Source organism: Heterodontus francisci, chromosome 15 (assembly GCF_036365525.1).
Source record: "Heterodontus francisci isolate sHetFra1 chromosome 15, sHetFra1.hap1, whole genome shotgun sequence".
Lineage (NCBI taxonomy): Eukaryota > Metazoa > Chordata > Chondrichthyes > Heterodontiformes > Heterodontidae > Heterodontus > Heterodontus francisci.
Window position 1 is genome coordinate 102,899,431 of NC_090385.1, and position 288,358 is coordinate 103,187,788.

Below are 288,358 nucleotides of genomic sequence, written 5' to 3' on the forward strand. Positions count from 1 at the left end.
GTGTACCCCAGTGAGAGTACATGCCTGTGGAAGTTTACCCCATTTAGAATCAGTGCCTGTGGAAGTGTACTCCTGTGAGAGTCAATGCCTGTGGAAGTTTACCACATTCAGAGTCAGTGACTGTGGAAATGTACCCCTGTGAGAGTCAGTGCCTGTAGAAGTGTACCCCAGTGAGATTCAGTGGCTGGGAAGCGGCTCACCATTTGGAGTCACTGCCTATGGAAGTGTACCCCACTCAGAGTCAGTGCATGTGGAAATGTACCCCAGTGACTGTCAGTGCCTGTGGAAGTGTACCCCAGTGAGAGTCAGTGCCTGTGGATGTTTAACCCATTCAGAGACAGTGCCTGTGGAAGTGTACCCCAGTGAGTGTCAGTGCCTGTGGAAGTTTACCCCATTCAGAGTCAGTGCCTGTGGAAGTGTACCCCAGTGAGAGTCAGTGCCTGTGGATGTTTAACCCATTCAGAGACAGTGCCTGTGGAAGTGTACCCCAGTGAGAGTCAGTGCCTGTGGATGTTTACCCCATTCAGAGTCAGTGCCTGTGGAAGTGTACCCCAGTGAGAGTCAGTGCCTGTGGAAGTTTACCCCATTCAGAGTCAGTGCCTGTGGAAGTGTACCCCAGTGAGAGTCAGTGCCTGTGGAAGTTTACCCCATTCAGATTCAGTACGTGTAGAAGTTTACCCCATTCAGATTCAGTGCGTGTGGAAGTGCACCCCATTCATAGTCAGTGCCTGTGGAAGTTTACCCCATTCAGAGTCAGTGCCTGTGGAAGTGTACCCCAGTGAGAGTCATTGCCTGTGGAAGTTTACCCCATTTAGAGTCAGTGCCTGTGGAAGTTTACACCATTCAGATTCAGTGCCTGTAGAAGTGTACCCAGTGAGAGTCAGTGCCAGTGGAAATGTACCCCTGTGAGAGTCAGTGCCTGTGGAAGTGTACCCAAGTGAGAGAACAGTTCCAATGGAAATGTACCCCAGTGAGAGTCAGTGCCTGTGGAAATGTACCCCAGTGAGAGTCAGTGCCTGAAGAAGTTTACCCAAGTGAGAGTCAGTGCCTGAGGAAGTTTAATCCATTCAGATTCAGTGCCTGTGGAAGTGTACCCCATTCAGAGTCAGTGTCTGTGGAAGTGTACCCCAGTGACATTCAGTGCCTGTGGAAGTTTACCCCATTCAGAGTCAGTGCCTGTGGAAGTGCACCCAAGTGAGGGTCAGTGCCTGTGGATGTTTACCCCATTCGAAGTCAGTGCCTGTGGAAGTGTACCCCAGTGAGAGTCAGTGCCTGTGGAAGTTTACCACATTCAGAGTCAGTGCCTCTGGAAGTGTACCCCAGTGATAGTCAGTGCCTGTGGGAGTGCACCCAAGTGAGGGTCAATGCCTGTGGAAGTGTACCCCATTCAGAGTCAGTGGCTTTGGAAGTGTCCCCCTGTGAGAGTCAGTGCCTGTGGGAGTGTCCCCCAGTTAGAGTCATTGCCTCTGGAAGATTTCCCCATTCAGAGTCAGTACCTGTGGATGTTTACCCCATTCATAGTCAGTGCCTGTGGAAGTTTCCCCTGTTCAGATTCAGTGCCTGTGGAAGTGTACCCCAGTGAGAGTCAGTGCCTGTGGAAGTTTACCCCATTCAGAGTCAGTGCCTGTGTAAGTGTACCCCAGTGAGATTCAGTGCCTGTGGAAGTTTACCCCATTCAGATTCAGTACCTGTAGAAGTTTACCCCATTCAGATTCAGAGCCTTTAGAAGTTAACCCCATTCAGAGTCAGTGCCTGTGGAAGTTTACCCCATTCAGAGTCAGGGCCTGTGGAAGAGTACCCAGTGAGAGTCAGTGCCTTTGGAAGTTTTCCCCATTCCGAGTCAGTGCCTGTGTAAGTGTACCCGAGTGAGAGTCAGTGCCTGTGGAAGTGTACCCCAATGACTGTCAGTGCCTTTGGAAGTTTACCCCATTCAGATTCAGCAACTGTAGAAGTTTACCCATTCATATTCAGTGCCTGTAGACGATTACCCCATTCAGAGTCAGTGCCTGTGGACGTTTACCCCATTCAGAGTCAGTGCCTGTGGAAATGTATCCCAGTGAGAGTCAGTGCCTGTAGAAGTGTACCCAAGTGAGAGTCAGTGCCTGTGGAAATTTACCCAAGTGAGAGTCAGTGCCTGTGGAACTGTTCCTCAGAGAGAGTCAGTGCCAATAGAAATTTGCCCCATTCAGAGTCAGTGCCTGTGCAAGTGTCCCCCAGTGGGAGTCAGTGCCTGTGGAAGTGTACCCCAGTTCGAGTCATTGCCTCTGGAAGTTTACCCCATTCAGAGTCAGTACCTGTGGATGTTTACGCCATTCAGATTCAGTGCCAGTGGAAATGTACCCCAGTGAGAGTCAGTGCCTGTGGATGTTTACGCCATTCAGATTCAGTGCCAGTGGAAGTTTCCCCCAGTGTGAGTCAGTGCCTGTGGAAGTTTACCCCATGCAGATTCAGTAACTGTAGAAGTTTACCCCATTCAGATTCAGTGTCTGTAGAAGATTACCCCTTTCAGAGTCACTGCCTGTGGAAGTTTACCCCATTCAGTGTCAGTACCTGTGGAAGTGTACCCCAGTGAGAGTCAGTGCCTGTGGAAGTTTACCCCAGTGAGAGTCAGTGCCTGTAGTAGTTTAACCCATTCAGAGTCAGTGCCTGGAAAAGTTTACCCCAGTGAGAGTCAGTGCCTGTGGAAGTTTAACCCATTCAGAGTCAGTGCCTGTGGAAGTGTACCCCAGTGAGAGTCATTGCCTGTGGAAGTGCACTCCAGTGAGAGACAGTGCCAGTGGAAGTTTACCCCATTCAGAGTCAGTGCCTGTGGATTTTTACCCCATTCAGATTCAGTACCTGTAGAGATTTACACCATTCAGGTTCAGTGCCTGTAGAAGTTTACACCATTCAGATTCAGTGCCTGTAGAAGTTTACACCATTCAGATTCAGTACCTGTAGAAGTTTACACCATTCAGATTCAGTGCCTGTAGAAGTTTACCCCATTCAGAATCAGTGCCTGTTTAAATGAACCCCATTCAGATTCAGAGCCAGTAGAAGTTAACCCCATTCAGAGTCAGTGCCTGTGGAAGTTTACCCCATTCGGAGTCAGTGCCTGTGGAAGTGTCCCCCAGTGAGCGACAGTGCCTGTGGAAGTGTACCCCAGTGAGAGTCAGTGCCTGTGGATGTTTAACCCATTCAGAGACAGTGCCTGTGGAAGTGTAACCCATTCAGAGTCAGTGCCTGTGGAAGTTTACCCCATTCAGATTCAGTGCCTGTGGAAGTGTACCCCAGTGAGAGTCAGTGCCTGTGGATGTTTAACCCATTCAGAGACAGTGCCTGTGGAAGTGTAACCCATTCAGAGTCAGTGCCTGTGGAAGTTTACCCCATTCAGATTCAGTGCCTGTGGAAGTGTACCCCAGTGAGAGTCAGTGCCTGTGGATGTTTAACCCATTCAGAGACAGTGCCTGTGGAAGTGTAACCCATTCAGAGTCAGTGCCTGTGGAAGTTTACCCCATTTAGAGTCAGTGCCTGTGGAAGTTTACACCATTCAGATTCAGTGCCTGTAGAAGTGTACCCAGTGAGAGTCAGTGCCAGTGGAAATGTACCCCTGTGAGAGTCAGTGCCTGTGGAAGTGTACCCAAGTGAGAGTCAGTTCCAATGGAAATGTACCCCAGTGAGAGTCAGTGCCTGTGGAAATGTACCCCAGTGAGAGTCAGTGCCTGAAGAAGTTTACCCAAGTGAGAGTCAGTGCCTGAGGAAGTTTAATCCATTCAGATTCTGTGCCTGTGGAAGTTTACCCCATTCAGAGTCAGTGTCTGTGGAAGTGTACCCCAGTGACATTCAGTGCCTGTGGAAGTTTACCCCATTCAGAGTCAGTGCCTGTGGAAGTGCACCCAAGTGAGGGTCAGTGCCTGTGGATGTTTACCCCATTCGAAGTCAGTGCCTGTGGAAGTGCACCCAAGTGAGGGTCAATGCCTGTGGAAGTGTACCCCATTCAGAGTCAGTGGCTGTGGAAGTATCCCCCTGTGAGAGTCAGTGCCTGTGGGAGTGTCCCCCAGTTAGAGTCATTGCCTCTGGAAGATTTCCCCATTCAGAGTCAGTACCTGTGGATGTTTACCCCATTCATAGTCAGTGCCTGTGGAAGTTTCCCCTATTCAGATTCAGTGCCTGTGGAAGTGTACCCCAGTGAGAGTCAGTGCCTGTGGAAGTTTACCCCATTCAGAGTCAGTGCCTGTGTAAGTGTACCCCAGTGAGATTCAGTGCCTGTGGAAGTTTACCCCATTCAGATTCAGTACCTGTAGAAGTTTACCCCATTCAGATTCAGAGCCTGTAGAAGTTAACCCCATTCAGAGTCAGTGCCTGTGGAAGTTTACCCCATTCAGAGTCAGTGCCTGTGGAAGTGTACCCAGTGAGAGTCAGTGCCTTTGGAAGTTTTCCCCATTCCGAGTCAGTGCCTGTGTAAGTGTACCCGAGTGAGAGTCAGTGCCTGTGGAAGTGTACCCCAGTGAGTGTCAGTGCCTTTGGAAGTTTACCCCATTCAGATTCAGCAACTGTAGAAGTTTACCCATTCATATTCAGTGCCTGTAGACGATTACCCCATTCAGAGTCAGTTACTGTGGAAGTGTACCCCATTCAGAGTCAGTGCCTGTGGAAGTTTACCCCATTCAGATTCAGTGCCTGTGGAAGTGTACCCCAGTGAGAGTCAGTGCCTGTGGAAGTTTATCCCATTCAGAGTCAGTGCCTGTGGAAGTGCACCCAAGTGAGAGTCAGTGCCTGTGGAACAAAAACAAGAAATGCTGGAATCACTCAGCAGGTCTGGCAGCATCTGTGGAAAGAGAAGCAGAGTTAAAGTTTCGGGTCAGTGACCCTTCTTCGGAACTGACAAATATTAGAAACGTCACAGATTATAAACAAGTGAGGTGGGGGTGGGGCAAGAGATAACAAAGGAGAAGGTGCAGATTGGACCAGGCCACAAAGCTGACCAAAAGTTCGCGGAGAAAAGGCAAACAATATGTTAATGGGGTATTGAAAGACAAAGCAATATTGTTTGCCTTTTCTCCTTGACCTTTTGGTCAGCTATGTGGCCTGGTCCAATCTGCACCTTCTCCTTTGTTATCTCTTGACCCACCCCCACCTCACTTGTTTATAATCTGTGACTTTTCTAATATTTGTCAGTTCCGAAGAAGGGTCACTGACCCGAAACGTTAACTCTGCTTCTCTTTCCACAGATGCTGCCAGACCTGCTGAGTGATTACAGCATTTCTTGTTTTTGTTTCAGATTTCCAGCATCTGCAGTATTTTGCTTTTATTTCAGTGCCTGTGGAAGTTTACCCCATTCAGAGTCAGTGCCTGTGCAAGTGTCCCCCAGTGGGAGTCAGTGCCTGTGGAAGTGTACCCCAGTTCGAGTCATTGCCTCTGGAAGTTTACCCCATTCAGAGTCAGTACCTGTGGATGTTTACGCCATTCAGATTCAGTGCCAGTGGAAATGTACCCCAGTGTGAGTCAGTGCCTGTGGAAGTTTAGCCATGCAGATTCAGTAACTGTAGAAGTTTACCCCATTCAGATTCAGTGTCTGTAGAAGATTACCCCTTTCAGAGTCACTGCCTGTGGAAGTTTACCCCATTCAGAGTCAGTACCTGTGGATGTTTACGCCATTCAGATTCAGTGCCAGTGGAAATGTACCCCAGTGAGAGTCAGTGCCTGTGGAAGTTTACCCCAGTGAGAGTCAGTGCCTGTAGTAGTTTAACCCATTCAGAGTCAGTGCCTGGAGAAGTTTACCCCAGTGAGAGTCAGTGCCTGTGGAAGTGCACTCCAGTGAGAGACAGTGCCAGTGGAAGTTTACCCCATTCAGAGTCAGTGCCTGTGGATGTTTACCCCATTCAGATTCAGTACCTGTAGAGATTTACACCATTCAGGTTCAGTGCCTGTAGAAGTTTACACCATTCAGATTCAGTACCTGTAGAAGTTTACACCATTCAGATTCAGTGCCTGTAGAAGTTTACCCCATTCAGAATCAGTGCCTGTTTAAATGAACCCCATTCAGAGTCAGTGCCTGTGGAAGTTTACCCCATTCAGAGTCAGTGCCTGTGGAAGTGTCCCCCAGTGAGCGACAGTGCCTGTGGAAGTGTACCCCAGTGAGAGTCAGTGCCTGTGGATGTTTAACCCATTCAGAGACAGTGCCTGTGGAAGTGTAACCCATTCAGAGTCAGTGCCTGTGGAAGTTTACCCCATTCAGATTCAGTGCATGTGGAAGTGTACCCCAGTGAGATTCACTGCCAGTGGATGTTTACCCCATTCAGATTCAGAGCCTGTAGAAGTTAACCCCATTCAGAGTCAGTGCCTGTGGAAGTTTACCCCATTCAGAGTCAGTGCCTGTGGAAGTGTACCCCAGTGAGAGTCATTGCCTTTGGAAGATTTCCCCATTCCGAGTCAGTGCCTGTGTAAGTTTACCCCATTCAGAGTCAGTGCCTGTGGAAGTGTACCCCAGTGAGAGTCAGTGCCTGTGGAAGTTTAACCCATTCAGCTTCAGTGCCTGTGTAAGTGTACCCCAGTGAGAGTCAGTGCCTGTGGAAATGTACCCCAGTGAAAGTCAGTGCCTGTGGAAGTTTACCCCATTCAGAGTCAGTGCCTGTGTAAGTGTACCCCAGAGAGATTCAGTGCCTGTGGAAGTTTACCACATTCACATTCAGTACCTGTCGAAGTTTACCCCATTCAGATTCAGAGCCTGTAGAAGTTAACCCCATTCAGAGTCAGTGCCTGTGGAACTTTACCCCATTCATTGTCAGTGCCTGTGGAAGTGTACCCCAGTGAGAGTCAGTGCCCTTGGAAGTTTTCCCCATTCCGAATCAGTGCCTGTGGAAGTGTACCCCAGTGAGAGTCAGTGTCTGTGGAAGTTTACCCCATTCAGAGTCAGTGCCTCTCGAAGTTTGCACCATTCAGATTCAGTGCCTATAGAAGTGTATCCCACTCAGAGAGTCAGTTCATGTGGAAATGTTCACCAATGAGAGTCAATGCCTGTGGAAATGTACCCCAGTGAGAGTCAGTGCCTGCAGTAGTGTACCCAAGTGAGAGTCAGTGCCTGTAGAAGTGTACCCAAGTGAGAGTCAGTGCCTGTGGAAATGTACCCCAGTGAGAGTCAGTGCCTGAAGAAGTGTACCTAAGTGGGAGTCAGTGCCTGTGGAAGTTTACCCCATTCAGATTCAGTGCCTGTGGAAGTGTACCCCAGTGAGAGTCAGTGCCTGTGGAAGTTTACCCCATTCAGATTCAGTGCCTGTGGAAGTGTACCCCAGTGAGAGTCAGTGCCTGTGGAAGTTTACCCCATTCAGAGTCAGTGCCTGTGGAAGTGCACCCAAGTGAGGGTCAGTGCCTGTGGAACAAAAACAAGAAATGCTGGAATCACTCAGCAGGTCTGGCAGCATCTGTGGAAAGAGAAGCAGAGTTAACGTTTCGGGTCAGTGACCCTTCTTCGGAACTGACAAATATTAGAAAAGTCACAGATTATAAACAAGTGAGGTGGGGGTGGGGCAAGAGATAACAAAGGAGAAGGTGCAGATTGGACCAGGCCACATAGCTGACCAAAAGTTCACGGAGAAAAGGCAAACAATATGTCAATGGAGTATTGAAAGACAAAGCAATATTGTTTGCCTTTTCTCCTTGACCTTTTGGTCAGCTATGTGGCCTGGTCCAATCTGCACCTTCACCTTTGTTATCTCTTGCCCCACCCCCACCTCACTTGTTTATAATCTGTGACTTTTCTAATATTTGTCTGTTCCGAAGAAGGGTCACTGACCCGAAACGTTAACTCTGCTTCTCTTTCCACAGATGCTGCCAGACCTGCTGAGTGATTCCAGCATTTCTTGTTTTTGTTTCAGATTTCCAGCATCTGCAGTATTTTGCTTTTATTTCAGTGCCTGTGGAAGTTTACCCCATTCAGAGTCAGTGCCTGTGCAAGTGTCCCCCAGTGGGAGTCAGTGCCTGTGGAAGTGTACCCCAGTTCGAGTCATTGCCTCTGGAAGTTTACCCCATTCAGAGTCAGTACCTGTGGATGTTTACGCCATTCAGATTCAGTGCCAGTGGAAATGTACCCCAGTGAGAGTCAGTGCCTGTGGATGTTTACGCCATTCAGATTCAGTGCCAGTGGAAGTTTCCCCCAGTGTGAGTCAGTGCCTGTGGAAGTTTACCCCATGCAGATTCAGTAACTGTAGAAGTTTACCCCATTCAGATTCAGTGTCTGTAGAAGATTACCCCTTTCAGAGTCACTGCCTGTGGAAGTTTACCCCATTCAGTGTCAGTACCTGTGGAAGTGTACCCCAGTGAGAGTCAGTGCCTGTGGAAGTTTACCCCAGTGAGAGTCAGTGCCTGTAGTAGTTTAACCCATTCAGAGTCAGTGCCTGGAGAAGTTTACCCCAGTGAGAGTCAGTGCCTGTGGAAGTGCACTCCAGTGAGAGACAGTGCCAGTGGAAGTTTACCCCATTCAGAGTCAGTGCCTGTGGATGTTTACCCCATTCAGATTCAGTACCTGTAGAGATTTACACCATTCAGGTTCAGTGCCTGTAGAAGTTTACACCATTCAGATTCAGTACCTGTCGAAGTTTACACCATTCAGATTCAGTGCCTGTAGAAGTTTACCCCATTCAGAATCAGTGCCTGTTTAAATGAACCCCATTCAGAGTCAGTGCCTGTGGAAGTTTACCCCATTCAGAGTCAGTGCCTGTGGAAGTGTCCCCCAGTGAGCGACAGTGCCTGTGGAAATGCACCCCAGTGAAAGGCAGTGCCTGTGAAAATGTACCCCTGTGAGAGTCAGTGCCTGCAGAAGTGCACCCCAGTGAAAGTCAGTGCCTGTGGAACTTTACCCCATTCAGAGTCAGTGCCTCTGGAAGTGTACCCCAGTGAGAGTTAGTGCCTGTGGATGTTTAACCCATTCACAGTCAGTGCCTCTGGAAGTGTACCCAAGTGAGGCTCAATGCCTGTGGAAGTGTACCCCATTCAGAGTCAGTGGCAGTGGAAGTGTCCCCCTGTAAGTGTCAGTGCCTGTGGGAGTGTACCCCAGTTATTGTCATTGCCTCTGGACGATTACCCAATTCAGAGTCAGTACCTGTGGAATTGTACCCCAGTGAGAGTCATTGCCTGTGGAAGTGCACTCCAGTGAGAGACAGTGCCTGTGGAAGTTTACCCCATTCAGAGTCAGCGCCTGTGGAAGTTTACCCCATTCAGATTCAGTACCTGTAGAAGTTTACACCATTCAGATTCAGTGCCTGTAGACGTTTACCCCATTCAGATTCAGTACCTGCAGAAGTTTACCCCATTCAGATTCAGTGCCTGTGGAAATGTACCCCATTCAGATTCAGAGCCAGTAGAAGTTAACCCCATTCAGAGTCAGTGCCTGTGGAAGTTTACCCCATTCAGAGTCAGTGCCTGTGGAAGTGTACCCCAGTGAGAGTCAGTGCCTGTGGAAGTGTACCCCAGTGAGAGTCAGTGCCTGTGGATGTTTAACACATTCAGAGACAGTGCCTGTGGAAGTGTACCCCAGTGAGAGTCAGTGCCTGTGGAAGTTTACCCCATTCAGATTCAGTCCCTGTGGAAGTTTACCCCATTCAGATTCAGTGCATGTGGAAGTGTACCCCATTCAGAGTCAGTGCCTGTGGAAGCTTACCCCATTCAGAGCCAGTGCCTGTGGAAGTGTACCCCAGTGAGAGTCAGTGCCTGTGGAGGTTTACCCCATTTAGAGTCAGTGCCTGTGGAAGTGTACCCCATTTAGAGTCAGCGCCTGTGGAAGTTTACACCATTCAGATTCAGTGCCTGTAGAAGTGTACCCAGTGAGAGTCAGTGCCAGTGGAAATGTACCCCTGTGAGAGTCAGTGCCTGTGGAAGTGTACCCATGTGAGAGTCAGTTCCAATGGAAATGTACCCCAGTGAGAGTCAGTGCCTGTGGAAATGTACCCCAGTGAGAGTCAGTGCCTGAAGAAGTTTACCCAAGTGAGAGTCAGTGCCTGAGGAAGTTTAATCCATTCAGATTCAGTGCCTGTGGAAGTGTACCCCATTTAGAGTCAGTGTCTGTGGAAGTGTACCCCAGTGACATTCAGTGCCTGTGGAAGTTTACCCCATTCAGAGTCAGTGCCTGTGGAAGTGCACCCAAGTGAGGGTCAGTGCCTGTGGATGTTTACCCCATTCTAAGTCAGTGCCTGTGGAAGTGTACCCCAGTGAGAGCTAGTGCCTGTGGAAGTTTACCACATTCAGAGTCAGTGCCTCTGGAAGTGTAACCCAGTGAGAGTCAGTGCCTGAGGAAGTGCACCCAAGTGAGGGTCAATGTCTGTGGAAGTGTACCCCATTCAGAGTCAGTGGCTGTGGAAGTGTCCCCCTGTGAGAATCAGTGCCTGTGGGAGTGTACCCCAGTTAGAGTCATTGCCTCTGGAAGATTTCCCCATTCAGAGTCAGTACCTGTAGATGTTTACCCCAATCATAGTCAGTGCCTGTGGAAGTTTCCCCCATTCAGATTCAGTGCCTGTGGAAGTGTACCCCAGTGAGAGTCAGTGCCTGTGGAAGTTTACCCCATTCAGATTCAGTGCCTGTGGAAGTGTACCCCAGTGAGAGTAAATGCCTGTGGAAGTTTACCCCATTTAGAATCAGTGCCTGTGGAAGTGTACTCCTGTGAGATTCAATGCCTGTAGAAGTGTACCCCAGTGAGATTCAGTGGCTGGGAAGCGGCTCACCATTAGGAGTCACTGCCGATGGAAGTGTACCCCACTCAGAGTCAGTGCATGTGGAAATGTACCCCAGTGAGAGTCAGTGCCTGTGGAAGTGTACCCCAGTGAGAGTCAGTGCCTGTGGATGTTTAACCCATTCAGAGACAGTGCCTGTGGAAGTGTACCCCAGTGAGAGTCAGTGCCTGTGGAAGTGTACCCCAGTGACATTCAGTGCCTGTGGAAGTTTACCCCATTCAGAGTCTGTGCCTGTGGAAGTGCACCCAAGTAAGGGTCAGTGCCTGTGGATGTTTACCCCAGTGAGAGTCAGTGCCTGTGGAAGTTTGCCACATTCAGAGTCAGTGCCTCTGCAAGTGTACCCCAGTGAGAGTCAGTGCCTGTGGAATTGCACCCAAGTGAGGGTCAATGCCTGTGGAAGTGTACCCCATTCAGAGTCAGTGGCTGTGGAAGTGTCCCCCTGTGAGAGTCAGTGCCTGTGGGAGTGTCCCCCAGTTAGAGTCATTGCCTCTGGAAGATTTCCCCATTCAGAGTCAGTACCTGTGGATGTTTACCCCATTCATAGTCAGTGCCTGTGGAAGTTTCCCCCATTCAGATTCAGTGCCTGTGGAAGTGTACCCCAGTGAGAGTCAGTGCCTGTGGAAGTTTACCCCATTCAGAGTCAGTGCCTGTGGAAGTGTACCCAGTGAGAGTCAGTGCCAGTGGAAATGTACCCCTGTGAGAGTCAGTGCCTGTAGAAGTGTACCCCATATTGATTCAGTGGCTGGGGAGCGGCTCTCCATTAGGAGTCACTGCCTGTAGAAGTTTATCACATTCAGAGTCAGTGCATGTGGAAAGGTACACCAGTGAGAGTCAGTGCCTGCAGAAGTGTACCCAAGTGAGAGTCAGTGCCTGTAGAAGTGATCCCAAGTGAGAGTTGGTGCCTGTGGAAGTTTACCCCATTCAGATTCAGTGCCTGTGGAAGTGTACCCCAGTGAGAGTCAGTGCCTGTGGAAGTTTACTCCATTCAGAGTCAGTGCCTGTGGAAGTGTACCCCAGTGACAGTCAGTGCCTGTGGAAGTTTACCCCATTCAGAGTCTGTGCCTGTGGAAGTGCACTCAAGTGAGGGTCAGTGCCTGTGGAAATGCACCCCAGTGAGAGTCAGTGCCTGTGAAAATGTACCCCAGTGAGAGTCAGTGCCTGCAGACGTGTACCCCAGTGAAAGTCAGTGCCTGTGGAACTTTACCCCATTCAGAGTCAGTGTCTCTGGAAGTGTACCCCAGTGAGAGTTAGTGCCTGTGGATGTTTACCCCATTCAGTGTCAGTGCCTCTGGAAGTGTACCCCAGTGAGAGTGTGTGCCTGTGGAAGTGCACCCAAGCGAGGGTCAATGCCTGTGGAAGTGTACCCCATTCAGAGTCAGTGGCAGTGGAAGTGTCCCCCTGTAAGAGTCAGTGCCTGTGGGAGTGTCAAAGAAAGTGTCAAAGATAATTACAGCACAGGAACAGGCCCTTCGGCCCTCCAAGCCTGCGCCGATCCAGATCCTCTCTCTAAACATGTCGCCTATTTTCTAAGGTTCTGTATCTCTTTTCTTCCTGCCCATTCATGTATCTGTCTAGATACATCTTAAAAGACTCCATCGTGCCCGCATCTACCACCTCCGCTGGCAATGCGTTCCAGGTGCCCACCACCCTCTGCGTAAAGAACTTTCCACGCATATCCCCCCTAAACTTTTCCCCTTTCACTTTGAACTCGTGTCCTCTAGTAATTGAAACCCCCACTCTGGGAAAAAGCCTCTTGCTATCCACCCTGTCTATACCTCTCATGATTTTGTACACCTCAATCAGGTCCCCCCTCAACCTCCGTCTTTCTAATGAAAATAATCCTAATCTGCTCAACCTCTCTTCATAGCTAGCGCCCTCCATACCAGGCAACATCCTGGTGAACCTCCTCTGCACCCTCTCCAAAGCATCCACATCCTTTTGATAATGTGGCGACCAGAACTGTACGCAGTATTCCAAATGTGGCCGAACCAAAGTCCTATACAACTGTAACATGACCTGCCAACTCTTGTACTCAATGCCCCGTCCGATGAAGGAAAGCATGCCGTATGCCTTCTTGACCACTCTATTTACCTGCGTTGCCACCTTCAGGGAACAGTGGACCTGAACACCCAAATCTCTCTGGACATCAATTTTCCCCAGGACTTTTCCATTTACTGTATAGTTCACTCTTGAATTAGATCTTCCAGAGAGTACCCCAGTTAGTGTCATTGCCTCTGGACGATTACCCAATTCAGAGTCAGTACCTGTGGATGTTTACCACATTCAGTGTCAGTGCCTGTGGAAGTTTACCCCATTCAGAGTCAGTGCCTGTGGACGTGTACCCCAGTGAGAGTCAGTGCCTGTGGAAGTGCACTCCAGTGAGAGACAGTGCCTGTGGAAGTTTACCCCATTCAGAGTCAGTGCCTGTGGAAGTTTACCCCATTCAGATTCAGTACCTGTAGAAGTTTACACCATTCAGATTCAGTGCCTGTAGACGTTTACCCCATTCAGATTCAGTAACTGTAGAAGTTTACACCATTCAGATTCAGTACCTTTAGAAGTTTACCCCATTCAGATTCAGTGCCTGTGGAAATGTACCCCATTCAGATTCAGAGCCAGTAGAAGTTAACCCCATTCAGAGTCAGTGCCTGTGGAAGTGTACCCCAGTGAGAGTCAGTGCCTGTGGAAGTGTACCCCAGTGACATTCAGTGCCTGTGGAAGTTTACCCCATTCAGAGTCTGTGCCTGTGGAAGTGCACCCAAGTAAGGGTCAGTGCCTGTGGATGTTTACCCCAGTGAGAGTCAGTGCCTGTGGAAGTTTGCCACATTCAGAGTCAGTGCCTCTGCAAGTGTACCCCAGTGAGAGTCAGTGCCTGTGGAATTGCACCCAAGTGAGGGTCAATGCCTGTGGAAGTGTACCCCATTCAGAGTCAGTGGCTGTGGAAGTGTCCCCCTGTGAGAGTCAGTGCCTGTGGGAGTGTCCCCCAGTTAGAGTCATTGCCTCTGGAAGATTTCCCCATTCAGAGTCAGTACCTGTGGATGTTTACCCCATTCATAGTCAGTGCCTGTGGAAGTTTCCCCCATTCAGATTCAGTGCCTGTGGAAGTGTACCCCAGTGAGAGTCAGTGCCTGTGGAAGTTTACCCCATTCAGAGTCAGTGCCTGTGGAAGTGTACCCAGTGAGAGTCAGTGCCAGTGGAAATGTACCCCTGTGAGAGTCAGTGCCTGTAGAAGTGTACCCCATATTGATTCAGTGGCTGGGGAGCGGCTCTCCATTAGGAGTCACTGCCTGTAGAAGTTTATCACATTCAGAGTCAGTGCATGTGGAAAGGTACACCAGTGAGAGTCAGTGCCTGCAGAAGTGTACCCAAGTGAGATTCAGTGCCTGTAGAAGTGATCCCAAGTGAGAGTTGGTGCCTGTGGAAGTTTACCCCATTCAGATTCAGTGCCTGTGGAAGTGTACCCCAGTGAGAGTCAGTGCCTGTGGAAGTTTACTCCATTCAGAGTCAGTGCCTGTGGAAGTGTACCCCAGTGACAGTCAGTGCCTGTGGAAGTTTACCCCATTCAGAGTCTGTGCCTGTGGAAGTGCACTCAAGTGAGGGTCAGTGCCTGTGGAAATGCACCCCAGTGAGAGTCAGTGCCTGTGAAAATGTACCCCAGTGAGAGTCAGTGCCTGCAGACGTGTACCCCAGTGAAAGTCAGTGCCTGTGGAACTTTACCCCATTCAGAGTCAGTGTCTCTGGAAGTGTACCCCAGTGAGAGTTAGTGCCTGTGGATGTTTACCCCATTCAGCTTCAGTCCCTGTAGAAGTTTACACCATTCAGATTCAGTGCCTGTAGAAGTGTACCCAGTGAGAGTCAGTGCCAGTGGAAATGTACCCCTGTGAGAGGCAGTGCCTGTGGAAGTGTACCCCAGTGACAATCAGTGGCTGGGGAGCGGCTCTCCATTCGGAGACACTGCCTATAGAAGTGAACTCCATTCAGAGTCAGTGCATGTGGAAAGGTACACCAGTGAGAGTCAGTGCCTGCAGAAGTGTACCCAAGTGAGAGTCAGTGCCTGTAGAAGTGTACCCAAGTGAGAGTCAGTGCCTGAAGATGTGATCCCAAGTGAGAGTCGGGGCCTGTTGAAGTTTACCCCATTCAGATTCAGTGCCTGTGGAAGTTTACCCCATTCAGAGTCGGTGCCTGTGGACTTTTAGCCCAGTGAGAGTCATTGCCTCTAGAAGTTACGCCATTCAGAATCAGTGCCTGTGGAAGCTCACCCCATTCAGATTCAGTGCCTGGAGAAGTGTACCCCAGTGAGATTCAGTGCCAGTGGAAATGTATCCCTGTGATAGTCAGTCCCTGTGCAAATGTACTCCAGTAAGAGTCAGAGGCTGCAGAAGTGTACCCAAGTGAGAGTCAATGCCTGCAGAAGAGTACCCAAGTGAGAGTCAGTGCCTGTGGAAATGTTCCCCAGTGAGAGTCAGTGCCTGTGGAAATGCACCCCAGTGAGAGTCATTGCCTGTAGAAGTGTACCCAAGTGAGAGTCAGTGCCTGTGGAGGTTTACCCCATTCAGATTCAGTGCCTGTGGATGTGTGCCCCAGTGAGAGTCAGTGCCTGTGGAAGTTTACCCCATTCAGATTCAGTACCTGTAGAAGTTTACCCCATTCAGATGCAGTGCGGGTAGAAGTTTACCCCATTCAGAGTCAGTACCTGTGGAAGTGTACCCCAGTGTGAGTCAGTGCCTGGGGAAGATTACCCCATTCAGATTCAGAAACTGTAGACGTTTTCCCCATTCATATTCAGTGCCTGGAGAAGATTACCCCATTCAGAGTCAGTGCCTGTGTAAGTGTACCCCATTCAGAGTAAGTGCCTGTGGAAGTGTACCCCAGTGAGAGTCAGTGCCTGTGGAGGTTTAGCCCATTTAGAGTCAGTGCCTGTGGAAGTTTACCCCAGTGAGAGTCAGTGCCTGTGGAAGTTTACCCCATTCAGCTTCACTCTCTGTAGAAGTTTACACCATTAAGATTCAGTGCCTGCAGAAGTGTACCCAGTGAGAGTCAGTGCCAGTGGAAATGTACCCCTGTGAGAGTCAGTGCCTGTAGAAGTGTACCCCAGTGAGATTCAGTGGCTGGGGAGCGGCTCTCCATTAGGAGTCACTGCCTATAGAAGTGTACCCCATTCAGAGTCAGTGCATGTGGAAAGGTACACCAGTGAGAGACATGTACCTGCAGAAGTGTACCCAAGTGAGATTCAGTGCCTGTAGAAGTGTACCCAAGTGAGAGTCAGTGCCTGAAGAAGTGATCCCAAGTGAGAGTCGGTGACTGTGGAAGTTTACCCCATTCAGATTCACTGCCCGTGGAAGTGTACCCCAGTGAGAGTCAGTACCTTTGGAAGTTTACCCCATTCAGAGTCAGTGCCTGTGGAAGTGTACCCCAGTGACAGTCAGTGCCTCTGGAAGTTTACCCCAATCAGAGTCAGTGCCTGTGGAAGTGCACCCAAGTGAGGGTCAGTGCCTGTGGAAATGCACCCCAGTGAGAGTCAGTGCCTGTGAAAATGTACCCCAGTGAGAGTCAGTGCCTGCAGAAGTGGACCCAAGTGAGAGTCAGTACCTGTAGAAGTTTACCCCATTCAGATTCAGTGCCTATAGAAGTGTACCCCACTCAGAGTCAGCGCATGTGGAAATGTACACCAGTGAGAGTCAGTGCCTGTGGAAATGTACCCCATTGCGAGTCAGTGCCTGCAGAAGTGTACCCAAGTGAGAGTCAGTGCCTGTAGAAGTGTACCAAAGTGAGAGTCAGTGCCTGTAGAAGTGTACCCAAGTGAGAGTCAGTGCCTGTGGAAATGTTCCCCAGTGAGAGTCAGTGCCTGCAGAAGTGTACCCAAGTGAGTGTCAGTGCCTGTAGAAGTGTACCAAAGTGAGAGTCAGTGCCTGTAGAAGTGTACCCAAGTGAGAGTCAGTGCCTGTGGCAATGTTCCCCAGTGAGAGTCAGTGCCTGCAGAAGTGTACCCAAGTGAGAGTCAGTCCCTGTAGAAGTGGACCCAAGTGAGAGTCAGTGCATGTGGAAATGTACCCAAGTGAGAGTCAGTGCCTGTGGAAGTGTACCCAAGTGAGAGTCAGTGCATGTGTAAATGTACACCAGTGAGAGTCAGTGCCTGTGGAAGTGTACCCAAGTGAAAGTCAGTCCCTGTAGAAGTGTACCCAAGTGAGAGTCAGTGCATGTGGAAATGTACCCAAGTGAGAGTCAGTGCCTGTAGAAGTGTACCCCAGTGAGAGTCAGTGCCTGTGGAAGTGTACCCAAGTGAGTGTCAGTGCATGTGTAAATGTACACCAGTGAGAGTCAGTGCATGTGGAAATGTACACCAGTGAGAGTCAGTGCCTGTGGAAATGTACCCAAGTGAGGGTCAGTGCCTGTAGAAGTGTACCCAAGTGAGAGTCAGTCCCTGTAGAAGTGTACCCAAGTGAGAGTCAGTGCATGTGGAAATGTACCCAAGTGAGAGTCAGTGCCTGCAGAAGTGTATCCCCGTGAGAGTCAGTGCCTGTGGAAGTGTGCCCAAGTGAGAGTCAGTGCATGTGTAAATGTACACCAGTGAGAGTCAGTGCATGTCAAAATGTACACCAGTGAGAGTCAGTGCCTGTGTAAATGTACCCAAGTGAGAGTCAGTGCCTGTGGAAATGTACCCCAGTGAGATTCAGTGCCTGTGGAAATGTACCCCAGTGAGAGTCAGTGCCTGAAGATGTGTACCCAAGTGAGAGTCAGTGCCTGTGGAAGTTTACACCATTCAGTGTCAGTGCCTGTGGAAGTGTGCCCCAGTGAGAGTCAGTGCCTGTGGAAGTTTACCCCATTCAGAGTCAGTGCCTGTGGAAGTGCACCCAAGTGAGGGTCAGTGCCTGTGGAACAAAAACAAGAAATGCTGGAATCACTCAGCAGGTCTGGCAGCATCTGGTGAAAAAGAAGCAGAGTTAACGTGTAGTGTCAGTGACCCTTCTTCGGAACTGACAAATATTAGAAAAGTCACAGATTAAAAAATAGTGAGGTGGGGGTGGGGCAAGAGATAACAAAGGAGAAGGTGCACATTGGACCAAGCCACATAGCTGACCAAAAGTTCACGGAGAAAAGGCAAACAATATGTTAATGGTGTGTTGAAAGACAAAGCAATATTGTTTGCCTTTTCTCCTTTACCTTTTGGTCAGCTATGTGGCCTGGTCCAATCTGCACCTTCTCCTTTGTTATCTCTTGCCCCACCCCCACCTCACTTGTTTATAATCTGTGACTTTTCTAATATTTGTCAGTTCTGAAGAAGGGTCACTGACCCGAAACGTTAACTCTGCTTCTCTTTCCACAGATGCTGCCAGACCTGCTGAGTGATTCCAGCATTTCTTGTTTTTGTTTCAGATTTCCAGCATCCGCAGTATTTTGCTTTTATTTCAGTGCCTGTGGAAGTTTACCCCATTCAGAGTCAGTACCTGTGGAAGTGTCCCCCAGTGGGAGTCAGTGCCTGTGGAAGTGTACCCCAGTTCGAGTCATTGCCTCTGGAAGTTTACCCCATTCAGAGTCAGTGCCTGTGGATGTTTACGCCATTCAGATTCAGTGCCTGTGGAAGTGTACCCCAGCGAGAGTCAGTGCCTGTGGAAGTTTGCCCCATTCAGAGTCAGTGCCTGTGGAAGTGCCCCCCAGTGAGAGTCAGGGCCAGTGGAAGTTTACCCCTTTCAGAATCAGTGCCTGTGGAAGTGTCCCCCAGTGTGAGTCAGTGCCTGTGGAAGTTTACCCCATGCAGATTCAGTACCTGTAGAAGTTTGCCCCATTCAGATTCAGTGTCTGTAGAAGATTACCCCTTTCAGAGTCACTGCCTGTGGAAGTTTATCCCATTCTGTGTCAGTACCTGTGGAAGTGTACCCCAGTGAGAGTCAGTGCCTGTGGAAGTTTACCACAGTGAGAGTCAGTGCCTGTGGAGGTTTAACCCATTCAGAGTCATTGCCTGTGGAAGTTTACCCCAGTGAGAGTCAGTGCCTGTGGAAGTGTAACCCATTCATAGTCAGTGCCTGTGGAAGTGTACCCCAGTGAGAGTCATTGCCTGTGGAAGAGCACTCCAGTGAGAGACAGTGCCTGTGGAAGTTTACCCCATTCAGAGTCAGTGCCTGTGGAGGTTTACCCCATTCAGATTCAGTACCTGTAGAAGTTTACACCATTCAGATTCAGTGCCTGTCGAAGTTTACCCCATTCAGATTCAGTACCTGTAGAAGTTTACACCATTCAGATTCAGTACCTGTAGAAGTTTACACCATTCAGATTCAGTACCTGCAGAAGTTTACCCCATTGAAATTCAGTGCCTGTGGAAATGTACCCCATTCAGATTCAGAGCCAGGAGAAGTTAACCCCATTCAGAGTCAGTGCCTGTGGAAGTTTACCACATTCAGAGTCAGTGCCTGTGGAAGAGTACCCCAGTGAGAGTCAGTGTCTTTGGAAGTTAACCCCACTCAGATTCAGTGCCTGTGTAAGTGTACCACAGTGAGTGTCAGTGCCTGTGGAAGTGTACCCCAGTGAGAGTCAATGCCTGTGGATGTTTAACCCATTCAGTGACAGTGCCTGTGTAAGTGTACCCCAGTGAGAGTCAGTGCCTGTGGAAGTTTACCCCATTCAGATTCAGTACCTGCAGAAGTTTACCCCATACAGGGTCAGTGCCTGTGGAAGTCTACCCCAGTGAGAGTCAGTGCCTGTGGAAGTTTACCCCATTCAGATTCAGTGCCTGTGGATGTGTCCCCCAGTGAGATTCAGTGCCTGTGGAAGTTTACCCCATTCACATTCAGCACCTGTAGAAGTTTACCCCATTCAGATGCAGTGCCTGTAGAAGTTTACCCCATTCAGAGTCAGTGCCTGTGGAAGTTTACCCCATTCAGAGTCAGGACCTGTGGAAGTGTAACCCAGTGAGAGTCAGTGCCAGTGGAAATGTACCCCTGTGAGAGGCAGTGCCTGTAGAAGTGTACCCCAGTGAGATTCAGTGTCTGGGGAGCGGCTCTCCATTAGGAGTCACTGCCTATAGAAGTGTACCCCATTCAGAGTCAGTGCAGGTGGAAAGGTTCACCAGTGAGAGTCAGTGCCTGCAGAAGTGTACCCAAGTGAGAGTCAGTGCCTGATGAAGTGATCCCAAGTGAGAGTCGGTGCCTGTGGAAGTTTACCCCATTCAGATTCAGAGCCTGTGGAAGTGTCCCCCAGTGAGAGTCAGTGCCTGTGCAAGTTTACCCCATTCAGAGTCAGTGCCTGTGGACGTTTAGCACAGTGAGAGTCATTGCCTCCAGAAGTTTGCGCCATTCAGAATCAGTGCCTGTGGAAGTTTACCCCATTCAGATTCAGTGCCTGTGGCAGTGTACCCCAATCAGACTCAGTGCCTGTGGAAGTTTACCCCGTTCAGACTCAGTGCCTTTGGAAGTGTACCCCAGTGAGAGTCAGTGCCTGTGGAAGTTTACCCCATTCAGAGTCAGTGCCTGTGGAAGTTTACCCCAGTGAGAGTCAGAGCTTGTAGAAGTTTTCCCCATTCAGATTCAGTACCTGTAGAAGTTTACCCCATTCAGATTCAGTGCCTGTAGAAGTGTACCCCAGTGAGATTCAGTGCCAGTGGAAATGTATCCCTGTGAGAGTCAGTGCCTGTGGAAATGTACTCCAGTGAGAGTCAGAGGCTGCAGAAGTGTACCCAAGTGAAAGTTAATGCCTGCAGAAGTGTACCCAAGTGAGAGTCAGTGCCTGTGGAAATGTACCCCAGTGAGAGTCAGTGCCTGTGGAAATGTACCCCAGTGAGAGTCAGTGCCTGTAGAAGTGTACCCAAGTGAGAGTCAGTGCCTGTGGAAGTTTACCCCATTCAGATTCAGTGCCTGTGGATGTGTCCCCCAGAGAGAGTCAGTGCCTGTGGAAGTTCACCCCATTCAGATTCAGTACCTGTAGAAGTTTACCCCATTCAGATGCATTGCCTGAAGAAGTTTACCCCATTCAGAGTCAGTACCTGTGGAAGTGTACCTCAGTGTGAGTCAGTGCCTTTGGAAGTTTACCCCATACAGGGTCAGTGCCTGTGGAAGTCTACCCCAGTGAGAGTCAGTGCCTGTGGAAGTTTACCCCATTCAGAATCAGAAACAGTCGACGTTTTCCCCATTCATATTCAGTGCCTGGAGATGCTTACCCCATTCAGAGTCAGTGCCTGTGTCAGTGTTCCCAATTCAGAGTCTGTGCCTGTGGAAGTGTACCCCTGTGAGAGTCAGTGCCTGTGGAAGTTTACCCCATTTAGAGTCAGTGCCTGTGGAAGTTTACCCCAGTGAGATTCAGTGGCTGTGGAGCGGCTCTCCATTCGGAGTCACTGCCTATAGAAGTGTACCCCACTCAGAGTCAGTGCATGTGGAAATGTACCCCAGTGAGAGTCAGTGCTTGTGGAAATGTACCCGAGTGAGAGTCAGGGCCTGTGGAAGTGTACCCAATTGAGAGTCAGTGCCAGTAGAAGTGTACCCAAGTGAGAGTCAGTGCATGTGGTAATGTACCCCAGTGAGAGTCAGTTCCTGTTGAAATGTACCCCAGTGAGAGGCATTGCCTGTAGAAGTGTACCCAAGTGAGAGACAGTGCCTGCAGAAGTGTACCCAGTTGAGAATCTGTGCCTGTGGAAATGTACACCAGTGAGAGTCAGTCACTGTGGAAATGTACCCCAGTGAGAGTCAATGCCTGTAGAAGTGTGCCCCATTCAGAGTCAGTGCCTGTGGAAGTTTACCCCATTCAGAGTCAGTGCCTGTGGAATTGCACCCCAGTGAGAGTCAGTGCCTGAGGAAGTTTACCCCATTCAGAGTCAGTGCCTGTGGAAGTGACCCCCAGTGTGAGTCAGTGCCTGTGGAAGTTTAACCCATTCAGATTCAGTACCTGTAGAAGTTTACACCATTCAGATTCAGTGCCTGCAGAAATTTACCCCATTCAGAGTCAGTGCCTGTGGAAATGTACCCCAGTGAGAGACAGTGCCTGAGGAAGTGTCCCCCAGTCAGAGTCAGTGCCTGTCGGCGTGTACCCCATTGAGAGTCATTGCCTGTGGAACTGTAACCAATTCAGAGTCAGTGCCTGTGGAAGTTTACCCATCAGAGTCAGTGCCTGGGGAGGTTTAACACATTCAGATTCAGTGCCTGTGGAAGTGTACCCCAGTGAGAGTAAGTGCCTGTGGAAGTTTACCCCATTCGGATTCAGTGCCTGTGGAAGTTTGCCCCATTCAGATTCAGTGTCTGTAGAAGATTACCCCTTTCAGAGTCACTGCCTGTGGAAGTTTATCCCATTCTGTGTCAGTACCTGTGGAAGTGTACCCCAGTGAGAGTCAGTGCCTGTGGAAGTTTACCCCAGTGAGAGTCAGTGCCTGTGGAGGTTTAACCCATTCAGAGTCATTGCCTGTGGAAGTTTACCCCAGTGAGAGTCAGTGCCTGTGGAAGTGTAACCCATTCATAGTCAGTGCCTGTGGAAGTGTACCCCAGTGAGAGTCATTGCCTGTGGAAGAGCACTCCAGTGAGAGTCAGTGCCTGTGGAGGTTTACCCCATTCAGATTCAGTACCTGTAGAAGTTTACACCATTCAGATTCAGTGCCTGTCGAAGTTTACCCCATTCAGATTCAGTACCTGTAGAAGTTTACACCATTCAGATTCAGTACCTGTAGAAGTTTACACCATTCAGATTCAGTACCTGCAGAAGTTTACCCCATTGAAATTCAGTGCCTGTGGAAATGTACCCCATTCAGATTTAGAGCCAGTAGAAGTTAACCCCATTCAGAGTCAGTGCCTGTGGAAGTTTACCACATTCAGAGTCAGTGCCTGTGGAAGAGTACCCCAGTGAGAGTCAGTGCCTTTGGAAGTTTACCCCACTCAGATTCAGTGCCTGTGTAAGTGTACCACAGTGAGTGTCAGTGCCTGTGGAAGTGTACCCCAGTGAGAGTCAGTGCCTGTGGATGTTTAACCCATTCAGTGACAGTGCCTGTGTAAGTGTACCCCAGTGAGAGTCAGTGCCTGTGGAAGTTTACCCCATTCAGATTCAGTACCTGTAGAAGTTTACCCCATACAGGGTCAGTGCCTGTGGAAGTCTACCCCAGTGAGAGTCAGTGCCTGTGGAAGTTTACCCCATTCAGATTCAGTGCCTGTGGATGTGTCCCCCAGTGAGATTCAGTGCCTGTGGAAGTTTACCCCATTCACATTCAGCACCTGTAGAAGTTTACCCCATTCAGATGCAGTGCCTGTAGAAGTTTACCCCATTCAGAGTCAGTGCCTGTGGAAGTTTACCCCATTCAGAGTCAGGACCTGTGGAAGTGTAACCCAGTGAGAGTCAGTGCCAGTGGAAATGTACCCCTGTGAGAGGCAGTGCCTGTAGAAGTGTACCCCAGTGAGATTCAGTGTCTGGGGAGCGGCTCTCCATTAGGAGTCACTGCCTATAGAAGTGTACCCCATTCAGAGTCAGTGCAGGTGGAAAGGTTCACCAGTGAGAGTCAGTGCCTGCAGAAGTGTACCCAAGTGAGAGTCAGTGCCTGAAGAAGTGATCCCAAGTGAGAGTCGGTGCCTGTGGAAGTTTACCCCATTCAGATTCAGAGCCTGTGGAAGTGTACCCCAGTGAGAGTCAGTGCCTGTGCAAGTTTACCCCATTCAGAGTCAGTGCCTGTGGACGTTTAGCCCAGTGAGAGTCATTGTCTCCAGAAGTTTGCGCCATTCAGAATCAGTGCCTGTGGCAGTGTACCCCAATCAGACTCAGTGCCTGTGGAAGTTTACCCCGTTCAGACTCAGTACCTTTGGAAGTGTACCCCAGTGAGAGTCAGTGCCTGTGGAAGTTTACCCCATTCAGAGTCAGTGCCTGTGGAAGTTTACCCCAGTGAGAGTCAGAGCTTGTGGAAGTTTTCCCCATTCAGATTCAGTACCTGTAGAAGTTTACCCCATTCAGATTCAGTGCCTGTAGAAGTGTACCCCAGTGAGATTCAGTGCCAGTGGAAATGTATCCCTGTGAGAGTCAGTGCCTGTGGAAATGTACTCCAGTGAGAGTCAGAGGCTGCAGAAGTGTACCCAAGTGAAAGTTAATGCCTGCAGAAGTGTACCCAAGTGAGAGTCAGTGCCTGTGGAAATGTACCCCAGTGAGAGTCAGTGCCTGTGGAAATGTACCCCAGTGAGAGTCAGTGCCTGTAGAAGTGTACCCAAGTGAGAGTCAGTGCCTGTGGAAGTTTACCCCGTTCAGATTCAGTGCCTGTGGATGTGTCCCCCAGTGAGAGTCAGTGCCTGTGGAAGTTCACCCCATTCAGATTCAGTACCTGTAGAAGTTTACCCCATTCAGATGCATTGCCTGAAGAAGTTTACCACATTCAGAGTCAGTACCTGTGGAAGTGTACCCCAGTGTGAGTCAGTGCCTTTGGAAGTTTACCCCATACAGGGTCAGTGCCTGTGGAAGTCTACCCCAGTGAGAGTCAGTGCCTGTGGAAGTTTACCCCATTCAGAATCAGAAACAGTCGACGTTTTCCCCATTCATATTCAGTGCCTGGAGAAGCTTACCCCATTCAGAGTCAGTGCCTGTGTCAGTGTTCCCAATTCAGAGTCTGTGCCTGTGGAAGTGTACCCCTGTGAGAGTCAGTGCCTGTGGAAGTTTACCCCATTTAGAGTCAGTGCCTGTGGAAGTTTACCCCAGTGAGATTCAGTGGCTGTGGAGCGGCTCTCCATTCGGAGTCACTGCCTATAGAAGTGTACCCCACTCAGAGTCAGTGCATGTGGAAATGTACCCCAGTGAGGGTCAGTGCTTGTGGAAATGTACCCGAGTGAGAGTCAGGGCCTGTGGAAGTGTACCCAATTGAGAGTCAGTGCCAGTAGAAGTGTACCCAAGTGAGAGTCAGTGCATGTGGTAATGTACCCCAGTGAGAGTCAGTTCCTGTGGAAATGTACCCCAGTGAGAGGCATTGCCTGTAGAAGTGTACCCAAGTGAGAGACAGTGCCTGCAGAAGTGTACCCAGTTGAGAATCTGTGCCTGTGGAAATGTACACCAGTGAGAGTCAGTCACTGTGGAAATGTACCCCAGTGAGAGTCAATGCCTGTAGAAGTGTGCCCCATTCAGAGTCAGTGCCTGTGGAAGTTTACCCCATTCAGAGTCAGTGCCTGTGGAATTGCACCCCAGTGAGAGTCAGTGCCTGAGGAAGTTTACCCCATTCAGAGTCAGTGCCTGTGGAAGTGACCCCCAGTGTGAGTCAGTGCCTGTGGAAGTTTACCCCATTCAGATTCAGTACCTGTAGAAGTTTACACCATTCAGATTCAGTGCCTGCAAAAGTTTACACCATTCAGAGTCACTGCCTGTGGAAGTTTACCCCATTAAGATTCAGTACCTGTGGAAGTGTACCCCAGTGAGCGTCAGTGCCTGTATAAGTGTACCCAAGTGAGAGTCAGTGCCTGTAGAAGTGTACCCCAGTTCGAGTCAGTGCCCAGGGAACGGTCCCCAAGTGACAGTTAGAGCCAGTGGGACTGCACCCCAGTGCGAGTCAGTGTGGGTTGAATTGTAACCCAGAGAGAGTCAGTGCCGATAGAAGTGTACCCCAGTGAGAGCCTGTACCTGTGGAAGTGTACCCCAGTGAGAGTCAGTCCCTGTAGAAGTGTCCCCCTGTGAGAGTCAGTCCCTGTTGAACAGGACCCGAGAGAGTGTCAGTGCCTGTGGAGGTTTACCTCATTCAGAGTCAGTGCCTGTGTCAGAGTACTCCAGTGAGATTCAGTGCCTGTGGAGATTTACCCCATTCAGAGTCAGTGCCTGTGGAAATGTACCCCAGTGAGAGACAGTGCCTGAGGAAGTGTACCCCAGTCAGAGTCAGTGCCTGTCGGCGTGTACCCCATTGAGAGTCATTGCATGTGGAACTGTAACCAATTCAGAGTCAGTGCCTGTGGAAGTGTACCCCAGTGAGAGTCAGTGCCTGTGGAAGTTTACCCCATTCAGATTCAGTGTCTGTGGAAGTGTACCCCAGTGAGAGTCAGTGCCTGTGGAAGTTCACCCCATTCAGATTCAGTACCTGTAGAAGTTTACCCCATTCAGATGCATTGCCTGAAGAAGTTTACCCCATTCAGAGTCAGTACCTGTGGAAGTGTACCTCAGTGTGAGTCAGTGCCTTTGGAAGTTTACCCCATACAGGGTCAGTGCCTGTGGAAGTCTACCCCAGTGAGAGTCAGTGCCTGTGGAAGTTTACCCCATTCAGAATCAGAAACAGTCGACGTTTTCCCCATTCATATTCAGTGCCTGGAGATGCTTACCCCATTCAGAGTCAGTGCCTGTGTCAGTGTTCCCAATTCAGAGTCTGTGCCTGTGGAAGTGTACCCCTGTGAGAGTCAGTGCCTGTGGAAGTTTACCCCATTTAGAGTCAGTGCCTGTGGAAGTTTACCCCAGTGAGATTCAGTGGCTGTGGAGCGGCTCTCCATTCGGAGTCACTGCCTATAGAAGTGTACCCCACTCAGAGTCAGTGCATGTGGAAATGTACCCCAGTGAGAGTCAGTGCTTGTGGAAATGTACCCGAGTGAGAGTCAGGGCCTGTGGAAGTGTACCCAATTGAGAGTCAGTGCCAGTAGAAGTGTACCCAAGTGAGAGTCAGTGCATGTGGTAATGTACCCCAGTGAGAGTCAGTTCCTGTTGAAATGTACCCCAGTGAGAGGCATTGCCTGTAGAAGTGTACCCAAGTGAGAGACAGTGCCTGCAGAAGTGTACCCAGTTGAGAATCTGTGCCTGTGGAAATGTACACCAGTGAGAGTCAGTCACTGTGGAAATGTACCCCAGTGAGAGTCAATGCCTGTAGAAGTGTGCCCCATTCAGAGTCAGTGCCTGTGGAAGTTTACCCCATTCAGAGTCAGTGCCTGTGGAATTGCACCCCAGTGAGAGTCAGTGCCTGAGGAAGTTTACCCCATTCAGAGTCAGTGCCTGTGGAAGTGACCCCCAGTGTGAGTCAGTGCCTGTGGAAGTTTACCCCATTCAGATTCAGTACCTGTAGAAGTTTACACCATTCAGATTCAGTGCCTGCAGAAGTTTACCCCATTCAGAGTCAGTGCCTGTGGAAATGTACCCCAGTGAGAGACAGTGCCTGAGGAAGTGTCCCCCAGTCAGAGTCAGTGCCTGTCGGCGTGTACCCCATTGAGAGTCATTGCCTGTGGAACTGTAACCAATTCAGAGTCAGTGCCTGTGGAAGTTTACCCATCAGAGTCAGTGCCTGGGGAGGTTTAACACATTCAGATTCAGTGCCTGTGGAAGTGTACCCCAGTGAGAGTAAGTGCCTGTGGAAGTTTACCCCATTCGGATTCAGTGCCTGTGGAAGTTTGCCCCATTCAGATTCAGTGTCTGTAGAAGATTACCCCTTTCAGAGTCACTGCCTGTGGAAGTTTATCCCATTCTGTGTCAGTACCTGTGGAAGTGTACCCCAGTGAGAGTCAGTGCCTGTGGAAGTTTACCCCAGTGAGAGTCAGTGCCTGTGGAGGTTTAACCCATTCAGAGTCATTGCCTGTGGAAGTTTACCCCAGTGAGAGTCAGTGCCTGTGGAAGTGTAACCCATTCATAGTCAGTGCCTGTGGAAGTGTACCCCAGTGAGAGTCATTGCCTGTGGAAGAGCACTCCAGTGAGAGTCAGTGCCTGTGGAGGTTTACCCCATTCAGATTCAGTACCTGTAGAAGTTTACACCATTCAGATTCAGTGCCTGTCGAAGTTTACCCCATTCAGATTCAGTACCTGTAGAAGTTTACACCATTCAGATTCAGTACCTGTAGAAGTTTACACCATTCAGATTCAGTACCTGCAGAAGTTTACCCCATTGAAATTCAGTGCCTGTGGAAATGTACCCCATTCAGATTCAGAGCCAGTAGAAGTTAACCCCATTCAGAGTCAGTGCCTGTGGAAGTTTACCACATTCAGAGTCAGTGCCTGTGGAAGAGTACCCCAGTGAGAGTCAGTGCCTTTGGAAGTTTACCCCACTCAGATTCAGTGCCTGTGTAAGTGTACCACAGTGAGTGTCAGTGCCTGTGGAAGTGTACCCCAGTGAGAGTCAGTGCCTGTGGATGTTTAACCCATTCAGTGACAGTGCCTGTGTAAGTGTACCCCAGTGAGAGTCAGTGCCTGTGGAAGTTTACCCCATTCAGATTCAGTACCTGTAGAAGTTTACCCCATACAGGGTCAGTGCCTGTGGAAGTCTACCCCAGTGAGAGTCAGTGCCTGTGGAAGTTTACCCCATTCAGATTCAGTGCCTGTGGATGTGTCCCCCAGTGAGATTCAGTGCCTGTGGAAGTTTACCCCATTCACATTCAGCACCTGTAGAAGTTTACCCCATTCAGATGCAGTGCCTGTAGAAGTTTACCCCATTCAGAGTCAGTGCCTGTGGAAGTTTACCCCATTCAGAGTCAGGACCTGTGGAAGTGTAACCCAGTGAGAGTCAGTGCCAGTGGAAATGTACCCCTGTGAGAGGCAGTGCCTGTAGAAGTGTACCCCAGTGAGATTCAGTGTCTGGGGAGCGGCTCTCCATTAGGAGTCACTGCCTATAGAAGTGTACCCCATTCAGAGTCAGTGCAGGTGGAAAGGTTCACCAGTGAGAGTCAGTGCCTGCAGAAGTGTACCCAAGTGAGAGTCAGTGCCTGAAGAAGTGATCCCAAGTGAGAGTCGGTGCCTGTGGAAGTTTACCCCATTCAGATTCAGAGCCTGTGGAAGTGTACCCCAGTGAGAGTCAGTGCCTGTGCAAGTTTACCCCATTCAGAGTCAGTGCCTGTGGACGTTTAGCCCAGTGAGAGTCATTGTCTCCAGAAGTTTGCGCCATTCAGAATCAGTGCCTGTGGCAGTGTACCCCAATCAGACTCAGTGCCTGTGGAAGTTTACCCCGTTCAGACTCAGTGCCTTTGGAAGTGTACCCCAGTGAGAGTCAGTGCCTGTGGAAGTTTACCCCATTCAGAGTCAGTGCCTGTGGAAGTTTACCCCAGTGAGAGTCAGAGCTTGTGGAAGTTTTCCCCATTCAGATTCAGTACCTGTAGAAGTTTACCCCATTCAGATTCAGTGCCTGTAGAAGTGTACCCCAGTGAGATTCAGTGCCAGTGGAAATGTATCCCTGTGAGAGTCAGTGCCTGTGGAAATGTACTCCAGTGAGAGTCAGAGGCTGCAGAAGTGTACCCAAGTGAAAGTTAATGCCTGCAGAAGTGTACCCAAGTGAGAGTCAGTGCCTGTGGAAATGTACCCCAGTGAGAGTCAGTGCCTGTGGAAATGTACCCCAGTGAGAGTCAGTGCCTGTAGAAGTGTACCCAAGTGAGAGTCAGTGCCTGTGGAAGTTTACCCCGTTCAGATTCAGTGCCTGTGGATGTGTCCCCCAGTGAGAGTCAGTGCCTGTGGAAGTTCACCCCATTCAGATTCAGTACCTGTAGAAGTTTACCCCATTCAGATGCATTGCCTGAAGAAGTTTACCACATTCAGAGTCAGTACCTGTGGAAGTGTACCCCAGTGTGAGTCAGTGCCTTTGGAAGTTTACCCCATACAGGGTCAGTGCCTGTGGAAGTCTACCCCAGTGAGAGTCAGTGCCTGTGGAAGTTTACCCCATTCAGAATCAGAAACAGTCGACGTTTTCCCCATTCATATTCAGTGCCTGGAGAAGCTTACCCCATTCAGAGTCAGTGCCTGTGTCAGTGTTCCCAATTCAGAGTCTGTGCCTGTGGAAGTGTACCCCTGTGAGAGTCAGTGCCTGTGGAAGTTTACCCCATTTAGAGTCAGTGCCTGTGGAAGTTTACCCCAGTGAGATTCAGTGGCTGTGGAGCGGCTCTCCATTCGGAGTCACTGCCTATAGAAGTGTACCCCACTCAGAGTCAGTGCATGTGGAAATGTACCCCAGTGAGGGTCAGTGCTTGTGGAAATGTACCCGAGTGAGAGTCAGGGCCTGTGGAAGTGTACCCAATTGAGAGTCAGTGCCAGTAGAAGTGTACCCAAGTGAGAGTCAGTGCATGTGGTAATGTACCCCAGTGAGAGTCAGTTCCTGTGGAAATGTACCCCAGTGAGAGGCATTGCCTGTAGAAGTGTACCCAAGTGAGAGACAGTGCCTGCAGAAGTGTACCCAGTTGAGAATCTGTGCCTGTGGAAATGTACACCAGTGAGAGTCAGTCACTGTGGAAATGTACCCCAGTGAGAGTCAATGCCTGTAGAAGTGTGCCCCATTCAGAGTCAGTGCCTGTGGAAGTTTACCCCATTCAGAGTCAGTGCCTGTGGAATTGCACCCCAGTGAGAGTCAGTGCCTGAGGAAGTTTACCCCATTCAGAGTCAGTGCCTGTGGAAGTGACCCCCAGTGTGAGTCAGTGCCTGTGGAAGTTTACCCCATTCAGATTCAGTACCTGTAGAAGTTTACACCATTCAGATTCAGTGCCTGCAAAAGTTTACACCATTCAGAGTCACTGCCTGTGGAAGTTTACCCCATTAAGATTCAGTACCTGTGGAAGTGTACCCCAGTGAGCGTCAGTGCCTGTATAAGTGTACCCAAGTGAGAGTCAGTGCCTGTAGAAGTGTACCCCAGTTCGAGTCAGTGCCCAGGGAACGGTCCCCAAGTGACAGTTAGAGCCAGTGGGACTGCACCCCAGTGCGAGTCAGTGTGGGTTGAATTGTAACCCAGAGAGAGTCAGTGCCGATAGAAGTGTACCCCAGTGAGAGCCTGTACCTGTGGAAGTGTACCCCAGTGAGAGTCAGTCCCTGTAGAAGTGTCCCCCTGTGAGAGTCAGTCCCTGTTGAACAGGACCCGAGAGAGTGTCAGTGCCTGTGGAGGTTTACCTCATTCAGAGTCAGTGCCTGTGTCAGAGTACTCCAGTGAGATTCAGTGCCTGTGGAGATTTACCCCATTCAGAGTCAGTGCCTGTGGAAATGTACCCCAGTGAGAGACAGTGCCTGAGGAAGTGTACCCCAGTCAGAGTCAGTGCCTGTCGGCGTGTACCCCATTGAGAGTCATTGCATGTGGAACTGTAACCAATTCAGAGTCAGTGCCTGTGGAAGTGTACCCCAGTGAGAGTCAGTGCCTGTGGAAGTTTACCCCATTCAGATTCAGTGTCTGTGGAAGTGTACCCCAGTGAGAGTCAGTTCCTGTGGAAGTTTACCTCATTCAGAGTCAGTGCCTGTGGAAGTGTGCCCCAGTGAGAGTCAGTGCCTGTGGAAGTTTCCCCCATTCAGAGTCAGTGCCTGTGGAAGTGCACCCAAGTGAGGGTCAGTGCCTGTGGAACAAAAACAAGAAATGCTGGAATCACTCAGCAGGTCTGGCAGCATCTGTGGAAAGAGAAGCAGAGTTTACGTTTCGGGTCATTGACCCTTCTTCGGAACTGACAAATATTAGAAAAGTCACAGATGATAAGCAAGTGAGGTGGGGGTGGGGCAAGAGATAACAAAGGAGCAGGTGCAGATGGGACCAGGCCTCATAGCTGACCAAAAGTTCACGGAGAAAAGGCAAACAATATGTTAATGGTGTGTTGAAAGACAAAGCAATATTGTTTGCCTAATCTCCGTGAACTTTTGGTCTGCTCTGTGGCCTGGTCCAATCTGCAACTGCTCCTTTGTTATCTCTTGCCCCACCCCCACCTCACTTGTTTATAATCTGTGACTGTTCTAATATTTGTCAGTTCCGAAGAAGGGTCTCTGACCCGAAACGTTAACTCTGCTTCGCTTTCCACAGATGCTGCCAGACCTGCTGAGTGATTCCAGCATTTCTTGTTTTTGTTTCAGATTTCCAGCATCCGCAGTATTTTGCTTTTATTTCAGTGCCTCTGGAAGTTTACCCCATTCAGAGTCAGTACCTGTGGATGTTTACACCATTCAGATTCAGTGCCTGTGGAAGTGTACCCCAGTGAGAGTCCGTGCCTGTGGAAGTTTGCCCCATTCAGAGTCAGTGCCTGTGGAAGTGCACCCCAGTGAGATTCAGGGCCTGTGGAAGTTTACCCCTTTCAGAATCAGTGCCTGTGGAAGTGTCCCCCAGTGTGAGTCATTGCCTGTGGAACTTTACCCCTTGCGGATTCAGTACCTGTCGAAGTTTACCCCATTCAGATTCAGTGTCTGTAGAAGATTACCCCTTTCAGAGTCACTGCCTGTGGACGTTTACCCCATTCAGTGTCAGTACCTGTGGAAGTGTACCCCAGTGAGAGTCAGTGCCTGTGGAAGTTTACCCCAGTGAGATTCAGTGCCTGTGGAAGTGTACCCCAGTGAGATTCAGTGCCTGTGGAAATTTACCCCATTCAGATTCAGTACCTGTGGATGTTTACCCCATTCATAGTCAGTGCCTGTGGAAGTTTCCACCATTCAGATTCAGTGCCTGTGGAAGTGTACCCCAGTGAGAGTCAGTGCCTGTGGAAGTTTACCCCATTCAGAGTCAGTGCCTGTGTTAGTGTACCCCAGTGAGATTCAGTGCCTGTGGAAATTTAACCCATTCAAATTCAGTACCTATTGAAGTTTACCCCATTCAGATTCAGAGCCTGTAGAAGTTAACCCCATTCAGAGTCAGTGCCTGTGGAAGTTTACCCCATTCAGAGTCAGTGCCTGTGGAAGTGTACCCCAGTGAGAGTCAGTACCTTTGGAAGATTTCCCCATTCCGAGTCAGTGCCTGTGTAAGTGTACCCCAGTGAGAGTCAGTGCCTGTGGAAGTGTACCCCAGTGAGAGTCAGTGCCTGTGGAATTTGACTCCATTCAGATTCAGCAACTGTAGAAGTTTACCCCATTCATATTCAGTGCCTGTAGATGATTACCCCATTCAGAGTCAGTTACTGTGGAAGTGTACCCCATTCAGAGTCAGTGCCTGTGGAAGTTTACCCCATTCAGAGTCAGTGCCTGTGGATGTGTACCCAAGTGAGAGTCAGTGCCTGTAGAAGTGTACCCAAGTGAGAGTCAGTGCCTGTGGAACTGTTCCTCGGAGAGAGTCAGTGCCAGTAGAAATTTGCCCCATTCAGAGTCAGTGCCTGTGGAAGTGTACTCCAGTGAGAGTCAGTGCCTGTGGATGTTTACCCCATTCAGAGTCAGTGCCTGTGGATGTGTACCCCAGTGAGACTCAGTGCCTGTGGAAGTTTACCCAGTCAGAGTCAGTGCCTGTCGAAGTGTACCCCACTGAGAGACATTGCCTGTGGAAATGTAACCAATTCAGAGTCAGTGCCCGTGGAACTTTACCCCATTCAGATTCAGTGCCTGTGGAAGTGTACCCCAGTGAGAGTACATGCCTGTGGAAGTTTACCCCATTTAGAATCAGTGCCTGTGGAAGTGTACTCCTGTGAGAGTCAATGCCTTTGGAAGTTTACCACATTCAGAGTCAGTGCCTGTGGAAATGTACCCCTGTGAGAGGCAGTGCCAGTAGAAGTGTACCCCAGTGAGATTCAGTGGCTGGGAAGCGGCTCACCATTAGGAGTCACTGCCTATGGAAGTGTACCCCACTCAGAGTCAGTGCATGTGGAAATGTACCCCAGTGAGAGTCAGTGCCTGTGGAAGTGTACCCCAGTGAGAGTCAGTGCCTGTGGATGTTTAACCCATTCAGAGACAGTGCCTGTGGAAGTGTACCCCAGTGAGAGTCAGTGCCTGTGGAAGTTTACCCCATTCAGAGTCAGTGCCTGTGGAAGTGTACCCCAGTGAGAGTCAGTGCCTGTGGAAGTGTACCCCAGTGAGAGTCAGTGCCTGTGGAAGTGTACCCCAGTGAGAGTCAGTGCCTGTGGAAGTTTACCCCAGTGAGATTCAGTGCCTGTGGAAGTGTACCCCAGTGAGATTCAGTGCCTGTGGAAATTTACCCCATTCAGATTCAGTACCTGTGGATGTTTACCCCATTCATAGTCAGTGCCTGTGGAAGTTTCCCCCATTCAGATTCAGTGCCTGTGGAAGTGTACCCCAGTGAGAGTCAGTGCCTGTGGAAGTTTACCCCATTCAGAGTCAGTGCCTGTGTTACTGTACCCCAGTGAGATTCAGTGCCTGTGGAAATTTACCCCATTCAGATTCAGTACCTGTAGAAGTTTACCCCATTCAGATTCAGTTCCTGTAGAAGTTAACCCCATTCAGAGTCAGTGCCTGTGGAAGTTTACCCCATTCAGAGTCAGTGCCTGTGGAAGTGTACCCCAGTGAGAGTCAGTGCCTTTGGAAGTTTACCCCATTCACATTCAGCACCTGTAGAAGTTTACCCCATTCAGATGCAGTGCCTGTAGAAGTTTACCCCATTCAGAGTCAGTGCCTGTGGAAGTTTACCCCATTCAGAGTCAGGACCTGTGGAAGTGTACCCCAGTGAGAGTCAGTCCCTGTAGAAGTGTCCCCCTGTGAGAGTCAGTCCCTGTTGAACAGGACCTGAGAGAGTGTCAGTGCCTGTGGAGGTTTACCTCATTCAGAGTCAGTGCCTGTGTCAGAGTACTCCAGTGAGATTCAGTGCCTGTGGAGATTTACCCCATTCAGAGTCAGTGCCTGTGGAAATGTACCCCAGTGAGAGACAGTGCCTGAGGAAGTGTACCCCAGTCAGAGTCAGTGCCTGTCGGCGTGTACCCCATTGAGAGTCATTGCATGTGGAACTGTAACTAATTCAGAGTCAGTGCCTGTGGAAGTGTACCCCAGTGAGAGTCAGTGCCTGTGGAAGTTTACCCCATTCAGATTCAGTGTCTGTGGAAGTGTACCCCAGTGAGAGTCAGTTCCTGTGGAAGTTTACCTCATTCAGAGTCAGTGCCTGTGGAAGTGTGCCCCAGTGAGAGTCAGTGCCTGTGGAAGTTTCCCCCATTCAGAGTCAGTGCCTGTGGAAGTGCACCCAAGTGAGGGTCAGTGCCTGTGGAACAAAAACAAGAAATGCTGGAATCACTCAGCAGGTCTGGCAGCATCTGTGGAAAGAGAAGCAGAGTTTACGTTTCGGGTCATTGACCCTTCTTCGGAACTGACAAATATTAGAAAAGTCACAGATGATAAGCAAGTGAGGTGGGGGTGGGGCAAGAGATAACAAAGGAGCAGGTGCAGATGGGACCAGGCCTCATAGCTGACCAAAAGTTCACGGAGAAAAGGCAAACAATATGTTAATGGTGTGTTGAAAGACAAAGCAATATTGTTTGCCTAATCTCCGTGAACTTTTGGTCTGCTCTGTGGCCTGGTCCAATCTGCAACTGCTCCTTTGTTATCTCTTGCCCCACCCCCACCTCACTTGTTTATAATCTGTGACTGTTCTAATATTTGTCAGTTCTGAAGAAGGGTCTCTGACCCGAAACGTTAACTCTGCTTCGCTTTCCACAGATGCTGCCAGACCTGCTGAGTGATTCCAGCATTTCTTGTTTTTGTTTCAGATTTCCAGCATCCGCAGTATTTTGCTTTTATTTCAGTGCCTCTGGAAGTTTACCCCATTCAGAGTCAGTACCTGTGGATGTTTACACCATTCAGATTCAGTGCCTGTGGAAGTGTACCCCAGTGAGAGTCCGTGCCTGTGGAAGTTTGCCCCATTCAGAGTCAGTGCCTGTGGAAGTGCACCCCAGTGAGATTCAGGGCCTGTGGAAGTTTACCCCTTTCAGAATCAGTGCCTGTGGAAGTGTCCCCCAGTGTGAGTCATTGCCTGTGGAACTTTACCCCTTGCGGATTCAGTACCTGTCGAAGTTTACCCCATTCAGATTCAGTGTCTGTAGAAGATTACCCCTTTCAGAGTCACTGCCTGTGGACGTTTACCCCATTCAGTGTCAGTACCTGTGGAAGTGTACCCCAGTGAGAGTCAGTGCCTGTGGAAGTTTACCCCAGTGAGATTCAGTGCCTGTGGAAGTGTACCCCAGTGAGATTCAGTGCCTGTGGAAATTTACCCCATTCAGATTCAGTACCTGTGGATGTTTACCCCATTCATAGTCAGTGCCTGTGGAAGTTTCCACCATTCAGATTCAGTGCCTGTGGAAGTGTACCCCAGTGAGAGTCAGTGCCTGTGGAAGTTTACCCCATTCAGAGTCAGTGCCTGTGTTAGTGTACCCCAGTGAGATTCAGTGCCTGTGGAAATTTAACCCATTCAAATTCAGTACCTATTGAAGTTTACCCCATTCAGATTCAGAGCCTGTAGAAGTTAACCCCATTCAGAGTCAGTGCCTGTGGAAGTTTACCCCATTCAGAGTCAGTGCCTGTGGAAGTGTACCCCAGTGAGAGTCAGTACCTTTGGAAGATTTCCCCATTCCGAGTCAGTGCCTGTGTAAGTGTACCCCAGTGAGAGTCAGTGCCTGTGGAAGTGTACCCCAGTGAGAGTCAGTGCCTGTGGAATTTGACTCCATTCAGATTCAGCAACTGTAGAAGTTTACCCCATTCATATTCAGTGCCTGTAGATGATTACCCCATTCAGAGTCAGTTACTGTGGAAGTGTACCCCATTCAGAGTCAGTGCCTGTGGAAGTTTACCCCATTCAGAGTCAGTGCCTGTGGATGTGTACCCAAGTGAGAGTCAGTGCCTGTAGAAGTGTACCCAAGTGAGAGTCAGTGCCTGTGGAACTGTTCCTCGGAGAGAGTCAGTGCCAGTAGAAATTTGCCCCATTCAGAGTCAGTGCCTGTGGAAGTGTACTCCAGTGAGAGTCAGTGCCTGTGGATGTTTACCCCATTCAGAGTCAGTGCCTGTGGATGTGTACCCCAGTGAGACTCAGTGCCTGTGGAAGTTTACCCAGTCAGAGTCAGTGCCTGTCGAAGTGTACCCCACTGAGAGACATTGCCTGTGGAAATGTAACCAATTCAGAGTCAGTGCCCGTGGAACTTTACCCCATTCAGATTCAGTGCCTGTGGAAGTGTACCCCAGTGAGAGTACATGCCTGTGGAAGTTTACCCCATTTAGAATCAGTGCCTGTGGAAGTGTACTCCTGTGAGAGTCAATGCCTTTGGAAGTTTACCACATTCAGAGTCAGTGCCTGTGGAAATGTACCCCTGTGAGAGGCAGTGACAGTAGAAGTGTACCCCAGTGAGATTCAGTGGCTGGGAAGCGGCTCACCATTAGGAGTCACTGCCTATGGAAGTGTACCCCACTCAGAGTCAGTGCATGTGGAAATGTACCCCAGTGAGAGTCAGTGCCTGTGGAAGTGTACCCCAGTGAGAGTCAGTGCCTGTGGATGTTTAACCCATTCAGAGACAGTGCCTGTGGAAGTGTACCCCAGTGAGAGTCAGTGCCTGTGGAAGTTTACCCCATTCAGAGTCAGTGCCTGTGGAAGTGTACCCCAGTGAGAGTCAGTGCCTGTGGAAGTGTACCCCAGTGAGAGTCAGTGCCTGTGGAAGTGTACCCCAGTGAGAGTCAGTGCCTGTGGAAGTTTACCCCAGTGAGATTCAGTGCCTGTGGAAGTGTACCCCAGTGAGATTCAGTGCCTGTGGAAATTTACCCCATTCAGATTCAGTACCTGTGGATGTTTACCCCATTCATAGTCAGTGCCTGTGGAAGTTTCCCCCATTCAGATTCAGTGCCTGTGGAAGTGTACCCCAGTGAGAGTCAGTGCCTGTGGAAGTTTACCCCATTCAGAGTCAGTGCCTGTGTTACTGTACCCCAGTGAGATTCAGTGCCTGTGGAAATTTACCCCATTCAGATTCAGTACCTGTAGAAGTTTACCCCATTCAGATTCAGTGCCTGTAGAAGTTAACCCCATTCAGAGTCAGTGCCTGTGGAAGTTTACCCCATTCAGATTCAGTGCCTGTGGAAGTGTACCCCAGTGAGAGTACATGCCTGTGGAAGTTTACCCCATTTAGAATCAGTGCCTGTGGAAGTGTACTCCTGTGAGAGTCAATGCCTTTGGAAGTTTACCACATTCAGAGTCAGTGCCTGTGGAAATGTACCCCTGTGAGAGGCAGTGCCAGTAGAAGTGTACCCCAGTGAGATTCAGTGGCTGGGAAGCGGCTCACCATTAGGAGTCACTGCCTATGGAAGTGTACCCCACTCAGAGTCAGTGCATGTGGAAATGTACCCCAGTGAGAGTCAGTGCCTGTGGAAGTGTACCCCAGTGAGAGTCAGTGCCTGTGGATGTTTAACCCATTCAGAGACAGTGCCTGTGGAAGTGTACCCCAGTGAGAGTCAGTGCCTGTGGAAGTTTACCCCATTCAGAGTCAGTGCCTGTGGAAGTGTACCCCAGTGAGAGTCAGTGCCTGTGGAAGTGTACCCCAGTGAGAGTCAGTGCCTGTGGAAGTGTACCCCAGTGAGAGTCAGTGCCTGTGGAAGTTTACCCCAGTGAGATTCAGTGCCTGTGGAAGTGTACCCCAGTGAGATTCAGTGCCTGTGGAAATTTACCCCATTCAGATTCAGTACCTGTGGATGTTTACCCCATTCATAGTCAGTGCCTGTGGAAGTTTCCCCCATTCAGATTCAGTGCCTGTGGAAGTGTACCCCAGTGAGAGTCAGTGCCTGTGGAAGTTTACCCCATTCAGAGTCAGTGCCTGTGTTACTGTACCCCAGTGAGATTCAGTGCCTGTGGAAATTTACCCCATTCAGATTCAGTACCTGTAGAAGTTTACCCCATTCAGATTCAGTGCCTGTAGAAGTTAACCCCATTCAGAGTCAGTGCCTGTGGAAGTTTACCCCATTCAGAGTCAGTGCCTGTGGAAGTGTACCCCAGTGAGAGTCAGTGCCTTTGGAAGTTTACCCCATTCACATTCAGCACCTGTAGAAGTTTACCCCATTCAGATGCAGTGCCTGTAGAAGTTTACCCCATTCAGAGTCAGTGCCTGTGGAAGTTTACCCCATTCAGAGTCAGGACCTGTGGAAGTGTAACCCAGTGAGAGTCAGTGCCAGTGGAAATGTACCCCTGTGAGAGGCAGTGCCTGTAGAAGTGTACCCCAGTGAGATTCAGTGGCTGGGGAGCGGCTCTACATTAGGAGTCACTGCCTATAAAAGTGTACCCCATTCAGAGTCAGTGCAGGTGGAAAGGTTCACCAGTGAGAGTCAGTGCCTGCAGAAGTGTACCCAAGTGAGAGTCAGTGCCTGTGGAAGTGTACCCAAGTGAGAGTCAGTGCCTGAAGAAGTGATCCCAAGTGAGAGTCGGTGCCTGTGGAAGTTTACCCCATTCAGATTCAGAGCCTGTGGAAGTGTACCCCAGTGAGAGTCATTGCCTGTGCAAGTTTACCCCATTCAGAGTCTGTGCCTGTGGACGTTTAGCCCAGTGAGAGTCATTGCCTCCAGAAGTTTACGCCATTCAGAATCAGTGCCTGTGGAAGTTTACCCCATTCAGATTCAGTGCCTGTGGCAGTGTACCCCAATCAGACTCAGTGCCCTTGGAAGTTTACCCCGTTCAGAGTCAGTGCCTTTATAAGTGTACCCCAGTGAGGGTCAGTGCCTGTGGAAGTTTACCCCATTCAGAGTCAGTGCCTGTGGAAGTTTACCCCAGTGAGAGTCAGAGCTTGTGGAGGTTTTCCCCATTCAGATTCAGTACCTGTAGAAGTTTACCCCATTCAGATTCAGTGCCTGTAGAAGTGTACCCCAGTGAGATTCAGTGCCAGTGGAAATGTATCCCTGTGAGACTCAGTGCCTGTGGAAATGTACTCCAGTGAGAGTCAGAGGCTGCAGAAGTGTACACAAGTGAGATTCAATGCCTGCAGAAGTGTACCCAAGTGAGAGTCAGTGCCTGTGGAAATGTACCCCAGTGAGTGTCAGTGCCTGTGGAAATGTACCCCAGTGAGAGTCAGTGCCTGTAGAAGTGTACCCAAGTGAGAGTCAGTGCCTGTGGAAGTTTACCCCATTCAGATTCAGTGCCTGTGGATGTGTCCCCCAGTGAGAGTCAGTGCCTGTGGAAGTTCACCCCATTCAGATTCAGTACCTGTAGAAGATTACCCCATTCAGATGCAGTGCCTTTAGAAGTTTACCCCATTCAGAGTCAGTACCTGTGGAAGTGTACCCCAGTGTGAGTCAGTGCCTTTGGAAGTTTACCCCATACAGGGTCAGTGCCTGTGGAAGTCTACCCCAGTGAGAGTCAGTGCCTGTGGAAGTTTACCCCATTCAGATTCAGTGCCTGTGGATGTGTCCCCCAGTGAGATTCAGTGCCTGTGGAAGTTTACCCCATTCACATTCAGCACCTGTAGAAGTTTACCCCATTCAGATGCAGTGCCTGTAGAAGTTTACCCCATTCAGAGTCACGGCCTGTGGACGTTTACCCCATTCAGTGTCAGTGCCTGTGGAAGTTTACCCCAGTGAGATTCAGTGCCTGTGGAAGTGTACCCCAGTGAGATTCAGTGCCTGTGGAAATTTACCCCATTCAGATTCAGTACCTGTGGATGTTTACCCCATTCATAGTCAGTGCCTGTGGAAGTTTCCCCCATTCAGATTCAGTGCCTGTGGAAGTGTACCCCAGTGAGAGTCAGTGCCTGTGGAAGTTTACCCCATTCAAAGTCAGTGCCTGTGTAAGTGCACCCCAGTGAGATTCAGTGCCTGTGGAAATTTACCCCATTCAGATTCAGTACCTGTAGAAGTTTACCCCATTCAGATTCAGTGCCTGTAGAAGTTAACCCCATTCAGAGTCAGTGCCTGTGGAAGTTTACCCCATTCAGATTCAGTGCCTGTGGAAGTGTACCCCAGTGAGAGTACATGCCTGTGGAAGTTTACCCCATTTAGAATCAGTGCCTGTGGAAGTGTACTCCTGTGAGAGTCAATGCCTTTGGAAGTTTACCACATTCAGAGTCAGTGCCTGTGGAAATGTACCCCTGTGAGAGGCAGTGCCAGTAGAAGTGTACCCCAGTGAGATTCAGTGGCTGGGAAGCGGCTCACCATTAGGAGTCACTGCCTATGGAAGTGTACCCCACTCAGAGTCAGTGCATGTGGAAATGTACCCCAGTGAGAGTCAGTGCCTGTGGAAGTGTACCCCAGTGAGAGTCAGTGCCTGTGGATGTTTAACCCATTCAGAGACAGTGCCTGTGGAAGTGTACCCCAGTGAGAGTCAGTGCCTGTGGAAGTTTACCCCATTCAGAGTCAGTGCCTGTGGAAGTGTACCCCAGTGAGAGTCAGTGCCTGTGGAAGTGTACCCCAGTGAGAGTCAGTGCCTGTGGAAGTGTACCCCAGTGAGAGTCAGTGCCTGTGGAAGTTTACCCCAGTGAGATTCAGTGCCTGTGGAAGTGTACCCCAGTGAGATTCAGTGCCTGTGGAAATTTACCCCATTCAGATTCAGTACCTGTGGATGTTTACCCCATTCATAGTCAGTGCCTGTGGAAGTTTCCCCCATTCAGATTCAGTGCCTGTGGAAGTGTACCCCAGTGAGAGTCAGTGCCTGTGGAAGTTTACCCCATTCAGAGTCAGTGCCTGTGTTACTGTACCCCAGTGAGATTCAGTGCCTGTGGAAATTTACCCCATTCAGATTCAGTACCTGTAGAAGTTTACCCCATTCAGATTCAGTGCCTGTAGAAGTTAACCCCATTCAGAGTCAGTGCCTGTGGAAGTTTACCCCATTCAGAGTCAGTGCCTGTGGAAGTGTACCCCAGTGAGAGTCAGTGCCTTTGGAAGTTTACCCCATTCACATTCAGCACCTGTAGAAGTTTACCCCATTCAGATGCAGTGCCTGTAGAAGTTTACCCCATTCAGAGTCAGTGCCTGTGGAAGTTTACCCCATTCAGAGTCAGGACCTGTGGAAGTGTAACCCAGTGAGAGTCAGTGCCAGTGGAAATGTACCCCTGTGAGAGGCAGTGCCTGTAGAAGTGTACCCCAGTGAGATTCAGTGGCTGGGGAGCGGCTCTACATTAGGAGTCACTGCCTATAAAAGTGTACCCCATTCAGAGTCAGTGCAGGTGGAAAGGTTCACCAGTGAGAGTCAGTGCCTGCAGAAGTGTACCCAAGTGAGAGTCAGTGCCTGTGGAAGTGTACCCAAGTGAGAGTCAGTGCCTGAAGAAGTGATCCCAAGTGAGAGTCGGTGCCTGTGGAAGTTTACCCCATTCAGATTCAGAGCCTGTGGAAGTGTACCCCAGTGAGAGTCATTGCCTGTGCAAGTTTACCCCATTCAGAGTCTGTGCCTGTGGACGTTTAGCCCAGTGAGAGTCATTGCCTCCAGAAGTTTACGCCATTCAGAATCAGTGCCTGTGGAAGTTTACCCCATTCAGATTCAGTGCCTGTGGCAGTGTACCCCAATCAGACTCAGTGCCCTTGGAAGTTTACCCCGTTCAGAGTCAGTGCCTTTATAAGTGTACCCCAGTGAGGGTCAGTGCCTGTGGAAGTTTACCCCATTCAGAGTCAGTGCCTGTGGAAGTTTACCCCAGTGAGAGTCAGAGCTTGTGGAGGTTTTCCCCATTCAGATTCAGTACCTGTAGAAGTTTACCCCATTCAGATTCAGTGCCTGTAGAAGTGTACCCCAGTGAGATTCAGTGCCAGTGGAAATGTATCCCTGTGAGACTCAGTGCCTGTGGAAATGTACTCCAGTGAGAGTCAGAGGCTGCAGAAGTGTACACAAGTGAGATTCAATGCCTGCAGAAGTGTACCCAAGTGAGAGTCAGTGCCTGTGGAAATGTACCCCAGTGAGTGTCAGTGCCTGTGGAAATGTACCCCAGTGAGAGTCAGTGCCTGTAGAAGTGTACCCAAGTGAGAGTCAGTGCCTGTGGAAGTTTACCCCATTCAGATTCAGTGCCTGTGGATGTGTCCCCCAGTGAGAGTCAGTGCCTGTGGAAGTTCACCCCATTCAGATTCAGTACCTGTAGAAGATTACCCCATTCAGATGCAGTGCCTTTAGAAGTTTACCCCATTCAGAGTCAGTACCTGTGGAAGTGTACCCCAGTGTGAGTCAGTGCCTTTGGAAGTTTACCCCATACAGGGTCAGTGCCTGTGGAAGTCTACCCCAGTGAGAGTCAGTGCCTGTGGAAGTTTACCCCATTCAGATTCAGTGCCTGTGGATGTGTCCCCCAGTGAGATTCAGTGCCTGTGGAAGTTTACCCCATTCACATTCAGCACCTGTAGAAGTTTACCCCATTCAGATGCAGTGCCTGTAGAAGTTTACCCCATTCAGAGTCACGGCCTGTGGACGTTTACCCCATTCAGTGTCAGTGCCTGTGGAAGTTTACCCCAGTGAGATTCAGTGCCTGTGGAAGTGTACCCCAGTGAGATTCAGTGCCTGTGGAAATTTACCCCATTCAGATTCAGTACCTGTGGATGTTTACCCCATTCATAGTCAGTGCCTGTGGAAGTTTCCCCCATTCAGATTCAGTGCCTGTGGAAGTGTACCCCAGTGAGAGTCAGTGCCTGTGGAAGTTTACCCCATTCAAAGTCAGTGCCTGTGTAAGTGCACCCCAGTGAGATTCAGTGCCTGTGGAAATTTACCCCATTCAGATTCAGTACCTGTAGAAGTTTACCCCATTCAGATTCAGTGCCTGTAGAAGTTTACCCCATACAGGTTCAGTGCCTGTGGAAGTCTACCCCAGTGAGAGTCAGTGCCTGTGGAAGTTTACCCCATTCAGATTCAGTGCCTGTGGATGTGTCCCCCAGTGAGATTCAGTGCCTGTGGAAGTTTACCCCATTCACATTCAGCACCTGTAGAAGTTTACCCCATTCAGATGCAGTGCCTGTAGAAGTTTACCCCATTCAGAGTCAGTGCCTGTGGAAGTTTACCCCATTCAGAGTCAGGACCTGTGGAAGTGTAACCCAGTGAGAGTCAGTGCCAGTCGAAATGTACCCCTGTGAGAGGCAGTGCCTGTAGAAGTGTACCCCAGTGAGATTCAGTGTCTGGGGAGCGGCTCTCCATTAGGAGTCACTGCCTATAGAAGTGTACCCCATTCAGAGTCAGTGCAGGTGCAAAGGTTCACCAGTGAGAGTCAGTGCCTGCAGAAGTGTACCCAAGTGAGAGTCAGTGCCTGTGGAAGTGTACCCAAGTGAGAGTCAGTGCCTGAAGAAGTGATCCCAAGTGAGAGTCGGTGCCTGTGGAAGTTTACCCCATTCAGATTCAGAGCCTGTGGAAGTGTACCCCAGTGAGAGTCAGTGCCTGTGCAAGATTACCCCATTCAGAGTCAGTGCCTGTGGACGTTTAGCCCAGTGAGAGTCATTGCCTCCAGAAGTTTACGCCATTCAGAATCAGTGCCTGTGGAAGTTTACCCCATTCAGATTCAGTGCCTGTGGCAGTGTACCCCAATCAGACTCAGTGCCTGTGGAAGTTTACCCCGTTCAGAGTCAGTGCCTTTGGAAGTGTACCCCAGTGAGGGTCAGTGCCTGTGGAGGTTTACCCCATTCAGAGTCAGTGCCTGTGGAAGTTTACCCCAGTGAGAGTGAGAGCTTGTGGAAGTTTTCCCCATTCAGATTCAGTGCCTGTAGAAGTGTACCCCAGTGAGATTCAGTGCCAGTGGAAATGTATCCCTGTGAGAGTCAGTGCCTGTGGAAATGTACTCCAGAGAGAGTCAGAGGCTGCAGAAGTGTACCCAAGTGAGAGTTAATGCCTGCAGAAGTGTACCCAAGTGAGAGTCAGTGCCTGTGGAAATGTACCCCAGTGAGAGTCAGTGCCTGTGGAAATGTACCCCAGTGAGAGTCAGTGCCTGTAGAAGTGTACCCAAGTGAGAGTCAGTGCCTGTGGAAGTTTACCCCATTCAGATTCAGTGCCTGTGGATGTGTCCCCCAGTGAGAGTCAGTGCCTGTGGAAGTTCACCCCATTCAGATTCAGTACCTGTAGAAGTTTACCCCATTCAGATGCAGTGCCTGTAGAAGTTTACCCCATTCAGAGTCAGTACCTGTGGAAGTGTACCCCAGTGTGAGTCAGTGCCTGTGGAAGTTCACCCCATTCAGATTCAGAAACAGTCGACGTTTTCCCCATTCATATTCAGTGCCTGGAGAAGCTTACCCCATTCAGAGTCAGTGCCTGTGTAAGTGTTCCCCATTCAGAGTCTGTGCCTGTGGAAGTGTACCCCTGTGAGAGTCAGTGCCTGTGGAAGTTTACCCCATTTAGAGTCAGTGCCTGTGGAAGTTTACCCCAGTGAGATTCAGTGGCTGTGGAGCGGCTCTCCATTCGGAGTCACTGCCTATAGAAGTGTACCCCACTCAGAGTCAGTGCATGTGGAAATGTACCCCAGTGAGAGTCAGTGCTTGTGGAAATGTACCCGAGTGAGAGTCAGGGCCTGTAGAAGTGTACCCAAGTGAGAGTCAGTGCCAGTAGAAGTGTACCCAAGTGAGAGTCAGTGCATGTGGTAATGTACCCCAGTGAGAGTCAGTTCCTGTGGAAATGTACCCCAGTGAGAGGCATTGCCTGTAGAAGTGTACCCAAGTGAGAGACAGTGCCTGCAGAAGTGTACCCAATTGAGAATCTGTGCCTGTGGAAATGTACACCAGTGAGAGTCAGTCACTGTGGAAATGTACCCCAGTGAGAGTCAATGCCTGTAGAAGTGTGCCCCATTCAGAGTCAGTGCCTGTGGAAGTTTACCCCATTCAGAGTCAGTGCCTGTGGAATTGCACCCCAGTGAGAGTCAGTGCCTGAGGAAGTTTACCCCATTCAGAGTCAGTGCCTGTGGAAGTGACCCCCAGTGTGAGTCAGTGCCTGTGGAAGTTTACCCCATTCAGATTCAGTACCTGTAGAAGATTACACCATTCAGATTCAGTGCCTGCAGAAGTTTACACCATTCAGAGTCACTGCCTGTGGAAGTTTACCCCATTAAGATTCAGTACCTGTGGAAGTGTACCCCAGTGAGCGTCAGTGCCTGTATAAGTGTACCCAAGTGAGAGTCAGTGCCTGTAGAAGTGTACCCCAGTTCGAGTCAGTGCCCAGGGAACGGTCCCCAAGTGACAGTTAGAGCCAGTGGGACTGCACCCCAGTGCGAGTCAGTGTGGGTTGAATTGTAACCCAGAGAGAGTTAGTGCCGATAGAAGTGTACCCCAGTGAGAGCCTGTACCTGTGGAAGTGTACCCCAGTGAGAGTCAGTGCCTGTAGAAGTGTACCCAAGTGAGAGTCAGTACCTGTGGAAGTTTACCCCATTCAGATTCAGTGCCTGTGGATGTGTCCCCCAGTGAGAGTCAGTGCCTGTGGAAGTTCACCCCATTCAGATTCAGTACCTGTCGAAGTTTACCCCATTCAGATGCAGTGCCTGTAGAAGTTTACCCCATTCAGAGTCAGTACCTGTGGAAGTGTACCCCAGTGTGAGTCAGTGCCTTTGGAAGTTTACCCCATACAGGGTTAGTGCCTGTGGAAGTCTACCCCAGTGAGAGTCAGTGCCTGTGGAAGTTTACCCCATTCAGATTCAGTGCCTGTGGATGTGTCCCCCAGTGAGATTCAGTGCCTGTGGAAGTTTACCCCATTCACATTCAGCACCTGTAGAAGTTTACCCCATTCAGATGCAGTGCCTGTAGAAGTTTACCCCATTCAGAGTCAGTGCCTGTAGAAGTTTACCCCATTCAGAGTCAGGACCTGTGGAAGTGTAACCCAGTGAGAGTCAGTGCCAGTGGAAATGTACCCCTGTGAGAGGCAGTGCCTGTAGAAGTGTACCCCAGTGAGATTCAGTGTCTGGGGAGCGGCTCTCCATTAGGAGTCACTGCCTATAGAAGTGTACCCCATTCAGAGTCAGTGCAGGTGGAAAGGTTCACCAGTGAGAGTCAGTGCCTGCAGAAGTGTACCCAAGTGAGAGTCAGTGCCTGTGGAAGTGTACCCAAGTGAGAGTCAGTGCCTGAAGAAGTGATCCCAAGTGAGTGTCGGTGCCTGTGGAAGTTTACCCCATTCAGATTCAGAGCCTGTGGAAGTGTACCCCAGTGAGAGTCAGTGCCTGTGCAAGTTTACCCCATTCAGAGTCAGTGCCTGTGGACGTTTAGCCCAGTGAGAATCATTGCCTCCAGAAGTTTACGCCATTCAGAATCAGTGCCTGTGGAAGTTTACCCCATTCAGATTCAGTGCCTGTGGCAGTGTACCCCAATCAGACTCAGTGCCTGTGGAAGTTTACCCCGTTCAGACTCAGTGCCTTTGGAAGTGTACCCCAGTGAGAGTCAGTGCCTGTGGAAGTTTACCCCATTCAGAGTCAGTGCCTGTGGAAGTTTACCCCAGTGAGAGTCAGAGCTTGTGGAAGTTTTCCCCATTCAGATTCAGTACCTGTAGAAGTTTACCCCATTCAGATTCAGTGCCTGTAGAAGTGTACCCCAGTGAGATTCAGTGCCAGTGGAAATGTATCCCTGTGAGAGTCAGTGCCTGTGGAAATGTACTCCAGTGAGAGTCAGAGGCTGCAGAAGTGTACCCAAGTGAGAGTTAATGCCTGCAGAAGTGTACCCAAGTGAGAGTCAGTGCCTGTGGAAATGTACCCCAGTGAGAGTCAGTGCCTGTGGAAATGTACCCCAGTGAGAGTCAGTGCCTGTAGAAGTGTACCCAAGTGAGAGTCAGTGCCTGTGGAAGTTTACCCCATTCAGATTCAGTGCCTGTGGATGTGTCCCCCAGTGAGAGTCAGTGCCTGTGGAAGTTCACCCCATTCAGATTCAGTACCTGTAGAAGTTTACCCCATTCAGATGCAGTGCCTGTAGAAGTTTACCCCATTCAGAGTCAGTACCTGTGGAAGTGTACCCCAGTGTGAGTCAGTGCCTGTGGAAGTTCACCCCATTCAGATTCAGAAACAGTCGACGTTTTCCCCATTCATATTCAGTGCCTGGAGAAGCTTACCCCATTCAGAGTCAGTGCCTGTGCAAGTGTTCCCCATTCAGAGTCTGTGCCTGTGGAAGTGTACCCCTGTGAGAGTCAGTGCCTGTGGAAGTTTACCCCATTTAGAGTCAGTGCCTGTGGAAGTTTACGCCAGTGAGATTCAGTGGCTGTGGAGCGGCTCTCCATTCGGAGTCGCTGCCTATAGAAGTGTACCCCACTCAGAGTCAGTGCATGTGGAAATGTACCCCAGTGAGAGTCAGTGCTTGTGGAAATGTACCCGAGTGAGAGTCAGGGCCTGTAGAAGTGTACCCAATTGAGAGTCAGTGCCAGTAGAAGTGTACCCAAGTGAGAGTCAGTGCATGTGGTAATGTACCCCAGTGAGAGTCAGTTCCTGTGGAAATGTACCCCAGTGAGAGGCATTGCCTGTAGAAGTGTACCCAAGTGAGAGACAGTGCCTGCAGAAGTGTACCCAATTGAGAATCTGTGCCTGTGGAAATGTACACCATTGAGAGTCATTGCCTGTGGAACTGTAACCAATTCAGAGTCAGTGCCTGTGGAAGTTTACCCATCAGAGTCAGTGCCTGGGGAGGTTTAACACATTCAGATTCAGTGCCTGTGGAAGTGTACCCCAGTGAGAGTAAGTGCCTGTGGAAGTTTACCCCATTCGGATTCAGTGCCTGTGGAAGTGTACCCCAGTGAGAGTCAATGCCTGTGGATGTTTACCCCATTCAGAGTCAGTGCAAGTGGAAGTGTACACCAAAGAGAGTCTTTGCCTGTGGATGTTGACCCCATTCAGTGTCATTGCCTGTGGAAGTGCATCCAAGTGAGGGTCAGTGCCTGTTGAAGTTTACCCCATTCAGAGTCAGTGCCTGTGGAAGTGTCCCCCAGTGAGATTCAGTGCCTGTGGAAGAGTACCCCAGTGTGAGTCATTGCCTCTGGAAGTTTACGCCATTCAGAGTCAGTGCCTGTGGAAGTTTACCCCATTCAGATTCAGTGCCTGTGGAAGTGTACCCCAGTGAGAGCCAGTGCCTGTGGACGTTTACCCCAGTGAGAGTCATTGCCTCTAGAAGATTATGCCATTCAGAATCAGTGCCTGTGGCAGTGCACCTCATTCAGACTCAGTGCCTGTGGAAGATTACCCCATTCAGAGTCAGTGCCTGTGGAAGTGCACCTCATTCAGACTCAGTGCCTGTGGAACATTACCCCATTCAGAGTCAGTGCCTGTGGAAGTGTACCCCAGTGAGAGTCAGTGCCTGTGGATGTTTACCCCATTCAGATTCAGTGCCTGTGGAAGTGCACCTCATTCAGACTCAGTGCCTGTGGAAGATTACCCCATTCAGAGTCAGTGCCTGTGGAAGTGTACCCCAGTGAGAGTCAGTGCCTGTGGAAGTTTACCCCATTCAGATTCAGTGTCTGTGGAAGTGTACCCCAGTGAGAGTCAGTTCCTGTGGAAGTTTACCTCATTCAGAGTCAGTGCCTGTGGAAGTGTGCCCCAGTGAGAGTCAGTGCCTGTGGAAGTTTCCCCAATTCAGAGTCAGTGCCTGTGGAAGTGCACCCAAGTGAGGGTCAGTGCCTGTGGAACAAAAACAAGAAATGCTGGAATCACTCAGCAGGTCTGGCAGCATCTGTGGAAAGAGAAGCAGAGTTTACGTTTCGGGTCATTGACCCTTCTTCGGAACTGACAAATATTAGAAAAGTCACAGATGATAAGCAAGTGAGGTGGGGGAGGGCAAGAGATAACAAAGGAGCAGGTGCAGATGGGACCAGGCCTCATAGCTGACCAAAAGTTCACGGAGAAAAGGCAAACAATATGTTAATGGTGTGTTGAAAGACAAAGCAATATTGTTTGCCTAATCTCCGTGAACTTTTGGTCTGCTCTGTGGCCTGGTCCAATCTGCACCTGCTCCTTTGTTATCTCTTGCCCCACCCCCACCTCACTTGTTTATAATCTGTGACTGTTCTAATATTTGTCAGTTCCGAAGAAGGGTCACTGACCCGAAACGTTAACTCTGCTTCTCTTTCCACAGATGCTGCCAGACCTGCTGAGTGATTCCAGCATTTCTTGTTTTTGTTTCAGATTTCCAGCATCCACAGTATTTTGCTTTTATTTCAGTGCCTCTGGAAGTTTACCCCATTCAGAGTCAGTACCTGTGGATGTTTACGCCATTCAGATTCAGTGCCTGTGGAAGTGTACCCCAGTGAGAGTCCGTGCCTGTGGAAGTTTACCCCTTGCGGATTCAGTACCTGTAGAAGTTTACCCCATTCAGATTCAGTGTCTGTAGAAGATTACCCCTTTCAGAGTCACTGCCTGTGGACGTTTACCCCATTCAGTGTCAGTACCTGTGGAAGTGTACCCCAGTGAGAGTCAGTGCCTGTGGAAGTTTACCCCAGTGAGATTCAGTGCCTGTGGAAGTGTACCCCAGTGAGATTCAGTGCCTGTGGAAATTTACCCCATTCAGATTCAGTACCTGTGGATGTTTACCCCATTCATGGTCAGTGCCTGTGGATGGTTCCCCCATTCAGATTCAGTGCCTGTGGAAGTGTACCCCAGTGAGAGTCAGTGCCTGTGGAAGTTTACCCCATTCAGAGTCAGTGCCTGTGTAAGTGTACCCCAGTGAGATTCAGTGCCTGTGGAAATTTACCCCATTCAGATTCAGTACCTGTAGAAGTTTACCCCATTCAGATTCAGAGCCTGTAGAAGTTAACCCCATTCAGAGTCAGTGCCTGTGGAAGTTTACCCCATTCAGAGTCAGTGCCTGTGGAAGTGTACCCCAGTGAGAGTCAGTGCCATTGGAAGATTTCCCCATTCCGAGTCAGTGCCTGTGTAAGTGTACCCCAGTGAGAGTCAGTGCCTGTGGAAGTGTACCCCAGTGAGAGTCAGTGCCTGTGGAATTTGACTCCATTCAGATTCAGCAACTGTAGAGGTTTACCCCATTCATATTCAGTGCCTGTAGACGATTACCCCATTCAGAGTCAGTTACTGTGGAAGTGTACCCCATTCAGAGTCAGTGCCTGTGGAAGTTTACCCCATACAGAGTCAGTGCTTGTGGAAATGTATCCCAGTGAGAGTCAGTGCCTGTAGAAGTGTACCCAAGTGAGAGTCAGTGCCTGTAGAAGTGTACCCAAGTGAGAGTCAGTGCCTGTGGAAATTTACCCAAGTGAGAGTCAGTGCCTGTGGAACTGTTCCTCAGAGAGAGTCAGTGCCAGTAGAAATTTGCCCCATTCAGAGTCAGTGCTTGTGGAAGTGTACTCCAGTGAGAGTCAGTGCCTGTGGATGTTTACCCCATTCAGAGTCAGTGCCTGTGGATGTGTACCCCAGTGAGAGTCAGTGCCTGTGGAAGTTTACCCAGTCAGAGTCAGTGCCTGTCGAAGTGTACCCCATTCAGATTCAGTGCCTGTGGAAGTGTACCCCAGTGAGAGTACATGCCTGTGGAAGTTTACCCCATTTAGAATCAGTGCCTGTGGAAGTGTACCCCAGTGAGAGTACATGCCTGTGGAAGTTTACCCCATTTAGAATCAGTGCCTGTGGAAGTGTACTCCTGTGAGAGTCAATGCCTTTGGAAGTTTACCACATTCATGGTCAGTGCCTGTGGATGGTTCCCCCATTCAGATTCAGTGCCTGTGGAAGTGTACCCCAGTGAGAGTCAGTGCTTGTGGAAGTGTACTCCAGTGAGAGTCAGTGCCTGTGGATGTTTACCCCATTCAGAGTCAGTGCCTGTGGAAGTGTCCCCCAGTGAGATTCAGTGCCTGTGGAAGAGTACCCCAGTGTGAGTCATTGCCTCTGGAAGTTTACGCCATTCAGAGTCAGTGCCTGTGGAAGTTTACCCCATTCAGATTCAGTGCCTGTGGAAGTGTACCCCAGTGAGAGCCAGTGCCTGTGGACGTTTACCCCAGTGAGAGTCATTGCCTCTAGAAGATTATGCCATTCAGAATCAGTGCCTGTGGCAGTGCACCTCATTCAGACTCAGTGCCTGTGGAAGATTACCCCATTCAGAGTCAGTGCCTGTGGAAGTGCACCTCATTCAGACTCAGTGCCTGTGGAACATTACCCCATTCAGAGTCAGTGCCTGTGGAAGTGTACCCCAGTGAGAGTCAGTGCCTGTGGATGTTTACCCCATTCAGATTCAGTGCCTGTGGAAGTGCACCTCATTCAGACTCAGTGCCTGTGGAAGATTACCCCATTCAGAGTCAGTGCCTGTGGAAGTGTACCCCAGTGAGAGTCAGTGCCTGTGGAAGTTTACCCCATTCAGATTCAGTGTCTGTGGAAGTGTACCCCAGTGAGAGTCAGTTCCTGTGGAAGTTTACCTCATTCAGAGTCAGTGCCTGTGGAAGTGTGCCCCAGTGAGAGTCAGTGCCTGTGGAAGTTTCCCCCATTCAGAGTCAGTGCCTGTGGAAGTGCACCCAAGTGAGGGTCAGTGCCTGTGGAACAAAAACAAGAAATGCTGGAATCACACAGCAGGTCTGGCAGCATCTGTGGAAAGAGAAGCAGAGTTTACGTTTCGGGTCATTGACCCTTCTTCGGAACTGACAAATATTAGAAAAGTCACAGATGATAAGCAAGTGAGGTGGGGGAGGGCAAGAGATAACAAAGGAGCAGGTGCAGATGGGACCAGGCCTCATAGCTGACCAAAAGTTCACGGAGAAAAGGCAAACAATATGTTAATGGTGTGTTGAAAGACAAAGCAATATTGTTTGCCTAATCTCCGTGAACTTTTGGTCTGCTCTGTGGCCTGGTCCAATCTGCACCTGCTCCTTTGTTATCTCTTGCCCCACCCCCACCTCACTTGTTTATAATCTGTGACTGTTCTAATATTTGTCAGTTCCGAAGAAGGGTCACTGACCCGAAACGTTAACTCTGCTTCTCTTTCCACAGATGCTGCCAGACCTGCTGAGTGATTCCAGCATTTCTTGTTTTTGTTTCAGATTTCCAGCATCCACAGTATTTTGCTTTTATTTCAGTGCCTCTGGAAGTTTACCCCATTCAGAGTCAGTACCTGTGGATGTTTACGCCATTCAGATTCAGTGCCTGTGGAAGTGTACCCCAGTGAGAGTCCGTGTTGTGGAAGTTTACCCCTTGCGGATTCAGTACCTGTAGAAGTTTACCCCATTCAGATTCAGTGTCTGTAGAAGATTACCCCTTTCAGAGTCACTGCCTGTGGACGTTTACCCCATTCAGTGTCAGTACCTGTGGAAGTGTACCCCAGTGAGAGTCAGTGCCTGTGGAAGTTTACCCCAGTGAGATTCAGTGCCTGTGGAAGTGTACCCCAGTGAGATTCAGTGCCTGTGGAAATTTACCCCATTCAGATTCAGTACCTGTGGATGTTTACCCCATTCATGGTCAGTGCCTGTGGATGGTTCCCCCATTCAGATTCAGTGCCTGTGGAAGTGTACCCCAGTGAGAGTCAGTGCCTGTGGAAGTTTACCCCATTCAGAGTCAGTGCCTGTGTAAGTGTACCCCAGTGAGATTCAGTGCCTGTGGAAATTTACCCCATTCAGATTCAGTACCTGTAGAAGTTTACCCCATTCAGATTCAGAGCCTGTAGAAGTTAACCCCATTCAGAGTCAGTGCCTGTGGAAGTTTACCCCATTCAGAGTCAGTGCCTGTGGAAGTGTACCCCAGTGAGAGTCAGTGCCATTGGAAGATTTCCCCATTCCGAGTCAGTGCCTGTGTAAGTGTACCCCAGTGAGAGTCAGTGCCTGTGGAAGTGTACCCCAGTGAGAGTCAGTGCCTGTGGAATTTGACTCCATTCAGATTCAGCAACTGTAGAGGTTTACCCCATTCATATTCAGTGCCTGTAGACGATTACCCCATTCAGAGTCAGTTACTGTGGAAGTGTACCCCATTCAGAGTCAGTGCCTGTGGACGTTTACCCCATACAGAGTCAGTGCTTGTGGAAATGTATCCCAGTGAGAGTCAGTGCCTGTAGAAGTGTACCCAAGTGAGAGTCAGTGCCTGTAGAAGTGTACCCAAGTGAGAGTCAGTGCCTGTGGAAATTTACCCAAGTGAGAGTCAGTGCCTGTGGAACTGTTCCTCAGAGAGAGTCAGTGCCAGTAGAAATTTGCCCCATTCAGAGTCAGTGCTTGTGGAAGTGTACTCCAGTGAGAGTCAGTGCCTGTGGATGTTTACCCCATTCAGAGTCAGTGCCTGTGGATGTGTACCCCAGTGAGAGTCAGTGCCTGTGGAAGTTTACCCAGTCAGAGTCAGTGCCTGTCGAAGTGTACCCCATTCAGATTCAGTGCCTGTGGAAGTGTACCCCAGTGAGAGTACATGCCTGTGGAAGTTTACCCCATTTAGAATCAGTGCCTGTGGAAGTGTACTCCTGTGAGAGTCAATGCCTTTGGAAGTTTACCACATTCAGATTCAGTGCCTGTGGAAATGTACCCCTGTGAGAGGCAGTGCCAGTAGAAGTGTACCCCAGTGAGATTCAGTGGCTGGGAAGCGGCTCACCATTAGGAGTCACTGCCTATGGAAGTGTACCCCACTCAGAGTCAGTGCATGTGGAAATGTACCCCAGTGAGAGTCAGTGCCTGTGGAAGTGTACCCCAGTGAGAGTCAGTGCCTGTGGATGTTTAACCCATTCAGAGACAGTGCCTGTGGAAGTGTACCCCAGTGAGAGTCAGTGCCTGTGGAAGTTTACCCCATTCAGAGTAAGTGCCTGTGGAAGTGTACCCCAGTGAGAGTCAGTGCCTGTGGAAGTTTACCCCAGTGAGATTCAGTGCCTGTGGAAGTGTACCCCAGTGAGATTCAGTGCCTGTGGAAATTTACCCCATTCAGTTTCAGTACCTGTGGATGTTTACCCCAATCATAGTCAGTGCCTGTGGAAGTTTCCCCCATTCAGATTCAGTGCCTGTGGAAGTGTACCCCAGTGAGAGTCAGTGCCTGTGGAAGTTTACCCCATTCAGAGTCAGTGCCTGTGTAAGTGTACCCCAGTGAGATTCAGTGCCTGTGGAAATTTACCCCATTCAGATTCAGTACCTGTAGAAGTTAACCCCATTCAGATTCAGTGCCTCTAGAAGTTAACCCCATTCAGAGTCAGTGCCTGTGGAAGTTTACCCCATTCAGAGTCAGTGCCTGTGGAAGTGTACCCCAGTGAGAGTCAGTGCCTTTGGAAGTTTTCCCCATTCCGAGTCAGTGCCTGTGTAAGTGTACCCCAGTGAGAGTCAGTGCCTGTGGAAGTGTACCCCAGTGAGAGTCAGTGCCTGTGGAATTTGACTCCATTCAGATTCAGCAACTGTAGAAGTTTACCCCATTCATATTCAGTGCCTGTAGACGATTACCCCATTCAGAGTCAGTTACTGTGGAAGTGTACCCCATTCAGAGTCAGTGCCTGTGGAAGTTTACCCCATTCAGAGTCAGTGCCTGTGGAAATGTATCCCAGTGAGAGTCAGTGCCTGTAGAAGTGTACCCAAGTGAGAGTCAGTGCCTGTAGAAGTGTACCCAAGTGAGAGTCAGTGCCTGTGGAAATTTACCCAAGTGAGAGTCAGTGCCTGTGGAACTGTTCCTCAGAGAGAGTCAGTGCCAGTAGAAATTTGCCCCATTCAGAGTCAGTGCCTGTGGAAGTGTACTCCAGTGAGAGTCAGTGCCTGTGGATGTTTACCCCATTCAGAGTCAGTGCCTGTGGATGTGTACCCCAGTGAGAGTCAGTGCCTGTGGAAGTTTACCCAGTCAGAGTCAGTGCCTGTCGAAGTGTACCCCACTGAGAGTCATTGCCTGTGGAAATGTAACCAATTCAGAGTCAGTGCCTGTGGAACTTTACCCCATTCAGATTCAGTGCCTGTGGTAGTGTACCCCAGTGAGAGTACATACCTGTGGAAGTTTACCCCATTTAGAATCAGTGCCTGTGGAAGTGTACTCCTGTGAGAGTCAATGCCTGTGGACGTTTACCACATTCAGAGTCAGTGCCTGTGGAAATGTACCCCTGTGAGAGGCAGTGCCAGTAGAAGTGTACCCCAGTGAGATTCAGTGGCTGGGAAGCGGCTCACCATTAGGAGTCACTGCCTATGGAAGTGTACCCCACTCAGAGTCAGTGCATGTGGAAATGTACCCCAGTGAGAGTCAGTGCCTGTGGAAGTGTACCCCAGTGAGAGTCAGTGCCTGTGGATGTTTAACCCATTCAGAGACAGTGCCTGTGGAAGTGTACCCCAGTGAGAGTCAGTGCCTGTGGAAGTTTACCCCATTCAGAGTCAGTGCCTGTGGAAGTGTACCCCAGTGAGAGTCAGTGCCTGTGGAAGTTTACCCCATTCAGAGTCAGTGCCTGTGGAAGTGTACCCCAGTGAGAGTCAGTGCCTGTGGAAGTTTACCCCATTCAGATTCAGTACCTGTAGAAGTTTACCCCATTCAGATTCAGTGCCTGTGGAAGTTTACCCCATTCAGAGTCAGTGCCTGTGGAAGTGTACCCCAGTGAGAGTCATTGCCTGTGGAAGTTTACCCCATTTAGAGTCAGTGCCTGTGGAAGTTTACACCATTCAGATTCAGTGCCTGTAGAAGTGTACCCAGTGAGAGTCAGTGCCAGTGGAAATGTACCCCTGTGAGAGTCAGTGCCTGTGGAAGTGTACCCAAGTGAGAGTCAGTTCCAATGGAAATGTACCCCAGTGAGAGTCAGTGCCTGTGGAAATGTACCCCAGTGAGAGTCAGTGCCTGAAGAACTTTACCCAAGTGAGAGTCAGTGCCTGAGGAAGTTTAATCCATTCAGATTCAGTGCCTGTGGAAGTGTACCCCATTCAGAGTCAGTGTCTGTGGAAGTGTACCCCAGTGACATTCAGTGCCTGTGGAAGTTTACCCCATTCAGAGTCAGTGCCTGTAGAAGTGCCCCCAAGTGAGGGTCAGTGCCTGTGGATGTTTACCCCATTCTAAGTCAGTGCCTGTGGAAGTGTACCCCAGTGAGAGCCAGTGCCTGTGGAAGTTTCCCACATTCAGAGTCAGTGCCTCTGGAAGTGTAACCCAGTGAGAGTCAATGCCTGTGGAAGTGTACCCCATTCAGAGTCAGTGGCTGTGGAAGTGTCCCCCTGTGAGAGTCAGTGCCTGTGGGAGTGTACCCCAGTTAGAGTCATTGACTCTGGAAGATTTCCCCATTCAGAGTCAGTACCTGTGGATGTTTACCCCAATCATAGTCAGTGCCTGTGGAAGTTTCCCCCATTCAGATTCAGTGCCTGTGGAAGTGTACCCCAGTGAGAGTCAGTGCCTGTGGAAGTTTCCCCCATTCAGATTCAGTGCCTGTGGAAGTGTACCCCAGTGAGAGTCAGTGCCTGTGGATGTTTACCCCATTCAGATTCAGTGCCTGTAGAAGTGTACCCCAGTGAGATTCAGTGGCTGGGAAGCGGCTCACCATTTGGAGTCACTGCCTATGGAAATGTACCCCACTCAGAGTCAGTGCATGTGGAAATGTACCCCAGTGAGAGTCAGTGCCTGTGGAAGTGTACCCCAGTGAGAGTCAGTGCCTGTGGATGTTTAACCCATTCAGAGACAGTGCCTGTGGAAGTGTACCCCAGTGAGTGTCAGTGCCTGTCGAAGTTTACCCCATTCAGAGTCAGTGCCTGTGGAAGTGTACCCCAGTGAGAGTCAGTGCCTGTGGAAGTTTACCCCATTCAGAGTCAGTGCCTGTGGAAGTGTACCCCAGTGAGAATCAGTGCCTGTGGAAGTTTACCCCATTCAGATTCAGTACCTGTAGAAGTTTACCCCATGCAGATTCAGTGCGTGTGGAAGTGCACCCCATTCAGAGTCAGTGCCTGTGGACGTTTACCCCATTCAGATTCAGTGCCTGTGGAAGTGTACCCCAGTGAGAGTCAGTGCCTGTGGAAGTTTACCCCATTCAGAGTCAGTGCCTGTGTAAGTGTACCCCAGTGAGATTCAGTGCCTGTGGAAATTTACCCCATTCAGATTCAGTACCTGTAGAAGTTTACCCCATTCAGATTCAGAGCCTGTAGAAGTTAACCCCATTCAGAGTCAGTGCCTGTGGAAGTTTACCCCATTCAGAGTCAGTGCCTGTGGAAGTGTACCCCAGTGAGAGTCAGTGCCATTGGAAGATTTCCCCATTCCGAGTCAGTGCCTGTGTAAGTGTACCCCAGTGAGAGTCAGTGCCTGTGGAAGTGTACCCCAGTGAGAGTCAGTGCCTGTGGAATTTGACTCCATTCAGATTCAGCAACTGTAGAGGTTTACCCCATTCATATTCAGTGCCTGTAGACGATTACCCCATTCAGAGTCAGTTACTGTGGAAGTGTACCCCATTCAGAGTCAGTGCCTGTGGACGTTTACCCCATACAGAGTCAGTGCTTGTGGAAATGTATCCCAGTGAGAGTCAGTGCCTGTAGAAGTGTACCCAAGTGAGAGTCAGTGCCTGTAGAAGTGTACCCAAGTGAGAGTCAGTGCCTGTGGAAATTTACCCAAGTGAGAGTCAGTGCCTGTGGAACTGTTCCTCAGAGAGAGTCAGTGCCAGTAGAAATTTGCCCCATTCAGAGTCAGTGCTTGTGGAAGTGTACTCCAGTGAGAGTCAGTGCCTGTGGATGTTTACCCCATTCAGAGTCAGTGCCTGTGGATGTGTACCCCAGTGAGAGTCAGTGCCTGTGGAAGTTTACCCAGTCAGAGTCAGTGCCTGTCGAAGTGTACCCCATTCAGATTCAGTGCCTGTGGAAGTGTACCCCAGTGAGAGTACATGCCTGTGGAAGTTTACCCCATTTAGAATCAGTGCCTGTGGAAGTGTACTCCTGTGAGAGTCAATGCCTTTGGAAGTTTACCACATTCAGAGTCAGTGCCTGTGGAAATGTACCCCTGTGAGAGGCAGTGCCAGTAGAAGTGTACCCCAGTGAGATTCAGTGGCTGGGAAGCGGCTCACCATTAGGAGTCACTGCCTATGGAAGTGTACCCCACTCAGAGTCAGTGCATGTGGAAATGTACCCCAGTGAGAGTCAGTGCCTGTGGAAGTGTACCCCAGTGAGAGTCAGTGCCTGTGGATGTTTAACCCATTCAGAGACAGTGCCTGTGGAAGTGTACCCCAGTGAGAGTCAGTGCCTGTGGAAGTTTACCCCATTCAGAGTAAGTGCCTGTGGAAGTGTACCCCAGTGAGAGTCAGTGCCTGTGGAAGTTTACCCCAGTGAGATTCAGTGCCTGTGGAAGTGTACCCCAGTGAGATTCAGTGCCTGTGGAAATTTACCCCATTCAGTTTCAGTACCTGTGGATGTTTACCCCATTCATAGTCAGTGCCTGTGGAAGTTTCCCCCATTCAGATTCAGTGCCTGTGGAAGTGTACCCCAGTGAGAGTCAGTGCCTGTGGAAGTTTACCCCATTCAGAGTCAGTGCCTGTGTAAGTGTACCCCAGTGAGATTCAGTGCCTGTGGAAATTTACCCCATTCAGATTCAGTACCTGTAGAAGTTAACCCCATTCAGATTCAGTGCCTCTAGAAGTTAACCCCATTCAGAGTCAGTGCCTGTGGAAGTTTACCCCATTCAGAGTCAGTGCCTGTGGAAGATTACCCCATTCAGATTCAGAGCCTGTAGAAGTTAACCCCATTCAGAGTCAGTGCCTGTGGAAGTTTACCCCATTCAGAGTCAGTGCCTGTGGAAGTGTACCCCAGTGAGAGTCAGTGCCTTTGGAAGTTTTCCCCATTCCGAGTCAGTGCCTGTGTAAGTGTACCCCAGTGAGAGTCAGTGCCTGTGGAAGTGTACCCCAGTGAGAGTCAGTGCCTGTGGAATTTGACTCCATTCAGATTCAGCAACTGTAGAAGTTTACCCCATTCATATTCAGTGCCTGTAGACGATTACCCCATTCAGAGTCAATTACTGTGGAAGTGTACCCCATTCAGAGTCAGTGCCTGTGGAAGTTTACCCCATTCAGAGTCAGTGCCTGTGGAAATGTATCCCAGTGAGAGTCAGTGCCTGTAGAAGTGTACCCAAGTGAGAGTCAGTGCCTGTAGAAGTGTACCCAAGTGAGAGTCAGTGCCTGTGGAAATTTACCCAAGTGAGAGTCAGTGCCTGTGGAACTGTTCCTCAGAGAGAGTCAGTGCCAGTAGAAATTTGCCCCATTCAGAGTCAGTGCCTGTGGAAGTGTACTCCAGTGAGAGTCAGTGCCTGTGGATGTTTACCCCATTCAGAGTCAGTGCCTGTGGATGTGTACCCCAGTGAGAGTCAGTGCCTGTGGAAGTTTACCCAGTCAGAGTCAGTGCCTGTCGAAGTGTACCCCACTGAGAGTCATTGCCTGTGGAAATGTAACCAATTCAGAGTCAGTGCCTGTGGAACTTTACCCCATTCAGATTCAGTGCCTGTGGTAGTGTACCCCAGTGAGAGTACATGCCTGTGGAAGTTTACCCCATTTAGAATCAGTGCCTGTGGAAGTGTACTCCTGTGAGAGTCAATGCCTGTGGACGTTTACCACATTCAGAGTCAGTGCCTGTGGAAATGTACCCCTGTGAGAGGCAGTGCCAGTAGAAGTGTACCCCAGTGAGATTCAGTGGCTGGGAAGCGGCTCACCATTAGGAGTCACTGCCTATGGAAGTGTACCCCACTCAGAGTCAGTGCATGTGGAAATGTACCCCAGTGAGAGTCAGTGCCTGTGGAAGTGTACCCCAGTGAGAGTCAGTGCCTGTGGATGTTTAACCCATTCAGAGACAGTGCCTGTGGAAGTGTACCCCAGTGAGAGTCAGTGCCTGTGGAAGTTTACCCCATTCAGAGTCAGTGCCTGTGGAAGTGTACCCCAGTGAGAGTCAGTGCCTGTGGAAGTTTACCCCATTCAGAGTCAGTGCCTGTGGAAGTGTACCCCAGTGAGAGTCAGTGCCTGTGGAAGTTTACCCCATTCAGATTCAGTACCTGTAGAAGTTTACCCCATTCAGATTCAGTGCCTGTGGAAGTTTACCCCATTCAGAGTCAGTGCCTGTGGAAGTGTACCCCAGTGAGAGTCATTGCCTGTGGAAGTTTACCCCATTTAGAGTCAGTGCCTGTGGAAGTTTACACCATTCAGATTCAGTGCCTGTAGAAGTGTACCCAGTGAGAGTCAGTGCCAGTGGAAATGTACCCCTGTGAGAGTCAGTGCCTGTGGAAGTGTACCCAAGTGAGAGTCAGTTCCAATGGAAATGTACCCCAGTGAGAGTCAGTGCCTGTGGAAATGTACCCCAGTGAGAGTCAGTGCCTGAAGAACTTTACCCAAGTGAGAGTCAGTGCCTGAGGAAGTTTAATCCATTCAGATTCAGTGCCTGTGGAAGTGTACCCCATTCAGAGTCAGTGCCTGTGGAAGTTTACCCCATTCAGAGTCAGTGCCTGTGGAAGTGCCCCCAAGTGAGGGTCAGTGCCTGTGGATGTTTACCCCATTCTAAGTCAGTGCCTGTGGAAGTGTACCCCAGTGAGAGTACATGCCTGTGGAAGTTTACCCCATTTAGAATCAGTGCCTGTGGAAGTGTACTCCTGTGAGAGTCAATGCCTTTGGAAGTTTACCACATTCAGAGTCAGTGCCTGTGGAAATGTACCCCTGTGAGAGGCAGTGCCAGTAGAAGTGTACCCCAGTGAGATCAGTGGCTGGGAAGCGGCTCACCATTAGGAGTCACTGCCTATGGAAGTGTACCCCACTCAGAGTCAGTGCATGTGGAAATGTACCCCAGTGAGAGTCAGTGCCTGTGGAAGTGTACCCCAGTGAGAGTCAGTGCCTGTGGATGTTTAACCCATTCAGAGACAGTGCCTGTGGAAGTGTACCCCAGTGAGAGTCAGTGCCTGTGGAAGTTTACCCCATTCAGAGTCAGTGCCTGTGGAAGTGTACCCCAGTGAGAGTCAGTGCCTGTGGAAGTTTACCCCATTCAGAGTCAGTGCCTGTGGAAGTGTACCCCAGTGAGAGTCAGTGCCTGTGGAAGTTTACCCCATTCAGATTCAGTACCTGTAGAAGTTTACCCCATTCAGAGTCAGTGCCTGTGGAAGTGCCCCCAAGTGAGGGTCAGTGCCTGTGGAAGTTTACCCCATTCAGATTCAGTACCTGTAGAAGTTTACCCCATTCAGATTCAGTGCCTGTGGAAGTTTACCCCATTCAGAGTCAGTGCCTGTGGAAGTGTACCCCAGTGAGAGTCATTGCCTGTGGAAGTTTACCCCATTTAGAGTCAGTGCCTGTGGAAGTTTACACCATTCAGATTCAGTGCCTGTAGAAGTGTACCCAGTGAGAGTCAGTGCCAGTGGAAATGTACCCCTGTGAGAGTCAGTGCCTGTGGAAGTGTACCCAAGTGAGAGTCAGTTCCAATGGAAATGTACCCCAGTGAGAGTCAGTGCCTGTGGAAATGTACCCCAGTGAGAGTCAGTGCCTGAAGAACTTTACCCAAGTGAGAGTCAGTGCCTGAGGAAGTTTAATCCATTCAGATTCAGTGCCTGTGGAAGTGTACCCCATTCAGAGTCAGTGTCTGTGGAAGTGTACCCCAGTGACATTCAGTGCCTGTGGAAGTTTACCCCATTCAGAGTCAGTGCCTGTGGAAGTGCCCCCAAGTGAGGGTCAGTGCCTGTGGATGTTTACCCCATTCTAAGTCAGTGCCTGTGGAAGTGTACCCCAGTGAGAGCCAGTGCCTGTGGAAGTTTCCCTCATTCAGAGTCAGTGCCTCTGGAAGTGTAACCCAGTGAGAGTCAATGCCTGTGGAAGTGTACCCCATTCAGAGTCAGTGGCTGTGGAAGTGTCCCCCTGTGAGAGTCAGTGCCTGTGGGAATGTACCCCAGTTAGAGTCATTGACTCTGGAAGATTTCCCCATTCAGAGTCAGTACCTGTGGATGTTTACCCCAATCATAGTCAGTGCCTGTGGAAGTTTCCCCCATTCAGATTCAGTGCCTGTGGAAGTGTACCCCAGTGAGAGTCAGTGCCTGTGGAAGTTTCCCCCATTCAGATTCAGTGCCTGTGGAAGTGTACCCCAGTGAGAGTCAGTGCCTGTGGATGTTTACCCCATTCAGATTCAGTGCCTGTAGAAGTGTACCCCAGTGAGATTCAGTGGCTGGGAAGCGGCTCACCATTTGGAGTCACTGCCTATGGAAATGTACCCCACTCAGAGTCAGTGCATGTGGAAATGTACCCCAGTGAGAGTCAGTGCCTGTGGAAGTGTACCCCAGTGAGAGTCAGTGCCTGTGGATGTTTAACCCATTCAGAGACAGTGCCTGTGGAAGTGTACCCCAGTGAGTGTCAGTGCCTGTCGAAGTTTACCCCATTCAGAGTCAGTGCCTGTGGAAGTGTACCCCAGTGAGAGTCAGTGCCTGTGGAAGTTTACCCCATTCAGAGTCAGTGCCTGTGGAAGTGTACCCCAGTGAGAATCAGTGCCTGTGGAAGTTTACCCCATTCAGATTCAGTACCTGTAGAAGTTTACCCCATGCAGATTCAGTGCGTGTGGAAGTGCACCCCATTCAGAGTCAGTGCCTGTGGACGTTTACCCCATTCAGATTCAGTGCCTGTGGAAGTGTACCCCAGTGAGAGTCAGTGCCTGTGGAAGTTTACCCCATTCAGAGTCAGTGCCTGTGTAAGTGTACCCCAGTGAGATTCAGTGCCTGTGGAAATTTACCCCATTCAGATTCAGTACCTGTAGAAGTTTACCCCATTCAGATTCAGAGCCTGTAGAAGTTAACCCCATTCAGAGTCTGTGCCTGTGGAAGTTTACCCCATTCAGAGTCAGTGCCTGTGGAAGTGTACCCCAGTGAGAGTCAGTGCCATTGGAAGATTTCCCCATTCCGAGTCAGTGCCTGTGTAAGTGTACCCCAGTGAGAGTCAGTGCCTGTGGAAGTGTACCCCAGTGAGAGTCAGTGCCTGTGGAATTTGACTCCATTCAGATTCAGCAACTGTAGAAGTTTACCCCATTCATATTCAGTGCCTGTAGACGATTACCCCATTCAGAGTCAGTTACTGTGGAAGTGTACCCCATTCAGAGTCAGTGCCTGTGGAAGTTTACCCCATACAGAGTCAGTGCTTGTGGAAATGTATCCCAGTGAGAGTCAGTGCCTGTAGAAGTGTACCCAAGTGAGAGTCAGTGCCTGTAGAAGTGTACCCAAGTGAGAGTCAGTGCCTGTGGAAATTTACCCAAGTGAGAGTCAGTGCCTGTGGAAGTTTACCACATTCAGAGTCAGTGCCTGTGGAAATGTACCCCTGTGAGAGGCAGTGCCAGTAGAAGTGTACCCCAGTGAGATTCAGTGGCTGGGAAGCGGCTAACCATTAGGAGTCACTGCCTATGGAAGTGTACCCCACTCAGAGTCAGTGCTTGTGGAAATGTACCCCAGTGAGAGTCAGTGCCTGTGGAAGTGTACCCCAATGAGAGTCAGTGCCTGTGGATGTTTAACCCATTCAGAGACAGTGCCTGTGGAAGTGTACCCCAGTGAGAGTCAGTGCCTGTGGAAGTTTACCCCATTCAGATTCAGTGTCTGTAGAAGATTACCCCTTTCAGAGTCACTGCCTGTGGACGTTTACCCCATTCAATGTCAGTACCTGTGGAAGTGTACCCCAGTGAGAGTCAGTGCCTGTGGAAGTTTACCCCAGTGAGATTCAGTGCCTGTGGAAGTGTACCCCAGTGAGATTCAGTGCCTGTGGAAGTTTACCCCATTCAGATTCAGTACCTGTGGATGTTTACCCCATTCATAGTCAGTGCCTGTGGAAGTTTCCCCCATTCAGATTCAGTGCCTGTGGAAGTGTACCCCAGTGAGAGTCAGTGCCTGTGGAAGTTTACCCCATTCAGAGTCAGTGCCTGTGTAAGTGTACCCCAGTGAGATTCAGTGCCTGTGGAAATTTACCCCATTCAGATTCAGTACCTGTAGAAGTTAACCCCATTCAGATTCAGTGCCTCTAGAAGTTAACCCCATTCAGAGTCGGTGCCTGTGGAAGTTTACCCCATTCAGAGTCAGTGCCTGTGGAAGTGTACCCCAGTGAGAGTCAGTGCCTTTGGAAGTTTTCCCCATTCCGAGTCAGTGCCTGTGTAAGTGTACCCCAGTGAGAGTCAGTGCCTGTGGAAGTGTACCCCAGTGAGAGTCAGTGCCTGTGGAATTTGACTCCATTCAGATTCAGCAACTGTAGAAGTTTACCCCATTCATATTCAGTGCCTGTAGACGATTACCCCATTCAGAGCCAGTTACTGTGGAAGTGTACCCCATTCAGAGTCAGTGCCTGTGGAAGTTTACCCCATTCAGAGTCAGTGCCTGTGGAAATGTATCCCAGTGAGAGACAGTGCCTGTAGAAGTGTACCCAAGTGAGAGTCAGTGCCTGTAGAAGTGTACCCAAGTGAGAGTCAGTGCCTGTGGAAATTTACCCAAGTGAGAGTCAGTGCGTGTGGAACTGTTCCTCAGAGAGAGTCAGTGCCAGTAGAAATTTGCCCCATTCAGAGTCAGTGCCTGTGGAAGTGTACTCCAGTGAGAGTCAGTGCCTGTGGATGTTTACCCCATTCAGAGTCAGTGCCTGTGGATGTGTACCCCAGTGAGAGTCAGTGCCTGTGGAAGTTTACCCAGTCCGAGTCAGTGCCTGTCGAAGTGTACCCCACTGAGAGTCATTGCCTGTGGAAATGTAACCAATTCAGTGTCAGTGCCTGTGGAACTTTACCCCATTCAGATTCAGTGCCTGTGGTAGTGTACCCCAGTGAGAGTACATGCCTGTGGAAGTTTACCCCATTTAGAATCAGTGCCTGTGGAAGTGTACTCCTGTGAGAGTCAATGCCTGTGGAAGTTTACCACATTCAGAGTCAGTGACTGTGGAAATGTACCCCTGTGAGAGTCAGTGCCTGTAGAAGTGTACCCCAGTGAGATTCAGTGGCTGGGAAGCGGCTCACCATTTGGAGTCACTGCCTATGGAAGTGTACCCCACTCAGAGTCAGTGCATGTGGAAATGTACCCCAGTGACAGTCAGTGCCTGTGGAAGTGTACCCCAGTGAGAGTCAGTGCCTGTGGATGTTTAACCCATTCAGAGACAGTGCCTGTGGAAGTGTACCCCTGTGAGTGTCAGTGCCTGTGGAAGTTTACCCCATTCAGAGTCAGTGCCTGTGGAAGTGTACCCCAGTGAGAGTCAGTGCCTGTGGATGTTTAACCCATTCAGAGACAGTGCCTGTGGAAGTGTACCCCAGTGAGAGTCAGTGCCTGTGGAAGTTTACCCCATTCAGAGTCAGTGCCTGTGGAAGTGTACCCCAGTGAGAGTCAGTGCCTGTGGAAGTTTACCCCATTCAGAGTCAGTGCCTGTGGAAGTGTACCCCAGTGAGAGTCAGTGCCTGTGGAAGTTTACCCCATTCAGATTCAGTACGTGTAGAAGTTTACCCCATTCAGATTCAGTGCGTGTGGAAGTGCACCCCATTCATAGTCAGTGCCTGTGGAAGTTTACCCCATTCAGAGTCAGTGCCTGTGGAAGTGTACCCCAGTGAGAGTCATTGCCTGTGGAAGTTTACCCCATTTAGAGTCAGTGCCTGTGGAAGTTTACACCATTCAGATTCAGTGCCTGTAGAAGTGTACCCAGTGAGAGTCAGTGCCAGTGGAAATGTACCCCTGTGAGAGTCAGTGCCTGTGGAAGTGTACCCAAGTGAGAGAACAGTTCCAATGGAAATGTACCCCAGTGAGAGTCAGTGCCTGTGGAAATGTACCCCAGTGAGAGTCAGTGCCTGAAGAAGTTTACCCAAGTGAGAGTCAGTGCCTGAGGAAGTTTAATCCATTCAGATTCAGTGCCTGTGGAAGTGTACCCCATTCAGAGTCAGTGTCTGTGGAAGTGTACCCCAGTGACATTCAGTGCCTGTGGAAGTTTACCCCATTCAGAGTCAGTGCCTGTGGAAGTGCACCCAAGTGAGGGTCAGTGCCTGTGGATGTTTACCCCATTCGAAGTCAGTGCCTGTGGAAGTGTACCCCAGTGAGAGTCAGTGCCTGTGGAAGTTTACCACATTCAGAGTCAGTGCCTCTGGAAGTGTACCCCAGTGATAGTCAGTGCCTGTGGGAGTGCACCCAAGTGAGGGTCAATGCCTGTGGAAGTGTACCCCATTCAGAGTCAGTGGCTTTGGAAGTGTCCCCCTGTGAGAGTCAGTGCCTGTGGGAGTGTCCCCCAGTTAGAGTCATTGCCTCTGGAAGATTTCCCCATTCAGAGTCAGTACCTGTGGATGTTTACCCCATTCATAGTCAGTGCCTGTGGAAGTTTCCCCTGTTCAGATTCAGTGCCTGTGGAAGTGTACCCCAGTGAGAGTCAGTGCCTGTGGAAGTTTACCCCATTCAGAGTCAGTGCCTGTGTAAGTGTACCCCAGTGAGATTCAGTGCCTGTGGAAGTTTACCCCATTCAGATTCAGTACCTGTAGAAGTTTACCCCATTCAGATTCAGAGCCTTTAGAAGTTAACCCCATTCAGAGTCAGTGCCTGTGGAAGTTTACCCCATTCAGAGTCAGTGCCTGTGGAAGTGTACCCAGTGAGAGTCAGTGCCTTTGGAAGTTTTCCCCATTCCGAGTCAGTGCCTGTGTAAGTGTACCCGAGTGAGAGTCAGTGCCTGTGGAAGTGTACCCCAATGACTGTCAGTGCCTTTGGAAGTTTACCCCATTCAGATTCAGCAACTGTAGAAGTTTACCCATTCATATTCAGTGCCTGTAGACGATTACCCCATTCAGAGTCAGTGCCTGTGGACGTTTACCCCATTCAGAGTCAGTGCCTGTGGAAATGTATCCCAGTGAGAGTCAGTGCCTGTAGAAGTGTACCCAAGTGAGAGTCAGTGCCTGTGGAAATTTACCCAAGTGAGAGTCAGTGCCTGTGGAACTGTTCCTCAGAGAGAGTCAGTGCCAATAGAAATTTGCCCCATTCAGAGTCAGTGCCTGTGGATGTGTACCCCAGTGAGAGTCAGTGCCTGTCGAAGTTTACCCAGTCAGAGTCAGTGCCTGTCGAAGTGTCCCCCACTGAAAGTCATTGCCTGTGGAACTGTATCCAATTCAGAGTCAGTGCCTGTGGAACTTTACCCCATTCAGATTCAGTGCCTGTGGAAGTGTACCCCAGTGAGAGCAAATGCCTGTGGAAGTTTACCCCATTTAGAATCAGTGCCTGTGGAAGTGTACTCCTGTGAGAGTCAATGCCTGTGGAAGTTTACCACATTCAGAGTCAGTGACTGTGGAAATGTACCCCTGTGAGAGTCAGTGCCTGTAGAAGTGTACCCCAGTGAGATTCAGTGGCTGGGAAGCGGCTCACCATTTGGAGTCACTGCCTATGGAAGTGTACCCCACTCAGATCAGTGCATGTGGAAATGTACCCCAGTGAGAGTCAGTGCCTGTGGAAGTGTACCCCAGTGAGAGTCAGTGCATGTGGATGTTTAACCCATTCAGAGACAGTGTCTGTGGAAGTGTACCCCAGTGAGTGTCAGTGCCTGTGGAAGTTTACTCCATTCAGAGTCAGTGCCTGTGGAAGTGTACCCCAGTGACAGTCAGTGCCTGTGGAAGTTTACCCAAGTGAGAGTCAGTGCCTGTAGAAGTGTACCCAAGTGAGAGTCAGTGCCTGAAGAAGTGATCCCAAGTGAGAGTTGGTGCCTGTGGAATTTAACCCCATTCAGATTCAGTGCCTGTGGAAGTGTACCCCAGTGAGAGTCAGTGCCTGTGGAGGTTTACTCCATTCAGAGTCAGTGCCTGTGGAAGTGTACCCCAGTGACAGTCAGTGCCTGTGGAAGTTTACCCCATTCAGAGTCAGTGCCTGTGGAAGTGCACTCAAGTGAGGGTCAGTGCCTGTGGAAATGCACCCCAGTGAAAGTCAGTGCCTGTGAAAATGTACCCCAGTGAGAGTCAGTACCTGCAGAAGTGTACCCCAGTGAAAGTCAGTGCCTGTGGAACTTTACCCCATTCAGAGTCAGTGCCTCTGGAAGTGTACCCCAGTGAGAGTTAGTGCCTGTGGATGTTTACCCCATTCAGAGTCATTGCCTCTGGAAGTGTACCCCAGTGAGAGTGTGTGCCTGTGGAAGTGCACCCAAGTGAGGGTCAATGCCTGTGGAAATGTACCCCATTCAGAGTCAGTGGCAGTGGAAGTGTCCCCCTGTAAGAATCAGTGCCTGTGGGACTGTACCCCAGTTATTGTCATTGCCTCTGGACGATTACCCAATTCAGAGTCAGTAACTGTGGATATTTACCACATTCAGTGTCAGTGCCTGTGGAAATTTACCCCATTCAGAGTCAGTGCCTGTGGAAGTGTACCCCAGTGAGAGTCATTGCCTGTGGAAGTGCACTCCACTGAGAGACAGTGCCTGTGGAAGTTTACCCCATTCAGAGTCAGCGCCTGTGGAAGTTTACCCCATTCAGATTCAGTACCTTTGGAAGTTTACACCATTCAGATTCAGTGCCTGTAGACGTTTACCCCATTCAGATTCAGTACCTGTAGAAGTTTACACCATTCAGATTCAGTACCTGTAGAAGTTTACCCCTTTCAGATTCAGTGCCTGTGGAAATGTACCCCATTCAGATTCAGAGCCAGTAGAAGTTAACCCCATTCAGAGTCAGTGCCTGTGGAAGTTTACCCCATTCAGAGTCAGTGCCTGTGGAAGTGTACCCCAGTGAGAGTCAGTGCCTTTGGAAGTTTACCCCACTCAGAGTCAGTGCCTGTGTAAGTGTACCCCAGTGAAAGTCAGTGCCTGTGGAAGTGTACCCCAGTGAGAGTCAGTGCCTGTGGATGTTTAACACATTCAGAGACAGTGCCTGTGGAAGTTTACCCCATTCAGAGTCAGCGCCTGTGGAAGTTTACCCCATTCAGATTCAGTACCTTTGGAAGTTTACACCATTCAGATTCAGTGCCTGTAGACGTTTACCCCATTCAGATTCAGTACCTGTAGAAGTTTACACCATTCAGATTCAGTACCTGTAGAAGTTTACCCCTTTCAGATTCAGTGCCTGTGGAAATGTACCCCATTCAGATTCAGAGCCAGTAGAAGTTAACCCCATTCAGAGTCAGTGCCTGTGGAAGTTTACCCCATTCAGATTCAGTGCATGTGGAAGTGTACCCCATTCAGAGTCAGTGCCTGTGGAAGTGTCCCCCTGTAAGAATCAGTGCCTGTGGGACTGTACCCAGTTATTGTCATTGCCTCTGGACGATTACCCAATTCAGAGTCAGTAACTGTGGATATTTACCACATTCAGTGTCAGTGCCTGTGGAAATTTACCCCATTCAGAGTCAGTGCCTGTGGAAGTGTACCCCAGTGAGAGTCATTGCCTGTGGAAGTGCACTCCACTGAGAGACAGTGCCTGTGGAAGTTTACCCCATTCAGAGTCAGCGCCTGTGGAAGTTTACCCCATTCAGATTCAGTACCTTTGGAAGTTTACACCATTCAGATTCAGTGCCTGTAGACGTTTACTCCATTCAGATTCAGTACCTGTAGAAGTTTACACCATTCAGATTCAGTACCTGTAGAAGTTTACCCCTTTCAGATTCAGTGCCTGTGGAAATGTACCCCATTCAGATTCAGAGCCAGTAGAAGTTAACCCCATTCAGAGTCAGTGCCTGTGGAAGTTTACCCCATTCAGAGTCAGTGCCTGTGGAAGTGTACCCCAGTGAGAGTCAGTGCCTTTGGAAGTTTACCCCACTCAGAGTCAGTGCCTGTGTAAGTGTACCCCAGTGAAAGTCAGTGCCTGTGGAAATGTACCCCAGTGAGAGTCAGTGCCTGATGAAGTTTACCCAAGTGAGAGTCATTGCCTGAGGAAGTTTAATCCATTCAGATTCAGTGCCTGTGGAAGTGTACCCCATTCAGAGTCAGTGTCTGTGGAAGTGTACCCCAGTGATATTCAGTGCCTGTGGAAGTTTACCCCATTCAGAGTCAGTGCCTGTGGAAGTGCACCCAAGTGAGGGTCAGTGCCTGTGGATGTTTACCCCATTCTAAGTCAGTGCCTGTGGAAGTGTACCCCAGTGAGAGCCAGTGCCTGTGGAAGTTTACCACATTCAGAGTCAGTGCCTCTGGAAGTGTAACCCAGTGAGAGTCAGTGCCTGTGGAAGTGCACCCAAGTGAGGGTCAATGCCTGTGGAAGTGTACCCCATTCAGAGTCAGTGGCTGTGGAAGTGTCCCCCTGTGAGAGTCAGTGCCTGTGGGAGAGTACCCCAGTTAGAGTTATTGCCTCTGGAAGATTTCCCCATTGAGAGTCACTACCTGTCGATGTTTACCCCAATCATAGTCAGTGCCTGTGGTAGTTTCCCCCATTCAGATTCAGTGCCTGTGGAAGTGTACCCCAGTGAGAGTCAGTGCCTGTGGAAGTTTACCCCATTCAGTTTCAGTGCCTGTGGAAGTGTACCCCAGTGAGAGTAAATGCCTGTGGAAGTTTACCCCATTTAGAATCAGTGCCTGTGGAAGTGTACCCCTGTGAGAGTCAATGCCTGTAGAAGTGTACCCCAGTGAGATTCAGTGGCTGGGAAGCGGCTCACCATTAGGAGTCACTGCCGATGGAAGTGTACCCCACTCAGAGTCAGTGCATGTGGAAATGTACCCCAGTGAGAGTCAGTGCCTGTGGAAGTGTACCCCAGTGAGAGTCAGTGCCTGTGGATGTTTAACCCATTCAGAGACAGTGCCTGTGGAAGTGTACCCCAGTGACATTCAGTGCCTGTGGAAGTTTACCCCATTCAGAGTGAGTGCCTGTGGAAGTGCACCCAAGTGAGGGTCAGTGCCTGTGGATGTTTACCCCATTCTAAGTCAGTGCCTGTGGAAGTGTACCCCAGTGAGAGTCAGTGCCTGTGGAAGTTTGCCACATTCAGAGTCAGTGCCTCTGGAAGTGTACCCCAGTGACAGTCAGTGCCTGTGGAAGTGCACCCAAGTGAGGGTCAATGCCTGTGGAAGTGTACCCCATTCAGAGTCAGTGGCTGTGGAAGTGTCCCCCTGTGAGAGTCAGTGCCTGTGGCAGTGTCCCCCAGTTAGAGTCATTGCCTCTGGAAGATTTCCCCATTCAGAGTCAGTACCTGTGGATGTTTACCCCATTCATAGTCAGTGCCTGTGGAAGTTTCCCCCATTCAGATTCAGTGCCTGTGGAAGTGTACCCCAGTGAGTGTCAGTGCCTGTGGAAGTTTACCCCATTCAGAGTCAGTGCCTGTGGAAGTTTACACCATTCAGATTCAGTGCCTGTAGAAGTGTACCCAGTGAGAGTCAGTGCCAGTGGAAATGTACCCCTGTGAGAGTCAGTGCCTGTAGAAGTGTACCCCAGTTTGATTCAGTGGCTGGGGAGCGGCTCTCCATTAGGAGTCACTGCCTATAGAAGTTTATCACATTCAGAGTCAGTGCATGTGGAAAGGTACACCAGAGAGAGTCAGTGCCTGCAGACGTGTACACAAGTGAGAGTCAGTGCCTGTAGAAGTGTACCCAAGTGAGAGTCAGTGCCTGAAGAAGTGATCCCAAGTGAGAGTTGGTGCCTGTAGAAGTTTACCCCATTCAGATTCAGTGCCTGTGGAAGTGTACCCCAGTGACAGTCAGTGCCTGTGGATGTTTACCCCATTCAGAGTCAGTGCCTGTGGAAGTGCACTCAAGTGAGGGTCAGTGCCTGTGGAAATGCACCCCAGTGAGAGTCAGTGCCTGTGAAAATGTACCCCAGTGAGAGTCAGTGCCTGCAGAAGTGTACCCCAGTGAAAGTCAGTGCCTGTGGAACTTTACCCCATTCAGAGTCAGTGCCTCTGGAAGTGTACCCCAGTGAGAGTTAGTGCCTGTGGATGTTTACCCCATTCAGAGTCAGTGCCTCTGGAAGTGTACCCCAGTGAGAGTGTGTGCCTGTGGAAGTGCACCCAAGTGAGGGTCAATGCCTGTGGAAGTGTACCCCATTCAGAGTCAGTGGCAGTGGAAGTGTCCCCCTGTAAGAGTCAGTGCCTGTGGGAGTGTACCCCAGTTAGTGTCATTGCCTCTGGACGATTACCCAATTCAGAGTCAGTACCTGTGGATGTTTACCACATTCAGTGTCAGTGCCTGTGGAAGTTTACCCCATTCAGAGTCAGTGCCTGTGGAAGTGTACCCCAGTGAGAGTCACTGCCTGTGGAAGTGCACTCCAGTGAGAGACAGTGCCTGTGGAAGTTTACCCCATTCAGAGTCAGTGCCTGTGGAAGCTTACCCCATTCAGATTCAGTACCTGTAGAGGTTTACACCATTCAGATTCAGTGCCTGTAGACGTTTACCCCATTCAGATTCAGTACCTGTAGAAGTTTACACCATTCAGATTCAGTACCTTTAGAAGTTTACCCCATTCAGATTCAGAGCCAGTAGAAGTTTACCCCATTCAGAGTCAGTGCCTGTGGAAGTGTACCCCAGTGAGAGTCAGTGCCTTTGGAAGTTTACCCCACTCAGAGTCAGTGCCTGTGTATGTGTACCCCAGTGAGAGTCAGTGCCTGTGGAAGTGTACCCCAGTGAGAGTCAGTGCCTGTGGATGTTTAACCCATTCAGAGACAGTGCCTGTGGAAGTGTACCCCAGTGAGAGTCAGTGCCTGTGGAAGTTTAGCCCATTCAGATTCAGTACCTGCAGAAGTTTACCCCATTCAGATTCTGTGCATGTGGAAGTGTACCCCATTCAGAGTCAGTGCCTGTGGAAGTTTACCCCATTGAGAGTCAGTGCCTGTGGAAGTGTACCCCAGTGAGAGTCAGTGCCTGTGGAGGTTTACCCCATTTAGAGTCAGTGCCTGTGGAAGTTTACCCCATTCAGCTTCAGTCCCTGTAGAAGTTTACACCATTCAGATTCAGTGCCTGTAGAAGTGTACCCATTGAGAGTCAGTGCCAGTGGAAATGTACCCCTGTGAGAGGCAGTGCCTGTAGAAGTGTACCCCAGTGAGATTCAGTGGCTGGGGAGCGGCTCTCCATTCGGAGACACTGCCTATAGAAGTGAACTCCATTCAGAGACAGTGCATGTGGAAAGGTACACCAGTGAGAGTCAGTGCCTGCAGAAGTGTACCCAAGTGAGAGTCAGTGACTGTAGAAGTGCACCCAAGTGAGAGTCAGTGCCTGAAGATGTGATCCCAAGTGAGAGTCGGGGCCTGTTGAAGTTTACCCCATTCAGAGTCAGTGCCTGTGGACGTTTAGCCCAGTGAGAGTCATTGCCTCTAGAAGTTTACACCAGTCAGAATCAGTGCCTGTGGAAGTTTACCCCATTCAGATTCAGTCGCTGGAGAAGTGTACCCCAGTGAGATTCAGTGCCAGTGGAAATGTATCCCTGTGAGAGTCAGTGCCTGTGGAAATGTACTCCAGTGAGAGTCAGAGGCTGCAGAAGTGTACCCAAGTGAGAGTCAATGCCTGCAGAAGTGTACCCAAGTGAGAGTCAGTGCCTGTGGAAATGTTCCCCAGTGAGAGTCAGTGCCTGTGGAAATGCACCCCAGTGAGAGTCATTGCCTGTAGAAGTGTACCCAAGTGAGAGTCAGTGCCTGTGGAAGTTTACCCCATTCAGATTCAGTGCCTGTGGATGTGTGCCCCAGTGAGAGTCAGTGCCTGTGGAAGTTCACCCCATTCAGATTCAGTACCTGTAGAAGTTTACCCCATTCAGATGCAGTGACTGTAGAAGTTTACCCCATTCAGAGTCAGTACCTGTGGAAGTGTACCCCAGTGTGAGTCAGTGCCTGGGGAAGTTTACCCCATTCAGATTCAGAAACTGTAGACGTTTTCCCCATTCATATTCAGTGCCTGGAGAAGATTACCCCTTTCAGAGTCAGTGCCTGTGTAAGTGTACCCCATTCAGAGTCAGTGCCTGTGGAAGTTTACCCCATTCAGCTTCAGTCTCTGTAGAAGTTTACACCATTAAGATTCAGTGCCTGCAGAAGTGTACCCAGTGAGAGTCAGTGCCAGTGGGAAATTACCCCTGTGAGAGTCAGTGCCTGTAGAAGTGTACCCCAGTGAGATTCAGTGGCTGGGGAGCGGCTCTCCATTAGGAGTCACTGCCTATAGAAGTGTACCCCATTCAGAGTCAGTGCATGTGGAAAGGTACACCAGTGAGAGTCATGTACCTGCAGAAGTGTACCCAAGTGAGATTCAGTGCCTGTAGAAGTGTACCCAAGTGAGAGTCAGTGCCTGAAGAAGTGATCCCAAGTGAGAGTCGGTGACTGTGGAAGTTTACCCCATTCAGATTCACTGCCCGTGGAAGTGTACCCCAGTGAGAGTCAGTACCTTTGGAAGTTTACCCCATTCAGAGTCATTGCCTGTGGAAGTGTACCCCAGTGACAGTCAGTGCCTGTGGAAGTTTACCCCAATCAGAGTCAGTACCTGTAGAAGTTTACCCCATTCAGATTCTATGCGTGTGGAAGTGTACCCCATTCAGAGTCAGTGCCTGTGGAAGTTTACCCCATTCAGAGTCAGTGCCTGTGGAAGTGTACCCCAGTGAGAGTGTGTGCCTGTGTAAGTGTACCCCAGTGAGAGTCAGTGCCTGTGGAAGTGTACCCCAGTGAGAGTCAGTGCCTGTGGATGTTTAACCCATTCAGATTCAGTACCTGTAGAAGTTTACCCCATTCAGATTCAGTGCGTGTGGAAGTGTACCCCATTCAGAGTCAGTGCCTGTGGAAGTTTACCCCATTCAGAGTCAGTGCCTGTGGAAGTGTACCCCAGTGAGAGTCATTGCCTGTGGAAGTTTACCCCATTTAGAGTCAGTGCCTGTGGAGGTTTACCCCAGTGGGAGTCAGTGCCTGTGGAAGTTTACCCCATTCAGCTTCAGTCCCTGTAGAAGTTTACACCATTCAGATTCAGTGCCTGTAGAAGTGTACCCAGTGAGAGTCAGTGCCAGTGGAAACGTACCCCTGTGAGAGTCAGTGCCTGTAGAAGTGTACCCCAGTGAGATTCAGTGGCTGGGGAGCGGCTCTCCATTAGGAGTCACTGCCTATGGAAGTGTATCCCATTCACAGTCAGTGCATGTGGAAAGGTACACCAGTGAGAGTCAGTGCCTGCAGAAGTGTACCCAAGTGAGAGTCAGTGCCTGTAGAAGTGTACCCAAGTGAGAGTCAGTGCCTGAAGAAGTGATCCCAAGTGAGAGTCGGTGCCTGTGGAAGTTTACCCCATTCAGTTTCACTGCCCGTGGAAGTGTACACCAGTGAGAGTCAGTGCCTGTGGAAGTGTACCCAAGTGAGAGTCAGTCCCTGTAGAAGTGTACACAAGTGAGTGTCAGTGCATGTGGAAATGTACCCAAGTGAGAGTCAGTGCCTGTAGAAGTGTACCCCAGTGAGAGTCAGTGCCTGTGGAAGTGTACCCAAGTGAGTGTCAGTGCATGTGTAAATGTACACCAGTGAAGTGTCAGTGCATGTGGAAATGTACACCAGTGAGAGTCAGTGCCTGTGGAAATGTACCCAAGTGAGGGTCAGTGCCTGTAGAAGTGTACCCAAGTGAGAGTCAGTCCCTGTAGAAGTGTACCCAAGTGAGAGTCAGTGCATGTGGAAATGTACCCAAGTGAGAGTCAGTGCCTGCAGAAGTGTATCCCCATGAGAGTCAGTGCCTGTGGAAGTGTACCCAAGTGAGAGTCAGTGCATGTGTAAATGTACACCAGTGAGAGTCAGTGCCTGAGTAAATGTACCCAAGTGAGAGTCAGTGCCTGTGGAAATGTACCCCAGTGAGATTCAGTGCCTGTGGAAATGTACCCCAGTGAGAGTCAGTGCCTGAAGATGTGTACCCAAGTGAGAGTCAGTGCCTGTGGAAGTTTACACCATTCAGAGTCAGTGCCTGTGGAAGTGTGCCCCAGTGAGAGTCAGTGCCTGTGGAAGTTTACCCCATTCAGAGTCAGTGTCTGTGGAAGTGTACCCAAGTGAGGGTCAGTGCCTGTGGAACAAAAACAAGAAATGCTGGAATCACTCAGCAGGTCTGGCAGCATCTGTGGAAAAAGAAGCAGAGTTAACGTGTAGTGTCAGTGACCCTTCTTCGGAACTGACAAATATTAGAAAAGTCACAGATTAAAAAATAGTGAGGTGGGGGTGGGGCAAGAGATAACAAAGGAGAAGGTGCAGATTGGACCAGGCCACATAGCTGACCAAAAGTTCACGGAGAAAAGGCAAACAATATGTTAATGGTGTGTTGAAAGACAAAGCAATATTGTTTGCCTTTTCTCCTTGACCTTTTGGTCAGCTATGTGGCCTGGTCCAATCTGCACCTTCTCCTTTGTTATCTCTTGCCCCACCCCCACCTCACTTGTTTATAATCTGTGACTGTTCTAATATTTGTCAGTTCCGAAGAAGGGTCACTGACCCGAAACGTTAACTCTGCTTCTCTTTCCACAGATGCTGCCAGACCTGCTGAGTGATTCAAGTATTTCTTGTTTTTGTTTCAGATTTCCAGCATCCGCAGTATTTTGCTTTTATTTCAGTGCCTGTGGAAGTTTACCCCATTCAGAGTCAGTGCCTGTGGAAGTGTCCCCCAGTGGGAGTCAGTGCCTGTGGAAGTGTACCCCAGTTCAAGTCATTGCCTCTGGAAGTTTACCCCATTCAGAGTCAGTGCCTGTGGATGTTTACGCCATTCAGATTCAGTGCCTGTGGAAGTGTACCCCAGTGAGAGTCAGTGCCTGTGGAAGTTTGCCCCATTCAGAGTCAGTGCCTGTGGAAGTGCCCCCCAGTGAGAGTCAGTGCCTGTGGAAGTTTACCCCATGCAAATTCAGTACCTGTAGAAGTTTGCCCCATTCAGATTCAGTGTCTGTAGAAGATTACCCCTTTCAGAGTCACTGCCTGTGGAAGTTTATCCCATTCTGTGTCAGTACCTGTGGAAGTGCACCCCAGTGAGAGTCAGTGCCTGTGGAAGTTTACCCCAGTGAGAGTCAGTGCCTGTGGAAGTTTAACCCATTCAGAGTCATTGCCTGTGGAAGTTTACCCCAGTGAGAGTCAGTGCCTGCGGAAGTGTAACCCATTCATAGTCAGTGCCTGTGGAAGTGTACCCCAGTGAGAGTCATTGCCTGTGGAAGTGCACTCCAGTGAGAGACAGTGCCTGTGGAAGTTTACCCCATTCAGATTCAGTACCTGTAGAAGTTTACACCATTCAGATTCAGTGCCTGTCGAAGTTTACCCCATTCAGAGTCAGTACCTGTAGAAGTTTACACCATTCAGATTCAGTACCTGTAGAAGTTTACCCCATTGAGATTCAGTGCCTGTGGAAATGTACCCCATTCAGAGTCAGGGCCTGTGGAAGTTTACCACATTCAGAGTCAGTGCCTGTGGAAGAGTACCCCAGTGAGAGTCAGTGCCTTTGGAAGTTTACCCCACTCAGATTCAGTGCCTGTGTAAGTGTACCCCAGTGAGAGTCAGTGCCTGTGGATGTGTAACCCATTCAGTGACAGTGACTGTGGAAGTGTACCCCAGTGAGAGTCAGTGCCTGTGGAAGTTTACCCCATTCAGATTCAGTACCTGTAGAAGTTTACCCCATTCAGATTCAGTGCCTGTGTAAGTGTACCCCAGTGAGAGTCAGTGCCTGTGGATGTTTAACCCATTCAGTGACAGTGCCTGTGGAAGTGTACCCAGTGAGAGTCAGTGCCAGTGGAAATGTAACCCTGTGTAAGGCAGTGCCTGTAGAAGTGTACCCCAGTGAGATTCAGTGGCTGGGGAGCGGCACTCCATTAGGAGTCACTGCCTATAGAAGTGTACCCCATTCAGAGTCAGTGCAGGTGGAAAGGTACACCAGTGAGAGTCAGTGCCTGCAGAAGTGTACCCAAGTGAGAGTCAGTGCCTGTAGAAGTGTACCCAAGTGACAGTCAGTGCCTGAAGAAGTGATCCCAAGTGAGAGTCGGTGTCTGTGGAAGTTTACCCCATTCAGATTCATTGCCTGTGGCAGTGTACCCCAATCAGACTCAGTGCCTGTGGAAGTTTACCCCATTCAGAGTCAGTGCCTGTGGAAGTGTACCCCAGTGAGAGTCAGCGCCTGTGGAAGTTCACCCCATTCAGAGTCAGTGCCTGTGGATGTTTGCCCCAGTGAGATTCAGAGCTTGTGGAAGTTTTCCCCATTCAGATTCAGTACCTGTAGAAGTTTACCCCATTCAGATTCAGTGCCTGTAGAAGTGTACCCCAGTGAGATTCAGTGCCAGTGGAAATGTATCCCTGTGAGACTCAGTGCCTCTGGAAATGTACTCCAGTGTGAGTCAGAGGCTGCAGAAGTGTACCCATGTGAGAGTCAATGCCTGCAGAAGTGTACCCAAGTGAGAGTCAGTGCCTGTGGAAATGTACCCCAGTGAGAGTCAGTGCCTGTAGAAGTGTACCCAAGTGAGAGTCAGTGCCTGTGGAAGTTTACCCCATTCAGATTCAGTGCCTGTGGATGTGTCCCCCAGTGAGAGTCAGTGCCTGTGGAAGTTTACCCCATTCAGATTCAGTACCTGTAGAAGTTTACCCCATTCAGATGCAGTGCCTGTAGAAGTTTACCCCATTCAGAGTCAGGACCTGTGGAAGTGTAACCCAGTGAGAGTCAGTGCCAGTGGAAATGTACCCCTGTGAGAGGCAGTGCGTGCAGAAGTGTACCCCGGTGAGATTCAGTGGCTGGGGAGCGGCTCTCCATTAGGAGTCACTGCCTATAAAAGTGTACCCCATTCAGAGTCAGTGCAGGTGGAAAGGTTCACCAGTGAGAGTCAGTGCCTGCAGAAGTGTACCCAAGTGAGAGTCAGTGCCTGTGGAAGTGTACCCAAGTGAGAGTCAGTGCCTGAAGAAGTGATCCCAAGTGAGAGTCGGTGCCTGTGGAAGTTTACCCCATTCAGATTCAGAGCCTGTGGAAGTGTACCCCAGTGAGAGTCAGTGCCTGTGCAAGTTTACCCCATTCAGAGTCAGTGCCTGTGGACGTTTAGCCCAGTGAGAGTCATTGCCTCCAGAAGTTTACGCCATTCAGAATCAGTGCCTGTGGAAGTTTACCCCATTCAGATTCAGTGCCTGTGGCAGTGTACCCCAATCAGACTCAGTGCCTGTGGAAGTTTACCCCGTTCAGAGTCAGTGCCTTTGGAAGTGTACCCCAGTGAGAGTCAGTGCCTGTGGAAATTTACCCCATTCAGAGTCAGTGCCTGTCGAAGTTTACCCCAGTGAGAGTCAGAGCTTGTGGAAGTTTTCCCCATTCAGATTCAGTACCTGTAGAAGTTTACCCCATTCAGATTCAGTGCCTGTAGAAGTGTACCCCAGTGAGATTCAGTGCCAGTGGAAATGTATCCCTGTGAGACTCAGTGCCTGTGGAAATGTACTCCAGTGAGAGTCAGAGGCTGCAGAAGTGTACCCAAGTGAGAGTCAATGCCTGCAGAAGTGTAACCAAGTGAGAGTCAGTGCCTGTGGAAATGCACCCCAGTGAGAGTCAGTGCCTGTGGAAATGTACCCCAGTGAGAGTCAGTGCCTGTAGAAGTGTACCCAAGTGAGAGTCAGTGCCTGGGAAGTTTACCCCATTCAGATTCAGTGCCTGTGGATGTCTCCCCCAGTGAGAGTCAGTGCCTGTGGATGTTCACCCCATTCAGATTCAGTACCTGTAGAAGTTTACCCCATTCAGATGCAGTGCCTGTAGAAGTTTACCCCATTCAGAGTCAGTACCTGTGGAAGTGTACCCCAGTGTGAGTCAGTGCCTTTGGAAGTTTACCCCATACAGGGTCAGTGCCTGTGGAAGTCTACCCCAGTGAGAGTCAGTGCCTGTGGAAGTTTACCCCATTCACATTCAGCACCTGTAGAAGTTTACCCCATTCCGATGCAGTGCCTGTAGAAGTTTACCCCATTCAGAGTCAGTGCCTGTGGAAGTTTACCCCATTCAGAGTCAGGACCTGTGGAAGTGTAACCCAGTGAGAGTCAGTGCCAGTGGAAATGTACCCCTGTGAGAGGCAGTGCCTGTAGAACTGTACCCCAGTGAGATTCAGTGGCTGGGGAGCGGCTCTCCATTAGGAGTCACTGCCTATAGAAGTGTACCCCATTCAGAGTCAGTGCAGGTGGAAAGGTTCACCAGTGAGAGTCAGTGCCTGCAGAAGGTTACCCAAGTGAGAGTCAGTGCCTGTGGAAGTGTACCCAAGTGAGAGTCAGTGCCTGAAGAAGTGATCCCAAGTGAGAGTCGGTGCCTGTGGAAGTTTACCCCATTCAGATTCAGAGCTTGTGGAAGTGTACCCCAGTGAGAGACAGTGCCTGTGAAAGTTTACCCCATTCAGAGTCAGTGCCTGTGGACGTTTAGCCCAGTGAGAGTCATTGCCTCCAGAAGTTTACGCCATTCAGAATCAGTGCCTGTGGAAGTTTACCCCATTCAGATTCAGTGCCTGTGGCAGTGTACACCAATCAGACTCAGTGCCTGTGGAAGTTTAGCCCAGTGAGAGTCATTGCCTCCAGAAGTTTACGCCATTCAGAATCAGTGCCTGTGGAAGTTTACCCCATTCACAGTCAGTGCCTGTGGATGTTTACCCCATTCAGATTCAGTGCCTGTAGAAGTGTACCCCAGTGAGATTCAGTGCCAGTGGAAATGTATCCCTGTGAGAGTCAGTGCCTGTGGAAATGTACTCCAGTGAGAGTCAGAGGCTGCAGAAGTGTACCCAAGTGAGAGTCAATGCCTGCAGAAGTGTACCCAAGTGAGAGCCAGTGCCTGTGAAATGTACCCCAGTGAGAGTCAGTGCCTGTGGAAATGTACCCCAGTGAGTGTCAGTGCCTGTAGAAGTGTACCCAAGTGAGAGTCAACGCCTGTGGAAGTTTACCCCATTCAGATTCAGTGCCTGTGGATGTGTCCCCCAGTGAGAGTCAGTGCCTGTGGAAGTTCACCCCCTTCAGATTCAGTACCTGTAGAAGTTTACCCCATTCAGATGCAGTGCATGTAGAAGTTTACCCCATTCAGAGTCAGTACCTGTGGAAGTGTACCCCAGTGTGAGTCAGTGCCTTTGGAAGTTTACCCCATACAGGGTCAGTGCCTGTGGAAGTCTACCCCAGTGAGAGTCAGTGCCTGTGGAAGTTTACCCCATTCACATTCAGCACCTGTAGAAGTTTACCCCATTCCGATGCAGTGCCTGTAGAAGTTTACCCCATTCAGAGTCAGTGCCTGTGGAAGTTTACCCCATTCAGAGTCAGGACCTGTGGAAGTGTAACCCAGTGAGAGTCAGTGCCAGTGGAAATGTACCCCTGTGAGAGGCAGTGCCTGTAGAACTGTACCCCAGTGAGATTCAGTGGCTGGGGAGCGGCTCTCCATTAGGAGTCACTGCCTATAGAAGTGTACCCCATTCAGAGTCAGTGCAGGTGGAAAGGTTCACCAGTGAGAGTCAGTGCCTGCAGAAGGTTACCCAAGTGAGAGTCAGTGCCTGTGGAAGTGTACCCAAGTGAGAGTCAGTGCCTGAAGAAGTGATCCCAAGTGAGAGTCGGTGCCTGTGGAAGTTTACCCCATTCAGATTCAGAGCTTGTGGAAGTGTACCCCAGTGAGAGACAGTGCCTGTGAAAGTTTACCCCATTCAGAGTCAGTGCCTGTGGACGTTTAGCCCAGTGAGAGTCATTGCCTCCAGAAGTTTACGCCATTCAGAATCAGTGCCTGTGGAAGTTTACCCCATTCAGATTCAGTGCCTGTGGCAGTGTACACCAATCAGACTCAGTGCCTGTGGAAGTTTAGCCCAGTGAGAGTCATTGCCTCCAGAAGTTTACGCCATTCAGAATCAGTGCCTGTGGAAGTTTACCCCATTCACAGTCAGTGCCTGTGGATGTTTACCCCATTCAGATTCAGTGCCTGTAGAAGTGTACCCCAGTGAGATTCAGTGCCAGTGGAAATGTATCCCTGTGAGAGTCAGTGCCTGTGGAAATGTACTCCAGTGAGAGTCAGAGGCTGCAGAAGTGTACCCAAGTGAGAGTCAATGCCTGCAGAAGTGTACCCAAGTGAGAGCCAGTGCCTGTGAAATGTACCCCAGTGAGAGTCAGTGCCTGTGGAAATGTACCCCAGTGAGTGTCAGTGCCTGTAGAAGTGTACCCAAGTGAGAGTCAACGCCTGTGGAAGTTTACCCCATTCAGATTCAGTGCCTGTGGATGTGTCCCCCAGTGAGAGTCAGTGCCTGTGGAAGTTCACCCCCTTCAGATTCAGTACCTGTAGAAGTTTACCCCATTCAGATGCAGTGCATGTAGAAGTTTACCCCATTCAGAGTCAGTACCTGTGGAAGTGTACCCCAGTGTGAGTCAGTGCCTTTGGAAGTTTACCCCATACAGGGTCAGTGCCTGTGGAAGTCTACCCCAGTGAGAGTCAGTGCCTGTGGAAGTTTACCCCATTCAGATTCAGAAACACTCGACGTTTTCCCCATTCATATTCAGTGCCTGGAGAAGTTTACCCCATTCAGAGTCAGTGCCTGTGGAAGTTTACCCCATTCAGAGTCAGTGCCTGTGGAAGTGTACCCCAGTGAGAGTCAGTGCCTGTGGAAGTTTACCCCATTCAGAGTCAGTGCCTGTGGACGTTTACCCCAGTGAGAGTCATTGCCTCTAGAAGTTTACGCCATTCAGAATCAGTGCCTGTGGAAGTTTACCCCATTCAGATTCAGTACCTGTAGAAGTTTACCCCATTCAGATTCAGTGCCTGCAGAAGTGTACCCCAGTGAGAGTCAGTGCCTGTGGAAATGTACTCCAGTGAAAGTCAGAGGCTGCAGAAGTGTACCCAAGTGAGAATCAATGCCTGCAGAAGTGTACCCAAGTGAGAGTCAGTGCCTGTGGATATGTACCCAAGTGAGAGTCAGTGCCTGTGGAAATGTACCCCAGTGAGAGTCAGTGCCTGTAGAAGTGTACCCAAGTGAGAGTCAGTGCCTGTGGAAGTTTACCCCATTCAGATTCAGTGCCTGTGGATGTGTCCCCCAGTGAGAGTCAGTGCCTGTGGAAGTTTACCAGATTCAGATTCAGTACCTGTAGAACTTTACCCCATTCAGATGCAGTGCCTGTGGAAGTTTACCCCATACAGAGTCAGTGCCTATGTAAGTGTACCCCAGTGAGAGTCAGTGCCTGTGGAAGTGTACCCCAGTGAGAGTCAGTGCCTGTAGAAGTTTACCCCATTCAGAGTCAGTGCCTGTGTAAGTGTTCCCCATTCAGAGTCTGTGCCTGTGGAAGTGTACCCCTGTGAGAGTCAGTGCCTGTGGAAGTTTACCCCATTTAGAGTCAGTGCCTGTGGAAGTTTACCCCAGTGAGAGTCAGTGCCTGTGGAAGTTTTCCCCATACAGAGTCAGTGCCTGTGGAAGTGTACCCCAGTGAGAGTCAGTGCCTGTGGAGTTTACCCCATTCAGATTCAGAAACTGTAGACGTTTTCCCCATTCATATTCAGTGCCTGTGGAAGTGTACCCCAGTGAGATTCAGTGGCTGTGGAGCGGCTCTCCATTCGGAGTCACTGCCTATAGAAGTGTACCCCACTCAGAGTCAGTGCATGTGGAAATGTACCCCAGTGAGAGTCAGTGCTTGTGGAAATGTACCCGAGTGAGAGTCAGGGCCTGTAGAAGTGTACCCAATTGAGAGTCAGTGCCAGTAGAAGTGTACCCAAGTGAGAGTCAGTGCATGTGGTAATGTACCCCAGTGAGAGTCAGTACCTGTGGAAATGTACCCCAGTGAGAGTCATTGCCTGTAGAAGTGTACCCAAGTGAGAGACAGTGCCTGCAGAAGTGGACCCAATTGAGAATCTGTGCCTGTGGAAATGTACACCAGTGAGAGTCAGTCACTGTGGAAATGTACCCCACTGAGAGTCAATGCCTGTAGAAGTGTGCCCCATTCAGAGTCAGTGCCTGTGGAAGTTTACCCCATTCAGAGTCAGTGCCTGTGGAATTGCACCCCAGTGAGAGTCAGTGCCTGAGGAAGTTTACCCCATTCAGAGTCAGTGCCTGTGGAAGTGTCCCCCAGTGTGAGTCAGTGCCTGTAGAAGTTTACACCATTCAGATTCAGTGCCTGCAGAAGTTTACACCATTCAGAGTCACTGCCTGTGGAAGTTTACCCCATTAAGAGTCAGTACCTGTGGAAGAGTACCCCAGTGAGCGTCAGTGCCTGTATAAGTGTACCCAAGTGAGAGTCAGTGCCTGGAGAAGTGTACCCCAGTTCGAGTCAGTGCCCAGGGAATGGTCCCCAAGTGACAGTTAGAGCCATTGGGACTGCACCCCAGTGCGAGTCAGTGTGGGTTGAATTGTAACCCAGAGAGAGTTAGTGCCGATAGAAGTGTACCCCAGTGAGAGCCTGTACCTGTGGAAGTGTACCCCAGTGAGAGTCAGTCCCTGTAGAAGTGTCCCCCTGTGAGAGTCAGTCCCTGTTGAACAGGACCCGAGAGAGTGTCAGTGCCTGTGGAAGTTTACCCCATTCAGGGTCAGTGCCTGTGTCAGAGTACTCCAGTGAGTTTCAGTGCCTGTGGAGATTTACCCCATTCAGAGTCAGTGCCTGTGGAAATGTACCCCTGTGAGAGACAGTGCCGGAGGAAGTGTACCCCAGTCAGAGTCAGTGCCTGTCGACGTGTATCCCATTGAGAGTCATTGCCTGTGGAACTGTAACCAATTCAGAGTCAGTGCCTGTGGAAGTTTACCCATCAGAGTCAGTGCCTGGGGAGGTTTAACACATTCAGTTTCAGTGCCTGTGGAAGTGTACCCCAGTGAGAGTAAGTGCCTGTGGAAGTTTACCCCATTCAGATTCAGTGCCTGTGGAAGTGTACCCCAGTGAGAGTAAGTGCCTGTGGAAGTTTACCCCATTCGGATTCAGTGCCTGTGGAAGTGTACCCCAGTGAGAGTCAATGCCTGTGGATGTTTACCCCATTCAGAGTCAGTGCATGTGGAAGTGTACACCAAAGAGAGTCTTTGCCTGTGGATGTTGACCCCATTCAGTGTCATTGCCTGTGGAAGTGCATCCAAGTGAGGGTCAGTGCCTGTGGAAGTTTACCCCATTCATAGTCAGTGCCTGTGGAAGAGTCCCCCAGTGAGATTCAGTGCCTGTGGAAGAGTACCCCAGTGTGAGTCATTGCCTCTGGATGTTTACGCCATTCAGAGTCAGTGCCTGTGGAAGTTAACCCCATTCAGATTCAGTGCCTGTGGAAGTGTACCGCAGTGAGAGCCAGTGCCTGTGGACGTTTACCCCAGTGAGAGTCAGAGCTTGTGGAAGTTTTCCCCATTCAGATTCAGTACCTGTAGAAGTTTACCCCATTCAGATTCAGTGCCTGTAGAAGTGTACCCCAGTGAGATTCAGTGCCAGTGGAAATGTATCCCTGTGAGACTCAGTGCCTGTGGAAATGTACTCCAGTGAGAGTCAGAGGCTGCAGAAGTGTACCCAAGTGAGAGTCAATGCCTGCAGAAGTGTACCCAAGTGAGAGTCAGTGCCTGTGGAAATGTACCCCAGTGAGAGTCAGTGCCTGTGGAAATGTACCCCAGTGAGAGTCAGTGCCTGTAGAAGTGTACCCAAGTGAGAGTCAGTGCCTGTGGAAGTTTACCCCATTCAGATTCAGTGCCTGTGGATGTGTCCCCCAGTGAGAGTCAGTGCCTGTGGAAGTTCACCCCATTCAGATTCAGTACCTGTAGAAGTTTACCCCATTCAGATGCAGTGCCTGTAGAAGTTTACCCCATTCAGAGTCAGTACCTGTGGAAGTGTACCCCATTCAGAGTCAGGACCTGTGGAAGTGTAACCCAGTGAGAGTCAGTGCCAGTGGAAATGTACCCCTGTGAGAGGCAGTGCCTGTAGAAGTGTACCCCAGTGAGATTCAGTGGCTGGGGAGCGGCTCTCCATTAGGAGTCACTGCCTATAGAAGTGTACCCCATTCAGAGTCAGTGCAGGTGGAAAGGTTCACCAGTGAGAGTCAGTGCCTGCAGAAGGTTACCCAAGTGAGAGTCAGTGCCTGTGGAAGTGTACCCAAGTGAGAGTCAGTGCCTGAAGAAGTGATCCCAAGTGAGAGTCGGTGCCTGTGGAAGTTTACCCCATTCAGATTCAGAGCCTGTGGAAGTGTACCCCAGTGAGAGACAGTGCCTGTGAAAGTTTACCCCATTCAGAGTCAGTGCCTGTGGACGTTTAGCCCAGTGAGAGTCATTGCCTCCAGAAGTTTACGCCATTCAGAATCAGTGCCTGTGGAAGTTTACCCCATTCAGATTCAGTGCCTGTGGCAGTGTACCCCAATCAGACTCAGTGCCTGTGGAAGTTTACCCCGTTCAGAGTCAGTGCCTTTGGAAGTGTACCCCAGTGAGAGTCAGTGCCTGTGGAAGTTTACCCCATTCAGAGTCAGTGCCTGTGGATGTTTACCCCAGTGAGAGTCAGAGCTTGTGGAAGTTTTCCCCATTCAGATTCAGTACCTGTAGAAGTTTACCCCATTCAGATTCAGTGCCTGTAGAAGTGTACCCCAGTGAGATTCAGTGCCAGTGGAAATGTATCCCTGTGAGAGTCAGTGCCTGTGGAAATGTACTCCAGTGAGAGTCAGAGGCTGCAGAAGTGTACCCAAGTGAGAGTCAAAGCCTGCAGAAGTGTACCCAAGTGAGAGACAGTGCCTGCAGAAGTGTACCCAATTGAGAATTTGTGCCTGTGGAAATGTACACCAGTGAGAGTCAGTCACTGTGGAAATGTACCCCACTGAGAGTCAATGCCTGTAGAAGTGTGCCCCATTCAGAGTCAGTGCCTGTGGAAGTTTACCCCATTCAGAGTCAGTGCCTGTGGAATTGCACCCCAGTGAGAGTCAGTGCCTGAGGAAGTTTACCCCATTCAGAGTCAGTGCCTGTGGAAGTGTCCCCCAGTGTGAGTCAGTGCCTGTGGAAGTTTACCCCATTCAGATTCAGTACCTGTAGAAGTTTACACCATTCAGATTCAGTGCCTGCAGAAGTTTACACCATTCAGAGTCACTGCCTGTGGAAGTTTACCCCATTAAGAGTCAGTACCTGTGGAAGAGTACCCCAGTGAGCGTCAGTGCCTGTATAAGTGTACCCAAGTGAGAGTCAGTGCCTGTAGAAGTGTACCCCAGTTCGAGTCAGTGCCCAGGGAATGGTCCCCAAGTGACAGTTAGAGCCAGTGGGTCTGCACCCCAGTGCGAGTCAGTGTGGGTTGAATTGTAACCCAGAGAGAGTTAGTGCCAATAGAAGTGTACCCCAGTGAGAGCCTGTACCTGTGGAAGTGTACCCCAGTGAGAGTCAGTCCCTGTAGAAGTGTCCCCCTGTGAGAGTCAGTCCCTGTTGAACAGGACCCGCGAGAGTGTCAGTGCCTGTGGAAGTTTACCCCATTCAGAGTCAGTGCCTGTGTCAGAGTACTCCAGTGAGTTTCAGTGCCTGTGGAGATTTACCCCATTCAGAGTCAGTGCCTGTGGAAATGTACCCCAGTGAGAGACAGTGCCGGAGGAAGTGTACCCCAGTCAGAGTCAGTGCCTGTCGACGTGTACCCCATTGAGAGTCATTGCCTGTGGAACTGTAACCAATTCAGAGTCAGTGCCTGTGGAAGTTTACCCATCAGAGTCAGTGCCTGGGGAGGTTTAACACATTCAGTTTCAGTGCCTGTGGAAGTGTACCCCAGTGAGAGTAAGTGCCTGTGGAAGTTTACCCCATTCAGATTCAGTGCCTGTGGAAGTGTACCCCAGTGGGAGTAAGTGCCTGTGGAAGTTTACCCCATTCGGATTCAGTGCCTGTGGAAGTGTACCCCAGTGAGAGTCAATGCCTGTGGATGTTTACCCCATTCAGAGTCAGTGCATGTGGAAGTGTACACCAAAGAGAGTCTTTGCCTGTGGATGTTGACCCCATTCAGTGTCATTGCCTGTGGAAGTGCATCCAAGTGAGGGTCAGTGCCTGTGGAAGTTTACCCCATTCATAGTCAGTGCCTGTGGAAGAGTATCCCAGTGTGAGTCATTGCCTCTGGAAGTTTACGCCATTCAGAGTCAGTGCCTGTGGAAGTTTACCCCATTCAGATTCAGTGCCTGTGGAAGTGTACCGCAGTGAGAGCCAGTGCCTGTGGACGTTTACCCCAGCGAGAGTCATTGCCTCTAGAACATTATGCCATTCAGAATCAGTGCCTGTGGCAGTGCACCTCATTCAGATCCGGTGCCTGTGTAAGATTACCCCATTCAGAGTCAGTGCCTGTTGAAGTGTACCCCAGTGAGAGTCAGTGCCTGTGGATGTTTACCCCATTCAGATTCAGTGCCTGTGGAAGTGCGCCTCATTCAGACTCAGTGCCTGTGGAAGATTACCCCAGTGAGAATCAGTGCCTGTGGAAGTGTACCCCAGTGAGAGTCAGTGCCTGTGGAAGTTTACCCCATTCAGATTCAGTGCCTGTGGAAGTGTGCCCCAGTGAGAGTCAGTGCCTGTGGAAGTTTCCCCCATTCAGAGTCAGTGCCTGTGGAAGTGCACCCAAGTGAGAGTCAGTGCCTGTGGAACAAAAACAAGAAATGCTGGAATCACTCAGCAGGTCTGGCAGCATCTGTGGAAAGAGAAGCAGAGTTTACGTTTCGGGTCATTGACCCTTCTTCGGAACTGACAAATATTAGAAAAGTCACAGATGATACGCAAGTGAGGTGGGGGTGGGGCAAGAGATAACAAAGGAGCAGGTGCAGATGGGACCAGGCCTCATAGCTGACCAAAAGTTCACGGAGAAAAGGCAAACAATATGTTAATGGTGTGTTGAAAGACAAAGCAATATTGTTTGCCTAATCTCCGTGAACTTTTGGTCTGCTATGTGGCCTGGTCCAATCTGCACCTGCTCCTTTGTTATCTCTTGCCCCACCCCCACCTCACTTGTTTATAATCTGTGACTGTTCTAATATTTGTCAGTTCCGAAGAAGGGTCACTGACCCGAAACTTTAACTCTGCTTCTCTTTCCACAGATGCTGCCAGACCTGCTGAGTGATTACAGCATTTCTTGTTTTTGTTTCAGATTTCCAGCATCCGCAGTATTTTGCTTTTATTTCAGTGCCTGTGGAAGTTTACCCCATTCAGATTCAGTGCCTGTGGAAGTGTACCCCAGTGAGAGTCAGTGCCTCTGGACGTTTGCCGCATTCAGAGTCAGTGCCTGTGGAAGTGTACCCCAGTGAGAGTCATTGCCTGTGGAAGTTTACCCCTTGCGGATTCAGTACCTGCAGAAGTTTACCCCATTCAGATTCAGTGTCTGTAGAAGATTACCCCTTTCAGAGTCACTGCCTGTGGACGTTTACCGCATTCAGTGTCAGTACCTGTGGAAGTGTACCCCAGTGAGAGTCAGTGCCTGTGGAAGTTTACCCCAGTGAGATTCAGTACCTGTGGAAGTTTAACCCATTCAGAGTCGGTGCCTGTGGAAGTTTACCCCAGTGAGAGTCAGTGCCTGTGGAAGATTAACCCATTCAGAGTCAATGCCTGTGGAAGTGTACCCCAGTGAGAGTCATTGCCTGTGGAAGTGCACTCCAGTGAGAGACAGTGCCTGTGGAAGTTTACCCCATTCAGAGTCAGTGCCTGTGGAAGTTTACCCCATTAAGATTCAGTACCTGTAGAAGTTTACACCATTCAGATTCAGTGCCTGTCGTAGTTTACACCATTCAGATTCAGTACCTGTAGAAGTTTACCACATTCAGATTCAGTGCCTGTGGAAAGGTACCCCATTCAGATTCAGAGCCAGGCGAAGTTAACCCCATTCAGAGTCAGTGCCTGTGGAGGTTTACCCCATTCAGAGTCAGTGCGTGTGGAAGTGAACCCCAGTGAGAGTCAGTGCCTTTGGAAGTTTACCCCACTCAGAGTCAGTGCCTGTGTAAGTGTACCCCAGTGAGAGTCAGTGCCTGTGGAAGTGTACCCCAGTGAGAGTCAGTGCCTGTGGATGTTTAACCCATTCAGAGACAGTGCCTGTGGAAGTGTACCCCAGTGAGATTCAGTGGCAGGGGAGCGGCTCTCCATTAGGAGTCACTGCCTATAGAAGTATATCCCATTCAGAGTCAGTGCCTGCAGAAGTGTACCCAAGTGAGAGTCAGTGCCTGTAGAAGTGTACCCAAGTGAGTGTCAGTGCCTGAAGAAGTGATCCCAAGTGAGAGTTGGTGCCTGTGGACGTTTACCCCATTCAGATTCAGTGCCTGTGGAAGTGTACCCCAGTGAGAGTCAGTGCCTGTGGAAGTTTACCTCATTCAGAGTCAGTGCCTGTGGAAGTGTGCCCCATTGACAGTCAGTGCCTGTGAAGGTTTACCCCATTCAGAGTCAGTGCCTGTGGAAGTGCACCCAAGTGAGGGTCAGTGCCTGTGGATATGCACCCCAGTGAGAGTCAGTGCCTGTGGATATGTACCCCAGAGAGAGTCAGTGCCTGCAGAAGTGTACCCAAGTGAGAGTCAGTGCCTGTGGAAGTTTACCCCATTCAGATTCAGTGCCTGTGGAAGTGTACCCCAGTGAGAGTCATTGCCTGTAGAAGTGCACTCCAGTGAGAGACAGTGCCTGTGGAAGTTTGCCCCATTCAGAGTCAGTGCCTGTGGAATTTTACCCCATTAATATTCAGTACCTGTAGAAGTTTACACCATTCAGATTCAGTGCCTGTAGAAGTTTACCCCATTCAGATTCAGTGCCTGTGGAAATGTACCCCATTCAGATTCAGAGCCAGTAGAAGTTAACCCCATTCAGAGTCAGTGCCTGTGGAAGTTTACCCCATTCAGAGTCAATGCCTGTGGAAGTGTACCCCAGTGAGAGTCAGTGCCTTTGGAAGTTTACCCCACTCAGAGTCAGTGCCTTTGTAAGTGTACCCCAGTGAGAGTCAGTGCCTGTGGAAGTGTACCCCAGTGAGAGTCAGTGCCTGTGGATGTTTAACCCATTCAGAGACAGTGCCTGTGGAAGTGTACCCCATTCAGAGTCAGTGCCTGTGGAAGTTTACCCCATTCAGAGTCAGTGCCTGTGGAAGTGTCCCCCAGTGAGCGACAGTGCCTGTGGAAGTGTACCCCAGTGTGAGTCATTGCCTCTGGAAGTGTACCCCAGTGAGAGTCAGTGCCTGTGGAAGTTTACCCCATTCAGATTCAGTACCTGTAGAAGTTTACCACATTCAGATTCAGTGCCTGTCGAAGTTTACCCCATTCAGAAACAGTGCCTGTGGAAGTTTACCCCATTCAGATTCATTGCCTGTGGAAGCGGACCCCAGTGAGAGTCTGTGCCTTTGGAAGTTTTCCCCATTCGGAGTCAGTCCCTGTGGAAGAGTACCCCAGTGAGAGTCAGTAACTGTAGAAGTTTACCACATTCAGATTCTGTGCCTGTCGAAGTTTACCCCATTCAGAGTCAGTGCCTGTAGAAGTTTACCCCATTCAGAGTCAGTGCCTGTGGAAGTGTACCCCAGTGAGTGTCAGTGCCTTTGGAAGTTTACCCCAGTGAGAGTCAGTGCCTGTCGAAGTGTGAGAGTCAGTGCCTGTCGAAGTTTACCCCATTCAGAGTCAGTGCCTGTGGAAGTGTACCCCAGTCACAGTCAGTGCCTGTGGAAGTTTATCCCATTCACATTCAGCACCTGTAGAAGTTTACCCCATTCAGATGCAGTGCCTGTAGAAGTTTACCCCATTCAGAGTCAGTGCCTGTGGAAGTTTACCCCATTCAGAGTCAGTACCTGTGGAAGTGTAACCCAGTGAGAGTCAGTGCCAGTCGAAATGTACCCCTGTGAGAGGCAGTGCCTGTAGAAGTGTACCCCAGTGAGATTCAGTGTCTGGGGAGCGGCTCTCCATTAGGAGTCACTGCCTATAGAAGTGTACCCCATTCAGAGTCAGTGCAGGTGCAAAGGTTCACCAGTGAGAGTCAGTGCCTGCAGAAGTGTACCCAAGTGAGAGTCAGTGCCTGTGGAAGTGTACCCAAGTGAGAGTCAGTGCCTGAAGAAGTGATCCCAAGTGAGAGTCGGTGCCTGTGGAAGTTTACCCCATTCAGATTCAGAGCCTGTGGAAGTGTACCCCAGTGAGAGTCAGTGCCTGTGCAAGTTTACCCCATTCAGAGTCAGTGCCTGTGGACGTTTAGCCCAGTGAGAGTCATTGCCTCCAGAAGTTTACGCCATTCAGAATCAGTGCCTGTGGAAGTTTACCCCATTCAGATTCAGTGCCTGTGGCAGTGTACCCCAATCAGACTCAGTGCCTGTGGAAGTTTACCCCGTTCAGAGTCAGTGCCTTTGGAAGTGTACCCCAGTGAGGGTCAGTGCCTGAGGAGGTTTACCCCATTCAGAGTCAGTGCCTGTGGAAGTTTACCCCAGTGAGAGTGAGAGCTTGTGGAAGTTTTCCCCATTCAGATTCAGTGCCTGTAGAAGTGTACCCCAGTGAGATTCAGTGCCAGTGGAAATGTATCCCTGTGAGAGTCAGTGCCTGTGGAAATGTACTCCAGTGAGAGTCAGAGGCTGCAGAAGTGTACCCAAGTGAGAGTTAATGCCTGCAGAAGTGTACCCAAGTGAGAGTCAGTGCCTGTGGAAATGTACCCCAGTGAGAGTCAGTGCCTGTGGAAATGTACCCCAGTGAGAGTCAGTGCCTGTAGAAGTGTACCCAAGTGAGAGTCAGTGCCTGTGCAAGTTTACCCCATTCAGATTCAGTGCCTGTGGATGTGTCCCCCAGTGAGAGTCAGTGCCTGTGGAAGTTCACCCCATTCAGATTCAGTACCTGTAGAAGTTTACCCCATTCAGATGCAGTGCCTGTAGAAGTTTACCCCATTCAGAGTCAGTACCTGTGGAAGTGTACCCCAGTGTGAGTCAGTGCCTGTGGAAATTCACCCCATTCAGATTCAGAAACAGTCGACGTTTTCCCCATTCATATTCAGTGCCTGGAGAAGCTTACCCCATTCAGAGTCAGTGCCTGTGTAAGTGTTCCCCATTCAGAGTCTGTGCCTGTGGAAGTGTACCCCTGTGAGAGTCAGTGCCTGTGGAAGTTTACCCCATTTAGAGTCAGTGCCTGTGGAAGTTTACCCCAGTGAGATTCAGTGGCTGTGGAGCGGCTCTCCATTCGGAGTCACTGCCTATAGAAGTGTACCCCACTCAGAGTCAGTGCATGTGGAAATGTACCCCAGTGAGAGTCAGTGCTTGTGGAAATGTACCCGAGTGAGAGTCAGGGCCTGTAGAAGTGTACCCAAGTGAGAGTCAGTGCCAGTAGAAGTGTACCCAAGTGAGAGTCAGTGCATGTGGTAATGTACCCCAGTGAGAGTCAGTTCCTGTGGAAATGTACCCCAGTGAGAGGCATTGCCTGTAGAAGTGTACCCAAGTGAGAGACAGTGCCTGCAGAAGTGTACCCAATTGAGAATCTGTGCCTGTGGAAATGTACACCAGTGAGAGTCAGTCACTGTGGAAATGTACCCCAGTGAGAGTCAATGCCTGTAGAAGTGTGCCCCATTCAGAGTCAGTGCCTGTGGAAGTTTACCCCATTCAGAGTCAGTGCCTGTGGAATTGCACCCCAGTGAGAGTCAGTGCCTGAGGAAGTTTACCCCATTCAGAGTCAGTGCCTGTGGAAGTGACCCCCAGTGTGAGTCAGTGCCTGTGGATGTTTACCCCATTCAGATTCAGTACCTGTAGAAGATTACACCATTCAGATTCAGTGCCTGCAGAAGTTTACACCATTCAGAGTCACTGCCTGTGGAAGTTTACCCCATTAAGATTCAGTACCTGTGGAAGTGTACCCCAGTGAGCGTCAGTGCCTGTATAAGTGTACCCAAGTGAGAGTCAGTGCCTGTAGAAGTGTACCCCAGTTCGAGTCAGTGCCCAGGGAACGGTCCCCAAGTGACAGTTAGAGCCAGTGGGACTGCACCCCAGTGCGAGTCAGTGTGGGTTGAATTGTAACCCAGAGAGAGTTAGTGCCGATAGAAGTGTACCCCAGTGAGAGCCTGTACCTGTGGAAGTGTACCCCAGTGAGAGTCAGTGCCTGTAGAAGTGTACCCAAGTCAGAGTCAGTACCTGTGGAAGTTTACCCCATTCAGATTCAGTGCCTGTGGATGTGTCCCCCAGTGAGAGTCAGTGCCTTTGGAAGTTCACCCCATTCAGATTCAGTACCTGTCGAAGTTTACCCCATTCAGATGCAGTGCCTGTAGAAGTTTACCCCATTCAGAGTCAGTACCCGTGGAAGTGTACCCCAGTGTGAGTCAGTGCCTTTGGAAGTTTACCCCATACAGGGTCAGTGCCTGTGGAAGTCTACCCCAGTGAGAGTCAGTGCCTGTGGAAGTTTACCCCATTCAGATTCAGTGCCTGTGGATGTGTCCCCCAGTGAGATTCAGTGCCTGTGGAAGTTTACCCCATTCACATTCAGCACCTGTAGAAGTTTACCCCATTCAGATGCAGTGCCTGTAGAAGTTTACCCCATTCAGAGTCAGTGCCTGTAGAAGTTTACCCCATTCAGAGTCAGGACCTGTGGAAGTGTAACCCAGTGAGAGTCAGTGCCAGTGGAAATGTACCCCTGTGAGAGGCAGTGCCTGTAGAAGTGTACCCCAGTGAGATTCAGTGTCTGGGGAGCGGCTCTCCATTAGGAGTCACTGCCTATAGAAGTGTACCCCATTCAGAGTCAGTGCAGGTGGAAAGGTTCACCAGTGAGAGTCAGTGCCTGCAGAAGTGTACCCAAGTGAGAGTCAGTGCCTGTGGAAGTGTACCCAAGTGAGAGTCAGTGCCTGAAGAAGTGATCCCAAGTGAGTGTCGGTGCCTGTGGAAGTTTACCCCATTCAGATTCAGAGCCTGTGGAAGTGTACCCCAGTGAGAGTCAGTGCCTGTGCAAGTTTACCCCATTCAGAGTCAGTGCCTGTGGACGTTTAGCCCAGTGAGAGTCATTGCCTCCAGAAGTTTACGCCATTCAGAATCAGTGCCTGTGGAAGTTTACCCCATTCAGATTCAGTGCCTGTGGCAGTGTACCCCAATCAGACTCAGTGCCTGTGGAAGTTTACCCCGTTCAGACTCAGTGCCTTTGGAAGTGTACCCCAGTGAGAGTCAGTGCCTGTGGAAGTTTACCCCATTCAGAGTCAGTGCCTGTGGAAGTTTACCCCAGTGAGAGTCAGAGCTTGTGGAAGTTTTCCCCATTCAGATTCAGTACCTGTAGAAGTTTACCCCATTCAGATTCAGTGCCTGTAGAAATGTACCCCAGTGAGATTCAGTGACAGTGGAAATGTATCCCTGTGAGAGTCAGTGCCTGTGGAAATGTACTCCAGTGAGAGTCAGAGGCTGCAGAAGTGTACCCAAGTGAGAGTTAATGCCTGCAGAAGTGTACCCAAGTGAGAGTCAGTGCCTGTGGAAATGTACCCCAGTGAGAGTCAGTGCCTGTGGAAATGTACCCCAGTGAGAGTCAGTGCCTGTAGAAGTGTACCCAAGTGAGAGTCAGTGCCTGTGGAAGTTTACCCCATTCAGATTCAGTGCCTGTGGATGTGTCCCCCAGTGAGAGTCAGTGCCTGTGGAAGTTCACCCCATTCAGATTCAGTACCTGTAGAAGTTTACCCCATTCAGATGCAGTGCCTGTAGAGGTTTACCCCATTCAGAGTCAGTACCTGTGGAAGTGTACCCCAGTGTGAGTCAGTGCCTGTGGAAGTTCACCCCATTCAGATTCAGAAACAGTCGACGTTTTCCCCATTCATATTCAGTGCCTGGAGAAGCTTACCCCATTCAGAGTCAGTGCCTGTGCAAGTGTTCCCCATTCAGAGTCTGTGCCTGTGGAAGTGTACCCCTGTGAGAGTCAGTGCCTGTGGAAGTTTACCCCATTTAGAGTCAGTGCCTGTGGAAGTTTACGCCAGTGAGATTCAGTGGCTGTGGAGCGGCTCTCCATTCGGAGTCACTGCCTATAGAAGTGTACCCCACTCAGAGTCAGTGCATGTGGAAATGTACCCCAGTGAGATTCAGTGCTTGTGGAAATGTACCCGAGTGAGAGTCAGGGCCTGTAGAAGTGTACCCAATTCAGAGTCAGTGCCAGTAGAAGTGTACCCAAGTGAGAGTCAGTGCATGTGGTAATGTACCCCAGTGAGAGTCAGTTCCTGTGGAAATGTACCCCAGTGAGAGGCATTGCCTGTAGAAGTGTACCCAAGTGAGAGACAGTGCCTGCAGAAGTGTACCCAATTGAGAATCTGTGCCTGTGGAAATGTACACCATTGAGAGTCATTGCCTGTGGAACTGTAACCAATTCAGAGTCAGTGCCTGTGGAAGTTTACCCATCAGAGTCAGTGCCTGGGGAGGTTTAACACATTCAGATTCAGTGCCTGTGGAAGTGTACCCCAGTGAGAGTCAATGCCTGTGGAAGTTTACCCATCAGAGTCAGTGCCTGGGGAGGTTTAACACATTCAGATTCAGTGCCTGTGGAAGTGTACCCCAGTGAGAGTAAGTGCCTGTGGAAGTTTACCCCATTCGGATTCAGTGCCTGTGGAAGTGTACCCCAGTGAGAGTCAATGCCTGTGGATGTTTACCCCATTCAGATTCAGTGCATGTGGAAGTGTACACCAAAGAGAGTCTTTGCCTGTGGATGTTGACCCCATTCAGTGTCATTGCCTGTGGAAGTGCATCCAAGTGAGGGTCAGTGCCTGTGGAAGTTTACCCCATTCAGAGTCAGTGCCTGTGGAAGTGTCCCCCAGTGAGATTCAGTGCCTGTGGAAGAGTACCCCAGTGTGAGTCATTGCCTCTGGAAGTTTACGCCATTCAGAGTCAGTGCCTGTGGAAGTTTACCCCATTCAGATTCAGTGCCTGTGGAAGTGTACCCCAGTGAGAGCCAGTGCCTGTGGACGTTTACCCCAGTGAGAGTCATTGCCTCTAGAAGATTATGCCCTTCAGAATCAGTGCCTGTGGCAGTGCACCTCATTCAGACTCAGTGCCTGTGTAAGATTACCCCATTCAGAGTCAGTGCCTGTTGAAGTGTACCCCAGTGAGAGTCAGTGCCTGTGGATGTTTACCCCATTCAGATTCAGTGACTGTGGAAGTGCACCTCATTCAGACTCAGTGCCTGTGGAAGATTACCCCATTCAGAGTCAGTGCCTGTGGAAGTGTACCCCAGTGAGAGTCAGTGCCTGTGGAAGTTTACCCCATTCAGATTCAGTGTCTGTGGAAGTGTACCCCAGTGAGAGTCAGTTCCTGTGGAAGTTTACCTCATTCAGAGTCAGTGCCTGTGGAAGTGTGCCCCAGTGAGAGTCAGTGCCTGTGGAAGTTTCCCCCATTCAGAGTCAGTGCCTGTGGAAGTGCACCCAAGTGAGGGTCAGTGCCTATGGAACAAAAACAAGAAATGCTGGAATCACTCAGCAGGTCTGGCAGCATCTGTGGAAAGAGAAGCAGAGTTTACGTTTCGGGTCATTGACCCTTCTTCGGAACTGACAAATATTAGAAAAGTCACAGATGATAAGCAAGTGAGGTGGGGGAGGGCAAGAGATAACAAAGGAGCAGGTGCAGATGGGACCAGGCCTCATAGCTGACCAAAAGTTCACGGAGAAAAGGCAAACAATATGTTAATGGTGTGTTGAAAGACAAAGCAATATTGTTTGCCTAATCTCCGTGAACTTTTGGTCTGCTCTGTGGCCTGGTCCAATCTGCACCTGCTCCTTTGTTATCTCTTGCCCCACCCCCACCTCACTTGTTTATAATCTGTGACTGTTCTAATATTTGTCAGTTCCGAAGAAGGGTCACTGACCCGAAACGTTAACTCTGCTTCTCTTTCCACAGATGCTGCCAGACCTGCTGAGTGATTCCAGCATTTCTTGTTTTTGTTTCAGATTTCCAGCATCCACAGTATTTTGCTTTTATTTCAGTGCCTCTGGAAGTTTACCCCATTCAGAGTCAGTACCTGTGGATGTTTACGCCATTCAGATTCAGTGCCTGTGGAAGTGTACCCCAGTGAGAGTCCGTGCCTGTGGAAGTTTACCCCTTGCGGATTCAGTACCTGTAGAAGTTTACCCCATTCAGATTCAGTGTCTGTAGAAGATTACCCCTTTCAGAGTCACTGCCTGTGGACGTTTACCCCATTCAGTGTCAGTACCTGTGGAAGTGTACCCCAGTGAGAGTCAGTGCCTGTGGAAGTTTACCCCAGTGAGATTCAGTGCCTGTGGAAGTGTACCCCAGTGAGATTCAGTGCCTGTGGAAATTTACCCCATTCAGATTCAGTACCTGTGGATGTTTTCCCCATTCATGGTCAGTGCCTGTGGATGTTTCCCCCATTCAGATTCAGTGCCTGTGGAAGTGTACCCCAGTGAGAGTCAGTGCCTGTGGAAGTTTACCCCATTCAGAGTCAGTGCCTGTGTAAGTGTACCCCAGTGAGATTCAGTGCCTGTGGAAATTTACCCCATTCAGATTCAGTACCTGTAGAAGTTAACCCCATTCAGATTCAGAGCCTGTAGAAGTTAACCCCATTCAGAGTCAGTGCCTGTGGAAGTTTACCCCATTCAGTATCAGTGCCTGTGGAAGTGTACCCCAGTGAGAGTCAGTGCCATTGGAAGACTTCCCCATTCCGAGTCAGTGCCTGTGTAAGTGTACCCCAGTGAGAGTCAGTGCCTGTGGAAGTGTACCCCAGTGAGAGTCAGTGCCTGTGGAATTTGACTCCATTCAGATTCAGCAACTGTAGAAGTTTACCCCATTCATATTCAGTGCCTGTAGACGATTACCCCATTCAGAGTCAGTTACTGTGGAAGTGTACCCCATTCAGAGTCAGTGCCTGTGGAAGTTTACCCCATTCAGAGTCAGTGCCTGTGGAAATGTATCCCAGTGAGAGTCAGTGCCTGTAGAAGTGTACCCAAGTGAGAGTCAGTGCCTGTAGAAGTGTACCCAAGTGAGAGTCAGTGCCTGTGGAAATTTACCCAAGTGAGAGTCAGTGCCTGTGGAACTGTTCCTCAGAGAGAGTCAGTGCCAGTAGAAATTTGCCCCATTCAGAGTCAGTGCCTGTGGAAGTGTACTCCAGTGAGAGTCAGTGCCTGTGGATGTTTACCCCATTCAGAGTCAGTGCCTGTGGATGTGTACCCCAGTGAGAGTCAGTGCCTGTGGAAGTTTACCCAGTCAGAGTCAGTGCCTGTCGAAGTGTACCCCATTCAGATTCAGTGCCTGTGGAAGTGTACCCCAGTGAGAGTACATGCCTGTGGAAGTTTACCCCATTTAGAATCAGTGCCTGTGGAAGTGTACTCCTGTGAGAGTCAATGCCTTTGGAAGTTTACCACATTCAGAGTCAGTGCCTGTGGAAATGTACCCCTGTGAGAGGCAGTGCCAGTAGAAGTGTACCCCAGTGAGATTCAGTGGCTGGGAAGCGGCTCACCATTAGGAGTCACTGCCTATGGAAGTGTACCCCACTCAGAGTCAGTGCATGTGGAAATGTACCCCAGTGAGAGTCAGTGCCTGTGGAAGTGTACCCCAGTGAGAGTCAGTTCCTGTGGATGTTTAACCCATTCAGAGACAGTGCCTGTGGAAGTGTACCCCAGTGAGAGTCAGTGCCTGTGGAAGTTTACCCCATTCAGAGTCAGTGCCTGTGGAAGTGTACCCCAGTGAGAGTCAGTGCCTGTGGAAGTTTACCCCATTCAGATTCAGTGTCTGTAGAAGATTACCCCTTTCAGAGTCACTGCCTGTGGACGTTTGCCCCATTCAGTGTCAGTACCTGTGGAAGTGTACCCCAGTGAGAGTCAGTGCCTGTGGAAGTTTACCCCAGTGAGATTCAGTGCCTGTGGAAGTGTACCCCAGTGAGATTCAGTGCCTGTGGAAATTTACCCCATTCAGATTCAGTACCTGTGGATGTTTACCCCATTCATAGTCAGTGCCTGTGGAAGTTTCCCCCATTCAGATTCAGTGCCTGTGGAAGTGTACCCCAGTGAGAGTCAGTGCCTGTGGAAGTTTACCCCATTCAGAGTCAGTGCCTGTGTAAGTGTACCCCAGTGAGATTCAGTGCCTGTGGAAATTTACCCCATTCAGATTCAGTACCTGTAGAAGTTTACCCCATTCAGATTCAGTGCCTCTAGAAGTTAACCCCATTCAGAGTCAGTGCCTGTGGAAGTTTACCCCATTCAGAGTCAGTGCCTGTGGAAGTGTACCCCAGTGAGAGTCAGTGCCTTTGGAAGTTTTCCCCATTCCGAGTCAGTGCCTGTGTAAGTGTACCCCAGTGAGAGTCAGTGCCTGTGGAAGTGTACCCCAGTGAGAGTCAGTGCCTGTGGAATTTGACTCCATTCAGATTCAGCAACTGTAGAAGTTTACCCCATTCATATTCAGTGCCTGTAGACGATTACCCCATTCAGAGTCAGTTACTGTGGAAGTGTACCCCATTCAGAGTCAGTGCCTGTGGAAGTTTACCCCATTCAGAGTCAGTGCCTGTGGAAATGTATCCCAGTGAGAGTAAGTGCCTGTAGAAGTGTACCCAAGTGAGAGTCAGTGCCTGTAGAAGTGTACCCAAGTGACAGTCAGTGCCTGTGGAAATTTACCCAAGTGAGAGTCAGTGCCTGTGGAACTGTTCCTCAGAGAGAGTCAGTGCCAGTAGAAATTTGCCCCATTCAGAGTCAGTGCCTGTGGAAGTGTACTCCAGTGAGAGTCAGTGCCTGTGGATGTTTACCCCATTCAGAGTCAGTGCCTGTGGATGTGTACCCCAGTGAGAGTCAGTGCCTGTGGAAGTTTACCCAGTCCGAGTCAGTGCCTGTCGAAGTGTACCCCTCTGAGAGTCATTGCCTGTGGAAATGTAACCAATTCAGAGTCAGTGCCTGTGGAACTTTACCCCATTCAGATTCAGTGCCTGTGGTAGTGTACCCCAGTGAGAGTACATGCCTGTGGAAGTTTACCCCATTTAGAATCAGTGCCTGTGGAAGTGTACTCCTGTGAGAGTCAATGCCTGTGGACGTTTACCACATTCAGAGTCAGTGCCTGTGGAAATGTACCCCTGTGAGAGGCAGTGCCAGTAGAAGTGTACCCCAGTGAGATTCAGTGGCTGGGAAGCGGCTCACCATTAGGAGTCACTGCCTATGGAAGTGTACCCCACTCAGAGTCAGTGCATGTGGAAATGTACCCCAGTGAGAGTCAGTGCCTGTGGAAGTGTACCCCAGTGAGAGTCAGTGCCTGTGGATGTTTAACCCATTCAGAGACAGTGCCTGTGGAAGTGTACCCCAGTGAGAGTCAGTGCCTGTGGAAGTTTACCCCATTCAGAGTCAGTGCCTGTGGAAGTGTACCCCAGTGAGAGTCAGTGCCTGTGGAAGTTTACCCCATTCAGATTCAGTACCTGTAGAAGTTTACCCCATTCAGATTCAGTGCCTGTGGAAGTTTACCCCATTCAGAGTCAGTGCCTGTGGAAGTGTACCCCAGTGAGAGTCATTGCCTGTGGAAGTTTACCCCATTTAGAGTCAGTGCCTGTGGAAGTTTACACCATTCAGATTCAGTGCCTGTAGAAGTGTACCCAGTGAGAGTCAGTGCCTGTGGAAGTGTACCCAAGTGAGAGTCAGTTCCAATGGAAATGTACCCCAGTGAGAGTCAGTGCCTGTGGAAATGTACCCCAGTGAGAGTCAGTGCCTGAAGAACTTTACCCAAGTGAGAGTCAGTGCCTGAGGAAGTTTAATCCATTCAGATTCAGTGCCTGTGGAAGTGTACCCCATTCAGAGTCAGTGTCTGTGGAAGTGTACCCCAGTGACATTCAGAGCCTGTGGAAGTTTACCCCATTCAGTGTCAGTGCCTGTGGAAGTGCACCCAAGTGAGGGTCAGTGCCTGTGGATGTTTACCCCATTCTAAGTCAGTGCCTGTGGAAGTGTACCCCAGTGAGACCCAGTGCCTGTGGAAGTTTCCCACATTCAGAGTCAGTGCCTCTGGAAGTGTAACCCAGTGAGAGTCAATGCCTGTGGAAGTGTACCCCATTCAGAGTCAGTGGCTGTGGAAGTGTCCCCCTGTGAGAGTCAGTGCCTGTGGGAGTGTACCCCAGTTAGAGTCATTGACTCTGGAAGATTTCCCCATTCAGAGTCAGTACCTGTGGATGTTTACCCCAATCATAGTCAGTGCCTGTGGAAGTTTCCCCCATTCAGATTCAGTGCCTGTGGAAGTGTACCCCAGTGAGAGTCAGTGCCTGTGGAAGTTTCCCCCATTCAGATTCAGTGCCTGTGGAAGTGTACCCCAGTGAGAGTCAGTGCCTGTGGATGTTTACCCCATTCAGATTCAGTGCCTGTAGAAGTGTACCCCAGTGAGATTCAGTGGCTGGGAAGCGGCTCACCATTTGGAGTCACTGCCTATGGAAATGTACCCCACTCAGAGTCAGTGCATGTGGAAATGTACCCCAGTGAGAGTAAGTGCCTGTGGAAGTGTACCCCAGTGAGAGTCAGTGCCTGTGGATGTTTAACCCATTCAGAGACAGTGCCTGTGGAAGTGTACCCCAGTGAGTGTCAGTGCCTGTGGAAGTTTACCCCATTCAGAGTCAGTGCCTGTGGAAGTGTACCCCAGTGAGAGTCAGAGCCTGTGGAAGTTTACCCCATTCAGAGTCAGTGCCTGTGGAAGTGTACCCCAGTGAGAATCAGTGCCTGTGGAAGTTTACCCCATTCAGATTCAGTACCTGTAGAAGTTTACCCCATGCAGATTCAGTGCGTGTGGAAGTGCACCCCATTCAGAGTCAGTGCCTGTGGACGTTTTCCCCATTCAGATTCAGTGCCTGTGGAAGTGTACCCCAGTGAGAGTCAGTGCCTGTGGAAGTTTACCCCATTCAGAGTCAGTGCCTGTGTAAGTGTACCCCAGTGAGATTCAGTGCCTGTGGAAATTTACCCCATTCAGATTCAGTACCTGTAGAAGTTTACCCCATTCAGATTCAGAGCCTGTAGAAGTTAACCCCATTCAGAGTCAGTGCCTGTGGAAGTTTACCCCATTCAGAGTCAGTGCCTGTGGAAGTGTACCCCAGTGAGAGTCAGTGCCATTGGAAGACTTCCCCATTCCGAGTCAGTGCCTGTGTAAGTGTACCCCAGTGAGAGTCAGTGCCTGTGGAAGTGTAACCCAGTGAGAGTCAGTGCCTGTGGAATTTGACTCCATTCAGATTCAGCAACTGTAGAAGTTTACCCCATTCATATTCAGTGCCTGTAGACGATTACCCCATTCAGAGTCAGTTACTGTGGAAGTGTACCCCATTCAGAGTCAGTGCCTGTGGAAGTTTACCCCATACAGAGTCAGTGCTTGTGGAAATGTATCCCAGTGAGAGTCAGTGCCTGTAGAAGTGTACCCAAGTGAGAGTCAGTGCCTGTAGAAGTGTACCCAAGTGAGAGTCAGTGCCTGTGGAAATTTACCCAAGTGAGAGTCAGTGCCTGTGGAACTGTTCCTCAGAGAGAGTCAGTGCCAGTAGAAATTTGCCCCATTCAGAGTCAGTGCCTGTGGAAGTGTACTCCAGTGAGAGTCAGTGCCTGTGGATGTTTACCCCATTCAGAGTCAGTGCCTGTGGATGTGTATCCCAGTGAGAGTCAGTGCCTGTGGAAGTTTACCCAGTCAGAGTCAGTGCCTGTCGAAGTGTACCCCATTCAGATTCAGTGCCTGTGGAAGTGTACCCCAGTGAGAGTACATGCCTGTGGAAGTTTACCCCATTTAGAATCAGTGCCTGTGGAAGTGTACTCCTGTGAGAGTCAATGCCTTTGGAAGTTTACCAAATTCAGAGTCAGTGCCTGTGGAAATGTACCCCTGTGAGAGGCAGTGCCAGTAGAAGTGTACCCCAGTGAGATTCAGTGGCTGGGAAGCGGCTCACCTTTAGGAGTCACTGCCTATGGAAGTGTACCCCACACAGAGTCAGTGCATGTGGAAATGTACCCCAGTGAGAGTCAGTGCCTGTGGAAGTGTACCCCAGTGAGAGTCAGTTCCTGTGGATGTTTAACCCATTCAGAGACAGTGCCTGTGGAAGTGTACCCCAGTGAGAGTCAGTGCCTGTGGAAGTTTACCCCATTCAGAGTCAGTGCCTGTGGAAGTGTACCCCAGTGAGAGTCAGTGCCTGTGGAAGTTTACCCCATTCAGATTCAGTGTCTGTAGAAGATTACCACTTTCAGAGTCACTGCCTGTGGACGTTTACCCCATTCAGTGTCAGTACCTGTGGAAGTGTACCCCAGTGAGAGTCAGTGCCTGTGGAAGTTTACCCCAGTGAGATTCAGTGCCTGTGGAAGTGTACCCCAGTGAGATTCAGTGCCTGTGGAAATTTACCCCATTCAGATTCAGTACCTGTAGAAGTTTACCCCATTCAGATTCAGTGCCTGTGGAAGTTTACCCCATTCAGAGTCAGTGCCTGTGGAAGTGCACCCCAGTGAGAGTCATTGCCTGTGGAAGTTTACCCCATTTAGAGTCAGTGCCTGTGGAAGTTTACACCATTCAGATTCAGTGCCTGTAGAAGTGTACCCAGTGAGAGTCAGTGCCAGTGGAAATGTACCCCTGTGAGAGTCAGTGCCTGTGGAAGTGTACCCAAGTGAGAGTCAGTTCCAATGGAAATGTACCCCAGTGAGAGTCAGTGCCTGTGGAAATGTACCCCAGTGAGAGTCAGTGCCTGAAGAACTTTACCCAAGTGAGAGTCAGTGCCTGAGGAAGTTTAATCCATTCAGATTCAGTGCCTGTGGAAGTGTACCCCATTCAGAGTCAGTGTCTGTGGAAGTGTACCCCAGTGACATTCAGTGCCTGTGGAAGTTTACCCCATTCAGAGTCAGTGCCTGTGGAAGTGCACCCAAGTGAGGGTCAGTGCCTGTGGATGTTTACCCCATTCTAAGTCAGTGCCTGTGGAAGTGTACCCCAGTGAGAGCCAGTGCCTGTGGAAGTTTCCCACATTCAGAGTCAGTGCCTCTGGAAGTGTAACCCAGTGAGAGTCAATGCCTGTGGAAGTGTACCCCATTCAGAGTCAGTGGCTGTGGAAGTGTCCCCCTGTGAGAGTCAGTGCCTGTGGGAGTGTACCCCAGTTAGAGTCATTGACTCTGGAAGATTTCCCCATTCAGAGTCAGTACCTGTGGATGTTTACCCCAATCATAGTCAGTGCCTGTGGAAGTTTCCCCCATTCAGATTCAGTGCCTGTGGAAGTGTACCCCAGTGAGAGTCAGTGCCTGTGGAAGTTTCCCCCATTCAGATTCAGTGCCTGTGGAAGTGTACCCCAGTGAGAGTCAGTGCCTGTGGATGTTTACCCCATTCAGATTCAGTGCCTGTAGAAGTGTACCCCAGTGAGATTCAGTGGCTGGGAAGCGGCTCACCATTTGGAGTCACTGCCTATGGAAATGTACCCCACTCAGAGTCAGTGCATGTGGAAATGTACCCCAGTGAGAGTCAGTGCCTGTGGAAGTGTACCCCAGTGAGAGTCAGTGCCTGTGGATGTTTAACCCATTCAGAGACAGTGCCTGTGGAAGTGTACCCCAGTGAGTGTCAGTGCCTGTGGAAGTTTACCCCATTCAGAGTCAGTGCCTGTGGAAGTGTACCCCAGTGAGAGTCAGTGCCTGTGGAAGTTTACCCCATTCAGAGTCAGTGCCTGTGGAAGTGTACCCCAGTGAGAATCAGTGCCTGTGGTAGTTTACCCCATTCAGATTCAGTACCTGTAGAAGTTTACCCCATGCAGATTCAGTGCGTGTGGAAGTGCACCCCATTCAGAGTCAGTGCCTGTGGACGTTTTCCCCATTCAGATTCAGTGCCTGTGGAAGTGTACCCCAGTGAGAGTCAGTGCCTGTGGAAGTTTACCCCATTCAGAGTCAGTGCCTGTGTAAGTGTACCCCAGTGAGATTCAGTGCCTGTGGAAATTTACCCCATTCAGATTCAGTACCTGTAGAAGTTTACCCCATTCAGATTCAGAGCCTGTAGAAGTTAACCACATTCAGAGTCAGTGCCTGTGGAAGTTTACCCCATTCAGAGTCAGTGCCTGTGGAAGTGTACCCCAGTGAGAGTCAGTGCCATTGGAAGACTTCCCCATTCCGAGTCAGTGCCTGTGTAAGTGTACCCCAGTGAGAGTCAGTGCCTGTGGAAGTGTACCCCAGTGAGAGTCAGTGCCTGTGGAATTTGACTCCATTCAGATTCAGCAACTGTAGAAGTTTACCCCATTCATATTCAGTGCCTGTAGACGATTACCCCATTCAGAGTCAGTTACTGTGGAAGTGTACCCCATTCAGAGTCAGTGCCTGTGGAAGTTTACCCCATACAGAGTCAGTGCTTGTGGAAATGTATCCCAGTGAGAGTCAGTGCCTGTAGAAGTGTACCCAAGTGAGAGTCAGTGCCTGTAGAAGTGTACCCAAGTGAGAGTCAGTGCCTGTGGAAATTTACCCAAGTGAGAGTCAGTGCCTGTGGAACTGTTCCTCAGAGAGAGTCAGTGCCAGTAGAAATTTGCCCCATTCAGAGTCAGTGCCTGTGGAAGTGTACTCCAGTGAGAGTCAGTGCCTGTGGATGTTTACCCCATTCAGAGTCAGTGCCTGTGGATGTGTACCCCAGTGAGAGTCAGTGCCTGTGGAAGTTTACCCAGTCAGAGTCAGTGCCTGTGGAAGTGTACCCCATTCAGATTCAGTGCCTGTGGAAGTGTACCCCAGTGAGAGTACATGCCTGTGGAAGTTTACCCCATTTAGAATCAGTGCCTGTGGAAGTGTACTCCTGTGAGAGTCAATGCCTTTGGAAGTTTACCACATTCAGAGTCAGTGCCTGTGGAAATGTACCCCTGTGAGAGGCAGTGCCAGTAGAAGTGTACCCCAGTGAGATTCAGTGGCTGGGAAGCGGCTCACCATTAGGAGTCACTGCCTATGGAAGTGTACCCCACTCAGAGTCAGTGCATGTGGAAATGTACCCCAGTGAGAGTCAGTGCCTGTGGAAGTGTACCCCAGTGAGAGTCAGTTCCTGTGGATGTTTAACCCATTCAGAGACAGTGCCTGTGGAAGTGTACCCCAGTGAGAGTCAGTGCCTGTGGAAGTTTACCCCATTCAGAGTCAGTGCCTGTGGAAGTGTACCCCAGTGAGAGTCAGTGCCTGTGGAAGTTTACCCCATTCAGATTCAGTGTCTGTAGAAGATTACCCCTTTCAGAGTCACTGCCTGTGGACGTTTACCCCATTCAGTGTCAGTACCTGTGGAAGTGTACCCCAGTGAGAGTCAGTGCCTGTGGAAGTTTACCCCAGTGAGATTCAGTGCCTGTGGAAGTGTACCCCAGTGAGATTCAGTGCCTGTGGAAATTTACCCCATTCAGATTCAGTACCTGTGGATGTTTACCCCATTCATAGTCAGTGCCTGTGGAAGTTTCCCCCATTCAGATTCAGTGCCTGTGGAAGTGTACCCCAGTGAGAGTCAGTGCCTGTGGAAGTTTACCCCATTCAGAGTCAGTGCCTGTGTAAGTGTACCCCAGTGAGATTCAGTGCCTGTGGAAATTTACCCCATTCAGATTCAGTACCTGTAGAAGTTAACCCCATTCAGATTCAGTGCCTCTAGAAGTTAACCCCATTCAGAGTCAGTGCCTGTGGAAGTTTACCCCATTCAGAGTCAGTGCCTGTGGAAGTGTACCCCAGTGAGAGTCAGTGCCTTTGGAAGTTTTCCCCATTCCGAGTCAGTGCCTGTGTAAGTGTACCCCAGTGAGAGTCAGTGCCTGTGGAAGTGTACCCCAGTGAGAGTCAGTGCCTGTGGAATTTGACTCCATTCAGATTCAGCAACTGTAGAAGTTTACCCCATTCATATTCAGTGCCTGTAGACGATTACCCCATTCAGAGTCAGTTACTGTGGAAGTGTACCCCATTCAGAGTCAGTGCCTGTGGAAGTTTACCCCATTCAGAGTCAGTGCCTGTGGAAATGTATCCCAGTGAGAGTCAGTGCCTGTAGAAGTGTACCCAAGTGAGAGTCAGTGCCTGTAGAAGTGTACCCAAGTGAGAGTCAGTGCCTTTGGAAGTTTTCCCCATTCCGAGTCAGTGCCTGTGTAAGTGTACCCCAGTGAGAGTCAGTGCCTTTGGAAGTTTTCCCCATTCCGAGTCAGTGCCTGTGTAAGTGTACCCCAGTGAGAGTCAGTGCCTGTGGAAGTGTACCCCAGTGAGAGTCAGTGCCTGTGTAATTTGACTCCATTCAGATTTAGCAACTGTAGAAGTTTACCCCATTCATATTCAGTGCCTGTAGACGATTACCCCATTCAGAGTCAGTTACTGTGGAAGTGTACCCCATTCAGAGTCAGTGCCTGTGGAAGTTTACCCCATTCAGAGTCAGTGCCTGTGGAAATGTATCCCAGTGAGAGTCAGTGCCTGTAGAAGTGTACCCAAGTGAGAGTCAGTGCCTGTAGAAGTGTACCCAAGTGAGAGTCAGTGCCTGTGGAAATTTACCCAAGTGAGAGTCAGTGCCTGTGGAACTGTTCCTCAGAGAGAGTCAGTGCCAGTAGAAATTTGCCCCATTCAGAGTCAGTGCCTGTGGAAGTGTACTCCAGTGAGAGTCAGTGCCTGTGGATGTTTACCCCATTCAGAGTCAGTGCCTGTGGATGTGTACCCCAGTGAGAGTCAGTGCCTGTGGAAGTTTACCCAGTCCGAGTCAGTGCCTGTCGAAGTGTACCCCACTGAGAGTCATTGCCTGTGGAAATGTAACCAATTCAGAGTCAGTGCCTGTGGAACTTTACCCCATTCAGATTCAGTGCCTGTGGTAGTGTACCCCAGTGAGAGTACATGCCTGTGGAAGTTTACCCCATTTAGAATCAGTGCCTGTGGAAGTGTACTCCTGTGAGAGTCAATGCCTGTGGACGTTTACCACATTCAGAGTCAGTGCCTGTGGAAATGTACCCCTGTGAGAGGCAGTGCCAGTAGAAGTGTACCCCAGTGAGATTCAGTGGCTGGGAAGCGGCTCACCATTAGGAGTCACTGCCTATGGAAGTGTACCCCACTCAGAGTCAGTGCATGTGGAAATGTACCCCAGTGAGAGTCAGTGCCTGTGGAAGTGCACCCCAGTGAGAGTCAGTGCCTGTGGATGTTTAACCCATTCAGAGACAGTGCCTGTGGAAGTGTACCCCAGTGAGAGTCAGTGCCTGTGGATGTTTACCCCATTCAGAGTCAGTGCCTGTGGAAGTGTACCCCAGTGAGAGTCAGTGCCTGTGGAAGTTTACCCCATTCAGAGTCAGTGCCTGTGGAAGTGTACCCCAGTGAGAGTCAGTGCCTGTGGAAGTTTACCCCATTCAGATTCAGTACCTGTAGAAGTTTACCCCATTCAGATTCAGTGCCTGTGGAAGTTTACCCCATTCAGAGTCAGTGCCTGTGGAAGTGTACCCCAGTGAGAGTCATTGCCTGTGGAAGTTTACCCCATTTAGAGTCAGTGCCTGTGGAAGTTTACACCATTCAGATTCAGTGCCTGTAGAAGTGTACCCAGTGAGAGTCAGTGCCAGTGGAAATGTACCCCTGTGAGAGTCAGTGCCTGTGGAAGTGTACCCAAGTGAGAGTCAGTTCCAATGGAAATGTACCCCAGTGAGAGTCAGTGCCTGTGGAAATGTACCCCAGTGAGAGTCAGTGCCTGAAGAACTTTACCCAAGTGAGAGTCAGTGCCTGAGGAAGTTTAATCCATTCAGATTCAGTGCCTGTGGAAGTGTACCCCATTCAGAGTCAGTGTCTGTGGAAGTGTACCCCAGTGACATTCAGTGCCTGTGGAAGTTTACCCCATTCAGAGTCAGTGCCTGTGGAAGTGTACCCCTGTGACATTCAGTGCCTGTGGAAGTTTACCCCATTCAGAGTCAGTGGCTGTGGAAGTGTCCCCCTGTGAGAGTCAGTGCCTGTGGGAGTGTACCCCAGTTAGAGTCATTGACTCTGGAAGATTTCCCCATTCAGAGTCAGTACCTGTGGATGATTACCCCAATCATAGTCAGTGCCTGTGGAAGTTTCCCCCATTCAGATTCAGTGCCTGTGGAAGTGTACCCCAGTGAGAGTCAGTGCCTGTGGAAGTTTCCCCCATTCAGATTCAGTGCCTGTGGAAGTGTACCCCAGTGAGAGTCAGTGCCTGTGGATGTTTACCCCATTCAGATTCAGTGCCTGTAGAAGTGTACCCCAGTGAGATTCAGTGGCTGGGAAGCGGCTCACCATTTGGAGTCACTGCCTATGGAAATGTACCCCACTCAGAGTCAGTGCATGTGGAAATATACCCCAGTGAGAGTCAGTGCCTGTGGAAGTGTACCCCAGTGAGAGTCAGTGCCTGTGGATGTTTAACCCATTCAGAGACAGTGCCTGTGGAAGTGTACCCCAGTGAGTGTCAGTGCCTGTGGAAGTTTACCCCATTCAGAGTCAGTGCCTGTGGAAGTGTACCCCAGTGAGAGTCAGTGCCTGTGGAAGTTTACCCCATTCAGAGTCAGTGCCTGTGGAAGTGTACCCCAGTGAGAATCAGTGCCTGTGGAAGTTTACCCCATTCAGATTCAGTACCTGTAGAAGTTTACCCCATGCAGATTCAGTGCGTGTGGAAGTGCACCCCATTCAGAGTCAGTGCCTGTGGACGTTTTCCCCATTCAGATTCAGTGCCTGTGGAAGTGTACCCCAGTGAGAGTCAGTGCCTGTGGAAGTTTACCCCATTCAGAGTCAGTGCCTGTGTAACTGTACCCCAGTGAGATTCAGTGCCTGTGGAAATTTACCCCATTCAGATTCAGTACCTGTAGAAGTTTACCCCATTCAGATTCAGAGCCTGTAGAAGTTAACCCCATTTAGAGTCAGTGCCTGTGGAAGTTTACCCCATTCAGAGTCAGTGCCTGTGGAAGTGTACCCCAGTGAGAGTCAGTGCCATTGGAAGACTTCCCCATTCCGAGTCAGTGCCTGTGTAAGTGTACCCCAGTGAGAGTCAGTGCCTGTGGAAGTGTACCCCAGTGAGAGTCAGTGCCTGTGGAATTTGACTCCATTCAGATTCAGCAACTGTAGAAGTTTACCCCATTCATATTCAGTGCCTGTAGATGATTACCCCATTCAGAGTCAGTTACTGTGGAAGTGTACCCCATTCAGAGTCAGTGCCTGTGGAAGTTTACCCCATACAGAGTCAGTGCTTGTGGAAATGTATCCCAGTGAGAGTCAGTGCCTGTAGAAGTGTACCCAAGTGAGAGTCAGTGCCTGTAGAAGTGTACCCAAGTGAGAGTCAGTGCCTGTGGAAATTTACCCAAGTGAGAGTCAGTGCCTGTGGAACTGTTCCTCAGAGAGAGTCAGTGCCAGTAGAAATTTGCCCCATTCAGAGTCAGTGCCTGTGGAAGTGTACTCCAGTGAGAGACAGTGCCTGTGGATGTTTACCCCATTCAGAGTCAGTGCCTGTGGATGTGTACCCCAGTGAGAGTCAGTGCCTGTGGAAGTTTACCCAGTCAGAGTCAGTGCCTGTCGAAGTGTACCCCACTGAGAGTCATTGCCTGTGGAAATGTAACCAATTCAGAGTCAGTGCCCGTGGAACTTTACCCCATTCAGATTCAGTGCCTGTGGAAGTGTACCCCAGTGAGAGTACATGCCTGTGGAAGTTTACCCCATTTAGAATCAGTGCCTGTGGAAGTGTACTCCTGTGAGAGTCAATGCCTTTGGAAGTTTACCACATTCAGAGTCAGTGCCTGTGGAAATGTACCCCTGTGAGAGGCAGTGCCAGTAGAAGTGTACCCCAGTGAGATTCAGTGGCTGGGAAGCGGCTCACCATTAGGAGTCACTGCCTATGGAAGTGTACCCCACTCAGAGTCAGTGCTTGTGGAAATGTACCCCAGTGAGAGTCAGTGCCTGTGGAAGTGTACCCCAGTGAGAGTCAGTGCCTGTGGATGTTTTACCCATTCAGAGACAGTGCCTGTGGAAGTGTACCCCAGTGAGAGTCAGTGCCTGTGGAAGTTTACCCCATTCAGAGTCAGTGCCTGTGGAAGTGTACCCCAGTGAGAGTCAGTGCCTGTGGAAGTTTACCCCATTCAGATTCAGTGTCTGTAGAAGATTACCCCTTTCAGAGTCACTGCCTGTGGACGTTTACCCCATTCAATGTCAGTACCTGTGGAAGTGTACCCCAGTGAGAGTCAGTGCCTGTGGAAGTTTACCCCAGTGAGATTCAGTGCCTGTGGAAGTTTACCCCATTCAGATTCAGTACCTGTGGATGTTTACCCCATTCATAGTCAGTGCCTGTGGAAGTTTCCCCCATTCAGATTCAGTGCCTGTGGAAGTGTACCCCAGTGAGAGTCAGTGCCTGTGGAAGTTTACCCCATTCAGAGTCAGTGCCTGTGTAAGTGTACCCCAGTGAGATTCAGTGCCTGTGGAAATTTACCCCATTCAGATTCAGTACCTGTAGAAGTTTACCCCATTCAGATTCAGTGCCTCTAGAAGTTAACCCCATTCAGAGTCAGTGCCTGTGGAAGTTTACCCCATTCAGAGTCAGTGCCTGTGGAAGTGTACCCCAGTGAGAGTCAGTGCCTTTGGAAGTTTTCCCCATTCCGAGTCAGTGCCTGTGTAAGTGTACCCCAGTGAGAGTCAGTGCCTGTGGAAGTGTACCCCAGTGAGAGTCAGTGCCTGTGGAATTTGACTCCATTCAGATTCAGCAACTGTAGAAGTTTACCCCATTCATATTCAGTGCCTGTAGACGATTACCCCATTCAGAGCCAGTTACTGTGGAAGTGTACCCCATTCAGAGTCAGTGCCTGTGGAAGTTTACCCCATTCAGAGTCAGTGCCTGTGGAAATGTATCCCAGTGAGAGTCAGTGCCTGTAGAAGTGTACCCAAGTGAGAGTCAGTGCCTGTAGAAGTGTACCCAAGTGAGAGTCAGTGCCTGTGGAAATTTACCCAAGTGAGAGTCAGTGCCTGTGGAACTGTTCCTCAGAGAGAGTCAGTGCCAGTAGAAATGTGCCCCATTCAGAGTCAGTGCCTGTGGAAGTGTACTCCAGTGAGAGTCAGTGCCTGTGGATGTTTACCCCATTCAGAGTCAGTGCCTGTGGATGTGTACCCCAGTGAGAGTCAGTGCCTGTGGAAGTTTACCCAGTCCGAGTCAGTGCCTGTCGAAGTGTACCCCACTGAGAGTCATTGCCTGTGGAAATGTAACCAATTCAGAGTCAGTGCCTGTGGAACTTTACCCCATTCAGATTCAGTGCCTGTGGTAGTGTACCCCAGTGAGAGTACATGCCTGTGGACGTTTACCCCATTTAGAATCAGTGCCTGTGGAAGTGTACTCCTGTGAGAGTCAATGCCTGTGGACGTTTACCACATTCAGAGTCAGTGCCTGTGGAAATGTACCCCTGTGAGAGGCAGTGCCAGTAGAAGTGTACCCCAGTGAGATTCAGTGGCTGGGAAGCGGCTCACCATTAGGAGTCACTGCCTATGGAAGTGTACCCCACTCAGAGTCAGTGCATGTGGAAATGTACCCCAGTGAGAGTCAGTGCCTGTGGAAGTGTACCCCAGTGAGAGTCAGTGCCTGTGGATGTTTAACCCATTCAGAGACAGTGCCTGTGGAAGTGTACCCCAGTGAGAGTCAGTGCCTGTGGAAGTTTACCCCATTCAGAGTCAGTGCCTGTGGAAGTGTACCCCAGTGAGAGTCAGTGCCTGTGGAAGTTTACCCCATTCAGAGTCAGTGCCTGTGGAAGTGTACCCCAGTGAGAGTCAGTGCCTGTGGAAGTTTACCCCATTCAGATTCAGTACCTGTAGAAGTTTACCCCATTCAGATTCAGTGCCTGTGGAAGTTTACCCCATTCAGAGTCAGTGCCTGTGGAAGTGTACCCCAGTGAGAGTCATTGCCTGTGGAAGTTTACCCCATTTAGAGTCAGTGCCTGTGGAAGTTTACACCATTCAGATTCAGTGCCTGTAGAAGTGTACCCAGTGAGAGTCAGTGCCAGTGGAAATGTACCCCTGTGAGAGTCAGTGCCTGTGGAAGTGTACCCAAGTGAGAGTCAGTTCCAATGGAAATGTACCCCAGTGAGAGTCAGTGCCTGTGGAAATGTACCCCAGTGAGAGTCAGTGCCTGAAGAACTTTACCCAAGTGAGAGTCAGTGCCTGAGGAAGTTTAATCCATTCAGATTCAGTGCCTGTGGAAGTGTACCCCATTCAGAGTCAGTGCCTGTGGAAGTGTACCCCAGTGAGAGTCAGTGCCTGTGGAAGTTTACCCCATTCAGAGTCAGTGCCTGTGGAAGTGTACCCCAGTGAGAGCCAGTGCCTGTGGAAGTTTCCCACATTCAGAGTCAGTGCCTCTGGAAGTGTAACCCAGTGAGAGTCAATGCCTGTGGAAGTGTACCCCAATCAGAGTCAGTGGCTGTGGAAGTGTCCCCCTGTGAGAGTCAGTGCCTGTGGGAGTGTACCCCAGTTAGAGTCATTGACTCTGGAAGATTTCCCCATTCAGAGTCAGTACCTGTGGATGTTTACCCCAATCATAGTCAGTGCCTGTGGAAGTTTCCACCATTCAGATTCAGTGCCTGTGGAAGTGTACCCCAGTGAGAGTCAGTGCCTGTGGAAGTTTCCCCCATTCAGATTCAGTGCCTGTGGAAGTGTACCCCAGTGAGAGTCAGTGCCTGTGGATGTTTACCCCATTCAGATTCAGTGCCTGTAGAAGTGTACCCCAGTGAGATTCAGTGGCTGGGAAGCGGCTCACCATTTGGAGTCACTGCCTATGGAAGTGTACCCCACTCAGAGTCAGTGCATGTGGAAATGTACCCCAGTGAGAGTCAGTGCCTGTGGAAGTGTACCCCAGTGAGAGTCAGTGCCTGTGGATGTTTAACCCATTCAGAGACAGTGCCTGTGGAAGTGTACCCCAGTGAGTGTCAGTGCCTGTGGAAGTTTACCCCATTCAGAGTCAGTGCCTGTGGAAGTGTACCCCAGTGAGAGTCAATGCCTGTGGAAGTTTACCCCATTCAGAGTCAGTGCCTTTGGAAGTGTACCCCAGTGAGAATCAGTGCCTGTGGAAGTTTACCCCATTCAGATTCAGTACCTGTAGAAGTTTACCCCATGCAGATTCAGTGCGTGTGGAAGTGCACCCCATTCAGAGTCAGTGCCTGTGGACGTTTACCCCATTCAGATACAGTGCCTGAGGAAGTGTACACAAGTGAGAGTCATTGCCTGTGGATGTTTAACCCATTTAGAGTCAGTGCCTGTGGAAGTTTACACCATTCAGATTCAGTGCCTGTAGAAGTGTACCCAGTGAGAGTCAGTGCCAGTGGAAATGTACACCTGTGAGAGTCAGTGCCTGTAGAAGTGTACCCAAGTGAGAGTCAGTGCCTGTAGAAGTGTACCCAAGTGAGAGTCAGTGCCTGTGGAAATTTACCCAAGTGAAAGTCAGTGCCTGTGGAACTGTTCCTCAGAGAGAGTCAGTGCCAGTAGAAATTTGCCCCATTCAGAGTCAGTGCCTGTGGAAGTGTACTCCAGTGAGAGTCAGTGCCTGTGGATGTTTACCCCATTCAGAGTCAGTGCCTGTGGATGTGTACCCCAGTGAGAGTCAGTGCCTGTCGAAGTTTACCCAGACAGAGTCAGTGCCTGTCGAAGTGTACCCCACTGAGAGTCATTGCCTGTGGAACTGTAACCAATTCAGAGTCAGTGCCTGTGGAACTTTACCCCATTCAGATTCAGTGCCTGTGGAAGTGTACCCCAGTGAGAGTAAATGCCTGTGGAAGTTTACGCCATTTAGAATCAGTGCCTGTGGAAGTGTACTCCTGTGAGAGTCAATGCCTGTGGAAGTTTACCACATTCAGAGTCAGTGACTGTGGAAATGTACCCCTGTGAGAGTCAGTGCCTGTAGAAGTGTACCCCAGTGAGATTCAGTGGCTGGGAAGCGGCTCACCATTTGGAGTCACTGCCTATGGAAGTGTACCCCACTCAGAGTCAGTGCCTGTGGATGTGTACCCCAGTGAGAGTCAGTGCCTGTGGATGTTTAACCCATTCAGAGACAGTGCCTGTGGAAGTGTACCCCAGTGAGAGTCAGTGCCTGTGGAAGTTTACCCCATTCAGAGTCAGTGCCTGTGGAAGTGTACCCCAGTGAGAGTCAGTGCCTGTGGAAGTTTACCCCATTCAGAGTCAGTGCCTGTGGAAGTGTGCCCCAGTGAGAGTCAGTGCCTGTGGATGTTTACCCCATTCAGATTCAGTACGTGTAGAGGTTTACCCCATTCAGATTCAGTGCGTGTGGAAGTGCACCCCATTCATAGTCAGTGCCTGTGGAATTTTACCCCATTCAGAGTCAGTGCCTGTGGAAGTGTACCCCAGTGAGAGTCATTGCCTGTGGAAGTTTACCCCATTTAGAGTCAGTGCCTGTGGAAGTTTACACCATTCAGATTCAGTGCCTGTAGAAGTGTACCCAGTGAGAGTCAGTGCCAGTGGAAATGTACCCCTGTGAGAGTCAGTGCCTGTGGAAGTGTACCCAAGTGAGAGAACAGTTCCAATGGAAATGTACCCCAGTGAGAGTCAGTGCCTGTGGAAATGTACCCCAGTGAGAGTCAGTTGCTGAAGAAGTTTACCCAAGTGAGAGTCAGTGCCTGAGGAAGTTTAATCCATTCAGATTCAGTGCCTGTGGAAGTGTACCCCATTCAGAGTCAGTGTCTGTGGAAGTGTACCCCAGTGACATTCAGTGCCTGTGGAAGTTTACCCCATTCAGAGTCAGTGCCTGTGGAAGTGCACCCAAGTGAGGGTCAGTGCCTGTGGATGTTTAGCCCATTCGAAGTCAGTGCCTGTGGAAGTGTACCCCAGTGAGAGTCAGTGCCTGTGGAAGTTTACCACATTCAGAGTCAGTGCCTCTGGAAGTGTACCCCAGTGATAGTCAGTGCCTGTGGGAGTGCACCCAAGTGAGGGTCAATGCCTGTGGAAGTGTACCCCATTCAGAGTCAGTGGCTGTGGAAGTGTCCCCCTGTGAGAGTCAGTGCCTGTGGGAGTGTCCCCCAGTTAGAGTCATTGCCTCTGGAAGATTTCCCCATTCAGAGTCAGTACCTGTGGATGTTTACCCCATTCATAGTCAGTGCCTGTGGAAGTTTCCCCTGTTCAGATTCAGTGCCTGTGGAAGTGTACCCCAGTGAGAGTCAGTGCCTGTGGAAGTTTACCCCATTCAGAGTCAGTGCCTGTGTAAGTGTACCCAAGTGACATTCAGTGCCTGTGGAAGTTTACCCCATTCAGATTCAGTGCCTGTGGAAGTGTACCCCATTCAGAGTCAGTGTCTGTGGAAGTGTACCCCAGTGACATTCAGTGCCTGTGGAAGTTTACCCCATTCAGAGTCAGTGCCTGTGGAAGTGTACCCCAGTGAGAGCCAGTGCCTGTGGAAGTTTCCCACATTCAGAGTCAGTGCCTCTGGAAGTGTAACCCAGTGAGAGTCAATGCCTGTGGAAGTGTACCCCAATCAGAGTCAGTGGCTGTGGAAGTGTCCCCCTGTGAGAGTCAGTGCCTGTGGGAGTGTACCCCAGTTAGAGTCATTGACTCTGGAAGATTTCCCCATTCAGAGTCAGTACCTGTGGATGTTTACCCCAATCATAGTCAGTGCCTGTGGAAGTTTCCACCATTCAGATTCAGTGCCTGTGGAAGTGTACCCCAGTGAGAGTCAGTGCCTGTGGATGTTTACCCCATTCAGATTCAGTGCCTGTAGAAGTGTACCCCAGTGAGATTCAGTGGCTGGGAAGCGGCTCACCATTTGGAGTCACTGCCTATGGAAGTGTACCCCACTCAGAGTCAGTGCATGTGGAAATGTACCCCAGTGAGAGTCAGTGCCTGTGGAAGTGTACCCCAGTGAGAGTCAGTGCCTGTGGATGTTTCACCCATTCAGAGACAGTGCCTGTGGAAGTGTACCCCAGTGAGTGTCAGTGCCTGTGGAAGTTTACCCCATTCAGAGTCAGTGCCTGTGGAAGTGTACCCCAGTGAGAGTCAGTGCCTGTGGAAGTTTACCCCATTCAGAGTCAGTGCCTGTGGAAGTGTACCCCAGTGAGAATCAGTGCCTGTGGAAGTTTACCCCATTCAGATTCAGTACCTGTAGAAGTTTACCCCATGCAGATTCAGTGCGTGTGGAAGTGCACCCCATTCAGAGTCAGTGCCTGTGGACGTTTACCCCATTCAGATACAGTGCCTGAGGAAGTGTACACAAGTGAGAGTCATTGCCTGTGGATGTTTAACCCATTTAGAGTCAGTGCCTGTGGAAGTTTACACCATTCAGATTCAGTGCCTGTAGAAGTGTACCCAGTGAGAGTCAGTGCCAGTGGAAATGTACACCTGTGAGAGTCAGTGCCTGTAGAAGTGTACCCAAGTGAGAGTCAGTGCCTGTAGAAGTGTACCCAAGTGAGAGTCAGTGCCTGTGGAAATTTACCCAAGTGAAAGTCAGTGCCTGTGGAACTGTTCCTCAGAGAGAGTCACGGCCAGTAGAAATTTGCCCCATTCAGAGTCAGTGCCTGTGGAAGTGTACTCCAGTGAGAGTCAGTGCCTGTGGATGTTTACCCCATTCAGAGTCAGTGCCTGTGGATGTGTACCCCAGTGAGAGTCAGTGCCTGTCGAAGTTTACCCAGACAGAGTCAGTGCCTGTCGAAGTGTACCCCACTGAGAGTCATTGCCTGTGGAACTGTAACCAATTCAGAGTCAGTGCCTGTGGAACTTTACCCCATTCAGATTCAGTGCCTGTGGAAGTGTACCCCAGTGAGAGTAAATGCCTGTGGAAGTTTACGCCATTTAGAATCAGTGCCTGTGGAAGTGTACTCCTGTGAGAGTCAATGCCTGTGGAAGTTTACCACATTCAGAGTCAGTGACTGTGGAAATGTACCCCTGTGAGAGTCAGTGCCTGTAGAAGTGTACCCCAGTGAGATTCAGTGGCTGGGAAGCGGCTCACCATTTGGAGTCACTGCCTATGGAAGTGTACCCCACTCAGAGTCAGTGCCTGTGGATGTGTACCCCAGTGAGAGTCAGTGCCTGTGGATGTTTAACCCATTCAGAGACAGTGCCTGTGGAAGTGTACCCCAGTGAGAGTCAGTGCCTGTGGAAGTTTACCCCATTCAGAGTCAGTGCCTGTGGAAGTGTACCCCAGTGAGAGTCAGTGCCTGTGGAAGTTTACCCCATTCAGAGTCAGTGCCTGTGGAAGTGTACCCCAGTGAGAGTCAGTGCCTGTGGAAGTTTACCCCATTCAGATTCAGTACGTGTAGAAGTTTACCCCATTCAGATTCAGTGCGTGTGGAAGTGCACCCCATTCATAGTCAGTGCCTGTGGAATTTTACCCCATTCAGAGTCAGTGCCTGTGGAAGTGTACCCCAGTGAGAGTCATTGCCTGTGGAAGTTTACCCCATTTAGAGTCAGTGCCTGTGGAAGTTTACACCATTCAGATTCAGTGCCTGTAGAAGTGTACCCAGTGAGAGTCAGTGCCAGTGGAAATGTACCCCTGTGAGAGTCAGTGCCTGTGGAAGTGTACCCAAGTGAGAGAACAGTTCCAATGGAAATGTACCCCAGTGAGAGTCAGTGCCTGTGGAAATGTACCCCAGTGAGAGTCAGTGCCTGAAGAAGTTTACCCAAGTGAGAGTCAGTGCCTGAGGAAGTTTAATCCATTCAGATTCAGTGCCTGTGGAAGTGTACCCCATTCAGAGTCAGTGTCTGTGGAAGTGTACCCCAGTGACATTCAGTGCCTGTGGAAGTTTACCCCATTCAGAGTCAGTGCCTGTGGAAGTGCACCCAAGTGAGGGTCAGTGCCTGTGGATGTTTAGCCCATTCGAAGTCAGTGCCTGTGGAAGTGTACCCCAGTGAGAGTCAGTGCCTGTGGAAGTTTACCACATTCAGAGTCAGTGCCTCTGGAAGTGTACCCCAGTGATAGTCAGTGCCTGTGGGAGTGCACCCAAGTGAGGGTCAATGCCTGTGGAAGTGTACCCCATTCAGAGTCAGTGGCTGTGGAAGTGTCCCCCTGTGAGAGTCAGTGCCTGTGGGAGTGTCCCCCAGTTAGAGTCATTGCCTCTGGAAGATTTCCCCATTCAGAGTCAGTACCTGTGGATGTTTACCCCATTCATAGTCAGTGCCTGTGGAAGTTTCCCCTGTTCAGATTCAGTGCCTGTGGAAGTGTACCCCAGTGAGAGTCAGTGCCTGTGGAAGTTTACCCCATTCAGAGTCAGTGCCTGTGTAAGTGTACCCCAGTGAGATTCAGTGCCTGTGGAAGTTTACCCCATTCAGATTCAGTACCTGTAGAAGTTTACCCCATTCAGATTCAGAGCCTTTAGAAGTTAACCCCATTCAGAGTCAGTGCCTGTGGAAGTTTACCCCATTCAGAGTCAGTGCCTGTGGAAGTGTACCCAGTGAGAGTCAGTGCCTTTGGAAGTTTTCCCCATTCCGAGTCAGTGCCTGTGTAAGTGTACCCGAGTGAGAGTCAGTGCCTGTGGAAGTGTACCCCAATGACTGTCAGTGCCTTTGGAAGTTTACCCCATTCAGATTCAGCAACTGTAGAAATTTACCCATTCATAATCAGTGCCTGCAGACGATTACCCCATTCAGAGTCAGTGCCTGTGGAAGTTTACCCCATTCAGAGTCAGTGCCTGTGGAAATGTATCCCAGTGAGAGTCAGTGCCTGTAGAAGTGTACCCAAGTGAGAGTCAGTGCCTGTGGAAATTTACCCAAGTGAGAGTCAGTGCCTGTGGAACTGTTCCTCAGAGAGAGTCAGTGACAATAGAAATTTGCCCCATTCAGAGTCAGTGCCTGTGGAAGTGTACTCCAGTGAGAGTCAGTGCCTGTGGATGTTTACCCCATTCAGAGTCAGTGCCTGTGGATGTGTACCCCAGTGAGAGTCAGTGCCTGTCGAAGTTTACCCAGTCAGAGTCAGTGCCTGTCGAAGTGTACCCCACTGAAAGTCATTGCCTGTGGAACTGTAACCAATTCAGAGTCAGTGCCTGTGGAACTTTACCCCATTCAGATTCAGTGCCTGTGGAAGTGTACCCCAGTGAGAGTAAATGCCTGTGGAAGTTTACCCCATTTAGAATCAGTGCCTGTGGAAGTGTACTCCTGTGAGAGTCAATGCCTGTGGAAGTTTACCACATTCAGAGTCAGTGACTGTGGAAATGTACCCCTGTGAGAGTCAGTGCCTGTAGAAGTGCACCCCAGTGAGATTCAGTGGCTGGGAAGCGGCTCACCATTTGGAGTCACTGCCTATGGAAATGTACCCCACTCAGAGTCAGTGCATGTGGAAATGTACCCCAGTGAGAATCAGTGCCTGTGGAAGTTTACCCCATTCAGATTCAGTACCTGTAGAAGTTTACCCCATGCAGATTCAGTGCGTGTGGAAGTGCACCCCATTCAGAGTCAGTGCCTGTGGACGTTTACCCCATTCAGATACAGTGCCTGAGGAAGTGTACCCCAGTGAGAGTCATTGCCTGTGGATGTTTAACCCATTTAGAGTCAGTGCCTGTGGAAGTTTACACCATTCAGATTCAGTGCCTGTAGAAGTGTACCCAGTGAGAGTCAGTGCCAGTGGAAATGTACACCTGTGAGAGTCAGTGCCTGTAGAAGTGTACCCAAGTGAGAGTCAGTGCCTGTAGAAGTGTACCCAAGTGAGAGTCAGTGCCTGTGGAAATTTACCCAAGTGAGAGTCAGTGCCTGTGGAACTGTTCCTCAGAGAGAGTCAGTGCCAGTAGAAATTTGCCCCATTCAGAGTCAGTGCCTGTGGAAGTGTACTCCAGTGAGAGTCAGTGCCTGTGGATGTTTACCCCATTCAGAGTCAGTGCCTGTGGATGTGTACCCCAGTGAGAGTCAGTGCCTGTCGAAGTTTACCCAGTCAGAGTCAGTGCCTGTCGAAGTGTACCCCACTGAGAGTCATTGCCTGTAGAACTGTAATCAATTCAGAGTCAGTGCCTGTGGAACTTTACCCCATTCAGATTCAGTGCCTGTGGAAGTGTACCCCAGTGAGAGTAAATGCCTGTGGAAGTTTACGCCATTTAGAATCAGTGCCTGTGGAAGTGTACTCCTGTGAGAGTCAATGCCTGTGGAAGTTTACCACATTCAGAGTCAGTGACTGTGGAAATGTACCCCTGTGAGAGTCAGTGCCTGTAGAAGTGTACCCCAGTGAGATTCAGTGGCTGGGAAGCGGCTCACCATTTGGAGTCACTGCCTATGGAAGTGTACCCCACTCAGAGTCAGTGCATGTGGAAATGTACCCCAGTGACAGTCAGTGCCTGTGGAAGTGTACCCCAGTGAGAGTCAGTGCCTGTGGATGTTTAACCCATTCAGAGACAGTGCCTGTGGAAGTGTACCCCAGTGAGTGTCAGTGCCTGTGGAAGTTTACCCCATTCAGAGTCAGTGCCTGTGGAAGTGTACCCCAGTGAGAGTCAGTGCCTGTGGATGTTTAACCCATTCAGAGACAGTGCCTGTGGAAGTGTACCCCAGTGAGAGTCAGTGCCTGTGGAAGTTTACCCCATTCAGAGTCAGTGCCTGTGGAAGTGTACCCCAGTGAGAGTCAGTGCCTGTGGAAGTTTCCCCATTCAGAGTCAGTGCCTGTGGAAGTGTACCCCAGTGAGAGTCAGTGCCTGTGGAAGTTTACCCCATTCAGATTCAGTACGTGTAGAAGTTTACCCCATTCAGATTCAGTGCGTGTGGAAGTGCACCCCATTCATAGTCAGTGCCTGTGGAAGTTTACCCCATTCAGAGTCAGTGCCTGTGGAAGTGTACCCCAGTGAGAGTCATTGCCTGTGGAAGTTTACCCCATTTAGAGTCAGTGCCTGTGGAAGTTTACACCATTCAGATTCAGTGCCTGTAGAAGAGTACCCAGTGAGAGTCAGTGCCAGTGGAAATGTACCCCTGTGAGAGTCAGTGCCTGTGGAAGTGTACCCAAGTGAGAGAACAGTTCCAATGGAAATGTACCCCAGTGAGAGTCAGTGCCTGTGGAAATGTACCCCAGTGAGAGTCAGTGCCTGAAGAAGATTACCCAAGTGAGAGTCAGTGCCTGAGGAAGTTTAATCCATTCAGATTCCGTGCCTGTGGAAGTGTACCCCATTCAGAGTCAGTGTCTGTGGAAGTGTACCCCAGTGACATTCAGTGCCTGTGGAAGTTTACCCCATTCAGAGTCAGTGCCTGTGGAAGTGCACCCAAGTGAGGGTCAGTGCCTGTGGATGTTTACCCCATTCGAAGTCAGTGCCTGTGGAAGTGTACCCCAGTGAGAGTCAGTGCCTGTGGAAGTTTACCACATTCAGAGTCAGTGCCTCTGGAAGTGTACCCCAGTGATAGTCAGTGCCTGTGGGAGTGCACCCAAGTGAGGGTCAATGCCTGTGGAAGTGTACCCCATTCAGAGTCAGTGGCTGTGGAAGTGTCCCCCTGTGAGAGTCAGTGCCTGTGGGAGTGTCCCCCAGTTAGAGTCATTGCCTCTGGAAGATTTCCCCATTCAGAGTCAGTACCTGTGGATGTTTACCCCATTCATAGTCAGTGCCTGTGGAAGTTTCCCCTGTTCAGATTCAGTGCCTGTGGAAGTGTACCCCAGTGAGAGTCAGTGCCTGTGGAAGTTTACCCCATTCAGAGTCAGTGCCTGTGTAAGTGTACCCCAGTGAGATTCAGTGCCTGTGGAAGTTTACCCCATTCAGATTCAGTACCTGTAGAAGTTTACCCCATTCAGATTCAGAGCCTTTAGAAGTTAACCCCATTCAGAGTCAGTGCCTGTGGAAGTTTACCCCATTCAGAGTCAGTGCCTGTGGAAGTGTACCCAGTGAGAGTCAGTGCCTTTGGAAGTTTTCCCCATTCCGAGTCAGTGCCTGTGTAAGTGTACCCGAGTGAGAGTGAGTGCCTGTGGAAGTGTACCCCAATGAATGTCAGTGCCTTTGGAAGTTTACCCCATTCAGATTCAGCAACTGTAGAAGTTTACCCATTCATATTCAGTGCCTGTAGACGATTACCCCATTCAGAGTCAGTGCCTGTGGAAGTTTACCCCATTCAGAGTCAGTGCCTGTGGAAATGTATCCCAGTGAGAGTCAGTGCCTGTAGAAGTGTACCCAAGTGAGAGTCAGTGCCTGTGGAAATTTACCCAAGTGAGAGTCAGTGCCTGTGGAACTGTTCCTCAGAGAGAGTCAGTGCCAATAGAAATTTGCCCCATTCAGAGTCAGTGCCTGTGGAAGTGTACTCCAGTGAGAGTCAGTGCCTGTGGATGTTTACCCCATTCAGAGTCAGTGCCTGTGGATGTGTACCCCAGTGAGAGTCAGTGCCTGTCGAAGTTTACCCAGTCAGAGTCAGTGCCTGTCGAAGTGTACCCCACTGAAAGTCATTGCCTGTGGAACTGTATCCAATTCAGAGTCAGTGCCTGTGGAACTTTACCCCATTCAGATTCAGTGCCTGTGGAAGTGTACCCCAGTGAGAGCAAATGCCTGTGGAAGTTTACCCCATTTAGAATCAGTGCCTGTGGAAGTGTACTCCTGTGAGAGTCAATGCCTGTGGAAGTTTACCACATTCAGAGTCAGTGACTGTGGAAATGTACCCCTGTGAGAGTCAGTGCCTGTAGAAGTGTAACCCAGTGAGATTCAGTGGCTGGGAAGCGGCTCACCATTTGGAGTCACTGCCTATGGAAGAGTACCCCACTCAGAGTCAGTGCATGTGGAAATGTACCCCAGTGAGAGTCAGTGCCTGTGGAAGTGTACCCCAGTGAGAGTCAGTGCCTGTGGATGTTTAACCCATTCAGAGACAGTGCCTGTGGAAGTGTACCCCAGTGAGTGTCAGTGCCTGTGGAAGTTTAACCCATTCAGAGTCAGTGCCTGTGGAAGTGTACCCCAGTGAGAGTCAGTGCCTGTGGAAGTTTACCCCATTCAGAGTCAGTGCCTGTGGAAGTGTACCCCAGTGAGAATCAGTGCCTGTGGAAGTTTACCCCATTCAGATTCAGTACCTGTAGAAGTTTACCCCATGCAGATTCAGTGCGTGTGGAAGTGCACCCCATTCAGAGTCAGTGCCTGTGGACGTTTACCCCATTCAGATACAGTGCCTGAGGAAGTGTACCCCAGTGAGAGTCATTGCCTGTGGATGTTTAACCCATTTAGAGTCAGTGCCTGTGGAAGTTTACACCATTCAGATTCAGTGCCTGTAGAAGTGTACCCAGTGAGAGTCAGTGCCAGTGGAAATGTACACCTGTGAGAGTCAGTGCCTGTAGAAGTGTACCCAAGTGAGAGTCAGTGCCTGTGGAAATTTACCCAAGTGAGAGTCAGTGCCTGTGGAACTGTTCCTCAGAGAGAGTCAGTGCCAGTAGAAATTTGCCCCATTCAGAGTCAGTGCCTGTGGAAGTGTACTACAGTGAGTGTCAGTGCCTGTGGATGTTTACCCCATTCAGAGTCAGTGCCTGTGGATGTGTACCCCAGTGAGAGTCAGTGCCTGTCGAAGTTTACCCAGTCAGAGTCAGTGCCTGTCGAAGTGTACCCCACTGAGAGTCATTGCCTGTGGAACTGTAACCAATTCAGAGTCAGTGCCTGTGGAACTTTACCCCATTCAGTTTCAGTGCCTGTGGAAGTGTACCCCAGTGAGAGTAAATGCCTGTGGAAGTTTACGCCATTTAGAATCAGTGCCTGTGGAAGTGTACTCCTGTGAGAGTCAATGCCTGTGGAAGTTTACCACATTCAGAGTCAGTGACTGTGGAAATGTACCCCTGTGAGAGTCAGTGCCTGTAGAAGTGTACCCCAGTGAGATTCAGTGGCTGGGAAGCGGCTCACCATTTGGAGTCACTGCCTATGGAAGTGTACCCCACTCAGAGTCAGTGCATGTGGAAATGTACCCCAGTGAGAGTCAGTGCCTGTGGAAGTGTACCCCAGTGAGAGTCAGTGCCTGTGGATGTTTAACCCATTCAGAGACAGTGCCTGTGGAAGTGTACCCCAGTGAGTGTCAGTGCCTGTGGAAGTTTACCCCATTCAGAGTCAGTGCCTGTGGAAGTGTACCCCAGTGAGAGTCAGTGCCTGTGGAAGTTTACCCCATTCAGAGTCAGTGCCTGTGGAAGTGTACCCCAGTGAGAATCAGTGCCTGTGGAAGTTTACCCCATTCAGATTCAGTACCTGTAGAAGTTTACCCCATGCAGATTCAGTGCCTGTGGAAGTGCACCCCATTCAGAGTCAGTGCCTGTGGAAGTTTACCCCATTCAGAGACAGTGCCTGAGGAAGTTTACACCATTCAGATTCAGTGCCTGCTGAAGTGTACCCAGTGAGACTCAGTGCCAGTGGAAATGTACACCTGTGAGAGTCAGTGCCTGTAGAAGTGTACCCCAGTTTGATTCAGTGGCTGGGGAGCGGCTCTCCATTAGGAGTCACTGCCCATAGAAGTTTATCTCATTCAGAGTCAGTGCATGTGGAAAGGTACACCAGTGAGAGTCAGCGCCTGCAGAAGTGTACCCAAGTGAGAGTCAGTGCCTGTAGAAGTGTACCCAAGTGAGAGTCAGTGCCTGAAGAAGTGATCCCAAGTGAGAGTTGGTGCCTGTGGAATTTAACCCCATTCAGATTCAGTGCCTGTGGAAGTGTACCCCAGTGAGAGTCAGTGCCTGTGGAGGTTTACTCCATTCAGAGTCAGTGCCTGTGGAAGTGTACCTCAGTGACAGTCAGTGCCTGTGGAAGTTTACCCCATTCAGAGTCAGTGCCTGTGGAAGTGCACTCAAGTGAGGGTCAGTGCCTGTGGAAATGCACCCCAGTGAAAGTCAGTGCCTGTGAAAATGTACCCCAGTGAGAGTCAGTACCTGCAGAAGTGTACCCCAGTGAAGGTCAGTGCCTGTGGAACTTTACCCCATTCAGAGTCAGTGCCTCTGGAAGTGTACCCCAGTGAGAGTGTGTGCCTGTGGAAGTGCACCCAAGTGAGGGTCAATGCCTGTGGAAATGTACCCCATTCAGAGTCAGTGGCAGTGGAAGTGTCCCCCTGTAAGAATCAGTGCCTGTGGGACTGTACCCCAGTTATTGTCATTGCCTCTGGACGATTACCCAATTCAGAGTCAGTAACTGTGGATGTTTACCACATTCAGTGTCAGTGCCTGTGGAAGTTTACCCCATTCAGAGTCAGTGCCTGTGGAAGTGTACCCCAGTGAGAGTCATTGCCTGTGGAAGTGCACTCCACTGAGAGACAGTGCCTGTGGAAGTTTACCCCATTCAGAGTCAGCGCCTGTGGAAGTTTACCCCATTCAGATTCAGTACCTTTAGAAGTTTACACCATTCAGATTCAGTGCCTGTAGACGTTTACCCCATTCAGATTCAGTACCTGTAGAAGTTTACACCGTTCAGATTCAGTACCTGTAGAAGTTTACCCCTTTCAGATTCAGTGCCTGTGGAAATGTACCCCATTCAGATTCAGAGCCAGTAGAAGTTAACCCCATTCAGAGTCAGTGCCTGTGGAAGTTTACCCCATTCAGAGTCAGTGCCTGTGGAAGTGTACCCCAGTCAGAGTCAGTGCCTTTGGAAGTTTACCCCACTCAGAGTCAGTGCCTGTGTAAGTGTACCCCAGTGAAAGTCAGTGCCTGTGGAAGTGTACCCCAGTGAGAGTCAGTGCCTGTGGATGTTTAACACATTCAGAGACAGTGCCTGTGGAAGTGTACCCCAGTGAGAGTCAGTGCCTGTGGAAGTTTACCCCATTCAGATTCAGTACCTGTGGAAGTTTACCCCATTCAGATTCAGTGCATGTGGAAGTGTACCCCATTCAGAGTCAGTGCCTGTGGAAGTTTACCCCATTCAGATTCAGTGCATGTGGAAGTGTACCCCATTCAGAGTCAGTGCCTGTGGAGGTTTACCCCATTTAGAGTCAGTGCCTGTGGAAGTGTACCCCATTTTGAGTCAGCGCCTGTGGAAGTTTACACCATTCAGATTCAGTGCCTGTAGAAGTGTACCCAGTGAGATTCAGTGCCAGTGGAAATGTACCCCTGTGAGAGTCAGTGCCTGTGGAAGTGTACCCAAGTGAGAGTCAGTTCCAATGGAAATGTCCCCCAGTGAGAGTCAGTGCCTGTGGAAATGTACCCCAGTGAGAGTCAGTGCCTGAAGAAGTTTACCCAAGTGAGAGTCAGTGCCTGAGGAAGTTTAATCCATTCAGATTCAATGCCTGTGGAAGTGTACCCCATTCAGAGTCAGTGTCTGTGGAAGTGTACCCCAGTGACATTCAGTGCCTGTGGAAGTTTACCCCATTCAGAGTCAGTGCCTGTGGAAGTGCACCCAAGTGAGGGTCAGTGCCTGTGGATGTTTACCCCATTCTAAGTCAGTGCCTGTGGAAGTGTACCCCAGTGAGAGCCAGTGCCTGTGGAAGGTTACCACATTCAGAGTCAGTGCCTCTGGAAGTGTACCCCAGTGAGAGCCAGTGCCTGTGGAAGTTTACCACATTCAGAGTCAGTGCCTCTGGAAGTGTAACCCAGTGAGAGTCAGTGCCTGTGGAAGTGCACCCAAGTGAGGGTCAATGCCTGTGGAAGTGTACCCCATTCAGAGTCAGTGGCTGTGGAAGTGTCCCCCTGTGAGAGTCAGTGCCTGTGGGAGAGTACCCCAGTTAGAGTTATTGCCTCTGGAAGATTTCCCCATTGAGAGTCACTACCTGTAGATGTTTACCCCAATCATAGTCAGTGCCTGTGGAAGTTTCCCCCATTCAGATTCAGTGCCTGTGGAAGTGTACCCCAGTGAGAGTCAGTGCCTGTGGAAGTTTTCCCCATTCAGATTCAGTGCCTGTGGAAGTGTACCCCAGTGAGAGTAAATGCCTGTGGAAGTTTACCCCATTTAGAATCAGTGCCTGTGGAAGTGTACCCCTGTGAGAGTCAATGCCTGTAGAAGTGTACCCCAGTGAGATTCAGTGGCTGGGAAGCGGCTCACCATTAGGAGTCACTGCCGATGGAAGTGTACCCCACTCAGAGTCAGTGCATGTGGAAATGTACCCCAGTGAGAGTCAGTGCCTGTGGAAGTGTACCCCAGTGAGAGTCAGTGCCTGTGGATGTTTAACCCATTCAGAGACAGTGCCTGTGGAAGTGTACCCCAGTGACATTCAGTGCCTGTGGAAGTTTACCCCATTCAGAGTGAGTGCCTGTGGAAGTGCACCCAAGTGAGGGTCAGTGCCTGTGGATGTTTACCCCATTCTAAGTCAGTGCCTGTGGAAGTATACCCCAGTGAGAGTCAGTGCCTGTGGAAGTTTGCCACATTCAGAGTCAGTGCCTCTGGAAGTGTACCCCAGTGAGAGTCAGTGCCTGTGGAAGTGCACCCAAGTGAGGGTCAATGCCTGTGGAAGTGTACCCCATTCAGAGTCAGTGGCTGTGGAAGTGTCCCCCTGTGAGAGTCAGTGCCAGTGGGAGTGTCCCCCAGTTAGAGTCATTGCCTCTGGAAGATTTCCCCATTCAGAGTCAGTACCTGTGGATGTTTACCCCATTCATAGTCAGTGCCTGTGGAAGTTTCCCCCATTCAGATTCAGTGCCTGTGGAAGTGTACCCCAGTGAGTGTCAGTGCCTGTGGAAGTTTACCCCATTCAGAGTCAGTGCCTGTGGAAGTTTACACCATTCAGATTCAGTGCCTGTAGAAGTGTACCCAGTGAGAGTCAGTGCCAGTGGAAATGTACCCCTGTGAGAGTCAGTGCCTGTAGAAGTGTACCCCAGTTTGATTCAGTGGCTGGGGAGCGGCTCTCCATTAGGAGTCACTGCCTATAGAAGTTTATCACATTCAGAGTCAGTGCATGTGGAAAGGTACACCAGAGAGAGTCAGTGCCTGCAGACGTGTACACAAGTGAGAGTCAGTGCCTGTAGAAGTGTACCCAAGTGAGAGTCAGTGCCTGAAGAAGTGATCCCAAGTGAGAGTTGGTGCCTGTAGAAGTTTACCCCATTCAGATTCAGTGCCTGTGGAAGTGTACCCCAGTGACAGTCAGTGCCTGTGGAAGTTTACCCCATTCAGAGTCAGTGCCTGTGGAAGTGCACTCAAGTGAGGGTCAGTGCCTGTGGAAATGCACCCCAGTGAGAGTCAGTGCCTGTAAAAATGTACCCCAGTGAGAGTCAGTGCGTGCAGAAGTGTACCCCAGTGAAAGTCAGTGCCTGTGGAACTTTACCCCATTCAGAGTCAGTGCCTCTGGAAGTGTACCCCAGTGAGAGTTAGTGCCTGTGGATGTTTACCCCATTCAGAGTCAGTGCCTCTGGAAGTGTACCCCAGTGAGAGTGTGTGCCTGTGGAAGTGCACCCAAGTGAGGGTCAATGCCTGTGGAAGTGTACCCCATTCAGAGTCAGTGGCAGTGGAAGTGTCCCCCTGTAAGAGTCAGTGCCTGTGGGACTGTACCCCAGTTAGTGTCATTGCCTCTGGACGATTACCCAATTCAGAGTCAGTACCTGTGGATGTTTACCACATTCAGTGTCAGCGCCTGTGGAAGTTTACCCCATTCAGAGTCAGTGCCTGTGGAAGTGTACCCCAGTGAGAGTCATTGCCTGTGGAAGTGCACTCCAGTGAGAGACAGTGCCTGTGGAAGTTTACCCCATTCAGAGTCAGTGCCTGTGGAAGCTTACCCCATTCAGATTCAGTACCTGTAGAGGTTTACACCATTCAGATTCAGTGCCTGTAGACGTTTACCCCATTCAGATTCAGTACCTGTAGAAGTTTACACCATTCAGATTCAGTACCTTTAGAAGTTTACCCCATTCAGATTCAGAGCCAGTAGAAGTTTACCCCATTCAGAGTCAGTGCCTGTGGAAGTGTACCCCAGTGAGAGTCAGTGCCTTTGGAAGTTTACCCCACTCAGAGTCAGTGCCTGTGTAAGTGTTCCCCAGTGAGAGTCAGTGCCTGTGGAAGTGTACCCCAGTGAGAGTCAGTGCCTGTGGATGTTTAACCCATTCAGAGACAGTGCCTGTGGAAGTGTACCCCAGTGAGAGTCAGTGCCTGTGGAAGTTTAGCCCATTCAGATTCAGTACCTGCAGAAGTTTACCCCATTCAGATTCTGTGCATGTGGAAGTGTACCCCATTCAGAGTCAGTGCCTGTGGAAGTTTACCCCATTGAGAGTCAGTGCCTGTGGAAGTGTACCCCAGTGAGAGTCAGTGCCTGTGGAGGTTTACCCCATTTAGAGTCAGTGCCTGTGGAAGTTTACCCCATTCAGCTTCAGTCCCTGTAGAAGTTTACACCATTCAGATTCAGTGCCTGTAGAAGTGTACCCATTGAGAGTCAGTGCCAGTGGAAATGTACCCCTGTGAGAGGCAGTGCCTGTAGAAGTGTACCCCAGTGAGATTCAGTGGCTGGGGAGCGGCTCTCCATTCGGAGACACTGCCTATCGAAGTGAACTCCATTCAGAGACAGTGCATGTGGAAAGGTACACCAGTGAGAGTCAGTGCCTGCAGAAGTGTACCCAAGTGAGAGTCAGTGACTGTAGAAGTGCACCCAAGTGAGAGTCAGTGCCTGAAGATGTGATCCCAAGTGAGAGTCGGGGCCTGTTGAAGTTTACCCCATTCAGAGTCAGTGCCTGTGGACGTTTAGCCCAGTGAGAGTCATTGCCTCTAGAAGTTTACACCAGTCAGAATCAGTGCCTGTGGAAGTTTACCCCATTCAGATTCAGTCGCTGGAGAAGTGTACCCCAGTGAGATTCAGTGCCAGTGGAAATGTATCCCTGTGAGAGTCAGTGCCTGTGGAAATGTACTCCAGTGAGAGTCAGAGGCTGCAGAAGTGTACCCAAGTGAGAGTCAATGCCTGCAGAAGTGTACCCAAGTGAGAGTCAGTGCCTGTGGAAATGTTCCCCAGTGAGAGTCAGTGCCTGTGGAAATGCACCCCAGTGAGAGTCATTGCCTGTAGAAGTGTACCCAAGTGAGAGTCAGTGCCTGTGGAAGTTTACCCCATTCAGATTCAGTGCCTGTGGATGTGTGCCCCAGTGAGAGTCAGTGCCTGTGGAAGTTCACCCCATTCTGATTCAGTACCTGTAGAAGTTTACCCCATTCAGATGCAGTGACTGTAGAAGTTTACCCCATTCAGAGTCAGTACCTGTGGAAGTGTACACCAGTGTGAGTCAGTGCCTGGGGAAGTTTACCCCATTCAGATTCAGAAACTGTAGACGTTTTCCCCATTCATATTCAGTGCCTGGAGAAGATTACCCCTTTCAGAGTCAGTGCCTGTGTAAGTGTACCCCATTCAGAGTCAGTGCCTGTGGAAGTTTACCCCAGTGAGAGTCAGTGCCTGTGGAAGTTTACCCCATTCAGCTTCAGTCTCTGTAGAAGTTTACACCATTAAGATTCAGTGCCTGCAGAAGTGTACCCAGTGAGAGTCAGTGCCAGTGGAAAATTACCCCTGTGAGAGTCAGTGCCTGTAGAAGTGTACCCCAGTGAGATTCAGTGGCTGGGGAGCGGCTCTCCATTAGGAGTCACTGCCTATAGAAGTGTACCCCATTCAGAGTCAGTGCATGTGGAAAGGTACACCAGTGAGAGTCATGTACCTGCAGAAGTGTACCCAAGTGAGATTCAGTGCCTGTAGAAGTGTACCCAAGTGAGAGTCAGTGCCTGAAGAAGTGATCCCAAGTGAGAGTCGGTGACTGTGGAAGTTTACCCCATTCAGATTCACTGCCCGTGGAAGTGTACCCCAGTGAGAGTCAGTACCTTTGGAAGTTTACCCCATTCAGAGTCATTGCCTGTGGAAGTGTACCCCAGTGACAGTCAGTGCCTGTGGAAGTTTACCCCAATCAGAGTCAGTACCTGTAGAAGTTTACCCCATTCAGATTCTATGCGTGTGGAAGTGTACCCCATTCAGAGTCAGTGCCTGTGGAAGTTTACCCCATTCAGAGTCAGTGCCTGTGGAAGTGTACCCCAGTGAGAGTGTGTGCCTGTGTAAGTGTACCCCAGTGAGAGTCAGTGCCTGTGGAAGTGTACCCCAGTGAGAGTCAGTGCCTGTGGATGTTTAACCCATTCAGATTCAGTACCTGTAGAAGTTTACCCCATTCAGATTCAGTGCGTGTGGAAGTGTACCCCATTCAGAGTCAGTGCCTGTGGAAGTTTACCCCATTCAGAGTCAGTGCCTGTGGAAGTGTACCCCAGTGAGAGTCATTGCCTGTGGAAGTTTACCCCATTTAGAGTCAGTGCCTGTGGAGGTTTACCCCAGTGGGAGTCAGTGCCTGTGGAAGTTTACCCCATTCAGCTTCAGTCCCTGTAGAAGTTTACACCATTCAGATTCAGTGCCTGTAGAAGTGTACCCAGTGAGAGTCAGTGCCAGTGGAAACGTACCCCTGTGAGAGTCAGTGCCTGTAGAAGTGTACCCCAGTGAGATTCAGTGGCTGGGGAGCGGCTCTCCATTAGGAGTCACTGCCTATGGAAGTGTATCCCATTCACAGTCAGTGCATGTGGAAAGGTACACCAGTGAGAGTCAGTGCCTGCAGAAGTGTACCCAAGTGCGAGTCAGTGCCTGTAGAAGTGTACCCAAGTGAGAGTCAGTGCCTGAAGAAGTGATCCCAAGTGAGAGTCGGTGCCTGTGGAAGTTTACCCCATTCAGTTTCACTGCCCGTGGAAGTGTACACCAGTGAGAGTCAGTGCCTGTGGAAGTGTACCCAAGTGAGAGTCAGTCCCTGTAGAAGTGTACACAAGTGAGTGTCAGTGCATGTGGAAATGTACCCAAGTGAGAGTCAGTGCCTGTAGAAGTGTACCCCAGTGAGAGTCAGTGCCTGTGGAAGTGGACCCAAGTGAGTGTCAGTGCATGTGTAAATGTACACCAGTGAGAGTCAGTGCATGTGGAAATGTACACCAGTGAGAGTCAGTGCCTGTGGAAATGTACCCAAGTGAGGGTCAGTGCCTGTAGAAGTGTACCCAAGTGAGAGTCAGTCCCTGTAGAAGTGTACCCAAGTGAGAGTCAGTGCATGTGGAAATGTACCCAAGTGAGAGTCAGTGCCTGCAGAAGTGTATCCCCATGAGAGTCAGTGCCTGTGGAAGTGTACCCAAGTGAGAGTCAGTGCATGTGTAAATGTACACCAGTGAGAGTCAGTGCATGTGAAAATGTACACCAGTGAGAGTCAGTGCCTGAGTAAATGTACCCAAGTGAGAGTCAGTGCCTGTGGAAATGTACCCCAGTGAGATTCAGTGCCTGTGGAAATGTACCCCAGTGAGAGTCAGTGCCTGAAGATGTGTACCCAAGTGAGAGTCAGTGCCTGTGGAAGTTTACACCATTCAGAGTCAGTGCCTGTGGAAGTGTGCCCCAGTGAGAGTCAGTGCCTGTGGAAGTTTACCCCATTCAGAGTCAGTGTCTGTGGAAGTGTACCCAAGTGAGGGTCAGTGCCTGTGGAACAAAAACAAGAAATGCTGGAATCACTCAGCAGGTCTGGCAGCATCTGTGGAAAAAGAAGCAGAGTTAACGTGTAGTGTCAGTGACCCTTCTTCGGAACTGACAAATATTAGAAAAGTCACAGATTAAAAAATAGTGAGGTGGGGGTGGGGCAAGAGATAACAAAGGAGAAGGTGCAGATTGGACCAGGCCACATAGCTGACCAAAAGTTCACGGAGAAAAGGCAAACAATATGTTAATGGTGTGTTGAAAGACAAAGCAATATTGTTTGCCTTTTCTCCTTGACCTTTTGGTCAGCTATGTGGCCTGGTCCAATCTGCACCTTCTCCTTTGTTATCTCTTGCCCCACCCCCACCTCACTTGTTTATAATCTGTGACTGTTCTAATATTTGTCAGTTCCGAAGAAGGGTCACTGACCCGAAACGTTAACTCTGCTTCTCTTTCCACAGATGCTGCCAGACCTGCTGAGTGATTCAAGTATTTCTTGTTTTTGTTTCAGATTTCCAGCATCCGCAGTATTTTGCTTTTATTTCAGTGCCTGTGGAAGTTTACCCCATTCAGAGTCAGTGCCTGTGGAAGTGTCCCCCAGTGGGAGTCAGTGCCTGTGGAAGTGTACCCCAGTTCAAGTCATTGCCTCTGGAAGTTTACCCCATTCAGAGTCAGTGCCTGTGGATGTTTACGCCATTCAGATTCAGTGCCTGTGGAAGTGTACCCCAGTGAGAGTCAGTGCCTGTGGAAGTTTGCCCCATTCAGAGTCAGTGCCTGTGGAAGTGCCCCCCAGTGAGAGTCAGTGCCTGTGGAAGTTTACCCCATGCAAATTCAGTACCTGTAGAAGTTTGCCCCATTCAGATTCAGTGTCTGTAGAAGATTACCCCTTTCAGAGTCACTGCCTGTGGAAGTTTATCCCATTCTGTGTCAGTACCTGTGGAAGTGCACCCCAGTGAGAGTCAGTGCCTGTGGAAGTTTACCCCAGTGAGAGTCAGTGCCTGTGGAAGTTTAACCCATTCAGAGTCATTGCCTGTGGAAGTTTACCCCAGTGAGAGTCAGTGCCTGCGGAAGTGTAACCCATTCATAGTCAGTGCCTGTGGAAGTGTACCCCAGTGAGAGTCATTGCCTGTGGAAGTGCACTCCAGTGAGAGACAGTGCCTGTGGAAGTTTACCCCATTCAGATTCAGTACCTGTAGAGGTTTACATCATTCAGATTCAGTGCCTGTCGAAGTTTACCCCATTCAGAGTCAGTACCTGTAGAAGTTTACACCATTCAGATTCAGTACCTGTAGAAGTTTACCCCATTGAGATTCAGTGCCTGTGGAAATGTACCCCATTCAGAGTCAGGGCCTGTGGAAGTTTACCACATTCAGAGTCAGTGCCTGTGGAAGAGTACCCCAGTGAGAGTCAGTGCCTTTGGAAGTTTACCCCACTCAGATTCAGTGCCTGTGTAAGTGTACCCCAGTGAGAGTCAGTGCCTGTGGAAGTGTACCCCAGTGAGAGTCAGTGCCTGTGGATGTTTAACCCATTCAGTGACAGTGCCTGTGGAAGTGTACCCCAGTGAGAGTCAGTGCCTGTGGAAGTTTACCCCATTCAGATTCAGTACCTGTAGAAGTTTACCCCATTCAGATTCAGTGCGTGTGGAAGTGTACCCCATTCAGAGTCAGTGCCTGTGGAAGTTTACCCCATTCAGAGTCAGTGCCTGTGGAAGTGTACCCCGTGAGAGTCAGTGCCTGTGGAAGTTTACCCCATTTAGAGTCAGTTCCTGTGGAAGTTTACCCCTGTAAGAATCAGTGCCTGTGGAAGCTTACCCCATTCAGCTTCAGTCCCTGCAGAAGTTTACACCATTCAGATTCAGTGCGTGTGGAAGTGTACCCCATTCAGAGTCAGTGCCTGTGGAAGTTTACCCCATTTAGAGTCAGTGCCTGTGGAAGTGTACCCAGTGAGAGTCAGTGCCAGTGGAAATGTAACCCTGTGTAAGGCAGTGCCTGTAGAAGTGTACCCCAGTGAGATTCAGTGGCTGGGGAGCGGCACTCCATTAGGAGTCACTGCCTATAGAAGTGTACCCCATTCAGAGTCAGTGCAGGTGGAAAGGTACACCTGTGAGAGTCAGTGCCTGCAGAAGTGTACCCAAGTGAGAGTCAGTGCCTGTAGAAGTGTACCCAAGTGACAGTCAGTGCCTGAAGAAGTGATCCCAAGTGAGAGTTGGTGCCTGTGGACGTTTACCCCATTCAGATTCAGTGCCTGTGGAAGTGTACCCCACTGAGAGTCAGTGCCTGTGGAAGTTTACCCCATTCAGAGTCAGTGCCTGTGGACGTTTAGCCCCGTGAGAGTCATTGCCTCTAGAAGTTTATGCCATTCAGAATCAGTGCCTGTGGAAGTTTACCCCATTCAGATTCAGTGCCTGTGGCAGTGTACCCCAATCAGACTCAGTGCCTGTGGAAGTTTACCCCATTCAGAGTCAGTGCCTGTGGAAGTGTACCCCAGTGAGAGTCAGCGCCTGTGGAAGTTTACCCCATTCAGAGTCAGTGCCTGTGGATGTTTGCCCCAGTGAGAGTCAGAGCTTGTGGAAGTTTTCCCCATTCAGATTCAGTACCTGTAGAAGTTTACCCCATTCAGATTCAGTGCCTGTAGAAGTGTACCCCAGTGAGATTCAGTGCCAGTGGAAATGTATCCCTGTGAGACTCAGTGCCTCTGGAAATGTACTCCAGTGAGAGTCAGAGGCTGCAGAAGTGTACCCAAGTGAGAGTCAATGCCTGCAGAAGTGTACCCAAGTGAGAGTCAGTGCCTGTGGAAATGTACCCCAGTGAGAGTCAGTGCCTGTAGAAGTGTACCCACGTGAGAGTCAGTGCCTGTGGAAGTTTACCCCATTCAGATTCAGTGCCTGTGGATGTGTCCCCCAGTGAGAGTCAGTGCCTGTGGAAGTTTACCCCATTCAGATTCAGTACCTGTAGAAGTTTACCCCATTCAGATGCAGTGCCTGTAGAAGTTTACCCCATTCAGAGTCAGGACCTGTGGAAGTGTAACCCAGTGAGAGTCAGTGCCAGTGGAAATGTACCCCTGTGAGAGGCAGTGCGTGCAGAAGTGTACCCCGGTGAGATTCAGTGGCTGGGGAGCGGCTCTCCATTAGGAGTCACTGCCTATAAAAGTGTACCCCATTCAGAGTCAGTGCATGTGGAAAGGTTCACCAGTGAGAGTCAGTGCCTGCAGAAGTGTACCCAAGTGAGAGTCAGTGCCTGTGGAAGTGTACCCAAGTGAGAGTCAGTGCCTGAAGAAGTGATCCCAAGTGAGAGTCGGTGCCTGTGGAAGTTTACCCCATTCAGATTCAGAGCCTGTGGAAGTGTACCCCAGTGAGAGTCAGTGCCTGTGCAAGTTTACCCCATTCAGATTCAGTGCGTGTGGAAGTGTACCCCATTCAGAGTCAGTGCCTGTGGAAGTTTACCCCATTCAGAGTCAGTGCCTGTGGAAGTGTACCCCGTGAGAGTCAGTGCCTGTGGAAGTTTACCCCATTTAGAGTCAGTTCCTGTGGAAGTTTACCCCTGTAAGAATCAGTGCCTGTGGAAGCTTACCCCATTCAGCTTCAGTCCCTGCAGAAGTTTACACCATTCAGATTCAGTGCGTGTGGAAGTGTACCCCATTCAGAGTCAGTGCCTGTGGAAGTTTACCCCATTTAGAGTCAGTGCCTGTGGAAGTGTACCCAGTGAGAGTCAGTGCCAGTGGAAATGTAACCCTGTGTAAGGCAGTGCCTGTAGAAGTGTACCCCAGTGAGATTCAGTGGCTGGGGAGCGGCACTCCATTAGGAGTCACTGCCTATAGAAGTGTACCCCATTCAGAGTCAGTGCAGGTGGAAAGGTACACCAGTGAGAGTCAGTGCCTGCAGAAGTGTACCCAAGTGAGAGTCAGTGCCTGTAGAAGTGTACCCAAGTGACAGTCAGTGCCTGAAGAAGTGATCCCAAGTGAGAGTTGGTGCCTGTGGACGTTTACCCCATTCAGATTCAGTGCCTGTGGAAGTGTACCCCACTGAGAGTCAGTGCCTGTGGAAGTTTACCCCATTCAGAGTCAGTGCCTGTGGACGTTTAGCCCCGTGAGAGTCATTGCCTCTAGAAGTTTATGCCATTCAGAATCAGTGCCTGTGGAAGTTTACCCCATTCAGATTCAGTGCCTGTGGCAGTGTACCCCAATCAGACTCAGTGCCTGTGGAAGTTTACCCCATTCAGAGTCAGTGCCTGTGGAAGTGTACCCCAGTGAGAGTCAGCGCCTGTGGAAGTTTACCCCATTCAGAGTCAGTGCCTGTGGATGTTTGCCCCAGTGAGAGTCAGAGCTTGTGGAAGTTTTCCCCATTCAGATTCAGTACCTGTAGAAGTTTACCCCATTCAGATTCAGTGCCTGTAGAAGTGTACCCCAGTGAGATTCAGTGCCAGTGGAAATGTATCCCTGTGAGACTCAGTGCCTCTGGAAATGTACTCCAGTGAGAGTCAGAGGCTGCAGAAGTGTACCCAAGTGAGAGTCAATGCCTGCAGAAGTGTACCCAAGTGAGAGTCAGTGCCTGTGGAAATGTACCCCAGTGAGAGTCAGTGCCTGTAGAAGTGTACCCACGTGAGAGTCAGTGCCTGTGGAAGTTTACCCCATTCAGATTCAGTGCCTGTGGATGTGTCCCCCAGTGAGAGTCAGTGCCTGTGGAAGTTTACCCCATTCAGATTCAGTACCTGTAGAAGTTTACCCCATTCAGATGCAGTGCCTGTAGAAGTTTACCCCATTCAGAGTCAGGACCTGTGGAAGTGTAACCCAGTGAGAGTCAGTGCCAGTGGAAATGTACCCCTGTGAGAGGCAGTGCGTGCAGAAGTGTACCCCGGTGAGATTCAGTGGCTGGGGAGCGGCTCTCCATTAGGAGTCACTGCCTATAAAAGTGTACCCCATTCAGAGTCAGTGCAGGTGGAAAGGTTCACCAGTGAGAGTCAGTGCCTGCAGAAGTGTACCCAAGTGAGTGTCAGTGCCTGTGAAAGTGTACCCAAGTGAGAGTCAGTGCCTGAAGAAGTGATCCCAAGTGAGAGTCGGTGCCTGTGGAAGTTTACCCCATTCAGATTCAGAGCCTGTGGAAGTGTACCCCAGTGAGAGTCAGTGCCTGTGCAAGTTTACCCCATTCAGAGTCAGTGCCTGTGGACGTTTAGCCCAGTGAGAGTCATTGCCTCCAGAAGTTTACGCCATTCAGAATCAGTGCCTGTGGAAGTTTACCCCATTCAGATTCAGTGCCTGTGGCAGTGTACCCCAATCAGACTCAGTGCCTGTGGAAGTTTACCCCGTTCAGAGTCAGTGCCTTTGGAAGTGTACCCCAGTGAGAGTCAGTGCCTGTGGAAATTTACCCCATTCAGAGTCAGTGCCTGTCGAAGTTTACCCCAGTGAGAGTCAGAGCTTGTGGAAGTTTTCCCCATTCAGATTCAGTGCCTGTAGAAGTGTACCCCAGTGAGATTCAGTGCCAGTGGAAATGTATCCCTGTGAGACTCAGTGCCTGTGGAAATGTACTCCAGTGAGAGTCAGAGGCTGCAGAAGTGTACCCAAGTGAGAGTCAATGCCTGCAGAAGTGTAACCAAGTGAGAGTCAGTGCCTGTGGAAATGTACCCCAGTGAGAGTCAGTGCCTGTGAAAATGTACCCCAGTGAGAGTCAGTGCCTGTAGAAGTGTACCCAAGTGAGAGTCAGTGCCTGGGAAGTTTACCCCATTCAGATTCAGTGCCTGTGGATGTGTCCCCCAGTGAGAGTCAGTGCCTGTGGATGTTCACCCCATTCAGATTCAGTACCTGTAGAAGTTTACCCCATTCAGATGCAGTGCCTGTAGAAGTTTACCCCATTCAGAGTCAGTACCTGTGGAAGTGTACCCCAGTGTGAGTCAGTGCCTTTGGAAGTTTACCCCATACAGGGTCAGTGCCTGTGGAAGTCTACCCCAGTGAGAGTCAGTGCCTGTGGAAGTTTACCCCATTCACATTCAGCACCTGTAGAAGTTTACCCCATTCCGATGCAGTGCCTGTAGAAGTTTACCCCATTCAGAGTCAGTGCCTGTGGAAGTTTACCCCATTCAGAGTCAGGACCTGTGGAAGTGTAACCCAGTGAGAGTCAGTGCCAGTGGAAATGTACCCCTGTGAGAGGCAGTGCCTGTAGAACTGTACCCCAGTGAGATTCAGTGGCTGGGGAGCGGCTCTCCATTAGGAGTCACTGCCTATAGATGTGTACCCCATTCAGAGTCAGTGCAGGTGGAAAGGTTCACCAGTGAGAGTCAGTGCCTGCAGAAGGTTACCCAAGTGAGAGTCAGTGCCTGTGGAAGTGTACCCAAGTGAGAGTCAGTGCCTGAAGAAGTGATCCCAAGTGAGAGTCGGTGCCTGTGGAAGTTTACCCCATTCAGATTCAGAGCCTGTGGAAGTGTACCCCAGTGAGAGACCGTGCCTGTGAAAGTTTACCCCATTCAGAGTCAGTGCCTGTGGACGTTTAGCCCAGTGAGAGTCATTGCCTCCAGAAGTTTACGCCATTCAGAATCAGTGCCTGTGGAAGTTTACCCCATTCAGATTCAGTGCCTGTGGCAGTGTACACCAATCAGACTCAGTGCCTGTGGAAGTTTAGCCCAGTGAGAGTCATTGCCTCCAGAAGTTTACGCCATTCAGAATCAGTGCCTGTGGAAGTTTACCCCATTCACAGTCAGTGCCTGTGGATGTTTACCCCATTCAGATTCAGTGCCTGTAGAAGTGTACCCCAGTGAGATTCAGTGCCAGTGGAAATGTATCCCTGTGAGAGTCAGTGTCTGTGGAAATGTACTCCAGTGAGAGTCAGAGGCTGCAGAAGTGTACCCAAGTGAGTCAATGCCTGCAGAAGTGTACCCAAGTGAGAGCCAGTGCCTGTGAAATGTACCCCAGTGAGAGTCAGTGCCTGTGGAAATGTACCCCAGTGAGTGTCAGTGCCTGTAGAAGTGTACCCAAGTGAGAGTCAACACCTGTGGAAGTTTACCCCATTCAGATTCAGTGCCTGTGGATGTGTCCCCCAGTGAGAGTCAGTGCCTGTGGAAGTTCACCCCCTTCAGATTCAGTACCTGTAGAAGTTTACCCCATTCAGATGCAGTGCATGTAGAAGTTTACCCCATTCAGAGTCAGTACCTGTGGAAGTGTACCCCAGTGTGAGTCAGTGCCTTTGGAAGTTTACCCCATACAGGGTCAGTGCCTGTGGAAGTCTACCCCAGTGAGAGTCAGTGCCTGTGGAAGTTTACCCCATTCAGATTCAGAAACACTCGACGTTTTCCCCATTCATATTCAGTGCCTGGAGAAGTTTACCCCATTCAGAGTCAGTGCCTGTGGAAGTTTACCCCATTCAGAGTCAGTGCCTGTGGAAGTGTACCCCAGTGAGAGTCAGTGCCTGTGGAAGTTTACCCCATTCAGAGTCAGTGCCTGTGGACGTTTACCCCAGTGAGAGTCATTGCCTCTAGAGGTTTACGCCATTCAGAATCAGTGCCTGTGGAAGTTTACCCCATTCAGATTCAGTACCTGTAGAAGTTTACCCCATTCAGATTCAGTGCCTGCAGAAGTGTACCCCAGTGAGAGTCAGTGCCTGTGGAAATGTACTCCAGTGAAAGTCAGAGGCTGCAGAAGTGTACCCAAGTGAGAGTCAGTGCCTGTGGATATGTACCCAAGTGAGAGTCAGTGCCTGTGGAAATGTACCCCAGTGAGAGTCAGTGCCTGTGGAAGTGTACCCAAGTGAGAGTCAGTGCCTGTGGAAGTTTACCCCATTCAGATTCAGTGCCTGTGGATGTGTCCCCCAGTGAGAGTCAGTGCCTGTGGAAGTTTACCAGATTCAGATTCAGTACCTGTGGAACTTTACCCCATTCAGATGCAGTGCCTGTGGAAGTTTACCCCATACAGAGTCAGTGCCTATGTAAGTGTACCCCAGTGAGAGTCAGTGCCTGTGGAAGTGTACCCCAGTGAGAGTCAGTGCCTGTAGAAGTTTACCCCATTCAGAGTCAGGGCCTGTGTAAGTGTTCCCCATTCAGAGTCTGTGCCTGTGGAAGTGTACCCCTGTGAGAGTCAGTGCCTGTGGAAGTTTACCCCATTTAGAGTCAGTGCCTGTGGAAGTTTACCCCAGTGAGAGTCAGTGCCTGTGGAAGTTTTCCCCATACAGAGTCAGTGCCTGTGGAAGTGTACCCCAGTGAGAGTCAGTGCCTGTGGAGTTTACCCCATTCAGATTCAGAAACTGTAGACGTTTTCCCCATTCATATTCAGTGCCTGTGGAAGTGTACCCCAGTGAGATTCAGTGGCTGTGGAGCGGCTCTCCATTCGGAGTCACTGCCTATAGAAGTGTACCCCACTCAGAGTCAGTGCATGTGGAAATGTACCCCAGTGAGAGTCAGTGCTTGTGGAAATGTACCCGAGTGAGAGTCAGGGCCTGTAGAAGTGTACCCAATTGAGAGTCAGTGCCAGTAGAAGTGTACCCAAGTGAGAGTCAGTGCATGTTGTAATGTACCCCAGTGAGAGTCAGTACCTGTGGAAATGTACCCCAGTGAGAGTCATTGCCTGTAGAAGTGTACCCAAGTGAGAGACAGTGCCTGCAGGAGTGGACCCAATTGAGAATCTGTGCCTGTGGAAATGTACACCAGTGAGAGTCAGTCACTGTGGAAATGTACCCCACTGAGAGTCAATGCCTGTAGAAGTGTGCCCCATTCAGAGTCAGTGCCTGTGGAAGTTTATCCCATTCAGAGTCAGTGCCTGTGGAATTGCACCCCAGTGAGAGTCAGTGCCTGAGGAAGTTTACCCCATTCAGAGTCAGTGCCTGTATAAGTGTACCCAAGTGAGAGTCAGTGCCTGGAGAAGTGTACCCCAGTTCGAGTCAGTGCCCAGGGAATGGTCCCCAAGTGACAGTTAGAGCCAGTGGGACTGCACCCCAGTGCGAGTCAGTGTGGGTTGAATTGTAACCCAGAGAGAGTTAGTGCCGATAGAAGTGTACCCCAGTGAGAGCCTGTACCTGTGGAAGTGTACCCCAGTGAGAGTCAGTCCCTGTAGAAGTGTCCCCCTGTGAGAGTCAGTCCCTGTTGAACAGGACCCGAGAGAGTGTCAGTGCCTGTGGAAGTTTACCCCATTCAGAGTCAGTGCCTGTGTCAGAGTACTCCAGTGAGTTTCAGTGCCTGTGGAGATTTACCCCATTCAGAGTCAGTGCCTGTGGAAATGTACCCCTGTGAGAGACAGTGCCGGAGGAAGTGTACCCCAGTCAGAGTCAGTGCCTGTCGACGTGTACCCCATTGAGAGTCATTGCCTGTGGAACTGTAACCAATTCAGAGTCAGTGCCTGTGGAAGTTTACCCATCAGAGTCAGTGCCTGGGGAGGTTTAACACATTCAGTTTCAGTGCCTGTGGAAGTGTACCCCAGTGAGAGTAAGTGCCTGTGGAAGTTTACCCCATTCAGATTCAGTGCCTGTGGAAGTGTACCCCAGTGAGAGTAAGTGCCTGTGGAAGTTTACCCCATTCGGATTCAGTGCCTGTGGAAGTGTACCCCAGTGAGAGTCAATGCCTGTGGATGTTTACCCCATTCAGAGTCAGTGCATGTGGAAGTGTACACCAAAGAGAGTCTTTGCCTGTGGATGTTGACCCCATTCAGTGTCATTGCCTGTGGAAGTGCATCCAAGTGAGGGTCAGTGCCTGTGGAAGTTTACCCCATTCATAGTCTGTGCCTGTGGAAGTGTCCCCCAGTGAGATTCAGTGCCTGTGGAAGAGTACCCCAGTGTGAGTCATTGCCTCTGGATGTTTACGCCATTCAGAGTCAGTGCCTGTGGAAGTTAACCCCATTCAGATTCAGTGCCTGTGGAAGTGTACCGCAGTGAGAGCCAGTGCCTGTGGAAGTTTTCCCCATTCAGATTCAGTACCTGTAGAAGTTTACCCCATTCAGATTCAGTGCCTGTAGAAGTGTACCCCAGTGAGATTCAGTGCCAGTGGAAATGTATCCCTGTGAGACTCAGTGCCTGTGGAAATGTACTCCAGTGAGAGTCAGAGGCTGCAGAAGTGTACCCAAGTGAGAGTCAATGCCTGCAGAAGTGTACCCAAGTGAGAGTCAGTGCCTGTGGAAATGTACCCCAGTGAGAGTCAGTGCCTGTGGAAATGTACTCCAGTGAGAGTCAGTGCCTGTAGAAGTGTACCCAAGTGAGAGTCAGTGCCTGTGGAAGTTTACCCCATTCAGATTCAGTGCCTGTGTATGTGTCCCCCAGTGAGAGTCAGTGCCTGTGGAAGTTCACCCCATTCAGATTCAGTACCTGTAGAAGTTTACCCCATTCAGATGCAGTGCCTGCAGAAGTTTACCCCATTCAGAGTCAGTACCTGTGGAAGTGTACCCCATTCAGAGTCAGGACCTGTGGAAGTGTAACCCAGTGAGAGTCAGCGCCAGTGGAAATGTACCCCTGTGAGAGGCAGTGCCTGTAGAAGTGTACCCCAGTGAGATTCAGTGGCTGGGGAGCGGCTCTCCATTAGGAGTCACTGCCTATAGAAGTGTACCCCATTCAGAGTCAGTGCAGGTGGAAAGGTTCACCAGTGAGAGTCAGTGCCTGCAGAAGGTTACCCAAGTGAGAGTCAGTGCCTGTGGAAGTGTACCCAAGTGAGAGTCAGTGCCTGAAGAAGTGATCCCAAGTGAGAGTCGGTGCCTGTGGAAGTTTACCCCATTCAGATTCAGAGCCTGTGGAAGTGTACCCCAGTGAGAGACAGTGCCTGTGAAAGTTTACCCCATTCAGAGTCAGTGCCTGTGGACGTTTAGCCCAGTGAGAGTCATTGCCTCCAGAAGTTTACGCCATTCAGAATCAGTGCCTATGGAAGTTTACCCCATTCAGATTCAGTGCCTGTGGCAGTGTACCCCAATCAGACTCAGTGCCTGTGGAAGTTTACCCCGTTCAGAGTCAGTGCCTTTGGAAGTGTACCCCAGTGAGAGTCAGTGCCTGTGGAAGTTTACCCCATTCAGAGTCAGTGCCTGTGGATGTTTACCCCAGTGAGAGTCAGAGCTTGTGGAAGTTTTCCCCATTCAGATTCAGTACCTGTAGAAGTTTACCCCATTCAGATTCAGTGCCTGTAGAAGTGTACCCCAGTGAGATTCAGTGCCAGTGGAAATGTATCCCTGTGAGAGTCAGTGCCTGTGGAAATGTACTCCAGTGAGAGTCAGAGGCTGCAGAAGTGTACCCAAGTGAGAGTCAAAGCCTGCAGAAGTGTACCCAAGTGAGAGACAGTGCCTGCAGAAGTGTACCCAATTGAGAATCTGTGCCTGTGGAAATGTACACCAGTGAGAGTCAGTCACTGTGGAAATGTACCCCACTGAGAGTCAATGCCTGTAGAAGTGTGCCCCATTCAGAGTCAGTGCCTGTGGAAGTTTACCCCATTCAGAGTCAGTGCCTGTGGAATTGCACCCCAGTGAGAGTCAGTGCCTGAGGAAGTTTACCCCATTCAGAGTCAGTGCCTGTGGAAGTGTCCCCCAGTGTGAGTCAGTGCCTGTGGAAGTTTACCCCATTCAGATTCAGTACCTGTAGAAGTTTACACCATTCAGATTCAGTGCCTGCAGAAGTTTACACCATTCAGAGTCACTGCCTGTGGAAGTTTACCCCATTAAGAGTCAGTACCTGTGGAAGAGTACCCCAGTGAGCGTCAGTGCCTGTATAAGTGTACCCAAGTGAGAGTCAGTGCCTGTAGAAGTGTACCCCAGTTCGAGTCAGTGCCCAGGGAATGGTCCCCAAGTGACAGTTAGAGCCAGTGGGACTGCACCCCAGTGCGAGTCAGTGTGGGTTGAATTGTAACCCAGAGAGAGTTAGTGCCGATAGAAGTGTACCCCAGTGAGAGCCTGTACCTGTGGAAGTGTACCCCAGTGAGAGTCAGTCCCTGTAGAAGTGTCCCCCTGTGAGAGTCAGTCCCTGTTGAACAGGACCCGAGAGAGTGTCAGTGCCTGTGGAAGTTTACCCCATTCAGAGTCAGTGCCTGTGTCAGAGTACTCCAGTGAGTTTCAGTGCCTGTGGAGATTTACCCCATTCAGAGTCAGTGCCTGTGGAAATGTACCCCAGTGAGAGACAGTGCCGGAGGAAGTGTACCCCAGTCAGAGTCAGTGCCTGTCGACGTGTACCCCATTGAGAGTCATTGCCTGTGGAACTGTAACCAATTCAGAGTCAGTGCCTGTGGAAGTTTACCCATCAGAGTCAGTGCCTGGGGAGGTTTAACACATTCAGTTTCAGTGCCTGTGGAAGTGTACCCCAGTGAGAGTAAGTGCCTGTGGAAGTTTACCCCATTCAGATTCTGTGCCTGTGGAAGTGTACCCCATTCGGATTCAGTGCCTGTGGAAGTGTACCCCAGTGAGAGTCAATGCCTGTGGATGTTTACCCCATTCAGAGTCAGTGCATGTGGAAGTGTACACCAAAGAGAGTCTTTGCCTGTGGATGTTGACCCCGTTCAGTGTCATTGCCTGTGGAAGTGCATCCAAGTGAGGGTCAGTGCCTGTGGAAGTTTACCCCATTCATAGTCAGTGCCTGTGGAAGTGTCCCCCAGTGAGATTCAGTGCCTGTGGAAGAGTATCCCAGTGTGAGTCATTGCCTCTGGAAGTTTACGCCATTCAGAGTCAGTGCCTGTGGAAGTTTACCCCATTCAGATTCAGTGCCTGTGGAAGTGTACCGCAGTGAGAGCCAGTGCCTGTGGACGTTTACCCCAGCGAGAGTCATTGCCTGTAGAACATTATGCCATTCAGAATCAGTGCCTGTGGCAGTGCACCTCATTCAGATCCGGTGCCTGTGTAAGATTACCCCATTCAGAGTCAGTGCCTGTTGAAGTGTACCCCAGTGAGAGTCAGTGCCTGTGGAAGTGCGCCTCATTCAGACTCAGTGCCTGTGGAAGATTACCCCAGTGAGAGTCAGTGCCTGTGGAAGTGTACCCCAGTGAGAGTCAGTGCCTGTGGAAGTTTACCCCATTCAGATTCAGTGTCTGTGGAAGTGTACCCCAGTGAGAGTCAGTTCCTGTGGAGGTTTACCTCATTCAGAGTCAGTGCCTGTGGAAGTGTGCCCCAGTGAGAGTCAGTGCCTGTGGAAGTTTCCCCCATTCAGAGTCAGTGCCTGTGGAAGTGCACCCAAGTGAGGGTCAGTGCCTGTGGAACAAAAACAAGAAATGCTGGAATCACTCAGCAGGTCTGGCAGCATCTGTGGAAAGAGAAGCAGAGTTTACGTTTCGGGTCATTGACCCTTCTTCGGAACTGACAAATATTAGAAAAGTCACAGATGATACGCAAGTGAGGTGGGGGTGGGGCAAGAGATAACAAAGGAGCAGGTGCAGATGGGACCAGGCCTCATAGCTGACCAAAAGTTCACGGAGAAAAGGCAAACAATATGTTAATGGTGTGTTGAAATACAAAGCAATATTGTTTGCCTAATCTCCGTGAACTTTTGGTCTGCTATGTGGCCTGGTCCAATCTGCACCTGCTCCTTTGTTATCTCTTGCCCCACCCCCACCTCACTTGTTTATAATCTGTGACTGTTCTAATATTTGTCAGTTCCGAAGAAGGGTCACTGACCCGAAACGTTAACTCTGCTTCTCTTTCCACAGATGCTGCCAGACCTGCTGAGTGATTCCAGCATTTCTTGTTTTTGTTTCAGATTTCCAGCATCCGCAGTATTTTGCTTTTATTTCAGTGCCTGTGGAAGTTTACCCCATTCAGAGTCAGTACCTGTGGATGTTTACGCCATTCAGATTCAGTGCCTGTGGAAGTGCACCCCAGTGAGAGTCATTGCCTGTGGAAGTTTACCCCTTGCGGATTCAGTACCTGCAGAAGTTTACCCCATTCAGATTCAGTGTCTGTAGAAGATTACCCCTTTCAGAGTCACTGCCTGTGGACGTTTACCGCATTCAGTGTCAGTACCTGTGGAAGTGTACCCCAGTGAGAGTCAGTGCCTGTGGAAGTTTACCCCAGTGAGATTCAGTACCTGTGGAAGTTTAACCCATTCAGAGTCGGTGCCTGTGGAAGTTTACCCCAGTGAGAGTCAGTGCCTGTGGAAGATTAACCCATTCAGAGTCAATGCCTGTGGAAGTGTACCCCAGTGAGAGTCATTGCCTGTGGAAGTGCACTCCAGTGAGAGACAGTGCCTGTGGAAGTTTACCCCATTCAGAGTCAGTGCCTGTGGAAGTTTACCCCATTAAGATTCAGTACCTGTAGAAGTTTACACCATTCAGATTCAGTGCCTGTCGTAGTTTACACCATTCAGATTCAGTACCTGTAGAAGTTTACCACATTCAGATTCAGTGCGTGTGGAAAGGTACCCCATTCAGATTCAGAGCCAGGCGAAGTTAACCCCATTCAGAGTCAGTGCCTGTGGAGGTTTACCCCATTCAGAGTCAGTGCGTGTGGAAGTGAACCCCAGTGAGAGTCAGTGCCTTTGCAAGTTTACCCCACTCAGAGTCAGTGCCTGTGTAAGTGTACCCCAGTGAGAGTCAGTGCCTGTGGAAGTGTACCCCAGTGAGAGTCAGTGCCTGTGGATGTTTAACCCATTCAGAGACAGTGCCTGTGGAAGTGTACCCCAGTGAGATTCAGTGGCAGGGGAGCGGCTCTCCATTAGGAGTCACTGCCTATAGAAGTGTATCCCATTCTGAGTCAGTGCATGTGGAAAGGTGCACCAGTGAGAGTCAGTGCCTGCAGAAGTGTACCCAAGTGAGAGTCAGTGCCTGTAGAAGTGTACCCAAGTGAGAGTCAGTGCCTGAAGAAGTGATCCCAAGTGAGAGTTGGTGCCTGTGGACGTTTACCCCATTCAGATTCAGTGCCTGTGGAAGTGTACCCCAGTGAGAGTCAGTGCCTGTGGAAGTTTACCTCATTCAGAGTCAGTGCCTGTGGAAGTGTGCCCCAGTGACAGTCAGTGCCTGTGGAGGTTTACCCCATTCAGAGTCAGTGCCTGTGGAAGTGCACCCAAGTGAGGGTCAGTGCCTGTGGATATGCACCCCAGTGAGAGTCAGTGCCTGTGGATATGTACCCCAGAGAGAGTCAGTGCCTGCAGAAGTGTACCCAAGTGAGAGTCAGTGCCTGTGGAAGTTTACCCCATTCAGATTCAGTGCCTGTGGAAGTGTACCCCAGTGAGAGTCATTGCCTGTAGAAGTGCACTCCAGTGAGAGACATTGCCTGTGGAAGTTTGCCCCATTCAGAGTCAGTGCCTGTGGAATTTTACCCCATTAATATTCAGTACCTGTAGAAGTTTACACCATTCAGATTCAGTGCCTGTAGAAGTTTACCCCATTCAGATTCAGTGCCTGTGGAAATGTACCCCATTCAGATTCAGAGCCAGTAGAAGTTAACCCCATTCAGAGTCAGTGCCTGTGGAAGTTTACCCCATTCAGAGTCAATGCCTGTGGAAGTGTACCCCAGTGAGAGTCAGTGCCTTTGGAAGTTTACCCCACTCAGAGTCAGTGCCTTTGTAAGTGTACCCCAGTGAGGGTCAGTGCCTGTGGATATGCACCCCAGTGAGAGTCAGTGCCTGTGGATATGTACCCCAGAGAGAGTCAGTGCCTGCAGAAGTGTACCCAAGTGAGAGTCAGTGCCTGTGGAAGTTTACCCCATTCAGATTCAGTGCCTGTGGAAGTGTACCCCAGTGAGAGTCATTGCCTGTAGAAGTGCACTCCAGTGAGAGACATTGCCTGTGGAAGTTTAGCCCATTCAGAGTCAGTGCCTGTGGAATTTTACCCCATTAATATTCAGTACCTGTAGAAGTTTACACCATTCAGATTCAGTGCCTGTAGAAGTTTACCCCATTCAGATTCAGTGCCTGTGGAAATGTACCCCATTCAGATTCAGAGCCAGTAGAAGTTAACCCCATTCAGAGTCAGTGCCTGTGGAAGTTTACCCCATTCAGAGTCAATGCCTGTGGAAGTGTACCCCAGTGAGAGTCAGTGCCTTTGGAAGTTTACCCCACTCAGAGTCAGTGCCTTTGTAAGTGTACCCCAGTGAGAGTCAGTGCCTGTGGAAGTGTACCCCAGTGAGAGTCAGTGCCTGTGGATGTTTAACCCATTCAGAGACAGTGCCTGTGGAAGTGTACCCCATTCAGAGTCAGTGCCTGTGGAAGTTTACCCCATTCAGAGTCAGTGCCTGTGGAAGTGTCCCCCAGTGAGCGACAGTGCCTGTGGAAGTGTACCCCAGTGTGAGTCATTGCCTCTGGAAGTGTACCCCAGTGAGAGTCAGTGCCTGTGGAAGTTTACCCCATTCAGATTCAGTACCTGTAGAAGTTTACCACATTCAGATTCAGTGCCTGTCGAAGTTTACCCCATTCAGAGACAGTGCCTGTGGAAGTTTACCCCATTCAGATTCATTGCCTGTGGAAGCGGACCCCAGTGAGAGTCTGTGCCTTTGGAAGTTTTCCCCTTTCGGAGTCAGTGCCTGTGGAAGTTTACCCCAGTGAGATTCAGTACCTGTGGAAGTTTAACTCATTCAGAGTCGGTGCCTGTGGAAGTTTACCCCAGTGAGAGTTAGTGCCTGTGGAAGATTAACCCATTCAGAGTCAATGCCTGTGGAAGTGTACCCCAGTGAGAGTCATTGCCTGTGGAAGTGCACTCCAGTGAGAGACAGTGCCTGTGGAAGTTTACCCCATTCAGAGTCAGTGCCTGTGGAAGTTTACCCCATTAAGATTCAGTACCTGTAGAAGTTTACACCATTCAGATTCAGTGCCTGTCGTAGTTTACACCATTCAGATTCAGTACCTGTAGAAGTTTACCACATTCAGATTCAGTGCCTGTGGAAAGGTACCCCATTCAGATTCAGAGCCAGGCGAAGTTAACCCCATTCAGAGTCAGTGCCTGTGGAGGTTTACCCCATTCAGAGTCAGTGCGTGTGGAAGTGAACCCCAGTGAGAGTCAGTGCCTTTGGAAGTTTACCCCACTCAGAGTCAGTGCCTGTGTAAGTGTACCCCAGTGAGAGTCAGTGCCTGTGGAAGTGTACCCCAGTGAGAGTCAGTGCCTGTGGATGTTTAACCCATTCAGAGACAGTGCCTGTGGAAGTGTACCCCAGTGAGATTCAGTGGCAGGGGAGCGGCTCTCCATTAGGAGTCACTGCCTATAGAAGTGTATCCCATTCTGAGTCAGTGCATGTGGAAAGGTGCACCAGTGAGAGTCAGTGCCTGCAGAAGTGTACCCAAGTGAGAGTCAGTGCCTGTAGAAGTGTACCCAAGTGAGAGTCAGTGCCTGAAGAAGTGATCCCAAGTGAGAGTTGGTGCCTGTGGACGTTTACCCCATTCAGATTCAGTGCCTGTGGAAGTGTACCCCAGTGAGAGTCAGTGCCTGTGGAAGTTTACCTCATTCAGAGTCAGTGCCTGTGGAAGTGTGCCCCAGTGACAGTCAGTGCCTGTGGAGGTTTACCCCATTCAGAGTCAGTGCCTGTGGAAGTGCACCCAAGTGAGGGTCAGTGCCTGTGGATATGCACCCCAGTGAGAGTCAGTGCCTGTGGATATGTACCCCAGAGAGAGTCAGTGCCTGCAGAAGTGTACCCAAGTGAGAGTCAGTGCCTGTGGAAGTTTACCCCATTCAGATTCAGTGCCTGTGGAAGTGTACCCCAGTGAGAGTCATTGCCTGTAGAAGTGCACTCCAGTGAGAGACATTGCCTGTGGAAGTTTGCCCCATTCAGAGTCAGTGCCTGTGGAATTTTACCCCATTAATATTCAGTACCTGTAGAAGTTTACACCATTCAGATTCAGTGCCTGTAGAAGTTTACCCCATTCAGATTCAGTGCCTGTGGAAATGTACCCCATTCAGATTCAGAGCCAGTAGAAGTTAACCCCATTCAGAGTCAGTGCCTGTGGAAGTTTACCCCATTCAGAGTCAATGCCTGTGGAAGTGTACCCCAGTGAGAGTCAGTGCCTTTGGAAGTTTACCCCACTCAGAGTCAGTGCCTTTGTAAGTGTACCCCAGTGAGGGTCAGTGCCTGTGGATATGCACCCCAGTGAGAGTCAGTGCCTGTGGATATGTACCCCAGAGAGAGTCAGTGCCTGCAGAAGTGTACCCAAGTGAGAGTCAGTGCCTGTGGAAGTTTACCCCATTCAGATTCAGTGCCTGTGGAAGTGTACCCCAGTGAGAGTCATTGCCTGTAGAAGTGCACTCCAGTGAGAGACATTGCCTGTGGAAGTTTGCCCCATTCAGAGTCAGTGCCTGTGGAATTTTACCCCATTAATATTCAGTACCTGTAGAAGTTTACACCATTCAGATTCAGTGCCTGTAGAAGTTTACCCCATTCAGATTCAGTGCCTGTGGAAATGTACCCCATTCAGATTCAGAGCCAGTAGAAGTTAACCCCATTCAGAGTCAGTGCCTGTGGAAGTTTACCCCATTCAGAGTCAATGCCTGTGGAAGTGTACCCCAGTGAGAGTCAGTGCCTTTGGAAGTTTACCCCACTCAGAGTCAGTGCCTTTGTAAGTGTACCCCAGTGAGAGTCAGTGCCTGTGGAAGTGTACCCCAGTGAGAGTCAGTGCCTGTGGATGTTTAACCCATTCAGAGACAGTGCCTGTGGAAGTGTACCCCATTCAGAGTCAGTGCCTGTGGAAGTTTACCCCATTCAGAGTCAGTGCCTGTGGAAGTGTCCCCCAGTGAGCGACAGTGCCTGTGGAAGTGTACCCCAGTGTGAGTCATTGCCTCTGGAAGTGTACCCCAGTGAGAGTCAGTGCCTGTGGAAGTTTACCCCATTCAGATTCAGTACCTGTAGAAGTTTACCACATTCAGATTCAGTGCCTGTCGAAGTTTACCCCATTCAGAGACAGTGCCTGTGGAAGTTTACCCCATTCAGATTCATTGCCTGTGGAAGCGGACCCCAGTGAGAGTCTGTGCCTTTGGAAGTTTTCCCCTTTCGGAGTCAGTGCCTGTGGAAGTTTACCCCAGTGAGATTCAGTACCTGTGGAAGTTTAACCCATTCAGAGTCGGTGCCTGTGGAAGTTTACCCCAGTGAGAGTCAGTGCCTGTGGAAGATTAACCCATTCAGAGTCAATGCCTGTGGAAGTGTACCCCAGTGAGAGTCATTGCCTGTGGAAGTGCACTCCAGTGAGAGACAGTGCCTGTGGAAGTTTACCCCATTCAGAGTCAGTGCCTGTGGAAGTTTACCCCATTAAGATTCAGTACCTGTAGAAGTTTACACCATTCAGATTCAGTGCCTGTCGTAGTTTACACCATTCAGATTCAGTACCTGTAGAAGTTTACCACATTCAGATTCAGTGCCTGTGGAAAGGTACCCCATTCAGATTCAGAGCCAGGCGAAGTTAACCCCATTCAGAGTCAGTGCCTGTGGAGGTTTACCCCATTCAGAGTCAGTGCGTGTGGAAGTGAACCCCAGTGAGAGTCAGTGCCTTTGGAAGTTTACCCCACTCAGAGTCAGTGCCTGTGTAAGTGTACCCCAGTGAGAGTCAGTGCCTGTGGAAGTGTACCCCAGTGAGAGTCAGTGCCTGTGGATGTTTAACCCATTCAGAGACAGTGCCTGTGGAAGTGTACCCCAGTGAGATTCAGTGGCAGGGGAGCGGCTCTCCATTAGGAGTCACTGCCTATAGAAGTATATCCCATTCTGAGTCAGTGCATGTGGAAAGGTGCACCAGTGAGAGTCAGTGCCTGCAGAAGTGTACCCAAGTGAGAGTCAGTGCCTGTAGAAGTGTACCCAAGTGAGAGTCAGTGCCTGAAGAAGTGATCCCAAGTGAGAGTTGGTGCCTGTGGACGTTTACCCCATTCAGATTCAGTGCCTGTGGAAGTGTACCCCAGTGAGAGTCAGTGCCTGTGGAAGTTTACCTCATTCAGAGTCAGTGCCTGTGGAAGTGTGCCCCAGTGACAGTCAGTGCCTGTGGAGGTTTACCCCATTCAGAGTCAGTGCCTGTGGAAGTGCACCCAAGTGAGGGTCAGTGCCTGTGGATATGCACCCCAGTGAGAGTCAGTGCCTGTGGATATGTACCCCAGAGAGAGTCAGTGCCTGCAGAAGTGTACCCAAGTGAGAGTCAGTGCCTGTGGAAGTTTAACCCATTCAGATTCAGTGCCTGTGGAAGTGTACCCCAGTGAGAGTCATTGCCTGTAGAAGTGCACTCCAGTGAGAGACAGTGCCTGTGGAAGTTTGCCCCATTCAGAGTCAGTGCCTGTGGAATTTTACCCCATTAATATTCAGTACCTGTAGAAGTTTACACCATTCAGATTCAGTGCCTGTAGAAGTTTACCCCATTCAGATTCAGTGCCTGTGGAAATGTACCCCATTCAGATTCAGAGCCAGTAGAAGTTAACCCCATTCAGAGTCAGTGCCTGTGGAAGTTTACCCCATTCAGAGTCAATGCCTGTGGAAGTGTACCCCAGTGAGAGTCAGTGCCTTTGGAAGTTTACCCCACTCAGAGTCAGTGCCTTTGTAAGTGTACCCCAGTGAGAGTCAGTGCCTGTGGAAGTGTACCCCAGTGAGAGTCAGTGCCTGTGGATGTTTAACCCATTCAGAGACAGTGCCTGTGGAAGTGTACCCCATTCAGAGTCAGTGCCTGTGGAAGTTTACCCCATTCAGAGTCAGTGCCTGTGGAAGTGTCCCCCAGTGAGCGACAGTGCCTGTGGAAGTGTACCCCAGTGTGAGTCATTGCCTCTGGAAGTGTACCCCAGTGAGAGTCAGTGCCTGTGGAAGTTTACCCCATTCAGATTCAGTACCTGTAGAAGTTTACCACATTCAGATTCAGTGCCTGTCGAAGTTTACCCCATTCAGAGACAGTGCCTGTGGAAGTTTACCCCATTCAGATTCATTGCCTGTGGAAGCGGACCCCAGTGAGAGTCTGTGCCTTTGGAAGTTTTCCCCTTTCGGAGTCAGTGCCTGTGGAAGAGTACCCCAGTGAGAGTCAGTAACTGTAGAAGTTTACCACATTCAGATTCTGTGCCTGTCGAAGTTTACCCCATTCAGAGTCAGTGCCTGTGGAAGTGTACCCCAGTGAGTGTCAGTGCCTTTGGAAGTTTACCCCAGTGAGAGTCAGTGCCTGTCGAAGTGTGAGAGTCAGTGCCTGTGGAAGTTTACCCCATTCAGAGTCAGTGCCTGTGGAAGTTTCCCCCATTCAGATTCCGTGCCTGTGGAAGTGTACCCCAGTGAGAGTCAGTGCCTGTGGAAGTTTACCCCATTCAGAGTCAATGCCTGTGTAAGTGTACCCCAGTGAGATTCCGTGCCTCTGGAAGTTTACCCCATTCAGATTCAGAGCCTGTAGAAGTTAACCACATTCAGAGTCAGTGCCTGTGGAAGTTTACCCCATTCAGAATCAGTGCCTGTGGAAGTGTACCCCAGTGAGATTCCGTGCCTCTGGAAGTTTACCCCATTCAGATTCAGAGCCTGTAGAAGTTAACCACATTCAGAGTCAGTGCCTGTGGAAGTTTACCCCATTCAGAATCAGTGCCTGTGGAAGTGTACCCCAGTGAGAGTCAGTGCCTTTGGAAGTTTTCCCCATTCCGAGTCAGTGCCTGTGGAAGTGTACCCCAGTGAGAGTCATTGCCTTTGGAAGTTTTCCCCATTCCGAGTCAGTGCATGTGGAAGTGTACCCCAGTGAGAGTCAGTGCCTTATGAAATTTTCCCCATTCCGAGTCAGTGCCTCTGTAAGTGTACCCCAGTGAGAGTCAGTGCCTGTGGAAGTGTACCCCAGTGAGAGTCAGTGCCTGTGGAAGTTTACCCCATTCAGATTCAGCACCTGTAGACGTTTATCACATTCAGATTCAGTGCCTGTCGAAGTGTACCCCAGTTAGAGTCATTGCCTGTGGAAGTTTACCCCATTCAGAGTCAGTGCATGTGTACATGTACCCCAGTGAGAGTCAGTGCCTGTGGAAGTGTTCCCCAGTGAGAGTCAGTGCCTGTGGAAGTTTACCCCATTCAGAGTCAGTGCCTGTGCAAGTTTACCCCATTCAGATTCAGTACCTCTAGAAGTTTACACCATTCAGATTCAGTGCCTGCAGAAGTGTACCCAAGTGAGAGTCAGTGCCTGTAGAAGTGTACCCAAGTGAGAGTCAGTGCCTGTGGAAATGTACCCCAGTGAGAGTCAGTGCCTGTGGAAATGTACCCCAGTGAGATTCAGTGCCTGAAGAAGTGTACCCAAGTGAGAATCAGTGCCTGTGGAAGTTTACTCCATTCAGATTCAGTGCCTGTCGAAGTGTACTCCTGTGAGAGTCAATGCCTGTGGAAGTTTACCACATTCAGAGTCAGTGCATGTGGAAATGTACCCCTGTGAGAGTCAGTGCCTGTAGAAGTGTACCCCTGTGAGATTCAGTGGCTGGGAAGCGGCTCACCATTAGGAGTCACTGCCGATGGAAGTGTCCCCCACTCAGAGTCAGTGCATGTGGAAATGTACCCCAGTGAGAGTCAGTGCCTGTGGAAATGTACGCCAGTGAGAGTCAGTGCCTATAGAAGTGTACCCAAGTGAGAGTCAGTGCATGTGGAAATGTACCCCAGTGAGAGTCAGTGCCTGTGGAAATGTACGCCAGTGAGAGTCAGTGCCTATAGAAGTGTGCCCCAGTGAGAGTCAGTGCCTGTGGAAGTTTACCCCATTCAGAGTCAGTGCCTGTGGAAGTGCACCCAAGTGAGGGTCAGTGCCTTTGAAACAAAAACAAGAAATGCTGGAATCACTCAGCAGGTCTGGCAGCATCTGTGGAAATAGAAGCAGAGTTAACGTTTCGGGTCAGTGACCCTTCCTCGGAACTGACAAATATTAGAAAAGTCACAGATTATAAACAAGTGAGGTGGGGGTGGGGCAAGAGATAACAAAGGAGAAGGTGCAGATTGGACCAGGCCACATAGCTGACCAAAAGTTCACGGAGAAAAGGCAAACAATATGTTAATGGTGTGTTGAAAGACAAAGCAATATTGTTTGCCTTTTCTCCTTGACCTTTTGGTCAGCTATGTGGCCTGGTCCAATCTGCACCTTCTCCTTTGTTATCTCTTGCCCCACCCCCACCTCACTTGTTTATAATCTGTGACTGTTCTAATATTTATCAGTTCCGAAGAAGGGTCACTGACCCGAAACGTTAACTCTGCTTCTCTTTCCACAGATGCTGCCAGACCTGCTGAGTGATTCCAGCATTTCTTGTTTTTGTTTCAGATTTCCAGCATCCGCAGCATTTTGCTTTTATTTCAGTGCCTGTGGAAGATTACCCCATTCAGAGTCAGTGCCTGTGGAAGTGTCCCCCAGTGGGAGTCAGTGCCTGTGGAAGTGTATCCCAGTTCGAATCATTGCCTCTGGAAGTTTACCCCATTCAGATTCAGTGTCTGTTGAAGATTACCCCTTTCAGAGTCACTGCCTGTGGAAGTTTACCCCATTCAGTCTCAGTACCTGTGGAAATGTACCCCAGTGAGAGTCAGTGCCTGTGGAAGTTTAACCCATTCAGAGTCAGTGCCTGTGGAAGTGTACGCCAGTGAGAGTCATTGCCTGTGGAAGTGCACTCCTGTGAGAGACAGTGCCTGTGGAAGTTTACCCCATTCAGAGTCAGTGCCTGTGGAAGTTTACCCCATTTTGAGTCAGTGCCTGTGGAAGTTTACCCCATTCAGAGTCAGTGCCTGTGGATGTTTACCCCATTCAGATTCAGTACCTGTAGAGATTTACACCATTCAGATTCAGTGCCTGTAGAAGTTTACCCCATTCAGATTCAGTACCTGTAGAAGTTTACACCATTCAGATTCAGTGCCTGTAGAAATTTACCCCATTCAGATTCAGTACCTGTAGAAGTTTACACAATTCAGGTTCAGTACCTGTAGAAGTTTACCCCATTCAGATTCAGTGCCTGTGGACATGAACTCCATTCAGATTCAGAGCCAGTAGAATTTAACACCATTCAATGTCAGTGCCTGTGGAAGTTTACCCCATTTTGAATCAGTGCCTGTGGAAGTGTACCCCAGTGAGAGTCAGTGCCTTTGGAAGTTTACCCCACTCAGAGTCAGTGCCTGTGTAAATGTCCCCCAGTGAGAGTCAGTGCCTGTGGAACTGTACCCCAGTGAGAGTCAGTGCCTGTGGATGTTTAACCCATTCAGAGACATTGCCTGTGGAAGTGTACCCCAGTGAGAGTCAGTGCCTGTGGAGGTTTACCCCATTCAGATTCAGTACCTGTAGAAGTTTACCCCATTCTGATTCATTGCGTGTGGAAGTGTACCCCATTCAGAGTCAGTGCCTGTGGATGTTTAACCCATTCAGAGACATTGCCTGTGGAAGTGTACCCCAGTGAGAGTCAGTGCCTGTGGAGGTTTACCCCATTCAGATTCAGTACCTGTAGAAGTTTACCCCATTCTGATTCATTGCGTGTGGAAGTGTACCCCATTCTGATTCATTGCGTGTGGAAGTGTACCCCATTCAGAGTCAGTGCCTGTGGATGTTTAACCCATTCAGAGTCAGTGCCTGTGGAAGTTTACCCCATTCAGATTCAGTGCCTGTGGAAGTGTACCCCAGTGAGAGTCAGTGCCTGTGGAAGTTTACCCCATTTAGAGTCAGTGCCTGTGGAAGTTTACCCCAGTGAGATTCAGTGCCAGTGGAAATGTATCCCTGTGAGAGTCAGTGCCTGTGGAAATGTACTCCAGTGAGAGTCAGAGGCTGCAGAAGTGTACCCAAGTGAGAGTCAATGCCTGCAGAAGTGTACCCAAGTGAGAGTCAGTGCCTGTGGAAATGTACCCCAGTGAGAGTCAGTGCCTGTGGAAATGTACCCCAGTGATAGTCAGAGCCTGTAGAAGTGTACCCAAGTGAGAGTCACTGCCTGTGGAAGTTTACCCCATTCAGATTCAGTGCCTGTGGATGTGTCCCACTGGAGAGTCAGTGCCTGTGGAAGTTTACCCCATTCAGATTCAGTACCTGTCGAAGTTTACCCCATTCAGATGCAGTGCCTGTAGAAGTTTACCCCATTCAGTGTCAGTACCTGTGGAAGTGTACCCCAGTGAGAGTCAGTGCTTGTGGATGTTTACCCCATTCATATTCAGAAACTGTAGACGTTTTCCCCATTCATATTCAGTGCCTGGAGAAGTTTACACCATTCAGAGTCAGTGCCTGTGGAAGTTTAACCCATTCAGAGTCAGTGCCTGTGGAAGTTTACCCCAGTGAGAGTCAGTGCCTGTGGAAGTTTACCCCATTTAGAGTCAGTGCCTGTGGAAGTTTACCCCAGTGAAAGGCAGTGCCTGTGGAAGTTTACCCCATTCAGCTTCAGTCCCTGTAGAAGTTTACTCCATTCAGATTCAGTGAATGTAGAAGTGTACCCAGTGAGAGTCAGTGCCAGTGGAAATGTACCCCTGTGAGAGTCAGTGCCTGTAGAAGTGTACCCCAGTGAGATTCAGTGGCTGGGGAGCGGCTCTCCATTAGGAGTCACTGCCTATAGAAGTGTACCCCATTCAGAGTCAGTGCATGTGGAAAGGTACACCAGTGAGAGTCAGTGCCTGCAGAAGTGTACCCATGTGAGAGTCAGTGCCTGAAGAAGTGATCCCAAGAGAGAGTCGGTGCCTGTGGAAGTTTACCCCATTCAGATTCAGTGCCTGTGGAAGTGTACCCCAGTGAGAGTCAGTGCCTGTGGAAGTTTACCCCATTCAGAGTCAGTGCCTGTGGACGTTTAGCCCAGTGAGAGTCATTGCCTGTGGAAGTTTACGCCATTCAGAATCAGTGCCTGTGGAAGTTTACCCCATTCAAATTCAGTGCCTGTGGCAGTGTACGCCAATCAGACTCAGTGCCTGTGGAATTTTACCCCATTCAGAGTCAGTGCCTGTGGAAGTTTACCCCAGTGAGAGTCAGAGCTTGTGGAAATTTTCCCCATTCAGATTCACTACCTGTAGAAGTTTACCCCATTCAGATTCAGTGCCTGTAGAAGTGTACCCCAGTGAGATTCAGTGCCAGTGGAAATGTATCCCTGTGAGAGTCAGTGCCTGTGGAAATGTACTCCAGTGAGAGTCAGATTCTATGGAAATGTACCCAAGTGAGAGTCAATGCCTGCAGAAGTGTACCCAAGTGAGAGCCAGTGCCTATGGAAATGTACCCCAGTGAGAGTCAGTGCCTGTGGAAATGTACCCCAGTGAGAGTCAGTGCCTGTAGAAGTGTACCCAAGTTCGAGTCCGTGCCTGTGGAAGTTTACCCCATTCAGATTCAGTGCCTGTGGATGTCTCCCCCAGTGAGAGTCAGTGCCTGTGGAAGTTTACCCCATTCAGATTCAGTACCTGTAGAAGTTTACCACATTCAGAGTCAGTGCATGTGGAAGTGTACCCCATTCAGAGTCAGTGCCTGTGGAAGTTTACCCCATTCAGATTCAGTACCTGTAGAATTTTACACCATTCAGATTCAGTGCCTGAATAAGTGTACCCCAGTGAGAGTCAGTGCCTGTGGAAGTGTACCTGAGTGAGAGTCAGTGCCTGTGGAAGTTTACCCCATTCAGACTCAGTGCCTGTGGAAGTGTACCCCAGTGAGAATCAGTGCCTGTGGAAGTTTACCCCATTCAGATTCAGTGTCTGTAGAAGATTACAACTTTCAGAGTCACTGCCTGTGGAAGTTTACCCCATTCAGTGTCAGTACCTGTGGAAGTGTACCCCAGTGAGAGTCAGTCCCAGTGGAAGTTTACCCCAGTGAGAGTCAGTGCCTGTGGAAGTTTAACCCATTCAGAGTCAGTGCCTGTGTATGTTTACCCCTGTGAGAGTCAGTGCCTGTGGAAGTTTAACCCATTCTGAGTCAGTGCCTGTGGAAGTGTACCCCAGTGAGAGTCATTGCCTGTGGAAGTGCACTCCAGTGAGAGACAGTGCCTTCGGAAGTTTACCCCATTTTGAGTCAGTGCCTGTGGAAGTGTACCCCAGTGAGAGTCAGTGCCTTTGGAAGTTTACCCCACTCAGAGTCAGTGCATGTGTAAATGTCCCCCAGTGAGAGTCAGTGCCTGTGGAAGTTTACCCCATTCAGATTAAGTAACTGTAGAAGTTTACCCCTTTCAGATTCAGTGCGTGTGGAAGTGTACCCCATTCAGAGTCAGTGCCTGTGGAAGTTTAACCCATTCAGAGTCAGTGCCTGTGGAAGTGTACCCCAGTGAGAGTCAGTGCCTGTGGAAGTTTACCCCATTTAGAGTCAGTGCCTGTGGAAGTTTACCCCAGTGAGAGTCAGTGCCTGTGGAAGTTTACCCCATTCAGCTTCAGTCCCTGTAGACGTTTACACCATTCAGATTCAGTGCCTGTAGGAGTGTACCCAGTGAGAGTCAGTGCCAGTGGAAATGTACCCCTGTGAGAGTCAGTGCCTGTAGAAGTGTACCCCAGTGAGATTCAGTGGCTGGGGAGCGGCTCTCCATTAGGAGTCAGTGCCTATAGAAGTGTACCCCATTCAGAGTCGGTGCATGTGGAAAGGTACACCAGTGAGAGTCAGTGCCTGCAGAAGTGTACCCAAGTGAGAGTCAGTGCCTGTAGAAGTGTACCCAAGTGAGAGTCAGTGCCTGAAGAAGTGATCCCAAGTGAGAGTCGGTGCCTGTGGAAGTTTACCCCATTCAGATTCAGTGCCTGTGGAAGTGTACCCCAGTGAGAGTCAGTGCCTGTGGAAGTTTACCCCATTCAGAGTCAGTGCCTGTGGACGTTTAGCCCAGTGAGAGTCATTGCCTCAAGAAGTTTACGCAATTCAGAATCAGTGCCTGTGGAAGTTTACCCCATTCAGATTCAGTGCCTGTGGCAGTGTACCCCAATCAGACTCAGTGCCTGTGGAAGTTTACCCCATTCAGATTCAGTGCCTGTGGAAGTGTACCGCAGTGAGAGTCAGTGCCTGTGGAAGTTTACCCCATTCAGAGTCAGTGCCTGTGGAAGTTTACCCCAGTGAGAGTCAGAGCTTGTGGAAGTTTTCCCCATTCAGATTCAGTACCTCTAGAAGTTTACCCCATTCAAATTCAGTGTCTGTAGAAGTGTACCCTAGTGAGGTTCAGTGCCATTGGTAATGTATCCCTGTGAGATTCAGTGCCTGTGGAAATGTACTGCAGTGAGAGTCAGAGGCTGCGGAAGTGTACCCAAGTGAGAGTCAATGCCTGCAGAAGTGTACCCAAGTGAGAGTCAGTGCCTGTGGAATTGGACCCCAGTGAGAGTCAGTGCCTGTGGAAATGTACCCCACTGAGAGTCAGTGCCTGCAGAAGTGTACCCAAGTGAGAGTCAGTGCCTGTGGAAGTTTACCCCATTCAGATTCAGTGCCTGTGGATGTGTCCCCCAGTGAGAGTCAGTGCCTGTGGACGTTTACCCCATTCAGATTCAGTACCTGTAGAAGTTTACCCCATTCAGATGTAGTGCCTGTAGAAGTTTACCCCACTCAGAGTCAGTACCTGTGGAAGTGTACCCCAGTGACAGTCAGTACCTTTGGAAGTTTACCCCATACAGAGTCAGTGCCTGTGGAAGTGTACCCCAGTGAGAGTCAGTGCCTGTGGAAGTTTACCCCATTCAGATTCAGAAACTGTAGACGTTTTCCCCATTCATATTCAGTGCCTGGAGAAGTTTACCCTATTCAGAGTCAGTGCCTGTGGAAGTGTACCCCAGTGAGAGTCAGTGCCTGTGGAAGTTTACCCCATTTAGAGTCAGTGCCTGTGGAAGTTTACCCCAGTGAGAGTCAGTGCCTGTGGAAGTTTACCCCATTCAGCGTCAGTCCCTGTCGAAGTTTACACCATTCAGATACAGTGCCTGTAGAAGTGTACCCAGTGAGAGTCAGTGCCAGTGGAAATGTACCCCTGTGAGAGTCAGTGCCTGTGGAAGTGTACCCCAGTGAGATTCAGTAGCTGGGGAATGGCTCTCCATTAGGAGTCACTGCCTATAGAAGTGTACCCCATTCAGAGTCAGTGCATGTGGAAAGGTACACCAATGAGTGTCAGTGCCTGCAGAATTGTACCCAAGTGAGAGTCAGTGCCTGGAGAAGTGTACCCAAGTGAGAGTCAGTGCCTGAAGAAGTGATCCCAAGTGAGAGTCGGTGCCTGTGGAAGTTTACCCCATTCAGATTCAGTGCCTGTGGAAGTGTACCCCAGTGAGAGTCAGTGCCTGTGGAAGTTTACCCCATTCAGAGTCAGTGCCTGCGGACGTTTAGCCCAATGAGAGTCATTGCCTCCAGAAGTTTACGCCATTCAGAATCAGTGCCTGTGGAAGTTTACCCCATTCAGTCTCAGTGCCTGTGGCAGTGTACCCCAATCAGACTCAGTGCCTGTGGAAGTTTACCCCATTCAGAGTCATTGCCTGTGGAAGTGTACCCCAGTGAGAGTTAGTGCCTCTGGAAGTTTACCCCATTCAGAGTCAGTGCCTGTGGAAGTTTACCCCAGTGAGAGTCAGAGCTTGTGGAAGTTTTCCCCATTCAGATTCAGTACCTGCAGAAGTTTACCCCATTCAGATTCAGTGCCTGTAGAAGTGTACCCCAGTGAGATTCAGTGCCAGTGGAAATGTATCCCTGTGAGAGTCAGTGCCTGTGGAAATGTACTCCAGTGAGAGTCAGAGGCTGCAGAAGTGTACCCAAGTGAGAGTCAATGCCTGCAGAACTGTACCCAAGTGAGACTCAGTGCCTGTGGAAATGTACCCCAGTGAGAGTCAGTGCCTGTGGAAATGTACCCCAGTGAGAGTCAGTGCCTGGAGAAGTGTACCCAAGTGAGAGTCAGTGCCTGTGGAACTTTACCCCATTCAGATTCAGTACCTGTAGAAGTTTACCCCATTCAGATTCAGTGCGTGTGGAAGTGTACACCATTCAGAGTCAGTGCCTGTGGAAGTTTAACCCATTCAGAGTCAGTGCCTGTGGAAGTGTACCCCAGTGAGAGTCAGTGCCTGTGGAAGTTTACCCCATTTAGAGTCAGTGCCTGAGGAAGTTTACCCCAGTGAGAGTCAGTGCCTATGGAAGTTTACCCCATTCAGCTTCAGTCCCTGTCGAAGTTTACACCATTCAGATTCAGTGCCTGTAGAAGTGTACCCAATGAGAGTCAGTGCCAGTGGAAATGTACCCCTGTGAGAGTCAGTGCCTGTAAAAGTGTACCCCAGTGAGATTCAGTGGCTGGGGAGCGGCTCTCCATTCGGAGTCACTGCCTACAGAAGTGTACCCCATTCAGAGTCGGTGCATGTGGAAAGGTACACCAGTGAGAGTCAGTGCCTGCAGAAGTGTACCCAAGTGAGAGTCAGTGCCTGCAGAAGTGTACCCAAGTGAGAGTCAGTGCCTGAAGAAGTGATCACAAGTGAGTGTCGGTGCCTGTGGAAGTTTACGCCATTCAGATTCAGTGCCTGTGGAAGTGTACCCCAGTGAGAGTCAGTGCCTGTGGAAGTTTACCCCATTCAGAGTCAGTGCCTGTGGACGTTTAGCCCAGTGAGAGTCATTGCCTCTAGAAGTTTACGCCATTCAGAATCAGTGCCTGCAGAAGTGTACCCAAGTGAGAGTCAGTGCCTGTGGAAATGTACCCCAGTGAGTGTAAGTGCCTGCAGAAGTGTACCCAAGTGAGAGTCAGTGCCTGTGGAAGTTTACCCCTTCAGATTCAGTACCTGTAGAAGTTTACCCCATTCAGATGCAGTGCCTGCAGAACTTTACCCCATTCAGAGTCAGTACCTGTGGAAGTTTACCACAGTGAGAGTCAGTGCCTGTGGAAGTTTACCCATTCAGCGTCAGTCCCTGTCGAAGTTTACACCATTCAGATTCAGTGCCTGTAGAAGTGTACCCAGTGAGAGTCAGTGCCAGTGGAAATGTACCCCTGTGAGAGTCAGTGCCTGTGGAAGTGTACCCCAGTGAGATTCAGTGGCTGGGGAATGGCTCTCCATTAGGAGTCACTGCCTATAGAAGTGTACCCCATTCAGAGTCAGTGCATGTGGAAAGGTACACCAATGAGTGTCAGTGCCTGCAGAATTGTACCCAAGTGAGAGTCAGTGCCTGTAGAAGTATACCCAAGTGAGAGTCAGTGCCTGAAGAAGTGATCCCAAGTGAGAGTCGGTGCCTGTGGAAGTTTACCCCATTCAGATTCAGTGCCTGTGGAAGTGTACCCCAGTGAGAGTCAGTGCCTGTGGAAGTTTACCCCATTCAGAGTCAGTGCCTGCGGACGTTTAGCCCAATGAGAGTCATTGCCTCCAGAAGTTTACGCCATTCAGAATCAGTGCCTGTGGAAGTTTACCCCATTCAGACTCAGTGCCTGTGGCAGTGTACCCCAATCAGACTCAGTGCCTGTGGAAGTTTACCCCATTCAGAGTCAGTGCCTGTGGAAGTGTACCCCCGTGAGAGTTAGTGCCTGTGGAAGTTTACCCCATTCAGAGTCAGTGCCTGTGGAAGTTTACCCCAGCGAGAGTCAGAGCTTGTGGAAGTTTTCCCCATTCAGATTCAGTACCTGCAGAAGTTTACCCCATTCAGATTCAGTGCCTGTAGAAGTGTACCCCAGTGAGATTCAGTGCCAGTGGAAATGTATCCCTGTGAGAGTCAGTGCCTGTGGAAATGTACTCCAGTGAGAGTCAGAGGCTGCAGAAGTGTACCCAAGTGAGAGTCAATGCCTGCAGAACTGTACCCAAGTGAGAGTCAGTGCCTGTGGAAATGTACCCCAGTGAGAGTCAGTGCCTGTGGAAATGTACCCCAGTGAGAGTCAGTGCCTGTGGAAATGTACCCCAGTGAGAGTCAGTGCCTGGAGAAGTGTACCCAAGTGAGAGTCAGTGCCTGTGGAACTTTACCCCATTCAGATTCATTACCTGTAGAAGTTTACCCCATTCAGATTCAGTGCCTGAGGAAGTGTACACCATTCAGAGTCAGTGCCTGTGGAAGTTTAACCCATTCAGAGTCAGTGCCTGAGGAAGTTTACCCCAGTGAGAGTCAGTGCCTATGGAAGTTTACCCCATTCAGCTTCAGTCCCTGTCGAAGTTTACACCATTCAGATTCAGTGCCTGTAGAAGTGTACCCAATGAGAGTCAGTGCCAGTGGAAATGTACCCCTGTGAGAGTCAGTGGCTGGGGAGCGGCTCTCCATTCGGAGTCACTGCCTACAGAAGTGTACCCCATTCAGAGTCGGTGCATGTGGAAAGGTACACCAGTGAGAGTCAGTGCCTGCAGAAGTGTACCCAAGTGAGAGTCAGTGCCTGCAGAAGTGTACCCAAGTGAGTGTCAGTGCCTGAAGAAGTGATCACAAGTGAGTGTCGGTGCCTGTGGAAGTTTACGCCATTCAGATTCAGTGCCTGTGGAAGTGTACCCCAGTGAGAGTCAGTGCCTGTGGAAGTTTACCCCATTCAGAGTCAGTGCCTGTGGACGTTTAGCCCAGTGAGAGTCATTGCCTCTAGAAGTTTACGCCATTCAGAATCAGTGCCTGCAGAAGTGTACCCAAGTGAGAGTCAGTGCCTGTGGAAATGAACCCCAGTGAGAGTCAGTGCCTGTGGAAATGTACCCCAGTGAGTGTCAGTGCCTGCAGAAGTGTACCCAAGTGAGAGTCAGTGCCTGTGGAAGTTTACCCCTTCAGATTCAGTACCTGTAGAAGTTTACCCCATTCAGATGCAGTGCCTGCAGAACTTTACCCCATTCAGAGTCAGTACCTGTGGAAGTGTACCCCAGTGAGAGTCAGTACCTTTGGTAGTTTACCCCATACAGAGTCAGTGCCTGTGGAAGTTTACGCCAGTGAGAGTCAGAGCTTGTGGACATTTTACCCATTCAGTTTCACTACCTGTAGAAGTTTACCCCATTCAGATTCAGTGCCTGTAGAAGTGTACCCCAGTGAGATTCAGTGCCAGTGGAAATGTATCCCTGTGAGAGTCAGTGCCTGTGGAAATGTACTCCAGTGAGAGTCAGAGGCTGTGGAAATGTACCCAAGTAAGAGTCAATGCCTGCAGAAGTGTACCCAAGTGAGAGTCAGTGCCTGTGGAAGTTTACCCCGTTCCGATTCAGTGCCTGTGGAAGTGTCCCCCAGTGAGAGTCAGTGCCTGTGGAAGTTTGCCCCATTCAGATTCAGTGTCTGTAGAAGATTACACCTTTCAGAGTCACTGCCTGTGGAAGTTTACCCCATTCAGTGTCAGTGCCTGTGGAAGTGTACCCCAGTGAGAGTCAGTGCCTGTGGAAGTTTACCCCAGTGAGAGTCAGTGCCTGTGGAAGTTTAACCCATTCAGAGTCAGTGCCTGTGTAAGTTTACCCCTTTGAGAGTCAGTGCCTGTGGAAGTTTAACCCATTCAGAGTCAGTGCCTGTGGACGTGTACCCCAGTGAGTGTCATTGCCTGTGGAAGTGCACTCCAGTGAGAGACAGTGCCTGTGGAAGTTTACCCCAGTCAGATTCAGTACCTGTGGAAGTTTACACCATTCAGATTCAGTACCTGTAGAAGTTTACCCCATTCAGATTCAGTGCCTGTGGAAATGAACCCCATTCAGATTCAGAGCCAGTAGAAGTTAACCCCATTCAGAGTCAGTGCCTGTGGAAGTTTACCCCATTTTGAGTCAGTGCCTGTGGAATTGTACCCCAGTGAGAGTCAGTGCCTTTGGAAGTTTACCCCACTCAGAGTCAGTGCATGTGTAAATGTCCCCCAGTGAGAGTCAGTGCCTGTGGAAGTGTACCCCAGTGAGAGTCTGTGCCTGTGGAAGTTTACCCCATTCAGATTCAGTACCTGTAGAAGTTTACCCCTTTCAGATTCAGTGCGTGTGGAAGTGTACCCCATTCAGAGTCAGTGCCTGTGGAAGTTTAACCCATTCAGAGTCAGTGCCTGTGGAAGTGTACCCCAGTGAGAGTCAGTGCCTGTGGAAGTTTACCCCATTTAGAGTCAGTGCCTGTGGAAGTTTACCCCAGTGAGAGTCAGTGCCTGTGGAAGTTTACCCCATTCAGCTTCAGTCCCTGTAGAAGTTTACACCATTCAGATTCAGTGGCTGTAGGAGTGTACCCAGTGAGAGTCAGTGCCAGTGGAAATGTACCCCTGTGAGAGTCAGTGCCTGTAGAAGTGTACCCCAGTGAGATTCAGTGGCTGGGGAGCGGCTCTCCATTAGGAGTCAGTGCCTATAGAAGTGTACCCCATTCAGAGTCGGTGCATATGGAAAGGTACAGCAGTGAGAGTCAGTGCCTGCAGAAGTGTACCCAAGTGAGAGTCAGTGCCTGCAGAAGTGTACCCAAGTGAGAGTCAGTGCCTGAAGAAGTGATCCCAAGTGAGAGTCGGTGCCTGTGGAAGTTTACGCCATTCAGATTCAGTGCCTGTGGAAGTGTACCCCAGTGAGAGTCAGTGCCTGTGGAAGTTTACCCCATTCAGAGTCAGTGCCTGTGGACGTTTAGCCCAGTGAGAGTCATTGCCTCTGGAAGTTTACGCCATTCAGAATCAGTGCCTGTGGAAGTTTACCCCATTCAGATTCAGTGCCTGTGGCAGTGTACCCCAATCAGACTCAGTGCCTGTGGATGTTTACACCATTCAGAGTCAGTGCCTGTGGAAGTGTACCCCAGTGAGAGACAGTGCCTGTGGAAGTTTACCCCATTCAGAGTCAGTGCCTGTGGAAGTTTACCCCAGTGAGAGTCAGAGCTTGTGGAAGTTTTCCCCATTCAGATTCAATACCTGTAGAAGTTTACCCCATTCAGATTCAGTGCCTGTAGAAGTGTACCCCAGTGAGATTCAGTGCCAGTGGAAATGTATCCCTGTGAGAGTCAGTGCCTGTGGAAATGTTCTCCAGTGAGAGTCAGAGGCTGCAGAAGTGTACTCAAGTGAGAGTCAATGCCTGCAGTAGTGTACCCAAGTGGGAGTCAGTGCCTGTGGAAATGTACCCCAGTGAGAGTCAGTGCCTGTGGAAATGTACCCCAGTGAGAGTCAGTGCCTGCAGAAGTGTACCCAAGTGAGAGTCAGTGCCTGTGGAAGTTTATCCCTTCAGATTCAGTGCCTGTGGATGTGTCCCCCAGTGAGAGTCAGTGCCTGTGGAAGTTTACCCCATTCAGATTCAGTACCTGTCGAAGTTTACCCCATTCAGATGCAGTGCCTGCAGAGGTTTACCCCATTCAGAGTCAGTACCTGTGGAAGTGTACCCCAGTGAGAGTCAGTACCTTTGGAAGTTTACCCCATACAGAGTCAGTGCCTGTGGAAGTGTACCCCAGTGAGAGTCAGTGCCTGTGGAAGTTTACCCCATTCAGATTCAGAAACTGTAGACTTTTTCCCCATTCATATTCAGTGCCTGGAGAAGTTTACCCCATTCAGAGTCAGTGCCTGTGTAAGTGTACCCCATTCAGAGTCAGTGCCTGTGGAAGTGTACCCAAGTGAGAGTCAATGCCTGTGGAAGTTTACCCCAGTGAGAATCAGAGCTTGTGGAAATTTCCCCCATTCAGATTCACTACTTGTAGAAGTTTACCCCATTCAGATTCAGTGCCTGTAGAAGTGTACCCCAGTGAGATTCAGTGCCAGTGGAAATGTATCCCTGTGAGAGTCAGTGCCTGTGGAAATGTACTCCAGTGAGAGTCAGAGGCTGTGGAAATGTACCCAAGTGAGAGTCAATGCCTGCAGAAGTGTACCCAAGTGAGAGTCAGTGCCTGTGGAAATGTACCCCAGTGAGAGTCAGTGCCTATATAAGTGTACCCAAGTGAGCGTCAGTGCCTGTGGAAGTTTACCCCATTCAGAATCAGTACCTGCAGAAGTTTACCCCATTCAGATTCAGTGTCTGAAGAAGATTACACCTTTCAGAGTCACTGCCTGTGGAAGTTTACCCCATTCAGTGTCAGTACCTGTGGAAGTGTACCCCAGTGAGAGTCAGTGCCTGTGGAAGTTTACCCCAGTGAGAGTCAGTGCCTGTGGAAGTTTAACCCATTCAGAGTCAGTGCCTGTGTAAGTTTACCCCTGTGAGAGTCAGTGCCTGTGGAAGTTTAACCCAGTGAGAGTCATTGCCTGTGGAAGTGCACTCCAGTGAGAGACAGTGCCTGTGGAAGTTTACCCCATTCAGAATCAGTGCCTGTGGAAGTTTACCCCATTCAGATTCAGTACCTGTAGAAATTTACACCATTCAGATTCAGTGCCTGTAGAAGTTTACCCCAGTCAGATTCAGTACCTGTGGAAGTTTACACCATTCAGATTCAGTACCTGTAGAAGTTTACCCCAGTCAGATTCAGTACCTGTAGAAGTTAACCACATTCAGAGTCAGTGCCTGTGGAAGTTTACCCCATTGTGAGCCATGCCTGTGAAGTGTACCCCAGTGAGAGTCAGTGCCTTTGGAAGTTTACCCCACTCAGAGTCAGTGCATGTGTAAATGTCCCCCAGTGAGAGTCAGTGCCTGTGGAAGTGTACCCCAGTGAGAGTCAGTGCCTGTGGAACTTTCCCCCATTCAGATTCAGTACCTGTAGAAGTTTACCCCTTTCAGATTCAGTGCGTGTGGAAGTGTACCCCATTGAGAGTCAGTGCCTGTGGAAGTTTAACCCATTCAGAGTCAGTGCCTGTGGAGGTGTACCCCAGTGAGAGTCAGTGCCTGTGGAAGTTTACCCCATTTAGAGTCAGTGCCTGTGGAAGTGTACCCCAGTGAGAGTCAGTTCCTGTGGAGGTTTACCCCATTCAGCTTCAGTCCCTGTAGAAGTTTACACCATTCAGATTCAGTGGCTGCAGGAGTGTACCCAGTGAGAGTCAGTGCCAGTGGAAATGTACCCCTGTGAGACTCAGTGCCTGTAGAAGTGTACCCCAGTGAGATTCAGTGGCTGGGGAGCGGCTCTCCATTAGGAGTCAGAGCCTATAGAAGTGTACCCCATTCAGAGTCGGTGCATGTGGAAAGGTACAGCAGTGAGAGTCAGTGCCTGCAGAAGTGTACCCAAGTGAGAGTCAGTGCCTGGAGAAGTGTACCCAAGTGAGAGTCAGTGCCTGAAGAAGTGATCCCAAGTGAGAGTCGGAGCCTGTGGAAGATTACCCCAGTCAGATTCAGTGCCTGTGGAAGTTTACCCCAGTGAGAGTCAGTGCCTGTGGAAGTTTACCCCATTCAGAGTCAGTGCCTGTAGAAGTTTACCCCAGTGAGAGTCAGAGCTTGTGGAAGTTTTCCCCATTCAGATTCAGTGTCTGTAGAAGTGTACCCCAGTGAGATTCATTGCCATTGGTAATGTATCCCTGTGAGAGTCAGTGCCTGTGGAAATGGACTGCAGTGAGAGTCAGAGGCTGCAGAAGTGTACCCAAGTGAGAGTCAATGCCTGCAGAAGAGTACGCAAGTGAGAGACAGTGCCTGTGGAAATGTACCCCAGTGAGAGTCAGTGCCTGTGGAAATGTACCCAAGTGAGAGTCAGTGCCTGTGGAAGTTTACCCCATTCAGATTGAGTGCCTGTGGATGTGTCCCACAGTGAGAGTCAGTGCCTGTGGACGTTTACCCCATTCAGATTCAGTACCTGTAGAAGTTTACCCCATTCAGATGTGGTGCCTGTAGAAGTTTACCCCATTTAGAGTCAGTACCTGTGGAAGTGTTCCCCATTGACAGTCAGTCCCTTTGGAAGTTTACCCCATGCAGAGTCAGTGCCTGTGGAAGTGTACCCCAGTGAGAGTCAGTGCCTGTGGAAGTTTACCCCATTCAGAGTCAGTGCCTGTGTAAGTGTACCCTATTCAGAGTCAGTGCCTGTGGAAGTGTACCCCAGTGAGAGTCAGTGCCTGTGGAAGTTTACCCCATTTAGAGTCAGTGCCTGTGGAAGTTTACCACAGTGAGAGTCAGTGCCTGTGGAAGTTTACCCCATTCAGCGTCAGTCCCTGTCGAAGTTCACACCATTCAGATTCAGTGCCTGTAGAAGTGTACCCAGTGAGATTCTGTGGCTGGGGAGTGGCTCTCCATTAGCAGTCACTTCCTATCGAAGTGTACCCCATTCAGAGTCAGTGCCAGTGGAAATGTACCCCTGTGAGAGTCAGTGCCTGTAGAAGTGTACCCCAGTGAGATTCAGTGGCTGGGGAGTGGCTCTCCATTAGCAGTCACTTCCTATAGAAGTGTACCCCATTCAGAGTCAGTGCATGTGGAAAGATACACCAGTGAGAGTCAGTGCCTGCAGAAGTGTACCCAAGTGAGAGTCAGTGCCTGTAGAAGTGTACCCAAGTGAGAGTCAGTGCCTGAAGAAGTGATCCCAAGTGAGAGTCGGTGCCTGTGGAAGTTTACCCCATTCAAATCCAGTGCCTGTGGAAGTGTACCCCAGTGAGAGTCAGTGCCTGTGGAAGTTTACCCCATTCAGAGACAGTGCCTGCGGACGTTTAGCCCAATGAGAGTCATTGCCTCCAGAAGTTTACGCCATTCAGAATCAGTGCCTGTGGAAGTTTACCCCATTCAGACTCAGTGCCTGTGGCAGTGTACCCCAATCAGACTCAGTGCCTGTGGAGGTTTACCCCATTCAGAGTCAGTGCCTGTGGAAGTGGACCCCAGTGAGAGTTAGTGCCTGTGGAAGTTTACCCCATTCAGAGTCAGTGCCTGTGGAAGTTTACCCCAGTGAGAGTCAGAGCTTGTGGAAGTTTTCCCCATTCAGATTCAGTACCTGCAGAAGTTTACCCCATTCAGATTCAGTGCCTGTAGAAGTGTACCCCAGTGAGATTCAGTGCCAGTGGAAATGTATGCCTGTGAGAGTCCGTGCCTGTGGAAATGTACTCCAGTGAGAGTCAGAGGCTGTGGAAATGTGCTCCAGTGAGAGTCAGAGGCTGCAGAAGTGTACCCAAGTGAGAGTCAATGCCTGCAGAAGTGTACCCAAGTGAGAGTCAGTGCCTGTGGACGTTTAACCCATTCAGATTCAGTGCATGTGGAAGTGTACCCCAGTGAGATTCAGTGCCAGTGGAAATGTATCCCTGTGAGAGTCAGTGCCTGTGGAAATGTACCCCAGTGAGAGTCAGTGCCTGTGGAAATGTACCCCACTGAGATTCAGTGCCTCCAGAAGTGTACCCAAGTGAGAGTCAGTGCCTGTGGAAGTTTACCCCACTCAGATTCTGTGCCTATGGATGTGTCCCACAGTGAGAGTCAGTGCCTGTGGACGTTTAACCCATTCAGATTCAGTGCCTGTAGAAGTGTACCCCAGTGAGATTCAGTGCCAGTGGAAATGTATCCCTGTGAGAGTCAGTGCCTGTGGAAATGTACTCCAGTGAGAGTCAGAGGCTGTGGAAATGTACCCAAGTGAGAGTCAATGCCTGCAGAAGTGTACCCAAGTGAGAGTCAGTGCCTGTGGAAATGAACCCCAGTGAGAGTCAGTGCCTGTGGAAATGTACCCAAGTGAGAGTCAGTGCCTGTAGAAGTGTACCCAAGTGAGAGTCAGTGCCTGCGGAAGTTTACCCCATTCAGATTCAGTACCTGTAGAAGTTTACCCCATTCAGATTCAGTACCTGTAGAAGTTTACCCCATTCAGATTCAGTGCGTGTGGAAGTGTACCCCATTCAGAGTCAGTGCCTGTGGAAGTTCAACCCATTCAGAGTCAGTGCCTGTGGAAGTTTACCCCATTCAGATTCAGAAACTGTAGACGTTTTCCCCATTCATATTCAGTGCCTGGAGAAGTTTACCCCATTCAGAGTCAGTGCCTGTGTAAGTGTACCCTATTCAGAGTCAGTGCCTGTGGAAGTGTACCCCAGTGAGAGTCAGTGCCTGTGGAAGTTTACCCCATTTGGAGTCAGTGCCTGTGGAAGTGGACCCCAGTGAGAGTTAGTGCCTGTGGAAGTTTACCCCATTCAGAGTCAGTGCCTGTGGAAGTTTACCCCAGTGAGAGTCAGAGCATGTGGAAGTTTTCCCCATTCAGATTCAGTACCTGCAGAAGTTTACCCCATTCAGATTCAGTGCCTGTAGAAGTGTACCACAGTGAGATTCAGTGCCAGTGGAAATGTATGCCTGTGAGAGTCCGTGCCTGTGGAAATGTACTCCAGTGAGCGTCAGAGGCTGTGGAAATGTGCTCCAGTGAGAGTCAGAGGCTGCAGAAGTGTACCCAAGTGAGAGTCAATGCCTGCAGAAGTGTACCCAAGTGAGAGTCAGTGCCTGTGGAAATGTACCCCAGTGAGAGTCAGTTGCTGTGGAAATGTACCCCACTGAGAGTCAGTGCCTCCAGAAGTGTACCCAAGTGAGAGTCAGTGCCTGTGGAAGTTTACCCCACTCAGATTCTGTGCCTATGGATGTGTCCCACAGTGAGAGTCAGTGCCTGTGGACGTTTAACCCATTCAGATTCAGTGCGTGTGGAAGTGTACCCCAGTGAGATTCAGTGCCAGTGGAAATGTATCCCTGTGAGAGTCAGTGCCTGTGGAAATGTACTCCAGTGAGAGTCAGAGGCTGTGGAAATGTACCCAAGTGAGAGTCAATGCCTGCAGAAGTGTACCCAAGTGAGAGTCAGTGCCTGAGGAAATGAACCCCAGTGAGAGTCAGTGCCTGTGGAAATGTACCCAAGTGAGAGTCAGTGCCTGTAGAAGTGTACCCAAGTGAGAGTCAGTGCCTGTGGAAGTTTACCCCATTCAGATTCAGTACCTGTAGAAGTTTACCCCATTCAGATTCAGTGCGTGTGGAAGTGTACCCCATTCAGAGTCAGTGCCTGTGGAAGTTTAACCCATTCAGAGTCAGTGCCTGTGGAAGTGTACCCCAGTGAGAGTCAGTGCCTGTGGAAGTTTACCCCATTTTGAGTCAGTGCCTGTGGAAGTTTACCCCAGTGAGAGTCAGTGCCTATGGAAGTTTACCCCATTCAGCTTCTGTCCCTGTCGAAGTTTACGCCATTGAGATTCAGTGCCTGTAGAAGTGTACCCAGTGAGAGTCAGTGCCAGTGGAAATGTACCCCTGTGAGAGTCAGTGCCTGTGGAAGTGTACCCCAGTGAGATTCAGTGGCTGGGGAGCGGCTCTCCATTAGGAGTCACTGCCTATAGAAGTGTACCCCATTCAGAGTCGGTGCATGTGGAAAGGTACACCAGTGAGAGTCAGTGCCTGCAGAAGTGTACCCAAGTGAGAGTCAGTGCCTGTAGAAGTGTACCCAAGTGAGAGTCAGTGCCTGAAGAAGTGATCCCAAGTGAGAGTCGGTGCCTGTGGAAGTTTACGCCATTCAGATTCAGTGCCTGTGGAAGTGTACCCCAGTGAGAGTCAGTGCCTGTGGAGGTTTACCCCATTCAGAGTCAGTGCCTGTGGACGTTTAGCCCAGTGAGAGTCATTGCCTCTAGAAGTTTACGCCATTCAGAATCAGTGCCTGTGGAAGTTTACCCCATTCAGATTCAGTGCCTGTGGCAGTGTGCCCCATTCAGAGTCAGTACCTGTGGAAGTGTACCCCAGTGAGAGTCAGTGCCTTTGGAAGTTTACCCCATACAGAGTCAGTGCCTGTGTAAGTGTACCCCAGTGAGAGTCAGTGCCTGTGGAGTTTACCCCATTCAGATTCAGAAACTGTAGACGTTTTCCCCATTCATATTCAGTGCCTGGAGAAGTTTACCCCATTCAGAGTCAGTGCCTGTGTAAGTGTACCCCATTCAGAGTCAGTGCCTGTGGAAGTGCACCCCAGTGAGATTCAGTGGCTGTGGAGCAGCTCTCCATTCGGAGTCACTGCCTATAGAAGTGTACCCCACTCAGACTCAGTGCATGTGGAAATGTACCCCAGTGAGAGTCAGTGCCTGCGGAAATGTACCCGAGTGAGAGTCAGGGCCTGTAGAAGTGTACCCAAGTGAGAGTCAGTGCCTGTTGAAGTGTACCCAATTGAGAGTCAGTGCCAGTAGAAGTGTACCCAAGTGAGAGTCAGTGCATGTGGTAATGTACCCCAGTGAGAGTCAGTACCTGTGGAAATGTACCCCAGTGAGAGTCATTGCCTGTAGAAGTGTACCCAAGTGAGAGACAGTGCCTGCAGAAGTGTACCCAATTGAGAGTCAGTGCCAGTAGAAGTGTACCCAAGTGAGAGTCAGTGCATGTGGTAATGTACACCAGTGAGAGTCAGTCACTGTGGAAATGTACCCCAGTGAGAGTCAATGCCTGTAGAAGTGTGCCCCATTCAGAGTCAGTGCCTGTGGAAGTTTACCCCATTCAGAGTCAGTGCCTGTGGAATTGCACCCCAGTGAGAGTCAGTGCCTGTGGAAGTTTACCCCATTCAGAGTAAGTGCCTGTGGAAGTGTCCCCCAGTGTGAGTCAGTGCCTGTGGAAGTTTACCCCATTCAGATTCAGTCCCTGTAGAAGTTTACACCATTCAGATTCAGTGCCTGCAGAAGTTTACACCATTCAGAGTCAGTGCCTGTGGAAGTTTACCCCATTCAGATTCAGTGCCTGTGGAAATTTACCCCAGTGAGAGTCAGTGCCTGTAGCAGTGTACCCCAGTGAGATTCAGTGGCTGGGGAGCGGCTCCCCATTAGGAGTCACTGCCTATAGAAGTGTACCCCACTCAGAGTCAGTGCCTGTGGACATGTACCCCAGTGAGTGTCAGTGCCTGTGGAAATGTACCCCAGTGAGAGTCAGTGCCTGTGGAAATGTACCCCAGTGAAAGTCAGTGCCTGTAGATGTGTACCCAAGTGAGAGTCAGTGCCTGTAGAAGTGTACCCAAGTGAGAGTCAGTGCCTGTGGAAATGTACCCCAGTGAGTGTCAGTGCCTATAGAAGTGTACCCAAGTTAGAGTTCATGCCTGTAGAAGTTTACGCCAGTGAGTCTCTTTGCTTGTGGAAGTGTACTCCAGTGAGAGTCAGTGCTTGCGGAAATGTACCCCAGTGAGAGTCAGTGCCTGTGGAACTGTACCTCAGTGAGAGTCAGTTCCAGTAGAAATTTGCCCTTGTTCGAGTCAGTGCCTTGGGAACGGTACCCAAGTGAGAGTTAGAGCCTGTGGGACTGCACCCCAGTGCGAGTCAGTTTGGGTGGAATTGTAACCTAGAGAGAGTCAGTGCCTGTGGAAGTTTACCCCATTCAGAGTAAGTGCCTGTGGAAGTTTACCCCAGTGAGCATCAGTTTCTGTGGCACTGCTTCCCAGTGATCGTTACTGCCTGTGGAACAGTCTTGGGGTCATTATGGCACCGCAGGAGGCCATTTGACTCTTCCTGTCCAGGTCTGCTCTCTGTGAAGCAATCCAGTCAGTCCCATTCCCCTGCTATATGCTTGTCGCTCTGAAAGTTTATTTCCCTCAAATGCCTATCCAATTTGCTTTTGAAATAATTCATCGTCTCTGCTTTCCACGCCATTGTAGACAGTGATATCCAGGACATTCCCACTCCCTTCGTATAATAGTTCGTCCTCATATCCACCTGCACATCTTGTCCGAAACCTTAAATCTGTGGTCCCTGGTCCTTGTATTAAATTCCAGAAAGTATTTTGTACAAAGATAATCCTGGAGCTTATATTTACTCTGTTTCACATATATTGTGCAGAGTAAATGGATTACAAACATGCAGCTCCACACTCAAAACCTCCACCATTCCCAGTGTGTGTCTGCTTATCAATGCTCAATTAAAACCCCAATTAATACCCTCCACCTGCATATAATCAAACCACTGACACACAATTAATAGATTAACGATTCCCTTCTTTCTTTTACAATACAACTTGTATTAACATTTCATAAATAAATCAAAAATAAATTCCTTTTTGGGTACTAAGTTTTACATTGTTAGATGCCCCTCATCCAGCACCTCCAACAATCTCTTTGCACTTGCATTTCTCTTTGTGAAACAATCAGATAGCTGATAACTTGCATCTACCCATTTAAGTTTGGATATTTCCTTTCTCTCCAGCATTTGTTTCAATACAGTAAGGTCAATATGCAGTCTTTTCTCACTTTTGTAGAGTATACATTGCCCCACAAAGAATGGCACAGTGGCGCAGTGGCTAGCACTGCAGCCTCACAGCTCCAGGGACCCGGGTTTGATTCTGGGTACTGCCTGTGCGGAGTTTGTAAGTTCTCCCTGTGACCGTGTGGGTTTTCGCCGGGTGCTCCTGTTTCCTCCCACAGCCAAAGAGTTGCAGACGATAGGTAGATTGGCCATTGTAAATTGCTCCTAGTGGAGGTAGGTGGTAGGGAATATGGGATTACTGTAGGCTTAGTATAAATGGGTGGTTGTTGGTCGGCACAGACTCTGTGGGCCGAAGGGCCTGTTTCAGTGCTGTATCTCTAAATAAAATAAATAAACATTCAATGGGTATCCAATCTTCAGGATGTCCCTTGTTCAGAATTTCACCCAAAATATTTGACAAATGGAACCCTATATCCACAGCCTCCACAAGACCCAGTGTTTCCGCAGCTAACGTGCTTTTAACAACCCATTTAATTTTCTTTGCCTCCCAAGCTAAAGAACAACATTTCCCATTTTCACGTATCAGGCACATTATGAAGCCAGCTGCACTCCAATACCAGCAAGATTAGATGTGAAGCATCACTAAAAATTATTCGCTTCACGTTATTTGGGTCACCCAAGGATGGGAACTTCAGTACAAATTTCTCCACATTTAGTTTTTCAATGTTTATCCTTAAAAGATTCCCAACATTTCGTGCTCAACTCCACATCAAAACTGGCATCAGGCCTAGTCTGAGAGCCCAACCAGTTTAACCAGGCTTCACAATTGCTCAGTCTCTGTTCAGGATCATCTTTCTGTGATGACCGAACATGATTAACCAGGATGGGAGTAACACTCTCTATATAGGATTATTGATTTAAAGTTATTCCAGACTTAGTCTGCTCAATATCTAAACCAATATATTTAAAGGCCCCACAAGCCTAACTCCCAATCTTAAATTCTGTCCTAATCTTATTAATAACATAGTTCTCAAAATCCAGAGTACCACCCTGTAAGAAATCATCAACATGCATCATGAAGATGCCTGAAGGTTTTCTTTTATGATACCAATAAAATGTCGCAGGATCTGCTTTTAGTTGAACACAACCAATTTTCAACAAAACAGATCTCACTGAGAAGTACCACACCCTGGAAGCATCATTAAGGCATTTGTTCAGTTTCCATAAATCTCCTCTTTCTCTGCTGCCTCTTTTGGTAGTTTCAGATACACTTCTCTCTGAAAAGTATCACCTTGCAGAAATGCGGCTTTTATGTCAATTGATCTACACTCCCATGAGTATGTGGCCAAAAGAGCCAAAAAGATACATCTGTATCACCTAGTCGCTCTTCAAAACCTCTCGCAACTAACCTCACTTTAGCCTTATAAATTCCATCGGAAAGGACTTTTTCAGCACAAATGCATTTATGTGACAAAACTGATTGTCTGGTACCTCAGAATAAACTCCAAACTCTCTCCAACTCTCTAATTTCTTATTGTTTTGCTTCTGTTATTAGTTTATCCTCAAGTTTATTGGCAGCCACTAAAACGTCACCATCATGAGGACTTCTGCTTCTAGTTCTATTCTGAGACTGCCCTCTAGCCTTCGTTTCATTGTGGAATCTGTTCATACTACAGCCTCTATTAGCACTTGATGTCTTCCGGAACTACTGCTCGAAGATCTCCCTCGCACATTATCAGAAGCTTTTCCTCCAGTACGTGATCACTTCCTTATGCAAGAGTCACTTCCTGACCGACTATCAAAACATGCACTGCACTTTCATACCCTCCACTGTTTCACCCCATTCTGCCAGTCCATGGCTCTGGCTTCTTGGCCATCATCTTGAACATTTAACCAATGTTTAAACTTGCCTGTAGATTTTCCTGCATGCCCCACAATTGTCACCTCCCTCCATTTAGCAGACCCCTCTGGAATATATGTCACCCCAGTACCTACTTTGGATGCAATAGCTCTTTCCTGAGCATCATGATCTATCCAACTCTTGATCTACCTGTGCCTCAGGACCTTCATCACAAAACACATGAATATTTGAGGTACAAGGGGCCTCTTTTCCCTCTATAAGCTGCTCAGATTCTAAGATTTTTTAATCAATCCTGATTAATCGTGAGGAATGAACCTTAACAGTTTGATTTCCATGCTTGATAACTAATGTTTTCCCGTCCCAACCAATTACCTTACCAGGATGCTGTGTCGGAGCTCGAGTGGAGTCACTGTGGCGCATCTGCGAAGTGGAGGACTACGTGGATGGCATGTTTCAGCAGGTAGTCAAGCCGGTGACTAGGCAAGCACAGTCAGGGGGGTGACTGGGTGACTGCCGGACGGACAAAGAATTCAGGGAAGGTAGTGCAGGAGTCCCCAGAGGACATCCCACTTTCTAACCTGTATTCAGATCTGATGGGAATGAGGGTCCCTCTGGAGAATGCTCAATATCATGGGTGACTCAATGGAGAAAAGGGGACAAGAAGGCAATAGTGATAGGGGATTCTATGATTAGAGGAGCAGATAGGCATTTCTGTGGTCGCAGACATGATTCCAGGATGGTATGTTGCCTCCCTGGTGCAAGGGTCGTGGATATCACTGAGCGGTTACAGAGTATTCTGGAGGGGGAGGGTTCACAGCCGGAGGTCGTGGTCGACGTTGGTACCAATAACATAGGTAGAAAGAGGGATGAGGTCCCCCAAAAAGAATTTAGGGAGCTAGGTAGCAGCTTAAAAAGTACGACTTTAAAAACATAATGAGGAGAGCGAAGAGGGAACATGAAAAAACACTGGCGGGCAAGATAAAGGAAAATCCTAAGGCATTTTATAAGTATATTAAGGGTAAGAGGATAACCAGGGAAAGAGTTGGGCCCATTAGGGACCAAAGTGGCAATCTGTGTGTGGAGCCGGAGGACATAGGTGAGGTTTTGAATGATTACTTTTCATTTGTGTTCATTATGGAGAGGGATGATGTAGGTATAGTGATCAGGGAAAGGGATTGTGATATACTTGATCAAATTAGCATTGAAAGGGAGGAAGTATTAGCTGTTTTAGTGGGCTTAGAAGTGGATAAGTCCCCAGGCCCAGATGAGATGTATCCCAGGTTGTTATGTGAGGCAAGGGAGGAGAAAGCAGGGGCTCTGACACAAATTTTCAAATCCTCTCTGGCCACAGGACAGGTAACAGACGACTGGAGGACAGCGAATGTGGTACCATTATTCAAGAAGGGTGGCAGAGATAAACCAGGTAATTACAGGCCAGTCAGTCTAACATCAGTGGTTGGGAAACTATTGGAAAAAATTCTGAGGGGCAGGATTAATCTCCACTTGGAGAGGCAGGGATTAATCAAGGATAGTCAGCATGGCTTTATCAGGGGGAGATCGTGTCCAACTAACTTGATTGAATATTTCGAGGAGGTGACTAGATGTGTAAATGAGGGTAAAGCAGTTGATGTAGTCTACATGGACTTCAGTAAGGTTTTTCATAAGGTCCCACATGGGAGATTGATTAAGAAGGTAACAGCCATGGGATCCAGGGCAATTTGGCAAATTGGAGCCAAAATTGGCTTAGTGGCAGGAGGCAGAGGGTGATGGTCGAGGGTTGTTTTTGTGAATGGAGGCCTGTGACCAATGGTGTACCGCAGGGATCAGTGCTAGGACTCTTGCTGTTTGTAGTGTACATTAATGATTTAGATGTGAATATAGGAGGTATGATCAGTAAGTTCGCAGACGACACGAAAATTGGTGGTGTCGTAAATAGTGAGGAGGAAAGCCTTAGATTATAGGACAATATAGTTGGGCTGGTAAGATGGGTGGAGCAGTGGCAAATAGAGTTTAATCCTGAGAAGTGTGAGGTAATGCATTTTGGGAAGACTAACAAGACAAGGGAATATACAATGGATGGTAGGACATGACGAAGTATAGAGGGTCAGAGGGACCTTGGTGTACTTATCCATAGATCACTGAAGGCAGCAGCACAGGTAGATAAGGTGGTTAGGAAGGCATATGGGATATTTGCCTTTATTAGCCGAGGCATAGAATATAAGAGCAGGGAGGTTATGATGGAGCTGTATAAAACGCTAGTTAGGCCACAGCTGGGGTACTGTGTACAGTTCTGTTCACCACACTATAGGAAAGATGTGATTGCATTGGAGAGGGTGCAGATGAGACTCAGCAGGATGTTGCCTGGGCTGGAGCATTTCAGCTTTGAAGAGAGACTGAAAAGGCTAGGGTTGTTTTCCTTAGAACAGAGAAGGCTGAGGGGGGACATGATTGAGGGATACAAAATTATGAGGGGCATAGATAGGTTAGATAGGACGAAACTTTTTCCCTTGGCGGAGGTGTCAATAACCAAGGGGCATAGATTTAAGGTAAGAGGTAGGTGGTTTAGAGGGGAGTTGAGGAAAAATGTTTTCACCCAGAGGGTGGTTGGAATCTGGAACACACTGCCTGGGGTGGTGGTAGAGGCAGGAACCATCAACATTTAAGAAGTATTTAGATGAGTACTTCAAATGCCATAACTTACAAGGCTATGGGCCAAGTGCTGAAAAATGGGATTCGATTGGACGGGTGCTTGATGGTCGGCGCAGGTGCCTGTTTCTGTGCTGTAAAACTCTATGATTCTGTGACTCTATAAACTGTTCCCATTGGCTGAAGGATCCGGAAGCAGAGGACACAGATTTAAGGTGATTGGCAAAAGAAGCAGCGGCAACATGAGAAGAAGCTTTTTTATGCAGCGAGTGGTTAGGATCTGGAATGCCTGAGAGTGTGGTGGAGACAGATTCAACTGAGGTCTTCAAAAAGGGAACTGGATAATTATCTGAAGAGAAAAGATTTGCAGGGCTATGGGGAAAAGGCAGGGGCATGGGAACTAGGTAATTGCTCTTGCAGAGAGCTGACACAGACACAATGGGCTGAATGGTCTCCTTCTATGCTATTATTCGATGACATTAACACGCAGTTCTCCAAATGCCTGTTGACTTTTTCCTTCATTGTTTCTAAAACCTTACCCACCACTGATGTTAAACTGACCAGTCTGTAGTTATGAGGAATGCCCTTGCATTCTTTCTTGAACAGAAATGTCACATTTGCCACTTTCTGATCCTCTGGCACCTTCCCTGTATCGATAGAAGATTGGAAGATTACAGCAAGACCTTCCGCTATCTCCAAACCCAATTCCCTTAGCAACATGGGATGTAGGCCATCCAGACCAGGTAACTTACCCACTCCAAGCATAGCCACCCTTTCCAGTACATCTTGTCTATTATATTTCACCCCATCCATTACCTTTACCATCTCTGCTTCTACTGATAATTTGGTAAGCTTAAGCTTCTGCAACCGGAGACACTTTCTGCAGACATGTTCGCCAAGGTCACATGGCACCTCCACGACTTCCCACATTGCACAGGAGGCACATTCTGCTTGGCCAAGCTGCCCCGCCATTACTTAACTTTATAATGAAAACTTGCTTGTGTAATAACTTACCAGCTATTTACAATCAGCTTTTATCTCCTCTGCCTTTGAGGCTGAGAAAGAAAAGGACCAAAGAGCACCTTCCACTGCCCCCAGCCAATGAAAATACCCACACTTAACTTACAGCTGCACTCCATGCAAACAGCACTCGTATAGCCAGTAAATACTAAAAATTTACTTTTTTAGATAGTTTCTAGATAGTAGACTTTTTAGATAGTAGATAGTTTCTCACTATCTACTCTGTCCAGCCACTTAATTATTTTGAAAACTTCTATTAAATCTCCTCTTAATATTATCTTCTCCAAGGAGAACAGACCCAGCTTCTCCAATCTTTCCATGTAACTCAAGTTCCTCATCCCTGGAACCATTCTCCTGAATCTTTTCTGCACCCTCTCTAATGCTTTAACGTTCTTCTGAAAGTGCGATGCCCAGAACTGGAAGCAATACTCCAGCTGAGGCCAAACTAGTATCTTACACAAGTTCAACATAACTTCCTTGCTCTTGTACTCTATGCCCCTATTAATAAAGCCCAGGACACTGTATGCTTTATTAACCACTCTCTCAACCTGCCCTGCACCCATCAATGGTTTGTGCACATATACTCCAGGAGAGGCGGTGGCATAGTGGTATTGTCACTGGACCAGAGACCCAGGGTATTGCTCTGGGGACATGGGTTCGAATCCCACCACAGCAGAAGGTGGAATTTGAATTCAATTAATAAATCTGGAATTTAAAAAAAACTAGTCTAATGATGGCCATGAAACCATTGTCGATTGTTTCACTACTGGTGAACGACTGGTTCACTAATGCCCTTTAGGGAAGGAAATATGCTGTCCTTACCTGGTCTGGCCTACATGTGACTCCAGACCCACAGCAATGTGGTTGACTCTTACATGCCCCCTGAAATGGCCTAGCAAGCCACTCAGTTGTAGCTCTGAAGTCAATAAAAAGGAATGAAACTGGACTGACCACCTGGCATCAACCTAGGCACCGGAAACGACAATAGCAAACCCAGCCCTGTCGACCCTGCAAAGTCCTCGGGGCTTGTGCCAAAGTTGGGAGAGTTGTCCCACAGACTAGTCAAGCAACAGCCTGACATAGTCATACTCACGGAATCATACCTGACAGACAATGTCCCAGACACTGCCATCACCATCTCCGGGTATGTCTTGTCCCACCGGCAGGACAGACCCTGCATAGGTGGTGGCACAGTGGTATACAGTAGGGAGTTGCCCTGGGAGTCTTCAACATTGACTCCGGACCCCATGAAGTCTCATGGCATCAGGTCAAACATGGACAAGGAAGCCTCCTGCTGATTACCACATACCGCCCTCCCTCAGCTGATGAATCAGTACTCCTCCACGTTGAACAGCACATGGAGGAAGCACTGAGGGTAGCAAAGGCACAGAATGTACTCTGGGTGGGGGACTTCAATATCCATCACCAAGAGTGGCTCGGTAGCACCACTACTGACCGAGCTGGCCGAGTCCTAAAGGACTGTCTGCTTTCCCTAATTGGTTGGGCAACCTGGAGGTAGGGTGCTAATACCATGGCTGAGTTAAAGAACGATGGAAAACCCGCCCATTAGAAAATCTGGTTCCCAACCAAAAATGGTCCAGCTGTTCTGGCAGCGCCAAGTCCAGAAGATTCCGCACAGGATCCATAAAGCACTAGTGAGCACCTATTGGATGAAGTTTTATAATCTCCTGTTCAATCATTGACCCTTCTTCCTTTCAGGCTGTGTTCCATTGGATTGCTATAAAACCTAATCTAACAACAGCCAAAGACTTGCAGGTTGGTAGGTAAATTGGCCATTATAAATTGCCCCTAGTATAGGTAGGTGGTAGGAGAATGGTGGGGATGTGGTAGGGAATATGGGATTAATGTAGGATTAGTATAAATGGGTGGTTGTTGGTTGGCACAGACTCGGAGGGCCGAAGGGCCTGTTTCAGTGCTGTATCTCTCTATGACTCTATGACATACCTGCTAGACTGCGTATGTGGTCAGGGAACCAACAAGAGGGGAAAATATACTTAACCTCACCCTAACCAATCTGCCTGCCGCAGATGCAACTGTCCATGACAGTGTTGGTAGGAGTGACCACCACATAGTTGTTGTGGAGACCAAGTCCCACCTTCACGTTGAGGATACCCTCCATCGTGTTGTGTGGCACTACCACCGTGTTAAATGGGATAGATTTCGAACAGATCTAGCAATGCAAAACTGGACATCCATGAGGTGCTGTGGGCCATCAGCAGCAGCAGAATTGTACTCAACCACAATCTGTAACCTCATGGCCCAGCATATCCCCCACTCTATCATTACCATCAAGCCAGGAGACCAACCCTGGTTCAATGAAGAGTGCAGGAGGGCATACCAGGAGCAGCACCAGGCATACCTCAAAATGAGGTGTCAACCTGGTGAAGCTGCAACACAGGACTATCTGAATGCCAAACTGCGTAAGCAGCATGCGATAGACAGAGCTAAGCGATCCCATAACCAATGGATCAGATCTAAGTTCTGCAGTCCTGTCACATCCAGTCGTGAATGGTGGTGGACAATTAAATAACTAACAGGAGGAGGTGGCTCCACAAATATCCCCATCCTCAATGATGGGGGAGCCCAGCACATCAGTGCGAAAGATAAGGCAGAAGCATATGCAACAATCTTCAGCCAGAAGTGCCAAGTTGATGATCCATCTCGGCCTCCTCCTGAAGTCCCCAGCATCACAGATGCTAGATGTCAGCCAATTGGATACTGCAAAGGCTATGGGCCCTGACAATATTCCGACAATAGTACTGAAGACCTGTCCTCCAGAACTTGCTGCACCCCTAGCCAAGCTGTTCCAGTACATCTACAACACTGGCATCTAACCTGCAATGTGGAAAATTGCCCAGGTATGTCCTGTACACAAAAAACAGGACAAGTCCAACCCGGCCAATTACCGTCCCATCAGCCTACTCTCAATCATCAGTAAAGTGATGGAAGGTGTCATCAACAGTGCCATCAAGTGGCACTTAATTATCAATAACCTGCTCAGTGACGCTCAGTTTGGATTCTGCCAGGGCCACTCAGCTCCTGACCTCATTACAGCCTTGGTTCAAACATGGACAAAAGAGCTGAACTCAAGAGGTGAGGTGAGAGTGACTGCCCTTGACATCAAGGCAGCATTTGACCGAGTATGGCATCAAGGAGCCCTTGCAAAACTGAGGTCAATGGGAATCAGGGGAAAACTCTCTGCTGGTTGGAATCATACCTAGCACAAAGGAAGGTGGTTGTAGTTGTTGGAGGTCAATCATCTCAGTCCAGGTACATCACTGCAGGAGTTCCTCAGGGTAGTGTCCTAGGCCCAACCATCTTCAGCTGCTTCATCAATGACCTTCCTTCAATCATAAGGTCAGAAGTGGGGTTGTTCGCTGATGATTGCACAATGTTCAGTATCATTCGTGACTCCTCCGATACTGAAGCAGTCCGTGTAGAAATGCAGCAAGACCTGAACAATATCCAGGCTTGGGCTGATAAGTGGCAAGTAACATTTCGCCACACAAGTGCCAGGCAATGACCATCTCCAACAAGAGAGAATCTAACCATCTCCCCTTGACATTCAATGGCATTACCATCGCTGAATCCCCCATTATCAACATCCTAGGGGCTACCATTGACCAGGAACTGAACTGGAGTAGCCATATAAGTACTGTGGCTACAAGAGCCGGTCAGAGGCTAGGAATCCTGAGGCGAATAACTCACCTCCTGACTCCCCAAAGCCTGTCCACCATCTACAAGGCACAAATCAGGAGTGTGATGGAATACTCTCCACTTGCCTGGATGGGTGCAACTCCAACAACACTCAAGAAGCTCGACACCATCCAGGACAAAGCAGCCCGCTTGATTGGCACACCATCCACAAACATTCACTCCCTCCACCACTGACGCACAGTGGCAGCAGTGTGTACCATCTACAAGATGTACTGCAGCAACGCACCAAGGTTCCTTAGACAGCACCTTCCAAACATCGCTGTTCCTTCACTATCGCTGGGTCAAAATCCTGGAACTTCCTTCCTAACAGCACTGTGGGTCTACCTACAACACATGGACTGCAGCGGTTCAAGAAGGCAGCTCACCACCACCTTCTCAAGGGCAATTAGGGATGGACAATAAATGCTGGCCTAGCCAGCCCACATCCCATGAACGAATAAAATAAAAACTCGCTCTGCTCCAGCACCCACTTTAGGATTGATTTTATATTTATTTTATATTGCCTCTCCTCATTCTTCCTACCAAAATGAATCATTTCACACTTCTCTGCATCACCATCACCGCTTGTCTGCCCATTCCACCAGCCTGTCTATGTCCTCTTGAAGTTTATCACCATCCTCCTCACAGTTCACAATACTTCCCAATTTTTTTATCATCTGCAAATTTTGAAATTGTGCTGTACACACTCAAGTCTAGGACATTAATCTAGATCAAGAAAAGCAGGGCTTCCAACACTGACCCCAGGGGAACCCCACTATATACCTTCTCCCAGTCTGAAAAACAACCATTCACAACTACTGTCTCCTGTCATGCAGGGAATTAAGGAGGTTCATTGAATTGTAGGGTCAGTATCAGCTTGGATAAAAAATTGGCTTTAGGACAGGAAACAGCAAGTTGTGGTAAATGGGTGTTTTTCAGAATGGCGGATGGTAGACAATGGAGTTCCCCAAGGGTCAGTGCTAAGACCACTGCTTTTGATACATATAAATGACTTGGATATTGGAATACAGAGTAAAATGTCCAAATTTGTCAATGATACCAAATTTGGAGGTGTGGCAAACAGTGAGTATGATAACAATTGACTGCAACAGGTCATAGATAGGCTAGCAGAATGGGCAGAGAAGCAGCAGAAGGAATTTAATACAGAAAAGTGTGAGGTGAAGCATATTGGCAGAAGGGATCGGGTAAGGCAATATAGTCTAAATAGTACAGTTCTATAGAGGGACCTGGGTATTCATGTTGATAGATCTTTGAAGGTGGCAGGACATATTGAGAGAGTCGTTTTTGAAACATCAGTGGGATCTTGGGATTCATAAATAGAGATATTGAGTACAAAAGCAGGGAAGTTATGCTGAATCTTTCTAAAGCTCTGGTTAGGCCACAACTTGAAGATTACGTCCAGTTCTGGTCACCACACTTTAGGAAGGATGTGAGGGTCCTTGAGAGGGTGCAGAGGAGATTTACCAGAATGGTTCCAGAGATGAGAGATTTTAGTTACAAGGTTAGGTTGGAAAAGCTGGGGTTGTTCCCCTTGGAGCAAAGGAGATTGAGGGGAGATTTGAGGGAGGTGTAAAAGATTATGAAAGGTTGAGGGAAGATAGACAAAGAAAAACTGTTCCAATTAGCTGATAGTACAAGGACTAGGGGGACACAGATTTACAGTTTTGGACAAGAGATGCAGAGGAGATGTGAGAAAGAACTTTTTTACACAGTGAGTGGTAACAACCTGGAACTCACTGTCTACAAGGATGGTGGACGTGGAGACAATGAGTGATTTAAAAAGGAAATTGGATGGGCAATTTAGGGAAATAAATTTGCAGTGCTATGGGGATAGAGCAGGAGAATGGAATTGACTGGTTTGCTCTACAGAGAGCGAGCATTGACTTGATAAACAAATGGCCTCTTGCTATGCTTTAATCACTCTATGAGTCTTTGAGAGTTACTTCCTGCAGAACTGTACACCACAGAGAGTCAGTGTCTCCAGAACGGAATCCCAGTGAGAATTAGTGCCTGTGGAACTGTATTCCTGTGACAGTAAGTGCCTGTGCAATTATATCCCAGGTACAGTCAGTACCTTTGAACTATGTCCCAGAGAGAAACACCACTCATGGAAAAATATCCTGAGAGGGTCATTTTCTATGGAACTATACCGCACTGAGTTGCAGTATCTGTCGAACAGTAGCCCAGTAATGGTCTGTGTATTTGCAGTTAGAGCTAGTATCTCTGGAACTGTACTCATGTGTTTGGTTTGTGCTGATTTGCTCTTGTGGTGTAACTTGTGTCTCCTGTTTTACAAGAGGTGATGATGCTGACAGTGTTTGTACAAACCTGCTGATTCCAGTCTCCAGTCTGTCCATTTCTTCATCTGCTGCAGTTTTCACTGAGAGCCGATGGGCTGACAGGTTAATGCTCGTGTGAACATCCACTTGTCGCACTATCTGTGTCCGACATTAACATGTCTGGGAAAGACAAAGAAAATATATTGGAATGTGTTATGAAATCTTGTCCCATTGGTAGAGTGGGAACATCACCTGCCACTAAATTACACTGTCCACCCACATCATCCTGTCTGATGAAGGGCAAGTAATACTGCTTCCAATAGAGGTGGAGATTCAGAGCAGTTACTGTGTGTTATTGTTAAACAGTTATTGTGTGTTACTGTAAAAGAGGTAATGAGTCTTACTGTTAAACAGTTACTGTGTCTTACTGTTAAAGAGTCACTGTATGTTATGGTAAGCAGTTACTTTGTGTTATTGTTAAACAGTTACAGTGTGTTACTGTAAACAGTTACTGTGTAATACTGTTAAAAAGTTACTGTGTTACTGTTAAACAGTTACTGGGTGTTATTGGAAACAGCTGCTGTGTGTTACTGCAAACAGATACTGTATGTTACTGTAAACAGTTACTGTGTTTTACTGTTAAACAGTTACTGTGTGTTACAGTTAAACAGTTACTGTAAACATTACTGTGTGTTACTGTAAATATTTACTGTCTGTTACTGTTCAACAGTTACTGTGCGTTACTGTTAAACGGTTACAGCGTCTTACTGTAAACTGTTACTGTGTGTTATTGTAAACAGTTACTGTGTGTTACTGTAAACAGCTGCTGTGTGTTACTGCAAACAGATACTGTATGTTACTGGAAACAGTTACTGTGTTTTACTGTTAAACAGTTACTTTGTGTTACAGTTAAACAGTTACTGTAAACATTACTGTGCGTTACTGTAAATATTTACTGTCTGTTATTGTTCAACAGTTACTGTGTGTTACTGTTAAACGGTTACAGCGTCTTACTGTAAACTGCTACTGTGTGTTACTGTTAAACAGTTACTGTGTGTTAATGTTCAACAGTTACTCTGTGTTACTATAAACAGATACCATCTGCACTAACACACAGTGACTGTCTGCAATAACACACAGTGATTGCCCACAGTAACACACAATGACCGTCTGCAGTAACACACACTTACCGTCTGCAGTAACACACACTGACTATCCACTTGACACACACTGACCATCCACAGTAACACACACAGTGACCATATGGAGTAACACACACTGAACATCCGCAGTAACACACACCGCATGTCCGCAGTAAACACACACTGACCGTCCGCAATAACACACACTGACCGTCCGCAATAACACACACTGACCGTCCACAGTAACACATAGGGACCGGCCGAAGTGAGACACAGGGACCATCCGCAGTAAGACACACTGAGCGTCCACAGTAACACACACTGACCATCCGCAGTAACACACAGGGACCGTCCGCAGTAACACACAGGGACCGTCCGCAGTAACACACACTAACCGTCTGCAGTAACACACATTGACCGTCTGCAGTAACACACACAGACCATCCGCAGTAACACACAGAGACCGTCCACAGTAACACACACTGACCGTCCGCAGTAACACACACAGACCGTCCGCAGTAACACACAGGGACCGTCCGCAGTAACACACAGGGACCGTCCGCAGTAACACACACAGACCGTCCGCAGTAACACACATTGACCGTCTGCAGTAACACACCCTGAATGTCCACAGTAACACACACTAACCGTCCGCAGTAACACACACTGACCGTCTACAGTAACACACACTGAGCGTCCACAGTAAGACACACCGATCATCCGCAGTAACACACAGGGACTATCCGCAGTAACACACACTGACCTTCCGCAGTAACACACATTGACCGTCCGCAGGAATACACACTGACCTTCTGCAGTAACACACACTGACTATCCGCAGTAACACACACTGACTATCCGCAGTAACACACAATGACTATCTGAAGTAACACAAACTGAACATCCGCAGTAACGCACACTGACTATCCGCAGTAACACACATTGACCGTCCGCAGTAATACACACTGACCTTCCGCAGTAACACACAATGACTGTCCACAGTAACACACATTGACCGTCCGCAGTAATACACACTGACCATCCGCAGTAACACACACTGACCATCCGCAGTAACACACAGTGAACATCCACAGTAACGCGCACTGACCGTCCACAGTAACACGCACTGACCATCCGCAGTAACACACACTGACTGTCCGCAGTAACACACACTGACCATCCGCAGTAACCCACAGTGACTATCCACAGTAACACACACTGAACATCCACAGTAACACACACTGACTATCTGCAGTAACACACACTGACTGTCCGCAGTAACCCACAGTGACTATCCGCAGTAACACACACTGACTATCCGCAGTAACACACACTGACTATCCGCAGTAACACACACTGAACATCCACAGTAACACACACTGACTATCCGCAGTAACACACACTGACTGTCCGCAGTAACACACAGTGACTATCCGCAGTAACACACAGTGACTATCCGCAGTAACACACAGTGACTATCCGCAGTAACACACACTGACTATCCACAGTAACACACACTGACTGTCCGCAGTAACCCACAGTGACTATCCGCAGTAACACACACTGACCATCCCCAGTATCACACAGTGACCATCCACAGTAACACAGAGTGACTGTCTGCAGTAACACACACTGACCATCCCCAGTATCACACAGTGACCATCCACAGTAACAGAGAGTGACTGTCTGCAGTAATATACACTGACCATCTCCAGTATCACACAGTGACTATCCACAGTAACAGAGAGTGACCATCTGCAGTAACACACACTGACCATCCGCAGTAACACGCACTGATCATCCGCAGTAACACGCACTGATCATCCACCGTAACACACACTGACCATCCACAGTAACACACAGTGACCGTCCACCGTAACACACACTGACCGTCCACAGTAACACACACAGACTGTCCTCAGTAACACACACTGACCGTCCACAAAATCACACACTGACTGTCCGCAGTAACACACACTGACCATCCGCAGTAACACGCACTGATCATCCACCGTAACACACACTGACCGTCCACAGTAACACACTGTGACCGTCCACCGTAACACACACTGACCGTCCACAGTAACACACACTGACTGTCCGCAGTAACACACACTGACCATCCGCAGTAACACGCACTGATCATCCACCGTAACACACACTGACCGTCCACAGTAACACACACTGACTGTCCGCAGTAACACACACTGACCATCTGCAGTAACACACAGTGACCGTCCACAGTAACACACACTGACTGTCCTCAGTAACACACACTGACTGTCCACAGTAACACACACTGACCATCCACAGTAACACACACTGACTGTCCTCAGTAACACACACTGACTGTCCGCAAAATCACACACTGACTGTCCGCAGTAACCCACACTGACCATCCGCAGTAACACACACTGACTGTCCTCAGTAACACACACTGACCATCCACAGTAACACACACTGACTGTCCTCAGTAACACACACTGACTGTCCGCAAAATCACACACTGACTGTCCGCAGTAACCCACACTGACCATCCGCAGTAACACACAGTGACTATCCACAGTAACACACAGTGACTATCCGCAGTAACACACACTGACTATCCGCAGTAACACACACTGACTGTCCGCAGTAACACACAGTGACTATCCGCAGTAACCCACACTGACCATCCGCAGTAACACACACTGACTGTCCTCAGTAACACATACTGACCGTCCACAAAATCACACACTGACTGTCTGCAGTAACCCACACTGACCATCCACAGTAACACACACTGACTGTCCTCAGTAACACATACTGACCGTCCACAAAATCACACACTGACTGTCTGCAGTAACCCACACTGACCATCCGCAGTAACACACAGTGACTGTCCACAGTAACACACACTGACTGTCCTCAGTAACACACACTGACCGTCCACAGTAACACACACTGACTGTCCCCATTAACACACAGTGACCGTCCACAGTAACACACACTGACTGTCCTCAGTAACACACACTGACCGTCCACAAAATCACACACTGACTGTCCGCAGTAACCCACACTGACCATCCACAGTAACACACACTGACTGTCCTCAGTAACACACACTGACCGTCCACAGTAACACACACTGACTGTCCCCAGTAACACACACTGACTGTCCGCAGTAACACACACTGACTGTCCCCAGTAACACACACTGACTATCCGCAGTAACTCACACTGAACGTCCACAAAATCACACACTGACTGTCCTCAGTAACACACACTGACCGTCCACAAAATCACACACTGACCATCCGCAGTAACACACACTGGGCGTCCACAAAATCACACACTGACTGTCCTCAGTAACACACACTGACCGTCCACAAAATCACACACTGACTGTCCTCAGTAACACACATTGACCGTCCACAAAATCACACACTCATTGTCCTCAGTAACACACACTGAGCGTCCACAAAATCACACACTGACTGTCCTCAGTAACACACACTGACCGTCCACAAAATCATACACTGACCATCCTCAGTAACACACACTGAGCGTCCACAAAATCACACACTGACTGTCCTCAGTAACACACACTGACCGTCCACAAAATCACACACTGACTGTCCTCAGTAACACACATTGACCGTCCACAAAATCACACACTCATTGTCCTCAGTAACACACACTGACCGTCCACAAAATCACACACTGACTGTCCTCAGTAACACACACTGACCATCCGCAGTAACACACACTGACTGTCCTCAGTAACACACACTGACCGTCCACAAAATCACACACTGACTGTCCTCAGTAACACACACTGACCGTCCACAAAATCACACACTGACTGTCCTCAGTAACACACACTGAGCGTCCACAAAATCACACACTGACTGTCCTCAGTAACACACACTGACCATCCGCAGTAACACACACTGACTGTCCTCAGTAACACACACTGACCGTCCACAAAATCACACACTGACTGTCCTCAGTAACACACACTGACCATCCGCAGTAACACACACTGACTGTCCTCAGTAACACACACTGACCGTCCACAAAATCACACACTGACTGTCCGCAGTAACACACACTGACCGTCCACAGTAACACACACTGACTGTCCTCAGTAACACACACTGACCGTCCACAGTAACACACACTAACCGTCCACATAATCACACACTGACTGTCCGCAATAACACACACTGACCGTCCACAGTAACACACACTGACTGTCCTCAGTAACACACACTGACTGTCCTCAGTAACACACACTGACCGTCCACAAAATCACACACTGACTGTCCGCAGTAACACACACTGACCGTCCACAAAATCACACACTGACTGTCCTCAGTAACACACACTGACCATCCGCAGTAACACACACTGACTGTCCTCAGTAACACACACTGACCGTCCACAAAATCACACACTGACTGTCCTCAGTAACACACACTGACCATCCGCAGTAACACACACTGACTGTCCTCAGTAACACACACTGACCGTCCACAAAATCACACACTAACTGTCCGCAGTAACACACACTGACCGTCCACAGTAACACACACTGACTGTCCTCAGTAACACACACTGACCGTCCAAAGTAACACACACTAACCGTCCACATAATCACACACTGACTGTCCGCAGTAACACACACTGACCGTCCACAGTAACACACACTGACTGTCCTCAGTAACACACACTGACTGTCCTCAGTAACACACACTGACCGTCCACAAAATCACACACTGACTGTCCGCAGTAACACACACTGACCGTCCACAGTAACACACACTGACTGTCCTCAGTAACACACACTGACTGTCCGCAGTAACACACACTGACCGTCCACAAAATCACACACTGACTGTCCGCAGTAACACACACTGACCGTCCACAAAATCACACACTGACTGTCCGCAGTAACACACTCTGACCGTCCACAGTAACACACACTGACTGTCCTCAGTAACACACACTGACCGTCCACAGTAACACACACTGACTGTCCCCATTAACACACAGTGACCGTCCACAGTAACACACACTGACTGTCCTCAGTAACACACACTGACCGTCCACAAAATCACACACTGACTGTCCGCAGTAACCCACACTGACCATCCACAGTAACACACACTGACTGTCCTCAGTAACACACACTGACCGTCCACAGTAACACACACTGACTGTCCGCAGTAACACACACTGACTGTACCCAGTAACACACACTGACTATCCGCAGTAACTCACACTGACCGTCCACAAAATCACACACTGACCATCCGCAGTAACACACACTGACCGTCCACAAAATCACACACTGACCATCCGCAGTAACACACACTGACCGTCCACAAAATCACACACTGACTGTCCTCAGTAACACACACTGACCGTCCACAAAATCACACACTGACCATCCGCAGTAACACACACTGAGCGTCCACAAAATCACACACTGACTGTCCTCAGTAACACACACTGACCGTCCACAAAATCACACACTGACTGTCCTCAGTAACACACACTGACCATCCACAGTAACACACACTGACTGTCCTCAGTAACTCACACTGACCGTCCACAAAATCACACACTGACCATCCGCAGTAACACACACTGACCGTCCACAAAATCACACACTGACTGTCCTCAGTAACACACACTGACCGTCCACAAAATCACACACTGACCATCCGCAGTAACACACACTGACCGTCCACAAAATCACACACTGACTGTCCTCAGTAACACACACTGACCGTCCACAAAATCACACACTGACCATCCGCAGTAACACACACTGAGCGTCCACAAAATCACACACTGACCATCCGCAGTAACACACACTGACCGTCCACAAAATCACACACTGACTGTCCTCAGTAACACACACTGAGCGTCCACAAAATCACACACTGACTGTCCTCAGTAACACACACTGACCGTCCACAAAATCACACACTGACTGTCCTCAGTAACACACACTGACCGTCCACAGTAACACACACTGACTGTCCTCAGTAACACACACTGACTGTCCGCAGTAACACACACTGACCGTCCACAAAATCACACACTGACTGTCCTCAGTAACACACACTGACCGTCCACAAAATCACACACTGACTGTCCTCAGTAACACACACTGACCGTCCACAAAATCACACACTGACTGTCCTCAGTAACACACACTGACCGTCCACAAAATCACACACTGACCATCCGCAGTAACACACACTGAGCGTCCACAAAATCACACACTGACTGTCCTCAGTAACACACACTGACCGTCCACAAAATCACACACTGACTGTCCTCAGTAACACACACTGACCGTCCACAAAATCACACACTGACTGTCCGCAGTAACACACACTGACCATCCGCAGTAACACGCACTGATCATCCACCGTAACACACACTGACCGTCCACAGTAACACACAGTGACCGTCCACCGTAACACACACTGACCGTCCACAGTAACACACACTGACTGTCCGCAGTAACACACACTGTCCATCCGCAGTAACACGCACTGATCATCCACCGTAACACACACTGACCGTCCACAGTAACACACACTGACTGTCCGCAGTAACACACACTGACCATCTGCAGTAACACACAGTGACCGTCCACAGTAACACACACTGACTGTCCTCAGTAACACACACTGACTGTCCTCAGTAACACACACTGACCATCCACAGTAACACACACTGACTGTCCTCAGTAACACACACTGACTGTCCGCAAAATCACACACTGACTGTCCGCAGTAACCCACACTGACCATCCGCAGTAACACACACTGACTGTCCTCAGTAACACACACTGACCATCCACAGTAACACACACAGACTGTCCTCAGTAACACACACTGACTGTCCGCAAAATCACACACTGACTGTCCGCAGTAACCCACACTGACCATCCGCAGTAACACACACTGACTGTCCGCAGTAACACACAGTGACTATCCGCAGTAACCCACACTGACCATCCGCAGTAACACACACTGACTGTCCGCAGTAACACACAGTGACTATCCGCAGTAACCCACACTGACCATCCGCAGTAACACACACTGACTGTCCGCAGTAACACACAGTGACTATCCACAGTAACACACAGTGACTATCCGCAGTAACACACACTGACTATCCGCAGTAACACACACTGACTGTCCGCAGTAACACACAGTGACTATCCGCAGTAACCCACACTGACCATCCGCAGTAACACACACTGACTGTCCTCAGTAACACATACTGACCGTCCACAAAATCACACACTGACTGTCTGCAGTAACCCACACTGACCATCCGCAGTAACACACACTGACTGTCCTCAGTAACACATACTGACCGTCCACAAAATCACACACTGACTGTCTGCAGTAACCCACACTGACCATCCGCAGTAACACACACTGACCGTCCACAGTAACACACACTAACCGTCCACATAATCACACACTGACTGTCCGCAGTAACACACACTGACCGTCCACAGTAACACACACTGACTGTCCTCAGTAACACACACTGACTGTCCTCAGTAACACACACTGACCGTCCACAAAATCACACACTGACTGTCCGCAGTAACACACACTGACCGTCCACAGTAACACACACTGACTGTCCTCAGTAACACACACTGACTGTCCGCAGTAACACACACTGACCGTCCACAAAATCACACACTGACTGTCCGCAGTAACACACACTGACCGTCCACAAAATCACACACTGACTGTCCGCAGTAACACACTCTGACCGTCCACAGTAACACACACTGACTGTCCTCAGTAACACACACTGACCGTCCACAGTAACACACACTGACTGTCCCCATTAACACACAGTGACCGTCCACAGTAACACACACTGACTGTCCGCAGTAACCCACACTGACCATCCACAGTAACACACACTGACTGTCTTCAGTAACACACACTGACCGTCCACAGTAACACACACTGACTGTCCGCAGTAACACACACTGACTGTACCCAGTAACACACACTGACTATCCGCAGTAACTCACACTGACCGTCCACAAAATCACACACTGACCATCCGCAGTAACACACACTGACCGTCCACAAAATCACACACTGACCATCCGCAGTAACACACACTGACCGTCCACAAAATCACACACTGACTGTCCTCAGTAACACACACTGACCGTCCACAAAATCACACACTGACCATCCGCAGTAACACACACTGAGCGTCCACAAAATCACACACTGACTGTCCTCAGTAACACACACTGACCGTCCACAAAATCACACACTGACTGTCCTCAGTAACACACACTGACCATCCACAGTAACACACACTGACTGTCCTCAGTAACTCACACTGACCGTCCACAAAATCACACACTGACCATCCGCAGTAACACACACTGACCGTCCACAAAATCACACACTGACTGTCCTCAGTAACACACACTGACCGTCCACAAAATCACACACTGACCATCCGCAGTAACACACACTGACCGTCCACAAAATCACACACTGACTGTCCTCAGTAACACACACTGACCGTCCACAAAATCACACACTGACCATCCGCAGTAACTCACACTGAGCGTCCACAAAATCACACACTGACCATCCGCAGTAACACACACTGACCGTCCACAAAATCACACACTGACTGTCCTCAGTAACACACACTGAGCGTCCACAAAATCACACACTGACTGTCCTCAGTAACACACACTGACCGTCCACAAAATCACACACTGACTGTCCTCAGTAACACACACTGACCGTCCACAGTAACACACACTGACTGTCCTCAGTAACACACACTGACTGTCCGCAGTAACACACACTGACCGTCCACAAAATCACACACTGACTGTCCTCAGTAACACACACTGACCGTCCACAAAATCACACACTGACTGTCCTCAGTAACACACACTGACCGTCCACAAAATCACACACTGACTGTCCTCAGTAACACACACTGACCGTCCACAAAATCACACACTGACCATCCGCAGTAACACACACTGAGCGTCCACAAAATCACACACTGACTGTCCTCAGTAACACACACTGACCGTCCACAAAATCACACACTGACTGTCCTCAGTAACACACACTGACCGTCCACAAAATCACACACTGACTGTCCGCAGTAACACACACTGACCATCCGCAGTAACACGCACTGATCATCCACCGTAACACACACTGACCGTCCACAGTAACACACAGTGACCGTCCACCGTAACACACACTGACCGTCCACAGTAACACACACTGACTGTCCGCAGTAACACACACTGTCCATCCGCAGTAACACGCACTGATCATCCACCGTAACACACACTGACCGTCCACAGTAACACACACTGACTGTCCGCAGTAACACACACTGACCATCTGCAGTAACACACAGTGACCGTCCACAGTAACACACACTGACTGTCCTCAGTAACACACACTGACTGTCCTCAGTAACACACACTGACCATCCACAGTAACACACACTGACTGTCCTCAGTAACACACACTGACTGTCCGCAAAATCACACACTGACTGTCCGCAGTAACCCACACTGACCATCCGCAGTAACACACACTGACTGTCCTCAGTAACACACACTGACCATCCACAGTAACACACACAGACTGTCCTCAGTAACACACACTGACTGTCCGCAAAATCACACACTGACTGTCCGCAGTAACCCACACTGACCAACCGCAGTAACACACACTGACTGTCCGCAGTAACACACAGTGACTATCCGCAGTAACCCACACTGACCATCCGCAGTAACACACACTGACTGTCCGCAGTAACACACAGTGACTATCCGCAGTAACCCACACTGACCATCCGCAGTAACACACACTGACTGTCCGCAGTAACACACAGTGACTATCCACAGTAACACACAGTGACTATCCGCAGTAACACACACTGACTATCCGCAGTAACACACACTGACTGTCCGCAGTAACACACAGTGACTATCCGCAGTAACCCACACTGACCATCCGCAGTAACACACACTGACTGTCCTCAGTAACACATACTGACCGTCCACAAAATCACACACTGACTGTCTGCAGTAACCCACACTGACCATCCGCAGTAACACACACTGACTGTCCTCAGTAACACATACTGACCGTCCACAAAATCACACACTGACTGTCTGCAGTAACCCACACTGACCATCCGCAGTAACACACACTGACCGTCCACAGTAACACACACTAACCGTCCACATAATCACACACTGACTGTCCGCAGTAACACACACTGACCGTCCACAGTAACACACACTGACTGTCCTCAGTAACACACACTGACTGTCCTCAGTAACACACACTGACCGTCCACAAAATCACACACTGACTGTCCGCAGTAACACACACTGACCGTCCACAGTAACACACACTGACTGTCCTCAGTAACACACACTGACTGTCCGCAGTAACACACACTGACCGTCCACAAAATCACACACTGACTGTCCGCAGTAACACACACTGACCGTCCACAAAATCACACACTGACTGTCCGCAGTAACACACTCTGACCGTCCACAGTAACACACACTGACTGTCCTCAGTAACACACACTGACCGTCCACAGTAACACACACTGACTGTCCCCATTAACACACAGTGACCGTCCACAGTAACACACACTGACTGTCCTCAGTAACACACACTGACCGTCCACAAAATCACACACTGACTGTCCGCAGTAACCCACACTGACCATCCACAGTAACACACACTGACTGTCCTCAGTAACACACACTGACCGTCCACAGTAACACACACTGACTGTCCGCAGTAACACACACTGACTGTACCCAGTAACACACACTGACTATCCGCAGTAACTCACACTGACCGTCCACAAAATCACACACTGACCATCCGCAGTAACACACACTGACCGTCCACAAAATCACACACTGACCATCCGCAGTAACACACACTGACCGTCCACAAAATCACACACTGACTGTCCTCAGTAACACACACTGACCGTCCACAAAATCACACACTGACCATCCGCAGTAACACACACTGAGCGTCCACAAAATCACACACTGACTGTCCTCAGTAACACACACTGACCGTCCACAAAATCACACACTGACTGTCCTCAGTAACACACACTGACCATCCACAGTAACACACACTGACTGTCCTCAGTAACTCACACTGACCGTCCACAAAATCACACACTGACCATCCGCAGTAACACACACTGACCGTCCACAAAATCACACACTGACTGTCCTCAGTAACACACACTGACCGTCCACAAAATCACACACTGACCATCCGCAGTAACACACACTGACCGTCCACAAAATCACACACTGACTGTCCTCAGTAACACACACTGACCGTCCACAAAATCACACACTGACCATCCGCAGTAACACACACTGAGCGTCCACAAAATCACACACTGACCATCCGCAGTAACACACACTGACCGTCCACAAAATCACACACTGACTGTCCTCAGTAACACACACTGAGCGTCCACAAAATCACACACTGACTGTCCTCAGTAACACACACTGACCGTCCACAAAATCACACACTGACTGTCCTCAGTAACACACACTGACCGTCCACAGTAACACACACTGACTGTCCTCAGTAACACACACTGACTGTCCGCAGTAACACACACTGACCGTCCACAAAATCACACACTGACTGTCCTCAGTAACACACACTGACCGTCCACAAAATCACACACTGACTGTCCTCAGTAACACACACTGACCGTCCACAAAATCACACACTGACTGTCCTCAGTAACACACACTGACCGTCCACAAAATCACACACTGACCATCCGCAGTAACACACACTGAGCGTCCACAAAATCACACACTGACTGTCCTCAGTAACACACACTGACTGTCCTCAGTAACACACACTGACCATCCACAGTAACACACACTGACTGTCCTCAGTAACACACACTGACTGTCCGCAAAATCACACACTGACTGTCCGCAGTAACCCACACTGACCATCCGCAGTAACACACACTGACTGTCCTCAGTAACACACACTGACCATCCACAGTAACACACACAGACTGTCCTCAGTAACACACACTGACTGGCCGCAAAATCACACACTGACTGTCCGCAGTAACCCACACTGACCATCCGCAGTAACACACACTGACTGTCCGCAGTAACACACAGTGACTATCCGCAGTAACCCACACTGACCATCCGCAGTAACACACACTGACTGTCCGCAGTAACACACAGTGACTATCCGCAGTAACCCACACTGACCATCCGCAGTAACACACACTGACTGTCCGCAGTAACACACAGTGACTATCCACAGTAACACACAGTGACTATCCGCAGTAACACACACTGACTATCCGCAGTAACACACACTGACTGTCCGCAGTAACACACAGTGACTATCCGCAGTAACCCACACTGACCATCCGCAGTAACACACACTGACTGTCCTCAGTAACACATACTGACCGTCCACAAAATCACACACTGACTGTCTGCAGTAACCCACACTGACCATCCGCAGTAACACACACTGACTGTCCTCAGTAACACATACTGACCGTCCACAAAATCACACACTGACTGTCTGCAGTAACCCACACTGACCATCCGCAGTAACACACACTGACCGTCCACAGTAACACACACTAACCGTCCACATAATCACACACTGACTGTCCGCAGTAACACACACTGACCGTCCACAGTAACACACACTGACTGTCCTCAGTAACACACACTGACTGTCCTCAGTAACACACACTGACCGTCCACAAAATCACACACTGACTGTCCGCAGTAACACACACTGACCGTCCACAGTAACACACACTGACTGTCCTCAGTAACACACACTGACTGTCCGCAGTAACACACACTGACCGTCCACAAAATCACACACTGACTGTCCGCAGTAACACACACTGACCGTCCACAAAATCACACACTGACTGTCCGCAGTAACACACTCTGACCGTCCACAGTAACACACACTGACTGTCCTCAGTAACACACACTGACCGTCCACAGTAACACACACTGACTGTCCCCATTAACACACAGTGACCGTCCACAGTAACACACACTGACTGTCCTCAGTAACACACACTGACCGTCCACAAAATCACACACTGACTGTCCGCAGTAACCCACACTGACCATCCACAGTAACGCACACTGACTGTCCTCAGTAACACACACTGACCGTCCACAGTAACACACACTGACTGTCCGCAGTAACACACACTGACTGTACCCAGTAACACACACTGACTATCCGCAGTAACTCACACTGACCGTCCACAAAATCACACACTGACCATCCGCAGTAACACACACTGACCGTCCACAAAATCACACACTGACCATCCGCAGTAACACACACTGACCGTCCACAAAATCACACACTGACTGTCCTCAGTAACACACACTGACCGTCCACAAAATCACACACTGACCATCCGCAGTAACACACACTGAGCGTCCACAAAATCACACACTGACTGTCCTCAGTAACACACACTGACCGTCCACAAAATCACACACTGACTGTCCTCAGTAACACACACTGACCATCCACAGTAACACACACTGACTGTCCTCAGTAACTCACACTGACCGTCCACAAAATCACACACTGACCATCCGCAGTAACACACACTGACCGTCCACAAAATCACACACTGACTGTCCTCAGTAACACACACTGACCGTCCACAAAATCACACACTGACCATCCGCAGTAACACACACTGACCGTCCACAAAATCACACACTGACTGTCCTCAGTAACACACACTGACCGTCCACAAAATCACACACTGACCATCCGCAGTAACACACACTGAGCGTCCACAAAATCACACACTGACCATCCGCAGTAACACACACTGACCGTCCACAAAATCACACACTGACTGTCCTCAGTAACACACACTGAGCGTCCACAAAATCACACACTGACTGTCCTCAGTAACACACACTGACCGTCCACAAAATCACACACTGACTGTCCTCAGTAACACACACTGACCGTCCACAGTAACACACACTGACTGTCCTCAGTAACACACACTGACTGTCCGCAGTAACACACACTGACCGTCCACAAAATCACACACTGACTGTCCTCAGTAACACACACTGACCGTCCACAAAATCACACACTGACTGTCCTCAGTAACACACACTGACCGTCCACAAAATCACACACTGACTGTCCTCAGTAACACACACTGACCGTCCACAAAATCACACACTGACCATCCGCAGTAACACACACTGAGCGTCCACAAAATCACACACTGACTGTCCTCAGTAACACACACTGACCGTCCACAAAATCACACACTGACTGTCCTCAGTAACACACACTGACCGTCCACAAAATCACACACTGACTGTCCGCAGTAACACACACTGACCATCCGCAGTAACACGCACTGATCATCCACCGTAACACACACTGACCGTCCACAGTAACACACAGTGACCGTCCACCGTAACACACACTGACCGTCCACAGTAACACACACTGACTGTCCGCAGTAACACACACTGTCCATCCGCAGTAACACGCACTGATCATCCACCGTAACACACACTGACCGTCCACAGTAACACACACTGACTGTCCGCAGTAACACACACTGACCATCTGCAGTAACACACAGTGACCGTCCACAGTAACACACACTGACTGTCCTCAGTAACACACACTGACTGTCCTCAGTAACACACACTGACCATCCACAGTAACACACACTGACTGTCCTCAGTAACACACACTGACTGTCCGCAAAATCACACACTGACTGTCCGCAGTAACCCACACTGACCATCCGCAGTAACACACACTGACTGTCCTCAGTAACACACACTGACCATCCACAGTAACACACACAGACTGTCCTCAGTAACACACACTGACTGTCCGCAAAATCACACACTGACTGTCCGCAGTAACCCACACTGACCATCCGCAGTAACACACACTGACTGTCCGCAGTAACACACAGTGACTATCCGCAGTAACCCACACTGACCATCCGCAGTAACACACACTGACTGTCCGCAGTAACACACAGTGACTATCCGCAGTAACCCACACAGACCATCCGCAGTAACACACACTGACTGTCCGCAGTAACACACAGTGACTATCCACAGTAACACACAGTGACTATCCGCAGTAACACACACTGACTATCCGCAGTAACACACACTGACTGTCCGCAGTAACACACAGTGACTATCCGCAGTAACCCACACTGACCATCCGCAGTAACACACACTGACTGTCCTCAGTAACACATACTGACCGTCCACAAAATCACACACTGACTGTCTGCAGTAACCCACACTGACCATCCGCAGTAACACACACTGACTGTCCTCAGTAACACATACTGACCGTCCACAAAATCACACACTGACTGTCTGCAGTAACCCACACTGACCATCCGCAGTAACACACAGTGACTGTCCACAGTAACACACACTGACTGTCCTCAGTAACACACACTGACCGTCCACAAAATCACACACTGACTGTCCTCAGTAACACACACTGACCGTCCACAGTAACACACACTGACTGTCCTCAGTAACACACACTGACTGTCCGCAGTAACACACACTGACCGTCCACAAAATCACACACTGACTGTCCTCAGTAACACACACTGACCGTCCACAAAATCACACACTGACTGTCCTCAGTAACACACACTGACCGTCCACAAAATCACACACTGACTGTCCTCAGTAACACACACTGACCGTCCACAAAATCACACACTGACCATCCGCAGTAACACACACTGAGCGTCCACAAAATCACACACTGACTGTCCTCAGTAACACACACTGACCGTCCACAAAATCACACACTGACTGTCCTCAGTAACACACACTGACCGTCCACAAAATCACACACTGACTGTCCGCAGTAACACACACTGACCATCCGCAGTAACACGCACTGATCATCCACCGTAACACACACTGACCGTCCACAGTAACACACAGTGACCGTCCACCGTAACACACACTGACCGTCCACAGTAACACACACTGACTGTCCGCAGTAACACACACTGTCCATCCGCAGTAACACGCACTGATCATCCACCGTAACACACACTGACCGTCCACAGTAACACACACTGACTGTCCGCAGTAACACACACTGACCATCTGCAGTAACACACAGTGACCGTCCACAGTAACACACACTGACTGTCCTCAGTAACACACACTGACTGTCCTCAGTAACACACACTGACCATCCACAGTAACACACACTGACTGTCCTCAGTAACACACACTGACTGTCCGCAAAATCACACACTGACTGTCCGCAGTAACCCACACTGACCATCCGCAGTAACACACACTGACTGTCCTCAGTAACACACACTGACCATCCACAGTAACACACACAGACTGTCCTCAGTAACACACACTGACTGTCCGCAAAATCACACACTGACTGTCCGCAGTAACCCACACTGACCATCCGCAGTAACACACACTGACTGTCCGCAGTAACACACAGTGACTATCCGCAGTAACCCACACTGACCATCCGCAGTAACACACACTGACTGTCCGCAGTAACACACAGTGACTATCCGCAGTAACCCACACTGACCATCCGCAGTAACACACACTGACTGTCCGCAGTAACACACAGTGACTATCCACAGTAACACACAGTGACTATCCGCAGTAACACACACTGACTATCCGCAGTAACACACACTGACTGTCCGCAGTAACACACAGTGACTATCCGCAGTAACCCACACTGACCATCCGCAGTAACACACACTGACTGTCCTCAGTAACACATACTGACCGTCCACAAAATCACACACTGACTGTCTGCAGTAACCCACACTGACCATCCGCAGTAACACACACTGACTGTCCTCAGTAACACATACTGACCGTCCACAAAATCACACACTGACTGTCTGCAGTAACCCACACTGACCATCCGCAGTAACACACAGTGACTGTCCACAGTAACACACACTGACTGTCCTCAGTAACACACACTGTCCGTCCACAAAATCACACACTGACTGTCCGCAGTAACCCACACTGACCATCCACAGTAACACACACTGACTGTCCTCAGTAACACACACTGACCGTCCACAGTAACACACACTGACTGTCCCCATTAACACACAGTGACCGTCCACAGTAACACACACTGACTGTCCTCAGTAACACACACTGACCGTCCACAAAATCACACACTGACTGTCCGCAGTAACCCACACTGACCATCCACAGTAACACACACTGACTGTCCTCAGTAACACACACTGACCGTCCACAGTAACACACACTGACTGTCCCCAGTAACACACACTGACTGTCCGCAGTAACACACACTGACTGTCCCCAGTAACACACACTGACTATCCGCAGTAACTCACACTGAACGTCCACAAAATCACACACTGACCATCCACAGTAACACACACTGACCGTCCACATTAACACACAGTGATTGTCCACAGTAACACACACTGACCATCCACAGTAACACACACTGACCATCCACAGTAACACACACTGACCGTCCACATTAACACACAGTGATTGTCCACAGTAACACACACTGACCATCCACAGTAACACACAGTGACTGTCCACAGTAACCAGATGACCACAACCAGCAGTATTTTCCAATTGTAGTGGAACCCAACAGTACAGTAATGTAACAGTGATCGTTCCCAGTGTTTATTTGCTATCCTGCACAAAAAGGAGAAAAGGCTGCAGTCTGCAAAGGTCTTCCCACTCTGTTTTTATTGATTATAAATCTGCAGTTTTTCAGCATTGGCAGAAACATGCACAGAACCACTGAAAGCTCCAGGTTATTACTAAACTTCATCAGTTTCAACAGGTAACAATTCGTCGACAGATTGCTGGCACCCTCTCCCAGATTTTCCCGAACACTGAAGTGAAATACTTTCTCACTCACCTGCTCAGTGCTGCTCCTAGATTCAGCTTCAGAATCTTCCCTTCTTCACAGAAGAAGCTGCTCAAGCAGCCTGGATCATCCACCATGTGACCTTTCCCTTCTCTGAGTCAGTCCACCGAGTTCCCTATTATTCTTTTGTTGAACATGATCTGGAGGTGGGTGTGAAATGCTTGTGATTCAGCAGCTCATTAGATCCACAGGAGACAGGACCAATCATTGGAGATTAAAGTGAAGATTTGATAAGCTGTATTTTACTCCAGTATCCTGCTCCCCCACCCGTTCCCTGACCCTCGAGAGGAAATTTAACCTGGAGGAGGGTGTGAGAATTGTTGTGGGGTGAGGGTTAAAACTGGAAAAATGATCAGGAAGCTGACTCCAAGCCCCCAACTTCCAGCTTCAAATGGAGCACTTTAGGCTGCTTGCGCACAAACCTCTCAAGAGAGACAGGCTGCCTGACAACATATGCTAATAACTCAATTCGAGCAATATTTCAACTGATATTCAAATTTAATGGCTCAACCATGGGTTTCCCCAGATTTCCTGAAACTCTCCAGTCAAGGCAAGGTCAGAACATTGCAGCAATTGAGGAGGCTGTATCAATGTCATAGAAATACTGCAATAGATACTGAGTGCTCACAGCTGTTTTTTTATCTGTTCGAGGGAAAGGCTTGTTCACAGGAATTGGTGCTGAATTCTCACTTTGGATGTTTTCTCAGTCACATTGGCACTGTGGCTGTCTTAGATTGGACTTCAGACGAGGAGCAAGATCACCACAACCTGCAGTAACAACAGCAACAGCCTGTTGTTCAGAGACCTGCAGCTGGACAGCAGAGAGGGCAGCAGCAGACGGAAGAGGGAAGTTGCAGAAAAGGGAACAGTGGAAAGGTCAGTGGCAGAGAGGAGAGCTGGAGAGAGAGGGCGCGAGCAGAGGAGTTGATCTTTCAGAAGGTACTACCCATGACACAGGGTGTACAGAAATAAAAACAGAAAGTGCTGGAAATACTCAGCAGTTCTGGCAACAGCTGTAGAGAGAGAAACAGAGTTAATGTTTCAGATCGGTGACCTTTCATCAGAACACTGACAGAGACTCAGCTTCCTTGACCTCTTGGAAGAGCAGTGTGTCTGGAGGCTCAGGTTGTCATGTCAGGTGGTGACAGACATCTGCAGCCTCCTAGAAGAAGAGCTGTTCCCTACTGGACCTAGTTGTTATATGTTACCAGTCGCTGTGAAAGTCACCACTGCCTTCAACGTTTTTGCCTCTTGCTCCTTCCAGGGTTCTGCCAGATACATATCCAGTGTTACGACCAGGTGAGAGAGAGGTCTAGGGTTCCCTTTCAGCCTTCACCTGGTCTTACTGTTCCAGGGTTTAATTTTAAACACACTGTTTTTTTCTCCCCCTTGGTGAATCCTTGTTTACCGCTTTCCAATTATAAGGCAAAGAAACCAGCACAAACCGGTTGTCTTAGGTTTAAAGAAGAAAAGTTGAAAATTTATTAAACTTAAACTCTAATTTGGTTAATACCTATGGATACACAATGCACCCATGCTAGCATGCATATGCGATACATACATGCAGATAGAGACAGAAAAAAGATCAGAAGAAAATAAAGTGGTAAGGTTTGAGGCAATATCTGAAGAGTTTTTGTTACGGTTCTTCAAGCTCACTGTAGATTCCTTGATTGTAGGTAAATCGTGCTTTTCGTTGGGGCCCAGTATTCTTCTTAAACCTTGTTCGCTGTCGGAGACTTTTCTCTCTTGGGGTTCATGTGTCTTCAGTGGATTCAGAGGCTTGTGAAAGGAGAGATCTTCTCAGTCCAGGAGCAAACAGACACGGAGTTCAAACTGTTTTACAATTCAGAAAAACCCAGGTTGCCAAGCAGGTTTGTCATGTGACTAACTGGTCTGACCACGTCTTGGATTGTATCACCTTAGCAGTCTCTTGAATGCTCCTCCTACACACAATACCCAGTGATCAAGGTCTATTGTGGGTTGAATGTGTCAGGGAATGGTCCTTTGTCCTTCCAAGCACCGTCTGTTTCTTGGCAAATGTCTTTTCCAGCCACGGCTGATCAGTTTAACAAGTCCTTTTTTTGACTCCAGTAACAGTTTAAAATTAATGTTCATGACAAAATTAATGTGCCTCATTCTTGGCAGGTGGGGGTCTGCATGACACCAGGATCTCCCTGTCTGAGGCCCACAAATACATAAGACAGGTAACTGACGGCTTGTTTTCCAGGGCTGACAATTATGTCAACTTTGTCTGTGATGATGCCAGTCGGAATGAATGGGTGCTTGGGTTTGTGTCTTTGGTTGGTGTCGTTGGTTACACACACGTGGCAATCCAGGCACCCCAAGATCACCCTGGTGTATTCGTCAACCACAGGGGCTGCCACTCCATAAGTGTGAAGTTGGTGTGTAACCACAAGAAAGATCCCAGGGGACTGCCATGATGTTTTCACCCTGTGGCAATCCAAGCTCCCTGATATCTTTGGACTGGCAAGCAGACTTATTAAGGGGTGACTGCGTGGGGAAAAGTGATACCCACTTAAAATTTACTGATGACACTCATCAGAAACCTGACCACTAAAGCCCAACAGTACTGTAATGAATGCCATACAACCACCATGTTGAAGATATGCTTCAGATGCCTGGACAAATCTGGAGTCACCCTTCAGTACACACCAGCCAGGGTCTCTGGAATGGTTGTGGTGCACTCCACTCTGCATAATGTTGCTCAGCAGTGAAGTTTGTACCTGCAGGAGGAACAAGGTAAAGAGCTCAGATCCTCCTTGGATTATTCGAAAGAGGAGGAGGTGAAGGAAAGTGATGAGGGCAATGCACTTCCAGCTGCTCATATTGCTTCCTGGGGTGCATTATTAATGCAAGTTTCACTGTGTTTGCACCAATGCACCCATGTCACAAGCATATGCAACAGCCACCCTCAACGTGCAATCATGCCCAATGCCACTGACACGAAGCAGATCCACAAACAACCACCCCTTGAACACCCCCACATTGATCCACGTCAATCCACGTTTTCCCATTCATCATCAAACAAGTTCAAGGTGTTATGACCAGGTGAGGAAGGGGTCTCAGGCTCCCCTTTTGCCCCTTCTCTGGTTTGCCCGCAACAGGGTTTATCTTTTTAACATAGTGATTTAACTTACCAACTCAGTGAGCACTTGCTCCTGTTACTTGACTATATAATCGCAAATGAACCAATCAGACAGGTTTTCTTGAGTTTAAAAAGAAAGATGTAAGTTTATTAACCTTATCACTCTGAATCGGTTAAAATTACTAAAATATGTGATGCATCCACGCTGACATTCACACGAGAGGTACACACACACACAAATGATTACAGAGGAATAAATGAGTTGGGAAGTTGAAGTAAAGTCCATAATAAATGGAGTTTAAATACTGAGTCTCAGTGTCATTAGGTGAAGTTAAAGTCTTGAAGTCCTCACTGGGCCTTGTGCACAATTTGGGTTTGCTTCTCCGGTTCCATAAGGCAGGAGAGGGGCTTTATCCATGTCCCCTGGTTGTTGACTGTAAGGATCTGTAGTCTTGATACTTAATAGCTGTCACTGAGGCTTCCCTGGGACTTTGTTGGAGAGAGAAAGGAGATGTTCCCTCCCTGGAGTTCAGTTACAGTCTTTCTGAGGCACAATTCACAAACTCTCAGAGTTACACTGGCAGTCATGTCATGTGGCCACTTCTTTGTTTGAAGCAGCACCTTCTGGAATGATCTTTGAAATTCAAGGCTGTTCAGACATACTCGGTAGAGGGGGCGGGGGGGGAGGGTGTGATTGGCTCTTTCAAAGTCAATAGGTGTCGATAGATTTTGATGATCAATATGGACAAAACCATTCTAGGTAATTGAATCAGAGAGCATCCATATTGTTCTGGCTAGACTGGGTAATCACCCTCTGTCTCCTGGCTGATTCTTTAGTTTTTCCATATGCAAATTCGTGGCCATCTTGGCTGCTCTTTTTTTTTGTTATTTGGAACAATTTCAGTAAAAGTCTCAGGTAAAGTTCCATATGACAAAATTAATATTTTCCATTTGGCAGGTGGGATTTCTGTCATAGAAAGCAACTTGCTATCCAGCAAACAAAAAGGAGCAAGGCAGAAAGTGGTGCGAAATAATATTTATGTGAGCTAATAAAGAACAGAAGTTGAACACAACATTTCCTCAAACACCCATGTGTATAGCCTGAGCACTGATAAATCTTTATTCTTCCTTTTTTGATACTTCTAGATGGTAGAACGCCTGTGATTTCAGCAGAGGTGGAGGCAGGCTGCTCAGATCCCTGCTCTGACTGCTCAGACGCTCGTGGATGACATCCTCTGGGTTTTGGAGCCCATGAGGGCCCCACCAAAGACTGCTCCAACTGCACTTGTGCAGGGACAGACTCGGCCATTGGTACAAGAGGCAGCATGTTGGGTATTGCCTGGGGAGGGGGCAATGGGTGGCAAGTGGAAGTGCTTTGAGCAGAGTCCTCACTTCCATGTCCCATTTCACATTCATCCTCCTCATGGCCCACCCATACTTTCCTACTATCAATGTGTTGGAGAGCAGTTTGGTGCAGAACAGGGACATGCTGTGAGGCCAAAGCTAAGCTATCTGTCATTCTATTTAAAAACAGAAATGATTTTTTATTCATTCATGGGATGTGGGCATTGCTGGCAATGCCAGCACTTATTGCCCATTCCTAATTGCCCTTGAGAAGGTGGTGGTGAGCTGCCTTATTGAACCACTGCAATCCATGTGAGGTAGGTATACCCACAGTGCTGTTAGGAAGGGAGTTCCAGGATTTTGACCCAGCGACAGTGAAGGAACGGCGATATAGTTCCAAGTCAGGATGGTGTGTGACTTGGAGGGGAACTTGCAGGTGGTGGTGTTCCCATACATCTGTATCCCTGTCCTTCTAAGTGGTAGAGTTCCGGCTTTGATAGATGCTGTCGAAGGAGCCTTGGTGACTGACTGCAGTGCATCTTGCGTATGATACACACTACTGCCCCTGTGCATTGGTGATGGAGAGAGTGAATGCTGAAGGTGCCAATGGGGTGCCAATCAAGCGACTGCTTTGTCCTGGATGGTTTCGACCTTCTTGAGTGTTGTTGGTGCTGCACCCATCCAGGCAAGTGGAGAGTATTCCATCACGCAACAGTCTTGTGCCTTGTAGATGGTGGACAGGCTTTGGGGAGTCAGGAGGTGAGTTATTCTCTGCAGAATTCCCAGCTTCTGACCTGCTCTTGTAGCCACAGCATTTATGTGGCTGTTCTAGTTCAGTTGCTGGTCAATAGTGATCCCCAGGTTGTTGATAGTGGGGCATTCAGCAAAGATAATGCCATTGAACGTCAAGGGGAGATGGTTATATTCTCTCTTGTTGGAGATGGTCATTGCCTGGCACTTGTGTGGCAAAATGTTACTTCCACTTATCAGCCCAAGCCTGGATGTTGTCCATGTCTTGCTGCATGTGGACACAGGCCGCTTCAGTATCTGAGGAGTCATGAATGATGCTGAACATTCTGCAAGCATCAGCGATGCCCACATCTGACCTTATGATGGAGAGAAGGTCATTGGTTGGGCCTAGGACACTACCCTGAGGAACTCCTACAGCAATATGCTGGGACTCAGATGATTGACCTCCAACAACCACAACCATCTTCCTTTGTGTTAGTTATGACTCCAATCAGTGGAGAGTTTTCCCCTGATTCCCATTGACTCCAGTTTTGCTAGGGCTCCTTGATGCCATACTCGGTCAAATGCTGCCTTAATGTCAAGGGCAGTCACTCTCACCTCACCTCTTGAGTTCAGCTCTTTTGTCTATGTTTGAACCAAGACTGTAATAAGGTCAGGAGCTGAGTGGCCCTGGCGGAACCCAAACTGAATGTCAGTGGAAAGGTTATTGCTGAGTAAGTGCCACTTGATAGCAATGTCAATGACACCTTCCATCACTTTGCTGATGATCGAGAGTAGACTGATTGGGTGGTAATTGGCCGGTTTGGACTTGTGTACAGGACATACCTGGGCAATTTTCCACATTGCCAGGTAGATGCCAGTGTTGTAGTTGTACTGGAACAGCTTGGCAAGGGGCACAGCTAGTTTTGGAGCACAAGTCTTCAGTACTATTGCTGGAGTGTTGTCAGGACCCATAGCCTTTGCAGTATCCAGTGACTTCAGCCATTTCTTGATAGACCGCAATTGTTGACAATGCGATCAGTAGGTGGCGCTGTTTTGGCACATGCGCAAATACAGCATGTGCCACGAAAACGTCACAGCCTGCGACTGTAGCAGCTGCCAGGACTAAAGATGGCGCTGCTCAAAGAATCACAGAGATGAAACCTGACAAACACGTGGCAGAATACAATGGCCGGAGTGAGAGAGTGGAGCGGGCCGGGGAGAGCAGCGCGGGGGCCGGGGAGATCAGCGCGAGGGCTGGGGAGATCAGCGCGGGGGCTGGGGAGATCAGCGCGGGGGCCGGGAAGATCAGCGCGAGGGCTGGGGAGATCAGCGCGGGGGCCGGGGACAGCAGCGCGAGGGCTGGGGAGATCAGCGCGGGGGCCGGGGAGATCAGCGCGGGGGCCGGGGACAGCAGCGCGAGGGCTGGGGAGATCAGCGCGGGGGCCGGGGAGATCAGCGCGAGGGCTGGGGAGATCAGCGCGGGGGCTGGGGAGATCAGCGCGGGGGCCGGGAAGATCAGCGCGAGGGCTGGGGAGATCAGCGCGGGGGCCGGGGAGAGCAGCGCGCGGGCCGGGGAGATCAGCGCGGGGGCCGGGGAGATCAGCGCGGGGGCCGGGGAGATCAGCGCGGGGGCCGGGGAGATCAGCGCGAGGGCTGGGGAGATCAGCGCGGGGGCCGGGGAGATCAGCGCGGGGAGACCAGCGGTAGCAGTGCCGGGGGGCGAGGGGGGAAAGGGAGGGGGGGGGGAGAAAGAGGGAGAGGGAGGGGGGAGAAAGAGGGAGAGGGAGAGGGGGAGAAAGAGGGAGGAGGGAGAAAGAGGGAGAGGGGGAGAAAGAGGGAGGGGGAGAAAGAGGGAGCGAAAGGGGGAGAGAAAGAGGGGGAGGGGGAGAGAAAGAGGGGGAGAGAAAGAGGGAGGGGGGGAGAAAGAGGGAGAGGGAGAGGGAGAGGTAAGGAAGGGGGGAGGGAGAGAGCTGGGGGGAGAGGGAGGAAGGGGAGAGAGTGGGGGGGGGGGAGCAGCGGAGTGGAAGAGGAGTGCCTTTTTCTGTGCATGCGCCATAAACACAACAGCAAAAGACTTACCGGCCAGTCCCTGGACCCGGTGACACCAAGGTCTTCACACGCTCGCTCCCCGTGGCTTTCTACGGCCTTTCGCTTCCGGCCCTCTCCATTCAGCCGTTCCCTCCAGCTGCGGATGCCCAATCCAGTTGCTTTCTCCCCTTCTCCACAGTACTTCAGGCATTGCAACTGTCTGGTCCCTGCATTTTGCATGCTCCCTCTCCCCACCCCTCCCCGCACTCCCCACCCCTCCCCCTCTTCACCCACCCCTCCCTCTACCCCCCCACCATAGTTGAATATCTGAAGTGCAGTTACAAAGTCGGGGAAATAGCAAGCAAAACAAAACCTCAACAATTCTGGGTTTAATTATTGAAAAGTTTTATTAAGTTCATTAAGTATCCGAGGAACTGCTGTGCATGGATACATGAGTGTTGTGTCCAGCATTCCTGTTAGACAGACAGGCCGAGTCTCTGCTATGCACAGCGAAAGAGATTGTTCCTGGAGAGCCTTGTGGTGAATGAACGCTTGGCTCTCTATTCCACTACTGTATTGTCCATGTGAAGAAGGCAAAGTCACAAGAGTCTGAGCTCAGTCTATTCTTGGTGAATGTTCCCCAAACGCATCCCAATGTGCATTCCCAATTCATCCATAAATGCAATGTTCCTTTCCACATCGTGATGAGCTCCGCAGCATGATCCAGTTGCCTTTGTTGCTTGAATGCTGACCTTAAGTCTCAAGGATTGTTTTCTCGACAGCATGTTTTACATGAAAAGAAATAAAGTAAATCAGAGTCAGAGCTTGCCTCCCTCCATCCACTGAAATTACTGTTGTGCACACCTTTTTAAGTTCTGCAGTGAAGGCACCAATTGATAACGTCGCCAATGAAGCACTTATTACCCACCTCAGATGCAGGAATCAGCACATCCTTGCGTCATCTCCTGCACTGCCTCCTTTGCTTGAATGCCGTCCTTAAGTGTCAAGGATTGTTTTCTCAAGGGCACGTTTTACATGAAAGGAAATAAGGAAAGAACATCAGTGTCAGAGCTTCCCTCCCTCCAATGAAATTACTGTTGAGCATGCTTTGTGTTCTGCGGTAAAGGCATGTACTGATAACACCGCCAATGAATCACTTAGTACCCACCTCAGCTGTAGGAGTCAGGATGATGTAATTGCCCCTATCTCGTGATGATTCAATGCTGCTCTCAGGGAAAACATGAATGATGTGAGGGTGCTGGAAAAGAAGCACATTTATTTTGGGCTATGAACATGAAGCTGGCCATTTAGCCCAGCAGTTCCCTGCTAGTGGTTATGTTACTCGTGCGTCTTCCCATCCATTCCCATTTAATCCTGCCTACTACTATCACCAGTTGTGTTCACAGCAAGAGCATTCACATTTGTGCTACCACTGGACACGGCATGCTTGTTTCTTTTAGTGCTCAGTCTCTTCTTGCTGAATGTTCCCCAAGTGCTTGACCCCTTTGGACGCCCTCTCTGCTTGACAGGCAGCAACTGGCAATTGCGGAGTCTCACAAGGCTCTGCATGGTTGTTTCAACGTCGGATGGGGAAACAGGTGGCTGTGTGTCCATGAGCACTGCCCTGATGGGTGTAGGAGCAGGTGACTGTGTAACTGAGCAGCAAGGAGAGGGTACCGCAGGTAGGGGAAGTGGAGATTTGAACAGGCAGGCGTATGTATGGTCCATCAGATCATTAGGCCAGGGGGTGAGATGCTCAGGATCCAGGGTTTGTGACACGTGACTGATGTCCAGCGCGCGGTCACCTCCATCCGAAGGTTCTTCCGGGCAATTGTTGGGCATAGTAAATGGCTCCATCTCATCAGCCAGTCCTTGCTGCCAGCGGAGAGTCTGTTGCTGCAGCCAGTCCAATCTCCTCATGAATGCCGCCGTTTCACTCTGCAGAATGGCCTGTTGTAGCTGGTACAATTGATCTGAAAGCAAGCGGTATTTTTCATTGTGGCTGAGGGGCCTTGGCTGTTCCTCTGTAATCACAATGGCAGCAGCCATGCCTGTCGTCGTTGGTGTCTGAGATGCATGCCAGCGACAATTGGGGGCGAGCCTGTCCAAAGGCAGACCCAGATGCCTCTGCACAACAACAGCATGTTTGCAGGGCAACAAAGTCTGAATGGAGAAGATGCAGCTGCAGGTAGCCTGGCAATCATGTATCTGCAGTGTGTACTGTTTGGCGCCAGAAATCACAGTCACTGTGCCTTCATCCTGCTACAGGCGGTGGCCCAGACAATGGAAATGTTTTCAGAGCAACTCACAACAGGGACTGGAGAACATGCGGTGGCCCAGACAATGGAAATGTTTTCAGAGCAACTTACAACAGGGGCTGGAGAACATGCGGTGGCCCAGACAATGGAAATGTTTTCAGAACAACTCACAACAGGGACTGGAGAACATGCGGTGGCCCAGACAATGGAAATGTTTTCAGAGCAACTTACAACAGGGGCTGGAGAACATGCGGTGGCCCAGACAATGGAAATGTTTTCAGAGCAACTCACAACAGGGGCTGGAGAACATGCGGTGGCCCAGACAATGGAAATGTTTTCAGAGCAACTCACAACAGGGACTGGAGAACATGCGGTGGCCCAGACAATGGAAATGTTTTCAGAGCAACTTACAACAGGGGCTGGAGAACATGCGGTGGCCCAGACAATGGAAATGTTTTCAGAGCAACTCACAACAGGGGCTGGAGAACATGCGGTGGCCCAGACAATGGAAATGTTTTCAGAGCAACTTACAACAGGGACTGGAGAACATGCGGTGGCCCAGACAATGGAAATGTTTTCAGAGCAACTTACAACAGGGGCTGGAGAACATGCGGTGGCCCAGACAATAGAAATGTTTTCAGAGCAACTTACAACAGGGACTGGAGAACAGGCGGTGGCCCAGACAATGGAAATGTTTTCAGAGCAACTTACAACAGGGGCTGGAGAACATGCGGTGGCCCAGACAATGGAAATGTTTTCAGAGCAACTCACAACAGGGGCTGGAGAACATGCGGTGGCCCAGACAATGGAAATGTTTTCAGAGCAACTCACAACAGGGACTGGAGAACATGCGGTGGCCCAGACAATGGAAATGTTTTCAGAGCAACTTACAACAGGGACTGGAGAACATGCGGTGGCCCAGACAATGGAAATGTTTCCAGAGCAACTCACAACAGGGACTGGAGAACATGCGGTGGCCCAGACAATAGAAATGTTTTCAGAGCAACTCACAACAGGGACTGGAGAACATGCGGTGGCCCAGACAATGGAAATGTTTTCAGAGCAACTCACAACAGGGACTGGAGAACATGCGGTGGCCCAGACAATGGAAATGTTTTCAGAGCAACTTACAACAGGGGCTGGAGAACATGCGGTGGCCCAGACAATGGAAATGTTTTCAGAGCAACTCACAACAGGGACTGGAGAACATGCGGTGGCCCAGACAATGGAAATGTTTTCAGAGCAACTCACAACAGGGACTGGAGAACATGCGGTGGCCCAGACAATGGAAATGTTTTCAGAGCAACTCACAACAGGGGCTGGAGAACATGCGGTGGCCCAGACAATGGAAATGTTTTCAGAGCAACTCACAACAGGGACTGGAGAACATGCGGTGGCCCAGACAATGGAAATGTTTTCAGAGCAACTCACAACAGGGACTGGAGAACATGCGGTGGCCCAGACAATGGAAATGTTTTCAGAGCAACTTACAACAGGGACTGGAGAACATGCGGTGGCCCAGACAATGGAAATGTTTTCAGAGCAACTCACAACAGGGACTGGAGAACATGCGGTGGCCCAGACAATGGAAATGTTTTCAGAGCAACTCACAACAGGGACTGGAGAATATGCGGTGGCCCAGACAATGGAAATGTTTTCAGAGCAACTTACAAAGGCAGAGCAACTTACCTTGGAACAATCTCCTGTGTCAAATAAAAATGAAGCAAGTCTCCAAAACGAATAAATAATTCAGATAAAATGCGAGAAAATGCCCGACGAAACCTCCCCTCCTTCCACTTTCAAAAAGTCGCGCCGAAGCTTTGACGCATGCGCAGAGGCCAAACTGGCGCGTCGAATAAACGCGATGACGTCATCTGTGCATGCGCACAACGGACCTGGTAAGCCGGACCACAGCGCATGCGCAGGGGGCATGAGACCGTCTGCGCATGTGCGCACCGCGGCGCATCCTGATGACGTGTCCGATGAAGTAGCGTTGTCATGAATGACTTTGTTCTTGATATCACGTGGAGTGAATCTGATTGGCTGAAGACTTGCATCTGTGATCAGGAGGGGGCCAAGATGGATCATCCACTCGGCACTTCTGGCTGAAGATTGTTGCAAATGCTTCAGCCTTCTCTTTTGCACTGATGTGCTGGGCTCCCCCATCATTGAGGATGGGGATATTTGTGGAGCCTCCTCATCCTGTTAGTTGTTTAGTTGTCCACCACCATATGGATGTGGAAGAACTGCAGAGCTTAGATCTGATCCATTAGTTGTGGGATCACTTAGCTCTGTCTGTTGCATACTGCTTCTGCTGATTGGGATGCAAGTAGTCCTGGGTTGTAGCTTCACCAGGCTAACACCTCATTTTGAGGTATGCCTGTGCTGCTCCTGGCATGCCCTCCTACAGTCTTCATTGAACCAGGGTTGATCCCCTGGCTTGATGGTAATGGTAGAGTGGGGGATATGCCAGGCCATGAGGTTACAGATTATGGTTGAATACAATTCGGCTGCTGCTGATGGCCCACAGTGCCTCATGTATTCCCAGTTTTGTGTTGCCAAATCTGTTCAAAATCTATCCCATTTAGCATGGTAGTAGTGCCACACGACATGATGGAGGGTGTGAAGTCAGTGTGAAGACGGGACTTTGTCTCCACAAGGACTGTGCGGTGGTCACTCCTACCAATACGGTCAGGTACAGATGCATCTGCAACAGGTAGATTGGTGAGGACAAGGTCAAGTAGGTTGTTCCTTTTCATTGGTTCCCTACCTCCTGCTGCAGACCCAGTCTGGCTGCTATGTCACAGAATCACAGAACAGAATTACAGTGTAGTGCAGAAGGAGGCCATTCGGCCCATTGGGTCTGCTCTGGCTCTCTGAAAGAGCAATCCCTCAGTCCCATTCCCCTTCCTGCTCCCCATAACCCTGCACATTCTTCCTTTTCATATAACTGTCTAATTCCCTTTTGAATGTTTCAGTTGAACCTGCCTCCACCACGTTCTCAGGCAGTGCATTCCAGACCTTAACCACTCGCTGCATGAAAAAGTTTTTCTTCATATCACTTTTGCTTCTCTTACTAAATACTTTAAATCTGTGCCCTCTCGATCCGTTCCTGAGTGGGAACAGTTTCTCTCTATTTACTCTGTCCAGACCCCACATGATCTTGAATACTTCTATCAAATCACCTCTCAGCCTTCTCTTCTCCAGAAGAAGGAAAACAGTCCTAACTTCTCCAATCTATCTTCATAACTGAAATTCCTCATCCCTGGAACCATTCTCGTGAATCTTTTCTGAACTCTCTCCAATACCCTCATGTCTTTCCTAAAGTGCAGCATACAGAACTAGACGCAATACTCCAGCTGAGGCTGAAATACTGTTTTATACAAGTCCAACATAACCTCCTTGCTCTTGTACTCTATATACCTATTAATAAAGCCGAGGATACTGTATGCTTTATTAACCGCGCTCTCAACTTAACCTGCCACCTTCAATGACTTATGCACATATACACCTAGGTCCCTCTGCTCCTGCACCCCCTTTAGAATTGTACCCTTTATTTTATATTGTCTCTCCATGTTCTTCCTGCCAAAATGAATCACTTTACGTTTCTCTGCATTGAACTTCATCTGCCACCTGTCTGTCCATTCCACCAACTTGTCTATGTCCTTTTGAAGTTAGAATAGATAAGGGAGAACCAGTGGATGTGATATATTTTGACTTTCAGAAGGCTTTCAATAAGGTCCCACATAAGAGATTAGCATGCAAAATTAAAGCACAAGGTAAGTTACTGACATGGATAGAGAACTGGTTGGCAGACAGGAAACAAAGAGTAGGAATAAATGGATCTTTTTCCGAGTTGCAGGCAGTGACCAGTGGCGTACCGTAGGGACTAGTGCTAGGACCCCAGCAATTCACAACATGATATAGATGAGGGAATTAAATGTAATATATCCAAGTTTCCAGACGACACAAAGCTGGGTGGGAGTGGGAGCTGTGAGGAGGATGCAGAGAAGCTCCAGTGTGATTTGGGCAGGTTGAGCGAGTGGGCAAATACATGGCAGATGCAGTATAATATGGATAAATGTGAAGTTATTCACTTTGGTGGCAAAAACAGAAAGGCAGATTATTATCTGAACGGCGAAAGATTGGGAAAGGGGGAGATGCAGCGAGACCTGGGTGTCCTTGTGCACCAGTCACTGAAAGTATGTGTGTAGGTGAATAGAAACATGGAAACATAGAAAATAGGAGTAGGAGTAGGCCATTCGGCCCTTCGAGCCTGCTCCGCAATTTATTATGATCATGTCTGATCATCCAACTCAATAACATGTTCCCGCTTTCGCCCCATACCCTTTGATCCCTTTAGACCCAAGAGCTATATTTAATATCTAACTCCTTCTTGAAAACATACAATATTTTGGCCTCAACTGATTTCTGTGGTAGCGAATTCCACAGGCTCACCACTCTCTGGGTGAAGAAATTTCTCCTCATCTCAGTCCTGAAAGGTTTACCCCCTATCCTTAGACTATGACCTCTGGTTCTGGACTCCCCCACCATCGGGTACATCCTTCCTGCATCTACCCTGTCAAGTCCTGTTAGAATTTTATAGGTTTTTATGAGATCCCCCCTCACTCTTCTGAACTCCAGTGAATATAATCCTAACTGACTCAATCTCTCTTCATACGTCAGTCCCACCATCCCAGGAATCAGTCTGGTAAACCTTCGCTGCACTCCCTCTATAGCAAGAACATCCCTCCTCAGATAAGGAGACCAAAACTTCACACAATATTCCAGGTGTGGCCTCACCAAGACCCTGTATAATTGCAGCAAGACATCCCTGCTCCTGTACTTGAATCCTCTCGCTATGAAGGCCAACATACCATTTGCCTTTTTTACTGCCTGTTGCACCTGCATGCTTACCTTCAGCGACTGGTGTACGAGAACACCCAGGTCTCGTTGCATATTCCCCTCTCTCAGTTTATAGCCATTCAGATAATAATCTGCTTTCCTGTTTTTGCTACCAAAGTGGATAACCTCATATTTATCCACATTATACTGCATCTGCCATGCATTAGTCCGCTCACTCAACTTGTTCAAATCACCCTGAAGTCTCTCTGCATCCTCCTCACAACTCACCCTCCCACCCAGTTTTGTGTCATTTGCAAATTTGGAGATATTACATTTCATGCCCTCATCTAAATCATTAATATGTATTGTGAATAGCTGGGGTCCTAGCAACGATCCCTGTGGTACCCCACTAGTCACTGCCTGCCATTTGGAAAAAGACCCATTTATCCCTACTTTTTGTTTCCTATCTGTCAACCAATTTTCTATCTATCGCAATACACTACCGCCAATCTCATGCACTTTAATTTTGAAGTTCTTCAGTGGGACTTTGTTAAAAGCCTTCTGAAAGTCCAAATAAACCACATCCACTGGCTCCCCCTCATCAACTCGACTCGTTACATCCTCGAAGAATTCTAGTAGATTTGTCAAGCATGATTTCCCTTTTGTAAATCCATGCTGACTCTGCCCGATTCTACCACTGTTCTCCAAGTGCTCTGCTATAAAATCTTTGATAATGGACTCTAGAATTTCCCCACTACTGACATCATGCTGACTGGTCTATTTTTTTTTATTTAGAGATACAGCACTGAAACAGGCCCTTCGGCCCACCGAGTCTGTGCCAACCAACAACCCATTTATACTAACCCTACAGTAATCCCATATTCCCACCTACCTACACTAGGGGCAATTTACAACAGCCAATTTACCTATCACCTGCAAGTCTTTGGCTGTGGGAGGAAACCAGAGCACCCAGTGAAAACCCACGCGGTCGCAGGGAGAACTTGCAAACTCTGCACAGGCAATACCCAGAATCGAACCCGGGTCCCTGGAGCTGTGAGGCTGCGATGCTAACCACTGCACCACTGTGCCACCTGTCTATAATTCCCTGCTTTCTGTCTACCTCCTTTTTTAAATAGTGGGGTTACATTAGCTACCGTCCAATCTGAAGGAACTGTTCCAGAGTCTATAGAATTTGAATTGGAAGATGACCACCAATGCATCCACTATTTCTAAGGCTTAAGTACTCTGGGATGCATACCATCAGGATTTATCGGCCTTCAATCCCATCAATTTCTCCAATGCCATTTCTCTACTAATACTGATTTCTTTCAGTTCCTCTCTCTCACTAAGCCCTGTGTTCCCCAACATTTCTAGTATTATATTTGTGTCCTCCTTTGTGAAGACAGAACCAAAGTATGCATTTAGTTGGTCAGCCATTTCTTTGTTCCCCATAATAAATTCCCCTGTTTCTGACTGTAAGGGACCTACATTTGTTTTCACCAATCTTTTTCTCTTCACATACCTATAGAAACATTTACAGTCAGTTTTTATGTTCCCTGCAAGCTTGCTCTCATACTCTATTTTCCCCTTCTTAATCAATCACTTGCTCCTCCTTTGCTAAACTGCTCCCAATCCTCAGGTCTGTTGTTTTTCCTGGCAGATTTATATGCCTCTTCCTTGGATCTAATGCGATCTCTAATTTCCCTTGTAAGCCATGGTTTGGCTACCTTTCCCGTTTTACTTTTGTGCCAGACAGGGATAAACAATTGTTGCAGTTCATCCATGCGATCTTTAAATGTTTGCCATTGCCTATCCACCATCATCCCTTTAAGTAATGTTTCCCAATCCGTCTTAGCCAACTCGCACCTCATACCTTCGTAGTTTCCTTTACTAAGATTCAGGACCCTTGTCTCAGAATCAACTACGTCACTCTCCATCTTGATGAAGAATTCTATCATATTATGGTCACTCGTCCCCAAGGGGTCTCGCACCACTAGATTGTCAATTATTCCTCTCTCATTACACAATACCCAGTCTAGTATGGTCTGTTCTCTAGTTGGTTCCTCAATGTATTAGTCTAGAAAACCATCCCATATACACTTCATGAATTCCTCCTCTATGGTATTGTGAGTAATTTCATTTGCCCAACCTATATACAGATTAATGTCACCCATAATTGCAGATGTTCCTTTATCGCATGCATCTCTAATTTTCTGTTTAATGCCATTCCTAACATCACCACTACAGTTTGGGGGTCTATATACACCCCCCCCCACTAACATTTTTTGCCCCTTAGAGTTTCTCAGCTCGACCCATACAGATTCCACATCATCAGAGCTAATATCCTTCCTCACTATTGCGTTAATTTCCTCTTTAACCAGCAATGCAACTCCACCGCCTTTTGCTTTTTGTCTGTCCTTCCTAAATATTGAATATCCCTGGATGTTCATTTCCCATCCCTGGTCACCTTGCAGCCATGTCTCCATAATCCCGACTATATCATACCCGTTTACATTTATTTGCACGATTAATTCATCCACTTTATTGCGAATGCTCCGCGCGTTAAGGTGCAGCAGGCAGTTAAGAAGGAGAATGGTATGTTGGCCTTCATAGCAAGAGGATTCGAGTACAGGAGCAGGGATGTCTTGCTGCAATTATACAAGGCCTTGGTGAGACCACATCTGGAGTATTGTGTGCAGTTTTGGTCTCTTTATCTAAGAAAGGATGCTCTTGCTATGGAGGGAATGCAACGAAGATTCACCAGACTGATTCCTGGGATGGCAGGACTGATGTATGAAGAGAGATTGGGTCAATTAGGCTTGTATTCGCTAGAGTTTAGAAGAATGAGAGGGGATCTCATAGAAACCTACAAAATTCTAACAGGACTGGACAGACTAGATGCAGGAAGGATGTTCCCGATGGCGGGGGAGTCCAGGATCAGGAGTTGCAGTCTAAGGATAAGGGGTAAGACATTTAGGACCGAGATGAGGAGAGATTTCTTCAACCAGAGAATGGTGAACCTGTGGAATTCTCTACCACAGAAAGCAGCTGAGGCCAAATCATTACATCTACTCAAGAAAGAGTTGGATATAATTCTTAGGACTAAAGGGATCAAGGGATACGGGGAGAAAGCGGGAACAGGTTACTGAGTTTGGATGATCAGCCATGATCGTATTGAATGGAGAAGCAGGCTCGAAGGACCAAATGGCCTACTCCTGCTCCTATCTTTCTATGTTTCTAAGTTCTACAATATCCTCTTCACAGTTCACAATGCTTCCAAGTTTCGTATCATCTGCAAACTTTGAAATTGTGCCCTGTACACCAAGGTCTAGGTCATTAATATATATCAGGAAAAGCAAGGGTCCCAACACTGATCCCTGGGGAACTCCACTACAAACCTTCTTCCAGCCCAAAAAATATCCATTAACCACTACTCTTTGTTTCCTGTCACTCAGCCAATTTCATATCCATGTTACTACCGTCCCTTTTATTCCATGAGCTACAAGTATGTGTGGCATTGTCTCAAATGCCTTTTGAAAGTCCTTGTACACCACATCAATAGCATTGCACTCATCAATCCTCTCTGTTACCTCCTCAAAAAACTGCACCAAGTTAGTTAACCATGATTTTCCCTTAAGAAATCCATGCTGGCTTTCCTTATTTAACTCGCATTTGTTCACGTGACTATTGATTTAGAAGGTTTAAGGCACAGAAAGAGGCCACTTGGCCCATCGTGTCTGTGCCAGCTGAAAAACAATCCACCTATTCTAATCCCACCTTCCAGCATTTGCTCCATAGCCCTGCAGATTACAGCACTTGAGGCGCATATCCAGACTTCCTTTGAATGAGTTGAGGGTCTCTGCCTCAACTACCCTTTCAGGCAGTGAGTTCCAGACCCCCAACACCCTCTGGGTTAAAAAGTTATTCCTCAGCTCCCCTCTAATTTTTCTACCAATCACTTTAAATCTATGCCCCCTAGTCACTGACCTCTCTGCTAAGGTGAATAGACCCTTCACCTCCACTCTATCCAGGCCCCTCAATATTTTGTACATTTCAATCAGATCTCCCTCAGCCTTCTCTGTTCTAAGGAGAACAACCCCAGCCTATCCAATCTTTCCTCACAGCTGCATTTTTCCAGTCCTGACAACATCCTCGTAAATCTCCTTTGTCCCCTCTCTACTACAATTACATCCTTTCTGTAATGAGGTGACCAGAACTGCACACAGTACTCAAGTTGTGGCCTAACGAATGAGTTATACAGTTCCAGTATAACCTCCCTGCTGTTGTATTCTAGACCTCAGCTAAAAAAGAAAAGGATTCCATATGCCTTCTTAACCACCTTATTGACCTGTCATACGAACATATGGCTTAGGATTTGATAAAACAGGATCTGGCCAAAGTGGACTGTAGGAAAGTTTACATCAGGCCAGTGGGAGTTATTCAAAGAGGAAATAGTTAGGGTTCAGAGTCAACATGTACCCGTTAAGGTGAAGGGTAGGACCATCAAGTCCAGGGAACCCTGGATGTCAAGGGATATAGAGGATTGAATAAGGAAAAAAATAAAGGAGGCTTATGGCAGATTCAGAGCGCTGAAAACAGCGGAGGCCCTAGAGGAGTATAGAAAGTTTCGGGGAGTACTTAAAAAAGAAATTAGGAGAGCGAAGAGGGGACGTGAAAAAACATTGGCGGGCAAGATAAAAGAAAATCCTAAGGCGTTTTATAAGTATATTAAGGGCAAGAGGATAACCAGGGAAAGATTAGGGCCCATTAGGGACCAAAGTGGCAATTTGTGTGTGGAGCCAGAGGACATAGGTGAGGTTTTAAATGATCACAGTGAAAACAGATGAAAAGTAGAGAATGACGATGTAAGTGTAGAGATCAGGGAGGGGGATTGTGATATACTTGAACATATTAACATTGAAAGGGAGGAAGTATTAGCTGTTTTAGTGGGCTTAAAAGTCAATAAATCCCCAGGCCCAGCATCCCAGGCTGTTATGTGAGGCAAGGGAGGAGAAATCAGGAGCTCTAACACAAATTTTCAAATCCTCTCTGGCCACGGGAGAGGGACCAGAGGACTGGACGACAACGAATGTGGTACCATTATTCAAGAAGGGTAGCAGGTAGACCAGGTAATTACAGGCCGGTGAGTCTAACATCAGTGGTTGGGAAACTATTGGAAAAACTTTGAGAGACAGGATTAATCTCCACTTGGAGAGGCAGGGATTAATCAAGGATAGTCAGCATGGATTTGTTGGGGGAAATCGCATCTAACTAACTTGATTAAATTTTTCGAGGCAGTGACTAGATGTGTAGATGAGGGTAAAGCTGTTGATGTAGTCTACATGGACTTCAGTAAGGCTTTTGATAAGGTCCCGCATAGGAGATTGGTTGAGAAGGTAAGAGCCCATGGGATCCAGGGCAATTTGGAAAATTGGATCCAAAATTGGCTTAGTGGCAGGAGGCAGAGGGTAATGGTCGAGGGTTTTTTTGCGAGTGGAAGCCTGTGACCAGTTGTGGATCGGTGCTGGGACCCTTGCTGTTTGTAGTGTCCATTAATGACTTAGATGTGAATATAGGAGGTATGATATGTCAGTTCGCAGATGACATGAAAATTGGTGGTGTCGTAAATAGTGAGGAGGAAAACCTTAGATTACAGGACGATATAAATGGGCTGGTAAGATGGGCGGAGCAATGGCAAATGGAAATTAATCCTGAGAAGTGTAAGGTGATGCATTTTGGGAGGACTAACAAGGCAAGGGAATATACAATGGATGATAGGATCCTAGAAAGTACAGAGGGGCCTTGGTGTACTTGTCCATAGATTACTGAAGGCAGCAACACAGGTAGATAAGGTGGTTAGGAAGGCATATGGGATACTTGCCTTTATTAGCCGAGGCATAGAATATAAGAGCAGGGAGATTATGATGAAACTGTATAAAACGCTCGTTAGGCCACAGCTGGAGTACTGTGTACAGTTCTGGTCACCACACTATAGGAAGGATGTGATTGCACTGGAGAGGATGCAGAGGAGATTCACCAGGTTGTTGCCTGGGCTGGAGCATTTCAGCTATGAAGAGAGACTGAAAAGGCTAGGGTTGTTTTCCTTAGATCAGAGAAGGCTGAAGGGGGACATGATTGAGGGATACAAAATTATGAGGAGCATTGATAGGTAAGATAGGAAGAGACTATTTTCCTTAGCGGAGGTGTCAATAACAAGGTGGCATAGATTTAAGGTAAGGGGCAGGAGGTTTAGAGGGGATGTGAGGAAAAAAAATTTCACCCAGTGGGTGTTTGGAATCTGGAACGCACTGCCTGAAGAGGTGGTAGAGGCAGGAACCCTCACAACATTTAAGAAGTATTTAGATGACCAGTTGAAACGCCATAGCATACAAGGCTATGGGGCCAAGTGCAGGAATACAGAACTAGAACAGTTAGGTGCTTGATGGCCAGCACAGACATGATGGGCCAAAGGGCCTGTTTCTGTGCTGTATAACTCTATTACTCTATGACTCTAGGAGCAGGACTAGGCCACTCGACCCCTCGAGCTGCTCTGCCATTCAATTAGTTCATGGCTGAACTGATTACTCCACATTTCCACCTACCCCCGATAACCTTCCACCCCCTTGCTTATCAAGAATCTATCTGCCTCTGCGTTAAAAATATTCTAAGACTCTGCTTCCACTGCCTCTTGAGGAAGAGAATTCCAAAGACTCACGACCCTCTGAGAGAAAAAAATTCTCATTATCTCTGTCTTAAATGGATGAACCCTTATTTTTAAACAGTGACCCCCAGTTCTAGATTCTCCCACAAGGGGAAACATCCTTTCCACATACACCCTGTCAAAACCCCTCAGGATCTTATAAGTTTCAATCAAGTCACCTCTTACACTTCTAAATTCTATTGGATACAAGCCTATCCTGCCCAATCTTTCCTCATAAGGCAGCCCACCCATTCCCACCCTTGGAATTTTTCTTTCTCGTTGAAATGTATCTATTCTGTGTATTCTGAAATATCCCCTTAATCTGATTTGCCAGTTCACTTCAGCTTGTTCTGCTTTCATGCCCTCATAATTCCCCTTATTTAAGATTAAAATACTCGTCTTGGACCCACTCTTCTCTCCATCAAACTGAATGTAAAATTCATCATATTATGATCGCTACTACCTAGGGGAGCCTTAACTATGAAGTCATTAATTATTCCTATCTCGTTGCACAATACCAGGTCTAGTATAGCCTGCTCTCTGGTTGGATCCAGAAAGTCCTGTCCTGTTACCTTCAGGGATCTGTGGTCATTCACTCCAAGGTCCCTTACCTCCTCTACACTTCTCAGTATTTTCCCGTTAATCATGTATTCCTTTGCCTTGACCTCCCCAAATGCAGCACCTCACACTGCTTCAAGTTGAATTCCATTTTCCACTTTTCTACCCATCTGACCAGACCATCAATTTGTCCCAAATTGTTTTTTGCAGAAGTTTTCCCACCACCAAAGTTAAACTGACTGGCCTGTAGTTGCTGGGCTTATCTTTACACCCTTTTTTGAACAAGGGTGTAACGTTTGCAATTCTCCAGTCCTCTGGCACCTCCCCCAAGTCTAAGGAAGGCTAATAAAATCATGGCCAGTGCCTCTGCAATTTCCACCCTCACTTCCCTCAGATGGATGCATTCCTTCGATACATTTAATCTGGTCCTGGTGTTTTATCCACTTTAAATACAAACAGCCTATCTAATACTTCCTCTCAATCAATTTTAAACCCCTCTGACCTCCTCTTTCAACATTGCCTGGCTTGCATCTTCTTCCTTGGTAAAGACAGATGCAAAGCATTCATTTAATACCTCAGCTATGCCCTCTGCCTCCATGCGTAAATCCCCTTTCTGATCCCGAATCGGCCCAACTCCTCCTTTTACTACCCTTTTACTATTTATATGCCGAGAGAAAACTTTGGGATTTACTTTAATGCCAGCTGCCAGTCTCTTTTCATGCTCTCTCTTTGCTTCTCTTATTTGCTTTTTCACTTCCCCTCTGGACCTTCTATATTCAGCCTGGTTCTCAATAGTATTTTCTACCTGGCATCTGTCATAAGCATACTTTTCTTCTTTATCTTAATCTCTACCTCTATTGTCATCCAGGGAGCTCTGGATTAGTTTGCCCTACTTTTCCCCTTCGCGGAAACATACCTTGACTGTGCCCAAACTATCTCTTCTTTGAAGGTAGCCCATTGTTCATCGACTGGTTTTCCTGCCAGCTTTTGACTCCAATTTATTCACCCCAGCTCCATTCTTACCCCATTGAAGTTGGCCTTCCCCCAGTTAATTATTCTTACCCTGGATTGCTCTTTGTCCTTTTCCATACTCAGCCTAAACCTTATGATGCAATGATGACTATCCCCTAAATACTCTCCTACTGATACTTGATCCAGTTGGCCCACCTCATTCCCAAGAACCAGGTCTAGCAGTGCCTCCTTTCTCGTTGGACTAGCAGCATACTGTTGTAGAAAATGTTCCTGAACACATTTTTCACTGCCCTTTACACTATTATTATCCCAGTCTATGTTGGGATAATTAAAGTCCCCCATTATAACTACCCTATAATTTTTGCACCTCTCTGTAATTTCCTTGCAAATTTGTTCCTCCATGTCCTTCCCACTAGTTGGCGGCCTATAGACAGCACCAAGCAATGTAACTGCACCTTTTTTGTTCCTTAGCTTTAGCCAAATTGATTCTGTCCTCGACCCCTCTGGGACATCCTTTTTCTCCAGCACTGCAATGATCTCCTTAATCAATACCGCCACCCATCCCACTTTTTTCCCTTTCTTAACTTTCCTGAACACCTTGTATTCAGGAATATTTAACACTCAGCCCTGCCCTTCTTTGAGCCAGATCTCTGTTATAACCACATCATATTTCCACATGACAATCTGCACCTTTAGAATTTGGCCAGCTCGGTCAGTAGTGGTGCTACTGAGCCAGTCTTGGTGATGGACATTGAAGTCCCCCACCTAGAGTACATTTGGTGTCCTTGCTACCCTCAGTGCTTCTTCCAATTGGTGTTTACCATGGAAGAATACTGATTCATCTGCCGAGGGGGGGGGGGGGGGGGGCACAGTAGGTGGCAATCAGAAGGAGGTTTCCTTGCCCATGTTTGACCCATGGAGTCCGGAGTCAATGTTGAGGATTCCCAGGGCATCCCTCTCCTGACTGTATACCACTGTGCCACCACCTCTGCTGGGTCAGTCCTGCTGGTGGGACAAGACATACCCAGGGATGGTGATGGTGGTGTCTGGGACATTGTCTGCAAGGTATGATTTTGTGAGTATGACTATGTCAGTCTGTTGCTTGACTAGTCTGTGGGACAGCTCTCCCAACTTTGGCACAAGCCCCCAGATGTTAGTGAGGAGGACTTTGCAGGGTCGACAGGGCTGGGTTTGCCATTGTCATTTCCGGTGCCTAGGTCGATGCCAGATGGTCTGTCTGGTTTAATTCCCTGTCTTAGACGTTATAGACATGTTGTTATCCAGAGTCTGTACGGCTGTAGTCAAGATGTGCATGGACTCATTTGATTGGAACATTTGATATTCCACTGAACTGGCCACTCTATCCATGAAAGAACACATAATCAAAACGCCTTATGACGTCAACTCACTCCTTGAGGCAGACCCCTCCATTCTCTCTGCAATTGTGGTCAGTTTTCTTGGAAGGCATGTTAGTGCATCTCACATTCTCTGCTGCTGCTCAATAATTCTCCTTTTCATCGCCAGCACCCAGCGTACAACAACTGTATCCAACTGAGCAGAGTTTGGAGAGGGCTGCACCATCCATCACACACACTTCACTGCTTTCCCTGTTTCCAGCATCTGCTCTTGCTCACTTGTGAACTGTGAGTCACCAGGTGAAAATGCAGCTATCTATCTAACTGGTGCCACCGAAGTGTGAGTATCTGAGCTGGTACAGGGTCTGTGTGAATCCTGTTACCATGGACCCTCAGAAGGGTGGAGCTCCTCTGAGGAATCATTGTCAGCGAGCTCCACCAACTCCTGCTACACATGTGAAGGTCCTGATGGAGATAACAGAGGAGGCTGAGGGGTGATTTAATTGAGGTGTAAAATATTTTGAGGGGCCGAGATAGAGTAGACAGGAAAGACCTGTTTCCCTAGTAGAGAGGACAATTACTAGGGGCACAGATTTAACGTGATTGATGAAGGATTAGAGGGAACATAAGGAAAAATATTTTCACCCAGAGGGTGATGGGTGTCTGGAATTCACTGCCAGGAATGGTAGTGGAGGCAGAAACCTTCAACTCTTTTAAAAGGTACCTGGACCTGCATCTGAAGTGCTGTAACCTTCAAGGCCATGGACCAAGTACTGGAAGGTGGGATTAGACTGGGCGGCTAGTTTCTTCAGCTGGCATGGCCACAATGGGCTGAATGGCCTCCTTCCGTGCTGTAATTTTCTCTGGATCTATGATTCTAAAAAACAGGAATAATCAGTGACAAGGTAAGAATGTAAGAATTTAGCATTATCAGGATGATCCCTCACACTGTGGAGACAGGTGAGTGTGGGGATCCGACCTAAGTGGGGGTGGGTGGATGTCTGATCTCAGTTGGCGCATGGCGGGGTTTCCGGTGCAATGTGGGTGGGGGGATTTGTAGGTGGTCCAATTCCAGTCGGAGGAATGGAGGTCCAATCCTGTACACGGGGTGGGGGGTGCGGTGAAGGCCAGATCCCAGTGGGGGGGATGGGTGGTGAGGGTCCAATCCTGGGGGGGAGAGGGAGCAGTGAGGGTTCGATCCTGGTTGGGTGGGGGGTGTGGTAGCGGGGTCCAATCCCGGTGGGGTGGAGGTGCGGTGGGTGACCAATCCTGGAGTGGGGTCGGCGGAGATCCAATGCCGATGGGGGAGGGTGTGGCAGTGGGGGTCTTATCCCGGGAAGGGGGTGGTGGTGTGGGCAGTGGGGGTCCGAACCCGGTGGGGCGACGGCGGGGGTCCATCCCGATGGGGGAGGGGGTGGCAGAGCGGTCTGAACCCGGTGCGGCAGCTGCTCCCTGAGGCTGTCCTGGGAATGCCAGCTGGGAATGCCGGCCGGGCCACAGTTAAAGCAGCTTCATCCAGTCTCCAGTCTCACTGAAATAATGAAAATGCCACAGGAAAAGCTGCAAATCAGAAAACACCCCCTCCCTCACCCTCACCCTCACCCCATCCCTCACCCTCACCCCCTCTCTCACCCTCAACTCCTCCCTCACCGTCACCCTCACCCTCACCCCCTCTCTCACCCTCAACTCCTCCCTCACCGTCACCCTCACCCTCACCCCCTCCCTCACCCTCACCCTCACCCCCTCCCTCACCCTCAACTCCTCCCTCACCCCCTCCCTCACCCTCAACCCCTCCCTCACCCTCACCCTCACCCCCTCCCTCACCATCACCCTCACCCCCTCCCTCACCCTCAACCCCTCCCTCACCCTCACCCTCACCCTCACCCCCTCCCTCACCCTCACCCTCACCCCCTCCCTCACCCTCAACCCCTCCCTCACCCTCACCCTCACCCTCACCCCCTCCCTCACCCTCACCCTCACCCCCTCCCTCACCCCCACACTCACCCTCACCCTTACCCCCTCCCTCACCCTCACCCTCAACCACTCCCTCACCCCCTCCCTTGCCCCCTCCCTTACCCCCACCTCCTCCCTCACACCCTCCCTCACCCCCATCCTCACCCTCACCCTCACCCCCTCCCTCATCCCCTCCCTCACTCCCATCCTCACCCTCACCCCCTCCCTCACCCCCACCTCCTCCCTCACCCCCTCCCTCACACCCTCCCTCACCCTCACCCCCACCTCCTCCCTCACCCACACACCAAACCCCTCCCGCACCCTCAGTCTCACCCCCACCCCCCCTCACCCTCACCTCCACCCCCTCCCTCACGCTCTCCCTCACCCTCACCCCAAACCCCTCCTTCACCCTCACCCTCACCCACACCCCCTCCCTCACCCTCACCCTCACCCCAAACCCCTCCCTCACCCTCAACCTTACCCCACCTCCTCCCTCACCCTCACAACAAACCCCTCCCCCACCCTGACCCTCACCCACACCCCCACATCACCCTCACCCCACCCCCTCCCTCACCCTCACCCCAAACCCCTCCCTCACCCTCACCCCCACCCCCTCCCTCACCCTCAGCCTCACCCCATGCCCTCCCTCACACTCACTCTCACCCTCACCCCATCCCACACCCACACCCTCACCCCAAACCCCTCCCTCACCCTCACTCCCTCCCCCTCCCTCACCTTCACACCCACCCCCTCCCTCACCCTCACCCCAAACCCCTCCCTCACCCTCACCCACACCCCCACCCCCTCCATCATCCTCACACCAAACCCCTCCCTCAACCTCACCCTCATCCCCAACCTCTCCCTCACCTTCACCCTTACCCCCAACCCCTCCCTCACCCTCACCCTCATCCCACCCCCTCCCTCACCCTCACCCTCACCACCAACCGCTCCCTCACCTTCACCCTCACCCCACCCCGTCCCTCACCATCAGCCTCACCCCAAACCCCTCCCTCACTCTCACCCTCATCCCACCCCCACCTTCACCAGCACCCTCATCCCCACACTCACCCTCACCCCAACCCCCACTCTCACTCACACCATCACCCTCACCCTCACCCCAACCCCCATCCTCACCCCAACCCCCTCCCTCACCCTCACCCTCACCCACACCCACACCCACACCGTCTCCCTCATCCTTACCCTCACCCTCACCGTCAAACTCACCCTCACCCTCACCCAAGCCCACACCCTCACCCCAACCCTCACCCTCACCCCACCCCTCACCCTCACCCCAAACATCACCCCAACGCTCACCCTCACCATCACCCTCACCCTCACCCCCAACCACAACCCCACCCTCACCCTCAGCCCACCCCCCACACTCACTCTCTCCCTCACCCCACCCCCACCCCAACCCTCACCCTCACCCCAACCCTCACCCACACCCTCTCCCTCACCCCCATCCCCAACCCCACCCCCGCCCTCACCCTCAGCCCAAACCCCACCATCACCCTCTCCCTCACACTCACCCTCACCCCAACCCCACCCCCACCTCCGCCCTCACCCTCACACTCAGCCCAACCCCGACCCTCACCCTCATCCTCACCCTCACCCATCTCCCTCACCTCCTGCCCCAATCCAGCCTTCACACCCACCCTCAGCCTCAGCCTCACCCTCACCCACACCCCCACTCTCACACTCACCCTCACCCTCACCCACACCCTCAGCCTCAGCCTCAATCTCACCCCTACCCTGACCCTCAGCCTAACCCTCACCCAAACCACACCCTCACCCTCACCCTCACTCCCACCCTCAGCCTCACACTCACCCCCACTCCACCCTCATCCTCTCCCTCACCCTCAACCCTACCCACACCCTCACCCTCACCCCCAACACCTACCCGCACCCCCACCCTCACCCTTACCCCAGCCCCCAACTTCACCCACCCCCTCAACCTCTCCCTCACACCCAGCCTCACCCTCACCCTCACCCCAACCCCCATCCTCACCCTCACCTTCACCCTCACCCCAACCCCCATCCTCACCCTCACCCTCACCCTCACCCCAACCCTCACCCTCACCCTCTCCCTCTCCCTCACCCTCTACCCCACCCACACCCCCGCCCTCAAACTCACCTCACCCTCACCCCAACCCTCTCTCTCACCCTCTCCCTCACCCCCACCCATACCCACTCCCTCACACTCACCTCACCCTCACCCTCTCTCTCACTCTCTCCCTCACCCTCACCCCGACCCTCACTCTCACGCCCTCCCTCACCCCCACCCGCACCCTCTCCCCAACCCCCACCCTCACGTGCACCCTCACACTCACTCTTTCCCTCACCCTCACCCCCAGCCACACACCCTCCATCACACTCACCTCACCCCAACCCTCTCTCTCACTCTCTCCCTCACTCTCACCCCCACCCACACACCCTCCCTCACACTCACCTCACCCCCACCCTCACTCACCCTCTCCCTCACCCTCACCCACACACCCACCATCACCCGCACCCTCACTCTCTCCATCACCCTCACCATCACCCTCCCCCCCACCCTCACCCACTCCCTCACACCGACCCTCACACCCCACCCCCACCCTGACCCTCACCCTCACCCTCACCCTCACCCTCACCCTCTCCCACACTGCCACCCTCACCCCCACCCTCACCCCAACCCTCACCCACACCCCAACCTTCACACTCACCCTCACTCCAACCCCCTACCCCACCCTCACCCTCAACCCAACCTTTACCCCAAGCCACACCCCAACCCCACCCCACCCTCACCCCAACCCTCACCCCCACCCTCACCCCAGCTCCCATCCTCACCCCCTGCCTCACCCCAACCCCACCCTCACCCTAATCCCAATCCTCTCTCTCACCCCCACCCTGACCCTGACCCTCACCCTCACCCCAATCCTCACCCTCACCCTCACTCCCAACCCTCACCCACTCCCACACACCGATCCTCATCTTCACACTCACCCTAACCCCCACCCAACCCCAACCCCCACCCTCATCCCTACCCCCAACCCTACTCACCCTCACCCCAAATCTCATTCCCACCCACGCACACACACACCCTCACCCCAACCCTCACCCTCACACTCTCCCTCACCCCCACCCACACCCTCTCCCTCACACTCACCTCACCCTCACCCCAACCCTCTCTCTCACTCTCTCCCTCACCCTCACCCTCACCCTCACCCTCACCCCCACCCTCACTCTCACCCCCACCCTCACTCTCACCCTCTCCCTCACCCCACAATCACCCTCACCCGTGCCCTCACTCTCTCCCTCACCCTCACCCTCACCCTCACCCCCACCCTCACTCTCACCCTCACCCTCTCCCTCACCCCCACTCTCGCTCTCACCCCACCCTCACCTGCTCCCTCACCCCGACCCTCACCCCTACCCCCACCCTGACCCTGACACTCACCCTAACCCCTATCCTCTCTCTCACCCTCACCCTCACCCCCACCTTCACCCTCACCCCAACCTTCACCTTCACCCTCACCCCAACCCCCATCACCACCCACACCCCCACCCCCACACTCACCCTCACTGCAGCTCCCACCCTCACACTCACCCCCAGCCTCACCCCAACCCCACCCTACCCTCAACCCAAACCCCACTCTCACCCTCACCCCCTCCCTTACCCGCACCCTCACCCTCACCCTAATCCACACCCTCACCCCCACCCTGACACACACCCTCACCCCAAACCCAAATCCCACCCTCACCCCCACCCCAACCCCACCCTCACCTTCACCCCAACCCTCACCCTCTCCCTTACCAGCACCCTCACCCCCACTTTCACCCTCACCCCAACCTTCACCTTCACCCTCACCCCAACCCCCATCACCACCCACAACCCCACCCACACCCCCACCATCACACTCACCCTCACCGCAGCTCCCACCCTCACACTCACCCCCAGCCTCACCCCAACCCCACCCCACCCTCACCCAAACCCCACCCTCACCCTCACCCCCTCCCTTATCCGCACCCTCACCCTGACCCTCACCCCAATCCACATCCTCACGCCCACCCTGACCCTCACCTTCACCCCAATCCTCACCCCCACCCTCACCCCCACCCCAACCCGTACCCTCACCCCAACACTCACCCTCACTCCCCCCTCACCCTCACCCAACCCTCACCCCCTCCCACACACCGACCTTCATCCTCACACTCACCCTAAAACCCACCCAACCCCAACCGCCAACCCCACCCTCACCCTCACCCCAACTCTCACCCCAACCCTCACACCCTCCCTCACCCTGACCCGCACCCTCACACTCACCCTCTCCTTCACCCACACCCTCATTCCCACCCGCACACTCACACTCACCCTCACCCCAACCCTCACACCCTCCGTCACCCCGAGCCTCACACTCACACTCTCCCTCACCCTGACCCTCACCCCAACCCCCACCCTCATCCTCACCCTCACACTCACCCTCACCCCCACCATCACACTCTCCCTCATCCCCACCCAACCCCAACCCCCACCCTCATCCCTACCCCCAACCCTACTCACCCTCACCCCAAATCTCATTCCCACCCACGCACACACCCTTACCCTCACCCCAACCCTCACCCTCACACTCTCCCTCACCCCCACCATCACCCGCACCCTCACTCTCTCCCTCACCCCCACCATCGCCCTCACCCCCACCCTCACCCACTCCCTCACCCCAACCCCAGCCCTCACCCCAACCCTTGCCCTCACCCCAACCCCCAAGCCTCACCCTCACCCTCGCCCCAACCCTCACCCTATTCCCAACCCCCACCCTCACCCCAACCCACACCCTCACCCTCACCACAACCCTCACCCCAACCCACACCCTCACCCTCACCACAACCCTCACCCTCACCCCAACCCCCACCCTCACCCTCACCCCAACCCCCACCCTCACCCCAACTCTCACCCTCACACCAACCTTCACCCTCACCCCAACCCACACCATCACCCTCTCCCACTCCCTCACCCCAACCCTCACCCTCACCCCAAACCCCACCCTCACCCCCGCCCTCACCCTCACCCCGACCCCAACTTCACCCTCACCCTCACCCCAATCCCGCATCTAAATCCTCACCCTCGCCCCAATCTCCACCCTCACCCTCACACTCACCCCAACCCCCACCCTCACCCTCTCCCCAAACCCCAATCCTCACCCTCACCCTCACACCAATCCTCACACTCTCCCTCACCCTCACCCCAACCCCCACCCTCAGCCCAACCCTCACCCTCACCTCAAAACCCACTCCCACCCCCACCCTCACATACACCCTCACCCTCACTCCCACCCAAACCCCACCCTCACCCTCACCCCTACCCCCACTCTCACCCTAACCCTCACCCCCACCCCCACCCTCACCCCAACCCTCACCCTCACCCCAACCCTCACCCTCACCATCTCCCTCACCCCCACCCTCACCCTCACCCCAACCCCCACTCTCACCCCGACCCTCACCCTCAAGCCCACCCCAACCCCCGCCCTCACCCTCACCCCTTTCCCCACCCTCACCCACACCCCAACCCTCAACCCTTCTCGCACCCCGACCCTCACCCTCACACTCACCCTCACCCTCACCCCACCCCAACACCCACCCTCACCCTCACCCCTACCCTCACCCCCACCATCACCCACTCCCTCACCCCGACCGTCACCCTCACCCTCACGCTCACCCTCACCTTCACCCCAATCCCCACCCTCACCCTCACCCTAATCCTCACTCTCACCCTCTCCCTCACCCTAACCCCACCCTCACCCTCACCCCCATCCTCACCTGGTGGGTAACCGGTGAATTTGTGCAACAGTTTGTACACTTTACCGAATGTCCCTACTCCAAGACACTCCTGCTGTATGTATAGATCTGTTAGCTTCTGGGATGTATTTATTGTCACATAATACTCTGACTTCTCCTCGTTCTCTCACCCCAGTCCCCACCCTCACCCTCACACCTACCCTCACCCCCACCGTAATCCTCACTCTCACCCTCTCCCTCATCCTTACCCCACCCACACCCCCACCCTAACCCTAACCCCCACCCTCACCCCCACCCCAACTCCACCCTCACCCTGACCCCCACCTTCACCCTCACCCCAACCACCACCCCCACCCTCACCCAACCCTCACCCTCACCCCAACCCCCACCCTCACCCCAACCCTCACCCTCACACCAACCTTCACCCTCACCCCAACCCCAACCCTCACCCTCACCCTCACCCCAAACCCCACCCTCACCCCAAACCTCACCTGCACCCCAACCCACACCCCCACCCTCACCCCGACCCCAACTTCACCCTCACCCTCACCCCAACTCCCACCCCAACCCTCCCCCTCTCCCGCACCCCAACCCTCACCCTCGCCCCAATCCCCACCCTCACCCTCACACCAAGCCTCACCCTCACCCTCTCCCCAACCCCCACCCTCACCCTCACGCTCACCCCAACCCCCACCCTCACCCTCACCCCAAGCCTCACCCTCACCCTCTCCCCAACCCCCACGCTCACCCTCACCCTCGCCCAAACCCCAACCCTCACCCTCACGCTCACCCCAACCCCCACCCTCACCCTCACCCCAAGCCTCACCCTCACGCTCTCCCCAACCCCCACCCTCACCCCCACCCTCACCCCAACCCTCACCCTCACCCCAAACCCCACCCTCACCCCCACCCTCACTCCAGCTCCCACCCTCACACACCCCCAGCCTCACCCCAACCCCCTCCCTTACCCACACCCTCACCCTCACCCCAATCCTCACCCTCACCCCCACCCTGACCCTCACCCTCACCCAAATCCTCACCCCCACCCTCACCCCCACCCTCATCCCCACCCCAACCCATACCCTCACCCCAACATTCACCCTCACTCCCCCCTCACCCTCACTCTCACCCCAACCCTCACCCCCTCCTACACACCGATCTTCATCCTCACACTCACCCTAACCCCCACCCAACCTACACCCTCACCCCCACCCTAACCCTCACCCCAACTGTCACCCTCACCAATACCCTCACCCTCACCATCTCCCTCACCCCCACCCTCACCCTCACCCCAACCCCCACTCTCACCCCAACTCTCACCCTCACCCCCACCCCAACCCCCACTCTCACCCTCACCCCAAGCCTCACCCTCACCCTCATCACCACCCTCACCCTCACACCAACCCTCACCCCTTCCCCCACCCCAACCCTCACCCTCACCTCCACCCCAACACCCACCCTCACCCTCACCCCTACCCTCACCCCCACCCTCACTCTCACCCTCACCTTCACCCCAATCCCCACCCACACCCTCACCCTAATCCTCACTCTCATCCTCTCCCTCACCCTAACCCCACCCTCACCCTCATCCCCACACTCACCCTCACCCCATCCCTCACCCCAGTCCCCACCCTCACCCTCACACCTACCCTCACCACCACCCTCACCCTCACCCACACCCTAATCCTCAGTCTCACCCTCTCCCTCACCCTCACACTCACACTCACCTCCACCCCAACACCCACCCTCACCCTCACCCCAATCCTCACTCACCCTCTACCTCACCCTCACCCCCAACCTCACCCCCAGTCTAACCCCACCCTCACCCTCACCCCCACCCCTACCCCCACCCTCACCCTCACCCTCACCCCAATCCTCAGCCTAACCCCACCCTCACCCTCACCCACACCCTCACCCCAACCCCCACCCCCACCATCACACTTACCACCACCCCAATCCCACCACCACCCCAATCCCACCATCACCCCAACCCCCACACTCACCCTCACCCCCACCCTCATGACCACCCCATCCCCACCTTCACCCTCACCCCAAACCTCACCCCCTCCCTCACCCTCACACTCACCCCCACCCTCACCCCAGCTCCCACCCTCACCCCCACCCTCACTCCAACCCCACACCACTCTCACTCCCACCCACACCGCAGCTCCCACCCTCACCCTCACCCTCACCTGAACCCTCACTCTCACCCTCTCCCTTACCTGCACCCTCACCCCAATCATCACCCCCACCCACACCCCATCCCTCACACTCACCTCACCCTCACCCCAACCCTCTCTCTCACTCTCTCCCTCAGCCCCACCCTCACCCTCACTCCTACCCCAACCCTCACCCTCAATCTCACCCTCACCCTCACCCCCACCCCAACCCCCACCCTCACCCTCTCCCTCACCCCCACCCTCACTCCCACCCACACACTCACACTCATCCTCACCGCAACCCCCACCTGCACCCTCATCCTCACCCTCATCCCCACCCTCACCCTCACCCCAACCCTCAACCCTTCTCGCACCCCGACCCTCACCCTCACACCAACCTTCACCCTCACCCCAACCCCTACCCTCACCCTCACCCCAAACCCCACCCTCACCCCAAACCTCACCCGCACCCCAACCCACACCCCCACCCTCACCCTCACCCCGACCCCAACTTCACCCTCACCCCAAACCCCACCCTCACCCCAAACCTCACCCGCACCCCAACCCACACCCCCACCCTCACCCTCACCCCGACCCCAACTTCACCCTCACCCTCACCCCAACTCCCACCCCAACCCTCCCCCTCTCCCGCATCCCAACCCTCACCCTCGCCCCAATCCCCACCCTCACCCTCACCCCAAGCCTCACCCTCACCCTCTCCCCAACCCCCACCCTCACCCTCACGCTCACCCCAACCCCCACCCTCACCCTCACCCCAAGCCTCACCCTCACCCTCTCCCCAACCCCCACCCTCACCCTCACCCCAAGCCTCACCCTCACCCTCTCCCCAACCCCCACCCTCACCCTCACCCTCGCCCAAACCCCTACCCACCCTCACGCTCACCCCAACCCCCACCCTCACCCTCACCCTCACCCCAAGCCTAACCCTCACCCTCTCCCCAACCCCCACCCTCACCCTCACCCCCACCCTCACCCCAACCCTCACCCTCACCCCAAACCCCACCCTCACCCCCACCCTCACTCCAGCTCCCACCCTCACACTCACCCCCAGCCTCACCCCAACCCCCTCCCTTACCCGCACCCTCACCTCACCCCAATCCTCACCCTCACCCCCACCCTGACCCTCACCCTCACCCAAATCCTCACCCCCACCCTCACCCCCACCCTCATCCCCACCCCATCCCATACCCTCACCCCAACATTCACCCTCACTCCCCCCTCACCCTCACTCTCACCCCAACCCTCACCCCCTCCTACACACCGATCCTCATCCTCACACTCACCCTAACCCCCACCCAACCCCAACCTACACCCTCACCCCCACCCTAACCCTCACCCCAACTGTCACCCTCACCAAAACCCTCACCCTCACCATCTCCCTCACCCCCACCCTCACCCTCACCCCAACCCCCACTCTCACCCCAACTCTCACCCTCACCCCCACCCCAACCCCCACCCTCACCCTCACCCAAACCCCCACTCTCACCCCAACTCTCACCCTCACCCCCACCCCTACCCCCACCCTCACCCTCACCCTCACCCCAATCCTCAGCCTAACCCCACCCTCACCCTCACCCACACCCTCACCCCAACCCCCACCCCCACCATCACACTTACCACCACCCCAATCCCACCACCACCCCAATCCCACCATCACCCCAACCCCCACACTCACCCTCACCCCCACCCTCATGACCACCCCATCCCCACCTTCACCCTCACCCCAAACCTCACCCCCTCCCTCACCCTCACACACACCCCCACCCTCACCCCAGCTCCCACCCTCACCCCCACCCTCACTCCAACCCCACACCACTCTCACTCCCACCCACACCGCAGCTCCCACCCTCACCCTCACCCTCACCTGAACCCTCACTCTCACCCTCTCCCTTACCTGCACCCTCACCCCAATCATCACCCCCACCCACACCCCATCCCTCACACTCACCTCACCCTCACCCCAACCCTCTCTCTCACTCTCTCCCTCAGCCCCACCCTCACCCTCACTCCTACCCCAACCCTCACCCTCAATCTCACCCTCACCCTCACCCCCACCCCAACCCCCACCCTCACCCTCTCCCTCACCCCCACCCTCACTCCCACCCACACACTCACACTCATCCTCACCGCAACCCCCACCTGCACCCTCATCCTCACCCTCATCCCCACCCTCACCCTCACCCCAACCCTCAACCCTTCTCGCACCCCGACCCTCACCCTCACACCAACCTTCACCCTCACCCCAACCCCTACCCTCACCCTCACCCCAAACCCCACCCTCACCCCAAACCTCACCCGCACCCCAACCCACACCCCCACCCTCACCCTCACCCCGACCCCAACTTCACCCTCACCCCAAACACCACCCTCACCCCAAACCTCACCCGCACCCCAACCCACACCCCCACCCTCACCCTCACCCCGACCCCAACTTCACCCTCACCCTCACCCCAACTCCCACCCCAACCCTCCCCCTCTCCCGCATCCCAACCCTCACCCTCGCCCCAATCCCCACCCTCACCCTCACCCCAAGCCTCACCCTCACCCTCTCCCCAACCCCCACCCTCACCCTCACGCTCACCCCAACCCCCACCCTCACCCTCACCCCAAGCCTCACCCTCACCCTCTCCCCAACCCCCACCCTCACCCTCACCCCAAGCCTCACCCTCACCCTCTCCCCAACCCCCACCCTCACCCTCACCCTCGCCCAAACCCCTACCCACCCTCACGCTCACCCCAACCCCCACCCTCACCCTCACCCTCACCCCAAGCCTAACCCTCACCCTCTCCCCAACCCCCACCCTCACCCTCACCCCCACCCTCACCCCAACCCTCACCCTCACCCCAAACCCCACCCTCACCCCCACCCTCACTCCAGCTCCCACCCTCACACTCACCCCCAGCCTCACCCCAACCCCCTCCCTTACCCGCACCCTCACCTGACCCCAATCCTCACCCTCACCCCCACCCTGACCCTCACCCTCACCCAAATCCTCACCCCCACCCTCACCCCCACCCTCATCCCCACCCCATCCCATACCCTCACCCCAACATTCACCCTCACTCCCCCCTCACCCTCACTCTCACCCCAACCCTCACCCCCTCCTACACACCGATCCTCATCCTCACACTCACCCTAACCCCCACCCAACCCCAACCTACACCCTCACCCCCACCCTAACCCTCACCCCAACTGTCACCCTCACCAAAACCCTCACCCTCACCATCTCCCTCACCCCCACCCTCACCCTCACCCCAACCCCCACTCTCACCCCAACTCTCACCCTCACCCCCACCCCAACCCCCACCCTCACCCTCACCCCAAGCCTCACCCTCACCCTCATCACCACCCTCACCCCAACCCTCACCCCTTCCCTCACCCCGACCCTCACCCTCACACTCACCCTCTCCTCCACCCCAACACCCACCCTCACCCTCACCCCTACCCTCACCCCCACCCTCACCCGCTCCCTCACCCCGACCCTCACCCTCACTCTCACCCTCACCTTCACCCCAATCCCCACCCACACCCTCACCCTCACCTGAACCCCCACCCTCACCCTCTCCCTCACCCTCACCCCCACCCACACCCCCTCCCTCACCCCCACCCTCAACCACGCCCCAAGTCTCACCCCCTCCCACACCCCTACCCCCACCCTCACCCTCTCCCTCATCCCCACCCTCACTCCCACCCACACACTCACACTCACCCCAACCCCCCTCCCCAACCCCCACCCACACCTTCATACCCACCCCAACCACCACCCTCACCCCAATCCTCATCCTCACCCTCACCCTCACCCTCACCCCAACCCCCACGTTCACCCTCACCCCAACCCCCATCCTCACCCCAACCCTCAGCCTCACACCAACCTTCAACCTCACCCCCTCCCTCACCCCCACCCTCACCCCCACCCTCACCCTCACCCCAACTCCCACCCTCACCCAACCCCCACAACCACCCTCACCCTCACCCCCACCCCATCGCCCACCCTCACCCTCACCCCAACCCTCACCCTCACCCTCACCCCAACCCTCACCCTAACCCCAACCCTCAGCCTCATCCCAACCCCCACCCCCACCCCCACCCTCACCCTCACCCCAACCCTCACCCTCATCCCAACCCCCACCCACACCCCCACCCTCATCCCTACCCCAACCCCCACCCTCACCCTCTCCCTCACCCACACCCCCTCCCTCACACTCACCTCACCCTCACCCAAACCCCCACCCTTACCCTCACCCCAACCCTCACCCTCAACCCAACCCCCACCCCCACCCCAACCCTCACCCCAAACCCCACCCCCACCCTCACCCCTACCCCAGCCCCCAACCTCACCCTCACCCCAACCCCCACCCTCACCCCGTCCCGCACCCTCACCCTCACACTCACCCTCACCCCAACCCACACCCTCACCCTCTCCCTCACCCTCACCCCAACCCCCACCCTCACCCTCACACTCACCCTCACCCCAACCCACACCCTCACCCTCTCCCTTACCCGCACCCACACCCACATGCACACCCCAACCCACGGCCTCACCCTCCCCCTCTCCCTCACCCTCAACCCAACCCACACCCTCACCCCAAACCCCATCTTCACCCTCACCCCTACCCCCATCCTCACCCTCACCCCTACCCCCACCCTCACCCACCCTTACCCACACCCCCTCCCTCAGACTCACCTCACCCTCACCCCAACCCCCACACCCACCCTCACCCCCACCCAAACCCCCACCCTCACCCTCACCCTCAACCAAACCCCCACCCCCACCCTCACCCCAACCCCCACCCCCACCCTCACCCTCACCCCCACCCCCATCCCCACCCTCACCCCAAACCCCACCCTCACCCTCTCCCTCACCCACACCCCCTCCCTCACACTCACCTCACCCTCACCCCCATCCCATCCCCACCCCCACCCTCACCATCACCCCAACCCTCACCCTCACGCCAACCCCCACCCCCACCCCCACCCTCACCCCTACCCCAACCCCCAACCTCACCCTCACCCCAACCCCCACCCACACCCCGACCCGCACCCTTACCCCAACCCTCACACTCACTCTCTCCCTCTCCCTCACCCTCACCCCAACCCACACCCTCACCCCAACCCCCACACACACCCACACCCTCATCCCTACCCCAACCCCCACCCTCACCCTCTCCCTCACCCTCACCCCCTCCCTCACACTCACCTCACCCTCACCCCAACCCCCACACACACCCCCACCCTCATCCCTACCCCAACCCCCACCCTCACCCTCTCCCTCACCCCAACCCCCACACTCACCCTCACCCTCACCCCCACCCAAACCTCCACACTCACCCTCACCCCAACCCTCACCCTCACCCCTACCCCCACCCCAACCCCCACCCCCACCCCCACACCCACCCCCACCCTCACCCTCAAACCCACCCCCACCCCCATCCCCACCCCAACCCTCACCCTCTCCCTCTCCCTCACCCTCACCCCAACCCTCACCCTCACACTCACCCTCACCCCAACCCACACCCTCACCCTCTCCCTTACCCGCACCCACACCCACACGCACACCCCAACCCACACCTCACCCTCTCCCTCTCCCTCAACCTCACCCCAACCCCCACCCTCACATTCACCCTCACCCTCAACCCAACCCACACCCTCACCCCAACCCCCATCTTCACCCTCACCCCTACCCCCATCCTCACCCTCACCCCTACCCCCACCCTCACCCTCACACTTACCCGCACCCCAACCCTCACCCTCACCCTCACACCCCAACCCTCACCCTAACCCCCACCTTCACCCCAACCCTCAGCCTCACCCCAACCCCCACCCTCACCCCCAGCCTCACTCCAACCCCCACCCCCACCCTCACCCACACCCCAACCCCACACTCACCCTCACCCCAACCCTCATCCCAACCCCCACCCACACCCCCACCCTCATTCCTACCCAAACCCCCAACCCCCAACCGCACCCTCACCGCAACCCCCACCCTCACCCCGACCCACACCCTTACCCCAACCCTCACACTCACCCTCACCCTCAACCCAACCCCTACCGTCACCCTCACACTCACCCTCACCCCAACCCTCACCCTCACCCACTCCCTTACCTGCACCCTCACCCCCACCCTCACCCCAATCATTACCCTCACCCTCACCCTCACCCCAACCCCCACCCTCACCCGACCCGCACCCTTACCCCATCCCTCACACTCACCATCTCCCTCACCGCCACCCTCACCCCACCCCAACCCCCACCCTCAACCCAACCCTCACCCTCAACCCAACCCTCACCCCCACCATCACCCCAACCCCCATCCTCACCCTCACCCCTACCCTCATCCTCACCCTCACCCCTACCCCCACCCTCACCCTCTCCCTCACCCCAACCCTCACCCTCACCCTCACCCCGACCCTCACATTCACCCCAACCCTCACTCTGTATAATTTTCAGACTAAATGTTTGGTGAAGGAAACTCCATCGCTACAGTCCGGGAATGTGGGCGGATTGTGGTCTGTGGAAATTTGAATCTCTTTGTCGCCATTATTCACGTGGACTTCGAAATGTTGATGAGCACACAGGAGCCGAATGCTTCTTTTTGCTGTGTTGAATATTTATTTTGATGTCTGTTTAGTTTTTATGAAAAATAGCCAATTGGTTTCTCAAAGTCTGAATTATCATCTTGGAGTAAAACTTCGCTTACTCCACCGTCACTGGCATCGACAGCCATCTTGAAAGATTTATTAACATTTGGGCCTGCTAATTTGGGGTAATTTGTTAAGATTGCCTTCAACTTTTCAAATGCTAGCTGGCACTTCTTGGACCACATCACTTTTGCACTTTCCTTTAGCAGATCTGTTAAGGGAGCAGCTAAGGTGCTGAAGCTGGGAACCCATTTACGGTCGAACCCATACAATCCCAGGAAACGCATAATTACCATCCTGGTTTTTGGAATGGGGAAATCTACCAGGCCTGCACGATTGCTGTCTTTGGCAACACTGGACCTTGGCCCACAATGTGGCCTAAGTAGGTGATTTTGGCTTTGGCAAATTTGCTTTTTGCCGCGTTGGCTACTAAGTGAGAATTCTGTGGGCCCTTACAGAGTTGCCTTAAATGATTTAAATGAACTTCCCAGGTGCTGCTGAGAACAAGCAAGTCATCGAGGTGAACAACACAGTTGTTTAAACCATCTACCACCTGGTTCATTAATCTTTGGAGTGTGGCTCAAGCACAGACTCTGGATAACAACAATTTTTCAGACCAAAGGGCATTACTTTGCACTGAAATAGGGCATTGGGGGTGACAAAGGCTGAGATTTCCTTTGCCTGCTGTGTCATTGGAACTTGCCAGTATCCTTTCAATAAATCTATTTTACTGAGGTAGGTGGAATTTCAAACTTGGTCTTTGCTACCCTCAGTGCTTCTTCCAATTGGTGTTCAACATGAAGGGTTTCCCTTTCATAAATCTGTGTTGACTCTGCTTAATCATATTTCTAAGTATCCACTATTTCTGCAGCTACCTCTTTAAAAACACTAGAATGCAGGTTGTCAGGTCCGGGGGATTTGTCGCCATTTATTCCACTACCGTGGAATCTCCCTGCTCAGCATAGTGGGGAAAGTCTTCACTCGAGTCGCTTTAAACAGGCTCCAGAAGCTGGCTGAGCATGTCTATCCTGAGGCACAGCGTGGCTTTCGTGCAGAGAGATCGACCATTGACATGCTGTTCTCCCTTCACCAGCTACAGGAGAAATGCCGCGAACAGCAGATGCCCCTCTACGTTGCTTTCATTGATCTCACCAAAGCCTTTGAGCTCGTCAGCAGACGTGGTCTCTTCAGACTACTAGAAAAGATTGGATGCCCACCAAAGCTACTAAGTATCATCACCTCATTCCATGGCAATATGAAAGGCACAATTCAGCATAGCGGCACCTCATCAGACCCCTTTCCTAACCTGAGTGGCGTGAAACAGGGCTGTGTTCTCGCACCTACACTGTTTGGGATCTTCTTCTCCCTGCTGCTCTCACATGCGTTCAAGTCTTCAGAAGAAGGAATTTTCCTCCACACAAGATCAGGTGGAAGGTTGTTCAACCTTGCCCGTCTAAGAGCGAAGACCAAAGTACGGAAAGTCTTTATCAGGGAACTCCTCTTTGCTGACGATGCTGCATTAACATCTCACACTGAAGAATGTCTGCAGAGTCTCATCAACAGGTTTGCGGCTGCCTGCAACGAATTTGGCCTAACCATCAGCCTCAAGAAAACGAACATCATGGGACAGGACGTCAGAAATGCTCCATCCATCAATATCGGCGACCACGCTCTGGAAGTGGTTCAAGAGTTCACCTACCTAGGCTCAACTATCACCAGTAACCTGGCTCCAGATGCAGAAATCAACAAGCGCGTGGGAAAGGCTTCCACTGCTATGTCCAGACTGGCCAAGAGAGTGTGGGAAAATGGCGCACTGACACGGAACACAAAAGTCCAAGTGTATCAAGCCTGTGTCCTCAGTACCTTGCTCTATGGCAGCGAGGCCTGGACAACGTATGTCAGCCAAGAGCGACGTCTCAATTCATTCCACCTTCGCTACCTTGGCATCAGGTGGCAGGACCGTATCTCCAACACAGAAGTCCTCGAGGCGGCCAACATCCCCAGCTTATACACCCTACTGAGCCAGCAGTGCTTGAGATGGCTTGGCCATGTGAGCCACATGGAAGATGGCAGGATCCCCAAAGACACATTGTACAGCGAGCTCGTCACTGGTCAACCCACCGGCCGTCCATGGCTCCACTTTAAAGATGTCTGCAAACGCGACATGAAGTCCTGTGACATTGATCACAAGTCGTGGGAGTCAGTTGCCAGCGATCACCAGAGCTGGTGGATAGCCATAAGGGTGGGACTAAAGTGTGGCGAGTCGAAGAGACTTAGTAGTTGGCAGGAAGAGCCAACTGTGTAACAGCCTGACATCCAATTTTATCTGCAGCGCCTGTGGAAGAGTCTGTCACTTTAGAATTGGCTTTATAGCCACTCCAGGCGCTGCTTCACAAACCACTGACCACCTCCAGGCGCTTACCCATTGTCTCTCGAGACAAGGAGGCCAAAGAGAGAGAGAGAGTCACAGAGTCATAGAGTCATTACAAAATGGAAGGAGGCCCATCGATTCTATGCCAGCTCTCTGTAGAACAATCCAATCACTCCCATTCGACTGCTCTATCCCTGTAGCCTTGCAAGTTTATTTCCCTCAACTGCCTATCTAATTTCTTGTGAAATCATTGATCATCCCAACTTCCATCACCCTTATAAGCAGCGAGTTCCAAGTCATTAACACTCGCTGCATAAAAAATGTTGTCCTCACATCCCCACTGCATCTCTTGCCCAAAACCTTCAACCTCTACCCCCCAGTCCTTGTACCATCAGCTAATGGGAACACCACTTAATCACATTAATCTACAAGGCACAAGACAGGAGTGTGATGGAATACTCTCCACTTGCCTAGATGGGTGCAGCTCCAACAACACTCAAGAAGCTCGACACCATCCAGGACAAAGCAGCCTATTTGATTGGCACCTCATCCACAAACATTCACTCCCTCCACCACCAGCACAATGTGGCAGCAGTGTGTACCATCTACAAGATGTATTGCAGCAACTCACCAAGGCTCCTTCAACAGCACCTTCCAAACTCATGATCTCCACCACCTAGAGGGACACAAAAGGTTATTACATAAAATTAGTACTCATGGAATGGGGGCAATATGGGAAAATTGGTGGTGTAGTGGTAATTTCAGTGGAATAGTAATCCAGTGGACCAGACTAATGCCTTGGGGACATGGGTTAAAATCCCACCATGGCAGTTGGTGAAGTTTATATTCAGTTATTTAATAAATCTGGAATTAAAAGCCAGTCTCAGTAACTGTGAAGCTACCAGTTTGTTGCAAAAACCAAACTGCTTCACTAATGCCCTTCAGGGAATGAAATTAGCCATCCTTACCCAGTTGGGCCTGCATGTGACTTCAGCCCCACAATAACATCATTGATTCTTCACTGCCGCTCTGAAATGGCCTCGAAAGCCACTCAGTTGGACCAAACTGCTACAGAAAAATGGAAACTGTGTGTGTCCCTACACCAGGTGGACTGCAACAGTTCAAGAATTCACCTCACCACCATCTTCGCAAGGGCAGCAAATGCTGGCCTTGCCAGCGATGCTTACACCCCATGAACAAATAAAAAAAAGGATAAATAGGCTGATAAAAAGGGCCTTAAATTATAAATGGGGAGAGGACTCAGGCAGAATCATGCGTAAAAATTCTAGTTTAAAGATTTAAAAAAAGGGTGAAGAGCAGAGCCCAAGTCAAAACAGTGATATAGGTGAAGGGAATACCAAAATAGCAAGTAGTTACAGCAGGGACAAATAGGAAACCTTTTTTTAAATCTTTCATGGGATGTGGGCAACACTGGCAAGGCCAGCATTTTTTGCCCGTCCCTAATTGCCCTTGACAACTGAATGACCGTTTCAGAGTCAACATGTAGGCCAGACCAAGTAAGGACAGCAGATTTCCTTCCCTAAAGAACATTAGTGAACCAGATTTTTACAACAATAGCTTTCAATTCCTGATTTTAATTAATTATTTAAATTTATTAATTAATTGAATTCAAATTCCATCAGCTGCCATGGTGGGATTTGAACCCCTGTCCCCAGGGCATTAGCCTGGACCTCTAGATTACTAGCACAGTGATATTACCATTACGCCACCACCTCCCTAAGTTAAGTTAAATGGTATGAAAAAGGCAGAATCAGGGCAGAAGGGCAGGTTAGGTTTTCCTGTCTAAATAGGAGTTTTACATACTAACTCATGGAGTATATGAAATAAATTTAATGAATTAGAGGCTCAAAAACAAGGGTGTGGCATGGTGCGCATTCCAGAAACAAGGCTGCAATCTGATCATTATCCAGAGTTAAATATTCTAGGTTATAAGGTCTTTAGAAAGGAGGGTTGAACTGGAAGAGGGGCAGCCTTATTTAATAAAAATATTCTTACAACAGAGAGGATATTGGTAAGGGGGAAACAATCAACAGAGACTCTGAGCTTAGAATTGAAGAATAAGGGAGGTTTGAAATCTGTAATGGGAGTTGTCTACAGGCCTCCTGATAGCTGCAATGAAATGGCAGAATATATTAACATAGAGATTAGAGAGGCTTGTAACAAAAGTAAAGTTGTTTTAATGGAAAACATTAATTTTCATATAGATTGAGAATATAAGAATAGCTCAAGCCAGAAAGGAAGTGAATTTTGTGAATCCATTCAAGATGGTTTTCTGGAGCAACGTATTCTAGAACCAACAAGAGGGCAGGCTGTACTAGATTTAGTATTGGGTAACGAGCCAATATTATTTAATAATTCAGCAGTAAAGGAGCATTTATCTAACAGTAACCCTAATATTCAATGCTACGTTCAATGAAACTTAACGGTTACAAAGATTATAGATTTTTGGATGGCTAACTTTAATGGGAGGAGATAGAGATTGATGACAGCAATCTGGATAAAATGATTATCAGATGAACAATGGGAGGTGTTCAGAAAAGAATTTAGCTGCATATGGGACCAATATAACCTTAAGTGGAAAGACAAAAGAGGTGAGCGATAACACAAACTTCAGGAAAGAACGTACAGAAGTGTAAAGCAGATCCAGCAGACTGGGCACAATATAAAGAATGTAAAGGAAGACAAAAAAGAAAGTAAGAGTTTCTAAAAGGAATATGAAAAGAAACTTGCAAAATATATCAAGATTAACAAAAAGGACAGAGTGACTAAACACTTTGAGAATTTGAGCTGATTAGAGAGAGCCAACATGTAGGTTGTGTCTAATGAATCAAACTGAATTTTTGAAGAAGTAACTAAAGTAGCAGACAGTAGAATGTCTGTAGATGTAGTTTAAATGGACTTCCAGAAGGTATGCAATAATATTCCACATAGTGACTGTTAGCTAAAATTAAAACTCACGGAATTGAAGGCAAATTATTGACTTCGTTAGGAGATTGGTTAAGTGGTAAAAGACAGATTAGGAATAATGGGAATTGGAATGAAGTGACTGGTGGTATCACTCAAGGATCTGTGCTGGACCCTCAACTAGTCACCACATTTGTCAATGACTTAAGTAACACAGTCGAGAGCCATATATCCAAATGTGCTGGTGACACACAGATTGGTGGTTGAGTAAGTAGTGTAGAGAGATCAAAGAATTACAAATAGATATTGAAAGATAGTGGGCTGGATTTAATGCAGGAGGTGGGGCTCTTGGCGCCGGGCCGAAAACACGGGGGTCCCCCACCTCTGCATTTTTCATTTTTTCTGACCCCCAGAGCAATCCTTTGGTTGTTTGGGGTCAAAGTTTGCAGAGGCGTGATCCCCATTCCTATTAAGTGTTTAAAGGGACAGAAGCTCAACAGTCTTGGTAACACTACCAGGAGCAGTGGCCACTGTCGATATTGCAGAGGCCTTGGACCCAGGCCCAGCATTGGAAAGCTGGACCCAAGGTAGGAGAGGCTGGGTCACCGGGACCAGTCTGGAAAACCCGGCAAAGGGGAGGGGGGAGGTGGTGGAGGCCTTCAATCCAGGGGGAGGGAGGTCCTGGGGGGGTACAATGGCATTCTCCAAGGTGTCCTCTCCGCACAGTGGAGGCCGTCCCCACTGCTGGTAAAATCCCAGGAGTGGTGCGAAGAAGCCCTTAAATTGGCCATCAATAGAACACTTAATGCCCTCAATTGGCCTCTGGGCATGAAAGCTGACGTTGGCCTATCCAGCCCCCAGAAAGGGTGGGTCCGGCAATACCAGCGTCGGGTTCCATGGCAGCTGTTGACGCTACGATTGTCTGGCCCCCTTGCCATGGAACACAACATCAGGCTGGGAACAAAGTCCAGCCCAATGAGTGGGCAAAACTGTGGCAGATGGATTGCAACACATGGAAGTGTGAGGTCAGCCATCTTGGCCAGTAAAAGATAGCTTCAAAAATTATTTTGATGGAAAAAAGCTGGGAACAGCAGATGTCCAAAGGAATTTACAGCTCCATTTCCACAGATCACTAAAATGTAGTATTTCTAAACTATTGTCTCAGCTGTGGTTCAGTGGACAACACTCTCATCTCTGAGTCAGATAGTTGTCAGTTCAAGTCCCACTCTCGACATGTGAGTTCAAAAAACTAGGCTGGCACTCCAGTGCAGTACTGAGGGAGTGCCGCACTGTCAGAAGTGCTTTCGTTTCCATGCGATGTTAAACTGATATCTGCTCTCTCAGGTGGATGTGGCACCATTTTGAAGAAGAGCAGGGGAGTTATCCCGTGCATCCCGGCTAATATTTATCCTTCAATTAGCATCATTTAAACAGATGATCTGCTCATTATCACATTGCTATTTGTGGGAGCTTGCTGTATGTAAATTGACTGCCACGTTTCTGATATTACAACCATTACTACACTTCAAAAGTATTTCTTTGGCTGTAAAGTGCTTCGGGATGTCCTGAAAGGCAATAGAGAAATGCAAGGCTTTCTTTTCTTTTCATAGTTGGGTTCAAAAAATAACCAGAAAAGCAAGTGGAGTTAGCTTTTATAACAAGAGGGCTGGAATGTAAGGTGGGGAGGGGGAGGTTTTGCTACAGCTGTACAAAACCCTGGTTTGACCCCATTTAGAGTACTGTCTACACTTCTGGGCACTGCAACCTTAGTAAGTTTATAGTGACCTTAGAAGGAGTGCAGCATAGATACACCAGAATGTTAACAGGGCCCAAGGACTAGATTGTGAGGACAGATTACATGAACTAGGTTTGTATTCCTTGAAATTGAGAAGTTTAAGGTTGAGGTGTTCAGTATTTTGAAAGGAATTGGTAAGATAGATAAAGTGAAGCAATTTTCGCTGGTCTAGATCAAGAAGACATAAGCAGAGCCAGCCCATCCAGGAGAGAGGTTAGGAAAGATGTCTTCTTGCAAAGGTTGGTAGAAATGTGGAAAACTCTCCTACAAAAAGCAAAAGATGCTAGCTCAATTAAATGAGTTCAGTAGATTCTTGCTAGTCAAGGGTAAAAAAGGTTCTGGAGCCAAGGCAGCTGAATGGAACTAAGATGGAGATTGTAGTGATGTAGTTGTTTACAGGATGTGATGTCACGGATTGTACAGAACCTTTTGTGAGGAGTATTGTAGTGGCAGCCATAGATGATAGAAGTTTGTAAATAAACTCCAGTTACCTTAACACACAGACTGCTATCTTTATTTGGTACAAAGTGTATAGTAAACTGGATATTACCTGGTGACAGTGGAAAAGTGAATGTAGAAGAGAAGACACAGCAAAACAAAATTGGAAAAATAGAAGATGGAAGGTGGTAGGAGAATTGAGGGAAGGTGGGGATGTAGTAGGGAATATGGGATTAATGTAGGATTAGTATAAATGGGTGGTTGTTGGTCGGCACAGACTCAGTGGGTCGAAGGGCCTGTTTTGGTGCTATATCTCGAAATAAATAAATAAATAAAGTTCATTGCCCTTGCCAGAGGCCTCCGAGCAGGTAGCAGGTCCAAACCAAGCTGAGGCATGGCTGAAATGGTACCAGAGGTTTGAGAGGTACCATCAGAGACCAGACAAAGAGCAGGTCATTACATTGTTATACCCCATGGGGGAGTGTGCAGATGGCATTCTCATAACCTCAGGAAGCTGAAGTCATGAAAGGGTATTTCAAGATCAGAAAAGTTATCATTGAACGGGCACAATTTAATAAGACCATCCAGAATAAAGGGGAAAGTGTTGAATCATTTGTTAATGACCTATACAAGATTGCTGAAGATTATGTATATGAAAACTTGTGTGTATAAGGAATTGATTTGAGATAGAATTGTGGTGGGGGTTGTTGATGATGCACTGTTAGATCAACTACAGTCGAGGGATGAATTGAGTTTACAAGAAGCCATTCAGCTAAACAGACAGTGGGAGGTTAGAAAATATAACGGACGCAGGGTGAGTCCAATCTCAAATACATTAGACTCAATGGAGTTTGTGAAAAAAAATGGAATGGAATGGTGACAAAAGTCCGAAAGGCAGTAAAGGCACCCAGAGGTGCCAGCTTTGAATTGTAGTAAGTGTAGACAACAGACATTGGTGAGAACATTGCCCAACCAGGGAGGCAGAATGTTTCCTATGTAGGAAAAGAGACATTTCCAGTCGATGCAAGAAGCAAAGAGACGAATCATTTAAACAAGAGAACAAACAAGGTACAAGATGAGCAAACGATTGAAACTCCTTTCTGAGGAGAAATACAAGAAGCAAATGAAAATTGCTGGACAGCAGATATCATAGTAGGAGAAAATAAAACTAACTTTATGTTAGACACGGGAGCAGTGGTTTCTCTTTGATCAGATAAGGAACCATGGCTAAAGAAGCAAAGCTTTAGAACAATGAACAAGAAGCTCGCTGGGCCTGGAGGCATAGAGCTGAAAGTTCTCGGGGAACTGAGAATGACTGTAAGATACAAAAATAAAGCGATTCCTGAAACGCTGGATATTATTAAGAATCAGAGTTGTTTGTTACTCAGCAGGAAGGCATGTGTAAACCTACAACTGATATATAGGGTAGAAGAAATTAAGGGACAACAGAACCAACTAAGAGATTTTAGGGCTGAATTCCCTAAGCTATTTAGAGGATTGGGAAAATTAGAATTAGAATTAGAATATTACAGCGCAGTACAGGCCCTTCGGCCCTCGATGTTGCGCCGATCATCTGACCTACACTATTCCATTTACATCCATATGTCTATCCAATGACCACTTAAATGCCCTTAAAGTTGGCGAGTCTACTACTGTTGCAGGCAGGGCGTTCCACGCCCCTACTACTCTCTGCGTAAAGAAACTACCTCTGACATCTGTCCTATATCTTTCACCCCTCAACTTAAAGCTATGTCCCCTCGTGTTTGCCATCCTCATCCGAGGAAAAAGACTCTCACTATCCACCCTATCTAACCCTCTGATTATCTTGTATGTCTCGATTAAGTCACCTCTCCTCCTCCTTCTCTCTAACGAAAACAACCCCAAGTCCCTCAGCCTTTCCTCGTAGGACCTTCCTTCCAACCAGGCAACATCCTAGTAAATCTCCTCTGCACCCTTTCCAAAGCTTCCACATCCTTCCTATAATGCGGTGACCAGAACTGCACGCAATACTCAAGGTGCGGCCTCACCAGAGTTTTGTACAGCTGCATCATGACCTCGTGGCTCCGAAACTCGATCCCCCTACTAATAAAGGCTAACACACCATATGCCTTCTTAACAGCCCTATTAACCTGGGTAGCAACTTTCAGGGATTTATGTACCTGGATACCAAGATCTCTCTGCTCATCTACACTACCAAGAATCTTCCCATTAGCCCAGTACTCTGCATTGCTGTTACTCCTTCCAAAGTGAATCACCTCACACTTCTCCGCATTAAACTCCATTTGCTATCTCTCAGCCCAGCTCTGCAGCCTATCTATGTCCCTCTGTACCCTACAACACCCTTCGACACTATCCACAACTCCACCGACCTTCGTGTCATCCGCAAATTTACTAACCCACCCTTCTACACCCTCATCCAGGTCGTTTATAAAAATGACAAACAGCAGTGGCCCCAAAACAGAACCTTGCGGTACACCACTAGTAACTAAACTCCAGGATGAACATTTGCCATCAACCACCACCCTCTGTCTTCTTTCAGCTAGCCAATTTCTGATCCAAAGCTCTAAATCACCTTCAACCCCATACTTCCGTATTTTCTGCAATAGCCTACCGTGGGGAACCTTATCAAACGCCTTACTGAAATCCATATACACCACATCCACGGCTTTACCCTCATCCACCTGTTTGGTCACCTTCTCGAAAAACTCAATAAGGTTTGTGAGGCACGACCTACCTTTCACAAAACCGTGCTGACTATCGCAAATGAACTTATTCTTTTCAAGATGATTATAAATCCTGTCTCTTATAACCTTTTCCAACATTTTACCCACAACCGAAGTAAGGCTCACAGGTCTATAATTACCAGGGCTGTCTCTACTCCCCTTCTTGAACAAGGGGACAACATTTGCTATCCTCCAGTCCTCCGGCACTACTCCTGTCGACAATGACGACATAAAGATCAACAACAACGGCTCTGCAATCTCCTCCCTGGCTTCCTAGAGAATCCTAGGATAAATCCCATCTGGCCCAGGGGACTTATCTATTTTCACTCTTTCCAAAATTGCTAACACCTCCTCCTTGTGAATCTCAATCCCATCTCGCCTGGTAGGCTGTATCTCAGTAATCTCCTCGGCAACATTTTCTTTTTCTACTGTAAATACTGACGAAAAATATTCATTTAACGCTTCCCCTATCTCCTCTGATTCCGCACACAACTTCCCACTACTATCCTTGATTGGCCCTGTTCTAACTCTTATCATTCGTTTATTCCTGATATACCTATAGAAAGCCTTAGGGTTTTCTTTGATCCTATCCGCCAATGACTTCTCGTGTCCTCTCCTTGCTCTTCTTAGCCCTCCCTTTAGATCCTTCCTGGCTAGCTTGTAACTCTCAAGCGCCCTAACTGAGCCTTCACGTCTCATCCTAACATAAGCCGCCCTCTTCCTCTTGACAAGCGCTTCAACTTCTTGAGTAAACCACGGCTCCCTCGCTCGACAACTTCCTCCCTGCCTGACAGGTACATACTTATCAAGGACACGCATTAGCTGCTCCTTGAATAAGCTCCAGAATATGCTATAAGTCTGAGAAATGAGGCAGACCCTGTATAATTATTCACACCGAGAAAGGTCCCACACCCACACCTGGGAAAGGGTAAAAAAGAAATAGAAGCAATGCAGAACCAAGGAGTAATATCAGCAGTAACGAAACCAACTCAATTGTTTCACTGACCTGAAATATTAACTCTGCTTCTCTCTCCACAGATGCTGCCAGACCTGCTGAATATTTCCAGCACTTTTTGTTTTTGTTGCAGATATTGTTCTGGTATGGTTCCAGTAAATAAACCAAAGCAATCCATCGGAACCTGTGCAGACCTCACTCAATTGAACAAAGTAGTCGAGAGAGAGAGTGATTCACCCTATGGCATCAGTGGATGAAAGTTTAGCAAAACTGGGAAAATGTTCCATATTTAGATGCAAACACTGGATTGTGGCAGTTACCATTGGATGAAGAGTCTAAATTATTGACAACATTTATAATACCATTTTCAACAGGTTACCATTTGGTATAACATCAGCACCAGAGATCTTTCAGAAAACGATGTCAAGAATCCTGGAAGGCTTAGAGGAAATAATCTGTCACATGGATGACATCCTAATTCATGGAGCAAGCCAGAAAGAACACAACACAAGGGGAAGAGCAGTATTACAAAGACTAGAAGAAGCAGGGTTCACACTGAATGATAAGTGTGTATTTTTGCGGACAACAGTGAAGTTAGTCACATAATTGATGGGTCAAGGCAGATGCACAGAAGACGAAGGCAATAAAAGATTTCCCAGAACCAAAGAACATAACTGAACTACAAAGATTCATGGGAATTATGAATCAGGTAGGGAAATTCTCACCAAATTTAGCTACAATAAATGAGCCCTCGCGACCACTGATAAAAAGCAGCAATATGTGGTGTTGGGGAGAAAGCTAGAAAAATGTCTTGAAGAAAATCAAAGAGATGTTAACTTTGTCAGAGGTGTTAGCGCACTATGATCCAGAGCTAACGACTAGAATAGTGGCAGGAGTATCAGTGGCAGGAGATTAGGTGCAGTCTTGTTTCAAATCCAAAAGGATGGAAGACACAGACCTGTGTACTTCGCTTCTTATTTGTTAACTGAAACTGAATAATGACTGTTATTGAGAAGGAAGCATTGGCGTCAACATGGGAATGTGAAAGGTTTTCGGACTACGTATTGGGGAGATGGAGAGATGTACAAACTGAAGATGTTATTGAAGAAAAATGAAGATTTTCAACTGGCACTTTTAAGCTAACGATCTACTTCAATTCAGAATGGGTTAGCCCCATGTGAATTGTTAATGGGAAGAAGGCTGAAGCCACAACTTCCCATACTGCCAAGTACACTAAGCCATGAATGAGTGCAGGAGACTTGGAAAAAGTGTGAGAGAAAGAGGATAGAGAGCAGTCAATTCAAACTGAAAATTATCATTGACACTATAGAGTGAGAAATCTGTCAGGCATTCAACCTGGAAAATTGGTTTGGGTTAAAGACCAGAATAGTGATAGAGAAATCACCATATCCAAGATCATACATTGTCCAGACTGACCAGGGGATGATAAGAAGGAACAGAAGGTACCAGTTCCACAGAAGAAACAAATGGAAGAAATGCAAGAGAATCAGTCATCAGAGTGAGTTGATGAACTTGTGATACAGCAATCAGCAGACAACCCAAAGGCCAACCAAATCATTGAACAGTTCCACTCAAATCAAGGAACTAAAGAGGAAGAGCTAAAACATTCCAAACCCCAAACATCTTCAAGTGAAAGGAGAATGTGTTGCGGCAGTAATGAAAATGCCACAGCATTACTTAACCTGATGCATGAAGTCAGAGACTTGGGGGGATTTGATCAGATTAGATTAGAGATACAGCACTGAATCAGGCCCTTCGGCCCACCGAGTCTGTGCCGACCATCAACCCCCCCATTTATACTAATCCTACACTAATCCCATATTCCTACCAAACATCCCCACCTGTCCCTATATTTCCCTACCACCTACCTATACAAGTGACAATTTATAATGGTCAATTTACCTACCAACCTGCAAGTCTTTTGGCTTGTGGGAGGAAACCGGAGCACCCGGTGAAAACCCACGCAGACACAGGGAGAACTTGCAAACTCCACACAGGCAGTAGCCAGAATTGAACCCGGGTCCCTGGAGCTGTGAGGCTGCAGTGCTAACCACTGCGCCACTGTGCTATAGGTTTTTTTTAGTCTTTCACGGGATGTGGGTGTTACTGACGAGACCAGCATTTATTGCCCATCCCTAATTTCCCTTGAGAAGGTGGTGGTGAGCTGCTTTCTTAAACTGCTGTAGTCCATTTGGGGTAGGTGCACCCACAGTGCTGTTAGGAAGGGAGTTCCAGGATTTTGACCCAGCGACAGTGAAGGAACGGCGATATAGTTCCAAGTCAGGATGGTGTGTGACTTGGAGGGTAACTTGCAGGTGGTGGTGTTCCCATGTATCTGCTGCCCTTGTCCTTCTAGGTGGTAGAGGTCGCAGGTTTGGAAGGTGCTGTGAAAGGAACCTTGGTGAGTTGCTGTACTGCATCTAGTACACACTGCTGTCACTGTGCGTCGATGGTGGAGGGAGTGAATGTTTGTGGATAGGGTGCCAATCAAGTGGGCTGCTTTGTCCTGGATGGTGTCAAGCTTCTTGAGTGTTGTTGGAGCTGCACCCATCCAGGCAAGTGGAGAGTATTCCATCACACAAAGAACAAAGGACAAAGAACAGTACAGCACAGGAACAGGCCATTCGGCCCTCCAAGCCTGCGCCGATCTTGATGCCTGCCTAAACTAACACGTTCTGCACTTCCGGGGCGGCACAGTGGCGCAGTGGTTAGCACTGCAGCCTCACAGCTCCAGCGACCCGGGTTCAATTCTGGGTACTGCCTGTGTGGAGTTTGCAAGTTCTCTCTGTGTCTGCGTGGGTTTCCTCCGGGTGCTCCGGTTTCCTCCCACATGCCAAAGACTTGCAGGTTGATAGGTAAATTGGCCATTATAAATTGCCCCTAGTATAGGTAGGTGGTAGGGAAATATAGGGACAGGTGCGGATGTGGTAGGAATATGGGATTCGTGTAGGATTAGTATAAATGGGTGGTTGATGGTCGGCACAGACTCGGTGGGCCGAAAGGCCTGTTTCAGTGCTGTATCTCTAAACTAAACTAAACTAAACATATCCCTCTATTCCCTTCCTATTCATATATTTGTCAAGATGCCTCTTAAGCGTCGCTATAGTACCTGCTTCCACCACCTCCCCTGGCAGCAAGTTCCAGACACTCACCACCCTCTGTGTAAAAAACTTGCCTCGCACATCCCCTCTAAACTTTGCCCCTCGCACCTTAAACCTATGTCCCCTAGTAACTGACTCTTCCACCCTGGGAAAAAGCTTCTGACTATCCACTCTGTCCATGCCGCTCATAACTTTGTAAACCTCTATCATGTCGCCCCTCCACCTCTGTCGTTCCAGTGAAAACAATCCGAGTTTTTCCAACCTCTCCTCATAGCTAATGCCCTCCAGACCAGGCAACATCCTGGTAAACCTCATCTGTACCATCTCCAAAGCCTCCACGTGCTTCTGGTGGTGTGGCGACCAGAAATGCACGCAATATTCTAAGTGCGGCCTAACTAAGGTTCTGTACAGCTGCAACATGACTTGCCAATTTTTATACTCTATGCCCCGACCGATGAAGGCAAGGATGCCGTATGCCTTCTTGACTACCTTATCCACCTGCGTTGCCACTTTCAGTGACCTGTGGACCTGTACGCCCAGATCTCTCTGCCTGTCAATACTCCTAATGGTTCTCCCATTTACTGTATACCTCCCACCTGCATTAGACCTTCCAAAATGCATTACCTCACATTTGTCCGGATTAAACTCCATCTGCCATTTCTCCGCCCAAGTCTCCAACCGATCTATATCCTGCTGTATCCTCTGACAATCCTCATCATTATCCGCAACTCCACCAACCTTTGTGTCGTCCGCAAACTTACTAATCAGACCAGCTACATTTTCCTCCAAATCATTTATATATACTACAAACAGCAAAGGTCCCAGCACTGATCCCTGCGGGACACCATTAGTCACATCCCTCCATTCAGAAAAACACCCATCCACTGTTACCCTGTGTCTTCTGTGACCAAGTCAGTTCTGTATCCATCTTGCCAGCTCACCTCTGATCCCCATGTGACTTTATCTTTTACGCCAGTCTGCCATGCGGGACCTTGTCAAAGGCTTTACTAAAGTCCATATAGACAACATCCACCGCCCTTCCCTCATCAATCATCTTCGTCACTTCCTCAAAAAACTCAATCAAATTAGTAAGACACGACCTCCCCTTCACAAAACCATGCTGTCTCTCACTAATAGGTTCATTTGTTTCCAAATGGGAGTAAATCCTGTCCCGAAGAATTCTCTCTAATAGTTTCCCTACCACTGACGTAAGGCTCACCGGCCTATAATTTCCTGGATTATCCTTACCACCCTTCTTAAACAAAGGAACAACATTGGCTATTCTCCAGTCCTCTGGGACCTCACCTGTAGCCAATGAGGATGCAAAGATTTCTGTCAAAGCCCCAGCCATTTCTTCCCTTGCCTCCCTCAGTATTCTAGGGTAGATCCCATCAGGTCCTGGGGACTTATCTACCTTAATGCTTTGCAAGACACCCAACACCTCCTCCTTTTTGATAATGAGATGACTGAGACAATCTGCACTCCCTTCCCTAGGCTCATCATCCACCAAGTCCTTCTCCTTGGTGAATACTGATGCAAAGTACTCATTTAACACCTCACCCATTTCCTCTGGCTCCACGAATAGATTCCCATCTCTGTCCTTGAGTGGGCCAACCCTTTCCCTGGTTACACTCTTGACTTGTGCCTTGTAGATGGTGGACGGCTTTGAGTGGTCAGCAGGTGAGTTACGCACCACAGAATTCCCAGCCCCTGACCTGCTTTTGTCACTGAAGTATTTATGTGACTGCTCCAGTTCAGTTTCTGGTCATTGGTAACCCCCAGGATGTTGATAGTAGGGGATTCAGCGATGGTAATGCCATTGAATGTCAAGGGGAGATGGTTGGATTCATTTTTGTTGAAGATGGTCATTGCCTGACACTTGTGTGGTGCAAATGTAACTTGCCATTTATCAGCCCAAGCCAGACTGTTGTCCAGGTCTTGCTGCATATGGACAAGGACTGCCTTAGTATCTGGTGAATGGTGTTGCAAAATTATGCATTGATCAGCAAACGTCCCCACCTCTGACCTCATTATAGAGGGATGTTTATTAATGAAGCAGCTGATGATGGTTGGGCCTAGGATATTACCCGAAGGAATTTGCAGTGATGTCCTGAGACTGAGATGATTGGCCTCCAACAACCACAACCATCTTCCTTTGCGCTAGGTATGACTCCAACGAGTAGAGAGTTTTCTTCCTGATTCCCATTGACTCCAGTTTTTGCTCGGGCTCCTTGATGCCATACTCTGTCAAGGGCAGTCACTCTCACCTCACCTCTTGAGTTCAGCTCTTTTGTCCATGCTTGGACCAAGGCTGTAATGAGGTCAGGAGCTGAGTGGCCCTGGCGGAACCCAAACGGAACGTTATTAAGCAGGTTGTTGCTGAGCAAGTGCCACTTGATAGCACTATCAACAACCCCTTCCATCACTTTACTGATGATTGAGAGTAAACTGATGGGGCGGTAATTGGCCGGATTGGACTTGTCCTCCTCATTGTGGACAAGACATACCTGGGCAATTTTCCACATTTTCGGGTAGATGCCAGTGTTGTAGCTGTACTGGAACAGCTTGGCTAGGGGCGTGGCTAGATCTGGAGCACAAGTCTTCATTACTGTCGCTGGAATGTTGTCAGAGCCCATTGCCATCTCTCGATATCATGTGGAGTGAATTAGATTGGCTGAAAACTGGCATCTCTGATGCTGGGCACCTTGAGGAGGCTGAGACAGATTATCCACTTGGCACTTCTGACTGAAGATTGTTTTAACTGCTTCAGCTTTGTCTTTTGCACTGACGTGCTGGGCTCTCTCATCATTGAGGATGGGGATATTTGTGCAGCCTCCTCCTCCTGTCAGTTGTTTAATTCTCCACCACTGTTCACAAGTGGAGTGGCAGAACTGCAGAGCTTAGGTTGGATTCATTGGTTGTGGGATTGCTTAGCTCTGTCTATCGTATGCTGCTTCTGCTGTTTGGCACGCAGATAGTCCTGTGTTATCGCTTCACCAGGTTGATAACTCATTTCTAGGTATTCCTGGTGCCGCTCCTGGCATGTCCTCCTGCACTCTTCATTGAACCAGGGTTGGTCTCCTGGCTTGATGGTAATGATAGAGTGGGAGATATGCCGGGCCATGAGGTTACAGATTGTGGTTGAGTACAATTCCGCTGCTGCTGATGGTCCACAGCGCCTCATGGATGCCCAGTTTTGAGTTTCTAGATCTGTACGAAACCTTGGTAGGTAAATTGGCTATTGTAAAAAAATTGCCCCTAGTGTAGGTAGGTGGTAGGAGAATTGAGGGAAGGTGGGGATATGAGAGGGAAAATGGGATTAATGTAGGATTAGTATAAATGGGTGGTTGATGGTCAGCGTGGACTCATTGGGCTGAAGGGCCTGTTTCGGTGCTGTATCTCTCTATGACTCTATGACTCATTTAGCACAGTGGCAGTGCCACACAACATGATGGAGGGTATCCTCAATGTGAAGGGACTTCGTCTCCACAAGGACTGTGTGGTGGTCACTTTTACCAATGCCTCATGGACAGATGTATCTGTGACAGATAGAATGGTGAGGACAAGGTCCAGTATGTTTTTCCCTCTTGTTGGCTGCCTCACCACCTGCCACATACCCAGTCCAGCACCTATTTCCTTAGGACCTGGCCAACTTGGTTAGTAGTGGTGCTACTGAGCCACTCTTGATGATGGACATTGAAGACCCCACCCAGAATACATTCTGTGCCTTTGCCACCATCAGTGCTTCTTCCAAGTGGTGTTCAACATGGAAAAGAACAGATTCATCACCTGCAAGGGGCGGGGGGAGTGGTAGTTGGTAATCAGCAGGAGGTTTCCTTGCCCATGTTTGACCTGATGATATCATGGGATCCAGTGTCTATGTTGCAAAATCCCAGGGCAACTCCCTTCCGACTGTATACCACTGTGCCACCACCTCTCATGAGTCTGTCCAGTCGGTGGAACAGGACATGCCCAGGGATGGTGACGGTGGTGTCTGGGACATTGTTTGGGTAGATATGTTGTTATGAAAGTACTTGCATTTTAAAATATTTTTTGAGTACTCGTGTTTCAGAATTGAAGAGATTCCATGGATGTGTTTTTTTAAAAGGTCATTGAAAAGACACCAGATTTTTTCAAAAACAATTACTGGAAGGGTCAAGAAGTGTTGAATTAACATCAAACATCTTGCTGGCTATTGGAAATGTTTACAGAGAAGACACATGTCTCGGTTTATGGTGGTCAGGTTGGAGTGTGGACTGTTTTGAGTAAGTTGGAGGTCAGCCTGTAACAGAGAAGACCAACTCCTCTTTCCTCCACCTCTCTGAGAAACCCTGAGACTCAAGTATAAGAAATAGAAAAACCAAAGCAGCATTGTCCTGAGAAGCTTCTGGAAGACTTCCTCTCGACATTTCCTGAATGAACTGCTTCTGAAAAGATCTCAGTGAAGTGTTTACGTGTACTCGGATGCCAGTCTCTATGCCATCTGGAACATAACATATCTTATCCTTTTTCTTCAAGAATTAACAAGTGCTTTAGCCAAAGCATCTTTATTTTTCCTTTAACCGGTGTGTGTGCGTGCATTTGTGTGTGTATGTTGGGTATTTAAAAGGAAATATATATATATTTACTGTCATATTTCAAACTGTGTGTTAAAGCTTTGCATCTTTATTGACTAGGTCCTGTTTTATAATAACAGCACTGTGGGTCTACCTACCCCACATGGACTGCAGCAGTTCAAGGCAGCAGCTCACCACCACCTTCTCAAGGGCAATTAGGGATGGGCAATAAATGCTGGCCTAGTCAGCGATGCCCACATCCCATGAATGAATAAAAAATACTTTTGTTGTTTATTAAAGAAACCTGGTTGGTGGATTTTATTATGTAATAAAAATGGAGTCTATAATTGGCTGTATCGGTAACTGGGTACATATTAGTATATATATTATGACCTGTGTAGAAGTGGAACTAGAGAACGACAGTGCACTCCTCCCACCTCAGTCGTAACATATAAATAAATTATAAGCATCATTATAGCATGTGATGTCATGATTGTACAGAGCCTTGTGTGAGCAGTATTGAAGTGGCAGCCATAGATGATAGACATTTGTAAATGAACTCCAGTCACCTTCAACCACAGCCTACTTCCTTTATTCAGTACAAAGTGTATAAGTAGTCATTTGGTAGTGCAGAACTTGAATATAGTTGAAAACAGAGACATTTTGTTGAAACTTTTTGTCTTGCATTCATCAGGACAAATCAGGATAAGAATACAATGTAAGGGAAAGCAACAAATTTATACTATATAAGAAAGTGCTGATTGGTTGGCAAGTGGACTCTGATTGCTAGAGGTGTTGCCATGGAGAATGCACCAGTTTATGGTGACTGCCAAGCTTTGTCACATGAATGACATCCTGACATATGGACAGTCATGAACATGACCAAAGACTAACTCTGAACGAGAAGTATGAAATTTCCAAGACCTCAATTCATTTCTTGAGGCACATAGTAAGCAGAGAAGGTATAAGGGCAGATCCACCGAAGACAGGGGCCTTTTTTTTCATTCATGAGATGTGAGCATTGCTGGCTAGGCCAGCATTTATTGTCCATCTCTAATTGCCCTTGAGAAGGTGGTGGTGAGCTGCCTTCTTGAACTGCTGCAGTCCTTGGGGTGTAGGTACACCCACAGTGCTGTTAGGAAGGGAGTTCCAGGATTTTGACCCAGTGACAGTGAAGGAACGGCGATATAGTTCCAAGTCAGGATGGTGTGTGACTTGGAGGAGAAATTGCAGGTGGTGGTGTTCCCATGCTTCTGCTGCCCTTGTCCTTCCAGGTGGTAGAGGTCGCGGGTTTGGAAGGTGCTGTTCAAGGAGCCTTGGGGCGTTGCTGGAGTGCATTGTGTAGATGGTACACACTGCTGCCACTGTGCGTCGGTGGTGAATGGAATGAATGTTGAAGGTGGTCGATGGGGTGCCAATCAAGCGGGCTGCTTTGTCCTGGATGGTGTCGAGCTTCTTGAGTGTTGTTGGAGCTGCACCCATCCAGGCAAGTGGAGAGTATTCCATCACACTCCAGACTTGTGCCTTATAGATGGTAGATAGGCTTTGGGGAGTCAGGAGGTGGGTTATTCGCCACAGAATTCACTGCCTCTGACCTGCTCTTGTAGCCACAGTATTTATGTGGCTGGTCCAGTTCAGTTTCTGGTCAATGATAACCCCCAGGATGTTGATAGTGGGGGATTCAGCGATGGTAATGCCATTGAATGTTAGAGATAGTTAGATTCTCTCTTGTTTGAGATTAGAATTAGAATTAGAACATTACAGCGCAGTACAGGCCCTTCGGCCCTCGATGTTGCGCCGACCTGTGAAACCATCTGACCTACACTATTCCATTTTCATCCATATGTCTATCCAATGACCACTTAAATGCCCTTAAACTTGGCGAGTCTACTACTATTGAAGGCAGGGCGTTCCACGCCCCTACTACTCTCTGCGTAAAGAAACTACCTCTGACATCTGTCCTATATCTTTCACCCCTCAACTTAAAGCTATGTCCCCTCGTGTTTGCCATCATCATCCGAGGAACAAGGTGATCATTGCCAGGCATTTGTGTGCCATCAATGTAACTTGACACTTATCAACCCAAACCTGGATGTTGTCCAGGTCTTGCTGCATATGGACACAGGCTGTTTCAATGTCTGAGGAGACGCGAATGGTGCTAAACATTGTGCATCCCCACTTCTGACCTTATGATTGAAGGAAGGTCATTGATGAAGCAGCTGAAAATGGTTGGGTCTAGGACACTACCCTGAGGAACTCCTGCAGTGATGTACCTGGACTGAGATGATTGACCTCCAACAACTACAACCATCTTCCTTTGTGCTAGGTATTACTCCAACCAGCAGAGAGCTTTCCCCCTGATTCCCATTGACTTCAGTTTTGCTAGGCCTCCTTGATGCCATACTGTCAAATGCTGCATTGATGTCAAGGGCAGTCACTCTCACCTCACCTCTTCAGTTCAGCTCTTTTGTCCATGTTTGAACCAAGGCTGTAATTAGGTCAGGAGCTGAGTGGCCCTGGTGGAACCCAAACTGAGCATCAGTGAGCAGGTTATTGCTAAGCAAGTGCTGCTTGATGGCTCTGTTGATGACACCTTCCATCACTTTACTGATGATTGAGAGTAAACTGATGGGGCGGTAATTGGCCGGGTTGGACTTGTCCTGCTTTTTGTGTACAGGACATACCTGGGCAATTTTCCACATTGCAGGGTAGATGCCAGTGTTGTAGCTGTACTGGAACAGCTTGGCTAGGAGCGCGGCTAGTTCTGCAGCACAGATCTTCAGTACTATTGCCGGAATATTGTCAGGGCCCATAGCTTTTGCGGTATCCAGTGCCTTCAGTCGTTTCTTGATATCACGCGGAGTCCATCGAATTTGCTGAACTCTGGCATCTGTGATGCTGGAGACCTCAGGAGGAGGCTGAAATGGATCATCAACTCGGCACTTCTGACTGAAGATGGAGGCAAATGCTTCAGCCTTGTCTTTCACACTGATGTGCTGGGCTCCCCCATCATTGAGGATGGGGATATTTGTGGAGCCACCTCCTCCGGTTAGTTGTTTAATTGTCCACCACCATTCACGGCTGGATGTGGCAGGACTGCAGAGCTTAGATCTGATCCATTGGTTGTGAGATCGCTTAGCTCTGTCTATCGCATGTTGCTTCCGCTGTTTGGCACGCAGATAGTCCTGTGTTGTAGCTTCACAAGGCTGACACCTCACTTTGAGGTATGCCTGGTGCTGTTCCTGGCACGCCCTCCTGCACTCTTCATTGAACTAGGGTTGATCCCCCGGCTTGATCGTAATGCTGAAGTGGGGGATATGTTGGGCCATGAGGTTACAGATTGTGGTTGAATGCAATTCTGCTGCTGCTGATGGCCCACAGCAACTCATGGATGCACAGATGCCAAATCTGTTCAAAATCTATCCCATTTAGCACGGTGATAGTGCCACACAATATGATGGAGGGTCTCCTCAATGTGAAGACGGGACTTAGTCTGCACAAGAACTGTGCAGTGGTCACTCCTACCAATACTGTCACGGACAGATGCATCTGTGACAGGCAGATTGGTGAGGATGAGGCCAAGTATGTTTTTCACTTTTGTTAGTTCCCTCACCACCTGCCACAGTCTAGCAGCTATGTCCTTTAGGACTCGGCTGTCCTGGTGCTACCGAGCCACTCTTGCTAATGGACATTGAAGACCCCTCCCCAGAGTACATTTTGTGCCCTAGCCACCCTCAGTGCTTATTCCAATTGGTGTTCAACATGGAGAAGAACTGATTCATCAGTCAAGGGCAGATGGTTGGTGATAATCAGCAGGAACAAAGAACAAAGAACAGAGAACAGTACAGTACAGGAACAGGCCATTTGGCCCTCCAATCCTGCGCCGATCTTGATGCCTGTTTAAACTAAAACCTTCTGCACGTCCGGGGACCGTATCCCTCTATTCCCATCCTATTCATGTATTTGTCAAGATGCCTCTTAAACGTCGCTTTCGTACCTGCTTCCACCACCTCCCCCAGCAGCAAGTTCCAGGCACTCACCACCCTCTGTGTAAAAAACTTGCCTCGCACATCCCCTCTAAACTTTGCCCCTCGCACCTTAAACCTATGTCCCCTAGTAACTGACTCTTCCACCCTGGGAAAAAGCTTCTGACTATCCACTCTGTCTATGCCACTCATAACTTTGTAAACCTCTATCATGTCGCCCCTCCACCTCCATCGTTCCAGTGAAAACAATCCGAGTTTATCCAACCTCTCCTCATAGCTAATACCCTCCAGACAAGGTAACATCCGGAGTGGCACAGTGGCGCAGTGGTCAGCACCGCAACCTCACAGCTCCAGCAACCTGGGTTCGATTCTGGGTACTGCCTGCGTGGAGTTTGCAAGTTCTCCCTTTGACCATGTGGGTTTCGGCCGGGTGCTCCGGTTTCCTCCCACAGCCAAGGACTTGCAGGTTGATAGGTAAATTGGCCATTGTAAATTGCCCCTAGTGTAGGTAGGTGGTAGAAGAATTGTGGGGATGTGGTAGGGAATATGGGGTTAATGTAGGATTAGCATAAATGGGTAGTTGTTGGTCGGCACAGACTCGGTGGGCCTCTTTCAGTGCTGTATCTCTCTAAATGTAATCTTTTTGGGGCAGCACAGTGGCGCAGTGGTTAGCACCGCAGCCTGACAGCTCTAGCGACCCGGGTTCAATTCTGGGTACTGCCTGTGTGGAGTTTGCAAGTTCTCCCTGTGTCTGCGTGGGTTTTCTCCGGGTGCTCCGGTTTCCTCCCACATGCCAAAGACTTGCAGGTTGATTGGTTAATTGGCCATTATAAATTGCCCATGGTGTAGGTAGGTGGTAGGGAAATATAGAGACAGGTGGGGATGTGGTAGGAATATGGAATTAGTGTAGGATTAGTATAAATGGGTGGTTGATGGTCGGCACAGACTCGGTGGGCCAAAGGGCCTGTTTCAGTGCTGTATCTCTAAACTAAACTAAACTAAACCTCATCTGTACCCTCTCCGAAGCCTCTGCATCCGTCTGGTAGTGTGGCGACCAGAATTGTACACAATATTCCAAGTGTGGCCTAACTAAGGTTCTGTACAGCTGCAGCAGGAGGTTTCCTTGCCCGTGTTTGACCTGATTCCATGAGACTTCATGGGGTCTGGAGTTAACGTTGAGGTCTTCCAGGGTAACTCCCTCCTGACTGTAGACTCCTGTGCCAACATCACTGGTGGGTCTATCCTACCAGTGGAACAGGACATACCCAGGGATGGTGATGGCAGTGTCTGGGATATTGTCTGCAAAGTATGACTATGTCAGGCTGTTGCTTGACTAGTCTGTGGGACAGAAGAACAAAAGAAGTAGGAGCAGGAGTAGGCCATTCGGTCCCTCAAGTCTGCCCCGCCATTCAATAAGATCATGGCTGATCTGCCCCAGACCTCAGTTCCTCTTTCGTGTCAGCTCCTCATAGCCCTCAACTCCCCGAGATTTCAAAAATCTATCGACCTTCTCTTTAAATACTTTCATTGATCTCACCTCCAGAACTCTCTGGGGTAGAGAATTCCAGACATTCACTACCCTCTGAGAGAAGAAATTCCTTTACATCTGAGTTTTAAATGAGTGTCTCCTTATTCTGTAACTATTTCCCCTGGTTCGAGATTCCCCCACTAGTGGAAACATCTTCTCAACATCTACCCTGTCAAGCCCCCTCAGAATCTTGTACATTTCAATAAGATCACTCCTCATTCTTCTAAACTCTAATGAATAAAGGCCTAACCCGTTTAGCCGTTCTTGATAAGTCAACCCTCTTACCTTCCAGGAGCGGAGCGGACCTGTGGGGAGAAGGCCGAGAGCGAAGCCTATAAATTGAACCCGAGGATCGAGGCCAAGTCTCTTACCTTCCGGGAGAGGAGCGGAGAGGAGCTGAGCAGACCTGTGGGGAGAACGCCGAGAGCGGAGCCTATAAATCAAGCCCGAGGATTGAGGCACAGTCTCTTACCTTCCGGGAGCAGAGCGGAGTGGACCTGTGGGGAGAACGCCGAGAGTGGAGCCTATAAATCAAGCCCGAGGATCGAAGCACAGCCTCTTACCTTCCGGGAGCAGAGCAAAGCGGACCTGTGGGGAGAACGCCGAGAGCAGAGCCTATAAATCGAGCCCGAGGATCGTGGCTCAGTCTCTTACCTTCCGGGAGCAGAGCAAAGCGGACCTGTGGGGAGAACGCTGAGAGTGGAGCCTATAAATCAAGCCCGAGGATCGAGGCACAGTCTCTTACCTTCCGGAAGCAGAGCGGAGAGGAGCTCTTCCAGTGCGCCAGAGTTTTGAAAAAAATAAGCTAACAGTGATGTCACAGGAGAGGTGGAAGGTGATTGGTTGGTGAATCACTGCTGTTAGGGAATAGCTGTAAATAGCTGGGTAAGTATCTCAGGTAAGAAAAGTTTAAAAGTTTAAAGTTTATTTCAAATATAGTAAGTAATTTTTTTTAGGGAGTTCTGTAGTAACGAGGACCAGGGAAGAAGGGCCCTAGAGTAACTGATATTAAGGGACTTTATGATCTTCCAGAAGGTTTAATTTAATTTAAAGGGTTAAGTCATGGCAGGAGAGCTCAAAACTGTGCTGTGCTCCTCATGCTCCATGTCGGAAGCCGGGAACATTTCCAGTGCCCGGGACCAGGTATTATCTGAATGGTGATAAATTGGGAAAGGGGGAGATGCAGCAAGACCTGGGTGTCCTTGTGCACCAGTTACTGAAAGTAAGCATGCAGGTGCAGCAGGCAGTTAAGGCAAATGGTATGTTGGCTTTCATAGTGAGAGGATTCGAGTACAGGACCAGGGGTGTCTTGCTGCAATTATACAAGGCCTTGGTGAGACCACACCTTGAGTATTGTGTGCAGTTTTGGTCTCTTTATCTGAGAAAGGATGTTCTTGCTATGGAGGGAGTGCAGCACAGGTTCACCAGACTGATTCCTGGGATGGCAGGACTGACATATGAAGAGAGACTGGATCGATTAGGCTTGTATTCGTTCAAGTTTAGAATAATGAAAGGGAATGTCATAGAAACCTACAAAATTCTAACAGGACTGGACAGACTAGATGCAGGAAGGATGTTCCTGATGATGGAGGAGTCCAGGACCAGAGGTCACAGTCTAAGGATAAGGGGTAAGCCATTTAAGAATGAGATGAGGAGAGATGTCTTCACCCAGAGAGTGGTGAACCTGTGGAATTCTCTACCACGGAGAGCAGTTGAGGCCAAACCATTACATATATTCAAGAAAGAGGTATAGTTCTTAGGGCTAAAGTGATCAAAGGATATGGGGAGAAAGCGGGAACAGGTTACTGAGTTTGGATGATCAGCCATGATCGTATCGAATGGCGGTGCCAGCTCAAAGGGCTGAATGGCCTACTCCTGCTCCTATTTTTCTATGTTTCTATGTAATACAAGCTGATATTGATTGATGGTGTCTGAGCTTATCAAATTTTGAAATGCAGAGAAGTTAACTCCAAAAGCAGCTGTATGTGCTTTCTAGTAACAGCTCTCTTTAATTGAGCAAGAAACAGCTTTTGTTTTGAAAATGTTACCTGAAGTTTAAGGGGATGGTTTGTTATTTCAGAGCTCAACACTGGGTTACTAAATTCAATTGAAACTGATCTGAGGTTTTGTTGGATGTTAGCACACAATATGTTTCCTTGTCATGAGTTTGTTGTTACTAATGATCAGATACAGATATATACACATGTGGAAGCTGCATCTTATTGTTCGAATCAATCTCTTCTCATTGTGAAGTGTGGTCATTTACAGTTTTATTGACACAAGGTGATCACAGCCCGACAGATTTTAAAATGGCATTTGAAGATTCTGAATTTGCAGCAACCAGACTTTGATCCTAAACATGTTGCTATTTGGAGAAAGGAGATATGGAAATGGATACAAGGGGCTGAATTTTATGAGCCCTCCAGCATCGGGGGTCATGGCGGGGTGCCCGGAAAATTCTTCTGGGAGAGGCCCGCCACGACCTCCAATGCCGAGAATGCGCTGCTGCATTTTACCAGTGGCAGTGAGGCCTCGGCGTGGCCCTCCAAGACTCAACAGTGGGGCTTTCATTTAAATATTAAAATGAATTCAAATAAATGTAAAATAACTCACCTTGACCCGTTGGCCGTCCCACACCGATATTCCGGCCACTGGCTGGAACTCCCACACCTTTGGAACTCCGTTTGGAGTTCTGAGGCGTGACACTGGTGGGGAGGGGTAAAAATTTCAGGGTGGTGGGAGAGGGTAAGACCTCTCAGATTGGGTGTGCGGATGATGGGAAGGGCTTGAGGGTCAAAGGTGCCGAAGTTGTGGGGGGGGAATGAAAGTTTGTAATTTTACAAATTGGTTTTCTGGGGGGTGGGTTACTTTATTAATTAATAACTCAGTGGGGACGGGAGGGTGTTGGAAAGGGGATTGAAAGTATCTCTGAAATTTTATTTGTCATTTCTGGGCACCAGCACTTTTATAAATTTGATTGCACCTGAAGGGCTTGAAGCCCTTTAAATATGGTGATGGTATCTGCGCAGTGGTGCTGGGGATGTTGCCAGGGACGGAGGGCGGCCCCCCCCCCCCTCTACGACATCTAGGGCGGTCGCACATCCGCACCTGAACACCTCTGAGATCACAGCACACCGCCGCGATTTGCGGTGCTCATAAATTTCAGCCCAAGGATACAATAGCTTCAGCATTCGAATCAAGCAATTGTTATGGAGATTAACCATCGCACGGCTGAAATGAGAACATTCATAAAACATTGGCTCAGATTGGATATCTGAATTGGTGGCAGTCATTATTTGGATGTAGCCCGACAGCTATTGGTGTGATAAATAGGATTATACACTGAGTTCTTATGCTGGTGTTGTTTCAGTTACTTGTTTTTTTTTATTCATTCACGGGATGTGGGCGTCAATGGCCAGACCAGCATTTATTGCCCATCCCCAATTGCCCTTGAGAAGGTGGTGGTGAGCTGCTTTCTTGAACCGCTGCAGTCCATGTGGGGTAGGTACACCCACTGTGCTGTTAGGAAGGGAGTTCCAGGATTTTGACCAGTGACCTTGAGCAGGTTATTGCTTAGCAAGTGCCGTTTGAAAGCATTGTCAACGACACATTCCATCACAATAATTTTGATTTACTATGAATGGCATGTTTGAAAACAAGGGCTACAACTGGACAATGCTGTTGAGCGGGCTAAAATGTCTGTAGAAGTGTTACCTAGTGTGTTGAAAGAACAGATAGAAGAAGCATGGAAGTATGGGATTGTAGGTTCACATTGCACATGTATCTCAATGCACCTCATTGTTTTTGGCATGAGCACACAATGAATTAAAACAGCTTTCCGTTCTGCTGAACTGCTTTGTGAAGCAGGACTAAGGCAAGCTTGGGGGGATAAAGGAATGAGAGGATCACTCATCCATGTTCTGAGGGTCTGGCATGTTGCTTGCTCACTGTTTATGGTAATAAATTGGTTGACGAGCTTAAGTGGACCATATAACCATGGTAACAGAATCCTTGAGAGAGATTGAGGACTTAAGTGTATCTTTTTGGATCCATGTTGTTATTCTCAATGTCACTTTGTGTGTCTTTTGATGTATTGTTGTTTAGTGTTAGTATGCATGAAATGTAGAGGTAAAGGTAGAATTTCTATAAGAGATTTGAGTGAACCATTATATGCTGTATTCATGCTGGGATTGTAAAATGTGAGGTATCTCAGTTATTATAGTGAATAGTGAACTCAATAATAAAGAATTATATAATCATACTGGAATTGTGTGGTAAGATTTGCCTGAGTATTTATGTTGGATCCTGTAAACTCCTTAAACCCCTCTTCTCTGTCTCTTCCACCCTCACCTCCAACAACTCGTGTGAGGAGATCAAGGCTTTCTTTGTCACCAAGATTGACACCATCTGATCAGCTGACTCTGCCACTGCTCCCCTGTGCACTTAACCCACCAGGTGAAACTTTCTATAGGGCACCTCCTGTCCTTAACCCTGAATTTGTTTCCCTCTTTAGTTTCTCTCCTATCTCCCCTCATGCCCTCTCCGAGCTCATCTTGTCAATGAGACCCACCTCCTGCTCGATCAGACCCATTTCCACTAAACTATTGACCACCAACTTCTCCTCCTGTCCTCCATGTCAGCTGACATTGCTAATGAATCTTTTTCCTCAGGTTCTGTTCCTCGCATCTTCAAATCTTCCGTCATCACCTCTCTTCTAAAAAAAACCTTGACCCCTCTTTCCTTGCAAACTATTGCCCCATCTCCAACCTCCCTCTCCTCTTCAAAGTCCTTGAACATGTTGTCATCTCTCAAATCCATGCCCATCTTTCCCGGAACTCCAATTTGAATCTCTCCAATCATGTTTCTGCCCCTGCCTCAGTACCAAAATAGCTCTTCTCAAGGTCACAAATGACATCCAGATTGGCTGCAACGAAGGTAAACTATTCCTCCACATCCTTCTTGACTTGCCTGCAGCCTTTGACATGGTTGACTGCACCATTCTCCTCCAATGCCTCTCAACCGTTGTCCAGCTGGATGGAACTGCCATCGCCTGGTTCCATTCTTATCTATCTAATTGTAGCCAGAGAATCACCATCAATGACTTCTCTTCCCACTCCTGCACTGTTACCTCTGGTGCCCCCCAAGGCCCCTCCTATTTCTCAACTGCATGCTGCCTCTCAGTGACATTATCTGAAAACACAGTGTTAGTTTCCACATGTACACTGATGACACCCAGCTCTACCTCACCACCACCTGTCTCGACCCCTCCACTGTCTGTAAGTTGTCAGACTGCTTATCTGACATCCAGTATTGGATGAGCAGAACTTTCCTCCAATTGAACACTGGGAAGACCAAAGCCATTGTCTTTCATTCCCGCTACAAACTCTGCTCCCTTACTGCTGACTCCACCCATTTCCCTGGCAATTTTATGAGTCTAAACCAGACTGTTTTCAACCTCAGTGTCATACCCAACCTCGAGGTGAGCTTCTGACTACATATCTGTGCAGTCGTAAGTTCGCCTATTTCCACCTCCATAACATTGCCTATCTGCACCCCTGCCTCAGCTCTTCTGCTACTGAAACTCTCATCTGCACCTTTGTTATCTCTAGACTTGGCTATTCTAATGCATTATTGGACGGCCTCCTACATTCTACAACCGGTAAACTTGAGGTCATCTAAAACTCTGCTGCCCACATCCTAACTCACACCAAGTTCTGTTCACCCATCACCCCTGTATTCACTATCTCCTGGTTTAGTAACACCTCAGTTTTAAAATACTTATCCTTGGTTTTAAATCCCTTCATGGCCTCACCCCTCCCTATCTTCAGCCCTACAACCCTCCGCAATATCTGTGCTGCTCTAATTCTGTCCTTTTGAGCATCCTTGATTTTAATCGCTCCAGCTTTGGTGGCCATGTCTTCAGCTGCCTAAGCCCTAAGCTCAGAAATTCCCTTCCTAAACCTCTCTTTCCTCCTTTAAAATGCTCCTTAAAACCTAGCTCTTTGACCAAACTAGTATCACCTTTTGCCCTAATATCACCTTATGTGTCTCAGTGTCATAATTTGTTTACCATGCCTCTGTGAAGCACCTTGGGACATTTTATTACATTAAAGCTGCGATATAAATATCAGTCGTCACATGAGCTTGTTAAAGATGTGATATCTGTGTTTTCTGGTGTTTAAAGTAACAAAACAAAATAGAGCAGGAAAGTAGTCACCAACATGTGGGAGCTGAGGGTAACTGGTATGTTAATAAGGAGCTGGTGGAAGTGGCAGCTAGATTGAACATTCCACATTACTAAAATGAATTGCTCTCACATCTGAAAGATCTGATTGTGATGCTAATAACAAAAACATCAGATCCTCATGTTCTATATTCAGACCATTAACATTTCTACAAGTTCTTGATGCAGTTTCTCAACAGCTGCTTGATGAAATGAGGAGATTAAATATTGTTGTGTTGTGTGAATCTCACTCAGTGCAATACAATTTCATTTGATGCAAATTTAACTTTCACAGTGCCAGACAGCTTTTGTGCTCATTTCGACTTATGATTAATGATATCTCTGGGGTTTGAAGTGTGTATGTTGTCTCACAGCTGCAAACAGCACTATTCTCAGAGCGACTGTCTCACACTACAGTACTGCTTATTAGCTTCTACTAATTAGCATCAGTCAATATCTCCACAACAAACACTGTCACAACACACTCTTTAAACAGCAACTGCTGTTATTCTGTGCAAATATCAACAACAAATCATTAAACCTCATAAAACCCTTACATCAATATCAGGTAAACCCTAACACTAACCCTAATCCAAACAATGAACTTAATCTTAACCTCAACATTAACCATAAAGTTAATCTTAACCCACATCCCTAAACATAGACTTAATCTTAACAGCAAACCTCATATTTTTTTAATTTGTTCAGGGAATGTGGGCTAGGCTAGCATTTATTGCCCATTCCTAATTGCCCTTCAGAAGGTGGTGGTGAGCTGCCTTCTTGAACCGCTGCAGTCCATGTGAAGTAGGTACACTCACAGTGCTTTTAGGAAGGGAGTTCCAGGATTTTGACCCAGTGACAGCGCAGGAACAGCGATATAGTTCCAAGTCAGGATGATGTGTGAGTTGGAGGGGAACTTGCAGGTGGTGGTGTTCCCATGCATCTGCTGCCCTTGTCCTTCTAGATTGTAGAGGTGGCGTGTTTGGAAGCTGCTGTCTAAGGAGCTTTGGGTGTTCCTGCGGTGCATCTTGTATACACTGCTGCCACTGTGCGCTGGTGATGGAAGGAGTGAATGTTGAAGGTGGTGGATGGGGTACTATCAAGCGGGCTGCTTTGTCTTGGATGGTGTCGAACTTCCTGAGTGTTGTTGGAACTGCACTCATTAGGCAAGTGGAGAGTATTCCATTACATTTGCCTTTGGGGAGACAGGAGGTAAGTTACTCTCCACAGAATTCCCAGCCACTACCTGCACTGGTAGCCAGAGTCTTTATATGGATTGTCAAATATATTTCTTGTCAATGGTAACCCCAAGGATGTTGATGGTAGGGGATTCAGCGATGGCAATTCTGTTCAATGTCAAGGGGAGATGGTTAAATTCTCTCCTGTTGGAGATGGTCCTTGCCTGGCCCTGGCATGGCACGAATGTTACTTGCTACTTATCAGCCCAAGCCTGAATGTTGTCCAGCTCTTGCTGCATGTGGACATGGACTGTTTCAGTATCTGAGGAATTGTAAATGTTGCTGAACATTGTACAATCATCAGCGAACATCCCCATGTCCGACCTTATGTTGGAGAGAAGGTCATTGATGAAGTAGCTGAAGATGGTTGGGTCTAGGACACTACCCTGAGAAACTGCTGCAGCAATGTCCTGGGGCTGAGATGATTGACCTCCAACAGCCACAACCATCTTCTTTTGTGCTAGGTATGACTCCAACCAGTGGAGAGTTTTCCCCCTGATTCCCATTGACTTCAGTTTTGCTACTGCTCCTTGATGCCATACTCTGTCAAATGCTGCCTTGATGTCAAGGGCAGTCACTCTCACCTCACCTCTTGAATTCAGCACTTTTTTGCATGTTTGGACCAAGGCCGTAATGAGGTCAGGAGCTGAGTGGCCTTGGCAGAACCCAAACTGAGCGTCAGAGAGCAGGTCGTTGTGTAAGTGTTGCTTGATAGCACTGTCAACAACCCCTTCCATCACTTTGTTTTATGATTGAGAGAAACTGATGAGGCAGTAATTGGTCAGATTGAATATACCCTGCTTTTTGTGGACAGGACATACCAGAGCAATTTTCCATATTGTCGGGTAGCTGCCAGTGTTGTAGCTGTACTGGGGTGCAGCTAGTTCTGGAGCACAGGTCTTCAGTACTACAGTTAGGATGTTATCAGGACCCATAGCCTTTGCAGTACCCAGTGCCTTCAACCATTTATTGATATCATGTGGAGTGATTCAAACTGGCTGAAGACTGGCATCTGTGATGCTCGGGAGCTTGGGAGGAGGCCAAGGTGGATCATCAGTTCGGCACTTCTGGCTGAAGATTTTTCCAAATGGGGATATTTCTGTAGCCTCCTCCTCCAGTTAGTGGTTTAATTGTCCACTACCATTCATGACTGGATGTGGCAGGACAACAGATCTTTAATCTGATGCATTGGTTGTGCGATCGCTTAGCTTCTGCTATTCAGCATGCATGTATTCCTGTGTTGCAGCTTCACCAGGTTGGCACCTCATTTTTAGGTATGCCTGGTGCTATTTCTGGTATGCTCTCTTGCACTCCTCATTGAACCAGGGTTGATACCCTGCCTTGATAGTAATGGCAGAGTGAGGGATACACCAGGCCATGAGATTACAGATTGTAATTGAATGTAATTCTACTTTTGCTGATGGCCCACAGCACCTCATGGATGCTTAATTTTGAGTTTAGCTGTGAGATCCGTTCTAAATCTATTCTGTTTAGCACAGTGGCAGTGCCACATAGCATGATGGATGGTATCCTTAGTGTGAAGACGGGACTTTGTCTCCAAAAGGACTGTGCGGTGGTCACTCCTACCAAGACTGTCAAGGACATATGCATCTGCGACAGGCAGATTGGTGAGGATGAGGTCAAGAATGTTTTTCCCTCGTGTTGGTTCCCTCACCACCTGCCACAGACCCAGTCTAGCAGCTATGTCCTTTAGGACTCGGCCATTTCCGGCAGTAGTGGTGCTACCGAGCCACTCTTGGTGATGGACATTGAAGTCCCCCACCCAGTTTATATTTTGTGCTCTTGCTACCCTCAGTGCTTCTTCCAATTGGTGTTCAACATGGAGAAGCACTGATTCATCAGCCGAGGAGGGGTGATAGATGATAATCAGCAGAAGGTTTCCTTGCCCATGTTTGACATGATTCCATGAGACTTCATGGGGTCAATGTTGAGGACTCCCAGGGCAACTCTTTCCTGACTGTATATCACTGTGGCACTACCTCTGGTGGGTCTTTCCTAGCGGTGGGACAGGACATACCCACGGAATGGTGATGGGATATTGTCTGTAAGGTATGATTCAGTGATTATGACAATGTCAGGCTATTGCTTGACTAGTCTGTGGGACAGCTCTCCCAATTTTGGCACAAGTCCCCAGCTTTTACTAAGGAGGACTTTGCAGGGTCAACAGGGCAGGTTGTGGCATTGTTGTTTCCGCTGCTGAGGTGGTCTGTCTGGTTTTATTCTGTTTTGACTTTGCTGCAGCAGTTTGTTACAACTGAGTGGCTTGAGTATTATAGCTATTACGGAGGGATGGGCAGGACGGCAGTACCTAGAGAGGATATCCCGGGGGGAACGTCCAGTAAGGCCATATGGGTAGAACTTAGAAATAAGAAAGGGATGATCATTTTGATGGGATTATACTATAGGCCCCCCAATAGTCAGAGGGAATTGGAGGAGCATATATGTAGGGAAATCACAGATATGTGTAGGAATTATAGGGTCGTAATCGTAGGTGATTTTAACTTCCCTAATATTGACTGGGACTGCCTTAGTGCTAAGGGATTAGATGGGGAAGAATTTGTTAAATGTATCCAGGATAGTTTTCTGAAGCAGTATGTGGATGGCCCTACTAGAGAAGGGGCTTCACTCGACCTCCTCTTAGGAAATGAGGCTGGGCAGGTGATTGATGTGTCAGTGGGGGAGCACTTTGGGACCAGTGACCATAACTCTATTAGCTTCAAGATAGATATGGAAAAGGATAGGACTGGTCCTCAGGTTGAAGTCCTAAATTGGGGGAAGGCTAATTTCGATGGCATCAGACAGGAACTCTCAAAAGTTGAATGGGAGAGGCTGTTTACAGGTAAAGGGACGTCTGGCAAGTGGGAGGCTTTTAAAAGTGAGATAGGAAGAGTTCAGGGCCGGCATGTTCCTGTTAGATTGAAGGGCAAGGCTGGCAAGTTTTGGGGAACCTTGGTTGACGAGGGATATTGAGGGTCTGGTCAGGCAAAGAAGGAGGAATATGTCAGGTATCGGCAGCTGGGATTAAGCGAGTCCCTCGAGGAGTATAGGGGATGTATTAAGAAGGAAATTAGGAGGGCGAAAAGGGGCCATGAGAATTCCCTGGCAGATAAGATAAAGGAGAATCCTAAAAGATTCTATAAGTATAATAAGAGTAAAAGGGTAGCTAGGGACAGAGTAGGTCCCCTTAAAGATCAGTGTGGTAATCGATATGTGGAGCCACAGGAAATGGGCGAGGTCTTAAATGAATATTTCTCGTCCGTATTTACCGCAGAGAAGGTCATGGAAGCTAGTGAGTTCAAGGGATGGAACAGCGATATCCTGGAGCATATCAACATTACAAAGGAGGAGGTGTTGGAGGTTGTGAAGCGCATTAATGTGGATAAATCCCCAGGGCCTGACCAGGTGTATCCTAGGATGCTCTGGGAAGCAAGGGAGGAGATTGCTGCGGCCCTGGCAGAGATTTTTGTATCATTGTTAGCCACGGGTGACCTACCGGAAGACTGGAGGATAGCTAATGTTGTGCCTTTATTTAAGAAGGGCAGCAGGGAACTACAGGCTGGTGAGCCTTACATCCTTGGTGGGAAATTTATTGGAAGGGATTCTGAGAGACAGGATTTATATGCATTTGGAAAGGCATGGTCTGATTAGGGATAGTCAGCATGGCTTTGTGCATGGGAAATCATGTCTCACGAATTTGATTGAGTTTTTCGAGGAGGCGACCAAGAGGATTGATGAGGGCAGGGCGATGGACGTTGTCTACATGGACTTTAGCCAGGCCTTTGACAAGGTCCCGCATGGTAGGCTGGTCCAGAAGGTTCAAACACATGGGATCCAGGGTGAGCTAGCAAATTGGATACAAAATTGGCTTGGTGATAGGAGGCAGAGGGTGGTAGTGGAGGGTTGTTTTTCAGATTGGAGGCCGGTGACCAGTGGTGTGCCGCAGGGATCGGTGCTGGGCCCTCTGTTGTTTGTCATATATATTAATGACTTGGATGTGAATGTAGGGGGCATGATTAGTAAGTTTGCAGATGACACCATAATTGGTGGTAGAGTGGACAGTGAAGAAGGTTGTCTAAGGTTACAACAGGGTATAGATCAACTGGGAAAGTGGGCAAGGGATTGGCAAATGGAATTTAACGCAGACAAGTGTGAAGTGATGCATTTTGGGAAGTTAAATCAGGGCAGGACATATACAGTGAATGGCACCCTGGGGAGTGTTCTTGAGCAGAGAGACCTTGGGGTGCAAGTACATAGTTCCCTGAAAGTGGCAACACAGGTAGCCAGGGTGGTGAAGAAGACGTATGGCATGCTTGCCTTCATCGGCCGAGGCATTGAGTACGAGAGTTGGGACGTCATGTTACAATTGTACATATCGTTGGTTAGGCCGCATTTGGAGTAGTGTGTGCAGTTCTGGTCGCCGCACTACAGGAAAGATTTGATTAAGCTAGAGAAGGTGAAGAAAAGATTCACAAGGATGTTGCCTGGTTTGGAGGGCTTGAGTTATAACGAGAGATTGGATAGGCTGGGTCTGTTTTCCCTGGAGTGAAGGAGGCTGAGAGGGGACATGATAGAGATATATAAAATTATGAAAGGCATAGATAGCATGGGTAGCCAGTGTTGTTTCCCATGGTAGGGGTGACTAAAACTAGAGGGCATAGAACATAGAACATTACAGCGCAGTACAGGCCCTTCAGCCCTCGATGTTGCGCCGACCTGTGAAACCATCTGACCTACACTATTCCATTTTCATCCATATGTCTATCCAATGAGCACTTAAATGCCCTTAAAGTTGGCGAGTCTACTACTACTACTGTTGCAGGCAGGGCGTTCCATGCCCCTACTACTCTCTGTGTAAAGAAACTACCTCTGACATCTGTCCTATATCTTTCACCCCTCAACTTAAAGCTATGTCCCCTCGTGTTTGCCATCACCATCCAAGGAAAAAGACTCTCACTATCCACCCTGTCCAACCCTCTGATTATCTTATATGTCTCTATTAAGTCACCTCTTCTCCTCCTTCTCTCTAACGAAAACAACCTCAAGTCCCTCAGCCTTTCCTCGTAAGACCTTCCCTCCATACCAGGCAACATCCTAGTAAATCTCCTCTGCACCCTTTCCAAAGCTTCCACATCCTTCCTATAATGCGGTGACCAGAACTGCACGCAATACTCCAGGTGCGGTCTCACCAGAGTTCTGTACAGCTGCAGCATGACCTCGTGGCTCCAAAACTCGATCCCCCTACTAATAAAAGCTAACACACCATATGCCTTCTTAACAGCTCTATTAACCTGGGTGGCAACTTTCAGGGATTTATGTACCTGGACACCAAGATCTCTCTGCTCATCTACACTACCAAGAATCTTCCCATTAGCCCAGTATTCTGCAATCCTGTTACTCCTTCCGAAGTGAATCACCTCACACTTTTCCGCATTAAACTCCATTTGCCATCTCTCAGCCCAGCTCTGCAGCCTATCTATGTCCCTCTGTAACCTACAACATCCTTCGACACTATCCACAACTCCACCGACCTTCGTGTCATCCGCAAATTTACTAACCCACCCTTCTACACCCTCATCCAGGTCATTTATAAAAATGACAAACAGCAGTGGCCCCAAAACAGATCCTTGCGGTACACCACTAGAAAATATACTCCAGGATGAACATTTACCATCAACCACCACCCTCTGTCTTCTTTCAGCTAGCCAATTTCTGATCCAAAGCACTAATTCACCTTCAATCCCATACTTCTGTATTTTCTGCAATAGCCTACCGTGGGGAACTTTATCAAACGCCTTACTGAAATCCATATAGACCACATCCACGGCTTTACCCTCATCCACCTGTTTGGTCACCTTGTCAAAAAACTCAATAAGGTTTGTGAGGCACGACCTACCCTTCACAAAACCGTGCTGACTATCTCTAATGAACTTATTCTTTTCAAGATGATTATAAATCCTATCTCTTATAACCTTTTCCAACATTTTACCCACAACCGAAGTAAGGCTCACAGGTCTATAATTACCAGGGCTGTCTCTACTCCCCTTCTTGAACAAGGGGACAACATTTGCTATCCTCCAGTCTTCCGGCACTATTCCTGTCGACAATGACGACATAAAGATCAAGGACAAAGGCTCTGCAATCTCCTCCCTGGCTTCCCAGAGAATCCTAGGATAAATCCCATCTCGCCCAGGGGACTTATCTATTTTCACACTTTCCAAAATTGCTAACACCTCCTCCTTGTGAACCTCAATCCCATCTAGCCTAGTAGTCTGTATCTCAGTATTCTCCTCGACAACATTTTCTTTCTCCACTGTAAATACTGACGAAAAATATTCATTTAACACTTCCCCTATCTCCTCTGATTCCACACACAACTTCCCACTGCAATCCTTGATTGGCCCTAACCTATCTCTAGTCATTCTTTTATTCCTGATATACCTATAGAAAGCCTTAGGGTTTTCTTTGATCCTATCTGCCAATGACTTCTCGTGTCCTCTCCTTGCTCTTCTTATCTCTCCCTTTAGATCCTTCCTGGCTAGCTTGTAACTCTCAAGCGCCCTAACTGAGCCTTCACGTCTCATCCTAACATAAGCCTTCTTCTTCCTCTTGACAAGCTCTTCAACTTCTTTAGTAAACCACGGCTCCCTCGCTCGACAACTTCCTCCCTGCCTCACAGGTACATACTTATCAAGGACACGCAGTAGCTGCTCCTTGAATAAGCTCCACATTTCGATTGTTCCCATCCCCTGCAGTTTCCTTCCCCATCCTACGCATCCTAAATCTTGCCTAATCGCATCAGAATTTCATTTCCCCCAGTTATAATTCTTGCCCTGCTGTATATACCTGTCCCTGCCCATCGCGAAGGTAAACCTAACCGAATTGTGATCACTGTCACCAAAGTGCTCACCAACTTCTAAATCTAACACCTGGCCGGGTTCATTACCCAGTACCAAATCCAATGTGGCATCGCCCCTGGTTGGCCTGTCTACATACTGTGTCAGAAAACCCTCCTGCACACACTGGACAAAAACAGACCCATCTAAAGTACTCGAACTATAGTATTTCCAGTCAATATTTGGAAAGTTAAAGTCCCCCATAACCACACCCTGTTACTCTCGCTCCTGTCAAGAATCATCTTTGCTATCCTTTCCTCTACATCTCTGGAACTATTTGGAGGTCTATAGAAAACTCCCAACAGGGTAACCTCTCCTCTCCTGTTTCTAACCTCGGCCCAGACTACCTCAGTAGACGAGTCCTCAAACGTCCTTTCTGCCGCTGTAATACTTTCCTTGATTAACAATGCCACACCCCCCCCCTCTTTTACCATCTTCTCTGTTCTTAGTGAAACATCTAAACCCCGGAACCCGCAACATCCATTCCTGTCCCTGCTCTACCCATGTCTCTGAAATGGCCACAACATCGAGATCCCAGGTACCAACCCATGCTGCAAGCTCACCCACCTTATTCCGGATGCTCCTGGCGTTGAAGTAGACACATTTTAAACCAAGCTCTTGCTTGCCAGTGCCCTCTTGTGTCCTTATAACCTTATCCCTGACCTCACTATTCTCAACATCCTGCACACTTGAACTACAATTTAGGTTCCCATCCCCCTGCTGAATTAGTTTAAACCCCCCCGAAGAGCACTAGCAAATCTCCCCCCCAGGATATTGGTACCCCTCTGGTTCAGGTGAAGACCATCCTGTTTGTAGAGGTCCCACCTACCCCAGAAAGAGCCCCAATTATCCAGGAAACCAAAACCCTCCCTCCTACACCATCCCTGCAGCCACGTGTTCAACTCCTCTCTCTCCCTATTCCTCACTTCGCTAGCACGTGGCACGGGCAACAACCCAGAGATAACAACTCTGTTTGTTCTCGCTCTAAGCTTCCACCCTAGCTCCCTGAATTTCTGCCTTAAATCCCCATCTGTCTTCCTACCTATGTCGTTGGTGCCTATGTGTACCACGACTTTGGGCTGCTCCCCCTCCCCCTTGAGGATCCCAAAAACACGATCCGAGACATCACGTACCCTGGCACCTGGGAGGCAACACACCAACCGTGAGTCTCTCTCGTTCCCACAAAACCTCCTATCTGTTCCCCTAACTATGGAGTCCCCAATGACTAATGCGCCAGAGACCTGTATCCCATTGCCTACCCCTGGTAAGTCGTCTCCCCCAACAGTATCCAAAACGGTATACCTGTTG